This window comes from Heterocephalus glaber, unplaced genomic scaffold, assembly GCF_053883595.1.
Source record: "Heterocephalus glaber isolate CG9 unplaced genomic scaffold, H.glaber_assembly_v1.0 deba00001504, whole genome shotgun sequence".
In the NCBI taxonomy this organism is placed as follows: domain Eukaryota; kingdom Metazoa; phylum Chordata; class Mammalia; order Rodentia; family Bathyergidae; genus Heterocephalus; species Heterocephalus glaber.
The window spans coordinates 21930840-22219197 of NW_028258324.1; the positions used below are offsets into that span (position 1 = coordinate 21930840).

Here is a 288358-nt window from a genome sequence, read left to right on the forward strand (position 1 = left end):
AAGATTTTAGATCATCAGTGTATCTGTCCAAAAACACAATTTCTTGGAGGTAATAAACTGAATGATTGGTAAAATTTAATATGTTCTAGGGATTTCTTAGTATTTTATGATTATACATACATTATTTCAAGCATAAGTTATTCTAGATAGTAAATAAAATCTTTGGTTTATTATATTTGTTCATTATTTCAAAAATGATTATGTTTTACTTTATTATAATTTACTTTAGTCATTGGAAAACTGTCATTCAAAATTATTTTCCTAAAGCAAAATAGGTTATTGATATCTATCAAAAATTACTTAATTGCTTACTTTTGGAATTCACAAATTTAAAAAATAATTCTATGTGAATCTCTATATATTTTCAAAACAATAAAGGTAACTATGATTTGACATCTGTCTTAGTCACTTTCTCATTGATAAGCCTCAATACTAGACCCCCACAACTTATAGGAGGAAGGGTTTATTTAGGCTCACATTTCAGTACATGGCTGGCAGGCTCTAAAGGGGAAGCAGCATGGCAGAGAAGGACAGTGGAAAACAGCTGTTCATATCGTGGTGCCCACAAAGTAGAAAGTGAAGGTAGAAGCCAGGGAAGGAAGTAAACATGTCCAGGCCAGTCCCCAGTGACCTGTCTCCTCTGTCAAGACCCCGAGGATCTCCCAAAAGCAAGCCAGCTGTACTGACCCCACAATCCAGTCATCTCCCAAAGCCCCTCCTATATTGCATGACACTTTAGGAGGAGATCTAGATACAAACTGTAACAATATATTAAGTAGTGTCATATGTTACCATAGACAACATACAAATTTAAAGTCATATGTGACATAATTGGGACAATATTACTTCAGTGATAGAATTCCTTTGAATTAATTTACATAGCCACTTCCTCAAGAGGAAAGCCAGACACATCATAGAAATAGTCATATGCAAATTAGGTGCCAAACTTAAGCTTTGCCACTCCATGAATATTTTATTTTGTCCTTCACTCTGTGTGTGTGTTTGTGTGCGTGTGCCACACAAATGGGCCTAAGATTCTATAATATTTTACACAATTGAGAATGTGGCTAAAATTTTACATAGCCAATTATCCACAAGATTACTCACTTTTAATTGTATTTATCTTTCACCTCCCTCATAAGTAACCATCAAACAATAAATAATTTCATTTTCTTGGGGAAAATGCTGCATCTCAAACAGCCCCATTGTGTGGATATTTTTCTGAGAATATTCCAAACCATGTACTCTTGCCAGGATTAATATAGTTATATTTGTATTAAATTTTTTCTAAGGAAAGATGATTGATAGAATTGAAAATAGTATCAGGAAACCTGTGGTATAATGGCTTCATCTTATAAGTGGAAAACTGCAGCTCAGAGATATCAAAGAGCTGGCCTAGGTTTGCATGAATATTTATCAACCATCTGACCACTAAAGCTATGTTTATTCAACTGATAGCTCTATTCATATATTTCAAATTATTTTCTATCAATAAATGTAGAAAATATTTCTGCACAAAGAGCCACGTTTTTGGTTATAATTTTTGTACATGAAATATTCCTATGCAACAGTGTACTTCTCCTATCAAGCTCATTCTTTATAAATCTCATAGTAGAGAAGTTCAAATGCTATCTAGGGTAGAATTTCAAGAATATTTAACCAAGTTAATATTATAAATACTTGATAGTGAAATGAGCAGCTCAACAGGCATTTAAATAATTCTGAATAATTTCAAAAATTTGTGTTAACTTGTGGGAAATTGTAGAATTTAGTTATCTAGTTGTAAGAATAGATCACAAGAAGTTTGTTAACTGAGAAAATTAAGTCATTTCTGAGAAACTTCACAAGTCTGTTTGTTAAAAGAATGCCAGAAAATTTTAAGAGACTTTGTGAAAGTTTCACAGGAGAAAAACAGGTTTTCCTAGTTTTCTTATTTACCATTGCCCGGGATCAGAGGACAGCGACCCAATGACTCTATGGGTGGTGAGAGAGATAGGACTCACTATGCACATCTGTGATGTTTGTGGTGGGCCAGTGGGCTTGATTTTGGCTGAAGTCACCCTGCTCTCTTGGTACCATCTGATAAGAAGAGGGCTGCAGTGTGCTCTTTGATGTAAGGGATTGGTGAATGGAAATGGGGGACTTGTGAATTCACCTATAGCTTTTATGAGTCACTTAAAGTCACTTGTCACCAGAGGTTAAACTCAGAAAGACAATAGCCAGAATAACTAAGCTGCTTTCCTACATGTATAAAGGCCTTACTTCTTTCCTTTGTGATTGTTGAACAGTGTCAGAGGAAGTAAACTGCTGTTTGTCCCCCAGGCTGTCTCCTTTTCTTTCTTTAAAGGTAGGTGCTTTCCGGGGTCTCAGGTCTCCCTTTAGAGAGACCACCAACATAAACTATTTTCAAATTCACAAGCTATTATATTTAAATAAAGGGAAAAATGTTAGTTTTCCAAAATAAAAATAACCAAAGTTGACCAGAATAGCAGAGTCACAAATTCAGATAACACTAGGGACAACTTGAATTAGAATTGAGAAAGGTATAACAGAAAGTTTACATGTCTATTAATAAAATTTAGCATTTAGCATTGGATTATATTTTTTAAATAATGTATAACTTTATTATTCACTAAACACACACATATACAAAAATTAAAGTTATTCAAAGAGAAGAAATGCAAGGGAAAAAAACTATAATAATATTCAAATATAATAGAACTAAACCAAAGCAAACCTGATAAGTACTTAAACATTTTTCCATTTAATTAAAAAAAAAACATCTCAAGCATTAACAAGACATCAGAAGATGTGATTTGTTTTAGAAAGATTTTCAAAACTAATATTGAACAAATAGTGATCTGGAGAAAAAATTCTAATTAACTAGTAGACTCCAGGTAGACCAAATTTGTTTTTATTTAAATTTCAATACAATCATGTGACATGTGATGGAAATATAATCTGAGAAATATGTTACTAGGCAATTTCATCCATGTGTATCACAAAGTGCCACACAGTGTGCCAACTTCTAAGTGCAAACTGAAAAGGTATACATCAATCATCTGTGAAGGCCCCTTGATATTATCCAAATACACAGTTAAACATGAGATACATGAGGCTACCACTGGCATAGCAGCACACTGTTTTACAGTAAACTCTTTTATATAAGTAGGATTATGCTCTAAAGCATGAAAAGCACAGCATGTTATGATAAGTATCTAAAAGAGTAACAGTCATTTATCACGCTATTGAGTATTGTGAACTGTGCATAGTTGTATGTGCTTTTTCTGGAAACACACACTTCTCGCCTTTGATCTCAGTGACTCTTCCTTCCCAACCCACTGATGAGCTCCAGCCCAGTCTCTATCTACATCTCTTCCTACAGTTTGAAACAGAATCTATATATGGATTCTTTCCAGATCCCAGCGTGTAACCTGATTTCTCCCCTTCCCCTCCTGCCACCTCTATCCCTTTGAAATTTTTCTTCGTATTTCAAATTATCCATTATTCATTTTAATCATATTAATCCTCAATTACACTTTCAGTTTATCACACTAGAGAAACTATTCGGTATTTACACGTGTGTCCTATTTATTTTACTTAAAAGGGTGGCCTTAGTATGCATCCATTTAGCTATAAATGTCTCTAGTATCTTGTTCTTTATGGCTGAGTAGTACACCATCTTATAAAAAAATCACATCTTCTTTATCCAGTTTCCAGTTGATGGGCACTTGGGTTGTTTCCAAACTTTAGCTATTACAAACTGTGCCACTATAAACATGGGTGCACATATATCACTGTGGTATGATTCTTTTAATTCTTTTGGGAAGATACCCAGCAGGGGGATAACTGGATCGAGTGGGTCCTCTAAGCCTAGTTCTTTGAGGTATCTCCATACTGATTTCCATAGTGGTTGCACCAGTCTGCACTGCCACCAATAATGGAGAAGTGTTCCTTTCTCCCCACTCCCCTGCCACCGTTTGTTATTGGATGATTTCTTATAACAGCCATTCTTTCTGGGATGAGGTGGAATCTCAGTGTTGTTTTCATCTGCATCTCTTGAATGACCAGTGATGTTGAACATTTTTTTATATGTTTATTTGCTGCTTTTACTTCTTTGTCTGAGAAATGTCTGTTCATTTCAGATGCTCATTTTTGAGTTGGGTCTTTGAATATGGGGAGTCTGATTTTTTTCAGTTCTTTATATATTCTAGATAGTAGTCCATTGTCTAAGGTGCAGCTGCCGAAAATTTTTTCCCACCTTGTAGGTTGTCTCTTAGCTCTGTTGGTGGTTTCTCTTGCAGTGCAGAAGCTTTTTAGTAAGATGAGATACCAGTTGTTGATTCTTTGTGCTAGTTCCTGTGCTACTAAGGTTTTGTTCATGAAGTCTTTTCCTATGTCATTAAGAGTTCTACTTAACTTATCTTCCAGCAAATTTAATGTTTCTTTCTTATTATTTAGATCTTTAATCCACTTTGATCTTAGTTTAGTGCATGGTGATAGGTATGGGTCTAGTTTTAATCTTTGGCAGGTTGAAATCCAATTTTTCCAACACCATTTATTAAAGAGGATATCTTTCCTCCAATGAGGATGGTTGGCTTCTTTGTCAAAGATGAGATGAATGAGTATATCTGTAGTTGTTTCTGGATCTTGTAATCTGTTCCACTGATCCTCGGGTCTGTTTCTTTGTCAATACCATGCTGTTTTTATCACAGTAGCTTTGTAGTATAGCTTCAAGTTGGGGATTGTGATACCCCCAGCCATGTCTCTGTTGCCTAGAATGTCTTTTGTTATTCTAGGTCCCTTCTGGTTCCAAATGAATTTTTGGATTGTTTTCTCTAGTTCTGTGAAATATATTGATGGAATTTCCATAGACAATGCATTAAATCTATATAGTAGTTTTGGAAGTATGGCCATTTTCACTATATTGATTCTTTCTACCCAGGAACAAGGGACGTCTTTCCATTTTCTTATATCCTCCTTGATCTTCTTTTCCAGAGTGCTATAGTTTTCAGTGTAGAGATCTTTTATTTCCTTTGTTAGATCAATGCCTAGATATTTCATTTTTTGGATGCTATTATAAAATGAATTGTTTCCCTAATTTCTCTCTCAGTAAATCTATTATTTGTATATAAAAAGACTATTGTTATTTGAGTGTTGATCTTATATCCAGCTACACTACTGAATCTGTCAATTAAGTCTAGAAGTCTTTTGGCAGGGTATTTTGGGTATTCTATGTAAAGTATCATCATCAGCAAATAATAACAGTTTAAATTCTTCCTTTCCTATCTTTATTCCTCTTATTTCTTTCTTGATTGGATTATATTTTAATGAATTTTCTGTTTAGCAACATGAAGGCAGGATACCACAATAGCACAAAATTATATTTTCTAGAAGATATTGTGGTAAATATTTTTTAGCACACTGAAGGTTGTATATTTTTTGTATGAAATTATATGTATAAAATTTGAATTTTATAATTTTCTTCTTAATAATAATGTTGAAATGATGGATGCAAAGCTTGATATGGAAAACTTTATTGTATTAAAAACTGGGGCATAATTTTTTTTTTTGACAGGCTCTAACATCTAAATAGAATATTATTAGTAAGTGAAATACCTCATTATGACCAGTAATAAGTAGTCTTGCTTACCATGTGATCTGTATACTTGAACATATATATTCTATGAAAGCCCAAAAGCCCAAAAATCATAATATCTATGAGATATATTCAACAAATACTGTGAATATTTAAATTTTTAAAATTATTACAGTAAAGACACATTGGCATGAATTGCCCTTAAAATGTTCCATTTTGGAGTGCCCAGGAGGAAGATCCCCAGCTGCCATTCCACGGGTCCCAGGGCAGAAGAGGTGAGCCAATCCCAGCCCCCAGGAGGAGGCTCCCCGGCCACCATAACACTACTCTGAGGGCAGAGGAAGTGAGCCATCTGGCTGCCAGCAGCACCCACCCCCCCACCATGGAAATGAGAAGACATGAAAAACAACCCTCAAAACCAGACTTCCAGATAACCTAAAGCAATCCTGAAGAGAAATGAGATGGAACAATCTGATTCTCAACCACCTGGACTCCCTGAACTGGCAACAAAAGAGGATCTGAAAAAAATGAAATCAGAAATAATTTCTCACATAATAGCAGAGATTGTAGCCACAGTGCAAGACATGATTAATAAATCTAGAGAGGACACAGATAAAAAAAACAGAGGAGATGAGGAACATGATGGAATACCAAAATAGGAAACAAGTGAAATTCATAAAACAGATGCAAACAGATTTCCAGGAGATTAAAAACTCCACTGAAAGTCTGCACAGCAGAATGAAAAACTGTGAGGACAGAATTTCAGATATAGAAGATAAGATTTCAGTTAGTGACCAGGAAAGGAAAAATTGCTTTAAAATTGTAAGGGAACATGAGAAATCAATCCTGCTAGATGATGCAAAGAAGAATAACATAAGACTGATTGGAGTCAAAGAAGAAACAGGAGTGAGTATAGATGACATAAAAAAATGTTCACAGAAGTGATGGCAGAAAGCTTTCCAAGGAGGGGAAAAGAACTTGACATACAAATAAGTGAGGCATATATTACTCCAACTAGCCTTGATCAAAAAAAATCTACACATAGCATATAATAGTTAGGATTCCAGAAACCCAACAGAAGAACAACATTCTACAAGCAGTTAGAGAAAAGAAACAAATCACATACAAAGGAAAGCCCATCAGAATCATAGCAGACTTCTCAATGCAAACCCTCCAGGCAAGAAGAGCTTGGAGTGATGTATTTCAAGCCCTAAAGGAAAATAGCCTCCAACCCAGATTGATGTACCCTGCAAAACTATCTTTCAAAATTGATGGAGAAATAAGATACTTTCATAATAAAAAAGACCACCTTAGGAACTTCTTGAATACCAAACCAGCACTCCAAAAAATTTTAGACAATATCCTAGGAACAGACAATGAGGATCACAACCCCAGGAAGCCCAGCAGAATGAATCCATTGGTCCTGACAAACTAAATGCAGAGGGGGAGAATCCAACAAAAAAAAAACTCATGACAAGGCTTTTAAAACTTTTAACATCATCTCCCTAATGAGTGTATAATTCAGCCTTATTATTGTACTGATTAGTATTTTTCTGATTCTAGTGTTGCACACCTTTCTTTGTGCTGTACTGGCTATTTATCATCTTCTTGTGTCTACTTTTTAATTGGGTTGTCTATTAATGAGCTGTAAGAGTTCTTTATATATTCTGGTCATAGGTTATATGCATTGTAAATATGGTCCATTTAAGGACTACTTTTCATTTTAATGATGTCATTTAAAGTTCTAATTTTTGATGGAATACCATTTATCAACTTTGTTCTTTTATACATCTTGATTTTGTATCCTGAACTTTGTCAGAAGTTCTTGCCCACCCTAAAATCATAAACATTTTCCCTTACAATTTCTTCTTAAAGTTTTATAGTTTTAGTCTTCCATATTTAGGTTCATAGATCCTTTCAAGTTATTTTTATGTATGGAAATAAAGGGTTGAGGTTAACTTTTTATATACAGATACCGGGTGTTCTAGTGCCATTTGCTGAAAACACTATCTCTTCCCCGGCTCTTGAATTGAGTTTATATTCTATAAAATGTTAATGTTAAATAATCTTTCAAAAATCAGTGGACCATGTATGTGTGGTTCTCTTTCTAGATTCTCTATTTTATTCCAAAGATCTATATGTCTTTCCTTACACCAACACTGTAGCTTTAGAGGAACTCTTAAAATTAGGTACTAAACGTCTTCCAACACTTTTTTTTTTCTTTTTCTTTTTACTTTTCTAGGTCCTTTGTACTCCTACATAACTTTTAAATTTCAATATCCAATTCTTCACTTATAGCAAGTATACATACACCTGAATTTATATATATATCTTATGTTTTCTAATCCTGCTAAATTCAAATACCAGTTCTCTAGGCTCCTAGAGATTTCTTAGTATTTTCTCTGTAGATGATCATTTCATCTACATATAAAGATTTTGCTTTTACCATCCCAATCCTATCCTAATTGTGTCATTTTATTGCCAGACTATTTTGGTTTAGGCCTATGTTTCAAAGTTTAATGGACAGATAAAGAGTAAGCATATCTGCCCTTGTTCCCCACCTTAAGGAGAAAGCAGTGTATCTTCTCCATACATATAAGGCATTTTTGCTGGAAGTATGGAGTGTATGTCTTTGATCTGTTGGGAAGGTTCTGTTCTACTTCTAGTCTCCTGATAGCTTTTACCATGAACAGCTGTAGAATTTAGTCCAATACTTTTTCTCCAACTAGTGACAGGATCATATGGCTTTTTCCTTTCCTCTGTTAAAATGATGACTTTTGGAGGTGGATCTTCCAATGCTGAACCAACACTGCCATCCCTATAATAAAACACTTTTTACATAATGCCAGATCTGACTTCTAAGAGTTTGTTTTGTTAAACAAATTTCTATCTATGTTCATACCTTTTTCTTCTATTATCTTTATCCAGTTTTAGGATTAGCACATTGTTGAGCTCCTAAAATGAGGGGAGAAGTGTTTCTTCTTTTTTCTGCTTTAATTGTTTGATATAATTTATCAGTTAAAATGTATATGAGCCTGCTGTTGTCATATAGGTAGGGTTTCAAGCTAGGAATATACTTTCTTTAATAGGTGCTATTCAAATTTTATATTTCCTCCAGAGTTTGTTTCATTAATTTGTCTTCCAAGGTACTTCTTAGAAGTTCTCAAATTTATTTCAAAAAAGATTTTTGTAATATCCTTTCTATATCCTTTTAAATTCTGTAAAATCTGTGGTAATGTCTCCTAGATCTTGATATTGTAATTTTACAAATGTATAATTGATATTGTGTAATAATAAGAAAAGGTCTAAAGGAGCAAGGGAAGTGGGAGGGGTAGGAGAAAGGAAAGAAGGGAAAAGAAAAAATATGAGAAAAGGAAAAAAATGGAAACAAAGTCTTTGCAAATAGGAAGAGTGGAGGGGGTGAAAGGTGGGCAGGGGAAGGGGAAAAAATATAAGAACCAAGATACCCATGTCATGGTACAAGATCCTCATGATGAATGTAACTGTATTTTTACCTAAAATGTACCAATAAACTAATGGGGAAAAAAATAAAATAAAATGTTCCATTTCTCTTTGAACACACATATCTCATCAAACTTGCTATTTTTTGGAGAAATTCTGTAAGTCCTATTCTGTGAGTGTCTTCAAGTCTGCTGGTATGCCTGCTTTCATGTCCTTAATTGATTCAAAACATTTACTTTTGTGGCCATATTGAAATTGGGGAAGAGCCAGAAGTCATCCGACACCAGATCTGGTGAAAAGATGGATGAGGACACATTATAATGTTTTTATATGACATTGTCACAAATATTTTGAAGCAATATAGAATATCTAGGTAGCCACAAAAAGACATTCATGAAAATGTACTTCCAGAACTTCTTCTGAAAGTGACAAGAATTATGTGATAAGTGTCTTTTACCATAATTAAAATAATTTAAATATTCATGGTATTTGTCGATTATGCCTTGCATATGTATCTTTTCATGTAGGATTATTTTATGTCTATTAAACTGTGATGTGTTTCTTAAATTGAAAAAAAATTTATAAAGATTTTCTCCTCTGCTATTTGTCCATTGAATATGAAGACCAAAATTCCAGATGAAACCATTATGACTTGTTAGATTGGTAGGCTTTCTACATTTTAAAGATATTTTCACAGTTCTAAAAATCAGATGTTTAACATAAATATTTCTTACTCTGAGGACAACTGAAGGTAATTCCTCTTCTCTGATATTTAAGTAGTGACCAGTTGGTATTTTCATTAGGAAAAACCTTTAGGGTATGTAGAATCACAGGTTTTCTATGTCATAGTTAATAATTTGGCCTTTGAAAATGAAAAACTATGATATAATGGAAAAAAGTGAATTGCACTTTTCTCCATATGCACTTTTACAGGTTTACTCCTGAAAATGCTTCTATGTTAGTGAAACTCTTGATTACAAAATAGCATTTTCATTCAAGATAATTCTGATTCAGAGTCCTCTACCTCAAGAGACTGATTACACCATTTCAGATAATTTCCATATCCAAAATTTTATTTTTTTCTAAAATTTTAATTTAAAAAAATTATTACATTTCAGTAACTTAACTTTTACATTGGGAAGGTGGTACATGCATGTAATAATTGTTTTACCTTCCCTTTCTTTCCACTTCCTCCCACTTCCTTCCATATCTTGGTCCCCTTCTTATTTGCACAAGATACACCACTGTGTTTTTTATTAGCTATATTTATTTTGCTCTTGATTTATACTTTGAATTTCTTACATAAAAGAAACCATGTGATAATTAAGTTTCTGCATCTGTTATGAGGGTTTCAACCTTTATGACTTGGACAAAAAAGTATACAAAAGGGACTGAGGCTTTACATTTACTAAATATATTAAAGATAAGAAAAAGACTGCACTCTTCAGTATGAGTGTGGGCCAATTAAAGGTAGAAAAAGAAGTGCCACACTTTACAGAGTGCAGCGTGATCCACTGAAAGAACTTACAGGGGCCATTAGGTTAATAGCAACCATCTTTTGTTTCCCACATTCTTATATCAGACTTGGGCCATCCTCTAAAAACCTGCTTGATTCTGCATCAGAAGAATTGAAGATTGCATTCTTGATTGGTCCCATGTGCAGGGCTTGGGTACTTGTGTCCTGGATCTCCATGACTGATGAGTAATACCCACTTGCCCAGCTACTCTGCTATGCTCTAATCACCTGCCTTGTGTTTGTTTTATTTTACTTAACATTATGATCTCAAGGTACATTGATTTTCTTACAAATTACTCAAATTTATCTTTCTTTATGGAAGAGTGGTACTCCATTATGTATAAACACCACATTTCAGTTATCCATTCACCTCTTAGTGAACACATAGGCAAATCTAAAATTTAGTACGCATTTTGTTGCTATGAAAAGGGGTAGGAAGGCATCAAAGAACTGTTATGTAATTAACTCTTTGGGGAAGATACCAACAAAGAGAATAGCTAGGTGGAATTTCTATTTTTTAGTGGGGTACTTTTTGCATTTAACATTTTTATTTTAGACTGCAAAAACAAAAACAAGCAAACAAACAACAAAAAAAATGAAATAGGCTCATCAAATCATGTAAAGTCATCCTTTCCAGAAAAGCAGAAGGTAGACCCTACCATAAAGGACAGATGCTCATTTAATGGATGTTAAATTTAGAAGTTCACTAAAGTAATATCAGTTTAAATTCTGAAAATTGTAGGTTTTATTCACTTCCCTGTAGTAATCATAACTATGTAAGTTAGGCTTCTTTATAATTAACTATCACCTAAAATATAAAAATTCATTAATATGCTAACAATTATCAGATTTGGTCTTACTGAAAATTCTTAACCACAAGGTTTTTTTGTCTTACTATGTCACTGATATCTATAACAAAAAGAAAATGAAAAGCACAACTATGCAAGTGACTTAAACCCATTCTACTATTAGCAAGCAAACTATTTTGGTTCTTCAGGAAAAAGTTAACTTCATAGCTATATTTCAATAATTACATGATGCAATGAACCAAATTGCAGCAATGAATGCACGTGCTTCAGAGAATCTGTGCGTTCATTGTATCTGACAGTGAAACTATAGTTACAATGCTAACTAAAACAAATTGGTCTTTAAAATATCAATTCCTTTAAAAATTACCAAGTCTACCAAGAAAATACAGAAACATAAGGCTGTAAGTAAGTAACAGTTGTGTTTAGGCTATTTCAGTGCAGGTTATCCTCAAAGCCACATACATCCTGCTTTACTGCTGCTTGCACTCTGCTGGGTTTTGCTCCTTCTTGGGCTCATAGTCTGGACCATTTTCTTCATCTCCTTCTCCCTCCCCTTCCTCCTCTTCTTTCTTCTTCTTCTTCTTCTTCTTCTTCTTCTTCTTCTTCTTCTTCTTCTTCTTCTTCTTCTTCTTCTTCTTCTTCTTCTTCTTCTTCTTCTTCTTCTTCTTCTTCATCTTCAATAGCTTCTCTAGTGAACTACAACACCAGTCTTGGGATTATACACTCATGTAAAAAGTGACCAATTTCAAAGTCTGCAGCAAGGATAACTTCAGCAGCAGCATCCAGATCTCCACTCTCAGGAACTTCAGGAGGAGAAAAAAATTAAAGAAAGAATCATTGGAAACTGTCTTAGTCACAGTACGAATTGTCCCACATCCCTTATATTTCTGCTTCTTTTTAATGGTTTTCAAAGTGTCATTCTTTCCTTTTTTCCAATCTATTTGGCACACTGTACAGGCCATAATTCCTTGTCCATCAAATGAAAAGGGATCAGAATCAGCTGGTTCAGATCTCATCCTATACATGTTTGTCAACATTTCATTTGTGAAATATTCATTGGATTCAAAGTGAAACTCTAAGATAAAACTCATAGATCAGCCAGCATCTGAGAACTTCACTTTAATGTCCTTCACATGCTTCAGAATAGGTTCACCATGTTCCTGAACCATGTCACTGAGCAATACAACATTCCTAAAAAAGTCAACCAAAATTCAGGAATTCCTTTAGGGTCTTATTTTTCTTCATCTTTTTTCTCATCCTCAATCTTGCCCTTTTCTTTCTGCTCCTCCAAAATTTCTTCTTCCTCATCTGGTTTCCATTCACATTCTTCTTCTGTGGGTTCATAAATTGCATTAATGATCTCAAATCACTTAACAAGTAGAGTTAATAGAGGACAGCATACTCCCTTTCAAGATCATGAACTTCCTCATAGAATTTGGCACACAGAATCTGTGCACATTTAACTTGGAGGTTTTTCAGAGCATTCACTCTTTTCACTGCCCTAGGCAAGCTTTCAGTGTATCCTGTTGGTGTGTCTACCAGTCCATCAAGTCTTTCTTGAAGGGCTGCAAGAATCTGAGGATTTTGAATGATCTGAACAGTCAGCTCACATATTTTGATTTCTGTTTCTTCACTAGTTTCTTCTTCTACTTCTTCAACATCATCCAAATTTTTATCAAATTCAAACTATTCTGTGTTGTCAATGTGTGTCATGTTGTAAGAACTGTAAATATCAACAGCTAGTTCAGGGAGTCAGGCCACCAGAGCTGCACAGAGAGTGACTCAGGGTAGCCAAGGTGGTGGCAGGAGGAGCAGGAAGGGGTGCTGTGAGTAGATGGTGCTAAAAAAGCTTTTTTGTTTTTTGGTTTTTGAGGAATGTCTATATTGTTTTCCATAGTAGTTGTAATAGGCTGCATTCCCACCCAAAAGTGAAGACTGCCATTTTCCTCACAGTTTCACCAGCATTTGTTATTTTTTAGTTTTTTGATGACACCCATTCTTTCTGGATGGTATTTAACTAATGGCACAAGATGTTATTTTTTTCACATATTTATTGACCCATTTGTATTTCTTCTTATGAGAAATCTATTCACTTCAGTTGTACAGTTCTTGAGTGATCTTTTATTTTGGAGGGTCTAATTTTTTGAGTTCTTCATATATTGTAGATATTACTGGTAGTCATCTGACCAAGGAGTCATTGGCAAAAATGTTCCCACTCTGTAGTTGACTCTTCATTCTATTGATTGTTTCCTTTGGAGTGAAGAAACTTTTTGATCTGATACATTTCCATTTATCCTTTGTTGATGTTATCTCTTGTACAATTGGGGTTTGTTCAGAGAGTTCTTGCCGAGGTCTATGGTCTCAAGTGTTTAAGGTATTTTATCCTCAAGTGGACTGTTTCAGTTTTAATATTTAAGCCTTTGATCCATTTTTATTTCATTTTAGTACATAGTGAGAAACAAGTGCCTAGATCAATTTTCTGCTTGTGTATACCCAGGTATCCCAGCACTACTTGTTAAGGAGGCCATCTTTCCTCCATCATATGTTTTTGACAATGTTGTCAAAGATCAGATGGCCAAATGTATTTGGTGCTGTTTTTGCATCCTCTGCTCTGGTCCATTAGCCTATATTTCTGATTTTATGACAGCACCTAGTTATTTTCATCACTGTACCTTTGCATGCAATTTGAAATCCAGTATTGTGATAGCTTTTGGTTTGTTCATGTTGATCAACATCACATTTGCTATTCTGAATCTCTACAGTTTCTCAATCAATTTTACAATTGCTTTTTCCCAGTTCTGTGAGGAATATTGTTGGTATTTTGATTAGTATTGCATTAAGTCTATATATTAGTTTTGGTTGTATGGCCATTGAGAGAATGTTCATTTTGTCTATTCAAAAACAGAGGATATCTTTCCATTTTCTGGAGTCATCTTCAATTTCTTTTCTCAGAGTACTATATTTTTTATTATAGAGTTCTCTTCCTTTGTTAGGTTAATTTTAATGTTTTAATTACTCTTGATATCATGAATGGTATTGTTTTCCTACTTTCATATTTGGGTTCATATTTGGTTTCATGTTGATTTTGTATCCTGCTATCTTGATGAATTTGCAGATTACTTCGACACTATTATATTAAATAGGAGTGGTAAAAAGTGGCATTCTTACCTTGTTCCCTATTTCAAAGGAAAAGCTTCATTTTTCCCCCAAATAATATTTTATAGGCTTCTTATACACAAATAGCAGACTCACTGAGAAATTAGGGAAACAATTCCTTTTACGATATCATCCAAAAAAATGAAATATCTAGGAATTGATCTAAAAAAGGAAGAAAAGACCTCTACACTGAAAGCTACAGCATCCTGAAAAGGATATTGAGGAGGGTATAAGAAAATGGAAAGACATCCCTTGTTCCTGGGTAGGAAAAACCAATATAGTGAAAACAGTCATACTTCCAAAACTACTATATGGATTTAATGCAATGCTGATTGAAATTCCAACAATATACTTCACAGAACTAGAGAAAATAATTCAAAAATTCATTTGGAAACAGAAGAGACCTAGAATAGCAAAAGCAATTCTGGGCAACAGAGACATGGCTGGAGGTATCACAATCCCCAACTTGAAGCTATACTACAAAGCTACTGTGATAAAAATAGCATGGAACTGGCAAAGAAACAGACCTGAGGATCAGTGGAATAGGTTAGAAGACATAGAAACAACTTCAGACATATGCAGCCACCTCATCTTTGACAAAGGAGCCAACACCCTCATTGGAGGAAAGATAGCCTATTTAATAAATGGTGTTGGAAAAACTGGATTTCACCTTGCCAGAGATTAAAACTAGACCCATATTTATCACCATGCACTAAACTAAGATCGAAGTATATTAAAGATCTAAATATTAAGACAGAAACACTAAACTTGGTGGAAGATAAGTTAGGTAGAACCCTTGAAGATATTGGCATAGGAAAAGACTTTATGAACAAAACCTCAATAGCATGAGAACTAGCAGAAAGAATCAACAAGTGGGATTTCATCTTATTAAAAAGCTTCCACACTGCAAGAGAAACCACCAACAGAGCTAACAGACAACCTACAATGTGGGGAAAAAAATTTAGCAGCTATAACTCAGACAATGGACTACTATCTAGAATATATAAAGAACTGAAAAATCAGATGCCCCAAATTCAAAGACCCAATTCAAAAATGGGCATCTGAAATGAACAGATATTTCTCACATAAAGAAGTAAAAGCAGCAAATAAACATATGAAAAAATGTTCAACATCACTGGTCTTTCGAGAGATGCAGATGAAAACAATACTGAGATTCCACCTCACCCCAGAAAGAGTGACTGCTATCAAGAAATCACCCAATAACAAATGCTGGTTGGGGTGTGGAGAGAAAGGAACCCTTCTCCACTGTTGGTGGGAGTGCAGTCTGGTGCAACGACTATGGAAATCAGTGTAGAGGTACCTCAAAGAACTAGGGCTGGAGGTCCCATTTGACCCAGCTATTCCCCTGCTGGGTATCTTCCTCAAAGAATTAAAATAATCATACCACAGAGATATATGTGCACCCATGTTTATAGCGGCACAATTTGTAATAGCTAAAGCTTGGAAAGAGCCCAAGTGCCCATCAACTGGAAACTGGATAAAGAAGACGTGGGATTTTTTTTTTTTTTTATAAAATGGAGTATTACTCAGTCATAAAGAATGAGAAACTAGAGTCATTTATAGCTAAATGGATGCAGATTGAGGCCATAATCTTAAGTGAAATAAATAGGACACACGTGTAAATACTGAGTAGTTTCTCTAGTGTGAGAAACTGAGAGTGTAAATAAGGATTAAAAGGATTAACAACTAATAATTGATACTTTGAAATAGGAAAAGATCCAAAGGGGTATGGATGTTGGGAGGAGATGGGGAAAGGAAAGAATGAAAAAGAAAAATTATGAGAAAAGAAAAAAATGGAAATGAAGTCTATGTAAATAGGGAAGGGTGGAGGGGTGAAGGGCACACAGGTAATGGGGAAAAAATAACAACCAAGATACACAGTGTACAGGTACAAGCACCCAATGAAGAATGTAAACATATTATATACCTAAAATCTACCAATAAAAGAATTTAAGCAAAAAAATACTTTATAGGTAAAGAAAACAAATTTTTATTAATGTTTAACTTTTTTGATTAGAAACTAGATCATTTTGAGTGTAACTTAGAGATGAAATAAATATTCCTTGTTACTATGACAATTATATATTTTCTAGTATTTCTGTGAAAACATTTTTGTCTAAAGAAAAAATACTGCTCATTGAACAATTTTATAGGATTTGACTCTCCCTTTATAAATTTAAAGAATAATTTAAGACCGTATTTTAAAATCAATTACATATTAATAATAAAGGATTTGTATATGAAATCAAAACTAGAAAAAGAAGTTTTAAAGTAGGTTTCTACATTTATGACTTTTAGATCTGAAAGGCCTACTTGAGGATTACACTAATATACATACATGAAAATTAAAAATGAAAAAACTTGGGGCTTCTCTAACAATATATTTTTTTTATAGTTCTACCATAATTTATTTGACTTTTCTATTTAATTTAACTGAAAAAATCTTTTTTTTTTGGTACTTCATTAAATTCTTTTATTGGTACATTGTAGGCATACAACACAATTACATTTCTCATTGGGAATTGTACCTTTATATAATGCATCTTGGTTCTTATTTTTTCCCCATTCCTAGCCCTCCCTTCACCCCCTCCACCCTTCCCTATTTACAAAGACTTTATTTCCATTTTTTCCATATCTCATCATTTTTTCTTTCCCTTCTTTCCTTTCCCCTGCCCTTCCCACTACCCGTACCCCTTTAGACCTTTTCTTCCTATTTTGCATTATCGATTATTAATTCAATCATTGGTACATTTTAGGTATACAATATAATGACATTCATCATTGGAAATTTGCACCTTTACATAATCTCGCTTGGTTCTTATTTTTCACCCTTGCCCAGCCCTCCCTTCAAACCCTCCATTCCTCCCTATTTACAAAGATTTTGTTCCTATTTTTCCATTTTCTCATATTAATCCCATTCCCTTCTATCCTTTCCCCTAAGCCCTCCCACCTCCTTCCCCTTTGCCCCTTTTCTTCCTATTTCACATTAGCTATAAATGTCTCTAATTTCTCATTTTTTATGGCTGAGTAGTACTCCATTTTATTAAAAAAACACATTTTCTTTATCCAGTCCCCAGTGGATGGGCAGTTGGGCTGTTTCCAAGTTTTAGCTATCACAAACTGTGCTGCTATGAACATGGGTTCACATATATCACTGTGGTATGATTCTTTAAATTCTTTGGGGAAAATCCCTGGCAGTAGAATACTGGGGTCAAATGGGACTTCCAGTCCTAGTTCTTTGAGGTATCTCCATACTGATTTCCACAGTGCTTGTACCAGCCTACACTACCACCAGCAGTGGAGCAGGGTTTGTCTTTCTGCACAGCCCCACCAGCATTTGTTAATTGTTGATTTCATGATAGCAGCCATTCTTTCTGGAGTGAAGTGGAATCTCAGCATTGTTTTCATTTGCATCTCTCCAATGACAAGTGATGTTGAATATATTTTCATGCTTTTATTTGCTATTTCTACTTCTTTGTCTGAGAAATGTCTGTTCATTTCAGATGCCCATTTTTGGATTGGGTCTTTAAATTTGGGAGGTCTGATCTTTTTAAGTTCTTTATAGATTCGAGATAGTAGACCTTTGTCTGAGGAAGAGCAGGTGAAGATTTTTTTCTCACATTGTGGGTTGTCTTTTCACATTGCTGGTGGTTTCTCTTGCTGTGCAGAAGCCTTTTAATAAGAAGAGATCCCACTTGTTAATTGTGCTAGTTCATGGACAACTGAGGTTTTGTTCATAAAATCTTTTCCTGCACCAATGTCTTCAAGGGTTCTACCTAACCTCTGTCCCAACTGGTTCAGAGTTTCTATTTTAATATTTAGATCTTTAATCCATTTTGATTTTAGTTTAGTGCATAGTGAAAGATACAGGTCTAGTTTTAATCTTTGGCAAGTTGAAGCCCAATTTTTTCAGCACCATTTATTAAAGAGGCTATCTTTCCTCCAGTGAGGGTGTTTGGCTCCTTTATTGAAGATGAGATGGCTGAATGTGTCTGATGTTGTTTCTGCATCTTCTAATCTGTTCCACTGGTCCTCAGGTCTGTTTCTTTGCCAGTAAGATGCTGTTTTTATCACAGTAGCTTTGTAGTAGAGTTGCAGGTTGGAGATTGTGATACCCCCTGTCATGTCTCTGTTACCTAGAATTGCTTTTGCTATTCTGGGTCTCTTCTTGTTCCAAATGAATTTTTGGATTGTTTTCTCAAGGTCTATGAAGTATGCTGCTGGGATTTCAATTGGAATTGCATTAAATCTATATAGAAGTTTTGGAAATATGTCCATTTTCACTATATTAATCCTTCCTACCCAGGAGCAGGGGATGTCTGTCCATTTTCTGTTATCATCTTCAATCTCTCTTTTCAGAGTGCCATAGTTTTCAGAGAAGAGGTCTTTGATTTCTTTCATTAGGATGATTCCTAGGTATTTCAGTTTTTTGGATGCTATTGTGAAAGGAATTGATTGCCCTATTTCTCTCTCAGTGAGTCTGTCATTGGTGTAGAGGAAAGCTATTGATTTTGTGTGTTGAACTTGTAACCAGCTACTTGACTGAATTTGGTTATTAAGTCTAGAAGACTTTTGGTGGAGTTCTTGGGGTCTTCTATGTAGAGTATCATGCCATCTGCAAATAATGACAATTTGACTTCTTCATTTCCTATCTTTATTCCTTTTTTTTCTTTCTCTTGTCCAATTGCCGTGGCTAATGTTTCCAGAACTGTATTGAACAAGAGTGGTGACAGTGGATATCCTTGTCTTGTTCCTGATTTGAGTGTGAAGGATTTCAGTTTTTGACCATTTAGTATGATTTTGGCTGTTGGTTTTTCATAGATGGCTTCTATCAGTTTGAGGTAGAGACCATCTATTCCAAATTTTTGTAGGGTTTTTATCATAAATGCATGTTCCTTTTCGGTTGGGTCTTTCTCTGCTTTGGGGATCAAGGTGATGCTTACTTCCAGGAATGAATTTGGGAGTATTGCTTCCCTTTCAATTTCATTGAAGAGTTGAAACAGTAGTGGCATCAGTTCCTCTCTAAATGTCTTGTAGAATTCAGCAGTGAGGCCATCAGTGCCCGGGCTTTTCTTAGTTGATAAGTTTTTAATTACATTTTCAATTTCATTGGTTGATATTGGGTTGTTCAGAGATTTTAGGTCTTCTTTGTTCAACTTTGGTAATTCATATGTATCTAGGAATCTGTCCATTTCTTCTGTGTTGTCCATCTTATTGGCATACAGTTTCTGGAAATAGGTATTGATGATCCTCTGGATTTCTGCTGGGTCTGTTTTCATTTCACCCTTTTCATTCCTAATTGCATGGATTTGGGCCTTTTCTTTCCTTTTTCTGACAAGGTTGGCTAAAGGTTTGTCAATTTTGTTGATTCTTTCGAAGAACCAACTCTTGGCTTCATTGATTCTTTTGTATCATTCTCTTAGTCTCCATTGCATTGATTTCTCCTCTGATCTTTATAATTTCCTCCCTTGTATGAGCTTTGGGGTTGTCCTGCTCTTCTTTTTCTAGAAGCTTGAGGTTCGGCATCAGGTTGTTTAATTGGGCTTGTTCTGTTTTCCTAATATGCATATTCACTGCTATGAATTTCCCTCATAAGACTGCTTTCATTGTGTCCCATAGATTCCGATATGTTGTATTGGCATTGTCATTTAATTGAAGGAACTGTCTGATTTCTTCTTTAATTTCCTCTGTGACCCATTGGTTATTCAGAAGTGCATTGTTCAATTTCCATGTGTTTATGAAATTTTTTGAGTTTCTTTTGCTATGGATCTCCAGTTTCATCGCACCATGGTCTGATAATATATAGGGGATAACTTCAATTCTTTTGCACTTACTTTAACATGTTCTATGTGTGAGTATGTGGTCTATTTTTGAGAATGACCCATGTGCAGCTGAGAAGAATGTGTATTCTGATTTTGTGGGGTGAAACACTCTGTAAACATCTGTTAAGTTCATTTGTTCAAGAGTTCGATTGAGTTCTAGTATTTCATTACTTATTTTTAGTCTAGTTGATCTATTTGTGACAGTTGGGTGTTGAGGTCCCCCACTACAATTGTATTAGTGCATATATGACTTTTCATGTCCGTTAGTATTTGTTTTATATAGTTGAGTGCACTAGTGTTTGGTGCATAGATATTTATGATTGTCATCTCTTCCTCTTGCATTCTTCCCTTTACAAGGATGTAGTGTCCTTCTTTGTCTCTCTTAATCAGTGTTGGTTTGAAATCTACTTGATCTGCCAAGAGGATAGTTACTCTTGCTTTTTTTCAAGTTCTTGTTGCATGGAGTATTGTTTTCCACCCTTTAACTTTCAGTCTATGAGTTTCTTTTTAAATTATGTGTGTTTCTTGTATGCAGCATATTATTGGATTTTGCTTCTTGACCCATTCTGCCAGTCTATTTCTTTTGATTGATGAATTGAGACCATTAACTTTGATGGTTATAACTGAAACGGATTGACTTGTCATTGCCATGACTTTTTCTTTTTGGGGCGTTCTCCCCCTTTACATTTAATTTCTTGTCATGCCAGATGGCTTCATTCTACTTTGCTTCCTGGGGTTGTGATCCTCAATGTCTGTTCCTAGGATATTGTCTAAAATTCTTTGGAGTGCTTGTTATTCACGAAGTTCCTAAGGTGCTCTTTGTCATGAAAGTATCTTATTTCTCCATCCATTTTGACAGATAGTTTTGCAGGGTACATCAATCTGGGTTGGAGGCTGTTTTCTTTTAGGGCTTGGAATGTCACTCCAAGCTCTTCTTGCCTTGATGGTTTGTGTTGAGAAGTCTGCTCTGATTCTGATGAGCTTTCCTTCATATGTGATTTGTTTCTTTTCTCTAACTGCTTGGAGAACTTTATTCTTCTGTTGTGTTTCTGGAATCTTAACAATTATATGCCTATGTGTAAATTTTTTTTTGATCAAGGCTATTTGGTGTCCTATATGCCTCATTTACCTGTATGTCAAGCTCTTTTCCCCTGCTTGGGAAGTTTTCTGCCTTTGTTTTTGTGAGGAGATTTTTTATGTCATCTACACTCTCTCCTGTTTCTTCTTTGACTCCAATCAGGCTTATGTTATTCTTTTTTGCATCATCTAGCAACTGCTGGATTGATTTCTCATGTTCCCTTATAATTTTGAAGCAATTTTTCTTTTTCTGGTTACTAATTGCAATCTTATCTTCTATATTTGAAATTCTGTCCTCACATTGGCTCATTCTGCTGTGTAGACTTTCAGTGGAGTTTTTCATGTCCTGGAAATCTATTTGCATCTGTTTTATGGATTCCATTTGTTTCTTATGTTGGGATTCCATCATGTTCCTGAGCTCCTCTCTAGATTTATTAATCATGTCTTGCACTAAGGTCACAATTTCTCCTGTTATCTGAGAAATTATTCCTGATTTCATTTTTTCCAGATCCCCTTTTGTTGCCAGTTCAGTGGGTCCAGGTGGTTGAGTATCAGAGTGTTCCATCTCATTTTCCTTTGGGGTTGCTGTAGGTGATCTGGAAGTCTGGTTTTGAGACTTATTTACATGTTTTCTCATTTCAACTGGGGTGGGGACCTGTTAGCACCTTCAGGGATTACCTCCTCTGAGCTGGGAGAGGTGGGATGGGGGCCAGGAGCAGCCGTAGGTATGGTGACCCAAAAGCCCTTTCCTGTGGGCTGGGACCAGCGGGAGAGATGGTGACTGGAAAGCTCCTTCCTCTGGACCAGGAGCAGTGGGACAGTGGCTCAGATGCCTCTCCCTCTGGGCCGGGAGCAGCGGGACTCAGTACCTTGGCCTGATGATCTGGTGTCCTCTGCATCTTTGTAGTGTGGAACCAGGTGGCTGCCTGTCTGTAGTGGGGTGATTCGGCATCTTCTGGGGACTCAGGACCTCGGTAGGGCATGCACAGATCTGCCTGTCTGCAGCGGGCTGATTCGGCGTGTTCTGTGCGACTCAAGACCTTGGTAGGGCATGGACAGATCTGCCTGTCTTCAGCGGGGTCAGTTCTGTATGTCTTACTTATCCATAGTCAAATTATTTTTCCATGCTTGGGGAATTTTCTGCCATTAGTTCTGTGAATGGTTTGTTTTTATATCATTTGTGCTACCCCCTGCCTTTCCATTAACTCTGATCAATCTTATGTTGTTCTTCTTTGCATCATCTAGCAGCTGTTGCATTGATTTTTCTTGGTTCCTTGCTATTTTTAAGAAATTTTCATTTTTGTAATCACTAATCCAAACCTGTATTCTAGATATGATATTTTGTCTTTACATTGGCTGATTATGCAGTGTATAATTTAGAAAGAATTTTTAATTTCCTAGATATCTGAATCTATTTCATGGAATTCGTTTCTTTCCTATGTTGGGTATTCATGGTTTCCATCATTTCCCTAAGCTCCTATGATTTGTTTTTTGTTTTTATTTCTGTATCTACTATACCTTCACAGACCATCTCCTTTATTTTGGTCATCATCTCTTTAGTTATCTGAGAAATTATTTCTAATATGATTTTTTTTCTAAAGCCTCATTTATCTGGTTTGTTAGTTTCAACATTCTGCCCTCTTCCCCGGGCCTGCCTTGGGCAAGCTCAAAATCTGGGGTTGCATCTTCCTTTTGTGTCTTCTCATTTTCTATTTTTTAAATTTTAGTTTCTGCATTTATACTTATAAGTTGCTTATTGTAGGTAGCTTTATTGCTAGGATTGAGAACTCCTTAGGAAATGACTACTTTTCAGAGATATAGTTTAGGTGTAGCTGGCTTTTGTCTTTTGGGACTTCTACCAAATTCTACCCAAACTGCTCACCTCTCCTCAGCCCAAAAGAAATGACAGAATATGCAAATGTCAGCCCCAGAAGCCAGTGCCTGGTTTCCTTTCCACAAGAAAGAAGGGTTGGGATGAAGATGGGTGAAATTTATAAAGCAAATGTGAAGATTTCCATTATCTCTCTTTGCCCCCATGCTGTTTCATACTATAAAAGACCTTTACCCACTTATAAACTGGGAGAAAATAATTTGAGACAAATGAGCCGCTCTGTCTCCTCAGAGTTAACTCTGAATATATCATCTTCCTCTTTACCAAAATATATGGTCTCTTCTGATTTGGTCAGAGATGAGCAAACAAACTTAAATGTCACGTATCAGTTGGATAGTAATCAATTTAACTACAATATGATCCAGTGCTTTAATATAGCAGTGATTTCACAGATACTTTCAATTCTCTTTACTTTATATTTCCCAGACCCACCTACCTATTTTCTAACTTTATTGAATGATTTTATGAAACACAACAGCCATGTCCTGCCTGGATATCAGTGAATATTCCTTAGTGAATTCTCCTGACTCCTGGATTCTATGTTTTAACTCCATTTCTCATGGTGAAGTCCACGTCATTTTTCATTTGATGAAAGTATTTTATAGTCATTATTTGTTTATAATATTTTCTTGTGGTCATTCCATTGATAGTGTAGTAAAGATAAAAATTTTAACATTACTTGCAAGGTCAATAGTGCCCTGTGTTATTCTTGCTTCTTATTTTCACTGTGTCCTGGTCCCTGTTCCTTAAATCCAATATAAAGTTTAGCCATGCAATGGTGTTTTGGATGCATTGTGCTTCCTCAAAATTAGCAACAATGTAGGTGCCATTTCTCTGATAGAGTCATAATCCTAGACTTATTATCCACTAATGGAGAGAATAATTTTTTAATGTTTTTATTGCATTTTTCATCCAAGTCAGAGGTCAAGACTATTTGTAGGCTGAATTACATAAAAACTTACCCTTCAAAGTGGTGTGCATTAATAATTAATATCCATGCCTTAAATATGGAAAGTGCTTTGTTTAGTTTGAAGACTTAGGATCACTGTCTAAATTGACACTGTCTTTTGTTGTTTTAATGTATTCCCAGTTAATTGAGGTAACTAAATTGGTTGTCTTAAAAGTATGGTCCACCAAAAAAAAAAAAAGTATGGTCCAAAATTTGAGATTCATGTGACTATACTATGGCCAAACACAAGACAGATCTTGGTTGATAGTGAATGTATTAATTACTCAAGCCTTAACCTTAGAGTTGGATTATAGAGACTTTGATTGTGCCTATCATCAACAGTTAATAAAAAATAAACATAAGAAAATAAAAAGTTCTAACTATACAGAGAACTTACCTTCTTATTGGATTCAGTAAAGTAAAACAAACACTTACCTATCAAAATTAGTACAAACCACAGGCTAAAAAGATAATTTGTATAAATGAGATTTTCTTAGGAATCCAAGAATGGTTGAATTTGCCTTTTGAAAATACTTATTTAGTTTCAGTTTTAAAGGATGGGCAGTATGAAGCAAAGTGCACAGAAAAAAAACCTAAAGAAAAATAAGTTAAAGCAATGAAAAACAATAATTCCTCCAGGATGTTAGAGAATAGAGTAAATAAATACAGGCCTAGTTGCTTTTGCGGACATTTCTAAAATATAGTATATTATCTGTTAATAGAAGCAAGAGTATAATTAATACTCAAAGATACAACAAAGAGTGTCAGGTTGGAGTGACTCTTCCAATGGGACCCCAAAAATAATAAAATGATTGGGATAACATCACTAATGCAATGTCTGTAATGCCAGTTGGTGAACAAGCCTTTGAAGACAGACAGCTTTACAGAATTGTTACATGAAAAGTGGTCAGATTTAAGAGACAAAAAAATGGAAATGTCCAAGAAAGTATTAAAATATTGTTTAAAGTGTGTTTGTGACGCAATTATTGTGGCTGGAGATGCAGATATTGCCTGTGTCCTGAAGGAATATACAAAATAAATTTTGAAAATGGAACATTAATAAAAATGGTATATATTGAATATAAAATGTGAGATACACTGAAATGGATCTTGTTATACCACGATAGCTTAAATGTTGTCTTGAACTCATTCATGTGTGCTACTACTGTCCAGTTCAAGGTAGACGAGATTGTCTCTGAAACTCTAATATTTTTTTTCTCATTCCTAAGCAACTAAATCCATATTTCTTACAAGAGTCAACTGACAAGATAAAAATATAGCAAGTATTTCAGAAAATCAATTTCTAAGCACACACAAAAATGCTAATTTTAAAGAAGGGTAGAGGAACTTCACTATTCAATACTACATACACAAAAGCAGAAACACTAACTAAATAATCAAATTACATTTAAAAGTACACGTACATGTGCTCTTGGAAGGATCCATGAGAAAAACAACACTCAAGTATCTTCTGGTTTGAAGAGCCACCCCCCCAAAAACATGGCTCTGATATATGAATTATAAAGAGATAAAACAAAGAAGATATTTAGCTGAAAACTAATGTGACCACCAGTAGTAGTTTGTACTTTCATTTTAATAAATTACCACAAACTTAATTAAGTTAAATCCATACTTGAAGTTTGTCAGGTAAAAGTCCACAAAAGTCAAACTGAGCTAAAAATCAGGGAGTCACTGGGCTGTGCTTCTTTCTGGATTTTCTAGGTGACAGTCTCTTTTGGTATCTTTTTTCAGTGCTTAGGAGATATCTGCACTTATTGGCTCTTAGTACCGATATCCCCCAAAATAAGACTGGGCCTTATATTAATTTTTTGCTCCAAAAGACATAATAGGCCTTATTTTCAGGGGATGTCTTACTGTTTTATGTACAACAATTTATATTCATGTACAAAAATTTAAATTTATTCAAATACAGTCATGTCATCTTCTGGAACATTGTCATAACTCAAAATCCTGAATTTTGAATTTCTTGTAATTCCATTTCCTGTAGAGCCATTGGCCCCAATCTCTCAAATCCAGCAATAGAGTGCTCCTTAAATGAGCCCCTTTTGTCCATTTAGTCTGCTTGCAGTGCATTGGCAAAACAGCTGTCAGTGATTTTATCCCATGAATTTTTAACCCAAATCACAACCTCTTTCAGGCTAAGGTTCAAAGTGTTTTCATTAAATCAAGTGTTAATTGTAGACTTATGAGCTGGGGATGGCAAGAAAAATGATGACAGTTAAGAACGATGGTCCACACAAAAGCAATGAAAAACAGCAGGCATTCAGAAAATATTTCTTTACTTCACATGATTGCATTGAATATGCCTGTTATGACACACAATATTGACTTATGAATATTCATATTAGACACAACCATATTCATTTGTTATTGAGTGCACGTTATTTGTGTTGTATCTGCACTCCAGTTGGTCATTAAGCAATAAGTCTTGAATTCATCTGTTTACATAGGCATTTACCACCCATCAGTTTGACAGTTCCCAGTATTGGTGATGATAGGAAACATAAAAATGTAGGTACTAACACCTCTAAGTCTGAGACATCTGCACAAGAATATACTGGGACAATATTTAGAAAAATAATCTTTATTAGATAACATGAAGATATACATATCAAAATCCAGTCCAAGAATATGTCACAGAGAAGTTTCTCTCATCATGCCATAACACATACAATTGTATATGGCATCATTTTTTAAAATAATAAGGTAAGCTACTAAGAACACAAAAGTTTATTCAATAAATATTTCATTATTTCCAAGAACACACTAAGCCAAGAATTTAGCTGTAACTACATTCAATAATAAGGTTGCATTGCACAACATAATTTTGAGAAAAAGAGAAAATTAAAAATAGAATAAAGACTTGTGAAAAAAGTTTCTCTGTTACCTGGAATTGAGATGTCTGAAAAAATAAATTAATGAAGAAAAAAAGCAGATATCTTTAATTAGAAAAGAACTGACCAGAAAATTAGAAAGTAGAGAAACTGGAAACCACACAGAGTAAAGAGCAAAGCAGTCAAAAATACTAACCACAGTGCTCAGGAAGGGTAACCTATTTTTGCTAACACAAAGAATGTCTGGAGATGGTCAACAACTCCAGTGAGAAACAACAGACAAGGTTTGTGGCACTAACACTGAGAAATGCTCACAGTATTGTAAACTGCAAAATGGCATGAGGGATTATTCTGAGAGTAACTCTTTCCACATTGCAGTATAGATTTGGAGAAAAAAAATCATTGCAGTACTCACCTTATTTGACAATGTTTAAACAGTAAAGTTTCAGAAGGGGTTAATTGTTGAATAGTGACTCATAGAATAACTATACTGATTTAGGGTTTCATAACATAAAGGAAAACAAGCCATATGAAATCCCAAACAGCCACAATCAAGAAAAGAACTTTTCTATGACATATCATAGTCAAAATCTCAGAGGTCCAACACAAAAACAGAAGCCTAAAAGTTGTTAAAGAAAAGCAACAAATCCCTTATCAAGATAAACCTATTAGAATTGCGGCAAACTTCTCAACACAAACCTTAAATTCCAAGAGACTTTAGATTAAAGTGCTTCAAAACATGAGAAAACCCAGACTAACACACTCTGCAAAACTATATTTCAAAGTTGATGGTAATATCAGATCTCATGAAAAAGGTAACATTTTAAAATTCATAACAACCAAACCAGCACTCCAAAATATCCCCAAGCATATCCTAGAAACAGATAATAAAGCCAAGGATACTACAAAAGTGTATCAGAATGAATGTATCAGGTATGGTAAGCATTTAAGTGAAAGGAGGAAAAAAGGAATCAGAAGCAAGAATATATCGCAATGACAGACATAAGTCAACAACTTTCAGCAGTAACTCAATCTGGATGTCTCAACACATCAATAAAAAGACAGAGATCGGGGCTGGGGATTTAGCTCAGTGGTTCCACCACCTGCCTCACAAGCCTAAGGTCCCAAGTTCGATCCCCGCTACCAAAAAAAAGGTAAAGATTGGCAGATTATATTAAAAAATGAAACACAGTGGTATGCTGTGTACTTGAAACATATTTAATCTAAAAACAAATTCACAGACTAAAAATAAAGGATAGAAAACAATACTGCATGTAATGGGAGCTGGAAAACAAGCAGGAGTAGCTATCGTGTTTTCAGAAAAGAGGACTTAAGCCAAAATTGACAACAAAAATCACACAAGGTCATGGAACATCAGTTAATGGAACTACTTGGTAGGAATACACCATTTGAAATATATATAAATGAACAACTGGTACACCCAGTTGCATACAAAAAACACCACTGCATCAGAAAAACATCAACACAATTATAGTGGGCAAAGTCAATGCTCTACTATGACAGAGTTGAATCACAGCTTAGAACAAATAACAAATATATCCAACAACATCAGAATATATTTTTCTTAAGAACAGATGGAATTTTCTCCAATATTGACCATGTACAAGCCTGTAAATCATGCTTTAAAATACAAAAGAATCATGTATTTGTCCCATGGATCTTTTCAAATAGAACTCAATGGCAAAAAACCCCAGAAATTATGCAAAAACATGGAAAACAAACACTATACTTTTGAATCATCTATGGGTTACAGAAGAAGTCAAGGAAGAAATTAGTTTCTACAATGAAATGATTATACCACTACACCATTCCAGAACCCATGAAGCACAATAAAAGCAGTCACAACAGGGAAGTTTAGAGCTTTGAATGCTCACATGTGAAAAATAGAACAAACCTAAATAACCTAATAATGCTCTTCAAGGTTCTAGAAAAACAAGAATATTCTAAGTCCAAAGCTAGTACAAGAGAGAAATTATAAAGATCAGAACATAAATTGATATTGAGACTAAAAACAAAAATACAAAGAATAATAAATTGAAGAGCTGTTTCTTTGAAAGAGTAAACAAAATAGACAAATCTTGACACAACTTAAACTCTCAAAAAATGACTCAGATCAATGCAAGTAGAAAAGATAAATTCAGACTTGTGATGAACAGTGCCAAAATCCAGATTATTAGAAACTACCTTAAAAACCTGCATTTCAATAAATTAGAGGATCCAAAAAGAATGGACAGATTTCTAGGTGCATATGAATTGCCAAAACAGGAACAAGAAGATATAAAAACCCAGATTAATCCAATAACAGGAAATGATATTGGGTCAGTAAAAAAAAAATAGCCCTTAAGAAAAGCCCAGGACTCAGTGAATTCACCACTAGATTCTACATGAACTCTAAGGAAGATCTCAGGCCAATATTCCTCAAACTCTTTAAAGAAATTGAAAGGAAAGTAGTAATGCCTATCTCATTCCTTGAAGTTAACATTACCTTATTTCCAAAAGCAGTCAAGTACTCAAATAAAAAAGAAAAGTACAAGCCATTCTCTTCAATGAAATGATCAATAAGTTATTGGCAATCAGAATGCAACAAGTCATTAAAAAGTTCACACATCATGACCAAGTAGGCTCCATTCTAGGAATTAAAGGATGGTTCAACATACAAAAAGCAATACTACATATCACATATACAGAAGCTAGGATAAAAATCACATGGTCATCTCAACAGATACAGAAAAATTCTTACACATTTTAATATCCAGTCATAGTAAAAACCTTGGAGAAAAATAATTATAGAGGGCCCTTATCTTGATCTGATAAAAGCCATTATGATAAATCTACTATCATCATCATATTAAATGGGGAAAAACTGAGAGATTTCCTCTAAAACAAAATAAAACAAAGATGTCCACTGTTACCACTGCTGTTCAGTATAATACTTGAGATCCAGCACAATAAGGCAAATAAATAAATAAATAAATAAATAAAATACATATAGGGTAAGAGAATGTTCAATCATTTTTTCATTTTTATTTGCAGAAGACATGATTCTTTACATAGAAGATACAAAGAATTCCATCAGAACACTACTATAACTAAAAAAACAAATTCAGCAATTTAGCGGTTATGAAATCAATTCAAAAATAAATAGCATTCCTGTACAAAAATTAGGAACAAGGTTTAAAAAGTTAAGAAAACGATATTGCTTATAATAGGATCATGAAAATTTTAATAATTAGGAATTAATCTAATAAAGGAAGTAAAAGTTCTACATAAAGAAATTTATAGCACTCTGAAAAGGCTATGAAGATAACACTAGAAAATGCAAATATATCCTGTATTCCAAAATAAAAAAAAATTGAAAAAATGGTCATATTAACAAAACTCATATTCCATGCAACCCCAAACAAAAAACCAACAGCATTTCTCACAGAACTAGAAAAAATAAGCCTACAATATATAGATACCCCAGAGAAATTCAAAATATTTAAATAATCGTGGGCACCAAGAGCAAAGCAGGAAACATTGCAATCCAGGATTTCAAGTTTTATTGCAAAGCTGAACTGATTAAAAACAGCAAGGTACTAGTACAAAGACATGCAGATCAATGGAACAGAATAGAAGATGCAGAAACAACACCTGGCACCTTTAGCCTTCTGATGTTTGACAAAGTTTCCAATACACACATGCTAGATGAAAGATGGCCTTTATATAGGGTTTGGAAAATTGGCTATACACGGCAGTAGATGGACTCTAGACCCATATTCCTCATGATAAACTTAATTAAAAATCAAAATTAATCAAAGATTAAAACAGTAACACTTAATTTGCTGGAAGTTAAAATTTTGAAGACATAGGCATAGGCAAGTACTTTCTGAACAGAAACCCAGTTGCATAAGAAATAACAGCAAGAATCAAAATACAGGATCATACTGAATTTAAACTTCTACACATCAAAGGAAATAACAACAGAGTGAAGAGACAACCTATAGCATGGGAACAATTTTTGCCAACTATGACATGGTGAGAGGAGTAAGATGTAATATACATAAAGAACTCCAAAAACTCATAAGCCAAAAAACAAAAGACTCAATCAAGAAATTGACAACTGAAATAAATGGACACTTCTCAGCAGAAAAAGTATAAATGGTCCATAAATACACAAAAAATGTGTAATATCTCTAGCCATTAGAGAAATACATGTGAATAAAACTGAGTTTCCATCTTACTTTAGAAAGAACTAGTGTCATCAAAAGTCAAATAATAAATGTTAATTAGGGTGCAAGGGGAAAAAAAGCATCCTTCTACATTGTTGTTCAGAATGTAAACTAGTACAACTTATATTGATAGTATAAATAGGATTTGTGGAACCATTATCCTCCACTCACCTGAACCTGGACAATGTCTCAGAGCCAACCCCCATATTATTTGTCCAAAGGCCTACTACCTGGTGGTGGAGATAATAATAAAGACCACTGGAAATTCCAAAATCCCAAGCCAGGATTCTTGTGACTGGCATGACCTATAATAACAAACTTCTTTACTTGAAGCTCATTAAAGGTTCATACATATGGACTGCATCTCATATTACCAATTATAACACAGTGAATAATGGGAAAAGAAATATGCAGCAGATATACCTGATATGATTCAGTACCCTGTCATTCACATTGTCAGTCATGCTCTGGAAGACCCAGTGGGATGCATTCCAGACCTAGCCCAGCATTTTAAATTCTTTTTTTTTTTTTGCACTTGATTAAATTCTTTTATTGGTACATTGTAGGTACACAACACAATTACATTTCTCATTGGGAATTGTACCTTTATATCATGCATCTTGGTTCTTATTTTTTCCCCATTCCTAGCCCTCCCTTCACCCCCTCCATCCTTCCCTATTTACAAAGACTTTATTTCCATTTTTTCCATTTCTCATCATTTTCCTTTCCCTTCTTTCCTTTCCCCTGCCCCTCCCACTACCCCTACCCCTTTGGACCTTTTCTTCCTATTTTGCATTATCTATTATTCATTCTAATCATTGGTACATTTTAGGTATACAATATAATGACATTCATCGTTGGAAATTTGCACCTTTACATAGTCTCTCTTGGTTCTTATTTTTCACCCTTGCCCAGCCCTCCCTTCAAACCCTCCATTCCTCCTTATTTACAAAGATTTTGTTCCTATTTTTCCATTTTCTCATATTAATCCCATTCCCTTCTACCCTTTCCCCTAACCCTCCCACTTCTTTCCCTTTTGCTCCTTTTCTTCCTATTTCACATAACCTATTATACATTTAGTCCTTATTTACACTTTCAGTTTCTCACACCAGAGAAACTATTTGGTATTTATTCATGTGTGTCCTATTTATTTCACTTAAGAGCATTCCCTCAATGTGCATCCACTTAGCTATGTCTCTAATTTCTCATTTTTTATGGTTGAGTAGTACTCCATTTTATAAAAAAAAACCACATTTTCTTTATCCAGTCCCCAGTTGATGGGCATTTGGGCTGTTTCCAAGTTTTAGCTATTACAAACTGTGCTGCTATGAACATGGATCCACATATATCACTGTGGTATGATTCTTTTAATTCTTTGGGGAAGATACCCAGCAGGGGAATAGCAGGGTCAAATTGGACTTCCAGTCCTAGTTCTTTGAGGTATCTCCATACTGATTTCCACAGTGCTTGCACCAGTCTACACTCCCACCAGCAGTGGAGCAGGGTTCCTCTTTCCCCACAGCCCCGCCAGCATTTGTGACTGGTGGATTTCATGATAGCAGCCATTCTTTCTGGAGCAAAGTGGAATCTCAGCATTGTTTTCATTTGCATCTTTCGAATGACCAGTGATGTTGAACATTTTTTCATGTATTTATTTGCTATTTCTACTTCTTTGTCTGAGAAATGTCTGTTCATTTCAGATGCCCATTTTTGGATTGGGTCTTTAAATTGGGGAGGTCTGATCTTTTTAAGTTCTTTATAGATTTGAGATAGTAGACCTTTGTCTGAGGAAGAGCAGGTGAAGATTTTTCCCACATTGTGGGTTGTCTCTTCACACTGCTGGTGGTTTCTCTTGCTGTGCAGAAGCCTTTTAATAAGAAGAGATCCCACTTGTTGATTGTTTGTGCTAGTTCATGGGCAACTGAGGTTTTGTTCATAAAATCTTTTCCTACACCAATGTCTTCAAGAGTTCTACCTAACCTCTTTCCAGCTGGTTCAGCATTTCTGTTTTAAGATTTAGATCTTTAATCCATTTTTATTTTACTTTACTGCATGGTGAGAGATATAGGTCTGGTTTTAATTTTGGCAAGTTGAAACCCAATTTTTTCAGCACCATTTATTAAAGAGGCTATCTTTCCTCCAGTGAGGGTATTTGGCTCCTTTGTCAAAAATAAGGTGGCTGAGTGTGTCTGGAGTTGTTTCTGCATCTTTTAATCTGTTCCTCTGGTCCTCAGGTCTGTTTCTTTGCCAGTACCATGCTGTTTTTATCACAGTAGCATTGTAGTATAGTTTCAAGTTGGGGCTTGTGATACCCCCTACCTTGTCTTTGTTGCCTAGAATTGCTTTTGCTGTTCTAGGTCTCTTCATGTTCCAAATGAATTTTTGGATTGTTTTCTGAAGTTCAGTGAAGTATGTTGCTGGAATTTCAATAGGGATTGCATTGAATCTATATAGCACTTTTGGAAGTATGGCCATTTTCACTATGTTGATTATTCCTACACAGGAGCCAGGGATGTCTTTCCATTTTCTGATATCATCTTCAATCTCTCTTTTCAGAGTGCTATAGTTTTCAGCAAAGAGGTCTTTGATTTCTTTTGTTAGGTGGATTCCCAGGTATTTCAGTATTTTGGATGGTTTTGTGAAAAGAATTTTTTGCCCTATTTCTCTCTCAGTGAGTCTGTTCATGTAGAGCAAAGCCACTGATTTTTTGTGTTGACATTGTATCCAGCTACTTGACAGAATTTGGTTATTAAGTCTAGAAGAATTTTGGTGGAATTCTTGGGGTCTTCTGTACAGAATATCATGTCATCTGCAAATAATGACAATTTGACTTTTCATTCCCTATCATTATTCCTTTTATTTATTTCTTTTATCTAATTGCTGTGGCTAATGTTTCCAAAACTATATTGAACAGGAGTGGTGATCATGGACATCCTTGTCTTGTTCCTGATTTTAGTGTGACTTATTTCAGTTTTTGACCCTTTAATATGATGTTGGCTGTTGGTTTTTCATAGATGGCTTTGATCAGATTCAGGTAGCGACCATCTATTCCAATTTTGTGCAGGGTTTTTATTATAAATAGGCGTTGGATTTTGTTGAGTTCTTTTCTTCTTCTATTGAGATGATCCTATGGTTTTTGTCCTTGGCTCTATTGATATAGTGTATTACATTTATTGATTTGTGCATATTGAACCATCCCTGCATCCCTAGGATGAATCCCACTTGGTCAGGGTGTATGATTTTCTTGATGATCTTCTGCATTCTATTTGCCAGTATCTTCTTAAGGATTTTTCCATCTATGTTCATTAGTGATATTGGCCTATAATTCTCATTTTTGATTGGGTCTTTCTCTGCTTTGGGGATTAAGGTGATGCTTGCTTCCAGGAATGAATTTGGGAGTATTGCTTCCCTTTCAATTTCATTGAAGAATTTAAGCAGTAGTGGCAGTAGTTCCCCTCTAAATGTCTTGTAGAATTCAGAAGTGAAGCCATCAGGACCCGGGCTTTTCTTAGTTGGTAAGTTTTTAATTACATTTTCAATTTCATTGATTGATATTGGGTAGTTTAGAATTTTTAGGTCTTTGTTCAACTTTGGTAATTCATATGTATCTAGGAATCTGTCCCTTTCTTCTGTGTTTCATTCACATTTGTTCTGTACCAACACTTATGGAGTTGAAAAATGAAATCTTGAACAAAAGGAGAAAGTTAAGATTGTTTAATGGAAATAAGAAGAAAAATAGTGCTTGGTGGATACTCACCACAAGGGGGCTCTGATAGTGGAGTTTTCTATTGTGTTTTCTTTGTGTTAGTCTTACATAAACAAGAAAACTGGGGGAACTCCTTTTATAGAAGTGGCTCTGTGGGTACAGGGTTAAAGAACATTAGGTATTTACCTGTAGGAATTCAAAGGAAACTGAGTTCAAAGGAAATTGATTTCTCTGCCTTTATAAATTCTTCCAAGTTCAGCCCAGAGTTGGGGAGGAGCTATCAACTAATTTAGCATATTCTGCTTAAGTTTTTTTTCTGGGAGGTAGGCTTCTTATCTATCCATTCTTTTTATATGTTTTCCTTTGTTAGCTTTTACATTTCTAAGTTTAAATAGTTGCATAGCTTCAATTATCTTTTATCTTGGTATATAGTCCATTTTCTTTTGATCCAGAAGATTCTATCTTAGACAACACCTTATTCACTGCCCACTGATGAGCTAACTATAGACAAATTAATGGTTAGACAAGAAGACATTATTATGCACAGAGACAGGCATGGGGAGCTAGTTGAAAAGCAGAACGATATGTTTATTTTCTATCACTTTTGTACTCACTAGCTATAGATAAAATACACGGTTGTTTTTTCAAACTTCAACTTAGAAAGATGTAATATATCCTGTTAAGGTAATGATAAGGTCCAGCGATCCTACAAAGTCTACACAATAGCTAGAAGGTTGGGAAAACCTCCAGGTCTCAAAGAAAACTGAATGGAGACATCAACCTAAGTACTAATCAGAGTCCTAGTTCTCTCTGAAGTAGATCAATGCTGACCATTTTATTTCTAAGAGAAAAATGACCTCAGTTAAAGGAAAGAACATCCCATGAAAGACGCAGTTAATCTTATAAGTATAACCAGAGACCTCATTCAGTGCAACTACCATCCATGTGCTTGCCCACATTCACACATAACTATGTGTTCTCTCTGTTTCGCTCTCAAAAAACTATCATCTTGCAACAAACTACCTATATTCTGTAAGATGGCCTATACATCTTATCTGAAATCTTTCATCAAAGAATCTATGTGTGTTACCAGTTTCTTACAGTGTTAGAACCTCGTTATGTTAGGACCCAGCTTCCCATGACAATGGCAGAAAGATGAGTAACACGTAGAATACCACTGTCTGAATTAGAAAGATTTTTAGAGAAAGTTGTCCTCTCTAAAAGTTTAAATTCCAAAAAAGTATCCTTTCTTCTAGATTGATAAACATACACACTATGAATGTGTCTTATGAGACAGATATAGCTAACATTTCCTTTCTCCATTCAACCCTCTGTTGAGTGGTATTGAGTAGAGCTTCCCTGAATACAGGTTTTATCTCTTCAGATCACTGGATCATAGAGAAGCATTAAAATGCCACTTAATTAAATTTCTTTGATGGCTTCTGGTTGCTTAGATGGAATGCATAGTATTTAGCTTGGTAAATTAGGCCTTGCATAGACTTGTTTTTTCATGCTATCTCACTCTGACCTTTTGCCACCTGTCCCAGCAAAGCTTATAAAATTGTGGTTCCTATAGCCAGTGTAAAATAATGTTTTCTTGTGTTTCCCATTACTACCTTTCTGCCTGGGAAATAACCAAGCCCTTCTTAATCTAGATAATTCCAAATCAGCCTTTGAGTCTTTACCAATGCTCCATGTTTCAAGGAACAGTCTCTCTGTCCATTGTATATGCATCAGGTGTTTCTCGCAGATTTTTTTATGGAACATCATTTGTTTTTTTAAACACTGGTCAAACTATCGTGTAATGGTTTTCTTTACATGGTTTCCTTTTACTTTAAAACATTCTTCCAATATGTCCCTAATCACTGCCTATTCACTTCTTAGAGCTGTTGTAACAAACTATCAACAGTTTGGCTTAGAACAGACTTATTGTCTTATATTTCTGGAGGTTAAAATTACAAAACAAAACAAAAGGTCAGGGATGCCATTCTTTTTGTCCAGTCATTCAGTAAGAATCTTTTTTCTCTTCTAGTTTCTAGTGTTTTCCAGGTGTCTTTGGCATACTTCCTCATTTAAACTTATCACCCCAGTCACAGGACTGTCTTCTCCTTGTGTGTCTATATGTAGTTCTCCTTCTGTGTGTTTGTTTCTGTGTTCACATTTCTCCTTTTTAAGAGGATGCAAGCCACACTGGATGAAAGCATATTCTACCCAGTCCATTTAACTTGATTACCTGTATAAAGATTCTATTTCTAAATAAAACCACATTCCGAGGTATTGAGAATTAAGGCTGAAAATATATTTGCTGTGCAGAGTGTAGGCTTCAACCCCCAAAACTGAGCTTATGTAAGTCCCCTATAACAATGTAATAGCTGAGAAATGAATCTTGTCGTTTAGATGTCTCTAAACAACATTGTTCTTGAACTTAGCTTTTTTGCTTTAGTTGTTTTCTCTGTTGAAAAAACTTCTCCTACTGAATGCCCTCTCATTTCTTATATTTGAACTTTTGTTTTTAAATGTTATGCTTATTTATTTTTGCCTCCCCACAAGACACCATAAATTTACATTTTTATAAGTATATCTAAAATGTTTTCATATAGTTACATACAGCAAATAACTAATAAATATTTTCTCAATGAAAAAACACTCTTAGAAGTATTTGTATACTGTTCCATGTAAGTCATCTGCTTATATTCCTTATTCATATTTATTCAATGGCTGAATGTTTTTCTTATTTACTCATAGACTTCCCTTCAGACATTTTTATACATTTCATATATTTGATGTAGATATTTTCCTCACTTCTTCCTTTTTTTAAAATTTTGATAGTAGGGTTATTTTATTTTGTCATATAAATTTTTTTTTTTGGTACCAGGGATTGAACTTGGGTCCTTACGCTTGCTCAACAGGCGTCAAAACCACTGAGCTAAATCCCCAGCTCACATGAAATATTTTTAAAGTTTAAAAATTATACTTATCAAAATCTTTACTTAGGTAAAATCTTTACTTTTGTTTTTTTTGCCTAATTTTAAAGTTATGTGCTTTCTCATCTGCATTGCTCAATATTTGTATAAAGTGTTCATCGTGCTGTTCAGTGCACAGTAGCCATTTAAGCTAAATGAGTGAATGAGTAATTACATGATGGGAATAGAGGCAGAAACAATATTGAAAACTCTACCATCTGCCACTAGTGGATGGTCTCTGGCCTATGCCATAGAAATGTAAGTCAAAGTAATTGGGCAAGGACTATAATGTTCAAGAGAACAACGCCGACAATGTCTTGAGATGAAGAAAGAATAGAATTCCTAAATAGAGCAATAATTTAAGTCAAACTGAAACAATGTAATTTAGAGTGTTTGTTCAGTTTGGAGTAGGATTATATTTATTACTTCAGTTATAGGGCTATGTCCACTATAAGAATGACATAATGGCAATATTAACAGAATTGCAAAAGAATCAGTGCAAACAAATAAAATTTAGATATGTGGATGCACAATTTGGAAAGTCACAGCAAGAGGTGTGTAAAAGCCAATGACTGTGTGCAAGTATGTACATGCTGTTCACTAAGGTTACACATGTAAGAGGTAGAGTAGCAATACTAACTACAGCCACCAAATGGTGGTAGAGATGTCAAGGGACTGCTGGAATCTTCCTTTGATGAGATCAGAAGTCCTTCTAAAACTAAAATTAATAAAGAGAAAATTGTTATGAAGAAAAGAGGAAAAAAGGATTCCCTTATATTTAAAATAGTTTGAATTTAAGCAAGTAGACTACTTAAAAGTGAACTAATCTTTAGCAAACTATTTTGTGTAAAAATATCTTGTCTATAAGTATATAATTAACAGTTCTCTTTCTGATCTTAATAGTCTATGGTTTAGAAACATGAGAAACATCTAAAGCCATTGGCGATAACACCAAAAAATTAGAAAATTAATGCTGAAATTAAAGCTATTTTAGATGCTAACTGTGAAACCTGAAAGTCTCTACCCTTCACTCAACCCTGCTTTATGTTATGCTTTTTTAGAGGATGGGATTTGCTTTCTGATTAACAAATCTGATAAAGTCAATTTAGTTTTTCAAAAAGTGCAAAGGAGGGAAATATCTTAAGATAGTGAGTCTTTTCAGAGTCACATTTGTGATTAAATTGAGCAATTTCAACCCACTGTTTAAAAAAAGGGCTACATAATGCAAAAATTATGCACTGAGAGAATAATAAAAGATGTGACTGGTGAGCTTAAAAGTTAAACAAACCTGCAGAAATCACGGCATGACAGCAAATTCCAGATGGCTGCAAAATCCCTAGGGTCCTTGAAGAGCTTTGAAAGGGCAAGTTGCATGTCATTCAACAGATTTTCATCTCTGAAAGCCTGTAAGGAAGAAAGAAAAGTTCCTGAAAATACACAACTTCAAAAACTAGTTATTTTAAACTCATTCTGGGCATTTGCAATAGTTCATAACTCAGTCACCTGAAAAAGCTCATGCCTGAGGGATCAAGAATCCTGATAACAAAACTTTCCCCTTCTGCATTTGTTTTGCATGTGAAATAAAAGAAAACTCTGATATCAGATCTTAAATATTCTTTTATTCTCAGTTTTATTAAAATGACAAATGACAATTAAAATGACAACTGACAAAAACTAAATGTATTTAAAGTATATAATTTACAGTGTGATTTCATATATATAGTCTACCATATGATTTTCATATAGTATATATATATAGTAAAATGATGACAACAAACCTTTACTTTATTCACTATGGAATATGTTAGATCCCCAGAACTGATATTGAGCCTTTTTGACGCAGCCATGACATAATCAGGGACCACCGTAGGGATGGGAAACAGAATGCTGGTCTCTTACCTGCTACTCATTAAAACATAATTTGCATTTTCTTCTGTGATAGTCCAGGACTTTGAAACCATTTTTGTTATGAATCATGACTCTTCACTTGGGCCTGCTGATGCTCAATAGTAAACCAAAAGAAGAGCAACGCTTGCCCTTCATGTTTTTCATTCTTTGTTACTGTAAATGTTTGGTCAGGTCTCTTCTCAGCTCTGCATAGGTGTATGTTGATCATTTAAGGACTGTCTAGGAGCTGGCCCCTGAGGACACCAAGATACAAGGTTTGCAGGGACATTCAGCTATACTCAGAGGCCTCTAACCATCGTCCTAAGCCTGTGATGACTTGGATTCCAGGAGAGGTGATGTCCAACAGGAATGAAACTACCACAACAAAGATAAGCCCTTATTGGGACTGAATCCACCCCTCAGCCATAAAGATTACAGAAAATGACTACAGGCCTGAGGTAATGATCAACTATACACCAGCCCTCCAGTAAATCCTTGAAAGCTGGCCTCCTGCCTTTGTAGATGGACCAGACTGAACTGCTTGCTGTATGAGTGTGCCTCCACTAGCTGTTTAAGAGGGAGTCCTTTCCTTCCTTCCCTCTAACTACCCAATTAAAGCTTTTGCCTATAAATTTGTGCTTTAGATTTAGTTTCTATTCTTACTAAAAGAAAGGACCCATGCTAGCTGAGAACAATTTGACCAAACTCTACTTATCTCACACTCCCCAATTTTTTCTACTCTCTGGGTTCAATTGTTTTAGATTCCACACATACTAAGATCATACAGAACTTGTGTTTCTGTATCTGGTGCTCCATTTTGGAAAATCTCTTTTGTGTCAACCCATGTTGTTTCAAATTTCATGATTTATTTTTGTTGTTTTTAAGGCTGAATAATTACCTGTTTTATATATATTCCACTTTTTAAACTTTCTTTCATCACAGAGCTTCAGGTTGCCTCCATATTTTGGCTCTGGTGAATAACACTGCCATGAACAGAAGAGTGTAGGTATCTCTTCAAGATACTGACTTCATTTCTTTTAGAGATACACCCAGAAATGATATTCCTGAATCAATGGTAGTTACATTATTAAATTTTGAGTATTTCCATGTTGTTTTCCATAATAGTCATGTATTAATATCCATTTTTTTGGAGTTACTTAGGGAAGATTTGGCTTCACAAAATCCTGCCTAAAAAAGAAAAAAGAAGGAAGGCTGAGGAGTAAAGGCTTGAGGTTTAACACCCAGTACCTATCCTCTTAAATTGGAATTTCATCTCAAGACTTGTGACTATTTCATGAAGCATGCAATTTTTATAGTCCCTGGCACATTTTAAGCATTCAATAAATATATTAATGTTAGTGTATCTCCCTTTCTACCAGGATGGGTATGTGTGTTTGAAATTTCTAAACCACTGTTCAGGTTTTGCCTCTAAAGTCTTAGTCTAATGCAAAATAGTTTTATATGTAAGATATATAAAACTGGAATACAATGTAATATGTATAAAATATGCCTGATAACTGAATCCTAGTCCATGATGTACAAAGCATGCAAGTTCACATACACATACATGCCAACACAACAGCCACATTTTAAATACCTAATACATTTTATACCTACGTCTAATTTGAGTCTACTATACTAGAAAGGCAATTTTACAGTGTTAGAGATGCAATTTTAAACTGAGAAGAGAAATTAGTATTCTTGTTTTGCTAGTCAGCTCAGAAAAATATTCATGATATCTTCATGGTAATCCCATTCCTTGCCTCTAGGAAATTTACTCTTTTGTACCACATCACCCTTTTCACATTTTTCCCTCTTGCTTTCAACCTTTAATACTACTTGCACCCTTTCAAATAAATAATGATTTTGCTTAGAAATCCACAGGTTCTGTTATTTTCTGCATAATCCCATGCTCAGTAAGCACATCCACGTATATGCATTTTGCTTTCTCTTGAAATAAAGAAAAGATAAATTCCATTGACATCATTGATGATAAATCTCACAAATTTTAATAGATTATAGCTTGTTCTGCCTGGAACAAAACTCAACTCTTAATTATCTAACTTTTCACCTTCCAATTAATATTTTCCTCCTTGATAGAGAATAATCCTCACTAGCTGTCAAACATACTGAGTAGCTCTTAAATAAACTCAAATATCTATGTTCATAATTCCCTTATACACACTGTCATATTATGTTGCTCCCCCTCTTAGTAAAACTGATACAAATAAATTTTTCTTTATATCCCACATTTAAATAATAATAAAACTATGCTAGTCCAATTAACATATATATCCTGAACCCAACACCACTGATTTCCAAACCTCCTCCTCTATTAACACCATAGACCAAAAATCATCACTGTCTCTACAATTACAACAACCTTATGGCCAGTCTCCTGGCTTCTAGTCTGCCTTCTAGCACCTTTTCTCCCACACAACATTTCATCCAAAATTTAATTAGATCTTGTGGTTTCCTTGAAGTTAGCAATCTAAAGGCTTCCTATCACACTTGGAATAACATCTAAAATCCATACAAAACCAACATAATATCACGTGTGGCTTAATCTTTGAAAGCATTCACCACACACTGCACCAACATCATCAGTTTATTAGCTTTTCTGTCACACATACACCCAACTCTGTTTCCTTCTTAGCATCTTTGCACTTGCTCTTCTCTCTGTATGTAACATAAATCATCTTCTCTCTAACACAAATCATCCTAGTTAGGAGAAAGGATAGTCTCACTTTAATGAGATCTTAGTTGAAACATGGGAGGGCTTTCCTTATCACTCATTGATCACACAATTTCTCTCTCTCTCTCTCTCTCTCTCTCTCTCTCTCTGAAAGCAACATGTACTATATGAATACAAGCATGTGAAAATGAGAAAGACAGAGAGGGCCTTATTGGCTACATATTTTCTACTGGAATAGAAGTCACACTAGGGTAGAGACTGTTATGCACAATCTTATATTTCTAGTGATAAGTAGAACAGTGTTTGCCAAAGAGAATGAAAGGCTATGGGTATTTAAATTTTCAGCATTTTTGGACTTTATATCTACATATCTAAGCAGCTTCATTCCTTCCCACATTGCATTTACCTTGCTTTCATTTCAATCACCTGTCTCATTTTTCATCTAGAAAGTTATTTCTGGACTCTTTTGCCCTTTGTATTCCTACAGTTCTATGTTAAATGTAACTTCCTCAACATAGTTTTTGCTTCCTTAATTTAAAATATCTCCTTTCAATCAACTTCACTTAAAATATACTGTACATTTTCATCCATAGGGTTTATAAAATTTATAAATTATTTTTATTTGCATTATTATTTGCTTATTATATATCTCCCTTACAAAACTGAACTCTGTGTGAAGGTAGAAATTATGCTGTTTTGTTGTCTTTAAATCTTTGTATTCCTAACATCCTGTTTGGCATCTAATAAGTACTCAATTTACCCTAACGAAAATCTGTGCCTCCCGTGTCTACTCATATGTAAAGCAACCTTAAAAGCAAATAATGCTGCAGACTAACCGAAATGCCATACCGGCATGTCTCCTGAGTCAGCAATAACTTCAAATAAACTTCTTTTTCCTCTTTCTATTTATCTCTGTCTTTCTGTCTATCTACCCACCTATCATCAATCTGTCATCTGTCTTCCTCTGTATCATGACTCAGGTCTTTATGGAATGGATAAATTTAGTCTCTTTAGTATTATTAAAAATATTTTAATATTCTAATGAGCATGAATAATCTCCAACAGTTTCTCTGATATTACAAAACAATCCATAATCACCTCAGGAAGGTGAATATTTAAATGCTAATGAATATTTGTCCTTTCAAAACTGGGTGTGTGCAACTGATTGTTGGACTCATATTTCACACGTGACTCAGAGTAATGTAGTAAACAAGCATGTGTTTTAAATTACTATCTTGGCCTCAAGCCCCTCTTGAGGCACTTACTAACTGCTAAACAATGAAACATTAATTCATCTCTTTAAAATTCTTTGTTCTGGACAACAAAATGACATTAAAATATCTACCACATGTGAAGGATTGTGAGAGGTAGAAAATATTAAATAACTAGTTGATATGGCTTATATTTTAGAACATATTGGAAGCTCAACAAATATGCATCCTGTTTTAGACAAATAACCCCATAAAAATTTGTACTTCTACTTTTAGCACTGGTATTACTTCATATTTCAGAATTCTTTATATCAAATACCTCACATTAGCTTAAGAATGCACTGCCAGGGAAATTATTTCTTTCTTAAAGAGATCACCATCATTGGATATCTACTACCACTGATAAGAAATCACATAGTATCTCTTTACCAATCATCCAAAAATAATAATATAAATTTTATAAGATTCCTAAGTAGAGAGCTTCTTCACTTAACTATATAATTCTTAGATATCATCTAATTTATAAAATACTTTCTGTGATTTTTTGAAAGAGCAATATCATTCTTTTCTTTATTCTTATACTTGTTTACATCTAAAGAAAAGGAAAAATACAACAAGATATTCAGCTTGGGTCATCTTGCAGTTGAACAGCTGGGCCCTAAGAGATGATTAGCACCTCCAGGAAGCTCAACATCACATAATTCAGAGTCTCCTTTCAGCTGAATTGACCACTGATGGTGCTATTTATTCTCTACCTGAGATGATAATTGACAGTTAATATTTTCTCTGGGGAAGGTAGCATCCTTAAGAAACAAATGGCATAGCTTCATAGAGAATTATGCTTCAGTAAAAATAAAGAGCCACTTATTCTTAAAATTTCAGCAACAAAAATAAATGAAAGATATGATGTCATAAAGTATATATTAAAATATTTGTTATGGTGATAGAAAGTGAACCACATGTTATTGTAAAAGAAAATCCAATTTACTGTCTGCTGCCTTCAATTTTGATTTGACAAGTGCTCAATGTTGTGCTATTTCAAATGCTACCATTTATCTTTTGGAGCATGTTTTATAATGGCTCCTTGAGTCAAGTAAAACGACCTTTACATTAAATTTGCTGCATATTCATGTATACTTGAATTTACTATGTGCAAATACATAAAAAGCTATTTTGGTTGCTAAAGATCTCTTTTGCATTGTGAAATCACTCTGACATAGTTTAAGTTTGGAACTACTGATTGCATCCTTATTTGCATGACAAATACAAGCCTACTGAGGCCTTTTTCATTATTAACACATGTACATCTTGTAATGTAGTGATCTCCATATCAAATTTATTTAAAGAAATTTATTACATCAAAGTATTTAATAATTCTCTTCAAATAGTTTAGTATTCTGAAAAAGCAAAAGTTTTCTGCAGGCTTTAGTTGTTTTACAATTTACATTCAAAACCCATAAAATATCTTATGACAGCAGAGAAAAATGTTTATTCTGTTTATTGATTTACTGCTAGACAATTATTCTAGAAAATGCAAAATATGCAAATGCATGTCTCCAATATCTCTAAATATGCAAATAAATCTCAAAATCTAAAAATAATTATAATCAATGTCCAGCTGAACTCATTATACAAAGTTGAATGATTTATTGTCATTCTCTCCAAAAATTCTTTAAAAAGAGAGTAAATTAATAAGGAGACATATAGAGACACATAGAGAAAAGCGAGGGAAAGAAAACAAATGAAATAATGTCAACAACATTTTAGCAGATGGAAAAATTCATGAAAATCTACACTGCCTGACTTTTCAGAATGGAAAAAACCTTAAATCTAAATAGTGGATTAGAGTACAATTAACATAATTAAATTAAATGTATGACAAAATTCTGAAAGACATTAGAATTAGACAACTGGTGTTTTGGGTACAGTTGCCAAGTAAAATAAAAGATATGTGAATAATTTGAAAATCGAATACATAACATTTTTCAGCACAAATATATCTCGCATATATATACATATATAATCTCACATCAAAATTATATATATACATATGAGATAAACATATATATATATATCACTCAGTTTTTCTGAAATTCAACTGTAACTAAACATCCTGTGATTTTATACTGTAGGGCAAACCTTTCAACCTATTATGAGTGTAAGTTGAGATATAGTGTCCAAATATATGTAAGGATTAGTTAAAAGTGGACATAAGAAACAGTGTAATTTTAGATGTCCTCTTTCAGTCTACCCATGGAAAACATTACCCTACTGCAGTCCATCAGGCAATGGGGGTTTTACTCCCAGTGAACCCATCACTGGAAGTAGTGTGGACTCCTTTGAACAGCATACCAAGTTCAAGTCACCATTCTAAAAACACTCAGATGAAGGGAAAGTCTAGATAAGGAAGATCAATATCTGAGCCATCCTTTTCTCACTCAAGTTATTGAGTCCAGAAAGCAGTATTACCTATGCCCACCTTTCATTAACCACAGATTAGGGTCCACTTTTTGAAACTTCCCCAAAAGTTCAAAGATGTTGATGTTGAGAGGATCAAATAAAATGGCCCTATTTTCTCTTCTGTGACCACTGCCCAGTAAACCTGAGATGTCAACAATGTCAGGTCATGCTGATAGGAATTCTTATTAGATTTTTCAGCATCCTTTTTTTTGAAAAAAGGAAAGACTGACACATATTTATCTGTTTATTCATTTAGTCATTCAAAAAATCCTTGTTGAGCTGTACACTGTTCTACATACTGGGAATATTTCAGTAAATGAAAGATCAAAATGCATTTGACAAAACATCATCACAAAAGAAAGAAAGAATTGGGGAGAGAGAGGGAAGGAGAAAAGAAAGAAGGAAGGACATAAAAATAAGCAATAAGAACATCGATGACTACTACATTAAAAACAGTGTTTTGTTCCTGGCACAGGAGTTTACTTACTAAAAAAGGAGCATTTGGATAATAAAAAACATCTGTGTGAACAAAAAATTAATAATATTTAAAAAGCAAAAGCATATAGAAAAATGACAATAGATTGAAAAAACATCAGATAAAGAATAAAACATTTAGAGCATGGGAGAAAATTTATGTAAAAATTAGATAATGCAGTTACAACATAAATTGTAGAAATGAAGAAAGAGGAATAGAAGGAAATTATCAAAAATTTCCTAAAAATAAAACTTCAGAGGTAACAAATATGAATTCTCACATTAAAATGTAGTTCAAATGTTCAATAAAATTAATGTGGAAACAGACACACACCATTTGTGAGATTAACCAGCGATAGGGATAGAAAAGAATATCCTAAAGCCTTCCAACTTTAGAAAAAAAAAGTTCAGGTCCACCAGAAAGGACCAAAATAAAAATAACAGTAGACTTCTTATTAGCAACAGAAGAAGCTAGAAGACCAATGAATAATGGCTTAACAAAAGAAAAAAGAAAACTAAAGAAAATTTGTAACTGAGAAATTTCACTCCAACCAACCTACCAATTAATTGTGAGGCACAATATTTTGGAATGTGTTCTCAAAATTGCAAGATCTTAAAATAGTTTTTTCCTTGTGCATTTCTTCTCAGCAAGAAATTTGAGAGAATTTAACTCTTCCATGTTGAAGGACATTGGGTAATGTATACAGGGGAAAAAGTCACACTATTTACTTATTTAATAATATCTATACACATAACAAAGCAGAGTTAAGTATTGAAAGTAGTGTCTTTTGGAGTCCGGGATGTGAATGTATTTACCACAGGGGACCTTGATTTGTTGTTGTTGTTCTATTGTTCATTTCTTTAGGCTTTAGATTAATCTCTCTTTTTAAACAATATACAAGTAATGTTTTACTAAAAAAAATTAAATGAAAAGATCCATAGTGGCCTATGTGATTCAATTATCCCTCTTAACAGAATACGGATCTCAAGTAATCATATAAATTGGAGACAGAATTCCAATCATCTTTTGGAAGTAATTTTTGCAATTTGTTTAAAACATTTGTTTAACTGTGACTGTAATTACTTGATCAAAATAAAGCCAACAAAGCAAAACAAGAAAATCCCAATTGCAATATTCACATAATATCTAAAGCCAAACTGTTAATAAAAACCTATCTCTTGAAAATGTACATAAAGTTTGCTATACTTCTTAAGTCCATTCTGTAGTCATTTACCAACATGAATACTGCGAGGTGACTCATGTTACCTAACATCCTTCACAGAGCTAAATTCTTTGGTTCCAAACATTGCACTCCTTAAATATAAAATTATATCAGTTAATTACAGGTTTAATGATTAAAGTGGAGGTGACTTTTAGTGCAATGATGAAGAGATAATTTAATAATAGGTCCTACCAAGGAAATCAAGCAAGAAATTGCTGAGTCTATTTTTAAAAGAGGAGCAAGACAAAAGTGATAGCACAGGACTAAGACATTTTATGCTGCTCCACTTACTCTCAGTGTAGTAGTTATTTGGAAAACACATCAATCTAAAGTGGAATGGTATTTTCTAAGTCAGGGACAAGCATCCACATAGATGAAAAGATGGGGGCTATGTTTAAGAATGGTGCCTTTAAAATATTGGTGGTCCCAGCATCTGGTTATCTATCCAAAGGCCTGCATTTTAGCTTTTTTTGTTTTAACATTCAGTTAGTCTGGCAGTATGAATGCTTTTTCCCAACTGAACTCTGACTTTCATGCTCTAAGAAATTATCTGGCAGGACTGAGCCCTCCTTAACTGTGTATCTTCCTTCTAATCTGTGTAAATTTCTGTGGTGGCTATCTTATGTGAAATACAGTAAAAATTTATTGTACATAGTCTCTATTAAAGTGTAAATAATGATCAAAATGTAGAATAGAAAATGTGAAATAGGAAGAAAAGGTCCAAAGGGGAAGAGGAAGGGGAGAGGAATAAATATGAGAAAAGGAAAAAATGGAAACAAAGTCTTTGTAAATAGGGAGGGGTAGAGGAGTTGAAGGGAGGGCAGGGGAATGAGGAAAATATAAGAACCAAGACACGTTATGTAAAGGTACAAATTCCCAATAATGAATGTCAGCATATTGTATACCTAAAATGTACCAATAAATTAATGAATGAAAAAAATGTTGAAGTAAAAAAAGAAGATAGAGAAATAGGAAGTAGGGAGTTCTAATAGTTCCCCAAATTATATATTCCATGATTTCAAAAATATTTCAATATATATGCTAACATGTTTCATTTATACTGCTAGGTCCTCTTAGTTCATTGAAAAACAGTTTTGTGCTACTGTCTATTTGTTTCTTTTTTGTAAGAGTCTTTATCGTCTATGACTTGTACTCTAACATTTTGGCCATTCTTTTAAGATTATGGTACACAATGTATTAACTAATGTTATTCTTTAATTAATTTGTTATGAAATTTCACGTTAATTTTTCATAGAAGTAAAACTGTTTTAGAAAAACATTTTCTTTATTAATATCTATTTGTATTACATTGAAATAAACATTTAAAAATAAACAAATAAAGTGGACAGTTGTTTCCATGAACAGTAGAAGGCTTCTTTTTCTTCAAAAGCCTTTACTTGAGTCATCCACAGAATGACAGGGCACTTTTAGAATGAGTGTGTTTATTTATACCAATTTTTTTCTGGTAAATGTCAAAAACTGGTAAGCAATGAAACAATCCTTATCTAGAGTTTCAATTAAGTTTACCTCTTCTCTCTTTGGTTCTCACATATTTCATTTACCTTGAGGATTATATGATAACAGAACATATCCCACTAGGACATTGGGGAATTGCCAAAGGTGGCATTCCTACCATACTTTTTATTACACAAGAGAGCTAAGGTGATAATCTGTGGTGGAAACATCTCTGCCTTCAGAATGTCTGTATCCAAACCAGGAAGCACAGAATCACAAAATTTTCTGATGCTCTCTTGGAGTCAACAAGAGGGAAATCAAGGAGATCAGTAGTGGTAGGAATAGACAGCAGATGCAAGAAAAAAAAAAGAAAAGGCTACTCTTCAACAGGAAATCTTATTTAATTAGTTATATATTTTAAAACAATAAATTTGCACTACTATGCAAACATTGAGCATTTCTATGAGAAAATTATTGTTAACATGCAAAGTATTATGAATTGCTGAATTGAGTCAATTCCTGGCTGGGCTTGGTGGTTTATGCCTTATATTTCCAGGACTATGGGAAGTTGAGGCAAGAGGATCACAAGTTTAAGCCCAGCCTGAGCAACTTAACAACTTAGAGAGAAATGGTTCCAAAATAAAAAAACAGAACAAGGACAGGGAATGCAGCCAGTGGGAAGGTCCTGAGTTCAACACACATTACTGAAAGAAAAAAAAAAAGAGAGAAAGAAAAGAAAAAAGAAAGTCAATATCTCATTTCTGGCCAAACATTTATTGTGCAAGATGAAGATAAGTGTGAAGAGTAGAAAAAAACTAGGAGAATATTTCAGTAACCCAATCAAGGGACAGTGGTGACACGTCTGGTTTACAGAGGTTGGAGAAGAGTGTATCGAGAGAGTTTTGTTCTTGTAAAATATTTTCAGGAACATGATTTTCTAAGTTAGGCCACTGATTCATTATCTGTATTTAAGAAAAATATTTTGGATGAGCTAATTTTGATCTGAAACTTTTTAGGATAGTTGATGATAATATTAAAAAATTTAGCCTGTAAATTTCATAAAATGGTGCCAACAAATATATTCAGAGAATTTAACTAATCCTCAAAAATAGATTTATTACTCTGTAACTACTGCATTTCTCTCTCTCTCTCTCTCTCTCTCTCTCTCTCTCTCTCTCTCTCTCATAACTATGTGAACTCTAAGTAAAGAAGTTTCTCCAAAATTTGCTTATCTGTAACAATCACAGATCTTGCTTACCAATACTATAGGTGCTTAACCTTCATTCCCATCTCACTGAATCAAACCTTTACATATGGTACAAATATGTTACTTTCAAATAAAGGGCTTAGATTATTTATATATACATGGAAGACGGACGTCACTCTTTTGCTAATGTGATAAAATATGATGAGCAAACCTTCTTTAATCCAGTTTATACTCTTATAAATTTAGAAATCTCAGTACAAGGTCTATAAGATTCTGTCTTACCAGTATACACTATTCCATATATTTATTTATAATCATAACATTGTCATAGAGATAATTAAAAATACTACAGAACCTTCATTTTTATGGGGCTCTTCTGAGAGTTATACTTCACTTTGAGATGACAATAGACACTATATAAACTTGAAGTTTCATAAACATAAGGTGTTCCTATTTTGAATATTATTGTAGAGAAATAGTTTTTTGAAAGAAAGAAACAAATGGTAAGGCACAAAATCAGTATCAAGATTACAACTCAAGCTCTCCTAATACAAGTACCTAATATAAATCATACACTGGTGTTCAATTTAAGTAAGTTGGCACTTCTTGATAAAGAATTATTTATTGTCATTTTATATTGAATTGCACTAACATTTTTGATAACAAAATTTTAGTATATAAAAATAAACTCAACCTATATATATTTAAATTTGTTCATCTTTGGCTATTAAGTGCTAATACTATTGCTCAGGTTGCACATAGACACAAGTCCACACCAAAAAATTGTATTTCACATTGTTGAGAGGTAATTTAATACAGTATAGTTATGTTAAAAAATATAAAAGAATAAGTATTCCTACTTAGAAAAAGATAACTTGATGAGTGTTAAATACTTAATTGGTCTAATTGCTTTAAATATTCAATGGAGTCCATCAAAATATATGTTCTAATATTGGTAAAGAACCAGTTGGTTTAACTTAATAAAAATATTGAAAAAAATTTCATTTTAAAGTAAATAAAATCCTACATCAGTTTTCATTATATAAATTCATTAGAACCATCACTGAATTATTAATTTTTGTTCTTTTAAGACATGTCACACAAGCCTTCACCAAGAAGCACAAATTCAATGCATTGCCAGATTATTGACAATGTAATTTCCTGACTTAAAAGATATATTTATATAAAATTGTGAGGATTTTAAGGGCAATAATGAGTGGTTTTGGAGACCTGTGATACAGAATAGTGACTGCAGTGACTGTTGACTTGTCACTTACTGAATGTTTGATGAAAACTAAAGAGACTTCTTTATCATATGTTTCTGTAAAGAAATGTTTAATTATATAGTTGATCACAAAGTATGCTTTTATAATTTTAGATTCTAAAATACAATAACCCTGTTCAATTTATCACCAGACCACTCTGCACAATCCAGTATGATTTGTTCAGAATTGAGAACTAATGATTTCTCTGTGTATAGACCTTCAGATTCTAAAATAATCTATTTACAGGCATCAGGCTGACATACAACTTCAGTTCCTATAGAAACACAGTAGAGATAATGGTGTTTTTCTAAGAATTGTTTTCCCTGATGTGTGTTGCACTATGTTTAGCCTGCCATCTGTTCTCATTATGGATAGCATTGATTATACAGCAGGAGTGTCAGCCTAACAGTGGTTTATTTGTCCATGGGACTGTAGCACAAATGTTGTAGTCTAGTTTATCTTAGGGTCTTCTTATTGCTTAAGAAAAACTTTCACAAACAAAACCCAACCAAGGGCCGGGGATTTAGCTCAGTGGTTTCGCCACCTGTTGTGCAAGCACAAGGACCTGAGTTCGATCCCCAGTACCAAAAAAAAAAAGAAACCAACCAAATTTTCCTCCCCTAATTCAAATACACCTCCATGCAAAGAACAAGTAACAATGTAGTATCCTTGATATCCAATCAATGACTAAAAGGAAAAAGACTATTTTGTCAAGAATGCAGAACAAGTGAGACACTTTCATATTATAGGAAGTTGAAAAAGTTAATAAACCCACAGTATTAAAACCTTTGGCTTGATCTACTAAATATGAGCTTGGAGAACTGCTCATTCTCAGCAGTCCCCCAACTAGATATATTATCAAGAAAAAAAATGTGTGTACTTAAGTACCAAGCATCTTTCACTAGCAAAATTAATATCTTCATCAATTGTAAAATTGGATAAAAACAATGTTTACATATAGGAAATAACACTGAGTAATAAAACTAAACTATACTATTATGCAGTATAAATGCCTCCCACATACAAATAATAAAGAAGTGAACACAAAAGATTATGTACTATGCAGTCCCAATTCATTGAATTCCATCCAAAGCATTATATAGTAAACACAAATTTTTGTAATCCATACTATTGTATGCAATAATAAAAATGTGATGAAAAATAAAAAAACAAAATTACCATAGCAATCAATTTTGTAATGATTCTTAGGTTTAAGAAGTTGTTGCAGATAATTTCTAGAGGACTGATAACTTCTCTTTCTAAGCTGACTGGTATAGGATTACAAAATGTTTAATTTAAGCCTTTATTTTTTAGCTCCGTAATTGTTTTACAGAATTCTCTATATGTGTTGTATTATAACAAAACAGATTAAAATATTCCAATGGCTGACACATATAGTTTAAAACTTAGACTCTTTTAGTTATCAAAATAATAGTACATTTGATAGGGAAAAGGTTTGAGCAAATTTAGTAGATTAACTATTAAAGTAGTTATAGAAGCAAAATAGATCGTGTATCCCTTTAAAACTTGCCTTAGCCCGTTGCTCTGGTTTTTTAGAGTGAAGGTTATATGACTCTTTTGATCTCTAGCCTTCCTATAGATAACACAATAATTCTGAAGAACAAGGTTGCAATGCCAGTATAAATTTACAATGTATGTGTTCTAACTGTCATATGCTTATCATGTGTCTGTGACTGTTATCATTAATGGGAACTATTTATAAATAGGAACTGGAAATGAATTTACACATCAAAGACCACCAGGAATGAGATAATGGTTAAAAAGGATACAAAAAGGAGAAACTGAACAAAGAGCATGCAGACACTGACCAGACCAACTTCTGGCAGTCCCACCTGCTTACAAGTAAAACTTTTATTATTTTACCTGAATTCTGTGTCTTTATGTATTTATTTCCATGATTTCCATGAATAAATACCAATTTTGTATACTTTCTTAAAAATTAAATTATACATAATAATGTACGTGTGATTTTTCAGTATCATGAAATATTGTTAGTCGATATCTTGATAAAAAATTTAGGAAAACAGTTTCACATTTTATAAAATGTATCTCAGTATAGTAAGTCTTATACTTGCTTTAGTTCCAATCATAACAAAACTAGCAATATTCATAAAGAACTAACATAACATGATAAAATGTACACAAAATGGATCAATCATTCAATAATGTATAGAAGCAGTTTTAGAAGTTAGACAACTATCCAACAATAACAAATATTTGAGTTAATTTGGATTGATGCTTTGGTTTATTTTATTATTATGTATAGAAAATTTGCATATATGATATAATTTTGAATGTGTAAAGAAATTTCCTTAGCAACATACCAAAAGGTTACATTTGATTCACACTGAGCATTATAAATATGGAATTTTTTCCTTTTCTATTTTATGCACTGATTATGTTTCACATCAAAACCTCAATAATAAATAAAAATATTCATCTGATAATTTTTCTGTTATGTTTTACTTTTCCATTTTCAATTGGAATGCATTTTATTTCTTTTTCTTGCTCATTTCACTGATTGGAAGAGACAAGAGAAGTTGAAAAAACATGACAAGAGTAGATATCCTTGTCTTTTTCCTCATTTTAGTGAAAAACATTTAGGTTTTCACCATTAAGATTGATATAGTTTATTTGAGATCTTTATTGCATTAAAAAGTTTTCTTCTATTCCAAATTTGCTAATAGTTTTTATTATAAAAACATATTGTATTTTATCAAATGCTTTTTCTGTTTTTGATGATCATGTGATTTTTGTCTAATAATGTGGTCTACATAATGAGAACATAGAGGAGAAAAAATAATTACCTCAAATTCTATTTAGTCTGTTTTTAGGCTAGACTCTACTCCACACTCTGAAGAGAAAAAGCAATTTTTTTTTTCCTCTAAAAAGACATTATGAAAACATGGAGCAACAGAATCTTTTTTTCCATTGTTACCAGAGAAGTTAGGGATGAACTATTGCTCTCTTTTCCTGATGTTTCGTGCTGTATTTACCACATTTAGCAAGCTGGCCATAAGAAAATTGGCTCATAAATAACTTTCTGCACACACTTGGCTCAACTTGTCCTCCACTGTTGGTATATTTTCAGTGTAACAGATTCTTTTAAAATTTTAAATGCTAAATGATAGATTTTGTACAGTATATTTTTTTCTTTAGAACATGAAAAAATATATATTTGAAAGTTCATTGATATATATAAATATATAATATATTTTGCATATTTATTTTTTATATAAATAATTTGGATAAGCCTATTGTTTTATATTATTACAAAAAATAAACTCCTAAGACATCTCAAGAATGTGTTCTTTTTTTTTCTTGCTGTGATGAATTGGAATTTGTGGGGTGAAGATGTAGTTCATTTTCCTTAATTCCCAAAAGTAGTTATCTCATGACCTAGACCATGTATTTAATTATCTACATTTTCACCATGCTTACTCTGCAAACTGAAGATGTTTTTAACAATCATTTAATCTGAACTTTAATCTAGTAACAGCATTTTGATATCATTCTGAAATAGCAAAATCTACAGTTTTATCACATAAGGTATCTAGGACAGGAAAGATAATTATTCTCAATTTACTTTAGATTTTATCTGTATTAATTAATACTTTAGATTTTATCTGTATTAAGTAAACTATTATTTGGTATTATGTCTAAGCCTATGCATTTTTCCCCAATGGAGGGAGAACAAAAGCTCAAAAAGAGGCACTGAGCTCTTACCAAGATGAAAAGAGTTTTAAATGCAAGATCTGAATTAACATTCTCTTCCATTTTTTCTCTTACTCAATCTTCCTAGTTTAAGAAAAGCTATTATCAAATATATTGTGTTCCCTTATTGTGATAGTTGATTGACTGTGTCAACCTGAGTAAATACTAACTAAATACTAACCCAACTCAATTGACTCAGCATAGTTCTGGGTGTGGAAGACCCACCCTAGAGAGGATTATCACCAAAATGGTATAAAATAGAAACAACGAAGGAAGAATTACTTCAGTCTTCTTCAGAGGAGCTCCAACCTTTGCTTTCACCTTGGACATCATCTCCTGGCTTCAGACACAGACCTTTTTGCCTCCTGACACAGACTCATGGACTTAAATGGGATGTTACCAGATCCCCAGTGTGCAGACAGACTCACTGCACTCTTCCATACCCATCTCTGTGAGTGGCCATCATAAGCCAACCTATAAATTCTTATATATTTGTGTACCTTGTATTATATCTTTCTCTAATAAACATTGACTGATACACTTATTGAAAATATTTTTAGTGTCACTTATATGGTGAAATGAAAGAAAATTTCACTTCAAAGAAATTTATATGTAAATTACTTTGAATTCAATGTAAATTATATAAACTCATTTTTAAGAAGCTTGAACAGAGTGCCTTGAACAGATTGGAGGAGATTCCAAATAGAAACTGAGTTTTAAAAATAATAAAAACCTATTTCTTGTTTCCAAAAAATTAAGTCTAAGAAGAAATCAGATAAGAAGTAAACATTGAATGATATTTAAAATTAATGAATGCAAAATAATTTCTCCCTCTGGTATCAAAAGTGTATTATAGCATTATATACCATATTATCATGGAAGAAGTTATCCATTTAACATTTTTAAATAAACCATGGATTGATTAAATTCTGCCACTCTCAGACATTTCATATGTCATCTCATAATGCAGACACAGAAAGATAAACGTTACATGATCTCATTCATTTGGTGAATAGAAAAAGCTGATATCTTTTAGCAGAGAGTAAAATGGTGATTGGTAGAGGCTGGGGAGAGTAGTTGGGAAGAGGGTTGGGGACAGCTTAACCAATGGGTGCTAAGTTATAGTTAGATAGAAATGAGAAGTTTTAGTGTGCTATTGCACTTACATATGATGACTACCAATGATAATAATGACTGTAGAATTCAAAAAGCTGGAAGAATGGATTTGGAATTTTCACCATAAAGACAAAAGTTGTTCAAGAAGGCAGATAAGTGTGATTTTAAAAAATATACAATGCACACATAGTACATGGTATCCCATTATTATAGAAATTTTTAGATTTTTGCGTATCATTTAAATTTACTTTTACAAGATAATAATTCATAGTAATACAAATACACTGCTAGCCATTGTGCAAGGCATTATTTTAAGATTTTTACATGTATTACAATTAATTGTCTCAGAGAACTATTCTGACTTACCAATTTACCATTAAAGAAACTGAGTAATGGAAATGCTCAGATAACTTTCTCATTATTGCTGAACATGAATTTACTTTAACATCTTTTAATTGCAATTTGGACAGCACGACTCCAGAGCCCACTCTTAATCCCAGGAAAGGTGCTTTGCCTTCCAGTAGGATGTGACTATTAATTCTGGTTTGTCAACTTGACTGGATTAAGAAATGCCTAGCAGATTAGTACAGCACAGTTTTGTGTGGGGGGGGGTGATCTTGAGATGATTGGCATATAGGCCAGCAAACTGACAGGAAGACCTACACTAATTGTGTCTGGTACCAACTGTAGGCTGGGTAGAATAAAAGAGAAAGAAGGAGAAATTAGCTTGTGTTTGTGGAGCTCCATTCTGTTTGAGTGGGTAAGTCTTTTACCTATGTTACCTGTGAATATCTGACTCCAGTTTTTTCAGCCTTCCAACACAAATTCATAAAAACAACTCTCCAGGTAACTATCAGTCCTTTGGTCTTGGACTGACACTGACCAGACTCAGACTCGATTCCTCTTGTTCCAAAGCTTCTGGTTCTTGAACTGAGCAACTACTGATTCCTCCATACTTCAGCATGTTGACTGCCATTGTGGGCTCTCATGCCTCTAATCCTATAAGCCTCTTTATTTAAATTTTTTTAAAATCACAGTAAAAAATACATTGCCATCAATTGTCCCTCAAAATATCCCCCCTCACTTCCAACACAATTGTTGCATCATTTCTGTCACTTTCTGAATCAGTTCTGGAAGTCCTTTTTCGTGAATTCTTTAGTTGCTCTGTTGTGGCTGAATACAAATACATAAATACTGGATATGGTTAAGATTCAGAGATAGGTGGATTAGAGGCCAGCCTTTCAGGTAGCAAACAAAGAAACTGAAACACTACTTTTGAGCCCAATTCATTCTAGGGTGAATATAGAGCACTGGTGGTGAACTGTACTTGTGTTGAAGCAGGCTGATTGTATCATTGAAAACTCTCAAAGATTCCCCATCACTGCTCCAGAGGATTAGTTTTATCACTAAAATAAGCCAAGTGTAGAATTGGGAATTGCCACCATACACTCTCACACTCCCATGTAAATAGTAATTGCTTGATCTTTCATGTCCCAAGCATAGTTGAAGAATCCAGATCCTCAGGCAGCAGTTACAGAAGTAGACGCACTCACTGGCTGTGCATTTTTATCACTTGTTGGAAGCAGCTAGGACCTAGCTTTATGGGCTGAATTATGGGCAAAAATCATGGAAAGGAGAAATGGGAAGTTCTCCCCTATTCATTTCAAGCCACTTTTTTGTCTTCTGCAATCCACAAGGACTACAGAGCCAGTTCGTTGGGTGGCAATTAAAAGTTTTGATACCACACATGTGGGGTAGACTCTTCCAGGGAGAAGTCAGAGGCTTGGTTTCAATGTATGAGGCACTACTGGGACAAAGGTAAGGGGAAGAGCCCATTCAAGCTTTTAGAAGACCCCCTAAGTGTTCAGATAGGAGCCCATCCCTCAAGTAAGACATTAAAAAGTTCCAATAATGAAAGTGAGGTCCAAATAATTCCTAAGAAACTGGAGAATAAGCTTCCATTCAGTTGTATTGTGATATGCCAGGGGTGGGTGTTGATGCTAAGAGACTCATTATCTAATTTCTTACATATAAAAGAGGTTACATTTCATTACAAGTGTCCATTTACACACCACGTGCTTTCTCAAACATTTCTAAATTCTTTATGATGAAAATATTTTTCTAGTTTTTAGAAAATGTACCATATATTCATATTATCATATCTTTATCTATAGTCACCAACTATGTAGTAGCACATAAAAGTTTCTTGCTCCTAAGTGTCAATGAATACTTTAAGCCATTTGTTTTCATTTTTTAATTTGTATTAGTATATAATTATAGTAAAAAATGATTACGTGCATATACATGCACATAACACATCTTAATACTTTTTGTGTCTTCTCCCTTCCTCTTCCTCCCCTTCCTCTGTCTCTTCATCCCCTTCCATTTCCAAAAGACATATTTCCCTGTTTCCTATCACTTATCTTTTATTTTGCTCTTTAATTGATGTGTATTTTTTATTTCTCAGATAAGAAAAACCATGAAATATTGAAGCTTGTGTGTCTGATTACCATTGTGCGTCACCAACTGTTATGGTCTCAAGGAAATCCATTTTCCTACAAACTTACTCTTCTTTAGAGCAGAGTAGTACTGAGTTGTACTCAGTGCTCAGTACCACATTTTCTTTCTCCATTCATCAACTGATGAACATACACACTGCTTTTAAAATATAGTTATTATCAAAGATACAACCTATAATGTGGGAAAAAAATTTTAACAGCTGTACCCCAGACAAAGGACTACTATCTAGAATATATAAAGAACTGAAAACAATCAGACCCCTCAAATTTAAAGAACCAGTTCAGAAATGGGCATATGAAATGAACAGACATTTCTCAAACAAAGAAGTAAAAGCAGCAAATAAACAGATGAAAAAATATTCAACATCACTGGTCATTCGAGAGATGCAGAAGAAAAAACACTGACATTCCACCTCACCCCAGAAAGAATGGCTGCTATCATGAACCAATAACAAATGCTGGCAGGGGTGTGAGGAGAAAGGAACCCTTCTCTATTGTTGGTAGGAATGCAGACTGGTGCAACCACTGTGGAAATCAGTATGGAGATACCTCAAAGAACTAGGACTAGAGGTCCCATTTGACCCAGCTATTCCCCTGTACCAATGTACCAATAAAAGAATTTAAGCAAAAAAAAAAAGATATAGCTATTATGAGTTGTGCTGCTATAAACATAGATAGGTATGTATTATTGTAATATGACTCCTATCACACTTTTCAGAAGTCACCAAGAAATAAGAATATCTGGGTCAATTGGAATTTCTATTTTTGGATTTTGGGGAAACTCCACAGTGATTTCCACAGTGGTTGCACTAGTTTACAGTCCCACCAACCATGTAGAAGGAGTCTGTTTCCTCTGAAGACTTATCAGCATTTGCTATTATTTGATTTTTTGATGAAAGTTATTCTTTCTGAGGTAAGATGGAATGCCAGTGTATTAGTTTACATTTGTTTAATTGCCCAAATTTTTGAACTCTTTGATATATTTATTAAACATTTATACTTCCAAAAATATTCACCAGTTGCCCATTTTTTCACTGGTTCTTTTATTTTGAGAAGTATATTGTTTGAGTTCTTTATATATTCTAGATATTAGTCCTCTGCTAAAGGAATAGGTAGCAAAGTTTTCCTATTCTGTAGCTTATCACTTCACTCTGTTGGTTGTTGCCTTTTCTATACAGAAGCTTTATACTTTTATACTATTTCATTTATCCATTCTTGATTATTTTCTTTTATAATAGTGATTCTGCTCATAGTCTTGGCCTATGCCTGTATTTTCATGAGTATGACACAGTGAGACATATAGGTCTATGTTCAATCTTCAGCATATGTGTCACCTATTTCTCATCACCATTTTTTAAAGAGGGTATCTTTTCTCAAGTGGATGTTTTGGAACTTTGTCAAAGAACAGGTGGCTAAATGTGTCTGATGTTTCTGCATCTTCTAATCTGTTCCATTGAACCATGTATCTGTTTTGGTGTCAGTACCATGTTATCTTTATCACTATAAGAAAACTTGAAAACAGGGATTGTGATGCCAACTGCTTTGCTCTTGGTGCATCAGCATTAATTTTGCTATTCAGGGTCTCTTTGGGTAGAAATAAAATTTAAGATTATTTTCTCTAGTTCTGCAAGAAATGTTGTTGGTATTTTGATTGACATTTCACTAAAGATATGTATCAGTTTTGGTTGTGTGACCATTTTGACGGTATTCTTTCTGCCTATCCAGGAGCAAGGGATATCTTTCCATTTACTAATATCCTCTTTGATCTTGTTCAGAGTAGAATTATTTTCATAATTGGGGTATTTCACTTCTTTTGTTAAGTTGAATCCTAAGTACTTTTTTCTTGGTGCTATTGTGAATGGTATTGCTTTCCTAATCCCTTTCTTGGTGGATTCATTCTTGGTGTAAAGGAACATGATTGATGTTTTTGTGTATTGATTTTTGTATCCTGCAACCTTGCTAAATTTTTTTGGGAGTGTTTTGTAGAATTTTGGGGGTCTTCTATGTAATAAATTATGTTATCTCTGAATAAGGATAATTAGACTTCTACCTTTCCTACATGTATTTCTTTCTCTTGCTGGATTACTCTTGCTGAAGTTTTGAGTACTACATTAAAGAGCAGTTCTAAGAGTGGAAATTCGTTTATTGTTCTCTATTTTAGAGGAAAACTTTCAGTTTTTCCCCCATTTAATAAGATGTTGGAAGAAGATTTGTGATGAATGACTTTTGTCAGTTTGAGATGATGTCTTTGTGTATGTATTTTCTTGAGGATTTTCATCATGAATAGGTGTTGGGTTTTGTCAAAGGTTGTTCTTTGCCAATTGAGATTATCATATGACTGTTGCCCTTACTTTTATTTATGTGATGTATTCACTGCTTTGTATATGTTAAGCCATCCTTGCATCCCTGGGATGAACCCTACTTTATCATAATGTATGATCTTTTAAATGAATTGTTACATCCTGTTTGCCAGTATTTCAGTGAGAATGTTTGTATACATATTCATAAAAGAGATTGGCCTCTTTCTTTTTGGTTGATTCTGTGTCTAATTTTGAAATCAAGGTAATGATAGCTTTCAGGAATGACTTTGACCTTACTCCTTCAATTTCCTTAGAGTGTTTGAAGCATATTAGGTTCGATCTTCTCCAAAGTTCTTGTAAATTCTGTAGTGAATCCAATGGAACCAGGTCTTTTCTTATCTCATAGGGTTTTATTACTGCCTAATTTTAATTGCCTGCCATTGGATTATTCAAGGTTTTTGTATCTTCTTGGTTCAGTATTGGTAATTCACATGTTTTATTTCTAATTGCCTTGATATAAGTCTTGTCCTTTTTTAATATTGCCTAAGGGCTGCATATTTTTTTTGATTCTCTTTCTTCCTTTCTTTCATTCATTCATTCATTACTTTTTTTTTCCTTCCTTCCCTCTCTCTCTCTCTCTCTTTCTTTCTTCCTTTTTTGGTGCCAGGGATTGATCTCATGACCTTGTGCATGTAAAGCAGGTGCATCAAAACTGAGCTATATCTCTGGCCCTTATTTTGTTTTTTTAAATTTAATTTTATAGATACATTTTAAGTATACAATATAATGACATTCATCATTGAAAATTTGCATTTTTACATAATCTCTCTTGGTTCTTATTTTTTCCCCTTCCCCTGCCTTCACTTTAACCCCTCCATCCCTCCCTATTTACAAAGGCTTTGTTTCCATTTTTCATTTTCTCATGTTAATTCCATTCACTTCCTTCCTTTCCCCTACCCCTCCCACTTCCTCTTCCCCTTTGCCCCTTTTCTTCCTATTTCTCATTATATATTATACCTTTTAGTCCTTATTAACACTTTGAGTTTCTCACATGAGAGAAACTATTTGGTATTTACACATGTGTGTCCTATTTATTACAATTAAGAGTATCTCCTCAATGTGCATCCATTTAGCTATAAATACCTCTAATATCTCAATTTTATGGCTGAGTAGTACACCGTTTTAGAAAAGAAAACACATTTTCTTTATGCAGTCTCCAATTGATGGGCATTTGGTCTGTTTCCAAGTTTTAGCTATTACAAAATGTGCTGGTATGAACATGGGTGCACATATATCACTGTGGTATGATTCTTTTAATTCTTTGGGGAAGATATCCAGTAGGGACATAGCTGGGTCAAATGGAACTTTCAGTCCTAGTTCTTTGAGGTATCTTCATACAGATTTTTATAGTGGTTGCAACATTCTACACTTCTATTAGTGATGGAGCAGTGTTTCTCTTTCTCCACAGCCTCACTAGCATTTTTTATTGGTTGATTTCATGATAGCAGCCATTCTGTCTGGGGTGAGGTGTAATCTCGGCATTGTTTTCATTTGCATCTCTTGAATGACCAGTGATGTTGAACATTTTTTCATGTATTTATTTGCTATTTCTACTTCTTCGTCTGAGAAATGTCTGTTCATTTCAGATCCCCATTTTTGGATTGGGTCTTTAAATTTGGGAGGTCTCATTTTTTAAAGTTCTTTATAGATTACAGATAGGAGACCTTTGTTTGAGGAACAGCATCTGAAAATTTTTCCCCACATGTGGCTTGTCTATTCACTCTGTTGGTGATTTCTCTTGCTGTGCAGAAGCTTTTTAATAAGAAGAGATCCCACTTGTTGATTCTTTGTGCTAGCTCATGGGCAATTGAGGTTTTGTTCATAAAATCTTTTCCTACACCAATGACTTCAAGAGTTCTACTTAACCTCTGTTCCAACCTCTTCAGCATTTCTGTTTTAATATTTAGATCTTTAATACATTTTGATTTTACTTTACTGCATGGTGAGAGATATAATTTTTTCTAGTTTTAATTTTGGCAAGTTGAAACCAAATTTTTCCAGCACCATTTATTGAAGAGGCTATCTTTCCTCCAGTGAGGGTGTTCGACTCCTTTGTCAAAGATGAGGTGGTAGAGTGTGTCTGGAATTGTTTCTCCATCTTCTAATCAGTTCCACTGGTCCTCAGGTCTGTTTCTTTGTCAGTACCATGCTGTTTTTATCAGAGTAGCTTTGTAGTATAGTTTCAAGTTGGGGGTTGTAATACCTCTTGCCATGTCTCTGTTACCTAGAATTGCTTTTGCTATTCTGGGTCTCTTCTTGTTCCAAATGAATTTTTGGATTGTTTTCTCAAGGTCCTTGAAGTATGCTGCTGGAATTTCAATTGGGATTGCATTGAATCTATATAGCAGTTTTGGAAGTATGGCCATTTTTACTCTGTTGATCCTTCCTACCCAGGAGCAGGGGATGTCTGTCCATTTTCTGATATCATCTTCAATCTCTCTTTTCAGAGTGCTATAGTTTTCAGAGAAGAGGTCCTTGATTTCTTTCGTTAGGTTGATTCCTAGGTATTTCAGGTTTTTTGGATGTTATTGTGAAAGGAATTGTTTGCCCTATTTCTCTCTCAGTGAATCTGTTCGTGTAGAGGAAAGCTATTGATTTTGTGTGTTGACCTTGTATCCAGCTACTTTACTGTATTTGTTTATTAAGTTTAGAAGACTTTTAGTGCAGTTCTTGGGGTCTTCTATATAGTGTATTATGTCATTTGCTCCTAATGACAATTTGACTTCATTTCCTATCTTTATTCCATTTATTTCTTTCTCTTATCTAATTACTGTGGCTAATGATTCTAAAACTATATTGAACAGGAGTGGTGATAATGGACATCCTTGTCTTGTTCCTGATTTTAGTGTGACTGATTTCAGTTTTTGACCATTTAGTATGTTATTGGCTGTTGGTTTTTCATAGATGGCTTTTATCAGATTGAGGTAGTGACCATCTATTCCAAATTTTTGTAGGGTTTTTATCATAAATACATGCTGGATTTTGTCAAATGCTTTTTGTACATCTATTGAGATGATCATATGTTTTTTGTTCTTGGTTCCATTGATATAGTGTATTACATTTTTTGATTTCCATATGTTGAACCATCCCTGCATCCTTTCAGATGAATCCCTCTGCGTCAGGGTGTGTGATCTTCTTGATGATCTTCTGCATTCTGTTTTCCAGTATCTTATTAAGGATTTTTGCATCTATGTTCATCAGTGATATTAGCCTATAGTTCTCTTTTTTGGTTGGGTCTTTCTGTGCTTTGGGGATCAAGGTGATGGTTGCTTCCAGGAATGAATTCCAGAGTATTGCTTTCCTTTCAATTTCTTTGAAGAATTTAAACTGTAGTGGCAGTATATCCTCCCTAAATGTATTGTAGAATGTAGCAGTGAAGCCATCAGGACCCAGGCTTTTCTTAGTTGGTATGTTTTTAATTACATTTTCAATTTCATTGATTGATATTGGTTGTTTAGAATTTTTAGGTCTTCTTCATTCAACTTTGGTAATTCATATGTATCTAGGAATCTGTCCATTTGTTCTGTGTTTGCCATTTTATTGCAGTATAGGTTCTCAAAGTAGGCATTGATGATCCTCTGGATTTCTGCTGGGTCCATTGTAATTTTGTCCTTTTCATTCCTAATTGCATGGATTTGGGCCCTTTCTTTCCTTTTTTTGATAAGGTTGTCTAAGGGTTTGTCACTTCAGTTTATTCTTTCAACTCTTGGCTTCGTCAATTTTTTGTAAGATTCTCTTGCATATCCATTGCATTGATTTTTGCTGTGATCTGCATAATTTCCTCCTTTGTATGAACTTTGGGTTTGTCCGGCTCTTCTTTTTCTAGAAGGTTGAGGTTCAGCATCAAGTTGTTTAATTGGGCTCTCTCTGTTTTCCTAATATGCATATTCACTGCTATGAATTTCCCTAGTAAGACTGCTTTCATTGTGTCCCATAGATTCCAATATGTTGTGTTATCATTGTCATTTAATTGAAGGAACTGTCTGAATGTGTCTTTAATTTCCTCTGTGACCCATTGGTTATTCAGAAGTGTGTTGTCCAATTGCCATGTGTTCATGAAATTCTTGCGGTTTCTTTTGCTATTGATCTCCAATTTCATCGCACTATGTTCTGATAATATACAGGAGATAACTTCCATTCCCTTGCACTTACTCAAATATGTTCTAAGAGTCTGTATGTGGTCTGTTTTGGAGAATGACCCATGTGCAGCTGAAAAGAATATGTGTTCTGATTTTGTGGGGTGGAACTCTCTGTAAACATCTGTTACATTCATTTGGTCAAGACTTTGATTGAGTCCTAGTATTTTGTTGTTTAATTTTTGTCTAGTTGATCTATTTTTGACAGTGGGGTATTGAGGTCTCCCACTACTAATGTATTAGTGCTTATATGATTTTTCATGTCCATTAATATTCATTTTATATAGTTGGGCACGCTAGTGTTTGGTGGATATATATTTATGTTTCTTATCACTTATTCTTGGATTGTTTCCTTTATAAGGATATAGTGTCCTTCTTTGTCTCTCTTAATCAGTGTTGGTTTGAAATCCACTTGATCTGCAAAGAGGATAGCTACTTCTACTGTTTTTAGGGTTACTGTGGCATGGAATATTGTTTTCTATCCTTTCATGTCATTCTGTGAGTTTCTTTTTGAATTAAGTTTGCTTCTTGTATGCAGCATATTGTTGGATCTTGCTTCTTGACCCATTCTGCTAGTCTATTTCTTTTTATTGGTGAATTGAGAACATTAACCTTGATGGTTGTAACTGATAGGTATTGATTTATCATTGTCATGACTTTTTCTTTTTGTTGGATTCTCCCTCTTTGCTTTTAATTTCTTCTTGTGCCCAATGGATTCATTCAGCTGGTCTTCCTGGGGTTGTGATCTTCATTGTCTTTTCCTGGGATATTGTCTAAAGTTTTTTGGAGTGCTGGTTTGGTGTTCATGAAGTTCCTAAGGTGCTCTTTGTCATGACGGCATCATATTTCTACATCAATTTTGAAAGATAATTTTGCAGGGTACATCAATCTGGGTTGGAGGCTGTTTTCTTTTAGGGCTTGAAATACATCACTCCAAGCTCTTCTTGCCTTGAGGGTTTGCATTGAGAAGTCTGCTGTGATTCTGATGGGCTTTCCTTTGTATGTGATTTGTTTCTTTTCTCTACCTGCTTGTAGAATTTTGTTCTTCTGTTGGGTTTCTGGAATCCTAACTATTATATGCCTACATGTAGATTTCTTTTTTTTTGATCAAGGCTAGTTGGTGTCCTATATGCTTCACTTATCTGTATGTCAAGTTCTTTTTTCCTGCCTGCATAGTTTTCTGCCATCACTTCTGTGAACAGTTTTTTTTTTTTATGTCATCTGCACTCTTTCTTGTTTTCTCATTGACTCTGATCAGTCTTATGTTATTCTTCTTTATATTGTCGAGCAGCTACTGGATTGATTGCTCATGGTCCCTTACTATTTTAAAGAAATTTTTCTTTTCCTGGTCACTAATTGCAATCATATCTTCTATATCTGAAATTCTGTCCTCACATTGGCTCATTCTTCTGTGTAAACTTTCAAGGGAGTTTTTAATCTCCTGGAAATCTGTTTGCATCTGTTTTATGGATTCCATTTATTTCCTATTTTGGGATTCCATCATGTTCCTCAGTGCCTCTGTTTTGTTTATCTGTGTCCTCTCTACATTTATGAATCATGTCTTGCACTATGGTCACAATCTCTGCTGTTATCTGAGAAATTATTTCTGATTTCACTTTTTCCATCTCCTCTTTTGTTGCCAGTTCAGGGAGTCCAGGAAGTTAAGTATCAGAGTGTTCCATCTTGTTTCCCTTTGGTGTTGCTGTAGGTGATCTGGAAGTCTGGTTTTGAGACTTGTTTATGTGTCTTCTTATTTTGGGTTTGGAGTGTACTGCTGTTGCTGGAGCAGCTCTCCTCTTCTGCACTGGGAGAGGTGGTACAGTAGCCTGGAACCCTCCTTCTCTGCCTTATTTTGTTTATTCTTTCAAAGAAGCAACTATTTGATTCATTCATTCTTTGTATTTTTTAATCTCAATTTCATGAATCATTGCTATAATATTTATAATTTCCTTTCTTGTACTAGCTTTGGATTTTGAATATTCTAGGATATTCTTGAATATCTTTATTCTTCTAGGACCTTGAGATGCATTATTAAGTTATTTATTTGGGCTCATTCTTTTTTTCCAGTGTGGTCATTCACAAGTGTAAACTTTTCTTTCAGATCTGCTTTCACTGTGCCTCTTAAGTTCTGTTATTTTTTAATGGCATTATCATTTGATTCTAGTATCTAACATCTTCCTTGATTTCTTCTGTGACCCATTAATTATTCAATAATGTATTGTTTAATTCCACATGTCTGTATGTTTCTTGTGAATCCTTTTGCCATGATTTCTACTTCCATTGCACTATGATCTGGTAATATGCATGAGATAATTTTGATTTTTTTCTATTATTTAAGTGTTATTTATTGGCTAGTATATGATCTATTTTGGAGAAAGTTCTATGTATGTGCTGATGAGAAGTGTGTGTATTCTGATGTTGATGGATGGCACATTCTGCAGATATGTTATTCATTGAGTCAATTTGTTTGAAGATGTGGTACAAGTTTGATTTCTGTTTATTTTTTTGTCTGTTGTGATAGTGAGGTGCTGAGATTTCCCACTGTAATTGTGTTGATGTTTATATGATCTTTTTATCTTCAGTAGTATTCATGTTTTGAAAATGGATTCACCAGATATATATATATATATATATATATATATATATATATATATCTGCCAAATTATTCCTTTAACTTACATGTAGTGACATTTTTTGCCTCTTGTCATCAGTTTTGGCATAAAGTCCATTTTGAATATAAGATGTCTATTTCTGGTGGTTTTCAGACTCCCATTGCATGGACCATTATTTTTTATGTTTTGATTTTAGTGTACAAATTTCTTTGTCAATTTGTTTTTGCATGCAACATACTATTGGGATTTGTTTTATAGTTTAATCCATGTATCTGTGTTTTTGATTTCCAAGTTGACATCATTCACATTAAGTTTTTTTACTGAAAGGTGTTGACTTTTTCTTTTCATTGAATTGTTTTCCTGTTGCTGATCTCCCTGTTTCTTCTTCTGCTTAAATGTTCAACCAATTTGATGTATTCATTACATTAGACATTTTCACACCACTGACTTCATTATCACTTTGTAGGATATCCTTGAGAATGTTTGGAGTGCTAGTTTGGTGATCATAAATTTCTAAGGTGTTCTTTTTAATGGAAAGATCTTATTTATTCATCAATTTTGAAGGATATTTTTGCAGCATATGTTATTTTGGTTACAAAATTGTTTGCTTTTAGGGCTTAAAACACTTCACTCCAAACTCTCCTGGCTTATAAGTTTTGTTTTAAGAAGTCCACTTTAATTCTAATGCATTTATCTTTATAAGTAATTTGTTGCTTTTCTTTAACAACTTTCAAGATTCTGTACTTGGGTTGGATTTTGGGATTTTGACTATGATGTGTTATGAAATCATCATAATAATAGAGTCAAAGACAAACCAAATACTGTCATACCATAAGAACCAACGAAATTTACCACTATACCACCCTTAACAACAGAAATCTATAATTACAATATAGACACAAAGACCAATAAAATATTGATATACAGTAAATATGTACTAAAACCAAAAACTATACCCTTATTAATAAGAGAAAAGAATTCAACAACAATAACATAGATTCAATTAAATATCTAAAGATTAATAAAGCTTGATTCTAGTAAGATTAAAAATGGATGGAGTGAAAAGGGGAAAAAAGAAGATTCTCATCATTGTTTGTTCCCTATTTGAAAGTGGGAATTTTCTCAGTCACAAATGTTTTAACAACTCTCAACTACTTTCTGAATTTCTCTCAGAGGGAATTAATCCTTATACAGATCTTTATTTGATTGTATGTATGTATGATAGACTTGAGCCTTTTTTTCTGCCACTCTGACATCTTGGTGAGGTCAACTCTCAAAATAAACATTTTTAGATTATCTAGAAATAAGATTTCTCAATATTTGCCCAAAGAAATAAAAAGTTGTGTTCACCCAAAAACTTTTAAGTAGATTTTTATAGTATTTTTATTCATAATTGCCAAAAATTAACAGCAACCAATGATGAATGAATAAACTGGGATATATCCATACAATGGAATATTAGTGCTAAAACATGAAAGAAACATACATGTACATTACTATGTGGCAAAAGCCAAATTCAAATCCTTTTAGATAGTTTGACTTCAACTGCTCAAAAATTCTGAAAAATAAAAATATGTGGAGATAATAAAAAGACCAGTGGTTTCAGGGGTTATGGAGAAGGACTAATAGAGCATAGAAGATTTTTCTTTTCACCAGTGAAACTATTTGTATAGTACTATAAAGGTAAATAAATACATTACACATTTTTTTTAATCCAGGAAATATTCAACACCAACTATGAACCCTCTGTATAACATGGACTTTGGATAATAATTATGTGTCACAAAACTTCAACAATTATAACAAATGTACCATTCTGTTGGTGATTGTTAATAACGTAGGAAGCTACGCATGTGTAGAGGCACTGTGGAAAATATTCCTTCTCTATATTTTGCTCAATTTTTCCCTGAAGCTAAAACTCTCTAAAACATAAGCCTCTTGAGAAAACTGACTCCATTAATTTGCTAAGACTTCCATAAAAATATTTCTCACTAAGATGTTTAAATAACTCTATCTTTTCAAAGTTCTGAAGGCTAAATATCCAAGTTCATGATGTTGGTAGGTTTGGTTTTGAGGGTCTTCATTCCTTTGCTTGCAGATGACTTCCATCTCTCTGTGTCTACACATGATGAGAGGGTTCATTCCTGGTGTTTTAATCTGTAACCAAATTTACTAGCATTAGTATTTTATGATGATAGCAGTACAATTTAATCTGTGCCCATAGTAATAGCTATATTTTAACATCATCTCCACTATATGATGGCCTGTGAATTAGAGCTTCAAAATATGAATTTAGTGGTGGTGGTGGAGAACCAATTCATAATTTAGTTCATAACACTGACTTTTATTCATTTGACAAAGGGAGAATTGGTACAATATATTGAGTTAATATATGTGATTAATATCTATTGGTAATGTAAAATTCATAAAGACTATGATAATAGATAATAGATGACGGAATAATAGTCATTACTTTGCATCATGATTCTAGAATCATTTATTGTATGGGTTTCCATCTTTCTAATATCCTTTTCTACTACATTAATTAGCACAAACTGCATTTGCATAGTTATAGTCATGAACTCGTCTTAAATGAGTAACATAATCTTTAGTTCTACACAAGGATGTAACTCTCCTTATTTTGTAAAGCATTTAGATATAATTCTTAACATGGAGCACCCATGTAAGAGTAGGTACACAAATATTTATTTTATTTTATGTGTTTCTGAATCTTAATAACATTAAATTTTTATATCACCAAAAATTAAAACAATATAAAGTCAACTTTAAGAAAAATTATTTGAAGGAAAAATAAAAGATAAATTTTAACAAAGATGCTAACATTTCATTTTAATTAAATTTCTTTTAAATGATTTAAGGAATTTAAAATATTAATTTGTGATATACTCTTCTGAAAGTCAATTTGTCAATATCTATTTAAGCATATGTTTAAAAATATTTTTAGCATTTCAAACACTTTTATTTGTCATTTCATCAAAAATAACACATTTTATGGATGAAATTCATGTATCACTCCATCTACAATACTACCAACAAAAAACACATACATATGCATGTATAGAGACACATATTCTGTGTTTTATGTGTTCATTGTAGTTTGTAAGCTCTATGAATGTAGTGTCTTTATCATCATCAGATAGTTTATCCATTATGTTTAGTCTATGTTCATTCAGTTTTCCTTAAAATAATAAATTGAGATAAGTAACAAATATACAAACAATTAAGACTGTATTCACAATGTTCACTTAATCTGAAAATAATTTTGGTCAAGGAACTATGTATGTAATGTTAAGAATTGTTCCTCAATTTTAAAAAAATACATCTTTGACTGTGAGAAAAAAATACCTTGGATGTCTCCAACCCCTCTTAAATCTAGAGAAAGCAACAAGGTAAACAAGAGATACACTCGATGATACTCAGACAAATATAGGTTTGATTATATTTTTTAAAATTCCAACAGATAGAATAAAATTAAAAGCAAATTCAAAAGTTAAGAGAAGCTATTCAGGTTTGATTGGACAAATCAACATGAGGATTTCTAAAGCTTTAAAATGAGAAAATGCGTAAACTCTCCCCTCTGTTCTTAATAAAAAGAGAGAATTCAATAAGCCTTTGAAAATCTTCTGGCATATTTCTAGTCAACGGTCGTAAGTGTAAGCTTTTGTGTGTAAATAATCAAAAGAAGGAAATATTGGAGCCCTGAAATATTGGGTTCTGTGCTCTCAGAAATACCACAAAAGAGCCATAAATTATGGAAAGAATGGTGAAAATAGTACATAGACTGATTGAAACAGGATTCTGAAGGTACAGGATAAAGAAGGTTTATACACCATTGTTCTGTTGGAACAGAATTGTTAAAACACAAACTGGTGCTTGCCTTGCACATTTGAAATCCTGGATGCAGCCTCCAACATGATAAAAAATGAAAGAAAGTGAAAAAACACTTTAGAAAGAACTAAATAAGTTTTAATTGAGAAGACAAAAGACTAGAACCATGGATCTGGCCTATTATACCCCTAAGGAATTTTTGTTCACCCACATTACAGTACACTGTGAGCGAAAGAAGACAATAAATAGCTGAAAAGCATAGTTATAGAAAATAGAACACATTAGGGAAAAATGATCAGAAGCACCAAACACCTAACCCATAGTAGAAAATAAATGAGCTGAAGACAATTAAAAAAATGCTAGAGGCTAGAATATAATGTAAATTAAAATTATAAAAGCTTTTAAATGAGATGGTTAGGCAAAAAAAACACATGAAATAATACCATCAGATCTCATACAATAAATAGAAATACTATTTAAATAATATAGATTGGAAGATAAAAGTAAACATACACACACAAACACACACACAAAGGGCAAGTGACTTCATGAAAATTTGTGACATCAAGTATTCTTAACAGTGTTTTGAGTAAAGCTACCTTTACCAAATATTTCTAACAAAATAATTAAATATACATAGAAATTACCATGCAAGAGAAGCAAAATGCTCCATCAAATGAACTTACCATTTTGTTGACAAAAGCTGATAATTAGATGTCTTAAAATTAAACAGCAGTTTAATGACAAATAAACTGTTGCAGTCACTTTGTAAGAACAGTGAAATAAATGTTTTGGGGTTGTCAGTGCAGGAGATGGTAGAAAAATAGGCAGTCAAATAATTAAGGGATCAGTATTATCATTTTCTGCCAGGAAATTCTTTTGGTCAGGAAAAAAATTATGGCTAGACTAGAGGATGTTATACAGTGTCAATTTCATAGTGTGAAGGAAAGCTTCTCTTTATGAGAAAAGAACGTTTATTTTGGCAACATATTTGGTAAGAATGAACTTCATGTATTAAGGGATATGTCCAGGCAAATGTAAGGCAAATTCATTTTTTGTGTGTTACAAGACCCAGATATCATAAGATAAACCTATAACAATTTTTATGTACTGATTATTTACCATATACCAGATGTTTTGTTAATCATCTTATATAATTCAATTTACTATGAAGAAAGGCACTCATTGACTTATCATTTTGTAGATAAACTATTGGCAATTGATGAGGTCCATTTATATGTAAGTGTTAAAATAGATTTAAATTTATAACTCTCTAATCCCAAAATCTAGGCTTTTATCCATTATGACACATAGCGACAAAGAAATTCTGAAATTGTCTTTTGCACATTACACTGTCCCATGTTTGATCTTCTACATTAAAGTCCTATCTGTCAATAACAAGAATATTATAGGTATGGAATTCCCTTATTGTCAGGTAGCATATACACATTTATCCAACAAGATATTTTTTTGCTGGAAATGTGAAAATTCTATGGCATTAGGAAATAGCATTGAAAAATATTGATACACAGGAATACAATTGTGTTGTCAATACAATAAACATAAAATGGACAATTATCACAAATATGTGAATATGGAATCACCAGGGCTTAATATTACTTGAATAATATATATGATTTTTTATATATTATATATGATTAAATGGTTTTGAATTATATGAAGTACTATTTGTGTCTAAATTTAGATTACTGAGATTAATAATGCTCTATAATTTCAGAAACCAGTTTACAATTATAACTACCATTTCATTTATAATTGTGAAAAAAAAGCAGTTAAAGAAAAGCAACAAATGATATACAAAGGAAACTTTTTAGAATTATTGTAAACTTTTCAAAACAAATCTTATGAGCCAAGAGATCTTGGAGTGAAATGTTTCAAGCTCTAAAAGAAAACAATCTGATCCCAGGCTGAAGTATCTTGTAAAACTATTTTTCAAAATTAATAAAAAATAAGATACTTTTATGATAAAGAGCACTTAAAGTAGTTTATGACCACCTAAGCAGCACTCCAAAACAGTCCCAAGGATACACTAGAGACAATGAAGCTAAGAATGACCAGAGGTCTAATAGAATGAATACATCAGGTAGTGAAGTAGAAGGAAAAGCTATGGAATCAACAACAGAAAATAAGGTAATGACAGGAATAATTCAGTACTTATCAGTAGTAACTCTCAATGTGAATGGTCTCAATTTACCAGTCAAGACACACACAGGCAGAATGAATGAAAAAAACAAAATCCAACACTATGCTGTATACAAGAAATATATTTATTCCAAAAAGAAACTCAAATACTAAAACTCTAAGGTTGGAAAACAATATTCCATGTAACAAGAACTGAAAAAGCCAAGTGTAGCTATCCTATAATTAGACAAAATGTTCTTTAAGTCAAAACTGATCAAAAGAGGCAAAGAAGTTAACTACATATTGGTTAAGGGAACAATCTAACAGGAAGAGATAACAATTATTAACATGTATGCACTGAACATGAGTGTACTTAACTTTATAAAATAAGAACTAATTGACATAAAAGACAAGTTAATCATAAACACAATCTCATTATCACAAATAGACAAATCAACTAGGTAAATATTCAAGAAATATCAGAATTGAACAAAATTTTTGAACATATGGATTTAATAGATTTCTACAGAATATTCCACTGAACAACAGAAAATACATTGTTTTAAGCAATACGTGGACATTTTTCCAAAATAGACCACATACTAGTCAATAAACCAAGCTTAAATTAATGTAAAATAATTTAAATTATACCATGTATATTATCAGATCATAGTGTAGTGAAGTTAAAACTAAAAGAAAATGCAGAAAATATGCAAATCAAGGGAAACTAAACAATACACTCTTAAATAAATAATGGGTTACAGAAAAAAAGAAGAACAAAATAAGACAGTTTCTAGAACTAAATGATATTTATGGAACACAGTGAAAGCAATCCTACAAAGGAAATTTATAGCTGTGAATGCCTACATTACAGAAACAGAATGAACCCAAATAAATAACCTTATAATGTACCTCAAGGTCCTACAAAAACAAGAGCTAGTAAAAGGAAGAAATTATCAAAGCAGAAATCAATAAAATTGAGGTAAAACACAAAGAATTAATGAATCAAAGAGCCAGTTCTCCAAAAGAATAAACAAAATAGACAAATCCTTAGTCAATCTAACCCCAAAAGGAAAGAACAGTTACAAATAACTGCAATTAGCAATGAAAAAAAGTGAAACCACATTGGACACGGTCAAAAAATATTAACAACTACTTTACAAACCTATACACTAAGAAATTGGGGGATTCAGAAGAAATTAATAAATTCTTGGATATATATGAACTACTAAAACTGAATCAAGAAGATTGAAGACCCTTAAGTAATCCAATAACAGGTGATGAAACTGAAGCAGTAATAAATAAGCTACCAACTATGAAAAGGCCATATTCGGATGGGTTCATTGCTGAATTCTACAAATCTTCAGGGAAGTCCTAACAACATTATTATTCTAGGTATTTAATGAAATTGAATGTGAAGGAGTACTGCCAAAGTCATTCCTGGAAACTACTGTTGCTGTTATTCCAAAATCAGACAAAGGTCCAACGCTATCAGAGAACTATAGATCAATATCTTTCATGAATTATCAATGCAAAAATCGTCAAAAAGATGCTGACAGAATGCAATGAATCATTAAATAGATCATACATTCTGACCAAGTAGGCTTCATCCCAGTGATGCAAAGATGATTCAACAGACATAAATCAATAAATGTAATACATGACAGAAAAAAAACAAAGACAGAAATCACACAATCATCTCAATAGACAGAAAAATCCTTTGACAAAATCCAACATCTTTTAATGATAAAATCACTGAAGAAAATAGGGATAAAAGGACCTTAATAATAAAAAGTCATAAAAGCCACTTATGACAAACCTACTGTTAATATTATATTGAAATTGGGAAAAACTCAAAGCTTTCCCTGTACAATCAGGAACAAGACAAAGCTGTCTACTATAGCCACTCCTGTTCAACATAATACTCAAAACATTAGCAAGAGCAAATAGGCAAGAAAAAGAAATAAACAGGGTACATACAGGAAAAGAAGTCAAATTGTTATTTGCTGATGAGATGATCTTTTGTATAGAAGACTGAAAAAATTCTCCAAAAGATTCTTAGAATTAGAAACCAAATTTTTCAATGTAGTAGAATACAAAAATACTGCACAAAAATCAATAGCATTCATGTACACTTGTGATTTACCCCTGAGAAATTAAAAAAAAAAACTACCAGTTACAATAGCACCAGAAAATTAAATACTGAGTAATTAACCTAACTAAAGAAATAAAAGACTGCTACAACAAAAGTACAGCACTCTGAAAAGCAAACTGAAGATGACATCAGAAAGTGGAAAACAGCCTGTTCTTGGATAAGCAGACAAATGCAGTGAAAATGGCTATACTTCCAAAATTGATATGCCAAGGTTAATGCAATCCCAACAAAAATTTCACCAGCATTCTTCACAGAATTACAGAAAACAATCTCAAAATTCATACAGAATCAGAAGAGATCTAGAATGGTAAAAACAATCTGGGTAAAAAGAGAAAAATGAGAGGTATCACAATCTTAGACTTGAAGTTATATTACAAAGCTATTGTGATTAAAAACACCGTGGTAATGGCTCAAAAACAGACATGAGGATCAATGGAACAGAGTAGAATAGAGAAACAACCACAAGCACATTCAACTATTTGATCTTTGACAAAAGGGGTCAAAATATACACTGGAGGAAAGATATTCTCTTTAATAAATGGTGTTGCAAAAACTGGTTATTCACAGCGACAAATTGAACCTAGGTCCATATCTTTCACCCTATATTAAATTGAAAATGGATCAAGGAATTAAATGCTAGAACAGAAACACTTTACCTGCTGGATGACAGAAAAACATAAAATGCTTGAATTCATACATATAGGAAGGACTTTCTGAACAGAACTCAGGTTGCATAGAAAATAGTATCCAGAATCAAAATAGGAGATTGTATCAAATTAAAAAGCTCTGACAGCAAGATAAACAACCAACAGAGTGACAAAAACAACCTACAGGAAGGGGAAAAATTTTTGCCAGCTGTATCTCAGAGGACTAATATCTAGAACATATAAATAACTCAAAAATTAGACCTACCAAAATAAAAAACCTAATCAAAAAATGGACTAATGAAGTGACACTTCATAGAAGAAGTAAAAATGGCCAATAAATACATGAAGAAATGCTCGACATCATTAATAGAGAAATGGAATTGAAACAATTTTGAGATTCCTAGTTTTATCTCAAAAAGAATGGTCATAATCAAGAAATGAAATAATAACAAATGTTAGGGAGGTTGCATGGAAAAAGGAACCCTTCTATATTGTTAGCAGGAATATAAACTAGTACAACCATTTTGGAAATCAGTATGGAGATTCATCAATAAACTGTAACTAAAAATTCCATTTAACTCAGCTATTTCCCTTCCAGGTATCTTTCTGAAAAAGTTAACGATATTGTATTACATAAACATGCATAACCGTGTTTAGAGCAGCAAAGTTCATAGTAGCTAAATCTTGGAAGGGTGCTACATATCAATCAATGAATGAATGTATAAAGAATATATAGTATTAACGCACAATGGAATATTACTGTACCACAAAGAAAAATGAGCCTTTTGTAGGAAAAACTCGAGACCATATTGTTAAGTGAAATAAGTCAGATATATAAACTCAAACATCACAGGATTTCTCTTATGTGAAAAACCCAAAGTATAAATGAAAAAACAAAACATACATAACAGGATGTAGAGAGATACAGCTTTTTTATCTTTTTTTTTTTTTGTGGTACTGGGGATAGAACTCAGGACCTTGAGCTTGCGAGGCAGGTGGTGGCACCACTGAGCTAAATCCTCCACCCAAATATACCTTTTTTTGAAGTGGAAGAAGATCAAGAGATAGAGGAAGGGGAGAGAGAGAGGAGGAAAAGGGGATTTCAAAAGAATTAAAATGTTATATATATGTATGAATTCCATAGCAAAAATGTAATATTATGCATTGTAAACATGTACTAATAAAAAATTTTTAAAGAAATCTTACAATGTGCCTTACTTGTATATGTCTTATATGTACATTATATAATAAATATATATATAGGTACATATGATTAAATGTAAAGCAGCAAAGATTATTGCTGAAAGAAAAATAACAGCATAGATTTTATTTATTATGACTTCTTGAAAGTGTACACTGTAATCATAAGCATATTCTCTTACAGTTCTTAAAATTTCATGTTTATATTTCTTTTGTGAGATAACTGAGGAAAATAAATGTAAACTATCTTGGCTTTTGATATTGTCAATGAATAGCTATGTTGGAAAAGACAATCTAAATATTATTCACTATGAAAATATATATCAATGATATTTCTTAACTATATCTGAAATATTTGTAAAATATGAAAATAAACATATTAAATGGGTTTTAAAACTTGTTCTAATATTTGAGATTGTCTAACACAGCCCCTGGTGGTACAGCAAAGGCAACTGAAATCCTTTCAAGTTAAGTATTTGCCTACCATCAAAAACCAATAGCCACAGTGGGATTAGAGCCAAAGATTTTAAATTTAGAATTCCAGTGAATGTTAGAATTAAACTAAGGCATGTAAAGTAAAGGCTAAGAATTTCTAAAAATCTGACTAAATATTCACTAAAATAATTTTTTCTGTGTGTGGGAGATAGTATACTTCCTTAACATGGATATAAGTTGAGAATAAATACCACATTGTCATAGATTCAGACTTAATAGGAGGGAGGAAAATAGAGGCCAATCCAAATGGTATTGAAGGTTGCATATAGCTAATTTTGGTCAACAGAACTCTCAAATCCTGACCAAAAGATCTTTGGGTTTTTTGTTCCATAATCAAAAACCAAACCAGTCATAAACAATCCCATCTCTTTTAGAACCAACTTTAACTCTGGTTTCTTTTCAGATAGTATAAATCTTTCACCTTTAGAATCAACTTTAACCCCTTATTTTGTGGTAAATTAAGGCATGATATCATAACATTTTAGGGTTTGAAAAGACACTGCAATTTATTTATTTACTTTACTGATTTGGTAGATAAAGGGTGATAGACAGCGGGTAAAGTCACAAAGAATCTGAGAAAATGAACATCAAAGTATAGAAATCGAAGGGAAAAACCAGGCATGGTTGTACATACATGTTACCCCAGCATTCTGAGAAGGTGAGGCAAGAAATCAAGTGAAAATAAATTAGAGGACATTATTGATAATATACAAGGTGTGATAGAACACACCATTAATGTTTAATAACAGTATTACAGTAAGAGAACCATTGCCATTATTTCCCATCAAAATATCCTCCCCATGCACTTCTAACATACTTACTCCATCATTTGTGCTGCCTTCTAAAGCAGTTAGTGTCTTCAGTTGAATTATATTGTGGCTGTCTCATATCCTGGGTCAATTTCAGGCATTTACCATTCATGGTCATTTTAATTTGGGGATAAGCCTAAAGTCTCATTGAGCCAGATCCAGTGAATAAAGTAGATGAGAACACACAGTAACATTTTTACAAACTTGCCTTTCCATTGGATGACATTTAGCAGCAGCATTCACCATATTTTTTTTAATCACATCTTGTAAAGACTCTCAGGAAGAAGAAATTCCATAACTGCTTCAGAAAGTAGCAAAAACAATGGAATAAGTATGTCCAAAGCTAAGTGGGCTATTTTGAAGGGGATTAATGTCAATATGTTTTTTACTGTATTGATTTTTTTTTTAATTTTAAATATTCACCATGTATTTCCATCATACCTTGTATTTAACAGTTTTCTGTACCACTTGGTAGATATAAAAAGGAAATTAGTATCAGAGTAACCTACAATCACACACAGAAAATAATTTTAATTTACTATGTAATTTAACAATTTAATGTTATATAAACAATTCATGCATAAAAAAATCAAGAAATAATTCAATAAGCAGGTGGTATAGTATTATTATAAACCAGTAAAATACAAAATACATAAAGAAAAATTTCTCCTAATTCAAAAGTACAATTATAGATGACTTTATAAAGAATATTCCATAATCAGTGCAGTTTTATACCTCAAAACTTCAGAAATATAAATGTTCAAATACAACAAAGAATCATTTTAAAGTTTAAATTGTTCACATTTTTCTTTTAGATTTACTTTCTTTTGACTCTGAGTTTTACATAGAACTTTAATAACCTAAGCAATCAAAAAAGAGAAATAGCTAAATAAGATAAAAATTTTTACATAATGGCTACATTCTGTGGCATCACCAAAGATAGGACAATTGAGTTAGAGGTGAATATGAACAGGTAGGCCATCTAATTCAAATACAATGCTTGTAGATCAGTGTTAAACTGTTCTGTGCCTATTCTCATGAAAGCTCATTAATTATAAGAAATAGTTGCAAAATGTAAAGGATTGGAATAAAATATTGCCTAATTCAACTTAAATCTTCATGTTTCTTTAAACCATTATTGTTTCAATTACTTTTATGAGCAACACAAACATGAGAAATTTAACAGGGAAGACTACGTTTTTATCATTCAACACAATTATAGTTTGTACAAAATATATTAAAATATGCTTTACAGTGTATTTGATAACTCTGAAAAGGTAATCTGGTGCATAGGAATCCACAAACAACCACTATCTTCTCTTAGGGAGCAGAATTAACAGGAATTAAAGAACTTAATACAACTAAATGTCCACATAGAGAAACATACGACTCTCAAATTCCTTTATTTATGCAAATTTTAAAATTATCAAAAGTTTGCTGATATATTTTATATTGTTTTCACTAAATCATTTAGTTATTTAAATTTGTAATATAAAATGCTTGGCATTTAGAGTCAGCTGATCCAAATTTGTATGTTTTTGTTATCTTTCTGAATGAATAGTATTGATCAAGTTATTCAAGCACATTGATATTTATAACTCATTGTTTCCAACTTAATGTCAAAATTAATGAGAGCAATTGAATGCAAAAGAGGATATACACAAAAGAAGAAAGACTAACATGATTAAAATCATCTCTTCTGTACACTAAATTTAACAAGATCATGTAAAAAGCAACATTATTTAAATTATATTATTGTAGTTTATGATCTACAATTATTAACATGCTGAAATTTGTCTTTCATTTGTGTCAAAAAAGATAAGTTATCTCACATATGGAGTGAGAAGATCATGATTTTTTTTTTTTTTTGGTACCGGGGATCGAACTCAGGACCTTGTGCTTGAAAGGTAGGCTCAGCACCACTGACCTAAATCCCCGGCCCTAGATTATGAATTTTTTAAAAAGGAAAACTATTTGAAGATATACATGATTTAATGAGATTTGTCCACATTATGAACACAACAATGGGAAATTCATGCTATAAAGTGATTTTTACTTTGCCTAATGTAATTATGGCTATATATAACAGTGAATGAATCTTGACAAAAAAATCATTTAGTAAAATTAGGCATGATGAAATTTTACATGTAATGTACTCATAAGAATATGGGGAGATTGGGCCTGCAATTGACTTAATAAGAAATACAGAAAGTGTCATAGTAAATTGCCACCTTTCAATACAGAAATAACTATGCAGTGGAACACATGCAATCCTGTGTAAAAACCGTCCCAATGGCCAGCATATATTGTGAAATTTATGTCTGTTATGGTGCCAGTTATATTGGTATATCTCAATTATATTGAGCCTATTTTTTTTTTTTTCTGTACCGGGGATCGAACTCAGGTCCTTGCACTTGCGAAGCAGGCAGCAAAACCACGAAGCTAAATCCTGGACCTATCTCAATTATATTGAGATGAGAGGGAAGAAAGAGAAACCAAAATCATTTTGTGCATTCAAAAAAGTGCAAAAAAAGAGCATTTTAAAATATCAGTACTGCTTGATTATTTTTATCTTTTATGTAACTATTAATATTTGGAAAGTTTTATTATTTTTGTACCTATTTTCCTAAACTTTTTTAAGAACTATTAATGAGGGCCAGGGATTTACCTCAGTGGTTCTGCTGCCTGCCTTGCAAGCTCAAGTTCCCAAGTTTGATCCCCAGTACCAAAAAAAAAAAAAAAGAAGTACTAATGAGTTTTTAATAAAACTTATCAATAAACATAAGGTGGATATGTAAAAAGAATGTATTTATAACACACAAATTACTAAAAAGAATTTATAATTTGAAGTACTACTTAATTACAGGCATAAATATTTACAAAACTTGTCCTCTTTCTTGTTTTACATACAGGTGCAATTACTTTTATTTCAACTAAAAAATAATATACACTTCCTTGTACTTTAAACACAAAAATATGTCAACCTTTTCTTTCTGATATTACTCATATACTTACCAGTCCATTTGGGCATTTAATCTTGACCTACATACCTTATGTTTCAAAAAATGGTATTTCTAATTTAATGTAATACATTCTTCATAAAAATTTTTGTCAACATGGCTTTCAAAGTGAATGATTAGGCAAATTCATCATGTATACTAAGGTGACTTAGGTCGATAGCTATAAAGGAATCATAGTTTACACTTTGTAATATAAGCTAAAAGGTTGACTGGATTCATTTTCTCTGGTTCACTAAGCAAGAATTTATCACATTTTCCTTCCTTCTCCTTGTTACTTACAGAGCCAAGAGATTTAAGCTTAAATCCAATGATTCCATTATTTTTAAAGTAACTACAAGGAAATAAAAATCCTAAATAAATTCAAACTATTTACTTCATTCTATTTTTATATAGCCTAATTTTTAATTGCAGAAGAGACCTAGAAACTGAAAAGCATAAATATCTAGCTAGCCATATCAACAATAATCCTTCCATTGAAAAATTTTAACAATATAATATAATTTTGAAGCATTACTCATCACTTGTAAATATATTTATATCCAACTTAAATTTTCAAGCTATACCATTGCATTGTGTATTTCACTAGAGAGAAACACATGCTGTCTATCCTACCCTAGACTTTTGAGTAAACAGTAATTTTTATTTATAAAATATGTAAAACTGAAAATGCCATGCATGTAATAAAAATCAAGAAGAATTCATAATCTATAGAATTCAGAAAGAACAAGAGTAATAGATTGGTTGTTAAACTTAATTGTATAAACTTGGTGGCTTGGGGCTATCAAAGGGATTAGAAAATCTCACATGTAGGCATGTGTGGGTGGGTCATGGAGGCATGACATTGGGCACTGTGTAAGATCCCAGCCCATTCCTCTCTGGCCCTGCTCTCTTGCTCTACTTCCCTGTCACCATGAATTTAACAAGGTTGCTCTTCCATGCCATTCTGCCATGATATTTCTCCCTTGGTACCAGCCAACTATGGATTGAATTCCTCAAAATGTCAACCAAATTAAAACATCTCCTCCTGTAGGGTTGTGGGCCCTGGGTATTGAATTTTGGTGATTGGAAACTGACTAATACATTAAAAAACAAACAAACAACAACAACAAAAATCACCTCAGTAAGCCACAGCTAAGGCTATGTAAAAGACAGCACTGTCCTGAAAATAAGAGAAAACTGTGTTCAGCAGAGTGAATGGATAGCAAAGGTAGAAGAGACTACAGGACAGTTATCACTATGATCAGCTGGACTATTCATTCCAGAATTTAGTCCATGGAGCCCATATATTCCTCCCTTAAATAGTAGGCAATAGTGGTATTTACCTCCGGGATAAAGTAACAACTGTGGGCACAGAGACCATAGAAGATGGGTTCTGCCTCCAAATAGCTACACACTATGGAGGACTAAAAGTAACCCAAGGATTTTGAGCTGCCAGGAATTCCCACTAACTATGCATCACTGCTTTTCTACAGTATCACTGGTACCACTCCAGTCCCATGCCTCAAAACCATCACCCTCTGGCAATCAAAATGGAATTCATCAAAGATGAGTGAGTTATCACACAGAAGAACAAACATTATCTATTACTGTTGTAGTGAACATTTAACAACTGGTTCTTGACAAATCAAAAATCAAACAGTGCTCCTTGATTTGTTGTGTTTGCTTATTTCTATTCTATAATTTGTTGCTACAATGATGTTATTCATTCTAACCATGTGTAGTCACTGAATGAAGGCTTAGAGAGAGATACATAAATTTGGCTCCCTGGAAAAGTATAAGCTCTGTCAGGCACACCATTGACTCTTAGACAACTCATTTTTAATGTTCATTCATATAGAAAATATTTATTGAGCTGCTCCCATACCAAGCATTGTAAGATATATTGAAGATATCACAGCAGAAGTGGTCCCCATTGAAACACATTTTTAAAGGGATAAGATAATTTCAGATTTTTGACAAGGGATTTGGGTCAATAAAAGAGTTCCTGTGCCATAGTGAGATTACTTGAGTAATCAAAGAAGAGTGCTCATTCAAGCAGATGCCTGAGTGGAAAAGTCCAAACAGAAAAGACTGACCTGAGCTTTTCAGGCAGCAAGACCAACAAGATAAAGTCTCTAAGACAGGAGCCAATTGGCAGTGCCAACACAGAAGGAAGCATGGTGGGTGGAAGCAGAGAGTGAAGTGGGGAAAGAGGAGACTAGAAAAATGGCAGAAGTCAGAATACAGAAAGATAAATTAGAGATTAATGAGGAAGTTAGGTTATGTCTTACTGCAAAGTGAAAAGCTATGAGGTTGATAAATAGAACTATGACCTTAAGTTGTTAATCTGTGAATATAACAACAAAGTAGGAAGATCAATTAAGAATGCACTGAACCACAGAGCGGTAGAAAATCTCTTTTATATCACAAAAATGATTCTTGGGAAGATAATGAAATCTAACAGCTCAACATACAACCTAATATAAAAGTGAGCAAAATACTTTAACAAATAATTTTTATTTTAACGAATACATACTACAAAAGTAGGTCTAGGAATAAGTAATGAACACATGAAGATGTGCTGCACATCATTACTCTATATATTGCATGCAACTAGGACACCCAAAATCAAGTCTTACTTCATCAAATATTGGCAAGAGTGGGAGTAGATGAAACTCTTAAATACTGCATTCCACTTCTAGACATTCAGCAGAGCACATATCCACAAAAAATACTGTACACAAATAGTCATGGTAGTTTTAATTGTACTGGCTGTAATACTAGAAACAATGAAATTCCATCAACCAGTGAAGCTAAACAAAATATAATATGATTTATAGTGAAACACTACTACTGAAGAAATGATGAATCTCAAAATAATTATATTGAATAAATGATGTCAAAAATAAACTACAGACACTGTATGATTTTACATAAAGAAAACTAGAAAATTCATACTAATTTGGGAACTTAAAGCACCCTCATATGATTGTGAATGAGAAGAAAAGAGAGATAAGTAATAAAGATGAGAATGAAAAGCTTTAGGAGATGCTGGCAATATTCAACATCTGGATTGTGGTGATGTTTTTGTGTTTGTTTACTTAGGCTCCCAAATGATCAACTTACATTTTAAGTATTGTAGCGCATTGGACTTCAAATGTACTTAATTATACAAGGAATAAAACAATCTGTATTGAAAACATGTACTAATAAGAACATAAGTAAAAAAGAAAGTGGAGAAAAGTATTGATTACAAATGTAAGCAAGAAATTTTGATGACTTAGTCTGAAATGGTAACAGTTTCTGATAAAGGTGTCAGTTTTAAAATATATTTTAAGTGGAGGCTGATAGAAGTTTTAGGTGGATTAAAGGAAGGCAGTTGGGATGCAGGAACACATACTGATTTTTGTGTATGTTGATATTAACCCTTATGTGCCAGAAAAGTATCTGTTTGCTTTGAAAGTTTCACTTCCTTCATCCCTTGTATCTACTTGGAAAAAGGAGCTTTGATATTCTCCATAAAATATTTCTGGTTTCTCTTCACAGCATGTCTCAGTTAAATTAAGGACCAGCTTATAAAAAACATTAAAGTAATAATTTTTTCAATCAGATTTCCTTTCTAACTTTTGTGGAATTTATTAGCATTACATTATATACGGAGATGCAGATTTCTGAAATTTCTGAAACATCAGTTGTACATTTAGCTAGCAAAAACAATAAATATGCCACATTTTACTCATGGGGATTATTAAGGTCAAGTAAAGACAGAAAAATTAATCACATATCAAAAACATGGAATTTGACAGGGCCGGGGATTTAGCTCAGTGGTACCACCGCCTTCCTCACAAGCTAAGAAACCGAGTTAGATCCCCGGTACCAAAAAAAAAAAAAAAAAAAAAAAAATCATGCAATTTGATGTAGAAAGGCAGCAACATTTGTAATATTCTTGTAAAGAATAAAAATTTAGTATATTACAAGGTATGATCACACAATATATTGATGTTTAATTTGAAAATATTTATTGTAAAAGACATGTTACCACTAATCCCTCTCAAAATACTAACACTTCACTTCTTCAAACACACTTATCTCATTGTTTTTGCCCCTTTCATAAAGAGTTCTATAATTTTCTTTCATAAGTATTTCTAGTTGCATTGTTGCGGTTGTCTCCTTTTCCTGAATTAATTAAAAACATTTACTTTCATAGTCATTTCAACTTGAGGGAAGAGCACAAGTTGCAACATCCCAGATCTAGTGAGCAAGGACAAACCATGTTTGTTTGGTTTTTTTCCATTAAGATTATTGGTACATTTTAGGCATACAATACACTTACATTCATCATTGGAAACTTATACCCTTACGTGATGTATCTTGGTTCTTATTTTTCCCCCATTCCCCTGCCCTCCCTTCAACCCCTCCACCCTTCCCTATTTACAAAGACTTTGTTTCCATTTTTTCCTTTTCTCATATTTTTTCCTTTCTCTTCTTTCCTTTCTCCTACCCCTCTTTTTTTGGAGGGCACTTGGCATCAGTCTTCACTGCATTTTTGACCATACTTCTTAAAAATACTCACAAAATATGACTTCCTGAATTCCTTCATAAAGCAATAAGAATGAAGGGATATGTGTCTTCAAAGCCAAGGGGAGCATCTTGAGATAGACTCATGGCAATGTCTTTTACTCTAATACAATTTTTAAGATTTAAACACACACTGAATTTTTTATCAGTCCTTGTATATACCTTTAAAATAAGTGAATCATCTAATGTTTAAAATATTAACATTTCAAAAATATTATTGAATTTTGAATAGTTCAAACAACATTCATAGGCAGTCACACAACTAGTTTTTGATGATGTTAGGTTGCACTTGAGTCCTCAAATTCTATATCAAACTGTCATACTCTATAGTACATTTTTTGTCATGTTAGAATATCATTTTAAAAATTTAATTTAGAACACTTTAATTTCAGATGACAATATTTTTCTAATATATTTTTAACATTAAACTCCATCTGCAAATGTGCTATAAGAATTGACCTAGATTATATTTTTCTTCTTTCAATGAACATAAAACAAAGTAGTATCCCTACTTCCAATATTACTAGGAAAACTAGGATACATCAGTTCCCTAGCTCTTGGCCTGCATTTCATCTCTACATTCCACAGAAAAGAAGCACAATATATACTATGTGTGAATACAGTGGATTAATGCATTTACCGATTCTTGATTTACTTCCAGGATTACATAGAGGCCAGAGCAAGAGATCAGGATGTGGTGCAAGCCGTTCTGCCCATTGAGTCTTATAAACCAATGTATTAAATGTCCTGGAAAAACAAATATTTATGAAAATCAAAGACATATAAATCCAGTAAAATTTCTAGAAGTGATAATAGGACTGTAGACCCATAGAATTTTAGAACAAGCCAAGGTCTTTCTTTTGGAGGTATCGCATTCATCTCATTTTTACCCCATGGTACAAGTCCAACATTTGACCTTGAAATAACAGATAATCAGCAATTTGAGTCATTTATAATGAAGTTTATCTTTATCCACCAGTTCAGAGAATTGAGTTTGTCCAATATTTTGTCCTGAAAGCTTACTTATCATATTTAGTGTATGTTTTAATATATCTGCTCATGCTTCCATGAAAACATCAAGAGAAAAGTAGAAAAGTCTATTTTTATAGTCACAACCACTGAAGTTTTAGTTTGATATGGACTTAATATTTGGGCTAAAAATCCGGATAAAAGTTCTGGGTGAAAGCAAAGGAAGCATAGAATGGGCAATGGAAACAGAAATTTGTGTAAAGAATATACTCTCAGAACCATCTGCAAAAATGAGGGCAATCCACTTAAACTTATGTTAATTCTGCTTTATTATGTATATTTATATATTTTAACTGATATTTATTTTCTTGTCCAATTTTCTATTTTACATAAGGTGATTTTTGGAAATGTATTTTACATTTACATAGATCACAGCATATCAAGCAAGGTTTTTAAAGAGGAAATATACAAATGAACATCACCTACATATCTTGTATTTCTTGCTGGATACACTAAAACAGGGTTTTTAGTATTTCTGGAGAAATTCCAGCTTGTCTTATGAAGTAATTTTTAGCTTGAAATTTCAGAATGCAATGAGGACACCTTGATCATAGTAGCTAATTTTGAGAAAAGAGAAAGATGGTACATAATATATACTGTATATTGACATTGAAGAGATATACAATGTATTTATTTTTTTTAATTTTGTGGTCACCCAGAATTTTTGAATATGCTTTCATCTCATGTTTAAGATATTTATGTGATAAGTCCTGCTTCCAAGGAAGAACCTAGAAATTTATTTTCTCAGCTTTCTTAAATGTAAGACATTGGCACATAACCTACATTCTGACAGTAACATTCAACTGCTTTAGATCCTGATTTAGAAAATTGGCATAAGGAGTAGGGTCCTGCAAGAATCATCATCTATTGAAAGGATTATGGAGCTTTGATACTGAGCTTTTGATACCTCCATGGTGAAATTCTGACATCTGCTCCCCAGCAACACTGGTGTGGGTGTCGGTGCACTGTCTGTGCCTGGAGGGTCAGCCAGATAATCTTGGAAGAGGCATGCAGAGTGTTACGGGCCTCTCCCTTGCTGGGAAGTCTCCAGATCTGATTCTGTCAGTTGACTGTTCAATATACTTTAATGAACATATTTTCTTTCTTTCCTTCCTTCCTTCCTTCTTTCTCTCTTCTCTTTTCTTCTCTTCTCCTCCTTTCCCCCCTCCACCCTTTCCCAATGTATTTTCACTGCTTCAGTTAAAGAATCCTAGACAATTACGCAGCAAATTAACTTGTCTGTAGTCTTCCACAGTGGATAGAAGAGTCAGAATAATTCCTGTAACTCCAAAATGTGTTCAGTTACTCACTGTTATTTTTCTATCATTTCAGTGTTTTGGTTTTACATGTTACTTCATAGAGATCGTATTTTACTACCTCCCCCTTCTTCCCCACTCACTTGTAAATCAAATTAAACTTTTAAATTCTAAAAACCACTTGATATTTTTGTTACTTGAGAACTTGAGAGCAGATATTTATCTCAAATTTGTCTTCCCATTTTAGAAAGAGAAAAAAAAGAATAATGCAATAAACAAGATAGGGAGAAACAAAAGCACAGTGATGGATGAGCAAATTACCAATTAACTAATTACCAACAGTTATAATTTGTCTTCATTGAGATGCTGCGATGGGCATGATTGGCAAATAGAATGTGAAGGAAAATACATCCTGTTAAATGACAATAGAAAAGGCAGGTTAAACTTACAAATAGGATTCACTGTGAATTTAAACTAAAGTATTTTGAATAAACTTTCTCTTTTCAAAATGTGGAAATAGTCATTTTTTAAGGAATTTTGGAATAAATGTTTATTGAGCTAAGTTCTGCTCACTTACGAAAGGAATTTGAAACGTGTACCCAAAGATATTACCAAATAACAAAGTAGGAGTGATTCAAAAAGCAGATTGTGTTTTCCCAAAACCTATTAATTAAAACTTAAAACATTGATTGTACATATACCTCCTGCTCAGATGTGTGTGTGTGTGCGCGCACGTGTGTGTGTGTGTGTGCATGTGTGTGTTTCAGAATAGGGATGTAGAAGAGAAAGAAGGCAATATGGCAGGGCAAAACTGTACTTGTAGAGGTGAATCTAACTAGATCTATAATAACCATAGATTGAAGTACTGATTAAGTACCCTAGTATATTCAAAGTTTACACTTAATATTTATTACTTTGGAGTACTTCTTTTTATATATATCTGTAGAAAGACCCCACTAGTGTCAATTAGATAACTATGCAAAATAATTCACAAAAATTGCCTGTTTGAATATATGAACCAAGAACTAAATATGGTCAAGATAAAAGATACAAGTAGTGGGGTATTTATAAGTATTGTGGGGTTTTGGGGGGTTTTTTAAGTATTGTTTTTTACTGAGAAATTTGCAAACTACCTTTTCATACCACTATTCATGCTGGAATCAAAAATAAAGAAATATAATATACAAAATAATCATGTTAATTATTTATCACAATTCATTTATTTATGCAATTAAAGGAGAGCACGCTTCACAGAATAAATGACAGCCATAAAGGCACAGTAAAGATTCTACATTCTGGTTCCTCACCCTGTCCTTTGCCTCACTTTACATGCTTTATGTCATGAATATTTCCAGTGTGTAGAAACTGAAAACATTCAGACAATGAAGGCCTAAGATTCACAGGTATACTTTAAAAAGATTTAGTGACTCATTTTTGTAGCTTTAATATGGACCAGATCCCTAGATAATTTCCTATATCATCTGGACTGCCTAGGAATTACTTTCTTTCCTAGAGCAGGTACTCATCAGATACTTCTTGAATTAATGGATTATAAATTTCAATGAATGTAATATTGGAAACATTACTATCTTCAGTTGAAACTTACTTTACCTCATACAATTCTAAGTTTACAGTGAAGTTAAGGGTGAACATAAAATCATCTCAAGTTTTACAAAATGATTAATAGATATCATGTTTTAGTATACTTTAAATTTAAATTGATTAAATATGTATTAGTTTCAAACAATCTTTATTCATTTAATTCAGATTATCATTTCACAATTCAAGGTACCATCATAGGCAAAGAGTTGTTGGGTATGAAACCACAAGCACAAGTAAAAAAAGCAAAAATACACAGACTGTATTGGACTAAAAAACTGCACAGCAAAGGAGCCAAATGACAGAGTGGAGAAACAACCAATAGGATGGGAGAAAATATTTACAAACTATTCATCTGACCAGAGAATAATGTTCAGAATATAAAAGGAACTAAGAATCTCATCATCCGAAAATCCAATAGTATGATTTTAAAGTGGGCAAATGATATGAACAGACATTAATTAAAAGAACTTATGTAAATGGCCAAGAGCTATATGAAAATTGCCCAGTATCACTAATCATAAGAAAATACAAATTGAAAGCACAGAGAAAGACTGGAGGGGAAAAGCTCAGGTGTACATCATGTGCTTAGCATGCGCATGGCCTTAGGTTCAGTCCCTAAGACAGAAAAAAAAAGGAAAAGGGAAAGAAACCACACACAATGAGATATCACCTTATCTAGCTCCAGAAAGAATGCCTATTCTCAAAAAGAATGGCTATTCTAAAAAAAAAAAAAAAAGGTTATTTGTCTAGCAAAACTTGACAAGGATGTGGAGAAAGTGGATCTTTCATACAGTATTGCTAAGAATGTATCTTAATACTGCTATTGCAAAGAACAAATGAAGGTAAAAGAGATAGAGAAAGAATTACCTTATGATCTACCTATCTTACTATGGGATATATAGCAAAAGGAAATCAAATAAGTATGTATAAATATGCCTGAACTCCCACATTTATTGAAGCATATATTACCATGGACAAGATATAGATTCAACATAAGTATTCATTAATAGATGATGGATAAAGAAAATGTAGTAAAAACAATGGAATATTGTTCAGCCATAAAAAGAACACACTCCTGTCATTTACAACAACTTGGATGGGAGTGGGAAACTTTACACTAAGTTAAATAAGATAGACATCAGAAGACAAATGTCACATATTTGGAAGCTAAAGAAAAACAAATTTCATAAAAGTAAAATAGAAGAATAGTGGTTACTAGAGGATAAGAAGGAAAGGGTGATAGAGGTTAAGTAATGGGTACAAAAATACATTTAAATGGAGAAATAAGTTTTAGTGTTCCACAACATAGGACAGTGAGTATAGTTTACAACTTATGTATTTTATGAAGAACAAAAAGAGAGGAGTTTGAAGGTTTCCAACATAAAGAAATAATACATGTTTAAAAAGACGGAAATGCTGGGCCAGGGATTTAGCTCAGTTGTTCTGCCGCCTGCCTCGCAAGTGCAAGGTCCCGCCCGAGTTGGATTCCCGGTAAGGGAAAAAAAAAAAAAAGGAAAGGCTAATTGCCCTGATTTGATTATTACACATCAAATGCGTATCATGTGTCAATTAAAATTTTAAGAAATTAAAAATCAATAAGTAAAGAGTAATTGGCTTGCATATGTTTAAAAAATCATGAATTACAGCTAAGAAAATAAAGCAGGCAGTGAGAGATATTTACTGAAAATTGTAATCTTCAATTTTTACAAAGTATTGTTTTGTTGTTGTTGTTGTTTTTGTTGTTTGAAAGTAGGAAGATATTTATGGATAGGAAAGCTCCTCAGGGCCCAGAGGAGTCCTGAGTGGGTAGCCCTACAAAGTATTGTAATGGATAAGAAAGAATGGAGTTAACAGCATGCTAAGTAATTACTTATTTTAATTAAATTTGACATTTTTTTATGTGATTCAAGATTTTTTTATGTAGATTTCATTTTATGACTCCTAAGAAAATGTCATATATCCATATAAATTTTATAATTGCATAATATTCAGTTGAACTTTATTTAGACCTTTTTTGATCAACAAAATCAGAGATTTTTAAAGTTAGTTTGAAAGATATAAAATGGACACCCAACTCAACTAGGCAAAAGTAATAAAAAGAAAATGATCCCCAAGGTGGACCTAGGTTAAATGGAAAACAATCAAAGACGTTACTTCACATCTTATGAGCAAAGAAAAATACTTAACTCCAATAAGTTATTTATAACTTTCCATGCTACTAGAAAAATCATTATCAGGAGAAGTGATTAAAGAGAAGGGATACTGAAGAGTTAATTATGGTGGCATTGGCAAAGAAGCAGTAATCTTAGTAGGCAAGAAAATTCTTATTGATGAATCGTCATTAATATCCACTGCACCTGTCTTAGTTACTTTTCTTATTGCTTAGACAAAATATCCAAACTCCCTAAGTTAAAGGAGGAAATGTTTATTTTGGCTCACAGTTTGTAGATCTTTCAATTCATACTTGGCTGGCTCCAAGGCAGGACAGAATGCCAGAGGGGCATTGCAGAGGAGAAACAGTCCACAGTACAGCAGGCAGGAGGCAGCAAAGCAGCAAGCCTCCTGATCCCTTTTATCCCATCCAGGGAGCTTCTCATTATAAACAATCAGAATTTTGATAAACTAAGTAATACACTAATTCACTCTTCCTTAATCTCAGCAACACATCCTCATTCACACACCCTAGATCTAGCCACCTCCAAAAAGCCCCACCTATGACTGCATGAGGTTTTGGGGGACATCTAGACATAGAACATAACAGGACTTAATGAAAATAAATGTGAGAGAAGATACAAAAATTTAAAAAAATGGGAGAAGTGATAGTGTAGAATGTCAACTTGACTGACTTTAAGATACACCCAAGTGGGATACCCTTCTGGGTATGTCTGAGTGAATCATAGAGACATGGCTTTAGTTCTTGTCTCGCTCTTCCCTGCTTCCTCTTTGGCACTTTTCCTTTGCACTCTTTCCTGGCTATAACGAACTAAGCACCATTGCTGTACCATGTTCTTCCATCATAATGTTCCTGCCTTGGAACTAACCAGCCAATTGTGGACTGAATCCTCTCAGACTGATCCAATTATACCTCTCCTTTTTTTTTTCTTTTTGGTTCCAGGGATCAAACTTGGGACCTTGAGCTTGTGAGGGACAGGCAGCAGCACCACTGAGCTAAATCCCTGGCCCTCTCCTTTTTTAAATGTTAGTTGTTGGGTACTTTGTCCAGCAACGAGAAAGCTGACTAATATAGGAGATTATTTTTAAGACTGACAATGGTGATTATAATTTAGTGAAAGAACGTTGATACTGAAATATTTTTAGTTAGTATCATGACCAAACATAGAGATAACAGACTTGTGTGTTGTTGAGGCAAATACTTGTAAGGTATGTAATCATATTTCTAAAATGTTTATTTGAATCAAATTCACAGGCAGATAATTTTATATTTTTAATTTATTAAATGATCAATTAAATATTAAATATATCATTTAATGAATTATGAAAATTTTATAAACTATTTTTCAGGAACTCACTACTCCAATAATGATATAGAATATATCCAATTCCCTAGAAAGTTTCCTTATTCCATTTTTATTCACAGTCTCTTGACCTTTCAGGAAATCAACAATATGACTTGTTACCAATACAGCTCAATTTCATCTAACATATAATTTTGTAGAAATACTAACCTGCCATCTATAATCTTTTTGTGTGACTGAACAAAACTTTTTCATGAAATTCATCATGACACTGATGAATTAGTCCATTTTTCAGTTTTATTGCTCGGTAGTAATTCACTGCAGAATGTATCTCCTTTAATATATTCACTCACCTCTTAGGAATTTCCAATATTTGTTTATTTGGAACAAACCCACTGTAAACTTTATTGAACAAGACATTTGAGTAAATAACTTTTCATTCATCTAGAATACTTAATTAGGATCACAGTTTGGTTACATATATAACTCTAACAATTTTCCAAAGTGGTTCTACAATTTTACCTTTCAGCTATTATTGAATAAACTTTTTATTTCTTCTGCCAACATCCTTTAGCATTAATCTTTTAAAATTTTTCATCAATTCTAGTGAATATGAAATATGATTTCTTTGTCCTTTGAAATATTTTCTTCTGATTTCTAATGATGTTAAACGTCTTTTATGATCTAATAGAGCACTTGTCTATTGCCATTCATGAAGTATATTTTCAATGGTTTGATCATATTTCACAAATTAATTTAGAATTTTATGACTAGATAACCATTGCTCCTTATGATGGAAGAATCCTTTCCCAGATAAAAATACTACAAATATTTTGTCACAGTATATGGAAACTTAAGTATTCCTGTATCAGCATTCTATTTTATTGGGATTTCAATTGAGATGATTGAATCACATACAATTGTAAGAAATCCTGTGCATTTTTCTTTAGTTTCTCCTAATTATAAAATAACATAATTTTATTAAAAATCACAGTGAGGATATTCATATTTATATATTCAAGACATAGAACATTTTAATCAACAAAAAGATCCCACATTATCTTTTAAATCATTGTAAATGTTATTGTGTTTTCTATTTTATATTCTACTTGCTTACTTTTACTATTAGAAAAGTAACTGATTTCTGTTATTTCATAGTGCATCCAGGGACTTAGCATGACTAACTTGTATTGTATTGAATACTTTGGCAGAAACCTTTGGATTTTATACATGGACAGTCATGTTGTCTTCAAAGAGGAACACTGTCATTTCATTTTTCTGAAATTGTAATTCTTCTTATTCTTTGTCTTTGAAGGCTCTTATAATAATTTCCAATCCTATGTTGTATAAAATGTTAAAATTAAGTATCCTTAAAAAAAAAACCTAAGTATCCTAATTTTTCATTGATTTGTTCAAATTAAAAATGCTTTCAAAGTATCACCATTAACCATGCTGTTACATGTAGGTTTTTTTTCAATGATTTTATCAAATATAGAAAATTGTTTCATATTCCTAACTTACTGATAGTCCTTTTTCCTTTGAATAATGGGTAAATGTTTTAATGAATTTTTCTTCTGTATCAAGTTATTAGATCATATAATTTTTTTTGTCTATGGCCATACATGAACATGCCCAATCTTACCTGATCTCTGATCCCATAATTTTTCTTCTTTATTTTGTCTTATGGTAGATATATTAATTACTTTTGAATCCAGAACCAGCCTTGCACACCTTTAACAGACCTTGACCAAGATCTACATGTGATTTTGTAGTTGCTGCATTTAATATATTTTATATCCTTAGCTCAAAGTTTATGAAAGAAATTCTTCTGTGTAATTTTTGTGTTGTCATAACTTTTTGATATCATGGTAATATTTATGCATAAAACAACTTGTTAAATGTGAAATTTACATATATTTCTACAGAATAGCAGGAAAGAATTTCAAAATGAAACTTTTGAAACAATCACACTAAAATAGCATTAAAAATGACACACTTGGTAATAAATTTTGTCAAAGAGGTGAGAGACTTGTACCTTGAAAATAAAACATTGTTAAAAGAAATTACTGTCCCAAAAAACAAAAGAAAGACATCTTATGCTCATGGATTGGAAGACAATATACTTAATATAGCAGGCTGGGGATTTAGCTCAGTGGTTCTGCCCTCTGCCTCGCAAGCACAAGGTCCCGAGTTGGATCCCCAGTAACAACAACAACAAATGTATATATATATATATATTTAATATAACAATGATTTCCAAACATCCATAAGTTTAATATCAAAACTGCCAATGTGGTTTTTCTCTACAATGAACAGTATAAACCTAAAATATATATGGAATTGTAAGAGACTGAATATTTGAAATAATTTTGCAAAGCAACAGTTGAAAGACTTACACTTCTTGATTTCAAAATTAATTGTAAAATTACAGATATCAGAATTGAGTCGTGTTGGCAAAGGACAGATACATGCATCAATGGAAAAGATGAAAGAGTCTAAAAATAAAACCATATATATCTATAGCCAATTGATTTTCTACAAATGTGTAAACACCATACAATGGGGAAAGAATGGTTTATTCACTAAATAGCACTAGGAAAAGTTTTGTGATGTGCAAAAAATGAAGTTTGACCTTTACCTCATGCTAGATTCAAACATTACCAATAACTTAAATGTAAGAATTAAAATTACAAAAATGTTACTAGAAAACAAACAAATAAATCTTTGATATTGTATTTGGCAACTAGTTTTCTTTGGTTCTCATTCAGATTTTTCAATTCTTAATTTGCTTGATATTTACTCTTATCTTTATCAACTTTGTTTTTCCCTTGTCCTTTATATTTTCTTTTTTTTGGTACCGGAGATCGAACTCCGGTCCTTGCGCTTGCACAGCAGGCGGCGAAACCACTCCGCTAAATCCCCAGCCCATGTCCTTTACATTTTCTTAGTGTATCTGATGACACTGGTGCTTACCCATCTACCTGCTTTTAGTAACTTAAAAATGTGCAAGCGACTTTCCCAGGTCAGACTGCACTGTATCTCTTGGTGGGGGAGGAGAGTCTCAAAATCATATCTTCCAGGTCAGGTTACTAGTTGGTATTGATTGCTAGTGCCACTCAATACCCTTGTATTCTTAGTATCTTTTTAAAAGCAGAACTGTTAAATGTTGATAATATTCATTTTATTGTTTTGTGTTTGGGATGTAATATGTGCACATATTTTTCTTTTATCCCTAGTGCTTTATATCTCTTAAAATGTGTACTTTCTGATGGTTATGGACACAAAAAAAAGAATGTCCATGGACACAAAAGTAGAAATTAAAATGATGCATCCACAAGCCAAAAAGCACAAAAGATTCCAGGTAAACCAGCAGAATCCAGGAGAGAAACATGGTAGAGGTTTTCCTTCACAGGTATCAGAAAGAATCTTGATGTCCAGCTTCCAAATTTGTGAAAGAATAAAATTTTCTAGGTAAGCCCACCTAGTTTCTGGTACTTTGTTATGACAGCCTTTTAAACAAATGTAAAGAGAAAAGACAACTTAAAATATTGGGTCTTTGAGTCCATAAACCTGAGATTGTCATTCCATTTACTTAGATTTTAGTTAATTATTCCCTGAAACATTTTGTAGTTTTCACTGCAGAAATGTTACATATCCTTCGTTAGGTTTATGAATATTTTTTAACTTATTGAGCAATTGAAAATAATAATTTTAAAGTTATTTTCTAATGATTTTTCCTAAAATATAATAATTTATTTAATTTTTGTATATTGATCCTGTCACATTAACAAATTCAGTTATTAATTTAAGCAGTTTTATTTCAAAAATCCATGCTTTTATCCTGTTCCTTGCAATGTTTTCCTGACTGAGATTTCTAGTCAAATGTTAACTGAAGAGAAGGTACTGGAGACCCTTGCAGATAGGTTCCAGACTCCTGCCCTGTATAAGACATAGGCCTGAGAAAAAAACCAAAAGGCAGAACTAGGAGAGACAGAATGACCAAAGCTGGTGCACTGGACTGTCAAAGCCACTGGTTTTTATTGGCAATCAACTGAAGTAAAGGCAAGCTATGTGCAAGGGCAGGACTACATAAGAAGATATGCAGCCATGTGGTTTCTATGGAAATCAATGTAAGCAAACCTCATTAAGGATAAGACAAACCATTCTCAAATAAGGAACAGAATAGACAAAATATATGGTTGTAATTAGAACAATGTCCTTCTAGTTAAGAAGATTTTAGTTGTGGGAATGGAATTTGGATTCTAGTTATTCTGACTTCGGCATGTAGGCTTCAGTGGGACTCACTTCTCAAAATAAGCCAATTATGGGGTTAACTCTTCACAGCCTGCATTGCTTACAGCCTGCTTTGGGCATAACCAATGTTGCAGTCTCCATCAAGAAGAATGGCTTTCATTTTTCTTCTTTCTCATCCTGAGTATAAGACAATTTTTGATATAGGTTTTTCTTAGGTGCTTCTTATCAAGTTGAAGAATTTCCATTCCATTCTTAGTTAAAAAGTTTTTATCACGGATGAGTGTTATATTTAACCAAATACTTTTCTCCTTAGCCTACTTACTAACTTAATTCATGTAAGTATATACAAAACAATTTTTATTGAATAATTAATATTCTTTTCCACTTTAACTGAATCAGTTAACTTCCTTTTACTTCTCTCTAAATACATTTTTTAAATGATCATTTCTGGTCTCACTCCTCAAAAATACAGGTTATGTATATACCTTTTACATGACAAAGATGACAAGACTGTTTATTCATTTATTTGATACATTATACTGAGTCAAGCTTCAATAAGTTTAATTACTGCAACCATAATAGCATAAAATCTGTAATGTGATATGCTACTTGGTAATGTAAAAAATTAAATGGTGTTACATGACATTTAGAAATATTAACTTTTTATAGTGTCACATCATTAATAAATCCATTATAGGCCTATCTATCATTTGAAATCTGTGACCTTAGTATATTAAATATCCATAGTCATATTAAAAAAGAAATATTTAGAATTTGGCATTTCTCAGAGGAACTGAATGGGCTACCATAGGATTTAATAATCTCTTACAATTTGTCCCAAATAAATCATCTAGATAATTTTTCTATTTCAAATTTGCTTAATAAGGGTCTGAAATTCTCTAGCCAGTGATCATGAACTAACAAAACTGTTACCCAGGGTAAAGAAAACATGACATCTTTTCTCTTACTTGATACTTTTCAAGAAAATGTTTAAACAGTATTTATGACAATACATTTCAGTAAAGTTAACCTAACAACTTTGGAAGATGATTAAATTTCTGGTGTTCAAAAAAATTGTCCACCAATTTTACTAATGTATATGCTTTTCTCTAGTCAGAACAAAAGGAGAATGTTTGAATTTTCTGTTAAAGCAAATAATTAAATAGTACCTGATCCCTAAAATGAGTGTGGTATTTACTGTGGTATTCAGCTCAATCTGTTTCTAGTCCTTGTCCTCAGGAAGGAAAATGTCTTACCCCTATTTATATCCTGTCATCAGAGAGAGCCCACATTTAATAAATAACAGGTAAAAATGGAGATACAGAGGCCTAGCTAAATTGCCTGCCTTAAGGACAACTCTGGGGCATTGTTCAATGGTAGGCTTCAACAGATCTCCTGAGGTGCTTTTAGAAATACAAGCAAAGTTCAAAACTTGCCTCTGCCCAGTTTTACTTCTCTTACCCTTTAATGGTGTTGCTCCAGAGTGTTCTTCCCAATAAACTCCCTGCAGCAAATCTCCAGGTCACAATCTCTTAAGGAAATCAACCTAAGTTAATGAATCTCATTCTCTTATTTTTCATGGACATTTTGCTTCTAGAAAGAAAAAAAGTAAGAAAAAGAAAAGATAAGAAAGTCTCCCTTGTGTCCCCTATGTACTAATTAAACCTCCTAAATCTTCCTCATTATTTTAGCCCCAGTTCAGAAAAATTTTCTTAGGAAAACCTTCCTGATCTTCCCTGCTCCAGATAAGCATCTGTTATTTCATTTCTGCTACAATATTGGTTTTACTCCATCATGTATTTCTATAACAAAATACCTGAATTTAACGGCCTTAAATTCTGGTGAGTAGAAGATACAAGTCCAGCTTGGCTGTATCACAACATGGTGGAAAAGGAAACAGCCACATGCAGAACAGATCATGTGATGTGGCCTTAGTTTGTAGTAATCTACTCTTTTCACCACTCCTTTGAGGCCTTTTCTGTTCTTGAGACCAGCATTAATCCATCCATAGGCATGGAGTCCCAAGACCTCATTACCTTGCAGTAGACTCCTCATCTTAATGGTTTCAACCAAATATCCCCTCCCTGAGGACCAGGATGAACCTTTGGAGAAAGGAGGACAAAACATATCTAGACTCTACCCTGTTCATGACTGTCTTCCAGCACATAATTCCTGTGGTGAGTTATTACTAAATAATAAAACGGACAAAATTATATTTGTGAGAATTCTAGTGCTGTTAGACATGCAGAAATGACTAGACACTTGGGAAGGAAGGGTAGCTTAGCAGGATTGGTCTCATGAGAAGATAAAGGAAAGAACAAGATATTCACTGTCCAGGGTACTCTATGTGGCTAGTGGAAAAATGAATCTAGGACCTTATTTCCAGGTTAAAGTTTGTCAATAGGTGTAATTTTTGCCAATTTATTTTTTTCTGTGAGTTTGTAGTGTGCTAGGATATCCAGCAACAGTGATTCACTATGCCAATCCTACCTTGGTTTTACCAGACTCCAATTGCCTTGGCTCCAAAGATGTGATCTCCATGTGTGATGTGTGTCTTTTTCAACATCTTGCATATTTAAGTAAGTCAACCAGCAGCCATGAGCAAAGAGAAAAGTAGTTACTTAATTATGTTGCAGTCATAGTAAGAACACAAGCAAGTCGTCTGTGTCAAAAGAGAATGTAGCATGTTGCCTCCAGCATTCACCACAGATAAATTCACAATTTTAGTGGGTAATATTAACCATGTCAAAAGGCACTGCCCAAGGAAACTAAAGGGGAATGTAAGTCAAACTATGAGGTGCTGTGAAATAATAAAAATTAATATTGAATAAATGGTAATATATTATTTCTAAATTCTTTACATGCATGGACACATTTAAATGTAGCAGATCTATGAAATATAAAGATATTATGATCCACATTTTACAAATTAGGAAGTTGGGATGCACAGAGGATAGTTGAACCATACTAAAATGATATAGATCATCATCTCTCCCTTTTGCTAGAGCTAAAGTAGTATGATCAGTTTCATGATATAATCATAATGAAATATTTACTCATAACTGTACATGTGCATAATTCTGTGATCAGAGTTCAAGTGTTTAACATGCCCCAACTTCAATCCCAATTCTTTATAAAGCTACTACTAAGAGCTGACTGTTGTGCTGACCCCAAAATTTATAAGTTGAAATTTCAAGCTCAAGGTGTTACAATTATGAAGTGGGATATTCAGAGACATTATTAGACCATAAAAGTGAGGCAATATGAAATTAATATCCTTAAGAAACTCAGAGAGCTGTCCTTTACCTTCCATAGCATGAAGATACAGAAATGAGGTATCATCTGAGAGACATGAGGCTTCACCCACAGAATCTGGAAGTGCCTTTATCTTAGTCTTTGCCTCCAGTATTATGAGATAGAAATTTCTAATAAAATTATTCCTAATTTTATCATGTCTTTTTATAGCAGCCCAAGCAGACCAAGAAGCCAATTTTCCAAACATCCTTCTTCATGTTCCAAGGTCAATACATCAGAAACAAAAGTTTTTATCTCTTTGGGTTACACTATCCTAAAACTAAACTAAGAAATTATTATTATGTTTTCTCAATGAATGTACTTTATGAAAGAATACAAAATTTATCCTTAATAAGTATCAAAATATTCATTGGAAAAATCAGTTTTAACTGGCAGCTGAGTATTTTTATACATGAATCGTGATTATTATTATAAACCACAATAAATCGGTCCAGGGATTTAGCTCAGTGGCACCTACCTCACAAGTGCAAGGTCCTGAGTTCAATCCCTGGTACCAAAAAAAAAAAAAAAAAAAAAAACCCACAATAAATCAAAAATATTTACAAGTAAATATGTTCTATTTCAGTATATTTTATACTTATGTAAAATCCAAAATATTGACTTATAAAGTTCACTCTTCTAGTTCAAAATGCTACTTTCTAAACATGAGTAGAATACTTATTGGAAGTAGAGATAGATTCCAACATTTGAAAGAAACTAGTTATCTGAGAAAACAAAAAGATAATCAAAAAAACCCAATAATTGTGAGTCTACAAAGAATGCTACAAAATGGCAATTGTTAGCAAACAAATATGGTGATGCATAATGTAACACAAGAAACCGATAAAATGATATTCCTGGAATTATGACTCTCTGGTGTTGTACAAGTGCCTGTTAGTCAGGTGTTTTATGAAAGACAATAAAAATTGCAAAAAGAAATATAGAAGAAATACTTGATTTCAAGAAATAATGCTATAAAAGTGATATAGGGCAGCTTAGCAATATCCTTACAGTCTCTGAGAATGAGTTTAAAGATATTCTACACACCTCATCCTTTTTTTGGATAGAACCCTCAGAACTGAAAATACAGTAATCTGTAGCCTCTTAGCTACATACTGGCAGCTTATCACAACTTAACAGAAAGTGAGATGAAACCTGTCAAGAAAAAAAATATGGAGCATTTCAGTGGCAAATCCACTAAGACTAGGCTGCATACAATTATTTGATAAATTTAAAATAGACCAGATTGTCAGAATTATTTCCCAGCAAAGGCATTGCTGAGTGACACAGAATTGATGTATTGCAGAAATAGCTGATAAGGGACTAAACTGCAGCCAACACTAATCAAATTCCAGAGTCTAATAGCCCAAGGGAGTTCAAACTCTTCCAGCACAAACTACAGCCAATTCCTTTAGAATCATTATAACAATATTCTTACATGGGAAAGCATGTCTACTCTCAGTTATCACAAAAATAAATGATAAATTCCAACCTTCTCTCCTTCAACAGTCCCTTTTAAATATCCGTAGTAGGTTTTAAATTGAGGGCCAAAGCAACCATATACTAGAATATTTTCCGAATACCTGTGAAGTATTATCTTGCCCTTGGTATTTGGAAACTTGAGCAATTTATTTATTTAAATCTCCTTAACTCTAGTTAAGATAAACTTAAAGGGACTGAATATGTTAGAACAGTTTTTTTGGAGTAGAATTATGTCAGACTTCCCAGGAGACACTGAGATTAGCATTTATTTTTGTGCAGTGAATTTTAAAGACATGCTCCCAGGAAAATCTTAGAAGGAAGTGGAGGAAGCAGGAACTAAGAATGACTACCAAGCAATAGGGGCAGCTCTGGCCTGATCCCATGGAGAAGCTCTGTGGTCTAAGGTACTTCTGAGTTTTTCTGATCAGATAAGCTCAACCAGGTACTCAAGCATCAGTTTGATCATTGGCTAAAAGCTTCTCCAAGAAGATATAAACCTGAGGCATTTTCAGCTGTCTGTATCTTAGGGCAAGCAGGCCTGAGTAGGTCTGGAGCACTCTTCTGGCAGAGTTGCAAATTCTGGCTGTTAGAAAAAAAAGGAAAACAAGGTGAGAATAAGAAAAGAAGGGCGAGAATGGAAACAGTATAAAGGCAAATATCACTTTTCACTCTTGAGACCATCTCTTAAGGATGATTTTAGAGTATAATTAAGTATAGTATTTTGTTAGCATTTATTATTAACATATTGAATCAAGCCATAAGAGGAGTAGAAAGTGAAAAGCCCAGATAGGAAGCACTAACATGCAGTACTGTCCAAGCAGGCATTATGTTACCGCAACCATTTGAGAAGGGTTTTGTAAACAGAGACACATGGCGTTACATCAAAGTAAAACACTTCTGCACAGAAAAGAAAGCAATGGAGTGAAGAGACAACCCACAGGATGGGAGAAAGTGTTTGCAAACCCACCAAGGAATTAATTTCCAGAATATATAAAGAACTCAAACAACAACATGGAAAAAACCCAAATAATCCAATATAAAATGAATAAATGACCTGAAAAGAAATTTCTCAAAATAGGATGTAGAAATAGCCAAATAATATATTAAAAGGAAAAAAAAAATCCTTAACACTATTAGCCATCATGAAGATACAAGTCAAAATCACAATGAAATATCATCTCACATGAGGTAGACTAGTTCTTTTCAAAAAGATAAAAAATAATAAATGCTGCCAGGGATGTGGAAAAAGGGAAACAAATTATAAAAACATTATAAAATTTGCTCAAAAAACTAGAAATAGATTTAATATATGATCCAGCAATCCCACAACCAGGTACATAACCAAAGAAATTGAAGTAGGTGTGTTGAAGGGGAAAACATGTGTACTGCCAGGTTTATTGAAGCATTATTGACAATAGCCACGAATAGAAGAAACTTAAGTGTACATCAGCTGGCAAATGGGTTAAAAACATGTAGTATAAAAATGGAGTATTGTAGTGAGAAAAAGGAATGAAATTCTGGAGGACATTATGTTAAGTGAACGAAGTCAGGAAAAGAAAGATAGATACCACATGTTTTCACTTATATGTCAAAGTTGATGTTGATCTCAAGTAGAGAATGAAGTAGTGGTTACCAGAGCCTGACAAGTGCAGAGGGGTGATGGAGAAGAGATGGTTAAGGGGCACAGGGATGCACTAGGATAGGAGAAATAGCTTCTAATTTTCTGTAGCATAGCAAGGTGCCTATGCCTGAAAAGAATTAATTCTGTATTTTAAAATAGCTAATGGAGTGAATTTTTAACATTACTAACACAATGAAATGATAAGTGTTTAAGGAGATAGATATGAATATTGTCCTTGTGTGATCATGACACAACATATATATGTATTGAAATGTCATACTGAACCCAATAAATAAGTTCAATTGTTATGCATCAATTGATATATGTGCTAATAAAAAGAGGGACTTTGAAAGATGAGTAGGACTTTTCTAAAGAGCATATGACATACAGCATTCTACGAATAAATGTAAAGTGAACAGTACTGTGTAGCTAAACATGTACCAGATAATCTGAGATACAATGAGAAAAGCAATTCAGGTGTATTAGTCGGCTTTCTACCACCGTAACAAAACACGTGAGAATATCAACTTAATTGAAGAAAGATTTATTTCGGCACAAGTTTCAGTCCATAACTGTCTGACTCCATTCCTTTCAGCCCACTTGTGAGGCATAAAGGAAGGATGGAGCAGAGGAAAGCTGCTCAAATCATGACAGACAGGAAGCAAAGATGATAAGGGAACAGAGCCAAAAAAGATGGAGCCAGGCCAAGATATAATCCCCAAGGTCACACTCCAAAATCCACTCCCTGCAATGACGTTCTACTTTCTTCTTCATCATCTCCCAGTAATAACATCACATTATGATCTCATCACTAGATTCTTACACTGATGAATTTAGAGCCCTCATGGACCAAACACTTCCAGAAAACCCTTCAGCTGGCATCTAATTTTGCAACACAATGAATATTTTGGAAGGACATTTTGGATAACAACTATAACACTCATTTATTGGAATTAGGGAGGATATACTTCAAGATGCAATTAAGAGTCTGTCGTTTTCAAATTCATTCATCATTAATTTACCAAGAATAAGGAGTCACCTGAGTTCTAATAACATAGACAATACTTAAATTGATGCCCAGAGAAGGGCGTTCTATTAATGTTATAGTGACTGGCTTGATAGGCTCTCCATCCAGAACCCAGAAATCCAGATTTTGGTTCACAGAAAAGAAAATGGAAGGAAGGAACATCGCAGAATTGGAATGCATGGATCGGACAGTTTCCTAGATAAACAATCAAACAAGAACATGGGTTTTTCAATCTAGGCAATGGACAACATTTTGATTTATTTAATAGCAGATAAAATTTGTAGTGAATGCTGATTTGGGGAAGGATGATAATTCAGCCATTTTGTTTACTTGTTTTTTCGTGCATTGATTATTTGTCAAACCGCTTTGAATGAGGTTAAATGTTAGAAATTAAAGTGCATTGTAAGCCTAAATTTAAGAATGCATTAATAAGGAAGAAAAAGACTTTCATCAAAACAGAGAAACACAGAACAAAAATAGTTTTTAAATATGTGATGTGAACTCCAGCTGGTGTTTATTATACTCATTAGTAAATATCTTTTTATTTGGATACTTTGATCAGTATATAGATAGTACATCCTAGCTCTAGAATCAACACTAAAGACAGATTGTGTAGAGGCCAAATAGGGGATAGGTTCCATGGCCAAATCACTGCAGAACTCCTCAAAGTGTTGGTCACACAAAGATAAAAATATGCCTGGTTTAGATACAAATACAGGCTGCTCTATTGGATTGCCCCAGGGAAAAAATTACTCCAGAAGGATACATGTATATAAACACTGTTAGAATGCATATAAACTTTGTTAGATAAATATGAATTAAAATATTAAATAATATATACTAATAATATATGTATCATAAATAGTCTTTTCAAATATGTATAATCAGAAAAAGAAAAGCATATTTTAATATTTATTTTAATATTAAATTTATTGAGACATCATGGGATTAATACAAGTTACCTTTGACCTCTGTAATTACAAGAGGTCCTCAAAGTGGTAACCATTAGCTTCCATGCGTTTATTGGTATGGTGAACTGCTCAGTGTGTATACATTTTTGCCAAACTTTGTATATATATAAATATATTTATATCTGTAAACCTGAAAAATGGATTTGAAAACATAAAGAGAACAGCACACTTACTGCTTATCTATCATCTGTCAATATAATCAATAGATCCTATGGTATGATAAGCACTCAGCAATACTGAGGTCCCTCACAGATTCTAATAACCAGTTGACATCTTTGCCTAAAACAAATTGTATCTGAGGGAAGAGTGATTCACTCTCCTGGCACCTCCTGTAAAGGGAGTTGTATTGAAGTAAACCAGTCTACTGGCTGCTCCGAGACCTCCCAGCCTCTGCTTTCATGCAAAGTGGAAATCACCCAGAGAGAGAAATACAAGGCTAAGGTGCCTGTCAAATGTATGACCTCAAAATTCCAACACTCACCAATACTGTTTAAGGGAATGAACAGTTGAAGGAGTAGGGAGGAAAACAGAGAGAGAGAGAAAGGAAAAAATATAAATATATGTATTATACATTATATACATCTCAAGAAGTTCTTGATAAGGAAGATTTTTTTAAAAAAAAACCTAAACTGCTGGGGATTTAGCTCAGTGGTTCTGATGCCTGCCTCTCAAGTACAAGGTACCGAGTTCAATACCCTGTACAAAAAAAAAAAAAAAAACAAAAAAAAAACCTAAACTTTGTAGCAGCCTGAGTAAATAAATTACATACAAATATATGAGAATAATTTTGAGAGGAAACTATGTAAAGAATTTCTTTATTTAGTGAGCTTAAATAATTTAATTACATATATAAGTATGAAAGGGTGACAGGATCATGTTTCAGTAATCTCTCTGCAGAGGACTGTAATATTGACTATGCCCAAGGCAGGCTGTAAAGAGTTAACCCCACAGTTGGCTTGTTTATGGAAGTGAGTCTGACTGAAGCCTGCATGCCAAGGTCAGAGTGACTCACGCCCAAATTCCATTCCCACAACTAAAACCTTCAGACTAGAAGGACAATGTTCCAATTACAACCATATATTTTGTCTATTCTGTTTCTGATTCAAGAATGCTTTGTCTTGTTCTTTATGGGACTTGTTTACATTAATTTCCATAGAAGCCACCTCTTGCCTTTACCCCAATTGAGTCCCAATAAAAGTCAGTGCCTGGGACTGACCAGCACCTTTGTTTGTTACACTGGCATTGGTCGCCCTGTCACCTTGCTTTCTCTTGAGTTGCTAAGATCACAGGTGCAGAGGAGGTGGGGGAAAGCCTGAGGAGAACTGCTTGACCTCAGTGCACCCGGGGGTGCAAGCTGGGTGCCGTGGTCACACTCAGAGACGGTTAAGCAAGGCTTGCACTCACCTTCAGAAAGAACTGAAATGAGAAAATAACTAATGGATTGAAAACAGCTAGGAAAGCTCTGAAGAGCCTAAAGCACAATCGTCAGAAAAAAACACTCAGCTTTTAAGAGCCAAGGCCAGCGCTGTGTTATCAGCCTGATGCTGCCTGCTGGGATCTGGAATCCAAAACAAAGTCAAAGAAAATGCATCTGTACTCTACCAAACATAAAGAGATTCTACAAGAGAAATCAAGTTACAAATTTTAGCTAATTGATAAATGTATCTTTGTTTCAATTTGACTTGATGTTTAATTGTGTGCTTAAAATATTTCTTGTGCGTTGTGTGATCTGCGTTGTATACTGGAACCTGACTACTGGGGTCTCTGCCATCTCTCTCTCTCTCTCTCTCTCTCTCTCTCTCTCTCTCTCTCTCTCTCTCTCTCTCTTCTTCACTTTTTTTCTTCTCATACTTTAAGCCTATTACAAGGATAACAACAGGATGCATTTCAGTGAACACAAACGCAGATTTTCAGCCTTCATCATTTTAGTTTTGAATCTGAGACGTAAAGAAAAATTTGGTATTAAAAACAGTGGCTCTGGGCCCGGGGAATTAGCTCAGTGGTTTCGCCGCCTGCTGCGCAAGCGCAAGGACCCTAGTTCAATCCCCGGTACCAAAAAAAAAAACAGTGGCTTTTTAAAAAAAAAAAACAAAACAGTGGCTCTTTTATGGGAGAAATTTCTCAGAGGTTTTGATGAGTTGAGTAGGCATATTATTTTGTATTAATCTTACAATGAACTATCGTTAAATTCTGTAACTGTTCATACTGGATTTTTGGAAGTTTTCTAATATAAAGTCATATAACCTAAAATATTAAGAACTTGTTGTGTTTTTTCTTAAAATGGAGTACTATTCAGCCATAAAGAATGAGAAACATTTATTGCTAAATGGATGCACACTGAGACCATACTCTTAAGTGAAATAAATAGGATACTCATGTAAATATTGAATAGTTGCTCTGGTGTGAAATACTAAAAGTGTAGATAAGGTTCAAATGATATAATTGATAATGTGAAATACGAAGAAAAGCTCTAAAGGAGTTAGGAAAGTGGGAAGGGTAGGGGAAATGTAAGAAGGGAAAAGAAAAAATATGAGAGAAGGAAAAAATGGAAACAAAGTTTCCATAAATAGGGAAGGGTGGAGGGGGTGAAGGGAGGGCAGGGAAATGGGGAAAAAATAAGAACTAAGATACATCATGTAAAGGTACAAGATCCCAATGATCAGTGTAACTGTATTTTATACCTAAAATGTACCAATAAACTTAACGAAAAAAAAAGAACTTGTACATTTTTAGCCATTTTTTTTCTTTTCTATTTGCAATCCTAACAAGAACAGAATGATGTTAAATAAAATTGATGATGGGGAGTACTCTTATCTTATTCCTGACAATAAATAAAAAATTTGCACAAATTCATTTATAAATAAGATGTTCCTTTATGCTCTCACTTACGTATCTATATCTTTCTGTTTGATTAGGTATTTTTTGTCAGAACCAAGTTTACTTTTACTAAACATCTTTTTGCTAAAAATAAAAATAATGCTATCATTGATTTTAGCACTGATTAATGTGATGAATAATGTTTACAGGCACCTTAATATTGAAGTAAGACTATCATCTTGAGATGGGTACAATTTTAGCATAATGCTTTTTTCTTTTCATTTGAAAAATGTTAATATAAAGAAAATAATGGAAAAATAATATAACAATATGGAGGATATAGGCTTATCACCCCTAATAAATTTCAGCTCATTTTACATTCTCTAATATTTAAATATTTATATATATATATGAAGTTTTGATTTCAGACCTTTCCTTATTCCTTTATTTTTTTCTCTATATAACATATTATGATCATTTTAATGTAATCATTCCATGTTTTTGCCCTTTTACTACATATTTGTCACAAATACACACATCTATGGAATTCTGTTGTATATCTAAATCTTCATACAATAATCATTCTCTATGTGTTTTAATGTGACTTGGATGTTTTAGAATATTACCTTCATATTTAATTTAAGGACTTGCTTCTTAGTGTACCTTGGCTTTATTTGAAGGATAAATATTTGATTATAATTTTTATTAGTTTGGTGATATAGTACTCTTATCTGCAATTTTCTTTCACCAACTGCTTTTCCTGGTTTCTCTCTTGGTATCTGAATATTTGACCTCAAACAGTATGATTTCTTACATGCCCATGGAAGATTCTGTGTGTGTTCACAATGCTTAGAGCCACAACTAAATCAGATCCACAGTTGGCATAATGATCTCAGATTCTATTGCTAATACTTGTGCATGCAGCCAGACTTAATCTCTTATCCTCTCAGAAACAGGCTGAGTGAAGACAGTTAATCCTAAATTCCGTTTATTTGTGGTCCTCAGATATTCCCTTCCTTGTTTAGAATGAAGCCTTGAGTCATGGTTTAATTATGTTGTTTGTTTCTTTTGAACAAAATTTGTGAATGTACCCCATACACCAGGCTGAAGGGGAAATCTTCTGCAGGAAAGACTGAATATATCAGGAGATCTCCTTGGTTTTCAAGGAAATGACTTTTCACCATTATATTTCATGCTGTAATAATTCTTGGTTTGACCACCATTTCACGACAATGGCTACACATTTATGGCCTGCTTTTGACAAAGCTGATATGATAGAACCTGTTTTTAGTCGCATAATCTCTGTTTCTGTGGTACAAACTTGGATCAAGCCTTGCTGTAGGTCCTATACCAGACTCCGAACCTGACTTTGGTAGTCTCTGCGCCTAGGGTCCTCTACAATGCTTCAGTAGCGAGATTAGGTCAAGTGTGTTGTTTCACTCAAGATGTAGTTCTATTTATTATTGTTGGTTGCTTCATTTTCTTTTTTGTTGTCCCAGTGGGTTCAGATCTATTTAAGTAAAAAGGCAGGAAAACGATATATTTCCTACCCCATTTTAAATCTGAATTATTTAGACTACTTTCAAAACTAGTATTATTTAAACACAAACACACATGGGCACACTCATATGTGTATACAAAGAGAATATGGAATAGTGTGTTCTGGATTGTAGAAATTGTGATTTTAGAATTTGTTTCTTTCTCCACACAATTCCACCTGGATGCTTTCCTCTGAATGTTTGACATTTTCTTAGTCTTATCTCTTGCTAAATGAACGTTTTAATATAGCAGTTCACTTTATGTGTTCTAGTTACAAAATGTAATTCTTAATTATTTTAGAAATTTTGGGGAAAAAAAACCAGAAAAAGAACAGATGGAAGAATTCATCATGAAATTGGGATAATTATTTTCTCAAAATGTTCTCAAGATTTTCTCTGAGAAAAAAATTTTGAAGCAAAATGTTTTGAGTACATTTTTTAATCCCAAATGGAAGTATTTTTTTACAAGTAGCATAGCTCACCATTAATTATCTCTTATAAAATGTTACATAGTAACATTTATTTTAAATCAAATTTGTTATTTTTAATTAAGTATTTTTAAAATCAAATTTGTTATTTTTAATTAAGTATCTTTAAAAGTATAGAATATTGGTGTTAGAAAAGTTAGCAAAATAAAAAAATATGAATGTATTGAGAATAATCATAAGCTTCAAGGTCCAAAGGCTAAATTAATTCTGAGGATGGGACTATGTACTACAGATACTATGACTGAAAAACAAATTATCCAACAACTCTGTGATGTAATATTCACTGACATTTACACATAGAGGAGATGGCTTATCTGTCCATCATGATGTCTGGGGCCTCATCTGGAAGACCCAAAACATGGATTTGAATCATCTGAAGGTTCATTCCCACACTTACCTGGGAGTTTATCATGACCTTCAGCTGCAGGCCTCTATTCCTTCCCAAGTGGCCTCTCCATGCAGCCTCTCTGTATGGATTAGTATGGGCTTCCTCACAGTAATGGCTGGGGTCCAGGGAAAACCAAGAATGAGAAATATCATTTTTTAATCTAGCCTCAAATGTTATACGGCATCACTTCTATTATATTCTATTTGTCAATATGGTCACAGATGCCAATTTTGACAAATTTTACGGGTATAGAAAATAGAGTCCACTTTTTAATTGTGTGTAGCTAGGTTCTGGAAGAGTAAGTGAGATTTGAAATATTGCTATTGCTATTTGGGGGGAAAATCCTCTGGTGATAACACACAGAGAACAAAAGGGGACAATCCTGCCCTCTAAGAACAATGGTTCCATTGATAGAAAGGATGATTCCCTTCTCTCAAAGGTGTTACTGATTTCTGCCACAATATTGCTTGGTGTCTGAGAAAAATAATGGGATTTCTCCATTGTCTCTGAACTTTAGAAGTTTTCAAATTCCTGCTTGAATGAGAACTGGGGAGGCCTCCTATGCAGCTGTCTCACTGTCTGAGATTTGAGGAGAGGCACAGTACTAGGAAGAAGGAAGTGCTTAACCCACACCCGGCTCTCTGGCCTTTCAAATTCTTGTCTTTCACCCATCCACAGGTTGCTGTCTGCTTTGCTGAGTCCTCAAATAGCTGATTCATGCATTCTATTTACTTTATGTAGTAAGAGAACTGAAACTCTTTTCAGTAGGAAATTTTACAAATATGAAATAAGAAGGCTCATCATGAAATCTCAAATGTATATAAACATATGAGGTGTGATAGAAAGTTTTAGTGGATGTTTAAATTTTTCTTTAAAATTATCACTCTGAAAGTCACAATGTCATTAAATGCCCTCAAAATTCTCTGCCTCAGCTAATACACAATTATCCCATCATTCTTGCCACATTCTGAAGCAATTCAGGAATTCTTCATTTCTGAGTATATTTACAAGTAATCAAAACTGCAGGGAATGCTGCTGCTAAATGCCATCCAGTGGAAAGGCAGGCTCATAAACACATTATGATGTGTCATCACCCAACTTATTTACCAGATTTGGCACTATATTACTTCTGGCTCTCCCCCAAAGTCAAAATGCTGATAAAAGGTGTACACATTATTTGATTCAGGACACAAAAGCAGCTATAAGAGAGCAACTGAAGATCCTCATGAAACAGGATGCCAGAGATGCTTAGGAAAGAGGCAAGAATGCTGGAGTAAGTGTCTTCAAGTAAGGGAGAGTATTTTGAGAGGGAGTAATGACAATGTGTCTTTTACTATAATACATTTTCTCATTTAAACATTCATTGTAATTTTGATCACACCTTGTGTATTTAGACATTACAAGTAACTACACTTACTGTTTAAAAGCAAATTTAATTGATCTATAAATATATAATTATATGAAAGATCCCGAAATTATCCAAGTAAAATAAATAATTTATAAAACAATACATAAAACACACACTTTATATCAATCATGAAACAAAATCTAAGTGCTAAAGAAAGTATACAGGATAAAAAAAACTGGCAAATAAATGGTTAATGCCGACTGTTGTAGTGAGTAAGATAAGAGAGAATACTTATGTTCTATATTATCAATTTCATCAATTTCATGACTTAACCTTTTCTCATATTTAATGTTTAAGAGGAGACCTGTCTTACAATTTCAGTAGACCATGTAGAAGCTTGTATTTAATGTCACCTTGTACTATAATTCACTCATGCATAATGTCTGTCAGCAGTTTGGGCAGAGAGAAGTAGAGGTCTCTTAAGAAACAATACATTATTGATGCTGTCTGGCATCCAGGGAGATTTTGTGTCATCCAGGGAGACAAAGTCCCAACCATTCATATCTTTGAATAAAAAAATAAATGGAGGAATAATATTCTAACAGTAATGAAAAAATTAGAAATTTTTTAAAAGGTGCAATTGAAAAAAACACTAAAATGTATTTTTAGAAAAACCCCTAGTAAACATATAAGAGCTCTTAGTAGACAAAATATTTTAAAATGAAGTTATTGAAGAACAAAATAACTAAAATGATATATGATTTTTCTAGATTAGAATAAATGTGGCTGGACAGATTACAAGTCAATATGAATAACAATACCACATATAGGGAAAATCAATATTAGTCACAATACAGACTTGAAAATGTAAAAAGAATAACATTTCTTGAAAAACATAGATTTTAGATTTATTCTTTTAATATAAAGATATTTGAATGAGATAACAAAACATTTCACAAACAAAAATACTGATAAAATTTAAAAATCATAAATATTTATTAATAAACAACCTTAGAGCACATGTATATGCATGAGTATAAAAACATCAAGCCAGAAGTGCACACAGACCCCAGCCAGAAGTCTGCATGGACAAGAGCAGCATCAGTGCCCAGGTCCCAACCAGCACTCTGCCCACACTCCACCAGCATGGGCACACAGACCCCTGCAAAAGGCCTGACTAGAAAACAACTGCACAGGCATGCAGGGCACAGGCAGTGGCCCACTGAGAAATTATCAGTAAATGTGTGCAGCCCCAGCCGGAAGACCACTCAGACACCAGTGACTCGGGTGCACAACCACTAGACAAAGGCCTTCCCAGACAAGAGCCATGCAGGTGGGCAGGCCATGGCCAGAACCCCAACTGGAAAACAGTACAGTGCATGGATCGAGAGGGTCACCATTCTGAACCAAGGAATTGGCACAGTAGTGAGCAGCAGAGATAGGCCTCTCAGAGGCTTGCAGAAAATTGAGGCCAACTGGGTGAGCAAATAGTCACTTCAAAAATGGCACAGCAGGCTGCATCTGTTGAAATGAGAAGACACATAAACAAGACTCAAAACTAGACTTCTAGATCATCTAAGGCAACCCCAGGGGACAAAAAGATGGTACAATATGATACTCAAAAACCTAGACACCCTGAACTTGAAACAAAAGAGGATATGGAAAAAATAAAATCAGAAATTATTTCTCAGATAACAACAGAGATTGTGTCTGTAGTGAAAGATATGATTAATAACTCTAGAGTAGACACAGATAAAAAAAATAAAGGGGTTGGGCTGGGGATTTAGCTCAGTGGTTCCTCCACTTGCCTTGCAAGTGCAAGGACCTGAGTTCAATCCCCAGTACCAAAAAAAAAAAAAAAAAATACGGGGGCTGAGGAACATGATGGAATCCCAACATAGGAAACAAATGGAATCCATACAACAGAAGCAAGTAGATATCTAGGAGACTAAAAGCTCCACTGAAAATTTACAGAGCAGAATGATGAGAACAGAATCAGATATAGAAGACAGGGTTGCAATTAGTGATCAGGAAAAGAAAAATTTCTTAAAAATGGTAAGGGACCATGAGAAATCAATCCAGCTGGATAATGTAAAGAAGTATAGCATAAGACTGATCAGAGTCAATGAAGACACAGGAGAGAGTGCAAATGACATAAAAAACTGTTCAGAGAAGTAATGGCAGAAAACTTCCCAAGCAGGGGAAAAGAATTTGACATATAGATAAGTGAGGCATATAAGACTCCAACTAGCCACGATCAAAGAAAATCTACACCTAGGTGTATAATGCCTAAGATTCCAGAAAAACAACAGAATAACAAAATACTACAAGCAGTTAGAGAAAAGAAACAAATCACAAAGGAAAGGAAATACAAAGGAAAGCCCATCCAAATCACAGCAGACTTCTCCACACCAACCCTCAAGGCAAGAAGAGCTTGGAGTGACATATTTGAAGCCCTAAAGGAAAACAGCCTCCAACCCAGATTGATGTAACCTGCAAAACTATCTTTCAAAATGGGTGGAGAAATAAGATGTTTTCATGACACAGAGCACCTTAGGAACTTCGTGAATACCACACCATCCTTCCAAAAATTTTAAACAATATTCTATGAAAAGACAATAAGGATCACAACCCCAGAAAGCCCAGAAGAATAATTCGATCAGGAAAGACAAATTAAATGCAAAGGGGGATAATCCAACAAAAGGAAAAGTTCATAAGTCAATGCACATCAGTTATAACAATCAATGTTAATGGTCTCAACTCACCAATCAAAAGAAACAGACTGGCAGAATGGGTCAAGAAGGAACATGAAACAATATACTGTATACAAGAAACACACTTAATTTAAAAAGAAACTCATAAACTGAAAGTTAAAGGGTGGAAAACAATATTCCACGCAACACAAACCCCAAAACAGCAGGAGTACCTATCTTATTGGCAGATAAAATGGATTTCTAACCAACACTAATTGAGAGAGAAAAAGAAGGCCACTACATTTTTATGAAGGTAACAAAGAGGAAGAGATAACAATCATAAATATATATGCACCAAATACTAGTGCATCCAACCATATAAAACAAATATTAACAGACATGAAAAATCAAATAATCAATAATACAATAGTATTGAGAAACTCAATACAGCACTGTCACAGATAGATCAACTAGACAAAACATAAACAAAAAATACTAGAACTCAACCAAACTCTTGAACAAATGCACTTAACAGATGTTTAGAGAGTGTTCCACCACATAAAATCACAATTCACATTCCTTTTGGCTGTACAGCAGTTGTTCTCCAAAATGGAACAAATACTAATAAAACATGTTTAAGTAAGTGCAAAGGAATTTGAGTTATCCTCTGTATATTATCGGACCTTAGTGTGATGAAATTGGAGATCAATAGCAAAAGAAACTGCAGGAATATCACAAATACATGGAAATTAAACATCACACTTCTGAACAACCAATGGGTCACAAAGGAAATTAAAGAAGAAATCAGACAGTTTCTACAATTAAATGACAATGACAATACAACATATTGGAATGTATGGGACACAATGAAATCAGTCTTATGAGGGAATTTCATAGCAGTGAACACTCATATTAGGAAAACAGAGCAAGTTCAAATTAACAACCTGATTCTGAACCTTGGGCTTCTAGAAGAAAAAAAAAAAAAGCAGGACAAACCCAAAGCTCAAACAAGGGAGGAAATTACAAAGATCAGAACAGAAATCAATGCAATGAAGGCTAAGAGAATGATATAGAAATCAATGAAACAAAGAGTTGGTTCTTTAAAACAATAAACAAAATTGATGAACACTTAACCAACCTTACCAAAAAATAAAAAGGAAGAAAAGGCCCAAATCTATGCAATTGGGAATGAAAAGGGTGAAATTACAATGGACCCAGCAGAAATTCAGAGGATTATCAATACCTACTTTGAGAACCTATACACCAATAAGATGGAAAACACAGAAGAAATGGACAGACTCCTAGATGCATATGCATTACCAAAGAATGAGGAAGACCTAAAACTTCTAAGCAACCCAATATCAATCAATGAAATTGAAAATGTAATTTTAATCTGGCCAATGAAGAAATGCCTGGGTCCTCAGGCTTCACTGCTGAATTCTACAAGACATTTAGAGAAGAACTGTTGTCACTACTACTTAAACTCTTCAGTTAAATTGAAAGGGAAGCAATACTCCCAAATTCATTCTTGGAAGCAAGGAATCACCTTGATCCCCAATGCAGAGAAAGACTCAATCAAAAAAGAGAACTATAGGCCAATCTCACTAATGAATATAAATGAAAAATCTTCAATAAGATAATGAAAAATAGAATGCAGATCATCAAGAATCAGATCATACACTCTGACCAAGTGGGATTCATCCCAGGGATGCAGGGATGGTTCAACATATGCAAATCAGTAAGTGTAATATTGAAGGAAGCTCAGCAGGTCCCAGCAACCAAAAGGAGGCTCCCTGCCTCCATCCCAGGCTCCTAGGGCAGAGAAGGTGAGCCGTGTGGGTGCCAGAAGCACCACCCACCCCGTGGAAATGAGAAGATACATAAACATGCCTCAAAAACAGAGTTCCAGACCACCTACAGCAACCTCAAAGGGAAACGAGATGGAACAATCTGATACTTAACCACCTGGACTCTCTGAACTGGCAACAAAAGAGGATCTGGGAAAAATGAAATCAGAAATAATTACTCAGATAACAGCAAAGATTTTGCTCATGGTGCAAGACATGATTAATAAATCTAGAGAGGACACAAATAAAAACATAGAGGGGCTGAGAAACATGATGGAATCCCGACATAGGAAACAAATGGAATCCATAAAACAGATACAGTTTTCCAAGAGACTAAAAACTCCATCAAAAGTCTGCACAGCAGAATGAACCAATGTGAGGATAGAATTTCACATATAGAAGATAAGATTGCAGTTAGTGAGGAGGAAAAGAAAAATTGCTTTAAAATTGTAAGGGAACATGAGAAATCAATCCAGTAGCTGCTAGACGAAGCAAAGAAGAATAACATAAGACTGATAGGAGTCAATGAAGAAAGAGGAGAGAGTTCAGATGACATAAAAAATCTCTTCACAGAAGTGATGGCAGAAAACTTCCCAAGTAGGGGAAAAGAACTTGACATACAGATAAGTAAAACATATAGGACTCCAGCCAGCCTTAATAAAAAAAAAAAAAAAAAAAACTACACATAGGCATATAATAGTTAGGATTCCAGAAATACAACAGAAGAACAAACTTCTACAAGCAGTGAGAGAAAAGAAATAAATCACATACAAAGGAAAGCCCATCAGAATCACAGTAGACTTCTCAGTGCAAACCCTCAAGGCAAGAAGAGCTTGGAGTGATGTATTTCAAGCCCTAAAGGAAAACAGCCTCCAACCCAGATTGATGTAACCTGCAAAACTATCTTTCAAAATTGATGGAGAAATAAGATACTTTCATGATAAAGAGCACCTCAGGAACTTCATGAATACCAAACGAGCACTCCAAAAAATTTTAGACAATACCCTAGGAAAAGACAATGAGGATCACAACCCCAGGAAACCCAGCAGAATGAATCCTTTGGGTGTGACAAATTAAATGCAAAGGGAGAGAATCCAACAAAAAAAAAAAGTCATGACAAGGCTTTTAAAACTTTTAACTTCATCTCCCTAATGAGTGTATAATTCAATCTTGTTATTGTACTGATTAGTATTTTTCTGATTCTAGAGTTGCACACCATTCCTTGTGCTATACTGGCTATTTATCATCTTCTTATGTCTGCATTTTAATTCGGTTGTCTATTAATGAGCTTTAAGAATTCTTTATATATTCTGGTCATAGGTTATATGCATTGTAAATATGGCCTGTTTAAGGACTACTTTTCATTTTAATGACGTCATTTAAAGTTCTAAATTTTGATGGAATCTCATTTATCAATTTTTTTTTGTACATCATGATTTTTTGTATCCTAGGTGGTTCTTGCCTACCCTGAATTCATAAATATTTTCCCCTATAACTTCTTCTTAAAGTTTTATACTTTTAGGTTTTCATATTTAGGTTCATAGATTCCTTCAAGTTATTTTCATGTATGGAAAAAAAAGAGTTGAGGTTAATTTTTTATATACGGATACCAGGTGCTCTAGTGCCATTTGCTGAAAACACTATCTCTTCCTCGGCTCTTGAATTGAGTTTATATTCTATAAAATGTTAATGTTAAATAATTTTCAAAACTCAGTGCACAGTATATGTGTGGTTCTATTTCTAGACTCTCTGTTTTATTCAAATGATATATATGTCTTTCCTTACACTAACACTGCCTTGATTACTGTAGCTTTAGAAGAAGTCTTAAAATTATGTACTAAACATCTTCCAACACTGCTTTTGTTTTTCTTTTTGTTTTTAACTTTTCTAGGTCCTTTGTACTCCTACATAACTTTTAAATTTCAATATCCAGTTCTTCATTTATAGCAAGTATACATAGACCTGAATTTTTATATATACCTTGTGTTTTCTAATCCTGCTAAATTCAAGTACAAGTTCTAGGGGCTCCTAGAGATTTCTTAGTATTTTCTCTGTAGATGATCATTTCATCTACATATAAAGATTTTGCTTCTGCCGTGCCAATCTTATCCTAGTTGTGTCATTTTATTGCCAGACTATTTTGGTGGGGACTAGGTTTCAAAGTTTAATGGACAGATAAAGAGTAAGCATATCTGCCCTTGTTCCCCACCTTAAGGAGAAAGCAGTGTATCTTCTCCATTTATATAAGACATTTTTGCTGGAAGTATGGAGTGTATGTCTTTGATCTGTTGGGAAGGTTCTGTTCTACTTCTAGTCTCCTGATAGCTTTTACCATGAACAGCTGTAGAATTTAGTCCAATACTTTTTCTCCAACTAGTGACAGGATCATATGGCTTTTTCCTTTCCTCTGTTAAAATGATGGCTTATGGGGGTGGATCTTCCAATGCTGAACCAACACTGCCATCCCTATAACAAAACCACTTTGTGCATTCTGCCAGATCTGACTTCCAATAGTTTGTTTTGTTAAACAAATTTCTATCTATGTTCATACTTTTTCCTTCTATTATCTTTATCCAGTTTTATGATTAGCACAATGTTGAGTTCGTAAAATGAGGGGAGAAGTGTTCCTTCTTTTTTCTGCTTTAATTTTTGATATAATTTATCAGTTAAAATGTATATGAGCCTGCTGTTGTCATATAGGTAGGTTTTCAAGCTAGAAATATACTTTCTTTAATAGGTGCTATTCAAATTTTATATTTCCTCCAGAGTTAGTTTCATTAATTTGTCTTCCAAGGTACTTCTTAGAAGTTGTCAAATTTATTTCAAGAAAAGAGTTTTGTAATATGCTTTCTATATCCTTTTAAATTCTGTAAAATCTGTGGTAATGTCTCCTGGATCTTAATATTGTAATTTAAAAAGTGTATAACTGATATTGTGTAATAGGAAGAAAAGGTCTAAAAGAGCAGGGGAATTGTGGTGGGGGGGGACGAGGGAAAGGAAAAATATGAGAAGAGGAAAAAAATATGGAAACAAGGTCTTTTCAAATAGGGAAGGGTGAAGGGGGTGAAGAGAGGGCAAGGGAAGGGGAAAAAAATAAGAACCAAGAGACTCATGTAATGGTACAAGATCCCAATGATGATTGTAACTGTATTTTATACCAAAAATGTACCAATAAACTTAATGGGGGAAATAAATAAATAAATAAATACCGAGTTAAAAAAAATAAAATAAAATAAAAATAAATGTAATATACTATATTAATGGAGTCAAGGACAAAAACCATATGATCATCTTAATGGATGCAGAAAAAGTGTTTGACAAATCCAACACACATTCATGATAAAAAAAAAAACCTACAAAAATTGGAATAGACACTTTCTATGTCAAAAGCCATTTATGAAAAACAAACAGCCAATATCATACTACATGGTCAAAACCTGAAATCCTTGACACCAAAGTCAGGAACAAGACAAGGATGTCCACTATCACCACTCATGTTCAATAGAGTTTTGCAAACATTAACCACAACAATTATAAAAGAGAAAGAAATAAAAGGAATAAAGATAGGAAATGAAGAAGTTAAATTGTCATTTGCAGATGACATGATACTCTGTATAGAAGACCCAAAGGACTCCACCAAAAGTCTTCTAGACTTTATAATCAAATTCAGTAGAGTAGCTGGATACAAGGTCAACAAACAAAAATCAATTGCCTTCTTGTACAGGAACAATAGACTCACTGAGAGAGGAACTGGAGAAATAATTCATTTCACAATAGGTTTCCCAAAGAAATGAAATACCTAGGAATGACCCAAATGAAAGAAAACTATAGCACTCTTCTCAGAAAACTATAACACTCTGAAAAAATAGATCAAAGAGGATATCAGAAAATGGAAAAACATCCACTGCTCCTGGGTAGGAAGAACCAATGTAGTGAAAATGGCCACACTCCCAAAATTGCTATATAGATTCAATGCAATCCCAATTGAAATCCCAGCATCGTATTTCACAGACCTTGAGAAAACAATCCAAAAATTCATTTGGAACAAGAGCAGACCAAGAATAGCAAAAGCAATTCTAGGCAACAAAGACAAGTTAGGGGGTATCACAATCCCCAACTTGAAACTATGCTGCAAAGCTACTGTGATAAAAACAGCATGATACTGGCAAATAAACAGACCTGAGGACTAGTAGAACAGATTAGAAGATGTAGAAACAACTCCAGTCAAAGCCACCTCATCTTCAACAAAGGAACCAAATACGCTCACTGGAGGAAAGATACCCTCTTTAATAAATGGTGCTAGAAAAATTGGGTTTCTACTTGCCAAAAATTAAAACCAGACCTATATCTCTCATCATACACTAAACTAAAATTGAAATGGAGTAAATATCTAAATATTAAAAGAGAAACACTAAACTAGCTGGAAGAGAGGTTAGGTAGAATTCTTGAAGACACTGGCCCCAGAAAAGATTACATGAACAAAACCTCAGTTGCACGTGAACTAGCAAAAAGAATCAACAACTTGTATCTCATCTGATTATAAAGCTTGTGCACAGCAAACGAAACCACCAACAGCATGAAGAGACAACCCACAATGTGAGGAAAAAAGTTTTACCAGCTGTTCCTCAGACAATGATCTACTATCTAGAATATATAATGAACTTTTAAAAATCGGACCTCCTAAATTTAAAGACTCAATCCAAAAATGGTCATCTGAAATGCACAGACATTTTCAGACAATCAAGTAGAAATAGCAAATAAATATATGAAAAAATGTTCACCATCACTGGTCATTTGAGAGATGCTAATGAAAACAATGCTGAGATTCCACCTCACCCCACAAAGAATGCCTGAGATCAAGAAATCAACCCATAACATGCGCCAGGGATTTAGCTCAGTGGTTCCAGCACCTGCTTCACAAGTGGAAGGACCTGAGTTTGATCCCTGGTACCATTAAAAAAAAAAAAGAAAGAAAGAAATCAACCCATAACAAATGCTGGTGGGGCTGTGGAAAGAAAGGTACCCTTCTCCACTGTTGGTGGGAGTGTAGACTGGTACAACCACTGTGGAAATCAGTGTGGAGATTCTTCAAAAAACTAGGATTAGAGGTTCCATTTGACCTAGCTATTCCCCTGCTGGGTATCTTCTGTAAAGAATAAAAAGAATCATACCACAGCGATACATGTGCACCCATATTCATAGCAGCACAGTTTGTAATAGCTAAAACTTGGATATTTAATAAAATGGAGTAGTACTCACCCATAAACAATGAGATATTAGAGATATTTGTAGCTAAATAGAGGCACATTGATGCCATACTCTTATGTGAATAAAATAGGACACACATGTGTAAATATGAAATAGTTTCTCTGATGTGACAAATTGAAAGTGTAAATAATATTCAAAATATATAATATATAATGTGAAATAGGAAGAAAAAGTACAAAGAGGAAGTGGAAAGGGTAGGCGAAAGGAAAGAAGGGAAAGGAATAAATATGAGAAAAGGAAATTATGGAAATAAATTCTTTGTAAATAGGGAGGGGTGGAGTGGTTGGAGAGAGGGCAGGGGAATGGGGAAAAGAAAGTAAGAACCAAGATATATCATGTAAAGGTAGGAATTCCCAATGATGAATATCAGCATATTGTATACCTAAAATGTACCAAAATAATTAATTTTAAATAATCAAGCCACATTATGGGGCAAGAAGTTTTCCACATATATCATTAACAAAAGGCTAGGATCCAGAACATAAAAATAACTTCAAAAGAACTTCAAATCATGTATAAAAATAGGAATCCCTGAGGAGATACTTCATAAAAGAAGCTGTCTAAAGGCTAATACACATTGTAAAATATGCTTGTATGCTTATCCTTCTTAGTAATCAAGAAAATGCCAATTTAAATTGTAGCACTAGCTTAGTCCAAAATATTATTACATATAGACCTGAAGGTCTGAAGTTAAAAAGACTAATGGCAAAATTATTGGCCAAGATGCAAAACAAGCAAGTAGAACTTTTATACATTGCCTATGAGAGTAAAAATACTTCAATCACATTAGAAATTTGCATGATAATGTCACCTAAAATTGAATATACAAATGGCCAATGACTGTGCTGTTTCACTCTCGCATATGTATCCAGGAGAGACAGACAATCTGCTCAAAGAGATATGTAATTGAGTACTTAAATAAGCATTATTTAAAATACATTCTGAAAATGGAAATAACCAAATTGTCTGTTATCTATGGAATGGATAATTTATGGACTAGGCTATCAATGAAATATTACACAATGAGTATAATCAACTCAGTACAGTTCGCACAATCAAATGCTTTAGCTTTAAAAATATAATACTAATCAAAAGAAGCTACCCATTTTCACACACACAAAATGTTGCCATATTAGTTACTATAAAGTTCAGAACAGAAAAAACTACAAAACTGTTTTGTAAGTCAGCAGAATAGCCACTTTGGGGCTGAAGGGAAGAAGGGATTCAGAGATGATATGAAAGCAACTTCTTGAGTCTAAGCCATATTCTATTTTAATTGTTGTCATGACTGAGGTGTTCACACTTTAATGTTTTATTGCACTATGTATTTAATTTTGTATTTTCTTAATAGTCTTTTAAATTTTAAGTGTAACCATTTTTAAAGTGGACTTTGGATATGAAAATTTAAAGACCATAGTAATTAATTTTACTTGTAAATTTCCTTTCTCATGTATGTGGGCTGGCAAAGAAGTAGCACACCTGTCCCCCAAAACTTGAATACATCATCTGTATACAGCTTTTTCAGATGCTTTTTCAGTTGCAATTATGTTCAGGATTTTGAGAAGGAAAGGTTATTTTGGATTGTCCTGTAGGTCCAATGTGATCACAAATGTTCTTATAGGAAGGCAGCAGGGGATCAATCAGAGACATTGCTATGATCATGGGAACAGATCTGAGAGTGAGGAAGAAAGGTAACTGAGAAAAAAGGAGAGAAGGAGTAGGACTGAGGGGAAGAAAGAGGTAGGAGAAATATGAGGATACTCTGCTGCTGGTCTCAAAGAGAGAGGAACAGCTATAAACCAAGGAGTGAGGGGCCTCTAGCAACTGTAAAAGGCAAAGAAATTGAACCTCGCCTAGATACTCACACAGCACTGTTTATCTAGTATGGACTCCTGATTTTCACAACTGTAAGATAACAAACCTATTTTGTTTTAAGTTATTGTGTTTGTGATGACTTATTATGGAAAAAAATAAGAAATTGACACAATACAGCAAATTGTTGTATGTGATTTTTAAAAATATTTGTCTAAAAGAATTATAAAAATGTCTTTCCAAAAGCATAGACTAAATTTTAAGTACAAAAGCACTACATTATTAATTTAAAATAATTTATAATGATAGATGAAAAGTTTTATTATCAAAAGTTGATGGGTTGGGCCAGGGATTTACCTCAGTGGTTTTACCGCCTGCTGCACAAACTCAAGGACCTGAGTTCGATCCCTGGCACCAAAAAAAAAAAAAAAAAAAAAAAAAAAGATTGATGGAATGCATTTCTGTAATGGTTGTATTTTACTTGAACTTGTCAGAATCAGAAAAAATACATATATATGAATTAAGAGGTGACTGAGTATAATTACCCATTGTTTAATTCAAAAGGCTTAACAATTCCTATTAATAATTATTGACCCTGTTTATGAGTTAGTTTAGATAGCAAATGAGTTAGTTTAGACAAGTGGGTTCTGTTAATGATTGACTATCATTAACCATTGTGAAATGAAATAGATCATTTCCACTATTCATTGGATGAACTGTGTATCACTAAGAATGTGCTTGTCAATATAAGCTTCTTTAAGGTATTTTTTTTTTTTTGAGAAATAGTCTGAAGCCTTCAAAGTAAATGTTCAATGCATCATGTTGCATGTATTCCAAGTTAGGCTATCCCAAACTTATATATCTTTTGAAAGTGCATCAGGCCATTTTCAATTTTTTTTTTTTTTTTGCTTATGAAGGTTATTTGTCTATTGATTGTAATCATTAACATAAAATATTTGGATGTGTTCTCAAATGCCATTGTAGTTATTTAAATCCATATTAGAGCATATACCAGGAAGAAGACAGTTCACACTATAGTGACTTGAGACATGGTCTGAGATAGTTGTTATGAGAATAGCAGAAGCATTAGGTCTAATCATTAACCTTACTACAGATCAGAAGATTTGTATATCATCCTAAGGTCTATTGCTAATCCATTCATGGCAGGAATGAATGCAGAATGGAGTGAGACTCCAAAGGGTTCTCAATCACAGTAGGAGATTACAAAATGTTAAGACTCTGAGTGAATCATTTAAAAGAAGCAGTCTTCCATTTAGAAGCATAAGTGTTTGGCTAAATGTCTAAGTAACATTTATAATATAAAATGCAGATAAACATATATTTATTTCCTATGAAAAATGGCAATCAGAGCAACTTGTTGATCTACTTTAAAAAAATATCTATACTTTACTCCTGAAAAATATATTCATCCTCTTATGTTTGCTAAGAACATTTCTTATAATTTTTTAAAGATTATAGCTAAATAGTAAAGGCTATTATATGAATGTGTCAGACTATTAAAAAGTTAATTCTTATGATTTATTTTTTCACAGTTCCAAACACAAAGGATATTTAACCTTTTCTAAAATAAAAAAATTTACAAGAACTTAACTATAACTGTATTTCATCCTAATAATAATACCAGTCCTTCCTAAGTAACTTAGTTGAATCACTGAGTACAAAGCTCTTAAAAATACCACATTTTGAAGATATAAAATGTCCATTCATTTGACTTTACTATACTATAAATTGTTTATTTAATAATATGCCCATTGCCAGCAAAACTTTTAATAGAAGTTTGTAAAGAAAATTATCCAGCTGTGAAATTGGAAGCAAAACTGTTACAGCTCAACTGAATTTTATTTTTTACTATTTTTCCAACAGTAATCTGCACTTGCTTTTACAGAGCCTCCAACTAAAAAGGATTATCTAGTCAGAATATAACAGTGCATAATAAATGTGCTTCATTTCTTCCAAGTTCTCCCAGCTGACAGCCAGAATGAATGTCTGCCTCGGTGCTGGCACCAGAGGTACTTCTATTTCATGGTCCATTGAACCCTAAAGGACATTGTTTTTCAAGGCATATTATCAGAAACAAGGGAGCAAGTTATTGGAAAGGTTATTACAGGGACTACTGACACTTGACAATTCACCTCTAGTTTCGTTGCTACCTTGGAGACATTACTACATCAAAGATAGGAGCTATAAATGTGCATTTCTCAAAATCTTTTAAATTTATCCCTCTAATAAAGAAAATATCTCTATATATGCCTTTGAAAAGTTTGATAAAATAACTATATTAGTTGTACTGTCTTAAATTGTAAATAGTTACAAATGTAATACCTCTACTTCTCATTACTCACAATTTTCCACAGATATCCGTGTTTCATTGCATCCTTACCTGACCTTCCAATCACTAGAGTTATGTGCTTGGTAACTTTGCATTTCTGCTCTTGCTGTTCCTGTAATATGCTTAAGACATTTATTGATGTCTCTATCACAAAGCACTGTGTTTGTTTATATGCAGCTTTCCTACAGGATTGAATTACTTGAGAGAGGAGTCCAAAGGTTTTCATTCTTACATTCTAGTGCCAAGTACAATGACTGACAATTTTGAAAGAGTATATATATACTTTTTTCTTTTTTTTTTTTTTTGATACCAGGGATTGAACTCGGGTCCTTGTGCTTGCGAGGCAAGTGGCAGAACCACTGAGCTAATTCCCCAGCCCAAAGAGTATATTTTTATTATAGAGCAGCTATTAAAATAAATTATACTAGTTACATCACAAATACTGTAGAAGGTCACACAAATTTTATGTTATTTAGTAATTCACATAATTTCCTAGTACATTATTGTTTATGTTTAGTTCTTACATCTGTTGGACAATTTCACATGCAAAACAAAAAATTATCTACTATTATTATTAAAAAGCTAGGTCAATTCAACCAATAACAAATACATTGTTAGGCAGAGATTATGTTTTCATTTTACTTATGAGAAATAAATATACAGAGTTTGCTTTTATTTTATTAAAACTTTTTACTAATTAGTAAAATGACTGAATTTTCCAATTAGAAAATATAATGAAGATTATTTAACTCAACTATTCAATTTATTAGCTTCTAATCAATAGCAATTGTATATGATGCATTTACATATATCTAAATATTTTTAAAGCATTATATTCAAGGCTGCTTGTTACATTTTGTATGTTATCCATTTAACTGATTATATATGTTTTTATCTTTATTCTTTTATTACATTACCACAGATTGAATCAAATTATCATCTTTCCAATACTTTTTAATTTTTTAAAAATTTTGAGACAGGATCTAACTAAATTTTTCAAGATGGGCTTGTACTTGCAATCTTCCTGCCTCAGCCTTCCAAAAAGCTGGAATTATAGACATGTTTCACCATATCTGGTACATATATACATGTTTTATAAATAATTTAAGAACACAAAAATATATTTTAGCTTTTTAAATAAATAATCAGGATTTGGAAAATTATAAACTAGAATAGAATGACATGGTCAAGATGAAATGATAGACATCCAATAGCCAAATGAAAATTTTGACTTTGATTTTAGAGACTAAAGGAAAAAATATGCAATGAGTTATATGATCTGTACTTTTAAAAAGCAAGTTTTAAAAGATTTAAGAATTCCTGTACATAAATAGGTTTTCTTAACTTTTAAACATCATTCAGTCATTGATTTAGAGAATGTGAAGAAATCCTGTTTTTTCAAGAACATTTATACAGCCATGTGAAAATAATCTATAAGAGTATATTTTTGTGGTATCCACCAAAGAATGCCAAAGACATATCAGTAAAGACAACTCAGTTAAAATAACTCCTCATTATCATTTGTTTTGAGAATGAGATATAAATAGCAAACAAATGAAATTTAAAAGTAGTGTTTTATAGGGAATAAACACAAACATACACATTTGATACAGTACTGTATGATTTGAGGACAATGATTTGGTCAGAATTACTAAGAAAGTGATTCTGAATTTTCTTTGGGTTATAAAAACCTCTAAAACTTTGATGAAATCTGTGGGAACTTTCTTCAGAAAATGGTATGGATGCTCATAAATTTGAAACTTTGTAGAACATTTTAAGATACATATCCACCTTGAGGTTAAGAGCTCCTTTACCTGATGAATGTGACTTCTGATACTCCTTCAGCTTTCAAAATAAAACAAAATTTTTGAGCACTAGAATCAGTAATGAAATTCTTATTAAAATCAAAGATCAGCTGTCTTAATAGAGAATTTTATTCCAGCTCCTCAGCAAATCAACTTCCAAAACTCAGTCCCTCTTGAAAATAAGGAATTGTTTTTACTTAAAACAAACAAAAAAGCCCACTGTCCACAAAATTCCTGCAAAAGAAGTTTTATAATAGCTGTATTCTTAATTGACAAAACTTGGGAAGAAACCAGTATGTCCCTCACTCAGTGAAAGGGTAAGGCAACTATGGGACATTCAGATAGTGGGATATTATTCAGGATTAAAAAATAGTGACCCATGAAGAGATGTGGCTGTAACTTAAATGTATATTACTGTGACAGAAGCATGGAAGTCTGATTGCAAAATTAATTTTTCTTTATTTGAAAATCATGGAGATCAGTATATGCCTGCCAACAACTCATCCATATACATGTTAGTTTCTTACACACACCAAAATGAATCATCCCAGTTCAAAGAAAGATGAACATAAATGCAAGAATTCAACATTTGAGTAATGAAACCAAGCAATTCAAACATGAAATATTTCAAGGAAAAAGTGAAAATAAGACAAACCATGGGGCCAGGGATTTAGCTCAGTGGTTCCGCTGCCTGCCTCACAAGCGCAAGGACCCAAGTTTGATACCTGGTACCAAAAAAAAAAAAAAAAAAAAAAAAAAGACAAACCTTAATTACCAAAACAAGTAAAAGTGAAGGAATATTTTGATGAAAAATGATTCAATATACTGATTCATACCAAGAGTTGTAGAGGAGGAGAAAAACTAATAAAAAGAAAATATAATCACCAGTATATAAAGTATTACCAATTGAGCAAGGTTTTAAATAACACCAATATTTAGAAATTGCTTGTTAAATTTTTATAAGTATAAAAAGCCAAAAGAGAAAAAGAGAAATAAAGAAATACAAATTAACTGTCATTACAATTTAATAAGCAGCCTACATCCTGAAAGACAAAAAAAAAAATGTGTTTAAGTATTTTGGAATTAACTCATTACTTAGAAATACTTTCAATTGACAGAGAAGGTGAACCTTCCAGGCCACCATATCATTGCCCACAGTGCCAAGGAGCAGAGCTGCCCCCAGAACAGAGGAGGTGAACCTTCCAGGCCGCCCTACCACCACCCTCAGCATCAAGGACATGAGCTGTGCAAGCACCAGCAGCACAAATCCCCCCTCGCCCCCCATTGAAATGAGAAGACACATAAACAAGCCTCAAAACCAGACTTCCAGATCACCTACAGCAACCCGAAAGGGAAACGAGATGGAACAATCTGATACTCAACCACCTGAACTCCCTGAACTGACAACAAAAGAGGATCTGGAAAAAATGAAATCAGAAATAATTTCTCAGATAACAGCAGAGATTGTGCTAGTAGTGCAAGATATGATTAATAAGTCTAGAGAGGACACAGATAAAAAATTGGAGGAGCTGAAGAACATGATGGAATCCCAACATAGGAAATCCATAAAACAGATGCAAACAGATTTCCATGAGAATAAATGCTCCACTAAAAGTTTACACAGAAGAATGAGGCAGTGTGAGGACAGATATAGAAGATAAGATTGCAATTAGTGACCAAGAAAAGAAAAATCTCTTGAAAATAGTAAGGGACCATGAGAAATCAATCCAGGAGCTGCTAGATGATGCAAAGAAGAATAATATAAGACTGATCAGAATCAATGAAGAAACAGGAGAGAGTTCAGATGACATAAAAAAACTGCTCAGAGAAGTAATGGCAGAGAACTTCCCAAGCAGGAAAAAGAAGTTGACATACAGATAAGTGAGGTATATAGGACTCCAACTAGACTTGATCAAAAAAATCTACACATAGCCATATAATTGTTAAGATTCCAGAAACCTGAAAGAAGAGCAAATTTCTACAAGCAGTTAGAGAAAAGAAACAAATCACATACAAAGGAAAGCCCATCAGAATCACAGCAGACTTCTCCACATCAACCCTCAAGGCAAGAAGAGTTTGGAGTGACATATTTCAACCCATAAAGAAAACAGCCTCCAACCCAGATTGATGTACCCTGCAAAACTATCTTTCAAAATTGTTGTAGAAATAAGATACTTTCATGACAAAGAACACCCTAGGAACTTCATGAGTACCAAATGAGCACTCCAAAAAATTTTAGACAATATCCTAGGAAAAGACAATGAGTATCACAACCCCAGAGAGCCCAGCAGAATGAATCCATTGGGTACAACAAGAAATAAAATGCAAAGGGGGAGAATCCAACAAAAAGAAAAAGTCATGACAATGATGTCAATATATATCAGTTACAACCATCAATGTTAATGGTCTCAATTCACCAATTAAAAGAATTAGACTAGCAGAATGGGTCAAGAAGCAAGATCTAACAATATGCTGCATACAAGAAACACACTTAATTCAAAAACAAACTCATAGACTGAAAATTAAAGGTTGGAAAACAATACTCCATGTGACAGGAACCCAAAAAAGCAGGAGTAGCTGTCATCTTTGCAGATCAAGTGGATTGCAAACCAAAATCTGAAATACTTCTGGTCCCAAGAATTTCAGATAAGGGATAGTCAACTTGTATATACAAATCTATTGTGAACATGTGTTTTCATTTCTCTTAAGTAAAAGCTTAAGAACATAACTGTTGGTTCTTAACAGTAATACATGAAATTTCTATATTGTTTTCCAAAATGGTTTTATCATTTTACATTCACCTTAGCAGTGTTAGAAAGTTCTAACTGGTTCACACCTAAGTTGACATTTGTTCTTCTAAAACTTTTAACTTAATCTCCCTAATGAGTGTATAATATAATATTGTTATTGTACTGATTAATATTTTTCTGATTCTAGTGTTGTACACATTTCCTTGTGCTGTACTTGCTATTTATCATCTTCTTGTGTCTACTTTTTAATTGGGTTGTCTATTAATGAGCTGTAAGTGTTCTTTATATATTCTGATAATAGGTTATATGTATTATAAATATGTTCTGGTTAAGGACTGCTTTTCATTTTCTTAATGATGTCTTTTAAAGTTCAAAATTTTGATGGAATCTCTTTTATCAATTTTATTCTTTTATACAACATGTTTTTTTGTATCCTAGGAAATTCTTGCCTACCCTAAATTCATAAATATTTTCTCTTATAATTTCTTCTTAAAGTTTTATAGTTTTAGTCTTTCATATTTAGGTTCATAGATCCTTTCACGTTATTTTTATGTATGGAAATAAAGGATTGAGGTTAATTTTTTACATATGGATACTATGTGCTCTAGTACCATTTGTTGAAAACACTACCTTTTCCTCTGCTCTTGAGTTGAGTTTGTGTTCTATACAATGTTAATTTTAAATAATCTTTCAAAACTCAGTGGACCATATATGTGTGGTTCTAATTCTAGATTCTCTGTTTTATTCCAATGATCTATATCTTTCCTTATGCCAAAATTGCCTTGATTACTGTAGCTTTAGAGGAAGTCTTAAAATTAGGTAATAAATGTCTTCCAACACTGTTTTTATTTTCTTTTTCTTTTCTAGGTCCTTTTACTCCTACATAACTTTTAAATTTCAATACCAATTCTTCATTTGTAGCAAGTATACATACACCTGAATTTTTATATGTACTTTGTGTTTTCTAATCTTGCTAAATTCAAATACAAGTTCTAGGGCTCCTAGAGACTTCTTAGTATTTTCTCTGTAGATGATAATTTCATCTACATATAAAGATTTTACTTCTACCATCCCAATCCTATGCTATTTGTTTCTTTTTATTGCCAGACTGTTTTGGTTTGGGCCTATGTTTCAAAGTTTAATGGACAGATGAAGAGTAGGTATATCTGCCCTTGTTCCTCACCTTAGGGAGAAAGCATTGTATCTTTTCCATTCATGAAAGGCATTTTTTCTGTAAGTATGGAGTACATGTCTTTTATCTGTTGACAAGGTTCTGTTCTATTTCTAGACTCCTGATAGCTTTTACCATGAACAGCTATAGAATTTATTTCAATATTTTTTCTGCAAATACTGACAGGATCATATGGCTTTTTCCTTTCTTCTGTTAAAATGATGACTTATGGGGGTGGATCTTCCAATGCTGAACCAACACTGCCATCCTTATAATAAGACCACTTTCTATATACTTCCAGATCTGACTTCTAATAGGTTGTTTGCTAACCAAATTTTTATCTATGTTCATATTTTTTCTCCTATCATTTTTATCCAGTTTTAGTATTAGCACAATGTTGATTTCCTAAAATGAGGGGAGAAGAGTTCCTCCTTTATTCTGCTTTAAATGTTTGATACAGTTCATCATTTAAAATGTGTATGAGCCTGATGTTGTCGTAAAGGTAGGTTTTCAAGCTAGGAATATACTTTCTTTAATAGGTTCTATTCAAATTATATTTCTTCCAGAGTCAGTTTCATTAATTTGTCTTCCAAGGTACTTCATAGAAGCTGTCAAATTTATTTCAAAAAATATTTTTGTAATATGCTTTCTATATCCTTTTTTTTTTTGGTACCAGGAATAGAACTCGGATCATCGTGCTTGTGCAGCAGGCAGTGAAACCACTGAGCTAAATCCCGGCCCTGGTTTCTATATCCTTTTAAATTCTGCAAAATCTGTGGTAATGTTCTCTAAATCTTGATACTGAAATTTTAAAATGTATAATTGATATTGTGTAATAGACAGAAAAGTTCTAAAGGAGTAGTGGAAGTGGGAGGGGTAGGGGAAAGGAAAGAAGGGAAAGGAAAAAATATGAGAAAAGGAAACAAAATGGAAACAAAGTCTTTGTAAGTGTGGAACGGTGGAGGGGGTGAAGTGAGGGCAGGGGAATAGGGAGAAAAATAAGAACCACAATACGTCTTGTAAAGGTACAAGATCCCAATTATGAATGTAACTGTATTGTATACCTAAAATGTACCAATAAACTTAATGACAAAAGAAATCTTTCAATCAAATTTTAAGGTAAAATATGTCAGGTGTTCAGCTAACTCAAGAATATCTTGAAGCAAAATTAAAGAAAAAATTATAAATTAAAAACTGATGGGATTTTAAGGCAACTAAATATTATCCAGAAAAACATGAAATATTAAAAGTTAAAGATTATATTAGAATATAATATAAAGAAAATCACCCTTTGAATGATGGATATTAAATTATATAAGATCATATCTGTGTCTAAAGTTAATAGCTTTAATTTTTGTAGAATAAAAGGGCATTTTGCAGTGCAAGATTTTTGTACCATAATATTTCAATGTAACTATGATTTTGAGTTTTTAGAATTACTAGCAATAAAATATATCTATATTTAAGGAGTATTTTTATCTGCATTAAACATGGAAATAATACTATAGCAAGTAGAAATTAGAAGAGATTGGCAGAAGAGATGATGGAAGAAATTTAATTGAGCTCATATTTTATTTTACTTGTATAGATGTAGAAAAGTGTTTAAAAACTTAATCACAATCAAAATGGAAACAGTATATATCTTTCAGATAACAGTGATATTTACTTAAGTACAATTTTCCATTATATTATGAGATTTTTACATTTTCACAAGAACTGAAATGATCCTTAAATTCAGTGAGTCTATAACACTCCATTATTAGAAATGTTTTCATGAACAATTATGAATAAAGTAATTATTTAGTTTAATAAATATGCATGGGAATAAGAAATCATTATCATGTTTTTGCCAGCAGTATGGGTCATAAATTACTATTGCAAAGAAAGAAAAACACACATAAAATTTTAAAATAACATTATGGGCATAAAAATGGCAGAGTGATAATGTCAACTAATGGACATAGATTTATGATTATTTTCCTTTATATGTGGAATAAACTATCATGAGCATAAACTTTGTACAATGCATGTAAGTTGTAAAAGATCTAAATCTCATAAACACTATTAAAGGAAAATATGTAGCTAAGTAAAATATTTTCAGTTCTTGGGTTTGAGAAAAATAAATAGGACTCTCACTTTAAAGCACTATATTTTATTAATCCTCTTCAGTATTGTTCTAATTTTTAACTATAAGCAAAGAAATCCCATTAAAGATTGCTTTTTTAAAAATTAGGAGTTATCCACAATGTTTGGAAAACCATTTGCCTTTTCATGTATTGTTTGAGAAAATAGAGTGAAGAACTTTCACTCTAAAAGTCATTTTGATTTATATAATCTGTGGCATGAGATCATCCTGTTTTACTAAGATAATATGTGGTTGGTCATCCAAAGTTTCACTAAGAAAGGCTTAGCATTCACCTCAGAAAGAATAATATATACAGTGCTGTTTTTGCTTAATTTTCTTCTTTGTAAGGAAAGACAAAAGATTGTAGGAAAAAAATACTGGTACCATTAAATTATTCTCTCTCTCTCTCTCTCTCTCTCTGGATTTACAAACTATCTTCTTGTCCACAATTGTGGGAATCTATGTGACACTACTTCTTATGAAGGAATTTCTTTCATAATAAACATAGTAGAGTAATAGGCCCATGTTCATGGAATTTACTGGTCTTACCATGTTCAGGATGAAACATCCTAAAGTACCTGGTTCCACAGAAGAGTGACATTGACTTTCCAAGGCTCTGGTGCAGTATAAATTAAGGGACAACACCATACAGGATGGAGACAGTATCCTCCAGGATGCAGCACATGCTCTAAATCAGCATTCAACAAAGGGTGTTGTTTTCCTCATAAGCAGGATTTATAGTCTCAGAATCATGAGGTATAAATAACATTACCTCATTATTATCCACTAATGATCCATTTGATACTATTACTTCTGTGAACAGTTTTTCAATTGTACTTTCTCCTGTTTTTTTGTGGACTCCTATCAGTCTTACTCTTCTTTGCATCATCTAGCAGCTGTGGGATTGATTTCTCATGGTCCCTTACTCTCTTTAAGAAATCTCTGTTTTCATGGTCCTTAACTGCAATCCTGACTTCTATATCTGATATTCTATCTTCAGATTCTCTTAATCTACTCTGCATGCTTTCAATGGAATTTTTAATCCCCTGAATATCTGTTTGAATCTGTTTCACAGATTCCATTTCTTTCTTATGCTGGGCATTCATGGCTTCCTGCATGTTTCTGATCTCCTCTATTTTCTTATCTGTTTCTGTTCTAGAGACTCTAATCATGTCTTTCACTCTGATCACCATCTCTGTAGTTATCTGGGAGATTATTTCTGCTTTGAATTTTCCGAGAGCCTCATGCATCTGTTTTGTTACTTCCTGTGCTATCAGTTCAGGGTGTCCAGGTGGTTGATTATCAGACTTTTCCACCTCATTTCCCCCAGAATTTGCCTTTTGTGGAGTGGAACCCCGAGTTTATACCTTGCTTAAATGTCTTCTCATTTTTTTTTTTTTGGTACTGTCCTTGGTTTAATTCCTTGGTTGATATTTCAAAATTGCTTAAGGTAGGTATCTTTGTTGCTTATGTTTAAAACCCTTGTGGAATGATTGCTTTTTGGAGGTGTCGTCCAAATATAGCTGGTGTTTAGGTTTTGAGACTCTAATGACTCTGAGGCTATTTCATTTTCATTATACCAGGAAGGAAAACCGATTAGATCAATTACAACATGTTAGGCCAAGTGTTACAATCAGCAATACCACAGCATCAAGTGCAGCTTAGAAAATGACAATTTGTGGTAATTATTAATCTATCGTATTTAACTGTGTGAATTAAATCAAAACCAAGGACCAACCCAACATATGTTTATAGTGAATAAACTCTTCAATATAGCAACTTTACCCTTCGGGATGGGGAGTTAAAAGGAGTTGGGGAGGGAGGGACAGGTAGAAAGATCAGGAAAGATTAGCGGTGAGGTCAGAAGACACATGAAGATGACACAAACTCTAAGAAATTGTTAAAGCCAAGAGGAATAGGCAGAATGAAAGAACAAAGATATGAACAGAACCACCTAACAGCAATAGGGAGGCTAGATACTGTATTTACTTTCCTTTAAAGTAATGATAATCAAGAAAACGAAAAAGAGAAGAAAAGAAAAATAAAGAAGTCTGAATTCAGTCCAGAAAGGAACAAATAGGGAGATGAAGAGAAATGTGGGATAGTAAGAGAATGAGTGTGTGTGAGAGAGAAAGTAAAGATAAAAGAAAGAAAAAAAAGAAGAGAAAAGTAAAAATTTGAAAAGAGTAGAAAAAAGTAAAAATTAAGAATTAAAAATGAGAGAAAAATTTTTTTTCTTTTTTGCAAATAACAAAAAGTAAAAATGATGGGCCTCCTTCAGGGTATGTCTCTGCTGTCACAATAGGCACTGTAGGCAGCCATGTGCATATACAACTCAATGAGTCTCAGCAAGCCAGTAGCAGACCTGCAAGATTCAGGCAGATTTCTGGCTGCTAGTCCCAAGTTGAGCTCCCTGTCCTCCTGTAGGGTTGAACTCTGCAAAGTTCTACTGCAGGTTCCAATTCCCCTTCCCCTGAAGATAGTGCAGGTTCCAATGGGAGGTGATGATCCTAGGTGATGATCCCTCCAACTTACCAAATATGGTGGTCTGGTGTGACTTTATTGTAGAGAGTCTCTTCACTTTTCCACTAAGCTTCAGTTTTCATCATGGAGACTGAGAGGCCCTCCTTCTGTTGCTAACTTCTGCACTGTCTTGTGGCACTCAGGACAAGGGGCTTTATAATCCTGCTGTGCCTCTGTAGTGTGGAACCAGGTAGAAGAAGAGCCAGGAGGCCAGAGGTGGAGGGGTGATGCATATAACCGGGTTGGAGGGGAGCAGGACTGGGCCTTGCAGGTGCCCGTGCAGCTAAGTGGCGTGCAGGATGGGGCAGGGGCTTCAAGCCATGCCTGGGACATCACCATGCCATGGGCAGAGCCTGGAACTGAGTGGGGCGGGGGAGCTTCATGCTACCTGGCTCTTCAGCTTGCACTGGTTGGTCTCGCCAAGCAGAGCACGGGACGGGGCAGGGGCTCCAAGCCACGCCTGGGACCTCCTAAATTTTAAATATACATATTATAAAAGACACTACGAAGGTAATGAAAAATTAATAATAGACTAGAAGAAAATATTTGCAAAAGAAATATTTGATAAAAACCTTTTGTCAAAATACATAGAGAAATAAACATAAATGAGAAAATGAACTATGTCATTTAAAAATGGCCAAAAACCTGATGAGCCATTGTCTTAGTTATTTTCTGTTTGCTGGGACAAAATACCTAATACCAACAAATTAAAGGAGGGAAGGTTTATTTTAGCTCACAGTTTATATAGGATTCAGCCATATTCAGCTGGCTCTAAGCCATCTTTGCACAGAAGGAGCATGGCAGAGGAGAAAGTCCATAGCATGGCAGGCAGGAGGCAGTGAGCAGTGAACCTTCCTTCCTGTTCTTATTCCATCTAGGCTACAAACCTGTTGGTTGGTACCACTCACACCCAGGTTGGGCTTTCCAATGATTCATATGCAGAACTATGCTAACCAATCAGTGAATTAATCTAGTTACCACAGCCATAATCCAGTATCACACACCCATGATCCAGTCACTCCCAAAAGCCCCATCTATGAGTGCATGAGGCTTTTGGGGATATCTAGATATAAGCCATAACAGATACCTCACCAAAAAGATATGCAGATAGCAAGGAAGCATATAAAATTTGTTTAATATCATTAGAATATTACAAATCAAAACAATGAAATGTTACTACACACATATTGAAATTGCCAAAATCCAAAACAGTGACAACACCAAGTGTTAGGGAGGATATAAATAAGTAAGAACTTTTATTTATTTCTAGGAAAAAATCAGAATGTTATAGCCACTTTGGAAGACAGTTTCTTATAATCTAAAATACTTTTACCATACAATGCAGTAATTGTGTGCCTGAATATTTATGTCCACACACAGTTAGTATTTACATTCACCCAAAAGCCATTACATAGATAATTATGGCACCTTTACTGTAATTGCCAAAATGTATAAGATAGGTGAATGAGTAAAAAAACCAAAACAAAAACAAAAACACTTGGTATATCCTGAAAATGGAATATTATTCAGCACTAAAAGTAACTGAACTATCATGAAAAGATGTGGAGGAAATTGGAATTCATATTACTAAATTAAGTCTGCAAACACTGTATACTAATATATGATTTCAACTATATGACATTCTCAAAAACCTAAAATTATATAGTAAAATGATCATTGATTGCCAAGCATTAGGGGAAACAAAAATATGAATAGGCAGAGGATAAAGGACATTTTACAGAAGGGAAACTATTTATGACTAACATTTTAGGTTGACCTAACAATGGTGAACTCAATGCTTATGCACTTATCAAAGCCCACAGAATATACATCAACAAGAGTAAACTCTGATGTAAACTATGAACTTTGGGTGATAGAGATAGGTCAGCACATAATTGACAAATATATCACTCTGACTTATACACAGAATAAATAATTACAGCTAAAACTTGTAAAAAATACATGATAGATGCTATGAGTATATTTCACTATTTAATCCAAAACATAAGCCTATAAAGTAGGTACTTTCTGTATCTTTTGCTCAATTTTACTGAGTCTAAAGCTTTTCTTACAAAAATAAAGTTCATTTTTAAAAAAAATTTTTTGAGACTTTGTCACATCTGTAAAATAAAATTTAATTGCATATATCATGATATTAACTATTATTACATGATTAAAGCAAGGTGATAAGGAAAGCTACTTTTATAATTATAGAACCTCTGAAATTAATTTGGGAAATATAAACTCACCTCTTTGTATCTACTGGGATTTCATTCCGACATACAAGGATTTATTAACATAATATATTGAATTATTCCATTTTGACAGATTTAGAAAAATAATCAAAATATCCACTAGACAAATCATTTATAAGTGCAAAACCACAAAATGACAAACAATAAAATGGACTTCATTAGTAGTATATTATTATATTGTGAGTTCATTATATATTTAAATTACCACAGTGACATTGCTCATAACATGTTAGGTAATGTTAATAAATTACATAATATAGTAAAATGTCAAAAAGGATCTGAAAGTGAAATCTGTAAAGTATCCACCTTATTTATGAGGAATTGTATTTCAATATAAGCAAAAACTTAGTGAAGGGATTTGTGTTACTGACAGAATATGACATTTACAATAAAATGAATTTTTGCTTGGGTAAAGAAAGTGTATTAAATGTTTTGGTTTAATAATCACAGTGCCAAAGAATTGATTACTTCTTTACAAAAAAAGGCCTCTGAGTAGCTAAAATGTCACCAATGAACATTAACACAACATATATGACATTTTCTTATAGCTTGAAGAACATGAGTATGGAAGTCTATTATTTGTTAGACCTCAAATTTTGAGCATTTCTAAAGTAGTCTATATCATGATTCACTGAAACAGGGACCTCTGGCTCACATATATATTCTATTGGATTCATTTTTCAGCTTTATATCATCTATGACTAAGTCTTGTTGATCCCTGATATTCATTTCTGCCTCTTCTTTTCAATTATCAGAAGCCCATGCATCCTAATATCCAAAAACATGCCTGAATAAGGAAGAAACATTGGTCCCCAGTTAACATTTCTCTGTATTCCTATCAATCATATGACCAATATCAGAAGGAAGTTTTATTAAAAGTCCTAAATATGACAGAAAAGGAGAAAAACATTAAAATACATTTGAAATGAAATTTTCCTGACAGAAATAAGCAAGATCCTTCTGAGAAAATATCTATAGAATGAAGTTTGGGTTTTGGAGGCCCTCAGAATGCCTTTCAAATCTTTTTACATCTTTCCTAGATACTTCTGATCTTCACCACAAGCTACCGTAATTATAAAAGCTTAAACCAATATGCCCAATTCATCCTTTTCCCTCCTAAAACCACTTCTTTAACCCCTTTCAAAAAATAATTTATTTTTTATTCCATAAGTACTATGATGAAAAACAATGAACAAGTTAGAAACATTTCATTTACATCTGATAATTTTAATATGTTAGCATCTTCCATAAAGTGAGCACAGAAGACAATCAACTGAATCAAGTGAGGAAATCATACAAGCTTCTTGTTTCACTTATCAAGTGCTACATTCCTGACCATTGCCAACTTATCAATCACTTATTTAGTTCATGAAGGTACAACTTGTTGAAAGATTCTGTTCCAAGCTTTGGTAGAACAGCTTGCCTCTGTACTATTCAGCATGAGATGGGATGATGAAGGATGGCTGGAGGCTAGAACCTTCTAAAGGATTCTTCACTCCTACTAACCATTTGATATTGTCTATCATCAGGAATGTGAACAAGAATATCTACACATGGCCTAAGCACATGGTGACTGGGATTAAAAAACAAGTGAGAAAAAGAGAGACCAGTGGAGCAGTCACAATGCACTGAGCTATATAACCAAAGAAGACAGACTGTACCATTATGAGGAGTGACATGGTATTGAAAGAGTATGTGACATAAGAAATATTATGCTAGTCATTTTAATACAAGAATTGACTTAACATTCACTTGTTATTATCTTTATCAAAAATAAATGGATGATTAATATAATATTTATGGCTTAAAAGTATACCTGCTCTGAGTCCAAACCTATGGTAAAGAGTGACATATCAGTTATGATCAGTGAACTATCATGAAGAAAATAGAGAAATTCCAGAACAGAGATGTTAAGAAAGGTACTCTCACTATCCTTTCCTTCAAACTTACTATGATGAAACATCAATAGTCGGGAATGACGGTGAAGTAGGTTTGCATATAATACCTGTTTTTCAGATACCATTTCTCACAAAAGGTATAATACCTGTAAGGATCATTCTGCTGAGACACTGCAGACTAAATAACAGTAATAATACAAACACACATGAACAGCAAGAAAATAGGAGTTGGCATTTTTCCTTCACTCCAGAGTTCTACTCTGACCATGAGACGAGATGAGAACAATAAAAGACCAAATCAGATCACAAAAGGAGTCAAAATATTTTTAAAATTTTTATGCATGCATGTATGTATGTAAGTATGTATGTATGTGTTGATTTTTGAAACCAGATTTCACTATGTAATTCAGGCTGGCCTTGAACTTTCAGCAATACAGCTGTTTAGCCTCCTGAGTTGTGGGACTACAGGCATGTGCCATCATGCCCAGCTAATTATTTTCTAAATTATCAAGAAGACCATTAAATATATAAAAGAATTACTCCAAGTTTATATTCTACATCAAGAAATTAGCAAATTACAGGAACCCATCATGAGTTAGATGCTCGAGATTTAAGCAGACCTTGATGACAGAGATTTAAGGTTATGCAGTATTTGTCTAGTAATTTATGTCTCTATATGCAAAGATAAATATTTAAAAACAAATTCCAAGACTTTCACTATATTAGTATAATATGCATCTATGGATAGATATAGATATAGATATGTGTGGGGAAACTCTGGCTGGAAGAGTGATTTAAATGAGTGCTAAAATGAAAGGATTCCCTGTGCTGATGGCCCACATGTCCTAGAATGCATGATTTAAAATTAAAGCAGGCCTGCAAGGGCAACAATCGAGCAGGATCCAAAATAGATTATCCTTAGATGCGGTTGCTTCTGCCACCATTCCTAATGGCTTGTTTAGATTAGGAAAATATGAGTCATATAATACACCACTTGGTCCTTCCCTTATTCTTCCCCTGACCCCTACATGAATTCCTGCGCAGGTGTCTTTTATTTTATCCTTTATCCTTGATTCCTGGTTACATCAATAAAAAGCCATAGATGTTTCAGATCGGGTCTGTTTTTTCTGAGACTCTTCTACACTGAAGGAGTCTGTTAAGGCAGCCCCTGTAGGCCTTCTTGGAGTTTAAATTGGTCTTGAACTCTGAGCAATTTCTCATCCTTTGTGATACACCATAGCCATTAACAGATATGTATGTGAATTCAAAATAACTAAATACACACAACATACATATAAATATCTATTATTAACATGTATAACATCCATATATATATACCTATGTAAATTTATTTAAATTGTATAAAAATGTGAGCAAATATATGAAGGAACAGTGTTTATTTATCTCTTCTTTTTTCAAGATTTTACCTACTTTAGTCCCATCTCAACATAGAGGTGTAACAATCACAAAATATGCTTCTCTGTGAGAATCTATGAGGAGGCTCAGTGAAGCACCAAGTATATGCATGACCCTTCTTCCAGCTTTCAGCATAGTCAAGCTACCACCTGAATGCAGCAGGGTAAATGACCCTAGTGGGAGTCCCATAAAGCAGAAGCACTGCTCAAGACAACATTGTCTTGATTTTATACTCATGAATTTTGATAAAATGAAGTGAATCAATTATTTTTAAGTCTCTTATTTGTTCAGCAGCAACAGATCTTTTTTGTTTTGATTTGTTTTGTTTTTTGCAGAACCAGGGATCAAACTCAAGACCTTGCTCTTGCCAAGCAGGCACTGGCACCACTGAGCTAAACTTCCAGTGGCAACAGAGCTTTAAAGCAATGACTCTCTGTAGGTAGGTATTATTTGAATATTTGATCTTTCATGAAAAGATTTTTGACCAATTCCTTAGAATCCATTAATTACATTTAATGAATTGTTATTATGTTTAAGAAACACAGAGATATCTGATGTTCAGATATCAAAATAACCCTAACTCTAACCCTAACCCTAAGGACCAGGGATTTAGCTCAGTGGTTTCACCGCCTGCTGCGCAAGCACAAGGAACCAAGTTCGATCCCCAGTACCAAAAGAAAAAAAAAAAATTGCATAATTTTCAGTTTGCATAAGTTACTTGTAAACTGACATACAATTTCCTTGAAGTTGATATTTGCATAATCTTTCTCAGAAGGGTAAGAAATGATTAGAAGACCTAGTCAAAATACCATTTAGTTGAGAATCTGCAAAATATTTGTTAGATAGAATGTTTTAAATATATATAGAATTGAAATCACGTGCTGTTTCTTTGTAAAACATATGCTTTGTTATATAATTGCTACTCATTAGCTTTGTGACCTTAAGTAAATTATATGATCTGAGACTTTAAATTTCCTTATCATTAAAATGGTATAATAACTATGTACTTCTTAGTATTATTTTAGGATTAAATAAGTAAATACTATGCATAGCAGCTAGCACATTTTATAGTCTTTCTAAGTGATAGCTGTAATTATTTAATATGAGTATTCATATATGTCAATTCACCAGCACATGAGACTATTTCATTTCCTGCATGTATTTTCTGACCATTACTGCTAAAGCAATTTGATATCATACAACATACTTTCAAATTTTTGGACACATTGCTGCCTATAAAAATTTTGAATTTTTTATAAACATGAGTATTAATATTTGGATATCTGTACCTTGAATATATAGTAATAATAATGGATAGTAGTACTACAGAATCTTCCATTTGATGTGAATATTTTAGTAAATTTAGCAAATTTTCAATTATTGAATTTTATATTTTAACAAAATTGTCTTTAATAAGGTCCAGATATAATTCATCAATAGACATATCTTTATATAGCATATTTACTATATCTTTAAAGTAAAAATTTGAATATACTTTACAGTGATATAAAGAAAACTAATTTAAGGCCATACAGACATTTCAAAATTAAGTTGTTCATTTGTGTCACATTAAAGCTTAACAAAGGGCTGGAGATTTAGCTCAGTGGTTCTGTCGTCTGCCTTGCAAGCGCAAGGTCCCGAGTTCGATCCCCAGCACCATAAAAAAAAAAAAAAATTAACAAAATGTTAGATTACCGGGTAAATTTAAACAAAAATTCTACATGATAATATATTTAAATTGCTAAAGATAAGATACAAGATTGCTCCATAAGAAAAGTTCTTATTAATATTGTAACATGTATCTGAAGATCAAGACAGAGTTTATACATAAATAGGATATATATTTTTAATTCTTTTTTTTAAATTTCTGTGAGTCTTTTTAAAAAGTCTGTTTTTAACTTTTCTCTTCAAGAACTACCTTCTTATTCTTGTTCTTCTGGCCAGTGAATTTTTTCTATTTACCTTTATCTTGCTCTAGGAAATATTTTGGAGTTGTGCTAATAATTTCCCTTTCCAATGGTTTTTTTAATCATCTTTTTCTTTTGTTTGCTTAGTAGTTTCTTAAAACTGTTTATGTATTCTGGTACAGGACAACCGCCCTGCTGTATAACATTGGCGACACTTCTCAATAATGGTTTATCATCTTCAGCGAAAAATAGCTCTTCCCTTATGTCCTGCTCTTCCAGTTTGACCTATTCTATGGATATATTCCACTGAGCTGGTTGGAAAATAGTAATTCATCATCAAGTTCACAACTTTAAAATCAATCCCTCTTGTAAGCAAGGCTGTGCAAATAAGAACCCAGATTTTTCCTGCTCTGAAGCTATGGACTGTGTTATCTCTCTGTTCTTGTGTTCTTTCTGCATGAATGACATCCACATTAATACCTTCACATATGAGCTCATGAAAAAGTTCTTTAGCTCTTTCAATGGACTGGGCAAAAACAAGAACAGGTGGATTGAACCCCTTTTTAACAAGTTCTCTCATGGCAAGAAGTTTTCCAGTCTCAGACCCAACAAAGAGAAGCTCTCGTTCCACAGTCTCTACTGCAGAATTCCTCGCACCAATGGATACAGTGATGACATTGTCAAGGTTGAGTTTGCACCACTGTTCAACATCATATGCAAAAGTTGCACTGAACATAGCTATTCGGACCTGGTGGGATGTGCAGGCCAGGAAAATGGAAGCCAGCTGGTCTCTAAATCCAGTTTTGCCAACTTCAAACCATTTGTCTGATTCATCTATTACCATCTATTACTTGTTAAGTCTGTTCCTGGTGGATCTTGCTTTAATAAATAAATTAGTTGATTTGGAGTAGTCACAAGAATATCAAACTTCTTAGATGATTTAGGTCCAAATTTCTTGGCTGCCTCTGCTGCTTTGTGGATCATGTGTATTCTAAATCCCATTCCCTCAGAGATTTTAATTAACTCTCAGTGAATCTGGCTGGCAAGTTCTCATGTTGGGGATATAATCAGCACTCTGAAGCTTTTATTTGTGGGAATACTAAAAGCCAAAGTCTTCCCAGATCCTGTAGAAGCAGAAGCCAGAAGTTCCCGACCATGCAGCATAACTGGAATGGCTTGCATTTGGATTGGTGTTGGCATTTGGAAGCCTGCATCTAGAATGTTTTGAAGCAACTGAGAATTAATCTTATAATCCTGGTCAAGTTGCTGAAATGTGGCAATTGGATCAGGAAGATCAGTTCCTTGGATGTGAATTTTGTGTTTATTACAGAAGAAGTTTATCTTTTCCTTTTGGAGATGTTCCAACTCCCCTGAAGTTAGTTTATTTTCTCCTTTAACTTTTTTATCTTCAATATTTGCTTCCACAGATGACATCCACTGCATTGTAGTACCTTCTTCTTGAGAAGTAATTTCTGAAATCATTTTCTTTCTCTTTTTCTTGTTTGGCCCCCTCTTTCTTTCAGTTAGGCTCTCTTCTTTTTTTCTCTTCATTTTGGACCTCCTGGTGTGTTTGTGTCATACCGCATTCACCTGGGACAGACTTGTTTCCAAAGAAGTCCAGACTCTGCAGCATCTCTGAAGAATCAGAGCCATATTTCCTTTTTCCTATTTTTATTCTTGTATTCTAATTTGCATATACCTGCAGAATTAGCATGATATATTTTTGGAAAATGTTTACTATCTTTATATCGAAAAAGATTTGGGCATAACCAATATATACTCAAATGTTTAAAATACATAAATATCAGGATAATACCAATCAGTACAAAACGCCACCCCAAAAATCACACAAGACAAATTGTTGTCTCAGAGCTATGTGTGTTTGTTTGTGTGAGTGTGTGTATGTAATTCATTTTTAGGTGTTTCATATTCTTGGTATTGTTTCTTATTGCATTTGGTAAAAGTGAACTATTAAATGTCCAAAAGAAAAACCTAAACATATTATTTTGATGTTTTAAACAGAAACAAATTTAATTTTAATATGTTTAATTAATAAAAGCTTATGTTTTACATGGAAGAATAATTCTTAGTAGCCTTGAGAAGTACATGAATTTAAGGACGTATTTAGAATTTCTCTTCTTAATTCCCCATCCCCTAGGAGCTCATAAAGTCCCTCAAGAGAATTATTTCACTTGAGACATAATCTCTTCTCCTTTCCTTTCAAATTAGTTGAAACATTTTAAAGAAGAGTTTTGCTGTGTTTAGAATTTTGTTAAAGATTTAAAGTCTTTCTAAAAACATTGTATCATAAAAACGGCAGAAGTGAATAAACACTATGAAAATGCTTAAGAAGACCTGAAAGATGTCAGTGTAAATTTAAACTAGGAGAAGCAAACATATCTGGAAACAAAAAAAAGAAAATTGAATTCCTGCAGATGCTATGCAAAGCAGAGCAATATATGTGCTGGTCAGTGCTGGGAGGGGTGAGGAGCTATGGCACAGGGCGCTGGAGGATGTGGCTGTTGAGGGAGGGCTGAAAAGCAGGAATGTTGAGAAGCAGTGAGCCCCTCAGTCCTGAGACAGGACTGTCAAATAATCACTACTCTGCCCTGCAGGAGTCTAGTGGCTAATTTACAGAGAAATGGAAGCCTAGAAACCTTAAACCAGGGAAACAAAGCATTGCAAGCAGAAAATGGACCTCTTTGCAACAAGACCTGCCTCACACTGTGCTCAAAACCATATAGAGTGAGAGTCAGACATACCCTTTCCAGGCATCTACCTCAATATTCATTCACCTGAGTATTCACCTTCAAGACTTTGGAAGAAGCTTTCCTGGTGAGACTATGCCCAGAGAAAAAGAAATACAGATGCTTACACTCAAGGGTCCACAAGTAAAATCATCAGATTGCTTCTCGATCAAACTAAAGTGGAGCCTCCACTTACAAAAAATTTCTCTCAATTCTTGATGCCTCTATTTTAATTGTAAAAACAATGAAATAAAACAAAACAAAAAGCCCACAAAGGACTTAATAAGAATGATAAATAAAAAGACTAGATCAGAAGCCTGAAGAAAATACAAGAGTAGAAAAATTTGTAAATCTTTTGCAAAATTAAATTTAATGAATTCAGAATCTAGATGCTGGCAAAAAAAACAGTGAATAAAAAATATGAGAAAAAAATCCAATGAACATACTATCTACCAGTTGTGAACATTTTTAAGAGCAATTAACAAAAGATGTTAAAGCATCCCTGCCTCAGCAATGGCATTGAAATCTTGATAACCCTAGGCCTGTGGGCATTAGAAAAAAGAGTATTTATTAAGGCCTACAAGAGCTGTAAATGTAGGAAAGTCCAGAAAATACAAACTGCATCCTTTGAACATGTAAAAAAGTTCAATGCCAATGCATAGCTGACAGGAAGGAGTAAAGACAGTAAATAACCACCTCAACCCCCACATTCTTCCTCCCCACCATCTGTCTGTCTCTGCCTACCATCTCATCTCCTTCGTCTCCTTGATAAATCCCAACCAGCACCAGAGGACAAGAGAGTACCAGTGATGAAGTCCATATGGATTAGTCCATAGCAATAGACTGGGAGCACACCTGGGAGAGAAGACTAGAGTGACCCTAATGGAATAAATGGAGACAGAGACTAATAAAAGATAAAAATATACCATGAAACAAATTGAGAATGCTATTTTAAAACAGAAGAAAGCCAATGGAAAAAAACAATGGATGTTTAGAAATTAATAGTAAGATGTAAATAAATTTAAATAGACATCATATATGCATTTATGTATATATTAAACACACATACATTAAAATGTCTGGATATTTGGAAAATAAATTTTTGGAAATTTTAACAACATATAAAAGAGATAAGTGATTCAAAATTGGAGAGAATAGAATAAAAACTCAAGAATCTTGGAATTCCCTGACCAATATTAGGTATTCAAAAACAAAAAGGTAAAATTCAGAGAGGGGAAAATATATTTACAATATATTTTTAACAATGTCTAAATACAAGCTAGGAAGGACTAATATTATTATGTGCTAGGAAGGATTAATATTAAAGATCTTCCCTGATCTAAAAGATACAAAGGGAAAATTACTACACTCCAAGGATAATAAGTAAATCATAAAAATTTCCAGTAATCAAAAAACAGTTGTATAAAGTGGAATACAACTAAAGATGATTTTAAAAATTCTCTATGGCTACTCAGTATGTGAGAAGTCCATGGTGAAGCCTCTAGGTTATAAGGAAAAATCATGTTCAATTTAGATTTCTAAAATTATCCAACTCTACATTTCAAGTTATGAAGTGAAAAATAAGATTTTTATCAGTTCTAAAAGTCTTTTTTCCCCTTTTTATTTTATTAGTATGTGTTTGTAATTCATGCAGTTTACAATCATATTGGGGAGTGATTGCATATACATATTACAATTTAGGGGTTTTTTGTATGTATTTTGTCCCACACAAGTGCCCAGAAGGATCAAATGTATTAATGTATTCATGCATATATGTGTAAATATGCGCTAAAACAAATATGCATACTGATGAAAAAATTCTTAAATTTTTAAATTGAAATTATTGAGAATATGAAAGGGTATTAATTTAAAAGTCTGGCCTTATTTTTGCATTACTTTGCCATTTGAAATCAATACTATCAAAGCAAAAACATTGCTTTTCTAACTCCTACGTCAAGATAGTAAAAGAAAAGTTGATAGGTTTCAAAGCCAAATCTAACCTTTTGCAAGCTACCAATGTTCGTCTGGCCATCAGTCCACTTTAGAATAATTTTCCCCATGTTTAGTATTTGAATGATGATAGTACCTACACCAAGGAGTAACTAGAGGCTGAGATGCAATCATACAAGCTAACAGGACTAGATGTACTACTCTAAAAATGGTTAATTATTTTCATTTCCACTTGCCCTATTTCTCACTTTGGTCTATGGTCTTACTTTAGTCAACAACAGATGATGGCTTGCACTAAAAACAAATATGGAAAATCAAAAATTAACTAGAAAAGTGTGGTAAAATTTGTCAGGATTATCTGGGGTTTGTGGACAGAAAAGGGTTGTTATATTATTTGTCTTGTGGCTGGAATTTGGGTATAGAGAGTAAAGTAAAATTCAGAAGCTTTGCTCTGCTTTATGAGATAAAATTCTCCTTTACTGAACTTCCAAGATTACTTCATGCCCTCTTTTTAGTTTTTTTATTTGAGTTTTTGTGCCTTTTGAATGTAACAAAATACTGACAGTCATACAGAAGCAAGGGAAAGAAAGACTGAATCTTACTCAGTGTGAAGACCCAATAACTATAAATAAAATTATACTTAAGTCTCACCTTTATTGTTAATTCATAATTGATGTTTCTAATCTTTTTTGAACAGAAATGACTGAGTTTGCCATTTTGGAATATGTTTCTATAATATGTAACGACTTGTCTAAGAAATCTTTACCTTGTTGTAGTTTGATGGTGTTAAGACAATTTAGCCCTTAGTGTTCAGTAAAATTTCATTTAGATTTTTTTTTTTTTTTTGGTACCAGGGATTGAACTTGGGACCTTCTGCTTGTGAGGCAGGCAGTGGCACCACTGAGCTAAATCCCTGGCCCCTCTCAGTAAAATTTCAGAGCTGACTCACATAGAAGGCACCCAGAAATAAATTTAATAAAATTTTATTTTATTACAGGTAAAAAAATCCTAAATCAGATAAGTGAATCTTATTTTGCAAGGTCATAAACTGGCAAAGAAGACTTAGAATCCACATCTCTGTACCCACTTCAACTTAAAATAGAATAACTTCATCCTGTGTTGTTCTAAAAAATCAGAGATTTATTAAAGAATTTAGATATGCTTATCTCTAGGATTAAGCCAATATAACACTGTAATTTTCTTCAATAACATTTTTGGTACACCTCCGAGTGCTTACCCTTAGTCCTTGAGGAAATCTACCATTGGCTGCCTGACTTGAAGTCCAAACTGATTTCTGAGTAAAAACATTGCTGCATGAAGCATGGCTTTTGAAAAACATTTCCATAGCAAAATAGCCATTGTAGGCAGAGTCCTTTTTAGTTATATTCATTCCTAACATTCTTTATAGTTTCCATTATGATTTCAATTATTGTTATGCATCCACACTTCTTAAAAATCCTTAAAATAATGCCAGGAGGAAATAACTTGTGAAAATCATTAATTTTCCTATTTGCAAAAGTCTGGTAGCTTTACCTCAGGAATCAGTTGAAAAGTAGTTTGAACCGCTAGCTGTTACAACTCACTGTCATGTTTCCTAGTCACTGAAGCAAAGCTGTCCTAAATGAAGACAAAGTAGAAACATTATGCCTGTCAAATGAAGTTCCTGGGATCTGACAGAAGCTGTTATTGCTTTAGCACCAAATTTCAAAGCTTTGTATGCATGGTCTGTTTCATTATAGGAACCTATTGCCATGGGATTTATTTTTTTTTTCCATAGCGGCTACAAAGTGCTTTGTTTTATTCACCTATGTACAATGATGGGATTAACAGTCTGAGTCCAAAAGATATCATCAACAGTGACATTGTCATCCATATCAATGTAGCCAGGACAATAACAGTAGCAACTTAGTCACGGAAGAGCCAAGAAGGTATTTCATGAAAACAAAAGCAAAACAATAGGTATACAAAGAGAAACCTCTGCTTTAGATTTAGAAAGTTTTATTATAGTTGGATCATATGAAAAATGAAGGTCATTTGACACAGATTACATAGAAATTTAAAAATTGACTGTCAAAACTAAACTTAGAAGAATTTAATTAAAATGTGATTCTATATGATATACCAAGATATAAACATTTTCAAGATAATTTATGTTTTTCTTCAAAAAATAACTTGATATTGTATCTGTCATTTGCAGTAGCACCGCAACAAAGATGGGTAATTTTACAAAACCTCTTAAGGGGAAGATCATCCCTCTTGAGGGTGAATCTTTGGGTACAATAGAAAATGTAAAAAGCCACAGAGGAAACAAGAGGGAATTTCTGATCAACAAAGAATGATCTTACCTGGCAAGCAAATGAAAGATAATTTACTTTATCTGACTGCAACGTTAAAATAAATCTACTCTTCATATTTGAGACTTTGTGGTTGGGCTAGAAAAGGAAATTTTATATTACTACCAAGAAAAATGACCATGAGAATTGAGTGTTGTGAAATATTGTAATGTGAATAAGAGTGGCAAAAGTATTTGCCAGAATTTTTATGGCCAGCCACTTTGACAGACATTAATGTGGCAAGTGTTGTCTGACTTACTGTTGTAACAAGACAGAAGACAAGTAATTGTGTCTGAGTTCCTAAACCACATGAACTAGAATGAATGAATGACTAAATGGCTTAGAATATGTTTACACTTAAATTTAAAAGTCACTCTCATAGCTGGATGTGTGAAACAATTCCAACCTTCCATCACACTAAATGTCACCATTACCTTGATCCCGCCTATGGTAAGTAATTACATTTGGTAATGTCTGCCTAGAGCTAAGAGAAACACTTTCTCTGAGCACTACCCCCTATATGTCATTTCTGTAATCAGTGACCCTTATCAACCTGTCTTTTAGACCCAAAATTTAGAAAAGCCACAACACAGAGATCATGCCTAGAAATTTAAAAATGGAGCTGAGAGGAAAGATTCTGAATGAATAAAATATAAACTTTAAAGCTACAAAAGGAATATTTTCTACTTGACTTGGTGCGATGAGCCAAGAAACTAATTTGAGAGAGAAAAAAAGGAAGGGGGTGAAAAGAGAGATACAGAGGTTTCCTTTCCTATCATGTCTTGTTTGCTTTATTTTTATGTTTTAGTACCTTACATTTTCACATTCTGATAGCTTAATATTTCAGGTTTTGTAAATCATCTTTTTTCATATGTATATAAAATTGTATCTTTTTACTAGATAGATCTTGCTGACTTCTATGACATCTCTCCAAAATATTTTGACTATGACAAGATTGATATATATTTTCCTTATTTGGGGAAATTGTTTCTCCAAAGGCATTTAAATTTATATATTTATCAATTTACAATTGTGAATGGGTACAACATCTGGAGCCATCCTGGTTGGGTTGAATTCTTTTTGTATCACTTACTAGTCTTGAGTCTTTGGTCAAATTTTCTAACGTTTCCATATTTTATTTTCTTTCTATATAAAATGGTGCTGATAGTAGTACTCATTTCATAGACAAGGAGAATTCAAGCAGGTCATATTGGTAAAGCACTTAGAACAGTGTCTCATATATAATTTCCTGGGTGCATTATCATAGATGTTTGATTAAAAAATAAATACAGTTTTAAAAACTACCTCAAACATGACCAGTGATTGAATTTATTTCATACACTGTTTTCTTGGTACAATAAGATTTCTCTCAACATAAGTGATCATGTCAATCCTGGTTCCACCTGAGATTGCTCTCAAAGATAATTATATCTGTAAAACAGATAACCTAAAAATAGATCCAAAAAGTAAAAAGAAATAGCCAAAATTTAAAGGAAGTATGATTCACTGCCGTCAAGTTTCTTAGTCCAAATTCCAAATTTAAAAAACCCTCCTAAAGGGCAAGTGAATTTGAAAACTTTTATTCTGAAAATTAGTTTATCACAGATAAGGTTTCTGTAAAGTATATTGATGTCAGTCATTGTGTAGATTTAAAAAGTCCACCAATTTCTCATGGGCTTAGAAGTGGGGACTGATTGGAGAGACTGGGTCATTGAGGGTGTCACCTACAACAGTGTATTCTAGGCCTTAGTTCCTCTCTTCTCTCTGCTTCCTGGATGTTATAGATTGGGCAGCTTTCCCCTGCCATGTCTTCCTGCCATGCTGTTTCTTCCTTGGAGCCAACCAAATATGGAATGAATCCTGTGAAAGTCATGAACCAAAATGTACATTTCTTCCTTGAAGTTGTGGGTGTCAGGTAATTTATACCAGAGATGGAAAAGTGATTAATATAATGTTGTAATTTCCTTTGGATTTTCCTATATTTCTACAGGTCACAGTTTCCCTCTCCTTAAATATTTACCTGACCAAATGACTGGGTGTACACTTGAATGACACAGTAGCCCATTACCATTTCATATCTTGTCACGATTATAAATGTTCTCTTCTATTTCTGTGGCATATTTTTGTTCCTTATACATCTCCTTTTCACTTCATATTTTCTCTCATATTAATATTTACTTATATTCTGTTCATTTATATTCTTTTATAAGTCAGAGACCTGGAAGAAAATAAATGATGGAAGTCACTTTCAAAAGATACCTGAAACTATCAATAGAGTGTTGGGTTGAGTTAAGAAAGCAAAAAGGCATAACAGTGCAGCCAGGAACTAGTACTATTGAAAAGTCAGAATCACTCAGGTGACTAAAGGGTGAAGACATGAGTTGTCAGTGGAATTCGGTAGGTAGGGCACTCTAGTAAGGAAATGCAGCTGCTGCCTGACAGTGCGATACAAGTAATTCAAATCTTCCTTTGCCTGGCTTCCACCTTCTTTTTTTTTATTAATATACTTTTCCAATATACCATGAATACATTTACTGTGGACAGTTGGTACATACACTATTTTTCCTCCATTTTTTAGTCCCCTTTCCATTTGCCAAAAATCTATCTCCCTGTTTCCTATCATTGATCTTTTATTTTGGTCTTTGTTTTATTTATACTTTGGGTTTTTAAGCATGTATGTCTAATTTATCTCACTTAACCTTATAGATTCAAGGCGAATCCATTTCCAAATTCTTTCTGGCACTCCCCATTAACCAATCTCAAGTAGAGGGCAGAGTGTATGTCTGATGTTGTGGTACACCAAAACCTCTTCCCTGGACCAAAAAAAAAAAAAAGATAGGAATGTGTGTGGGGTGTGTGTGTGTGTGTGTGTGTGTGTGTCTTGATTACCTATATATGTATTTTCTCAATTTTATACATTCAATTGTTTATGTCATGGCTTCTAACTTTGATTGCTTTAATTTAAAATAATTTTCTTTTTTTAATATACTATACTTTTTGTTCTGAAAATATATTCTTGAAAATTTAAATTCATTTTATGCATTTTGTTTTATTTATTTCTTATTCTATTTTTAAATTTTAAGCATTTTTCTTCATGTAATAATTTATTCTATTTTAATTTGTCTTAAGCATTTGACTTCATGTAAAATTTAATACCTTTTTCCTACTATCTTCTTTTACTTCAATTACAAATAATTTATGTAGTAACAGTTATGAATGCTACAAACAAGAGAAATGAGATCTCTGCCTTTCTATTCCCTAGTAATTGCAGCATGGAGCAAGTACAAACATTAATGAGTGAGCTGGGGATGGAGTTCAGTGGTAGAGAACTTGCCTACCACCTGCAGAGTTCCCCAGAACTGACAAAAAATAAAATAAAATAATTATCTGTGATTTTAAGTGTTAATTTCTACATGTATTTTAAATCAGAGTGCCCTGGAATGATACTTTGAGAGTTATATTTAAGATCCACGGCTTCAGTGCATGAGTCTCTAAAATATATGACCTAGAATGACTGTAATGTGTTATATTTGTCCCCTCTATATTCATTCTTTAAAGTCCTAAACAAGCCTTCCCTTTGTACCACAGAAAATGACTTTTTAGACAAGCACACAGGGGAAGTACCACATGAGGGTAAAGGCAGAGATCGTGACTATGCAGCAAAATCTAAGGAATAATAAATACTGTACTGCAAGAAGACTATCAGAAGCTGGGACAGAGATATGGAATATCTTTTCCATCACAGCCCTTAAAGGAACCAATATTCCCAATACTAGGATTTTAGAATTTTAGCTTACACCATCTCAATAATTTTGCTTTTTTTACAGAATGTCATATAAATCCAATTATACACTAGCAACCTTTGAATATAGCTTCCCTCACTGAGTATAATGAGAATCACCCATGTTATTGTCTATGTTAGTAGTTAATTCCTTTTTTTTTTGAGAAGTAATATCATATTGTATCAATAAACTTCATTTTAGTTACATACCAGTTATTGCCAATGAGGTGTTCAAGTTTGGGGCAATTATGAATAAAGCTGCTATAAACAGACAAATTTAAGGAACATGTGTCTGCATTTCACTGGTATGAATACCCAGGAGGATATAGTATACATTTAAAAGTAAACTATCATACTATTTTTTGAAGTAGGTGTAACATTTTAATTTTCTCTAGAGAGATTCAAGATTCAAGATTCTCTGTAGGATGTAATATTGCTAGGTTTTACTTTGTCTATGTGAGTTTTTAAAAATCTTAACCATTCTAGTGGGTATGAAATAGTAATTCGGTGTATAGACTAGTGATATTAAATTTCTTTTCATTTATAGATGGCCCTTTGTACCTGGGGGAAGGTTGACTCTAGGACTCCCCCGGAAACTATGTCCAGGAATGTTCAAACTCTTATGTAAAAGGAGGTATGTGTATTTGCATATAGCATATAGTCAACTTCCATATATTTTAAACTGGCTCTTTAATACTTATAATACCTAAAACAATGCAGATGCTGTGGAAATAGTGGTCAGACAGTATTTGTTCATGGAATAATGACCAAAAAAGCCTGTACATGTTCAGTATAGGCATAATTTTCATTTAAGTATTTTTGAACTGTGGTTAGTTGGATCCATGGATATGGGAACCACAGGTACAATGAGCTGAATACACTTGTCATCCAATTAATCTTTTATATTCAGTGTGTCATAGTGAAAAAAAGTATAGTTTCCAAAGATTTGGTTATTAAAACTAGTAGTTATTTGAAACGTTTTGTGAATATAAAGTTATTGGCAGATTAGTAAGAATTAACCTAAATGAGAAATTTTTCAACAAATTCATTTATGTGCAATTTTATATAAAATAACTCATCTATCAAAATGATGTGTGAGGCAGATACTACAGTTAAGTTTATTTTACAGTTGAGGAAAGTGAAACACAAAGAGTTTTGCTAGACTGCATGGAAAGAACATAAGTGTAACATACATAGACAGCTTTGTTTTCAAGTCTTGGCTGCACAATTCCCCTTACTCTGCCTTATGGTACCAGCAAACACAGAATATTTTAACATGTTAAAAATATTAACATGTTAACATTTTAACATTATTTTAACATATGGAAGTCTTATGGAATTCTTTATCTTCAGTTTTAAAGCTCTAATTGTCTTCCAAAGGAAAAATAAATTTGTTTACCTTCTTTAGGTAGGTAAGTTTCTCTTTCCAGGAGGCTTAAGCAGATCTCGTTTGCAAACACTTGAATACAACAAAATTAATCCAGCGTTTTTTACAAGAATGAAGGCAAAAATCTACCTTTTGTGTTGAAGCAAAACTGGACACAATAGGATGCCTGATACCTTGTAAGGTATTAAGGGAAGAAAGCAGTCAACCTGAATAAATCAATAGTTAGGGTAAGGTGTAAGTAAACAGCGCAGTTGTGCTTTAAGTATTAAAACAACCCAACATGAACATCCAGGAAACTACACACTATGGAAACAAAGAATAGGATGGACACACAAGCCAGTTCAGTGCAGTCCCTCCAAGGTGACTGAATTCTGATATTATACATGTGTCTAATATATAGAAAATTAGATACAGAATATTGGCTTTACTATCCAATTTAATATGTGTGATATATAGAAAAAAATTGTTATTTATTCTCCATATGATAGAATTCATGGAGCAATTCAAACAAGTTATATAGGATGAAATTCTATCATATTTCCTTAACTTTTAGTTATTTCCATATTCAACCTATTTCAGACAGTCAAAAATCCACCGTTGGCTAAGTTCTAACAAAGAAATATTTCGGTATTCATTTCATAGTGATAATATACTTTGGATATTTCTTTGAGAAAAGTCAAATTTGATATGGTTTTACTGGCTAAGGAGTGAAAAATGTTGTATTTCTACCTCTTTCATGACTAAAGTTATTACTAAAAAATATTAGAAAATATAGTCATAGTATTGTCTTAAAAATTACATTTTAAGATAAATAAAAACTCGTGAACACAGCATTTTTGACAGGTCATTTTTTCACTTTTAGTCTTTAAACTATTGACATTTTAGTGAGTCCATAAATGTGTACAAAGTTTACCCTGTTTTACATCCACAGTGTCTAAAAGAGATTAAATCAGGGTCATGGTTTACTACCCAGTTCTATAGGTTACCCTAGTTTTAAAGCACTTGAAATCTCTTTTCAGACTTAAGAAAACAAGCCATTAATCATTTAAAATTGATACCATTGGAAAAAATCAATTTAACATCTAAGTATCTTACAATATGTATTTTTTCTGATGACATTAATAACAGACATTTCATTTTCTTAAGTTCTGTCAGTGAATGTTGTGAATGATGTATTAATGCACAATTTACTGAAATGAATTCAATGAAACCTAGGATTACTTCCATTCCCTATTTGTAACATGTCTGAGAAAACTTGTATTCACTAAAATAAATTTGGAGAAACACCCAGGAATAATTATGAAAAACAATAAATATATTTTATATCTGTTTAAAAATTCTCAAACTTGATGTTGTAAATCTTTTTTAAAAAATATCTCAATAATGGGATTCAAAATAATTTTATTAATTTATAGATGAAAACACTCCAGTAGAGTCTCACTGTGATGTTCCAATTTCTTGCCATTCAAACTGGCATAGAGCTTAAGAATGAGACTCTATCGTACAATTTAAAAGCAATCACTGTATTTTATCTAACTCCAGTCTTTCAGTTTCACCTGTCAACCTTTCTTTTCAATCAAAATTCATTTGGCAGGGAAATAGCATCATATTTAATTTTACTTGCAACTTGATAATTAACCATTACCCTCAAGATAAGATGTAAGTAATTAAATAGCCTCACAATAAGCCACCTAGAGGCTTAATTAGCTGTGTATGCAATTTTGAATGTGAGATTAATTGCAAAAGTAAAAGTTACAATTTTCAAAATGAAATACAAAACCAAAAACTTCACTCCTTATTCTTTTAATTTCCATTGGCTGATTCAAGCTCCAAACACCTGGATCTCATGTTCTTCTTAAAAGTAACATACTGGCATTGCTGAGCAGAATTATGCTATACTTTCACTAGAAAAAAAAAGAGTTGAAGAAAATATATGGTTAAGAAATAGCAATCTGGGCCAGGGATTTAGCTCAGTGGTTCCGCTGCCTGCCTCACAAGCACAAGGTCCCAAGTTTCCAAGTTTGATCCCTGGTACCAAAAAAAAGAAAAGAAAAGAAAAAAGAAATAGCAATCTCTGAATGGTGATACCGAATCATCAGTATTTGTAGATAAATGTCTCATCCAATAGATGTTCCTCTAAATGCCTTAAATATGGCTATGATCCAAAAAGCAAAATTAAGTTAGCATCTTTATTACTTTCCTTGATTATTTCCTTAAAATATATTCATAGGACATGGTAGAATTAGGCATACAATGAAAAACAAAACATACAATGAAATGTGTTTGTACTTACAGAATTCAACCTTCTTACACTATCTCATGCTTGCATGGGTTCTGAGAAAAGAGCCAGCAAGTGATTGCAATGAAATATTTTATCAGAAAAACAAAAAGAAAGACTATATTTTATTACATTTTAAACTTTACTGGAGGTGCACAGCAAATATAATATTCTAATTTTTAAAATGGTTTTCAAAGCCATTTTATTAAGAAGAAATATAATTTTATAAATTAATTTAGTTTTCATTTATTTCATCAAAATCCTCAGCCTGATGACTCAAATCAGATAATTTATTTCATGGGGAGTACATCTTTAGAGCACATGCATGGCAGGTCATACAGCTGCATGCTCTAAGGTGTAAAGATAACATGACCTAAAATCATTCATCATAATTTGAGGAAGAAGTGAGAGAAGCAGAACCAGATACTTAAAGTCAATACTACCCTGCTTCAACTCACCTTTGACAGGCACAATCTTCAAAAAAAAGAAGATGGGAAGAGAAAAACTCTATATATAGATAGAATAAAGCCTCAGATTTTACTCTCAAGTCTTCTTTTACAGTAGTGAGTTAAAAATTTGTTTGGAATTTACCACACTGCGCAGGAGTATGGAGACATCAAAGATGAGGATTGGATGGCCAAACATTGTGGTAATATATAAAGTGACTCATTTAAGGCAAGAGTTAAGTAATGGAATGTGAAATTGTGATATCATAAGAAATATCTATTTGATTCAGGAATGATGGTGCCTGTGATCCCATCCCTCAAAACCTCTCTCAAAACTTTTAAAAATGGAAAAGGAACTGAGGAAGTAGCTTAGTGGGAAGGCCCTGAATTCAATAATAAAAAATAAAAACTACAAAAATAAAATATATATATTTGCTCTTTAACTCTGGTTCCTAGCACAGAGCTCTTAAAAATCCTACTAATTTCCTAAGTGATAGTGAAAGAAGTATCTTTTTACTATAATACTTGGTCTTAGTACCCAGTTTCTAAGACTCTTGAAATCTCCAAGGACACAAGGATGGCTTTTTGTATACTAATGAGATGATGGTGGGTGGGTTCTCCTAACTATATACAGTAGCTTTTGGATGGGGGATTATCCTCAGCAAGAACAAAGCTTGATTGTAGCATTATAATTTTCAGCCCTACCTGCACCTACCTTTAGTCTCTAGGGGAGGAAGAGAGGCTGGAAGTTGAGTTAATCACCAACAGACAATGACTTAATCAAGCATGCTTATTTAACAGAGCCTCCAAAAGAAACCTAAATGACAGAGTCCAGAAAGCTTCTATTTTGCTGAACACATCAACGTGCTGGGCGAGTGACATTACCAGAGAGGGCATAGAGGCTCTGTAGATCCTCCTCTCCTTTGCCTAGCCCTATATGTCTCTTCCATTTGGCTCTTCCGAAGATTTATCCTTTATAATAAACTAGTAACAAGAAGTAAAATGTTTTCCTGATTCTGTAAGTCATTCTAGAGAATTGTTGAACCCAGAATTGCCGCAATCTCTGAATTTACAACTTGCCAAAGTCCTTGGTTCAGGACTTATGACTAGCATTTAAAGCTGAGGTTGGAAGCAATTTTGTGAGATTGAGCACAGCACTTAACATGTGGGATCAGATGCTAACTCCAGGTAGCTATTGTCAGAATTTAATGGAATTGTAAGGCACCAGCTGGTGTCAGAGAATTGGTTAGTATGGAAAACAAATACTCATATAGCTGATTTTAGAAATGTGAGTAGAAACAGATTACAATAGGGACAAAAGCAGAGATTCAGAAAGAGCTGTGGAACCACCATAATTCAAACACTGTCAAGAAAAAAAGACCTTAAATATATTGGCCATTATTATTATGGCAGAATTTGTTTATGCAGAATTCATTATGTTGACATGACTTCAATTTAGAACATGACTTCATTTGGAGACAGAGACTTCAGTGAGGCAACTAAGTTAAAGTGAGACCATTATGGTGGGCTTTAACCAAATGTAATTAATGATGTCATTACAATAACAGATTAGAACACAAAAACTTAGAGTGGAAAGTTCATACAAGGACACCATGATAAGACGGCTGTTGGTAACTATGAGGAGAAATCTCAGAAATATTCATACTTTCACCTCAGATTTCTAGACTGCAGAACTGCCAAAAAATTATTACTTAAACTATCCAGAATATGGTACTTTATTGTAACAGGTTTGTTCCTTTCTCCAACTGCAAAAGTCCTACACAAGCTATGATTACTATGGTTTAGATCTAAAATGTCCCACAAGTCTCACGGGTTTGGGAAGTGATTAGATCAAAGTAGATTCATCCACTGATGAGTTCAATGGCTGAATGCGCTGTTAGAGGTGGAGCCTTATTGGAGGTGTATTACTAGTTGGAAATGACCTGGAATAGTGCATTGTTATCCCTGCTCCTCCATTCTCTCTCCACCTCTTGGCCACAATAGGAGCTTTACTCTGCTATGCCCCTCTGCTATGCTACTTCTGCTTGGAGCCTGCTGAACATGGACTGACTCCACTGAAATTGTGAGCTGAAATAAAACTCTCCTCCTTTACATTGTGGGTGTCAGGTATTGTGTCTCAGCGATGGGAAACTTGACTCATACATAGATATGTTTATGAAAGAATAAACATTTAACCATAACATTGTCCATATCCCAGAAAGTACATGATTGTAAATCTTAAAACATAGTTGTTCTTTAACTAGTATTATGAGGTTCATGAGTGGAAGATCATGAAGAAAGTTATATAAGTTATAGTAAATTATATTCACTATAATTATAATCAAATTTGAAACCAATAACAAAAAATTTGGTAACCCACAAATAGAAGAAGAGTCAGTAAATGAGGCAGAATAAATGATGATAGAGCAATAGCTAATTTAAAGAGAAAACATTAGGGAAAGAACAGATAGAGAGTCCAGAGGAAGGATGAAAATAGTCTTTCTCTGAACATGAGAGGGCAAGTGTTCTTTGCAAACACAAAAGTAGGTGGACTTCTCCACTCCTGGTGCTCTCTGGGAGTATAGGCTTATGATAAAGTTCTAGAGTCACTCATTTTTTGAAATGTCTTACAATTTTATTCTTGTTATCTCTCTCCTCATGGAAATAAAAGGAAAAAAGATTCTAGCATTCTGTATGTCGTTAGAGAGTGTAGAGATAAAGAGCTTCCTAGAGAGAGTGCCTTTAACCTGTACTTCAAAAGAAGAAAATAGGATGTACTCACATGAAAATCAGAAGAGGAGGACTGTGAGTGTAGTTCAGTGGTAGAACACTTGAGTGGTAGCATGTGTGAGGATGTGGGCTCCAATCCCAGCACTGAGAAGGAAGGAATGAAGAAAAGGAAGCAAGGGAGGAAGGAAGGAAGGAAGGAAGGAAGGAAGGAAGGCAGACAGGCATTAAAGAATTATTGGAGTCTTTTCAATGGGAATATAATATGTTTAGATTTTTTTCTATAGAAATGTTACTCAGGAAAATGCTGATACATTGGATTTCCTCTTATTCTTAGGGAATGTATTCCAAGACCTAAAGTGAATGCCTAATACCACAGATAGACAGATTGACTCTAACCCTGTATATACTGTGTTCCCTATAGAAAGCATATATGGTGAAGTTTAATTTATAAATTAAGCTCAGTAAGAAATTAAAATAACTAATACAAAATCGAACAACTACAAAAATGTACTATAATATGTAAATATGATCTATCCTTCTCTCAAAAAGGATTACCTGAACACAAGTACTATAATGCCACACAGCTGATCTGTTGTAACACATGGCTGCTAGGAGACTGATGAATAGGTAGAGTATACAGCATGCATACATTGAACCAAGAGATGATTCATGCCCTAGCTTGCATTAAGCGGGACAGCAAAAGCTTTAATCATGCTATGCAGAATGGCATTCAATTCAAAACTTATGAACCATTATTTCTGTAATTTTCCATTTAATGTTATTAGGCCATAGTTAAAGACAGATAACTGAAATCACAGAAAGTGAAATCATGGATAAGGGGAAACTACTCTAGCATATAAGACAGATAATGGAAATTCATACCTGAAACCAAGAAAAACTGAAAAGATGACACCTTAATAATATATAGCATGAATGTTGAACTTTGAACAGAGATTATACAGGACCATTAACTGTCAAATGATTAACTTATTATTTGTCATTAATAGGCACTACATATGCCTATATGTACTGCCTATATATTTTTTAAAAATTTTATTAGTACATGGTTGCAGTACATGTTATTTGCATTCATTCTAGTGAGTAGGTACATATACTTAACATATCTTGATTCTTCTTATTCCCTTTTCCCTCCACATTATCCTCCCTCCTTCTATCTCTAAATCCTCTCCCTCCATTTCTTTTTCTTTCTTTCTTTCTTTCTTGCTCACTTGCTTGCTTGCTTTTTCTTTCTGCTCATGTTGGATACTCATAATGATTACATTTATTGTGGGTATATGTTATATATACATGTTGCATCTTAAATCTTTTTTATGTTCCCTTTCCCTCCCATCGTTCCTGCACCCTCAATCTCTTTATCCTCTTCCCATTTGTAAAAGATCTATCTCCTTGTTTCCTTTTATCAATTTTTATTTTTCTCTTTATTTGCACTTTGGATTGCTCACATGAGAAGGACCATATGGTATTTAACTTGTGTGTCTGATTTATTCCATTTAACATTAACCTCTCAAGATACATCCATTTTCCTACAAATGACTCAAGTTTATCCTCCTTTATAGCCAAGTAGTATTCCATTATATATAGTTACCACATTTTCTTTATCTATTCATCTGTTCATGGATATATAGACTGCTTCCAAGATTTAGTTTTTATGAATTGTGCTATTGTAAACATTGGCATTCATATATTGCTGTAATATGATGTCTTTAACTCTTTTGGGAAGATATCTTTCAGGAGAACAGCTAGGTTAAATGGAATTTCTATTTTTAGTTTTTTGAGAAATCTAAATAATGATTTCCATAATAGTTGCATTAATTTACATTCTCATCAACAATATAAGAGAATTTCTTTTTCCCCATAGCCTCACCTGCATTTGTTATTATTTTATTTCTTTATGATTCCAATTCTTTCTGTTGTAAAATAAAATCTCAGTGTTCTTTTAATTTGCATTTCTCTAATGGTCAACAAAGTTGAACATTTTCATTTATGTATTTGCCATTTGTACTTCTTCTGGGAAGTGCCTTGTCATTTCAGTTGCCTACATTTTCACTGGATCTTTTATTTGTGTTGTCTGTTTGGGGAGGTTCTTTATATATTCTAGATCTTTATCCTCTGTCCAAGGTATAGCTGGCAAAATTTTTTCCTATATTGGTAGGTTGTCTCTTCATTCTGTTTGTTGCTTCCTCTGTTGTGAAGCTTTTCAATTTTATATAATTCCATTTGTTGGCTCTTGCTGTTATATAAGAAGTTCTGTTCAGAACATATATATATATTTTGTACTCTATTTACCTGTGTGTGTAGACCTCACTGCTTGACAAGTCCTCTAACATCAGATGCTAAAAGTCATCCTGGCGTAGATTCCTCTGGATACCTGAAGCCATCTGATACAATATTGGGTGAATATTTAGATTCTGACTTCTGTCCTTTGTTTTAATACTCTCCTTCTTTAGTTATGTATTCATCTATATTATTTTCTGCCCTCACGAACTCCAGTTGCCAGTTCCTTTAAGAAAATCATTCTGGTACATTTTAGGTATATAATATAATGACATTCATCATTGGAAATTTGCACCTTTACATAATCTCACTTGGTTCTTATTTTTCACCGTTGCCCAGCCCTCCCTTCAACTCCTCCATTCCTCTCTATTTACAAAGCTTTTGTTCCTATTTTTCCATTTTCTCATATTAATCCCATTCCCTTCTACCCTTTCCCCTAGCCCTCCCACTTCCTTCCCCTTTGCTCCTTTTCTTCCTATTTCACATTACCTATTATACATTTTAGTCCTTATTTACCCTTTCAGTTTCTCACACCAGAGAAACTATTTGGTATTTATACATGTGTGTCCTATTTATTTCACTTAAGAGTATTGCCTCAATGTGCATCCACTTAGCTATAAATGTCTCTAATTTCTCATTTTTTATGGCTGAGTACTTCTCCATTTTATTAAAAAAAAAAAAAAAACCCACATTTTCTTTATCCATTCTCCATTTGATGGGCATTTGGGCTGTTTCCAAGTTTTAGCTCTCACAAACTGTGCTGCTATGAACATGGGCACACATATATCACTGTGGTATGATTCTTTTAATTCTTTGGGGAAGATCTCCAGCAGTGGAATAGCAGGGTCAAATGGGACTTCTAGTCCTAGTTCTTTGAGGTATCTCCATACTGATTTTCACAGTGGTTTCACCAGTCTACACTCCCACCAGCAGTGGAGCAGGGTTCCTCTTTCCTCACAATCCCGCCAGCATTTGTTATTGGTTGATTTTATAATAGCAGCCATTCTTTCTGGAGTGAGGTGGAATCTCAGTGTTGTTTTCATTTGCATCTCTCAAATGACCAGTGATGAATTAGAATGAATAATTGATAATGCAAAATAGGAAGAAAAGGTCCAAAGGGGTAGGGGTAGTGGGAGGGGCAGGGGAAAGGAAAGAAGGGAAAGGAAAAATGATGTGAAATGGAAAAAATGGAAATAAAGTCTTTGTAAATAGGGAAGAGTGGAGGGGCTGAAGGGAGGGCTAGGAATGGGGAAAAAGTAAGAACCAAGATGTATTATGTAAAGGTACAATCCCCAATGAGAAATGTAATTGTGTTGTATACCTACAATGTACCAATAACAGAATATAACAAAAAAAATAAAAAAGAAAGAAAGAAAATCATTCTGCAAATTGCCCTGAACACCTGGGTCAGCATTTTCACCTTTTGGGTACTCAATACTTAATTAAGAAGCATATTCATACATCATTCTGATTGGTAGCTTTGGTTCAGGAAATCAGTTATTTTAATGACTGACATTCAGAAATGAACATGTAAATTATCTCAATTTATATTTAAATGTAAATATGTGTGTTGCATATTTAAATACATTTACATAATGTATATTTCATATATTTACATTGAAATTTGGCAGAGAGTGAAATCTAAAAGAATAAGTTGCTGACATTTTTATTTTCCTGTTTTCCTTACCTTTTGAGAAAACTCCATGTCAGTGAAAACATTTAATTTTATAAAAAAAAAAATAGCTCTCTGCACAGGCTATAGAGTGTGCTTACCTGGAAAGTGTTCTAATTAGGGTCATAGCTCTAACTTCTGTTATTTCAAATATGCAAACACATTAGTAAAGAATAAAAAAATATTTATAATACCAATCATCATGTAATTCAGCCAGAAGGCAACAGACTGAGAAAATGTTACCTGTAACCTCAGGGTACATATTCCATCATGAGATTAACAATCACTGAGGCAGTCATGCATCATTAAAACTGACAAATTCTGCACCTAGTGATACAGGAATAATAACCAGAACAACTTGTGGTGTCACTTTATGTCGGAAAACTGGATATCTTGGGGATGTGAGAAATGTGTTTGCTTTGGAAAAATATAATTACCACATCTAGAGATAGGGTAAAATAAAAGATGAGTCAAGGGACCTATCTTCATTTATCTTGTTTGTCTGCACTGGAGACCCAGAGCATAAACAGAATAGCCAAAATTGGTGAATAAATGCTACATAGGCAATGGTGCAGAATAGAATTTCTACTCATTTAATTTAAACATTATGTTGTTATTAGCCTCAAAAGGAGTTTCTTTATAAATTTTGATCAAAATAAGAGAATTAATTTGTTATAAAGATGAAATGGGTACAAAATTGTTCAGCACAGAATAACAGTTGCCAAATTGGCTACCAAGTTTATTAAAGTTGTGTCTGTTTTTAGGACATTAGTAAATATATTGAAAGGTAGTAATTGTGTTCCTATAAAAATAAGAGTGATGAAGACAGTTCCAGAAGCTAAAAAATGTATTCATTTGATATTGGTGATTTTTCAAGGTGTCTTTCAAGCCAAATTCATTTATTCACATCCTATAAACTGGAAAAAAAAACTGGGCAAGTTTTTAATAATTAAACTTATTCAGGATTTTTGTTTAAGTAAAATACCAAAGATGAAAAATTTATGTTAAGTGCAATTTAAATGAAGTAAAGTAGTTTTACTTTCAATCTATATTCAAACTTTCAATACTTTAATTAACATTCTGGCTATTCATTTTAGTAACTATGATCTAACTTTGCCAAATAATGATCCTAATTACATTTTACATTTTGATGGAAATTTCTGAGTGCTAATTATTCCATATTAATGCACTCATTAAATCTACTTTAGATATAAACACATTCACATGCTGTCAAATTCAATTTTGCAAAAAGAAGTATTCTAAGTCATAACATGGAAAATTCAAATTATAATTCTAATTTGGCAAATTAAAGAAACTGAAACTACATATTTAGAGAACAAGAAAAGGGTATGCTTTATAAAAGGTGTTCAAATTCAGTAATTTTCTTGAAATGTAAGGTTTAAAATATTTCCTTTTCTTACATAAAGATTTATCCACTAAAATTTCTACTTATATTTATCCTTACATTGCTTAGAAATAATAGTACTTTATATTTCCTGTTAATTTTTACACAATTCTTTACGGTTTTGACTCTCAGCCAAGAAATTCAAAGATCAGAATAGTTAAAAACAATACAATAAAATAATTACTCTCACTAAATATAGTTATTCAATTTATCAGCAAATAAATGGATATTTATGTTAACAGACTAAATATAGCTTGATAATTTTTTATTTATAAATTCTTTCTTATACATGAACAAGTACAACTATAATGATATAACATGGCACATGCAGAAGTATGGAACTGATAAGTTCATCACCTGGCCTGGATATTTCATCACAGCCAGGTTTAGATCCACACTAAATTGAAACAATGATCTGATGTTCCAGGATATTACCTTATAAGGAAAAATACCCCCTCAAGTTAAGGAGGGTAAAGCCTGATAGAAGTTGTTTAATAGAGGCAGCAGTAGCAACCAAGGCCTCCTGCAAGGCTTCAACTTCTTTCCACAGGGTCCACAGGCTACAGCAAATAAAACAGAAAACTCTTAGTTCTCACTGTAGCTTGGCAATATTGCTATTTTGAATTTGTCCTCTCGAGTTCATATGCTGGAAATTTAATCTCTAATATGATAGTGCTGGGAGGTTGGGCATTTCAAGTACTTCAGTGGAGGTTTCAGTCTTAGACTCTCTCTCTCTCTCTCTCTCTCTCTCTCTCTCTCTCTCTCTCTTTTCTCATGCTGAGATACAACCCCAGGTTGCAGGGATGCTAGACAAATGCTCTACCACTGAGTTACATCCTCAGCTCTTTTAAGACAGGGATTCACTAAGTTGCCCAGGATGGACTAGAACTTGAGATCCTCCTGCATCAGTGACCTGAATAGCTGGGATTACCAGCATAAACCACATGTCCATTTAAATTTATGATCTTTATAAATTACTCAGTTGGGAGTGTTTTGTTGTAGTTGCACAAATGTACTAAGACACATTTTCATTATCAGAATAGATAAAAAGTTTGACTGTTATCAGTCCTCTGCTAGTGTTCCCAGTAGGCTTAGGGTTCTTTTGCTTGGTTCAGATGGAAATCATGGACCAGCAAAGTGCACCTCGGCTAGCAGTCCTGATGTCACCAGATGACACTGGGTAATGCTGACTGCTAACAGTTGACACAGCCAGCTGCTGGTCACTGCCACTGTTAGACATCACTGTCTGATGCCACCTTGTGCTGGACACCATAGGTCAACTCCTCCAGATGCTGGTCTCTGCTGCTGATCTTCATTGCCTGCTGGTCTCTGGTGCTCTTCAGTGTTAATGGCTCTGAGGTTTTATTGCTCTTTCTTTTGAAAAGACCTTTCTGGCCACACTACTCAGGATAAAAATCCAAGTAGATTTTTATCTCCAGTACTTTTGGAGTCAACACTACCTGAGAAATAAATTATGAGCAGGTTTGTAGGAGCACCAAGAAAAGTCTCTTTCAACAGAGCCTGTGCTTCAGCACAGGAGGGAGCCCCCATAGACTAAAACCTGAGAGGTACCTGGAGAGTGCTGTTCATGTAGCAGCTTGCAGGCCTATTTCAGTGAGAATGAGGGCTGAAACAGGGAATCTTCTGGAAGGCTTGCTGTGAGTGTTGTATATGCAAATGAAATGCCAAGATCCTTCTCTTCCTGATCTTAGCCATTCCAAAATGCCCTCTCCATTCTTTAAAAATTCAAGAGTATCATCTGAAGTGGCTGGAATGGGGTGGGGCACCACACTGCCTAACTGGGAGCATTCATGATGGTGTGGAGAGTGGTGTTTTGAAAGGCAGGGAGAACACTGAACGAACTGTCCCAGTCCTTTAGGGTCAAAGGATGAGCTGCAGGCAGCCTCTAGGTAACCCACACCATCCACTCAGCAGGGGAAAAAAATGAGAAGGCATTTACTATAAAAACTAATACTGTCCATATTTCAGTTATCTACAATAAATATTGCTTCCTTATCCATGTTACAGGAGGCTTTTAGGCTGAAGATCACAGGAGAAACTTATTTCTTGAGTATTATTATAGGATGCACTAAAGCATCACTACCCAAAGGGGAGGGGATGAGCCAAAGCACAGAGATAATTTAAATTATCAGCTGTAAGGTAGCAAATGACACACTTGCACATATGCCACTGAAAACCTGTGCTCTACCCATAATTAATGGGGTGAGGAGGTATACTCCACCTACAGGAAAGGCACAATGAATCAAATGGCAAAGAGGATGTAAACCTTATCCCAGGCAAGAAGCAAGTACTTGGGAAAGATTGGCCACTCTAGTGTCCAATAGTAACTATAAGGAAGAAGAAAAGAGTTAACAGGACAGCTGTGCAAATATAAAGCCAAAAAAAATGATGAAAGAAAGCATAAATGTTGATGAGTCAAAAATATTATGTAGAAATGGAAAAAGTACTACAAGGGTCTCATATTTTAAATAAATTAATAGGAATAGTAATTCAATAAAGTTAGATGGTAAAACAATTGAGCAAGCAACAAATAAAAATTGGAAAGAAAATAATTTATAAAGGAATAAACAATACTATATGAAATTAATAGTTTAAAATAATGTATTAAAGATCTAATAGAGAATTTTCATCAAATGTGTGAAGCTATAACCATGAAGAAAGTATATGCATTTCCATGGCATAACATTTTCATGGCAGAAAAGTAGGACTAGTACTGAAATTTGTAGTGTTTAAGTTCATTAATTAATTTATCCATTCAATTATTCAAACAATATTTGTCAACTGCCAGCTATTTGCTAGTGGTTATTCTCAGTATGAGGAGATGTAACATTATTAAACAAAACAAAGATATTCCTGAGTTCTAATTGGATAAAAGATTAAATCTCAGATTTAAATAACTGTTTGAACATTTTTAAAGAAAAAACAAGTGGCTTACATACAGAAAAAAATAGGGATAGATTCTAATTTTTAAAAGCAACCCTCATACCCCAAAGAAAGAAAATGTCAGTAATATGATGAGTGAAATAGAAAGAAAATTATTCTTATGTATATAACACCAGACTTTTTATAGTATTATTGACAAATAATATAATTTTTCCATATATTCTTCCTTTAAAATGTTATTAACATTTATGAGGGCAATATTAGTCAAAACTGCTTCTTTTAAGAAATTCTCACAGTTAAAATCTTTATATTTATCTTTAGTTCACTATATCCTCCCTCACCTTTAAACTGACTTCATTTCTGTATATTATAATCTTTTTTCCCTAACATCATTGTACTGACATCTTTTGTAAAAAGGATTTATCTTTAATTTAGTAAAAGTCAGCTGGCAAGGCAGCTAGCACTATCACTCAGTTAAGCTATAAATCATCCTTTTCTTTTTTATATAATCACATAGATTTTAGAACCAATTGATATTGCTTTTCCTACCTTTGTCCTATAAATGAAATAATTATTTATTTGTTATAATATAGTAAGAGTAATATAATTTGCTTAAATATTAAAATATAATGAACAAATGTAAAATTAATGTTATGTTATAAAATTATCAGTAATATACAGGAAAACAACAAAGCTGATTAAAAATGATAGGAAATGTCAAGCAGGGTGATTCTAGAAATGTGAGCAGAGTAAGAGTAGAGTAGTTGGAAATGCAAGGTGTGACAACAAAAATGGTCCCAGCTGAGAATGGAAAGGCAGTTTTTGACACTTGGGATCTGGCCAAACACTAACAGCCTGGTTGGTGTTTGCCTGGTAAATACAACCAATTTCACAGAACATTAACAAGTGACAGGAACAATCTGACCCCAGTGGATCAAGGCAAAAAGAAGACCATTTTGCCATCATGTGAAAAATGTCTATGTTAATGTCCATATCAAGAGCTATTAACTTCAGTTATTATAACAGAACTTCATTTAGTACAAAAAAAAACAAAACTGGACCAAATTACATGGTTTAAAATATTTCACATTTATAATCTCTTATTTTTTGAGAAGCAAAAGATGAAAGGTTTTTTTTGTATAAATATCTTAGCACCTTTTAGTTTCACATCATGATTTTCAGATACCAAAGTCTTCTGAAATGTGAAAATTTTGGAATTTATTTCACACTCTCACTACTGTAATGTGCCATGAGTAGTGAACAATGTATTTAGTATGAGTCTAAGTCTACTCATCTTAAAATATAACCAAAATACTACTTCTTGGAACTGCTGGAGCAAGTATTGAGTGTATGCATAACATAGTGCCTTGCCACTGTGATCTATAATACCCAACCCTGTCTCAAAATTAAAAAACAAAAAAGGGCTAGGGATGCAGTGCAGTTCAAAAGGCCTTAGTTCAACCCTTAGTACCACATCCCCCCCCCCCAAAAATGTAATGTCCATCATATAACAGATTTTCAACAAATAATTGTTCAATTTCCATTATTTACATTCTTTTTTTCTGTATGTTAATGTTCATTTGATGGTAGCACTTATCAAATATTACATAGGTATATCAAATATAACACACATGAGATATTAGAAAAGATAATATTGTTAAAAAAGAGACTAATATCCACTCCCTGGACAGTTCTGTAGTTCTGTGGGCAGCCTTGAACCAGCCTAGTTTTCTCCTCTTTTTCACTTGTAGTCATTAAAAATAATGGTAGAATGTGATGGAGATGCAATTGCCAGAGATAAAGGCTTCCTGGCCAGGATAGTCCAAGCTTTGTTTCAGTCTCCTCCTAAAAACAAGATGTTGCTCAACAATTTATCCCAGAGTATCCCCTTACCCTGAGGTATAAAACCTAGCTGTGCTGCTTCCTGGTTCCCTTAGCTGCAGTGTAAATTGGGGTACATATGCCAACAAGACCTATTTCACCCCAGACCGAACCTTGAAAGATCAACTCTTACTGAATCCCTTATCTATCTGTAAATAACATACTTATTTTGTTTAATTTACTGTGTGTATTGTGTCTCAGGAAGGCTCAGAAATATTAGTAGCCAGTCTGCAGTGAATCTGTTTCACAAAATTGGCCCAGCAAGCAAGATCCAATCTGATAGGGTCATTCCTCATTGGTAAATAAGGTGAGGTAATAACTTCCACCCAGCACCTTGCCCAGAGCAGCAATGTTTTCCTGGGGGTACAGAGGCTGGACTTGTATCTGGATGTTAAGGGGAAGGAAGGTGGTAATTGGAATATATCACTTCCTGACAGATTCAAATGAGCTGACTGCATTAATTGAGGCAGAATGAAAGGAATATAAAAGTAGAGGAGTGTGTCTCACAATCCCTTAATTGTTGGGCATTTAATGTGATTCTTCATTCTCAGAGCTGGAAAGTCAGAAAATTTAAGTACTCAGACCCTGAGGTGCTTGAGAAGGAAAAAAAAGAGGTTCTCAGAGTGTCTCTGAGGTATCTAAGAAAGGGTAAAGTTTTTCTAAGCAGGCCTTCATGGAGAGATGGGACTCACTACCTACGCAAGCATGGAGAAAGGGAAGCTTTGTTAGTGTGGTTGTTTGATAAAGGAACTTTGCAGACCCCAATATTTTGGGCTAATTGTATAGTTAGGAATGGGGCCAGATGTTCCAGGTGATCATGAGAGGCCATTGGCTCCTGTATCCCAGACAGGTTAAAAGGGGAAAAATTAAAATGGTGACATTTGGTGGTTTTGAGTCTAACAAGCTTGTCTATGGTGTTATTTGCTGATGGCTCTTAGCTGCATGTGAATGGGACCCTTTGAGGCATTCCTGTCTCAGTGATCATATTCCCACTGCTAAGTGCATTATTGGCATTGACATTGTGGCTACTTATAAGGAGAATATTACTGCCACTTGAGTGAGTACACCTCTGCATAGTTCATATTTGACCCACAGCAGTGGGACATATCCATCCCTGCCTGCCACCCAAAATTATATAATTGGTTATTTAAAAAATAGAAAAGCAGTACTACACACTTTGTATGGAGTAACATTTGTTACAAATTAAAATGTTATAATCCACTCCGTCACAATGGTTCAGATCAATTTAGCTAATTTAAAATGTCATCCCAGTCATACTAACAATGGATTATCACAGGTAGAATGTCAAGGCCACTTGGTCATGAAGACACAACAAAGTCCAAGATACAATCAAACAAAATATTATTAACTTTGTCAGCACTACTAATAAAAGGAGGTCCAGTAGTTTGTAGGCCTTTTTGAGTACTGGAAACAATATGATGCCATCTGAGTGTTCTTTTAGCCCTCTTAGTCAAAGTGACAACCAAAGCCACCAACTTTGAATGGAGGCCATTTTCAGCAGCAAGTCTGAGAAAGCATTCATCAAGCCACAGTGCTATGTGATAAATAAGGCAATAGCTTACTGGATGTGTTGCATAAATGTATGTCACTCATACAGGACCAACCATATCCAGCCTTGAGAGAAATTTGTGTCATGTTTTTGGATACCCGATGGAACTTTATTCTGACCAAAGACCATCTTTACCTAAATAAGCAACATGGCAATGGGTGTACTCTCATGGAATACTCTCGTGCATATTCCATGTGCCCTGTCACCTGCAGGCCAATAGAACCATTGAATGATGGAAAAGCTGACTCTCACAGCCACTGTAGCAAGGACCCTAAGACAGACCATTTGTAGAGTGATCCTTTAATCTGACAAAGACAGAACAGATGCTAAAACTGCCTTCCAGTCCAAGGGACATACGGCACTGACATACATGTTGAGAAACATGGAGCTTGGTAGGACTGGAGATCATCCAGGTAGCTACTTGATCAGGCTGTGCTTTAGAATTTCAATCTCATGATCTCCACCATTCTTTTTCCTTTTTCTATTTGAAGTAAGGAAACGGGAAAGAGATATAGGAATGAGGGAGACAGGAGGAAAGGGAGAGGATGGGAAAGGAATGCTTTTATTGTGTATCACAAATTTGCACTAATAAATAAATTTAAAAAGTGAACATCCTAGGAGTAGTTTGCTGTTCAGGCCACCATAGGTTTGCTGTTCATGCAGGGTGCTCTGACTCTAATCTAAATGTGACCTTTGGTGCCTGCCCTCTATGGGATCCCACTAGAATGGAGGACAAGATAAAAGAATATAAAGGTGCTGACCACTCACAGGCCAGAGGAAGGGGCATCTGGGCTGCCATTCCACAGCTGCCAGCCCAGAGGTAGGGGCTTCTGGGCCACTGTCCCACCACTCCCAGTCCAGAAGAAGGGGCTGCTGGGATGCTGTTCCACCACCGCCAGCCCAGAGGAAGGTGCTTCCTGGCCACCTTTCCACTGCTCCCAGCCTAGAGAAGGTGAGCCGTGCAGGGGTCAACAGCACCACCCACCCCTCGCTGAAATGAGAAGACACATAAACAAGTCTCAAAACGAAACTTCCAGATTACCTACAGCAACCCCAAAGGGAAATGAGATGGAACACTCTGAAACTGAACTACCTGGACTCCCTGAACTGGCAACAAAAGAAGATCTGGAAAAAATGACATCAGAAATATTTTCTCAGATAACAGCAGAGATTATGCTAGTAGTGTAAGACATGATTAATAAATCTAGAGAGGACACAGATAAAAAAATAGAGGAGATGAGGAACATGATGGAATCCCAACATAGGAAATAAATGGATTCCATAAAACAGTTGCAAACAGATTTCCAGGAGATCAAAAACTCCACTGAAAGTCTACACAGCAGAATGAGCCCATGTGAGGACAGAATTTCAGATATAGAAGAGTGTGAGACCTAATTAACTCCATTTTAAAGTTTGACTCCATCTTAAAATAAGACAGTGAAGTGCCCTTGACATAAATTCCACTTCACTGAAGTCAACTATTCCCCTAGTCACCTTTGTGCCCATAAAATAATGATAAAATGTCCTTGCTGTGGGACAACAGATAAAAAAAGAGACACAGCTCCTAACTCAATCCTCTTTCTGCCCAGAAAACAGATGCTCCCGGGCCCATTATCTATAGAACATTCTGTCAATGTGCTGATTGTTCCTTTTTCCCATAAATTCTACATGTAGCCACCCCTCAACACCCCCATGCTTGCTAAATATCAACCAATCATGTAACTGCTAAATGGGACATCCCCAAACCTTGTGGTAGCCACAATAAAAACCCTGCTGATTTGGAATTTGGGGCTCTCAATCCTGATCCACTGCATTGGTGACAGTTGAGTGCCCCTGCTCGAGCTTAAATAAACAACCCTCGTGTGTTTACATCGGAATCAGCTCCTTGGTGGTCTTTGGGGACTTCGCGATTTGGACACAACAAGAGAAGATTTCAATTCGTGACCAGGAAAAGAAAAATTGCTTCAAAATTGTAAGGGATCACAAGAAATCAATCCAGCAGCTGCTAGACAATGCAAAGAAGAATAACATAAAACTGATTGGAGTCAACAAAGAAACAAGAGAGTACATATGACATAAAAAATATTGTTCACAGAAGTGATTGCAGAAAGCTTCCCAAGCAGGGTAAAAGAACTTCACATACAGATAAGTGAGGCATATAGGATTCCAAATAGCCTGGATCAAAAAAAAATCCACACATAGGCATATAATTGTTAAGATTCCAGAAACCCAACGAACAAAGTTCTACAAGCAGTTAGAGAAAAGAAACAAATCACATACCAAGGAAAGCCCATCAGAATCACAGTAGACTTCTCAACACAAACCCTCAAGGCAAGAAGAGCTTGGAGTGATGTATTTCAAGCCCTAAAGGAAAACAGCCTCCAACCCAGATTGATGTACCCTACAAAATTATCTTTCAAAATTGACGGAGAAATAAGATACTTGCATGACAAAGAGCACCTTAGGAACTTCATGAATACCAAACCAGCACTCAAAAAAATTTTAGACAATATCTTAAGAACTGATAATGAGGCTCACAACCCCAGGAAGCATAGCAGAATGAGCCCATCAGGTGTGACAAGAAATTCAATGAAAAGGGGGAGAATCCAACAACAAAAAAAAGTTATGACAATGATAACTCAATACATATCAGTTATACTGATCAATGTTAATGGTCTCAATTCACCAATCAAAAGAAATAGACTGGCAGAATGGGTTAAGAGGCAAAATCCAACAATATGTTGCATACAAGAAACACACTTAATTCAAAATGAAACTCATAGGCTGAAAGTTAAGGGTAGAGAACAATACTCCATGTGACATTAACCCGAAAAATCTCAGGAGCACCTATCCTCTTGGCAGATCAAGTAGATTTCAAACCAACAGTGATGAAGAGAGACAAAGAAGTACACTACATCTTTGAGAAGGGAACAATCCAACAGGAAGAGATGACAATCATAAATATCTATGCACCAAACACTAGTGCATCCAACTATATAAAACAAATGCTAGCAGTCATGAAAAGTCATATCGGCACTAATACAATAGTAGTGGGGGACCTCAATACCCCACTGTCACAAATAGATCAACCAGACAAAAAAATAAGTAATGAAATACTAGAACTCAATCAAACTCTTGAACAAATGAACTTAACAGATGTTTATAGAGTGTTCCATCCCACAAAATCAGAATACACATTCTTTTCAGCTGCACATGGGTCATTCTCCAAAATAGACCACATACTCACTCATAGAACATATTTAAGTAAGTGCAAAAGAATTGAATCCCCTGTATATTATCAGACCATAGTGCGATGAAATTGGAGATCCATAGCAAAAGAAACTGGAAAAATTTCATAAACACATGGAATTTGAACAACACACTTCTAAATAACCAATGGGTCACAGAAGAAATTAAAAAGAAATCAGACAGTTCCTTCAATTAAATGACAATGACAATACAACATATTCGAATCTATGGGACATAATGAAAGCACTCTTTTTTCCCCTCTTATGAGGGAATCTTTTTTCCCTTTGATGAGGGAAATTCATAGCAATGAATACACATATTAGGAAAACAGAACGAGCCCAATTAAACAACCTGATGCTGAACTTCAAGCTTCTAGAAAAAGAAGAGCAGGCCAAGCCCAAAGCTTATACAAGGGAGGAAATTATAAAGATCAGAGGAGGAATCAATGCAATGGAGACTAGGAGAATGATACAAAAAAATCAATGAAGCCAAGAATTGGTTCTTTGAAAGAATGAACAAAATTGACAAACCCTTAGCCAACCTTATCAGAAAAAGGAAAGAAAAGGCCCAAATCCATGCAATTAAGAATTAAAAGGGTGAATTACAACAGACCCAGCAGAAATCCAGAGGATCATCAACACCTACTTCAAGAAGCTATATGCCAATAAAATGGAAAACACAGAAGAAATTGAGAGATTCCTAGGTACATATGAATAACCAAAGTTGAACGAAGAAGACCTAAAAATTCTAAACTACCCAATATCAACCAATGAAATAGAAAACATAATTAAAAACTTGCCAAAAAAGAAAAGCCCAGGTGCTGATGGTTTCACTGCTGAATTTTACAAGACATCTAGAGAGGAACTACTCCTACTATTGTTTAAACTCTTCAATGAAATTGAAAGGGAAGCAATAATCCCAAATTCATTCCTGGAAGCAAGCATCACCTTGATTCCCAAAGCAGAGAAAGACCCAACTGAAAACGAGAACTTCAGGCCAATCTCACTAATGAATATAGATGCAGAAATCCTTAATAAGATACTGGCGAATTGAATGCAGAAGATCATCAAGAAGATCATACACCCTGACCAAGTGAGATTCATCCCAGGGATGCAGGGATGGTTCAACATATGCAAATCATTCAATGTAATACACTATTTCAATAGAGCCAAGGACAAAAACCATATGATCATCTCAATAGATGCGGAAAAAGCATTTGACAAAATCCAACATGCATTTATGATAATAACTCTACAAAAAATTGGAATAGATGGTCTCTACCTCAATCTGATAAAAGCCATCTATGAAAAACCAACAGCCAGTATCATACTAAATGGTCAAAAACTGAAATCCTTCACACTTAAATCAGGAACAAGACAAGGATGTCCACTATCACCACTCTTGTTCAATATATTTTTTGGAAACATTAGCCATGGCAATTAGACAAGAGAAATAAATAAAAGAAATAAAGGTAGGAAATGAAGAAGTCAAATTGTCATTATTTGCAGATGACATGATAATCTATATAGAAGACCCCAAGAACTCCACCAAAAGTCTTCTAGACTTAATAACCAAATTCAGTCAAGGAGCTGGATACAAGGTAAACACACAAAAATCAATAGCTTTCCTCTACATAAACAACAGACCCACTGAGAGAGAAATAGGGCAAATAATTCCTTTCACAATAGCATCCAAAAAACTGAAATACCTAGGAATCAACCTAACAAAAGAAATCAAGGACTTCTTCTCTGAAAACTATAGCACTCTAAAAAAAAGATTGAAGATGATATCAGAAAATGGAAGGACATCCCCTGCTCCTGGGTAGGAAGGATCATTATAGTGAAAATGGCCATATTTCCAAAACTGCTATATAGATTCAATGCAATCCCAATTGAAATCCCAGCACCATACTTCACGGACCTTGAGAAAACAATAAAAAAATTCACTGGGAACAAGAAGAGACCCAGAATAGCAAAAGCAATTCTAGGTAACAGAGACATGGGTGGGGGTATCACAACCCCAACTTGAAACTATACTACAAAGCTACTGTGATAAAAACAGTGTGGTATTGGCAAAGTAACAGACCTGAGGACCATTGGCACAGACTATAAGATTCAGAAACAACTGCAGACACACTCAGCCATCTCATCTTTGATAAAGGAGCCAAAAACCCTCACTGGAGGAAAGATAACCTCTTTAATAAATGGAGATGGAAAAATTGGGTTCTAACTTGTCAAAAATTAAAACTAGACCTATATCTCTCATCATGCACTAAACTAAAATCAAAATGGATTAAAGATCTAAATGTTAAAGTAGAAACACTGAACCAGCTTGAACAGAGGTTGGGTAGAACTCTTGAAGACATTGGTGTAGGAAAAGATTTTATGAAAAAAAACTCAGTTGGCAATGAACTACCACAAACAATCTACAAGTGGGATCTCTTCTTATTAAAAAAATCTTCTCCACAGAAAGAGAAACCAAGAGCAGTGTGAAGAGACAACCCACAATGTAGGAAAAGTTCTTCACCTGCTCTTCCTCAGACAAAGGTCTACTATCTCAAATCTATAAAGAATTTTAAAAAATCAGACCTTCCAAATTTAAAGACCCAATCCTAAAATGGGCATCTGAAATGAACAGATATTTGTCAGACAAAGAAGTAGAAATGGCAAATAAACATATGAAAAAATGATGAACATCACTGGTCCTTTGAGAGATGCAAATGAAAACAAGGCTGAGATTCCACCTCACTCCAGAAAGAATAGCTGTTACCATGAAATCAACAATTAACAAATGCTGGTGGGGCTGTGGGGAAAGAACAGCCCTGCTCCACTGCTGGTGGGAGTGTTGACTGGTGCAACCACTGTGGAAATCAATATGAAGATACCTCAAAGGACTAGGACTGGAAGTCCCATTTGACCCTACTATTCCCCTGCTGGGTATCTTCCCCAAAGAATTAAAAGAATCATACCACAGTGATATATGTGTGCCCATGTTCATAGCAGCACAATTTGTAATAGCTAAAACTTGGAAGCAGCCCAGATGCGCATCAACTGGAGACTGGGTAAACAACATGTGGTTTTTTAATTAAATGGAGCACTACTCAGCCATAAAAAATGAGAAATGAGAGACATTTATAGCTAAATGGATGCACATTGAGGCAACAGTCTTTTGTTTTTGTTGTTTTGTTTTGTTTTTGGTACCGGGGATCGAATTCATGTCCTTGTGCTTGCACAGCAGGCGGCGAAACCACTGAGCTAAATCCCCGGGCCATGAGGCAACACTCTTAAGTGAAATAAATAGGACACACGTGTGTAAATGCTGAATAGTTTATCTAGTGTGAGAAACTGAAAGTGTAAATAAGAACTAAAAAGTATAATAGATAATGTGAAATAGGAAGAAAAGGGTCAAAGGGGAAGGTGATGTGGGAGGGGTAGGGGAAAGGAAAGAAGGGAATGGCATTAATATGAGAAGATGGAAAAATGGAAACAAAGTGTTTGTATATAGGGAGGGCTGGAGGTGTTGAAGGGAGGGCAGGGGAAGGGGGAAAAATAAGAACCAAGAGAGATTATGTAAAGGTGCAAATTTCCAATGATGAGTGTTATTATATTGTATACCTAAAAAGTACCAATTATTAAAATGAATAATTGATAATGAGAAATAGGAAGGAAAGGGCCCAAAGGGGTAGGGGAAGTGGGAGGGGTAGGGGAAGTGGGAGGGGTAGGGGAAAGGAAAGAAGGGAAAGGAAATATTATGAAAAATGAAAAAAATGGAAACAAAGTCTTTGTAAATAGGGAAGGGTGGAGGGGTGAAGGGAGGGCTGGGAATGGGGAAAAAGTAAGAACCAAGATACATCATGTACAGGTACAAGTTCCCAGTGAGAAATGTAAATATATTGTATACCTAAAATGTAACAATAAAAGAATTTAGAAATATATGGGACACACGTGTCAATATGGAATAGTTTCTCTAGTGTGAGAAACTGAAAGTGTAAATAAGGATTAAAAGGATTAATAATGAATAATTGATACTCTGAAATAGGAAAAGGTCCAAAGGGGTAGGAGAGGTGGTAGGGGATGGGGAAAGGAAAGAAAGGAGAGGAAAAATTATGAGAAAAGAAAAAAAATGGAAATGAATTCTATGTAAATAGGGAAGGGTGGAGGGGGTGAGGGGCACACAGGTAATGGGGAAAAAATGAAAACCAAGGTTCATGATGTACAGGTACAAGCACCCAATGATAAATGTAAATGTATTGTATACCTAAAATATACCAATATAATAATTTAAGGGGAAAAAAAGAATATAAAGTTCCTAAATTCTTCCTAGCAGCACCAGAGATTCCTAATCCTTCTGGAGAAGGGAATAGAATGAGATTTTCAGACATGTCATGTTTTTACACTGAGGTACAGAAGTGTGGATCAAGCAACAAGGGCAATGGGGGACCACAAATTAATAGCCTCAAGACAGGGACAGACAGACTGTATGACTACATCAGTGCAATCCCTCCTGTCTCTGATAGGTAAGGAACATCTGAGACCCTAGGTGGAATAGTGGGTGGGATGTGTCCATCTGATTTTGCATAAGGAAATGGCAACAGAGGGTTGCAATCATTGTGCCTTCTAAGAATCTGTGAAGCTCCATCAACTGATGGTAATATGAGTTGGATCTATCCCTCCATATACTGGCAATGGTGAACTACACCAGCTTCTCTAATGCCATAGTGTACCAATAGAATTCAATCCCAGAGTCAGTGAGTAAAGAATTGGCACCCACCATGTGAAAAGAGAAGTGCTTTTTCGTGTCTTACCTTATTCTGTAGCAAAATGTCCACAGATGATTAATGTGACCACAACTAACTAAGCATTTGTGCAGCATACTCTTTTGGTCACGTGACAAGAAGTATCTCAGTGGCAGCAACAAAAAACAAGGACTAAGATAGCACTAATGGACTGTATCTTTAAGAAGACTTGGCCAACAAGCACAATTATCACCATGCTTATGAATGGACCACTTAGCAAGCAGGGGAAGAGGTGCTTTGTGTACCCAAGGATAGAGCTTTTCTCTGTTGTAGTCTGGGGATGATCCAAATATGGGATAGGAAACATCAGCCCTGAAAATCTGACAGAGGTGGGATCCTGCACATTGGGCATACTAAGGGTCCCCTAGATATTGCCCCTGAAATGAAATGCACTATTAGACAATGAACCTAAATTTACTAGAGACCTGCCAGTAGGCACGATGACTAGTTTGTGTCCTTACTGAACTCTTTGGCAATATACCAAAGCGTCAGGTCTCATGAGAAATAGAAATGTGTCCCTGAGCATAGCAGACATTGCTTCTTCTACTGCCATTGTCTTGGAAGTTAAGTAGACATTGTTTACTGCTTTCTGGAAGATTGTTTTAGACAACAGAATTGCTTAAGAGTTCTTCTTAGCCCAACCTAGACCATTTTACTGAGAGGTGCTTGCCAACACCTCCTGGTACACCTAGGTAAACATTTTTAGGATGTAGCTCAATGAGAAAGCCCTGAGGTAAACCCCCAATACCGGGGAAAAAAGAATTAGGATTAAAGGTTCCATCTTCCAAATATTTCTAGTTGTTCATTCTACACTCTGGTAGCGTGATGCTGTTTGAATACTATAGACTGTGAGTTCTACAGTACCTGGACTAATATGTACACACTTTCTTCCAAATGATGGCATAGCAGTAGTATTACAATTTCCTTTATTTTGTAGTTCCTTTCCCACATACTTGTCCCTGTCTTATTGTCCACTCTAGACTTTTCAGTTGTTAAAGTTACTCCAAGAAAGTGTGGTAGAAATTTTTCTAGTAGTTCATACATTGAAAAAGATTACTTCTAGGCCTACATCCCAACAATCCCCACATTTTTCAGCAGCACAGTCTCTCTGTTTCACTCTCTCCCTCTCTCTGTCTTTCTCTCCTCTCTCTACCTTTCTACTGTTTATGAATACTTTCTTAAGAAAACTGAAGCTAAATCGCTGAAAGCCTTACTTAAAAACTAGAGACCCAAACGTACACTTGGTTTTAAGAAACAAATAAACAAATGAAAGAAAAATATACTTCCCATTCCTGCTCTAACTATTTCCACCAGATGGCTGAATCCTTTCAAAGAAATGAGAGCTATTTTAAATGATGATTCTATCTTGTACAGATACATCTGGCTTTCTTTTCTCATTCTTGAACCCTCAATTTGAAATGTACGTATGCTATCTAAAAGTTGAAGACACAAGCTTTGATTTCATATAACCATAACTTAAATCCCAACTAGTAGACTTATGAGCTGCATGATTTGGGACAAGTTACTCAACTGCTTCATTCCTCAATGTTTTCCCCTATAATAACAGATGATTTAATAAAAATCCCTTAAATTCTGTATTATTACAAAGAGTTTTAAGGGGACATTATAAGGTATGAAAAAGTACATAATCACTCAACATGATAGTTAATACTGAGCATTTAAAAATTATAACTGTCATTTTCCCTTCCTCCCCATCATCAAAGTATTAAATGCATAGAATCTAACAGAATTAATGTAGATTTTGGAATCAAAGCAGAAATTAGTAGGGTTCTGGGCTTTTACAAGCTGACTCTTACCATGTTTCCTAATATTTAGTGTCTGCATCATGAAATGGTACTAATGATAATATTTACCTTGCAAGATCATTTCAAGAACAAAGATAACCTATTTTAAGGGCCCAGGATGAGCACCTTTTAAAAGGTATCATGTTATTCCTCTTAGTTCTAATAAAGCCTGTTCAATACTTGAGCATACAAATGATTGGACGTACCCCTCAAAAATTCAGTAATGGTTAACTTCTGGGTGTTTTTAAGCAATTTGTGACACTTTGAACACTGACAAAGAATGCTATTGATACCTTCCTGGATATTTTAGGTATGTTGATTCAAAACTTTCTGTAACAAAGTAACCAAACAAAATTATACAGCATGTTTTATACTTGACACTACTAGCCTATGTATGTAAATTTTGGTTATGTGAAGACCTGACTAAAGGGTCATGCCACAAGTCTCCATAGTTTATCTTTTGATTAGAAATTTCTTGTAATCATCTTCCTTGCTTTGGATGTGGTTTGAATGTATTTCCCAATTGTTTATGTGCTGTAAGTGTGGTACAGAGCATGGTGATTTCCAGAGGTGATGAAACCTATAAGAGGTAAGGCTTATTGGGAGATGTTTAGGTCACTGAGGGCACCACCTTTGGAAAGGGTTGATGTAGTTCTCCCTGTGTCCTGAACAGTTTCTGAGAGAGTAGTTATAAAAAAAACTGAGTCTGGCGTCAGAGTTCCTCTGGCTTCCTGTTTCTCCATGTGGTTTTCTGTACATATTCCTACCATTGTTGTGATATCTGCTTTTATGGCCTGACCCGAGCCAGTAAGGAAAGATCTGCCTAATCTTGGACTTTTAGGTTCCAAAACTAGTGGTTAAATAAACTTCTTTTCTAAGTATCCAGACAGGTATTTTATTATAGGAGCAAAAATCAGATCAAGACATCATAACAATTCCTTAACAAATTCAAAGCTACAAACCAAAGCAGTAAAATTTCAAAGTATTACCAAGTTAAATCTGTTAATTAATTGTTTTTTTAAACCTTTTAAATATATTTAGTTCACTCTTTTTAGCTTTGAACAAAGTTACAAAATATCTCATAGAAAGTCTGTGGTCCTACTGCTGGTAGAAAAAAGTAAGCTGGGGTCCCCATGGACCCCAGTAGCCACTGCCCATGCCAGAATGCAGCCATGGTTATGAGCCCCAGAAGATAGAGCAGAAGTGAACAACAGAGAGGGCCTCTCTGAGACTCCTCAATGAAAATTGAATCCCACTGGGAAAGTGAAGAAAATCTCTTCAATAAAAGCACACTGGACCATTGTGGTTGGTAAGTTGGTGGGATCAGCACCTCCCATAGAAACCCAGACTTGCATGGGTGGGAGGACAGCTGGAACCTGCAGTAGAACCCGGTAGAGTTTAATCCTGCAGGAGGTCAGGCACCTCAACTTGGACCTTGCAGCCAGAAATCATCCTGAATCTCAGTAGACTACAGCTGGCTTGCTGAGACTAATCAACTTGGACCAGCACACTGCTGCCCACATTATTTACTGGGACAGCAGACACATATCCTGAGGGAGACTTTTCATTTTGCTTTGTTCTGTTTATATATATTTTTTTCTTTTCTTTTCTCTTTTTCTCTCTCCCTCCTCCTAGCTCTATATTTCTCTCCCTCTTTTTTCCTGTTCCTGTCCTGTTTTGAATTCTCTCTCTCTGTCCTCTCCACTGTCACTATTACAGGAAGGTCATACAATTTCTAGCTTCTCTATTGTTGTCAGTTTGTTCTATACTTGTCTCTGTTCTTTCACTGTCTTTTCCTCTGGTCTTCAACAGATTCCCACAATTTGCCTGATCTTCCTGTGTCCTCTAGCCTCACCTCTAACCTTTCCCTCTCCCTCTGTCTCTCTATCCCTCCCTCCCTAAGCCCTCCTAAATCCTTATCCCAAAGGAAAAATTTGCCATATTGAAGGGTTTACTTACTGCAAATATATTTTGGGTTGGTCCTAGATTTTGATCTTGCTTGCAGCGTTAAAGGTGACAAATTAACTGCTCCCCCAAATTGTCATTTTCTAAGCTGTGTTTGATCCTATTGTTGATACTGATTGTGTTAATTGGGCTAAGGTGTCCTAATTGATCTAATCAGTTGTCCTCCCTGGTGTACAGAAAATGAGATTGCCTAAGAAGCATTAGAGACTCAAAGCCTAAAAAGTCCAGCTATTCTTGGAAGATATCTGTGAAAAGCAATCACTCAAAAGGGGCTCTAAAAGCAAGTAATAAAGATACTCACAATAAGAATATTGATGTATCAACCCAGGAATTAAAGCAAAAAACAGCACCAACAACAGAATTAAAAATGAGAAGACACATTGGCAGGACACAAACCAAGACTTCCAGCTCACCAAAGGAAAATTCTGAGGGTAATGAGGTAGAAAAGTCTGATAATCAACCCCCTGGACATCCTGAACTGATAGCACAGGAAATAACAAAACAGATGAATGAAGCACTAGAAAAATTCAAAACAGAAATAATTTCCCAGATAACTACAGAGATGGTGAGAAGAGTGAAAGATATGATTAGAGATTCTAGAACAGAAACAGATTTTTTAAAATAGATGAGCTAAGGACCATGCTGGAAACCATGAATGCCCAGCATAAGAAAGAAATGGAAATCATTAATGACCAACATAGAAAAGAAATGGAATCCATGAAACAGATTCAAACAGATATACAGGAGATTAAAAACTCCACTGAAAGTATTCACAAAAGATTGAGTGAATGTGAAGATAGATTATCAGATATAGAAGACAGGATTATGGTTAGTGACCATGAAAACAGAGATTTCTTAAAAATAGTAAGGGACCATGAAAAATCAATACAGCAGCTACTAGATGATGCAAAAACAAGAATAACATAAGACTGATAGGAGTCCACAAAAAATCAGGAGAAAGTACAAAAGACAAAACAAAAAAAAACCATTCACAGAAGTAATAGTAGAAAATTTCCCAGACAGAAGTAGAGAATTTGACATACAGATAAGTGAGGCATATAAAACTCCAACTACCCATGATCCAAAAAACATCTACACTTAGATATATAATAGTCAAGATCCCAGAAACACAATAGAAGAAAAAACTCCTACAGGCAGTTAGAGAAAAGAAACAAATCACCGGCAAAGGAAAGCCCATCAGAATCACAGCAGACTTCTCAACAGAAACCCTCAAGTCAAGGAGAGCCTGAAGTCAAGTATTTCAAACCCTAAAAGAAAATAACTTCCAACCTAGACTGTTGTATCCTGCAAAATTATCTGTCAAAATCGATGGGGAAATTGGATACTTCCATGACAAACAACACCTGAGAAATTTCATGAATACCAAACCAGCACTCCAAACAATTCTAAACAATATGCTAGTAAAAGACAATTAAGGTCACAACTCCATGAGGCCCAACAGAGTGAAGCCACCAGGCAAAGTAAGAAACTAAAGGGAAAGGGGGAAAAATAAAAAATAAAAGAGCCAACAACAGTAAAACATCATGACAAGGATGAGTCAATATTTACCAATTATAACCATCAATGTTAATGGCCTCAATTCCCTAATCAAAAGAAATAGACTGGCAAATGGATTAAGAAGCAACATCCAACAATATGCTGTATACAAGAAACATACCTAATTCAAAAGGAAATTCATAGACTGAAAGTAAAAGGATGTAAAACAGTTCTCTATGCAACAGGAACCCGGAAAAAAGCAGAGGTAGCAATCTTATTTGCAGACAAAGTAGATTTTATAACAAAACTAATTAAGAGAGACAAAAATCGTCACTACATCCTTGTGAAGGGAACAATCCAAGAGGAAGAGATGACAATCCTAAATATATATGCACCAAATACAAATGCCCCCAACTATACAAAACAAATATTAATGGACATCAAAAACCAAATAAGTGCTAATACAATGGTAGTGGGGGACCTCAATACCCCACTATCACAAATAGACATAGACAAAAAATTAACATTGAAATTCTAGAACTGAACCAATCTATTGAACAAATGGACTTAATAGATGTTTACAGTGTTCCACCCCACAAAATCAGAATACACATTCTGATTGGCTGTACAAGGGTCATTCTCCAAACTAGACCACATGCTAGGTCATAGGAAGTAAGTGTAAAAAAATTGAAGTTACCCTCTGTATATTATCAGACCATAGTGCAATAAAATTGGAGATAAGTAACATAAGAAACCACAAAACACCTAGAAACACATGGAAATTGAATAACACTCTCCTGAACAACCAATGGGTCACAGAGGAAATTAAAGAAGAAATTGGACAGTTTCTACAAGTAAATGATAATGCCAATACAACATACAGGAATCTATGAGACACAATGAAAACAGTTCTATGAGGGAGATTCCTGACAGTGAATGCCCATACAAGGAAAACAGAGAGAGCTCAAATAAACAACCTAATGCTGAACCTCAAGCTCCTAAAAAAAGAAGAGCAAGACAAAGAAAAAGCTTGTACGAGAGAGGAAATTATCAATATCAGAGCAGAAATCAATGCAATGGAGACTAAGAGAACAATACAAAAAAATCAATGAATCAAAGAGTTGGTTTTTCAAAAAAATAAATAAAATCAATAAATCTTTAGTCAACCTTATCAAAAAAAGGAAAGAAATGGCTCAAATCCCTGCAAAAATTATGAAGTCACAACAGATCCAGCAGAAATTCAGAGGATCATCAATACCTACTTTGAGAACCTGTACTCTAATAAAATGGAAAACACAAAAGAAATGGGACAGATTCCTAGATACATATGCATTATCAAAGTTAAAAGAAAAAGATATAAAAAGTCTAAGCAGCCCAATTACAGTCAGTGAAATTGAAAACATAATTAAAATGTTATCAACAAAGAAAAGCCCAGGTCCTCATGGTTTCATTGCTGGCTTCTACAAGACATTTAGAGAAGAATTATCACCATTACTCCTTAAGCTCTTCATTGAGATTGAAAGGAAAGCAAGACTTCCAAATTCATTCCTGGAAGCAAGTGTTACTTTGATTCCAAAACCAGGGAAAGACCCAAGCAAAACAGAAAACTACAGGCCAATCTCACTAGTGAACATAGAGGCAAAAATCCTCAACAAGATACTGGCAAAAAGAACATAGAGGGTCATCAAGAAGATCATACACCCTGACCAAGTTGGATTTATCCCAGGGATGCAAGGATGGTTCAACATTCATATATCAATAAATATAATATATTATATTAACAGAGTCAAGGACAAAAACCATATGATCATCTCAATAGATGAAGAAAAAGCATTCAACAAAATCCAACAGCAATTCATGATAAAAACCCTACAGAAAATTGGAATACAAGGTGTTTATCTCAACCTGATTAAGGCTATCTATGAAAAGCCAACAGCCAACATCATACTAAATGGTCAAAAACTGAAAAATTTCACACAAAAATCAGGAACAAGACAAAGATGTTCACTGTCACTACTCCTGTTCAACAAAGTTTTGGAAACATTAGCCACACCAATTAGAAAAGTAAAAGAAATAAAAGGAATAGAGATAGGAAAGGAAGAAGTTAAACTGTCATTATTTGCTGATGATATGATACTTTACATAGAGGACTCAAAAAATTCTGCCAAAAGAATTCTAGACTTAATGGACAGATTGATTAGAGTAGCTGGATAAAAGGTATACATTCAAAAATCAATAGCCTTCTTGTACACAAGTAACAGACTCACTGAGAGAGAAACTAGGGAAACAATTCCTTTCACAATAGCATCAAAAAAATGAAATATCTGGGACTCAATCTAATGAAGGAAGCAAAAGACCTCTACACTGAAAACTACAGCACTTTTAAAAAACAGATCAAAGAGGATATAAGAAAATGAAAAGACATCCCTTGTTCCTGGGTAGGAAGAACAAATATAGTGAAAATGGCCATGCTTCCAAAACTCGTATATAGATTTAATGCAATGCCCACTGAAATCCCAACAACATAGTTCACAGAGCTAGAGAAAAAAATCCAAATATACATTTGGAACAAGAAGAGACCTAGAATAGCAAAAGCAATTCTAGGCGATAGAGACATGGCAGGGGGTATCACAATCCCCACTTGAAACTATACTACAAAGCCACTGTGATTAAAAAAAAAAAAAAAAAAAAAAACAGCATAGTACTGGCAAAGAAACAGACCTGAGAATCAATGGAACAGATTAGAAGATGGAGAAACAACTCCAGACATACTCAGGTACCTCATCTTAGACAAAGGACTCAACCACCTTCACTGGAGGAAAGATAACCTCTTTTAATAAATGGTGTTGGAAAAACTGGATTTCAACTTGGCAAAATTTAAAACTAGGCCCATATTTATCACCATGCACAAAACTACAATCAAAGTGGATTAAAGATCTAAATATTAAAACAGAAACACTAAACCTCCTGGAAGATAAGTTAGGTAGAACTCTGGAAGACATTGGCATTGGAAAAGACTTTATGAACAAAACCTCAGTCACACTTTAACTAGCGCAAAGAATTGACAAGTGTGATCTCATCTTATTTAAAAGCTTCTGCACTGCAAGAGAAACAACCAACAGAGCTAAGAGACAACCTACAATGTGAGAAAAATTTTTTATCAGCTATACCTCAGAAAAGGACTACTATCTAGAATATATAAAGAACTGAAAAAAATCAGACTCGCCAAATATGAAGACTCAATTCAAAAATGGGCATCTGAAATGAACAGGCATTTCTCAGACAAACAAGTAAAAGCAGCAAATAAACATATGAAAAAAATGCTCAGCATCACTGGTTATATGAGAGATGGGGATGAAAATAACACTAAGATTTCACCTCATCCCAGAAAGAAGGGCTGCTATCAAGAAATCAACAAATAACAAATGTTGGCGGAGTTGCGGGGAGAAAGGAACCCTTCTCCATTGTTGGTGGGAGTGCAGTCTGGTGCAACCACTATGGAAATCAGTATGGAGATGCCTCAAAGAACTAGGACTAGAGGTCACATTTGACCCAGCTAACCCTCTGCTGAGTATCTTACCAAAAGAATTAAAAGAATCATACCACAGCATTGTATATGCACCCATGTTTATAGCTGCACAGTTTGTAATAGCTAAAGCTTGGAAACAGCCCAAGTTCCCATCAACTGGAAACTGGATAAAGAAAATGTGGGGTTATTTTAATAAAATGGAGCACTACTCAGCCAAAAAGAATGACAAGCTAGAAACATTTATAAATAAATGGATGCACATTGAGGCCATATTCTTAAGTGAAATAAATAGGACACGTGTAAATACCAAATAGTTTCTCTGGTGTGAGAAACTGAAAATGTAAATAAGGATTAAAATGGATAATTGATGATGTGAAATAGGAAGAAAAGGTAAAAACAGGTAGGGGAAATGAGTGGGGTAGGGAAAAGTAAAGAATGGAAAGGAAAAATTATGAGAAAAGGAAAAAATGGAAACAAAGTCTTCGTAAATAGGGAAGGTTGGAGGGGGTGAAGGGAGGGCATGGAATAGGGAAAAAATAAGAACCAAGATACATCATGTAAAGGTACAAGTTCTCAATGATAAATGTAAATGTATTCTATACCTAAAAGGTACCAATAAAAGAATTTAAGGAAAAAAAAGAAAAAAGTAAGCTACATTTTAGTGTTAAAATTTATAATCTTCACAGAGCTAGAGAAAAAAATCCAAAAATTCATTTCTAACCAGAAGAGACCTAGAATAGCAAAAGCAATTCTAAGCAACAGAGACATAACAGGGGGTATCACAATCCCCAACTTGAAACTATAATACAGAGAAACTGTGATAAAAGCAGCATGGTACTGGCAACGAAATGGACCTGAGGATCAGTGGAATAGATCAGAAGATACAGAAAAAACTCCAGCCATACTCAGCTACCTCATCTTTGACAAAGGAGCCAACCATCCTCACTGGAGGAAAGATCGCCTCTTTAATAAATGGTGTTGGAAAAACTGGATTTCAACTTGCCAAAGATTAAAACTAGACCCCTATCTCTCACCTAGCACTAAACTAAAATTGAAGTGGATTAAATATCTAAATATTAAAACAGAAACACTAAACTTGCTGGAAGATGACTTTGGTAGAACTCTCGCAGACATTATAGGAAAAGATTTTATGAACAAATCCTCAGTAGCACAGGAACTAGCACAAAGAATCAACAACTGGGATCTTATTTTATTAAAAGCTTCTGTACTGCAAGAGAAACCACCAAAAGAGCGAAGTAATGACCTACAATGTGGGAAAAAATTTTTACCAGCTGTTCCTCAGACAAAGGTCTACTATCGAGAATGTATAAAGAGGAGCCAGGCATTTAGTTCAGTGGTTCTTCCACCTGCCTCCCAAGTGCAACTTCCCTAGTTTGATCCCTGGTGTCAAAAAAAACCCCAAAAAAAACAGATATATCTCAAAAATTCAGACCCCCCAAATTCAAAGACCCCATTCAAAAATGGGCATCTGAAAAGAACAGACATTTCTCAGACAAAGAAGTAAAAGGAGCAAATAAACATGAAAAAATGTTCAACATCACTGGTCATTTGAGAGATACAAATGGAAACAACACTGAGATTTCACCTCACCCTAGAAAGAATGGCTGCTATCAAGAAATCAACCAATAACAAACATTGGCAGGATTGTGGGGAGAAAGGAATCCTTCTCCATTGTTGGTGGGAGTACAGACTGGTGCAACCACTGTGGAAATCAGTATGGAGATGCCTCAAAGAACCAGGACTAGAGGTCCCATTTGACCCAGCTATCCCTCTGTTGGGTATCCTTCCAAAAGAATTAAAAGAATCATACCACAGTGATATATGCACACCCATGTTTATAGCAGCACAGTTTGCAATTTCTAAAACTTGGATATAGCCCAAATTCCCATCAACTGGAGACTGGATAAAGAAGATGTGGGGTTTTTTTTTGGGGGGGGGGGGTTGTGTGTGTTTTTCCCCCATTAAGTTTAATGGTACATTTTACATATAAAATACATTTACATACATCATTGGGATCTTGTACCATTACAAGAGTATCTTGGTTCTTATTTTTTTCCCCTTCCCTTGCCCTCCCTTCACCTCCTCCACTCTTCCCTATTTGCAAAGACTTTGTTTCCATTTTTTTCCTTTTCTCATATTTTTTCTTTTCCCTTTTTTCCTTTCCCCTACCATTCCCACTTCCCCTGCTCCTTTAGACCTTTTCTTCCTGCTACACAATATCAATTTTCCTTTTTTAAAATTACAATTTCAAGATCTAGGAGACATTACCACAGATTTTACAGAATTTAAAAGGATATAGAAAGGATATTACATAAATCTTTTTTGAAATAAATTTGAGAACTTCTAAGAAGTACCTTGGAAGACAAATTAATGAAACTAACTCTGGAGGAAATATAAAATTTGAATAGCACCTATTAAAGAAAGTATATTCCTAGCTTGAAAACCTACCTATATGACAGCGTCAGGCTCGTATACATTTAACTGATAAATTATATCAAACATTTAAAGCAGAAAAAAAAGGAACACTTCTCCCCTCATTTTAGGAAATCAACATTGTGCTAATCCTAAAACTGGATAAACATAATAGAAAGGGGCCAGGGATTTAGCTCAGTGGTTTCACTGCCTGCTATGCAAGCACAAGGACCTGAGTTCGATCCCCGATACCAAAAAAAAAAAAAAAAAAAAAGATAATAGAAAAAAAAGTATGAACATAGATAGAAATTTGTTTAACAAAACAAACTCTTAGAAGTCAGATCTGGCAGTATATAGAAAGTGGTTTTATTATAGGAATGGCAGTGTTGGTTCAGCATGGGAAGATCCACCCCCAAAAGTCATCATTTTAACAGAGGAAAGGAAAAAGCCATATGATCCTGTCACTAGTTGGAGAAAAAGTATTGGGCTAAATTCCACAGCTGTTCATGGTAAAAGCTATCAGGAGACTAGAAAGTAGAACAGAACCTTCTCAACAGATTAAAGACATGTACTCCATACTTCCAGCGAGAATGCCTTATATGATTGGAGAAGATGCAATGCTTTCTCCTTAAGGTGGGGAACAAGGGCAGATATGCTTACTCTTTATCTGTCCATTAAACTTTGAAACATAGGTCTAAACCAAAATAGTCTGGCAGTAAAATGACACAATTAGGATAGGATTGGCATGGCAGAAGCAAAATCTTTATATGTAGATGAAATGATCATCTACAGAGAAAATACTAAGAAATCTCTAGGAGCCCCTAGAACTTGTATTTGAATTTAGCAGGATTAGAAAACACAAGGTATATATAAAAATTCAGGTCTATGTATACTTGCTATAAATGAAGAATTGGATATTGAAATTTAAAAGTTATGTAAGAGTACAAAAGACCTAGAAAAGTGTAAAGAAAAAGAAAAAAAAAACAGTGTTAGAAGATGTTTAGTAGCTAACTTTACGACTTCTTCTAAAGCTACAGTAATCAAGGCAAGATATGTGTTTTTTTGTTGTTGTTTATAAATTGGAACAGTACTCAGCCACAATGAATGAGAAGCTATCAGAGTGGCCCTTTGCTTGTGTGAGCGTGCTGGCCCTGGGGCCTGGTCCCTCTGCAACTGGCACTTGGCACTAGCAGGCGGTTGCCGTCCTAGCTACAGCCGGGGCCGGGCTTTTCAAATTTCTTTGAGGAGACTGGCGATGGCCTGTGACCTTTGGCGCTGGAGATGGAGGGATAGCCGCAATGAGAGCACAAGCTGGGCTAGGTGGATCTTTCAGCCCAGCAGGACTGCAGCATTCAAGAGAAAATAGACTTAGAAATTCGAATTGGAGATGGAATATGCAAACTCCTTTCCCTGAACACTCAGAAGGACTAACTTTTACATGCAGCTAAGAATCTCATGGTGTCCAATGCTCGAATAATGGCTTACACATCCAAGCTACAGAAATTAGAAGAGCAGATTGCAAATCAAACTGGACAATGAAAACAACTCTTGAACCAGAGTACTTTTGGGGTTCTTCCTTTCAGCTCCCCAGGAACTAGTGCCCTAATAACTGCCAGGTCTTAATCCCCAGCTCCTTTTCTGGAAGTAGAGTGGAATATTAACCCATGGATACCTCTTACTTGGTGATATGAATTTTGAAAATAAAGAACAAACAGCATGTAAAGGAAAGATTGCCATATCAGATATTCGAATACCGCTAATGTGGAAAGACTCTGATCACTTCTGTAATAAAGAATGATCAGAGTGCTATGCCATTTTTTGTCTATTCAAAATGGGAGCTGAAGTTTTTGATATGGACATGCGTATTGTGGATAAAACAATTACAGATAAATGTTTTGAAAATGTAATGATGTTTAATGAGGTGGGGCCAGACTTTAAAACAAAGGTGGAAGTGTATAGTTGCTGTACAGAAGAATCTTCTATAACCAACACACCAAAAAAGCTAACTAAGAAACTGAAGACATCTATAAGTAAAGCTACAGAAAAGAAAATAAACTCAGTGCTTCAAGACAAGAATCCTGAAACATGCCTATTCTTTAGTTCTACTGTTTCTGGTGCAAAGCACCATTTGCTAGCTCATACTACCCTAACCTTGGAAAGTGCTGAGGATAGCTTCAAGACTCATAATCTGTTTATTAATGGAAATGAGGTGTCTTCATTTTGCCTTCCCTTGTATGGCAACATGTGCTGCCGATTAGTTGCTCAGCCAGCTTGCATGGCTAAGGATGCATTTGCAGGATTTCTTAAGCAACAGCTAATGATAGAGGGTTTAACTGTTTGAAGAAGGCTGTATTGTGTTTTGAGAGGGGATAAACTCTATAGCTTTTATAGTCCAGAAGAAATTGAAGCTAAAGTGGAACCAACCTTGACAGTGCCCATTAATAAGGAAACCAGAATTCGGGCAATGGAAAAAGATGCCAAGAAAAGAATCCATAATTTCTCTGTCACTAACCATCTTGCTGGACAAGCTACAACTCATATTTTTGCAGTTGACAGTAAAGCACATCTTCAGCAGTGGATGGAAGCTTTCTGGCAACATTTCTTTGATTTTACCCAATGGAAGCATTGTTGTAAAGAACTTATGAAAATTGAGATTATGTCACCACGGAAACCACCTTTGTTTTTGACAAAAGAGGCAACCTCAGTCTATCATGATATGAGCATTGATTCAGCTGTGAAACTTGAAAATTTAACTGACATAATACAAAAAAAACTGAAGAAGCAAATAGTTTGTTATCGGTCAGGATGAAAAGGTCTCACCACCTCCTTGGGGCTCAATATTTGATGGTAATCGTAAAATGGTTATCCAGAAAAAGGTATTGTCCCCTTCAGGAGAGCAATTACATGACAGGAAAAGGAAAAAAGATATGAGCTCCCCTTCCTCCTCCTGATAAACCTCCATTCAGCTTAAAAGCACAGAGCAACACAGATCAGTTGGTTAAGGACAACTGGGGAAATGCAAGTACATCACAGTCCTTGCCTTTGGATACCAGACTATCAACCCTGATGCATCACTTACAGAAGCCAATTGCTGTTCCTCAAAAACTTCTTCCTGCCAGGAAAAATAGTTTAACTGATGGTGAGCGCACAGACACTAAATCCAATCTTGAAGCTAAGCCAGTGTCAGCCCCAAGGCAGAAATCCATCAAAGACATTTTGGATCCTAGATCATGGTTGCAGGCACAAGTATAGAAAACCCTTACTGTATAAAACATTGAACAGAATGTAACTGTGAGGGTTAATTGATAGGCATTGCTAATGTAGTAATGTTATATAATTTTATAGGTAAATATAGTAGTGATTTACAAAAATAATAAGCTATTAGATATAGAAAAATTTTTATAATGAAGAAATAGAGTTTTCTTTTATTTCTTATTTTCAGAATGTAAGTGGTTTTCCCCATAGTTTATAAGAGGCAGTTTCTAGACGATATCCTAATTGCTGGAAGGGTTAATTTATTCCTAAATTAGTACCAAGCAGTGAATAAGCACTAGGCAGAAGAAAGCATTAATATTTCTTTTGGGGAGAGACTGTCTAGTAATTTAAAATGTGTTAAATATGAGCCATATTCTCATTGTAAGATTTTAAATACTAATGGAATGTTTCAAAGGTTTTATTCAAACCACAAATTATGGAATCCACCCAAGAAAATTTTCTTCTTAACATTCTGGAATTCTCATCTAATGGTTCACTGGCTCTCATCTATTGTTTAACTCACTAGTTTATAGTCTTGACCTTTTAAATTCCTGGGATAAATTTTGGAACATTAAATTATTTGTCTTTAAAGGGAAAAAAAGAATGAGAAGATAGAGATATTTATAGCTAAATGGATGCACATTGAGACCATACTCTTAAGTGAAATAAATAGGACACAATTTCTCTCAAGTGAAAAACTAAAACTGTAAATATGGTTCAAATGGCATAATTGATAATGTGAAATAGGAAGTAAAGGTCTAAAGGAGTAGGCAAAGTGGGAAGGGTAGGAGAAATGAAAGAAGGGAAAAGAAAAAATATGAGAACAGGAAAAAATGGAAACAAAGTCTCTGTAAATAGGGAAGGGTGAAGGGGGTGAAGGGAGGGCAGAGAAATGGGGACAAAATAAGAACTGAGATACATCATATAAAGGTACAAGATCCCAATGAGGAATATAACTGTATTTTACACTAAAATGTACAAATAAACTTAATGAAATAAATTTTAAGCTTTATGACCTAGTAACATATGAAAGTTTGTCATAATAGTATGGTATAGAGAAATAATTATAATTCTTATATATCCTTTCTTCCTGTCTACAATTTCATCCTTATTTTAACTCCTACTCTTTCTTTGGATCTACAGTCTTGTCTCTATTTTTAACTCCTCATATTTAGGTCTAATACTGATATTTTTGCCAGAAAATCAGATGTAATTGAGGGATGTCCATATGAGGGAAAGTAATTCTTAAAATAAGAAACATTTACCTCTTATCCATGTTTGTCAAGATATGATATTAATAACTAACAGCACATTTTTGTGTGCCATACAAATTGAAATCTTCATGATTTTTTATGCTTTATCAAAATATTATGTGAACTGCTTCATCATGTTTTAAAAATCATACCTAGGTAGGATTATAATTCAATAGTATAGAATATGCTCAGTATGCAAGAAGCCCCAAGTTTCACTCTCCTGTGCAAAAATAATTATGAGTAAAAATGTAAGTCTCAAAGGATTTGAAGCAAAAGTTCATAATATAATGACCTATGTCAAAAATTTATAAAAAAGAGAAAGGCAAAGAAGAAAGGTGAAGTTGAATACAAAGTACCTTAAAACTTTAATATAGTTATTAGAAACTGGGCCGGGGATTTAGCTCAGTGGTTCAGGTGCCTGCCTCAAAAGTGCAAGGTTCTGAGTTCTATCCCCAGTACCAAAATAAATAAATAAATAAATAAATAAATAAATAAATAAATAAACTAGAAAGTGTTTTGGTCTACATATGAAAAATTTCCCCAAAAGGCTCACTTACTCAGAGGTGGGGCTTTGGAAGGTGACTGGCCATGAGGGTGCTGTGCTCATCAGTGGATCAAACCATTGAAGAATTCATGGTTGAATTTACTGTTCAAAGGTGAGGCCTAAATGGAGAGGGGCCACTGAGGACATGATCTGAAATGTTTATTCTTGTACTGGCTCCTTCTCTCTCTCTCTGCCTCCCAGCTGCCAAGAGGTGAAAAATTTTCTTCCACTATGACCTTCAGACATGCCATTTCTGCCTTGGTACTGACCAACTAGAAACTCAAATCCTCCAAAAATCCTGAGCAAAAATAAGCCTCTCTTCCTTTAAGTAGTGGGTATTAAGATTGTCCCAGTGATGGGAAAGTGAATACAGAAAATTAGTACCAGGAGTGGGTTGTTCCTGTGACCATACCTAACCACGTGGTTCAGAATTATTTGGAACTGGTTTATGGAAGGAGTTTGGAAAAATTCAGAGATGCAGGCTTGAGAAGCACTAGAATGTTTAAGCAGTGGTTGGTGGGCAAAAAAGGTCAAAGTGCAGAAGACCAGAATGCTAACAGGAATGTGTACAGTAAAGACCAGGCTCATGAGGTTCCAGATGAGAATGAGAACCATATTGAAAACTAGACTAAAGACTATACATGTTTTATTCTGTAAAAAAATTATCTATATTTTGTCCATGTCCTTAAGACTTTGTGTGAGGCTGGATTTAAAGGTGGTTAACTAATTGATATGGTGGAGCAAATATCAAGACAGCCCAATATTCAGGTTGTGTCATAAGTACTATAGGCAGTTTTGGCCAGATCTGCACTGAGACTTGGGATCAAAAAAGGAAGTGCCTGTAAATTTGAAGCCAAGAAATGTATGGTTTCTGAAAACACTGGCATTAAAAATAAGCCAAATACTTTGCATCTGGACAATAGAAAAGATGCCTTTACAGCATCTCAGGAAATGACCAGACCCAGGCATCACAAGCTCAAGGATGTAAGCAGTCTTGTTCTTTTGAACAACTTTGCTTTGAGAAGGGAGACCCAGGACACCCTTCTCATTTGAGGTTGCATAGACAAATGTTTCTCTGAGGACAGCCACCCAGCCACTCAGAGGCCACTGCAACCATTTTCCAAAAGGCCAGGCTATTGCTCAATGACAATAAACCTTGGCTTCATACACATTGTGCAACTCTTGCTGATATGCAGAATGCAAGAGTAGTGGAGTCACAAAGGTTTCCACTCAAGTTTCAATGGAAGGCTTAGGAGGCCAGGCAACATGTCCCTGATAATATGTTGTATGAAACTGGAAAAGCAAAATTAAAGGTGTAGTGAAGACCTTAGGAATTTGGAGATTTGAAAAATGTGAAGTATTTGCTGAGGAAAATTTCAGGGATTGAGTGGAGATGGTCCATGTGGACTGCAGCTGGCAAGGTAATAGGATGGGGTTGCCTAAGCTTTTTGGCTCTCACATCTCACTAAAACCTCATATGGAGCTAATGTTTGCCCTGCTTGGTTTTGGTCTTGGTTCAGTATGTTTCATTTCTATTCCCCATTACTACTTTTTGGAGTGGGAATGTTTACCTTATGCCATTGTATGTTTGAGGTATTTAACTTTCTTTTTAACTTTCATATGAGCTCACGTCTAAGAGTTTGCTTTGAGTCTTAGGGATTTGGGACTTGAAGTTTTCAGTAAGGCTGGAAAAGTTTTGATGCTGACCTTGGAAACATGTAGAGAGGGACTAAGTGCATTTTGCATAATTAGATGGACATGAATTTTTTGCAGGCCAGGAACAGAATATTATGTTTTAGATCTACATATGCCCCTAAAGTTTATGTGTTTGGAAGGAGACTGGCTCAGGGTGGCAATGTATTCATCATTCAATTCATCCATTGATAAGTCAGTAGCTAAATGTGCTGTTAGGATGTGCAGCCTGGTGGAGTTAGGTCACTGAAAGCATGACTTGAAAGGGTGTATTCTTGTCCTCTGCTTCTTCCTTTTCTCACTGCCTCCTAGGTGCCATGAGGTGAGCATCTTTCCTCTGTCACACCCCTTGTCCATGCCATTTCTGTCTTTGAGCCAATTAACCATGAACTGAATCCTCTGAAAACTGGGAACCAAAATAAACTTCTCTTCCTTTAAATTGCAGGAATCCAGCAGTTTGTCCCAGCAATAGGAAAATGACTGATATAGAAAGACAAATTTTGGGCCGTGGATTTAGCTCAGTGGTTTTGCAGCCTGCTGCGCAAGCACAAGGACCCAAATTCGATCCCCAGTACCAAAGAAAAAAAAAGAAAGAAAGACAAATCTTTCGGGGATCGAACTCAGCTCCTTGTGCTTGCACAGTAGGTGGTGAAACCATTGAGCTAAATCCCTGGCCCTTAAATCATTTTTAATAGGTAAGTATTTTCTAATTTTTAAACATTTTATAATAACCACATATGTAATGTGAAATTCCTCATTTTAAGCAAATATTCTCTTTTTCATAATGAAAGTAATGTTTCACTAATTGACTTTTATTCCTAAAAATAGCTTTGCCAGTGAGCTATTATTGCTGTATTCTTTTCTGCACATAAATTATTAGTGGAAGATGAAATGATATATAACTTTAGGTGTTTTTTCCCTGTTTCCCCAAGTGAGAAATTTGTGATGTTGTGTGATTTTACTAATATTACTAAATTTGAGTTTCAATTTAAAATACAAAATTACACCCAATTTTTAAATCAGATTCTTACACAGCACTCTTAATAAAGATTCTTTTTTTACCTTTTATAATTTAATAAGAAACAGTGGATTTGCCAAGAATTTCCTTTACATTTGGCAAGAAATCAATATTGAGAAAGGTTTAGCAGCTGGCACAAATGAAATGAAATTCAATTAACTCTATGAAATTGAATATATAAGGCCACACAATACCACTTGCTCTCTTTACTGAACTAATGTAATTTTGAAGACATGTTTTACTGTTTATGTCTTGTTATTCTCACAATACCAAATTCCACAGATAAACTGTCATTTTTATTTTTTCAGAGAAAACAAACTTTGGTACTACAAAATTGTACCTTTTACGTTCAGGAATTCTCCAAGCTATGGATTGGTTTATGCTTCCATCTCATGTCATTTTATTAGAAAGCTCTTTAGGCAACAGGAATCAGATAACTATTATGGGGACAATTATTTTAAAAGCAGGATATCTGAAGATGATAGTAGTTAGCACTGTATAGAAATGTGAAATGAAGAAAGGCACATGTTGCCAATTCCTTTAGTTAGGTTCAGGTCTAGTCCCTGGAAATTGTTCTTGGTAGCTTTTTCCCCATCCCTTAAACTACTGTTTGTATTTCCTGAGTCATTCTTTCTCTTCTGTAAAAAAAAAATAATAATAATCTGTGCTTTTATTTTTCTCTATTTCCTGCCCACAGACTTTTTTTTTTCTTGCTACTGGGGATTGAACTCAGGAGCCCACAGACTTTTGTGAATCTAAGACAACCTTTTATTTTGGACTGTTTCTGACATTTTCTGTAGAAGCTTTTGTAATTTCTTCAGAAACTCAAGATTTTAATCTATCAATTTATATTACACTTTACTAGACAAATCTACACAATACTTTAAGTTAAACCCTTTCTGCTTTCTACTCTACAATAAATTTCCTCGGGGAATTGGATATAAAATTTCTAAAAGTTGCAATCTTAAAGTTTGCTGAAGAACTCTTTGTAAGGGCCCATGAAGCATCACTCTAAATATTTCTGAGATCTTCATGGATGTCACAAATCTACTCAGAGAGTTTGTCTGGAAGCCATTTCTTAATTTTAGAATAGTTTGCCATCTGGTGTGTATAGTGATGAGAAACAGTTTTCTGATTTAATTCCAATCCCATTAATTCTTGGTTCATTTAAATTTCCTTAAAAATTGAAATGTAAAGTTTGCTCAAAAATGTACCAGTTCTTTTAAAAACCTTCTCTGTCAGCCCTTGCAAATTTCTATGGAGAGCTAAAAGAAACAGGTTAGCACTCCAATATTCTGCCCTGTCCTCAATTTTTGGTCTACATCCTCACATTGATTAAATATATTTTCTATGTTCTGTCCTAAATTATTGCCAACCTTTTCACTATTGCATAACAAGGGCCCCTTTCTCTTCAGCCTCCCACAACATTTTCCTTACTTTTCTCTAAAACTTCGTTGGAAACACTCTCACAAAATCTCCTCACACTTTTGCTAATAATATTTTACTAGAAATTGTTTTGGGTATTATCATCATGGTTACAAAGTTGATGTTCTGTCATCAGGTTTATGTCATGGCAATATTTCAGTTCCATTAACAAAATTTGCTTCATTTACTTCTGTGAAGCAAACTATCCCCACATCTTAATAACTTAATATAATAATCTTTTGTTTTTCTTACAGATATGCAGTTGAGACAGAGCTAACTGGGAAGGAACTAAGTGCTGAAAGACAGCTGGAACTCAATCAGGTCTCGACCCTTATTTCTTTCCATGTAGGCTCCTTCACTGACAGCTGGAACTTCCTCATGGCATGGTGATGAGATTCAAAGAATGTGTTCTAAAAATCAGGCAGGATAAATATTGAATTTTATGATCTAGGTTGAAAAACCACTTCTGAAATTATTATTATCACAACATCCTGACAGAAGAGGAAAAATAAACCCAACTTCTTGCTGAGGGGTGTGCCAAACTGATTTTGTAGTAGGCTAAAGTGGCTCACCGTGCAATCCAAGCAACTTGGAAGGTGGAGGAAGGATCAGCATGAGTTTGAGAAATCCTGGGCAACACAGAGAACCCCTGTCTCAAAAACACAATACAAAACAGAATCTACTTTTGCAAGAATAGCAAATGGAATGGTGATATTGTGGTCACTTCTAAAAAAAAGTGACCTGTCACATTGTACAAAAAGCAAATTTAAAACTCCCATTATTTTATCTTATTGACAGTCACAGTAGCTTCATGTCAGTCAAGGCCAAGCTTCCCCGGGGGCACCTGGAGAGGGATCCTTTTTGCCCATATAGTTCTTTTAGTCCTTTGTGCTGTAAGTTAATTAATACCCCAATAAGAATAACACATGGAGAGTCAATCAATCAGCATCAGGGCAGCATCAGAGCATACCAGACCTGGAGCTGCAGCTCCAGAGCTCAAGAGACGCATATCTTTATTCCTTCATCAAAACAGCTACATAGCAAACACAGTTACTAAAAGATTACAGTGTTCTCTAGTTCACAGCAGTTATAGTTTTATCAGCTCACTCAGACATGGAGAGACTAAAAACTTGATCCATGACCTTGTCCAAACTGTGCATGTGTGGTTGAGTATGTTAAGTCATTTTTAGATAACTGTGGACTATTATGCACATGTCTCTGAGAACTGAATCCAGGATTGTGTCCTTAAGTGTCCTCAGGTGCAGTTATGTCTTCTGGGGCTTTAAGTATAATCAGAAGTGGTACTCCACACCTGGTAATTAACTTACAATCATAATTTTAATACCTATTTGAGTGGGAAAAAAATCTAAAGATCTGTTTCTTTTATCCAATTTACTAGCCTGCTTGTTTCTGTTTATTTTCCCCTTTATACAAAGATATCAACATTAATGTATAGCAGTAGTTTAAGATATGATAGTTTTGTAAATTATTTTTTAAATTTAAGAAGTCTAAAAGTTTTAGCACAATTTCCTAAGGTACAAGATGCTAGATAATGAAGATGAACTTTCATATGTTATCTCCAAATGTTTATCCTTTCTATTTAAAGCTAAAAATGAATTTTAGCAACTTTCCTTCAAGTACAAGAGAATAAAGCTTAGCATATTTTCTTGCACTTTTTCTTTCAGTTAATATTCAATAAAATAGATTCTGCTAAATCACTGGCTTAAGTAAAAATGGGACTTGATGTTTTAGAATTATTTTCTCCAAGCATACCATATTTATTGAAACAAAAATTGGCTTTAATTGAGTATATTTATCACATAATAAATTGGCAATGTTGAACAGCAAAGCTAAAAACCCCATTAAATGAACATATATATGTACATGAATCAGACATATATGTGTATATATGTGAGTATACATGTTTATATCTTTCAGTACCCATGGGACATTTGTTCCAGGATACCATTCGTGTGCCAAATTCTTCAGATGCTCAAGCCCCTTATATAAAATGGTATAACATTTGGGTATAACGTGTACCTCTTATGTACTTTCAGTCATTTCCAAATTACTTATAATACCTAATACAATATAAATGTTTTGTAAATGGTTCTTATACTGTATTACTGGGAGAATAATGACAAAAAGTAAATTATCAGTACTTGTGTAACTTTATTCAAAATATTTTTGATCCACCATTGGTTATATCATTTGGTTCAGAAACAGCAGATGTGAAATTCACAAATACAAGGGTATATCCTATAAGATAACTCTGTGAAAGGAGTCACTTTCTTTCTGAGAGAAAAAAGAAATCAGTCTTCTATTTAGGCTTAGCACTTACAAAATTATTGTTTACATATGTTGTTTTTAAAAAATCTCGTGTAGATTTTCATATACAAAAAGTAACATCTTGAACTAAAGAAATGGAATTTTCCTCTTCAATATGAAAACTGAATTTTTTGTTTTATTTTTTGCAATACCAGCACTCAAATCAGGATTGAATTTAAGATAAGCATGAAAACATTTTCAGCTGAAAGGAGATGATTATTTCCTTGTTCTTGAGACTTTTTAAACAGGGACACACATGAAATTGAAAACTGCACCAAATGTTCACTAAGCAATGAATGACAGGATGCTTTGTCTTTCATATAATTCTGAATTTATCCGAGAGAAAAATAGAATAAATCTCATCTTGAATATATAATCAGACTGCATCTCATAAAGTTCTACACTTTTTCCCAGCCAAATTCTCAAGTTTACCAGAAAATTCAAAGGTCATTTGCCCATCATATATTGCATTGAAAGAAAGAGAAAAATAAAACTACATAATTTTAATCTTCAATTCTTCCAGGGAATTTTCAAATGTTGATTTTCTACCTGCCTCTCAAGCTCAAGGAGCAATTAAAAATATTTTACTATTTTATTTTGCAACAAGATTTTCCCAAAGATTCTACTTACCTTTGAAACAGAATCTCCTTACTTGAAGTGACAGGACATAGACAATTTTCAGAAAGCAGCTCAGATTTTCTCCAGGGCTTTACAACTGGCTAGTGTGAGGAAAATGTCCATCGAACAGGCTGGTATTCACATTCATTCTGAATCTTCAAAGTTCTCAGCAGCATTTATCCTTCTATTTTCTTAAAAGAACCCCAACAATTCATATTTGTGCTCATATTTCTAGCTGAGAGCTCATCCCTTGCTAAGCCTGCAGATTTCTCTATGTAGCAAGAGATTTATGTGATCCTTGTTGAAGTTTTCACACAGATTTCACTTTCCAGTGAAATTACCTATCTTAAATAACAGTGATCCTATTTGTAGCAATTGCTAGGATGGTTTTGTATTCATCTTCAAGAATTTTTGACACCAAGATATATCTGTGAAAAAGCAGTTCATTGTGATAATGTCAGAATTTTTTATTGCAAAATATGCAAAACTTTCCTATTGTCAACAACTGATGATGCACCACCAGTACAGATGACATCATGGTTCTCCAAGGCAGACTTTTTATTTCCAGATATGAACTCTTTACTTATCACTGGTAGCTCTTTGCAGAACACAAGACTTTCTTGAATTTTGCCATCATTTGTGAATTTTACAAATGCAGAAATATAGCATTTATTTATGAAAACTGATGATTTATCAACCTGGACAGAAAAGTTGTCATTGACATGTCATCAAGATGTCAGCTTATGCTGCTGACACTGAAATTCTATTTCTTGTACAGAAATTGAGCATTTTATTCCCTGTAGTATACAAACTTGCTGAGAGAGAAATTAGGGAAACTACAACTTTTTAAATAACATTTTAAAAATGAAATACTTAGGAATCAATCTAATGAAGGAAGTAAAATATCTTTACGTTGAAAACTACAGTACTCTGAAAAAGCAGATAGAAGAGGATATCAGAAAATGGAAAGATATCCCTTGTTCTAGGGTTCTAGGAAGAAACAGCATAGTGAAAATACTCATACTTCCAAAATTGTTATACAGATTTAACGCAACACCAATCAAAATACCAATAGCATACCTCACAAAATTAGAGAAAACAATCCTAAAATTCTGGAACCAGAGGAGGCCTAGGATAGCAAAAGCAATTCTGGGCAACAAAGGCAAAGCAGGGGGCATCACCATCCCTGACTTGAAATTATACTAGAAAAGCTACTATGATTAAAAAAAATGTATAGTACTGGTAAAAAAAATAGACCCAAAGATCAATGGAACAGATTAGAAGATGCAGAGACAACTCCAGAAATACTCAGCCACCTTCTCTTTGACAAAGGGGCCAAACACCTTCATTGGAGGAAAGATAGGCTGTTTCATAAATGGCGCTGGAAAAACTGGCTTTTCACATGCTGAAGATTAAACCTAGACCCATATCTCTCACCATGCACTAAACAAAATTGAAATGGATCAAAGATCTAAATATCAATACAGTGACACTAAATCTGTTGGAAAATTGAATAAGTAGAACTCTTGAAGACATAGTACAGAGAAAGACTTTATAAACAAAACACCAGTCCAATGGGTAATATTACAAATAATCAACAACTGAGGTCTCATATTAAAAAGATTTTGCACTGGGGATTTAGTTCAGTGGTTCTGCCACCTGCCTCACAAGCACAAGGTCCCAAGTTCAATCCCTGGTACCAAAAAAATTAAAAAAGGCTTTTGCACAGCAAAAGAAAACACCAACAGAGTAAAGAGAGACAACCTATTGAATGGGAAAAAATTTTCCCAGCTATTGCTCAAAGAATCAATATCTAGAATATATAATGAACTAAAAAAACAGACCCCCCAGATTTTAAGACCAAACTCAAAAATGGGCCTCTGAAATGAACAGATACTTCTCAGATAAAGAAGTACAAACAGCAAATAAATATATGAAAAAATGTTCAATGTCACTGTTCATTCAAGAAATGCAAATTACAATGCTGAGATTCTATCTCACTACAGAATAAATGGCTATTACCAAGAAATCAACCTATAACACATTATGGCAGGGCTGTGGGAAAAAAGGAACCCTTCTCCACTGTTGATGGGAGTGTAGATTTGTGCAACCACAATGGCATTCAGCATGGAGATGCCTCAAAAAACTTAAGATTCCATTTGACTCAGCTATTCCTTTGCTTGGTATCTTTCCAAAAGAATTAAAAGCATCATATCACAGTAAAATAAGCACACCTATGTCTATGACAATTTGTAATAATTAAATCTTGGAAACAGCCCAAATGCCCATCAATGAATGAATGGTAAAGATGATGTTTTTTTTGTATATATACAGTGGATTACTACTCTGCCACAAAGAAGGATAAACTTGAGACATTTCTAGGTAAATGGATGCACCTTGAGACTATACTCTTAAGTGAAATGAATCAGACACACATGTTTAAATATTGCATTGTTTCTCTAGTGGGAGAAAGCAAAAGTGTAAATAAGACCCAAAATGTATAATAGATATTGAGAAACGGGAAGAAAATGTTTAAATAGGAAGAAGAACAAGGCAGGGGAAAAGAGGAAAGGAAGGAAAGTAAAAGCAAAAAAAGAATAGAATGAATAAATGGAAACAAACTTTTGTAAATAAGGAGGGGGAAAGGGGTTGAAGAATGGGAGGGGATTGAAGAAAAATGAAGAAGCAAGATATATCATGTACAGGTACAAATTCCCTACAATGATTGTGGTCATGATATACATCTACAGTGTACCAATAACATTAATTTTTAAAATAATTAAGATGTATTGTGTATATATAAAAACTCTGCAACAAGCATTATGTACTATAAATGTACTAATAAATAAATATAAAAACTTTTGTCTAGTTTTTCTTTTGCTTACTAATCATGTTCTCTCAAAGAACTCACAGCGATAAAGCAGAAAACTTAAAGATCCCATAGAGTACCAGTTTAAATTATGTCATAATACAGAAGTTTCTATCCATTCATTAGCATTTTTCTCTTCAGTCACAAAGAAGTGTTTGAATAGTTTCTGAATTTCTTACTCATATTTGCTTATCTATCTGCTCTTATAGATAAATTTTTACCAAATAATTTTTCAATGAATAGAATATATTTGATGTTAAGAACCTACTTTATGATCTTAAGGACACTGCAAATCTACCTGAAAAAAGTTGAAGAAATTCTAAAAATTAAAGAAATTAAATGAGAGGTCAAATGAAAGAAATCCTTGACCATGCTAGAAAGAACATCACGAAAACTAAAACAACACACAGGCAAACACTATCAGAATTTAAATACAAGTAGTCTAACTCCCACAATTTGACAATATCGAACTTTATCACAGCCTTATGCTTCTAAAAAACATGAAAAGTTAAAACATCCTCCCATCCTTGTGTTTTCTGGGAAATAGTTTACTGAAGGAACCGCTTTCCCTATATGATTTAGATATAAGTAAAAGCTGCCTATTTTATTTACCTTTCACAAGGCCAGACACCAACTTTAAAATTCCTATCTTTAGGCCTTAAAAATGATTATCTTAGGGCCAAGGATTTAGGTCAGTGGTTCCGCTGCCTGCCTCACAAGCACAAGGACCTGAGTTCAATCCCCGGTACCAAAAAAATGATTAGCTTAATTGCTTGTACTCAATGATCAATCTGGGAAAAATACACAATAAAATGACTTGCCCAAACTTTACTCAAGCCTCACCCCTTCCCATGGGTGTTGGATCTTGAATCACCTTTATACTTGGCAAACATTGGAATTCAGAATAACCCTCTATAACCCTCCTGAGAATCCACTGATGACAGGGAAAGATCTTTCTTGTCTGATCAATTTTTTGGTGACTCCATCTTCTTACTCTATTTCCCCACAACCAGTTTCTTGCAGCCCTGTTTACTGCTCTTTATCAAAAAAAAAAAAAGTTCTTCCTGCCTGATTTTGAGCATCTTACACCTATGTGAACCATCCTTCCCATTGACATATCTTCTCTCCCATTACAATAGTCCCCTTCTCTCTACTACAGTTCTTTTCCAATAATTTCTCCTTATCTAAATCTATTTATTCTATTTTTGACAAACTGTAATGATTTATCACAAAAGTATAAAAAGACTTATGAATTAAATAATATTGTATTTAATATTACAGCATTGCAAACACTCCAGATTTTACCAAAGAACTGGTTTTATAAATTAGGAAAAATCCATGCAACTGGAAGGAAGAAATGAAGAATATCTACAAGCATTGATAAATATTCCAAATATATCTCAAAATGAAAAGCATGTTATACACAGCAATGAATTACATTAATCACATTTTTCTAAAATCTCTAAGATTCATATAGTAGGAGAGATAGAGAAATATCTTCTAATCTCTCCTAAGTTCTTGGCTGGGGCTCCTATAGTAAAATAAAGAGGAAAAAGACAAATACATAAAAATTTGTTTATACAAGTTTTATGTGGCATAGCATCCTTCAAAAGGAAGTAAACACCAAAAGAAATGAATAAAACTGCTTTATTATGTATGCTAGTTTTGATGAAGAAATACATAGCTGCAGAGAAATGTTACTGGATGAAAAGTAATAAACTCAGGAAACATACCAACACTTTTTCAGACTCTTCTGTGTGACCCTGTGTCTTCAGAAATAAGAGTATTTCTTTCTTCAGGGTATAGTAAGTACCTTTTGTATGAGGGTCTCTTGACTTGCTTCATAGGAAAGTCAGAAAATTCTTCCTAAGTTTTATGACCTGCTTGATTTAGGGGAGAAAGGCAGTAATGGAAGTTGAATTTGATTTTCTTGCTTATGCAATCTCCTCAAATACTACAGCACTATATTTGGCCTACTATGTACTGAAACCCATCATATACATACATTCACACATACTGATACTATGCAAATATGTCTGTATCTAATTCTATACATAATGACTACTCCTAAAATTATAACCAAATTAACATATTATAATAAGTTTTGCCTCTGGGAATAGGAATAAATTATTTAATTTTATAATTTCTGTACTGTTACTATATTTGGGTTATGCCTATATTACTCTCTTTTTCATAAAATGCCAATTACAAATATATATATATTCATTTGCATAATATATATTGTTCTGCTAATGGAGCAATTTTTAAAGTAAAAACAATAATTCTGACTCCAAAACTTTTGTTATTTCCACTGCTCCAGTTTCTTGTGACCCTGAAACTGTAAACCTAAATTCTTCTCTCTGATCCCTTAGAACTTCCCAATATTAGGAAATATTATAAGAGTTGAGGGGAAAAAATGCACCTAAAACAGTGGAATCTAATCTCATACTTATTTTTTGGTCTATGTTATTTTTCTGCCCATTTAATAAATATCAAGAAAAATTTGGTAATACAATAAAACAGTAAGTGAAATAAATACAGAATGTTATAGAATGTTTCCAATTTACAATTGAAATACTTTTATTTAAAGAAATTATTACTTTCTGCCTGACAAGGCTTTCTTCAAAATCATTTGTTTGATATGTGGTAGTAATATAAGCATTTTTCTAATAATGTAGTTGTAATTACTTCTGTTTTTGCAGTTCTGTAGACTAAATATAGTTTGATTTTTTTTTTTTTTTGAACATTTTGTGGGCTAGCTAAGCTCCCTGGAGGGACATTGTCTCTTTCTAGAGATTTATGTGGTCTGAGTGGCAGAAATGATAAGCACTTACTGTTCAATAGTGTAGTTAATACTCAGCCTAGGATAGGAAAGCAGTGAAGCGTTCCCTGCTCTGAGGTACATGGTTCTGTAGCAATCATCAGCACTGTTTTTTCTTCTGAGAAAATTTGCATCAAAATGCTTAGCCCACAGGGAGTCCAACATTCACTCACTGCTTACTGCTCAAGGAAAACAGTTATTATGGTCATTTCCCAGTCTTTCAAGGCAGAGCACAAAGAAAAGCAAAGGAAACAAGAATAACAAAAGAAACAGAGCAGACTTAAAAGGAATATAATTCAGCCAGAAGGCATACTTCAATGGAAAATATGTTACTATATCATAATTAATATAAAATTTTATTTCTCTCCTGGGAAAACTTACTTATTCATGATAACATCAGCTAGAGATGGGGAGAAAATCCTATTTTTAGTACTTATCAAATAAAATATATTATTCTGGTTTTTTAGCCCAGCTTACTTTGCATTCATTGTTATACTTTTTCAATCCATTTACCACAGAGCCAATTTAAAGAAAAAAGAAATTCTGACCATGTGGTCATGTTCTTTCTCTGCTTTTCATTGTTTTAAAGTCCTACAATTTTTTTAACATGGCTTATGCAGCTCCTATTTATCTTCACATCCTCAATGTTGCAGTTTGGAAGTATTGCCCTTCAAAAATTCATGTGGGATTTAAGGTATTGGCACTGAGAAGTGGGACCCACAGGCAGAGGTTAGGAACTAAAAGTGAAATCATTATGGAAGAGATTAATGGTCCTATAAAAGTCACTTCAAATAGATGGTTTCTTTCTTTTGTCCCTGTAAGCAGATGAGGACATAGCATTCATCATTCATCTTTTTGGAGGCTGCAGCAATAGTGGGCCACCTTGGAACCAGAAACAGCCCTTACCAGAAATGAAGACCACTACCACTTTGATCTTGGACTTCCCAGGTTCTAGCACAATGAAAAATAAATTTCTGCTCTTTATGAATTAGTCAATCTTGAGTATTTTGTTATAATGGAATAAAAACATTAAGATCTCCTGTTTATACTTTATCCCATCCATGTGTTACCTTTTGTATTATTCCAAAAGACTACAGTATTTCCAACTCAAAATTAGCTCATAGCCTTGTATTTCCCTAGGTTCTTCTTTTTTCTCTCAAGCAATAATTAATACCTAATTTTTACTAATTCAGCTAACTTGTCTTTTGTCCTCCAAAGTGGTCTTGTTAAATAATCCCTGAGTAGGGATTCCTCCTTGCTGTTTCCTTTTGGTTGGGTACCTTCTTTTCTTGACTAAAACTGTAATTAAAAAGTAAATCTATAATTTATTCTTTAAAACCTTTTTCCTTACTAATATGAATTTTTAGAAACACTGAGTTAATTTTTTACCATAGTAGTTCTGAAACTCTATATGTTATCCTATAGTAATCACACACTGAAATAATATTTTTGAGTAAATGAAGAATATTAATTAATACTTGCTATGTCCTTTCCAGAATCTTCAGTAGTAAACACATGCCAATGGCTTACGCAGCTTCTGTTTATCTTCACATCCTCAATGTTGTGGTTTGGAAGTATTGCCCTTCAGAAAATCATGTTTTGGGATTTAAGGTGTTGGAACTGAGAAGTGAGACCCACAGGCAGAGGTCAATGTCCTATTTCTAATCATCTTCCAAAACTGATCTCACCAAAGTCACCATTTCCCACATAAGGCTGAACATACAACATTTTGTAGTTCTAATTTTACCAAATGACTCTGATATACTTTCTGGGGATCACACTCTTAAACACCTAATGCAAAACCATTATGTATAAGGAAAAATAGCCAAATGGAAAAGAAAGTACCATAGGATTAAAAGCTGGACACAAGCACACACACACACACACACACACACATACACACACACACACACACACACACACACATTGGTAAAACCAGCTAGCCAGTCGCCATATGATGAGCTGCACTCCAGAGACATCCATGACAAGGAACCAAGGTTAGCCTTCAGCCAAATGCTAGTGATATAGATAGGTTCTTAGAGCAATAGCACATAAGAAATCAAAGTTTTGCAACCAACCACTGAGTGGGTTTGGAAATAGATCCTGCCTCAAGCATATCTTGAGTGGACTGAAGCTGTAACACCTTACCTGAATACTTAAGAGATTCTGAGATAAACTGTACTCACTTTCTGACCTTTAGATGTGGAAGACTGTGATATTGATTATGCCCAAAGCAAGATGTAAGCAGTGCAAGCTGGGGAGTTAATCCCATAATTGGCTTGTTTACAGAAGTGAGTATGGCCAAAGCCTATGAAGAGATGTCAGAGTAACTCACACCAAAATTCCATTCCCACAATTAAAACCTTCTTAACTAGAAGGACAGTGTTCAAATTACAACCATATATTTTGTCTATTGTGTTTATAATTAGAGAATGTTTTGTCTTGTCCTTTAGAGGCCTTGCTTATATTAGTTTCCATAGAAACCCCACTACTGTACATCTTCTCATGTAGTCCTGCCCTTGCATGTAACTTGCCTTTACCCCAATTCATTACTAATAAAAATGAGTGACTTCAATGGACCAGCAGCTTTTGCTATAGTAGCATTGGCCATCTTGGCTCCCCGCTTTCTGTCTCTTTCAGTTTTGTCTTTTAGTTTTTGTTCTCAGCCTTACATTGTACCCTAAGCAGCAGAAAGGAGCCTACTACAGAGGTTTCTGGTAATGTTTCAGGTGTTTCCAGCATATAGAAGCAAGTAAATGCTAAACGTGTATCCTTCAAAAGTCCTGAAGTTCAGGGTGTAACTCATAACACAACAATAGTTATAAATACACAGGAAGCACCCCAAGCTATTTAAATCATAGAAGTCAGAGAAAGGAAAAGTAGACATCACATATGAATGCTGTGCATAACACACTATCCCTCATCTATTAATTCCTCTTATATAATCAGCTCACAGGGCACACAGTTATAAACATTCAGGTAACTTCTATATTGTTCAGCATAATTCAAGATTTTATAATAGGTCAATTCATAAGAGAAAAAAATGCCCAAAATGTAAATGCAAACATCTTTCATTATTAAAATTTCAAAGAGACATTAAAATCTTCAAGTAACCCATATCTTTTTATAGAATTTAATAATAAAATAATAAAACCAATTAATATACAACAGGTTCTTTTTCTCTAAAATTATGCCTCAGTCTAAGGCAAAATAAGCAATATTTTGTTTTCTCTACATCATTTTGGTTCATTACTTAGCAGTTGTCTTAATTTGTTTATTTTTAACATGACAAAATATCAGATACTGGGTTCTTTATAAGTAAGAGGCTTATTTATCTGCCAATGATGATGGTGGGCAAATTGAAACAGCATGGTGCTGGTATGTGTCGAGGGCCCCTTTAGCTGAAATATAACTTCTTTAGCCAGTCTAAGACTAAATCTACTCTAATATAGCTCTATGTTTGCTGAGGCTGCCATAACAACATACTATAGACTAGATAAGTTAAAGAACAAAAATTCATTTTCTGACATTTATGGAGGCTAGAAATCTGAAATAAGCACATTCTCAGGTTGTGTTTCTTCTGAGGGTTTTTTCCTTGACTTGCAGGTCATTATCCTCATGTTTTTATTTGATCTTCCTTTGTGTTTTAATGTTCATTTTCTGTAAGAATGTTGGATTAGGGCCAACCAATATGACCTCATTTTATTTTAATTACCTTTTTATGGGACCTGACTCCACACAGTTTTTAGGTACTAAGTACTGGAAACCTCTGCAGTTGGTGCCAGTCTCCTGCTCGGTGTATGTTGTAAGGCTGAGGAAAGAAACGAAAAGACAGAACTAAAAGAGTGAAAGAAATTGGGGAGCCAGGATGGCCAATGTGGTTTAATTAGCAAAGGCATTGGTTAATCCAAGACACTCATTTTTTATTAATAATCAAATTGGGGTAAAGGCAAGCTATGTGCAAGGACTGGATTATATGTGAAGATGCCCAGTTATGCAGTTTCTTTGTAAACTAATGCAGACAAGGCTTGTAAAGAGAAAAATACATTCTCTAATTAGGAACAGAATAGACAAAATATATGGTTGTAAACAGAACATTGTCCTTCTAGTTAAGAAGGTTTTAAGTGTGGGAATGGAATTTAGGTGTGAGTTACTCTGACCTTGGCTCATAGGCTCATAGGCTTTGGCTGGACTCAATTCTATAAACAATGGGGCTAACTCTTATAGACTGCACTGCTTACATCTTGCTTTGGGAATAATCAATATTGCAGTCTCCTGCATTAAAGGTTGTTAGGATTCTAATATATGAAATTTTGAGGGGATGCAAGTTAGCCCAAAACTGTGTCCAGCTCTGCCATACTATCAACTTCACACCAGCACACATAAGCATATCACTATGCCACTTCCTACCATTATAACATATAAAAGCAAACACAGCCACTGTAATATAATATTTTGCAAGGAAAGGGATTTTTGTTATTTCTAGTCATGGAAGAAGAAAATTAAGACTAGATAGATTGCAAAGGATTTTAGAGAAGACAGAGAAAGAGTAAAAAGAAAATTATATCTTGGTTTTAGTCATATTGAGATGTTAAACTTTTATTGCCAATCTTCCTTTCCAATAGTTATAAAATTAAATTCAACCTGGAGAAATCTCCTCCCAAGGCATGAGTTTTCAATGGTACATTTTACAATCATGTGAAAAATCAAAGGCTTTATTTACCTGTGTTTTGGCTTTTGATTTCCCTCTGATCTTATTTCCTCTATGCTCTAGTAAAAAAAACAATAACTATTATCATGTGTTTTGTCCAATTCTGTATTCCTATTTAAATCCTTAGGGCTTAGTTTAGGTTACTGGTTCATTGAAAACACATGTTTTTCCCATATTCTATTTTCCTGAAACATCAAGATTTAACTTGCTCTAAAGAAGTAAAATGGACTTCAGCACCACATATTAAAACTGAATCTATAGAGGTCAATTTAAAACAAAATTCTTAGAAAGACTTTTTTGAAGTGACTTTTAACTTAATCAGACAAAAACTTTTCCTCTCATGTGGAAGTGAGAACTCATACAATCAAAATCATTTCTGCAGTCACAGCTTTCTGAAGAAGCTCTCAGTCAGTAGAAATAAACATTTGGTCCTAACTTAGACCAACTACTTAACTGTAGGGTCCTGAACACAAAATATACTGCCATTCTTACTTGCAAAAGACATTTCCAACCATATCTGTTTGAACAGGCTACCCAAACCAAGAGATTCAATTTCCCAGTGTCAAAATTTTCCCTTACAATGTAAGTTATTCATCATCCATGAAACAAAGACAGCAGATTCTGAATACCTGACTCTGCACTAATTTACTTAAACCAATTCAACCACAATTAGTATGCAGCAGAAGAAAGAAAACAGGCACACTGTGAAGGCTTTCTATGACACAGAGGTATGTGTCATAATACATAAGACAGTCATAACTTTTTAAATTCAAGAAATACCAGCCCACCATGCAAAAAGGTAGAAGCTAATAAATAACTGGCCTCTGTCTTGATTACCCTTTCCATTTCTCTTAGATCATGTAATACAGCTTAATAAAAAAAGGGACAAAATGAAGACCATAAGGGAAAATGTCAAAGCTACCTAGAAGAGATGGAAGTGATCTTCCTCCCTCCTATTGATAAAGGTAGTATAGGTCACTGTAGGGATAAATGACAAAAAAATCTTGAAATCCTTAACCTCTTAGTCATTAAAAGTATCATTTGTGTTTTCTTGTAAAACAGTAAGGGGTCTGAAAAGTGATTTTTACTAAAACCCATGGCCCCTCACTGGGTCCTATAAATCCTCAGTGGTTTACTAATAGCAGAATAAAGCCTGACCTTTCTTTTTAATTCTTTATTACCTTAAAACTTAAGAAGTAGATATGATACTCTTTTAGAAAAAGTCAGCAGAACAAAGTTTACTAGCCCTAAATATACATACCTAGCCTATCTAATCTCCCTTTAAAACAAAGGATGCTAAGATAAGAGTCACTAAAGTAATTGTCAGAATTCAGAGAGACATCCTTCACAATGCTCAATTATAGACCCTTACTCCTTGGAGCAACACCTAAAACTTTCCAGCCATTGTCCTGAACCAGTAGTTCCTGGATCCCAAGAAAAGCAGAGCCTCAGAGGACTGAAAACACCACAAAAACAGGCAATTATTTCCTGGAAACAGAACCACCCCTCAAGCCACAAGGATTCCACAAAAGTGGTGAAAACAGGACTGAGACAATGATCAGTCAGACCTCAACCCATCTCACCTAATCCTTAAGGGCTGGGCTCCTGCCTTTGCATGCAGTTCATTCTGATTCTCTTCACCAGACTGTGACCCCTCCAAATACTACACAAGATGGAGCCTTTTCCTTGCTTTCTAAATAAAGATTATTCCTCTAAATTTGAATTATAACTTTAGTTTTAATTTCCATTTATACTAAAGGAAAGGCTCTATGCTGGCCAGCAACATTGCTGATACAGAGGTAGGGATGATATAGGAGATGAAATAGGACCTTCAATGACCTAAGGGAAATATAATTTCCAACCTGTTAGATGTCATGTTCTCTAAAATTGAAGAATGAATTCTAGGAATGATGGAGGTTAAGAAAAGGAAATGTTTTCTGAAAAAATTAACTGACTCATAGTTTTCTTCATTTAACTATTTTATCTTTGATTTCCTTCAGTTTACTTATGAGTCATTATATTCATGGTCATATTTCTTGAGTTCTTTATCTTCTGCATTTGTGAAAACTGACTGATTCTGTATTGCTCAAATCATTTCCAAAATAAAATCTACAATGGTTTTTGGTAACATAAATCTTTCCCTGGGTGAACATTTTATAATAGGTCATATTCTAATGTGAAGATTAGCTGAAGTACTGCCTGTACTTGAGGCAAGCTCTATCTAAATTTTAGCAACTGTGCTAGAAAGTAGGCAGTGAAATCACAAAGTACAAAGCACACCTCAGCACTCTGTAAGAAATAATTGGGAGCTTGTGATGGCAGGCTCTTTGAGTCCATCAATATGTGATACTCAGAAAATAATTTGAAGATAAATGAAATTTGTTTATGTAAGTGTTACAGTCTTTGTAATTTCTGAACACTGCAAAGAATTAATGATTTCTGAATAAGAAAAGATAAAGGAATTAATTTCTAAAAACTGTGGTAGATCAGAAACATAGTCCAAGTAAAATACAATTAAAATTCTGAGCATTATTTTAACAGATCTTTACAAGTCAATGAAAATGCCAAACTTTGGAGAGCAAGCAAGAACTAAAGCTGGAATATGCAGTAATTCACTCTGCCTCCAGGGCCTCAATACACAAGGAGGGCAAACAGCGCAGAAGACCAAGGGCTCTGAACAGAATGAAGTTTAGTGAGTGACTTCTACAAAATGTAGTTCCCAAGGTGACTGACATTTAGAGTTGGGTTAAATAGGAAATCAAATACCCCATACATGAATGCATGACAGTGGCACAGACCAGGAGAGTCAGAAACATAGAAAGTTAGGAGTAGTCTGCAAACCCCAAGAACTTCTGTTTAAAATAAGACTATTATAAACAGTTATGTAAGCTATATTATAAGATATACACAGAAAAAAATGTCCACTACACATATAATGGGAAAGACTGAATAGTCAGAATATTTAAAGAATTTCTAAATTTGATGAAAGCAATAATAACTTAGCAGTATTTTTTAGGGGAGATTTTTCACAGAAAATAAATAATTAATGTTAAAACTGACTAGTTGTAGAGAAAAACAAATTTATGAACTAAAAGTTGTACACTAATATATGTTAGAGTAATCAGAGGCATGACCAAGACCATCAGAGCAGGCAAAAATGAAATAACAAGGGAGGTTTTATTTTCACCTTGGGTGCAGGCTAGTCAAAGATGGCAAAGCCATTGACCCTGGTGGTTTGGGAAAAGGGAAACTTCATAGGGGAGTTTGGGTAGGGGAGGGGTAGTGCCAGGAGAAGTGGAAAATTTTGTCCCAGAGTGGAGGAAGTCTTTTGTCCTGGAGTGGAGGAAGTCTGGTGGTCTGCAGGAGTATCTGGACCTGCTGATGTTGCTGAGTGGTTCAGGCTGCTTATCTTGAACCCAGGCCTTAGCTTCCTACTATCCTTTGTGCCTTGCAGGATATGTAACTGCATTGCCTGGGAAGTTTTTATTTTTTGCCTGAGCTGAGGTCTGATAATATACAAAGAATTAAAATGTCATCCATGGTATAGATATGAAACATTAAACACATAAACTTTTAGTAGTGAATTTATTTATAAAACTACTATGAAACGTAATTTTGTACTATTTAGTAAACCCAGATATGTGACTAAATTAGGCCCAACTTCACAGCCATTTACCCTAGAGAAAAATGCAAGACAACACTATTTGGAAGGTCTAACTCTTGAAATAATCCAATCCTTCATTGACAAGAGAATAAATAAATAAAATTTGATGAGTTTAGAATGAGATATCACATAGCAATGCAACTTAGATAAGCACCTTATCCACAGTAAACAGCAAAAGCACAATATGGAGTAAATGAAATATATCACAGTGTAATATATCAAATATAGTTCCATTTTTGGAAAGTTTACACTTTTAAATTTCAAAGGAAAAAAATGAATAGTAACCATAGAATTCAAGAGCTTCAGGAGATAAGAATGCAGATAGAAGTAAATAAAGGCAAACAGAAGGCTTTAAAGAAAGATACATAAAATGCTCTTCATATTTTAAGCTGAGTGGTGAGTGTGAGGATTTTTAAAAATTATTATTTTAAAGCCTAAACATATACTCTTTATATTTTGCATGTGTAATATGATTTATACCAATTTAAACCAAAGATGTATATTTTTTAGGAAACTAAAATACATATATAACAATTTATTTGTAACATGAGCAAAAGTTTTGCCCTGAAAGGAAATTTTTCCTTCATATTTGCAAAATAACATCAAGGAAATTTGTTAAATTATGCTCTATAATTAAAATCTTTGCATTTGGTTATAATGAAAATATTCGAAGAGTTTTAATTTACCTAAATTAAACCAATCACATTTGAATGCAAATCCACAAAGCTGCCTTTTAGAAATCACTAATTTTCTAATTTGATGATATCTAAGTTGGCGATAATTTTATACTGAGCCAACATTCAGACAGCTTTTGTTAATCACCTTTTCATGGATTTGAATACTGTATTAGAGGAGAAGGAAAAAACACAAAGAGCATCAAACAGAAAGAATGAAAAGTAGATTAATGAATAGCAGCTCATTTTAATAAGAAAAATAATTTTAATAAGAAAAATAATTTTAATATAATCAAGTAGATGAAATTTGTTAAACAATAGTACTAGATTCTTTCACTTGAAATATTTTATTCAAAAACAATAATTTTCTAAGATGTTTTCTAACTGGAATTTTGCTCTTGTACTTTTTAATGTCTGTATCAATTTTTGACATGAGAAATGATAATTTTTATAGGCTTTGCTTTTCTGAACTTCATGAATTGATATTTCTCTATGAGTTCTGTAGAGAGAATAGAAGATCAATGTAATGAATTTTCTCACCTATTTATATATATTATTTTATATATAAAACCCACCACTGGTCAACTTGATAACCAGACACATGTCTTTAAACCATAGTCTCCAGTGGCAGATTTGTAAAAAGTTAACATGTCTTGACCTATTCAGATTTACACTAATGTAACAATTACATGTATACAATTTTTATTTATGTACATGATTTAACAATACTTAAAAACCAATATTCTGTACATCAACATATTACTACATTGAAATCATATTAAGAGACAGCTACTAAAATTACAATCCTTGTTTCCATAATGAGGATGGGACTTATAGCTGATATTTAGAACTTTCCTCTACTACCCATTCTGTACTCCCTTGGCCTTCAGCAAGCACTTCAGTAGGTCTTGGTTCTTTCTCTGGTGAGGTGACTCATACCCTCATTCCTAGAGTTTCTGAACCATTTTTCATTATGCGTGGACTGGGTTATTGAAGTTTCCTATTAACTTTTGATAGGGAAAAATTTTAGATAACTTATTAGACTGAATATTAAGGTGCTTGTAGAAGCAAAATAAGTAATGTGTTCCTTTAAGATTTGCTTTTCCCATAACTCTCATTGTTTAAGGTGATGATAATCTGACTCTTTAACCAGTAACTTCATTATCCTAACAAAGTTGCAATGCCTGGGTGAATTTACAATGTATATGTGCCTGTCTTACCTGTGACTTGTAAACAGGAACTGGAATTGTATTTACACATCAAAGACCACTAGGAATGAGATAATGGCTAAAAAGGATATAAAAGGGGAAATGTTTAACAAAAGGACATGGATACTAACCAGACCAGATTCTGGTGGTCCCACCCACTTGCAAATAGAACTTCTATTATTTTACCTGAATTCTGTGTCTCTGTGTATTTCTTTCCCAGATTTCTGGAACATGTGGTTCCCTGACCAGGAATTGGGAATGAAATAGCCCTTTTGGGCATCAGCCCAAACCCCACTGGATGGAGCAGCTCTCCATCCCCTCCTGGAACTAATTTCCTAGGCTCCCAACAGGACACAGAGACCTGTTCACTGGTTGCAGATCACCCAAACCCAAGAGGGAGGACAACAGAAGGAGGACTGCTGCTGTTGGTGTCTCATCTGTCTCTTTTCTTTGCTAGGTGAGAAACCCTGGGAAACCCTCTAGTCGTTAACTTTTGGTTTTGGTTTGATTTCATTTTGTGAATTTGTATCTTATAACTTTAGGCAAATACAGCTCAGGGGCCTGATCACCCCTTGGGCTTCGCCATTTGGGAAGATAGCTTCTCCCATTTGTTTTGGTTCACTTTGTGAACTTTAGGCAAAAATAGTGCAGGGGCTCAATCACCCCTTGTGCTTTGCCATTCGGGGAGGTAGCTTCTTTCATTTGTTTTGGTTATGGTTAGGGGGTCACCAGGAGAGAATGTGATAACTTCTGAATAAATGTGTGAGTGAAAGAGTTCTGGATAGCAGAGTGTTTGGAATGAGCTGTGGAACAAGACAGAGGGAAGAGGTGCTTGCACTTAAACAGTCCTCCCCAAGTCTTGGAACTTGTGTGTGGTCTGACGTTCGCTTCTGTAGTCACGTTTAACAAAGACACAATGGTGAGCTTACACGACAGCCCACCTTAGCCTGAACAGACCTTAGAGTGGCTGAGAGGTCCACAGCCAGGCAGGAGAGTGAGTGATCCCCCACCTTTGTTTGTCTTGCATCTCCATACAAGGGTACCCATACACACACCAACACTCTGATTGGCTGATCTTGGGGACAGAAACATCTCATCCTACTGTTTTGGAATACATGCTTAAGAATTTTAAGAAAGGTTTTACTGGAAATTATGGTATTAAAATGAAACCCCAAAACTTAGAGCCTTTTGTGAGTTAGAATGGCCCAAGCTTTGCCTAGCTTGGCCAACTGAGAGATCCCTAGATGGGGGTCCAGTCTGGTTCATCTGGCTAACAGTCACCACCCCTGGATGGGAACATCCAGATCAATTTCCCTATATTGACTTGTGGCTCAAATCGTGCCACAGAATGCCTTCTTGGCTTCATATGTATGCCCCAGAAGCAAAAAGCAATATCCTGGTCCTCTATCAGAAAGTAGATGATGCTGAAAAGAAATCGGTCCTTTCAGATATGGACCAAGAGAATTTAGACTTTCTCCCTCCTTTTGAGTTGCTAAATTCACAGGTTCAGAGGAGGTGGGGACAAAAACATGAGAACTGCTTGGCTTTACAGCACCAGAGGGTGCATGCAGTGGTCAGACTCAGAGAGGATCAAACAAGGTTGACACTCAAATTGAAAAAATTGAAAAGACAAAATAAATAATGGAATGAAAACAGCTAAAAAAGCACTGAAGGGCATAAAACAAAGTCAGAGAAAGTAAGAAATTTTACAAGAGTTACAAATTTTAGCTAATGATAAATGTATCCATGTTTCAGTCTGAGTTGAGGTTTAATTGGTTTGCTTAAAGTATTTCTTGTACATTGCAAATTCTTCCATTGTAATTATATCTTTTCTGTACTTTTTGATAAAAAAAAAAGAACAAAGCTACTACCATTCTATTGGCAGCCAACCAAATTTAAAGAGTAAAAATCTGAGAAAATAAAAAGGGACACTTTAAAATTTTAACAGCTAAAGTCAAGTTTGTGATAAAAGGTCTATAGTGAGATAAAAAAATATTTAAAAAGCTATAAGTAAAAGAGATATAATTTTGATATAAAAAATTTTGTATGTTTGTCTTGTTAGAAAGATAAAAAGAAATATATAAGACCAGAAGGCCTAGGTATGTCAAAAGATGTGAGAAAGTGATTTATCAAAAAATATGTATGTTTGTTTGTTGGTTTCAAGTTTGTTATAAAAAGTTTAAATATGTTTACATTGGTTGTCATCAAAGGGTTAAATTCTAAATATGTTACTCTAATATGTGTACATTGGTCATCTTCAAAGGGTTTAAGAGCCAGCAGGTTACAATATGACCTCCTCCTTTATGGTGAGTTAAAAAAAAAAAAAATATTGGGAAAAAGCACAAATATGTCAGTCCAAGGTGTGGTATTTGAGATTTAACTTAAAAAAGAACAAAGGAGGCTAGGTCCAGAGAAAAGGAAAGTCATTTATTCTCTGCCAATAGCCCTCCAAATGCTTCAATTATTTGATTCCATCTTTGCTACCCATTGTCCTAATTGGGAGGACTTTAAAGAACTTTGTAGAACTTTGTTAACCTCTAAATAAATGCTGAGAGTTTTAGGGGAAATTAAAAAGATCAGTGCTCCTAGAATGCCGGCAAGCACACAAAATCCAGATGCTTGACATGAACAGCAATTTCCAGTGAATGAGCAGCCCAATTGGAACCCCAACACCCCAGGAGGCCAGGACAGCTTAAGCAATTATCAGATGGCCCTCCTAGCTGGGATATGAGCCATGAGTAGGAAACCTACAAACATGATTAAAGTGCTAGAAACATAGCAGGAGCCTGTTGAGAGCCCTGAGAGATTTTTATGAGTGGCTCTGCAAACCTTACAGAATTCACACACCATTTGATCCTGCCATTCCTGATAACCATCAGTTAATCAATATGACTTTTGTGACCCAGTCAGCTCCAGATATTAGAAGGAAAATTCAAAAACAAGAAACTTGGGAGAGTATAAATATAACACAGTTGCTAAAATTGGCTAGGAAAGTGTATATGAATAGAGAATCAATGAGAGAGAAGGAATAGGCTAAGAAGGAAGATGAACAAGATAAGAGACAGCTGAGGGGATTTCTTTGGGTGACAGGCTTCTGTAAAATTTGGATTCCTGGTTTTGCAGAGATCACTAAACCTATTTGTGAAGCCCTAAAGGGAAAAGAAAAAAATCATTTACCTTGGGCTATAGAAAAAAAAAAGCTTTTAAAAAACTAAAACTGACCTTAGCAGCCACTCCTGCTTTAGGCATACCAGATATAAAGCATCATTTTTCTCTATATGTGACTGAGAAGAACCATGTTGCCCATGGAGTATTAACACAAGAAGTAGGCCCATGGAACCAACCAGTGGCATACTTGTCTAAAAATTTAGTTCCAGTAACAAAAGGGTAGCCTCCTTGCCTTCAGGCCTTGAGGGGCCTCAGTATTATTAATCCAAGCAGACAAGCTAACTCTAGGTCCAAACTGACTGTGCAGGTTCCACATGCAGTCTTGAAACTGTTGAACATAAGAGGGCATCAATGGCTCTCAAATAATTGGGTTACTCAGTACCAAGCCCTTCTCTGTGAGAACCCCCATTTAGCATTTATTCCTGTAAAAGCTTTAAATCCTGCTACCTTCTTGCCCACAGAGACAGGCCCTCCTGATCATGACTGCTTGAGTGTCACCAATGAGCTCTTTTCTAACTACCCTGACCTACAAATGACACCCTTGTCTGATCCTAAGCTTGTTCTGTTCATGGATGGGAGCAACTTCGTGGAAGATGGAGTTCATCATGCTGGATAAGCAGTAACCATGAAGGATGAGGTGATCCTATCTGAGGCCCCTTCTTAGTTGGCACAGTGCGCTGAGCTCTGGGCACTCATACAGGCACTCCGGTGGGCAAAGGGTAAGAAAGTAAATATATATACAGACTTTTGCTACATTGAACATCCTTGGCATGATTTACCAAGACTGAGGTCTTCTCACACCAAAAGGGAAGCAAATTAAAAATAAATATGAAATTATACAGTTGCTAGAGGCAGTGTGGGAACCTAGCAAAGTCACAGCAATACATTGTTCAGGACATCAGAAAGGCAAAGACTTCATTGCACAATCTAACAATAAAGCTGATGCTGAAAGCCGAGAATCCACTCAAAGCCCTGCTCTCACAACTCCAGAGCCTGGTGAATCAACGCACGGCTGAAGAATGGAAGCACCAACAAGGACGACATGGATTATTGTGTTGTGCAAGATCACCACTGCTTTAAGTTTCTTTGTTTTCAAACTGCTGGTGTTTAAGCCTAGTGATGAAAAGTTTGATGAACAATATGTGACTTTTAAAACTGTAAAATGGGAACTGGGAGGCTATCTGTTTACAATATTCTTTGATGCCTGCCCAAAAAAACATTATGGGGGACCTGGGGTAGATTCTGACTATAGGGGCAATTCTAATGAGAAATTATATTGCAAAGAGAAAACACAAGTTTGGATCAACAGCTCCCTTGTCGGATGAGCCACTGGTGATTGTAACAATTGTAAACAAGGTCAATGTAATCCTATATCTATGTATATGCCAGCCCCGTGGGATCCTATTTGGCTACAAGCAGTAATATATTTCATTAAGACAAGAAATTAGAAAAGATCTTGAGGAAATTCAAGATGCACTTTAGGCTTTAGAAACCCAACTAGATGCACTGACCAATGTCATATTACAAAATAGCTTGCTGGGGATCTTCCCAAAAGAATTAAAAGAATTGTACCGCAGTAATATATGTGCACCCGTGTTCATAGCAGCACAGTTTGTATTAACTAAAGCTTGGAAGCAGCCCAAGTGCCCATCAACTGGAAACTGGATAAAGAAAATGTGGGGGTTTTTTTAATAAAATGGAGTACTATTCAGCCATAAAGAACAAAACACTAGAGTCATTTATAGCTAAATGGATGCATATCGAGGCCATACTCTTAAGTGAAATAAATAGGACACACATGTATAAATACCAAATAGTTTCTCTAATGTGAGAAACTGATAGTGTAAACAAGGGCTAAAATGATTCAAATGAATAACTGATGATTTGAAATAGGAAAAAATGTCCAAAGATGAAGGAGTGAAGGGAGGGAAAGGGGAAAGGAAAAGAGGGAAAGGAAAAACTATGAGAAAAGAAAAAAAAAATGGAAATGAAATCTATGTAAATAGGGAAGGGCAGAGGGGGTGAAGGGCACACAGGTAATGGGGGGAAAAATAAGAACGAAGACATATCATGTACGGGTACAAACACCCAATGATAAATGTAAATGAATTGCATACCTAAAATGTACCAATAAACGAACTAAAAAAAAAAAAAAAATAGCTGTGCTCTCGATTTGCTCACAGCCAAGAAAGGAGGGACTTGCTTATTTCTTGGTGAAGAGTGTTGTTATTATGCTAATAAATCTAGTGTAGTACAAGAATCATGAGACAAACAAAGATTGGATCAAGGCTCTTGATGAGGAATTTGGTGTAGGACAGCCATCCTATGGGTTTAATTTTACTTGGGCAGGATGAAAAACTTGGATAGTGCTCCTTCTGATTCCTCTTCATTAATGTATATTAATGTATAATTCCTTGTGTCATCCAATGGATTTCACAATTTATGCAGCAGCTCATTGATACAGCTCAACACTACCAAATGCTAGTGTTGAGAAATGTAGATAAACTGGATAGAATTTATAATGGATAGAAGAATTATCCTGAAGTAAACAGAGGGAGGAATGATAGGAAAAAGTTTTAGATAACATAGTAGATTGAATTTTAAGGTAGTTGTAGAAGCAAAATAAGTAATGTGTCCCTTTAAGATTTACTATTCCCATAACTCTCATTGTTTAAGGTGATGGTAATCTGACTCTTTAACCAGTAACTTCATTATCCTAACAAAGTTGCAATACCTGGCTGAATTTACAATGAATATGTGCCTCTCTTGTGTCTGTGAATTGTAAATAGGACCTGGAATTGTATTTACACATCAAAGACCACTAGGGATGAGAAAATGGCTAAAAAGGATATAAAAAGGGAAACACTGAACAAAGGGGCATGGATACTAACCAGTCTGGTTTCTGGTGGTCCTGCCCACTTGCAAGTAGAACTTTTATTATTTTACCTGAATTCTGTGTCTCCATGTATTTCATTCTGAGATTTCTAGAACACTTTAATAACAGTGCATGGTAATACCGGGAGGCACCTCAAGGATTCTCTTACACTCCAAGTATATTCCTCCTTTCCTCCATTGTGGAGTAGTAGCTCTATTTCCCCTTCATGGTTTGAGGCAGTCAACCCTGCCAACACTGTAACTCCCTTTTCAGCTTGTTCCTTCAGAGGTATGAGGAGAGCAAAATGATAAGGGCGATGTCTTAGCTTCTGTTTTAATGGTACTAGCATTGTACTTCCTGGTGCAAGCTTTTCCCTCTCTGAAACTAAGACTTCTAAGCCAGCAGAGCACAAAATTGCTGCAACAGAAAGGAAAAACCTTGCTTGTGGATTACTAGTGGTAATAGTGAGTAGTACCATTCCCACTTTCGCCCCTTGATTCCTGTACCTAGGAATCCTGGCTATGAAAGATGCTGTACCATATAGTGGGCACTGATTTGGAATATATACAGCTTTATGAAGAACCTTGCTCCATCCCTGCAAGCTACTGCCACCTAATTGGCACTGTAACTATGTCTTCTAAAGACCATTTCATCTTTCTATCAGTCCAGCTGCTTCTGGATTGTGAAGAACATGGTAAACCCAGTGAATTCCATGAGCATAAGCCCATTGCCTCACTTTTTAAGCCATAAAATATGTTTCTTGGTCAGAGGCAATGTTACTTGGAATTTTATGATGCTGGACAAGGATTGTGTGAGGCCACAGAAGGTAGTTTTAGCAGAAGCATTGCATGCAGGGAATGCAAAATCATATCCGGAGTGTCTCTGCCAGTAAGGACAAAATGCTGTTCTTTCCATAATGGTGAAAGAGAATTTCCAGACAGATGGATATATTTTTTTAAAAAAACTAACTGAAGTGGACAACTATGAGTTGACTGTGTTATAAAGCAACTGTGGGTTCACTAGGTAAGTATGCTCTTTGTAGAATGTACCCAAGCACCCATGACAACTTCTGTAATGTCACCAAAGGAGCATAATAGACTCAAACTCCTGCCAGAACTCTTTGCTTTGCCCCCCCCCCGCACTGCTCTGCTTTGTGTAAACTCTGCTTGCTATATTCCCAGGGAAACTTGAACCTATAAAACTGCCAGCCTGCCAATATTCTGGGCCTGACTTCTTTGGGGAAAGATCCTGGTCAGGTCCTCTGGTATAAATAAAGCTGTTTACTGCCTCCAAACCTCTAGTTACCATCTGTAACAATGGATGGGGTCCAATATAATCCACTTGCCACCAGGTTCCAGACTGATTGCCCTGAGTAATGGTACCATATCAGGAACTCAGTGTTGGTCTCTGTTTCTGGCATAGTGGGCATTCAGTAGTGGCTGTAACTAGATCAGCCTTGTTGAGTGGAAGTCAATGTTGCTGACCCCATGCATAACCTCCATCCCTGCCAACATGGCCACTCTGTTCTGGGCAATGATAGGGGTGGCTGAAGAAAGAGGTTGGCCATTGTCTACAAACAGGTCATCTTATCCACTTCATTTTTAAAGTCCTATTCTTCTGAGGTCACTTTTAGGTGAGCATTCACGTGGAATACAAATATTTTTATATCTTTTGCCCATATAGTGAGGTCTATCCACATACCTCTTCCTCAAATATCTTTGTCACCAATTTTCCAGTCATGATCCTTCCAAGTTCCTGACCATCCTACTAGACTATTGCTGTGCATGTCCAACCTTATTATTCAGTGGATCAGATAAAACCTAGCTCATGATATGCAACTAAGGTCACATGATAAACTAGTGTCCCATGGTCAAGCATTCAATTTCCACTAAGGTCCAGTGGGAGGCCAAGAGCTATTTTCCAAGTGCAGAATAATTGTCCACAGATGATGGTAGAGTCTTACTCCAAAATCCTAGAGGTCTCCTCTCCAAATCATCTATGTGGGCCCGCCAGAGAATCCAAGCAGCACTCTACTTGCCACTTCAAGTACAACTGGATCCACTGGATCATATGTCCCAGTTGCAGAGCAACCTGGATCTATTGCAAAGCCTTTTTCTGTTCTGGGCCCCACTAGCACACTTTCTGAGCCACTTGGTAAATGGGGCAGAGTAAAACACCTAAGTGAAGAATGTGTTGCCTCCAAAATCCAAATAGGCCCACTTGGCATTGTGCCTCTTTTTTGGTTGTAGGGGGAGCCAGATGCAATAAATTATCTTTTAGCTCAGAAGGTATATCTCTACATGGCTCACATCACTGGAATCCTAGAAATTTCACTGAAGTAGGAAGACCTTGAATTTTAGTTGGATTTATTTTCCATCCTCTGGCTCTTAGAGCCTTTACCAACAAATCCAGAATGATTGCTATCTCCTCCTCACTTGGTCCTATCAGCATAATATTAACAATCTCATAAACCAGTGTGATACCTTGTGAAAGAGAAATGTGATCAAGATCCCTACAAACTAAGTTGTGACACAGGGCTGAGAGTTAGTATAATCCCAAGGTAGTACAGTAAAGGTGTATTGCTGGCCTTACCAGCTAAAGGAAAATTGTTTCTGATGGGCTTTATGCATAGGTATGCAAATGATCTCTACTTCTGCCTACCAGCCAAATAAACTATTAACACCTCTCTTCATTCCACACACTGCATCATTAAATTCAGAGTCCCTACTCAGTGGGCCTATATCTACAAACACAGCCTGATCCAGATGTATGTTTTTGCCACCATTATCCTACACACATAAAATTCATTCCCACACTTGCTCATCAGGTCTCTGCTTAGAGACCTGGATTTGAAGCCAGGAGATGATGTCAAGATTATATGAGGATTGAGGGTCTCTTGAAGGAAGACAGTAGCCAAAGCTCCTTTGAAGAAAAACCACTGAAAACCAGCTTCTTCAGCAAAATCGTCAGTATGCAATCTTCCCTCCTGCTTTCCTTTTATTATATCCTGGCAACAATACTCAGGAGGATGTCCCACATGCAGAACCATGCTGACACAATTCAGTTGGGCCTTCCCACTCAAGCCATTAATTAATCCACCACAGGGACTATTTAGAGATTTGAGTAGTAGAATTAAAGGTAATTTATTTTTCCCCTTCCCCAAGAATATACAGCAACTTATTTTGCTAGTGTAATTATAAGTTTTATAAATTTTACCTTTCACTACCTTAAAAAGATTCTCAAGATGAATTTTATGCTTCTCATGAGATAAATTACCAAAGTTAAGAAAATTGCAGTTTTATCATTTTGGAGATTGTCACTGAAATTAATTTATTCAACTTCCTTATTCTTAATCATAAAATGTCTTATTTACTTTCTTCATCACTGAGGTAAAATACTCAACACCCACAACCTAAAGGAGGATAGGTTTAGTTTGGATCAGTGTCAGAAGTCTCAATGCTTACATTGTTGGAGGCCTCAGGAGGCCCTGGATGGAGGAAAGTTGCTTACATCATGGCAGCATCATGGCAGCCAAGGTGCACAGAGAGAAGAGAGGGTCCAGAAAGGACAATACAGCCTTTCAGGTAAAGCCCCCTGTCTCTCCAATCAGACTCTACCTCCAACAGAAAGTCAGCAATTTCTCCCCATGATCCTATCACCTCTCAAAAGCCTTGCCTAAAAACATATGACTAGTGGACTAATGAGCACATTTGACTTTGATCTAAACCTTAACACAAAGCATCTGAATGTCAAAGAAGGGAACTGACTTTTCATGGCACTATTTTTTATTAAAAATAAAAACCTAGCTGGGTGTGGTGGCACATGCCTATAATCCCAGCCCTCAGAAGACTGAGGCAGGAGGATTGCCACAAGTTCAAGGCCAACCTGGGCTAAATAGTGAGCCCCTATTTTATTCTATTTATTTATTTTATTCGTTAAGTTCATTGGTACATTTTATGAATACAATATGATGACATTCATAATTAGGAATTTGTACCTGTACATGATTTATCTTGGTCTGATTTTTTCCCTATTCCTCTGCCCTCCCTTTAACCCCTCCACCTCTCCCTATTTACAAAGACTTTGTTTCCATTTTTTTCCTTTCCCTTCTTTCCTTTCCCCTACCCCCCACTTTCTCTTTCTCTTCCACTTTGGACCTTTACTTCCTATTTCACATTATCTATTATACATTTGGTCCTCATTTATGCTTTAAGTTTCCCACACCACAGAAACTATTCAATATTTACACGTGTTTCCTATTTATTTCACTTGAGAGTATGACCTCAATATGAATCCATTTAGCTATAAATGTCTCCAGTTTCTCATTCTTTATGACTGAGGAGTACTCCATTTTATTTTTTTAAAACCACATGTTCTTTATCCAGTCACCAGTTGATGGGCATTTGGGCTGTTTCCAAGATTTAGCTATTACAAGCTATGCCACTGTGATCATGAGTGCACATATATTGCTGTGGTATGATGCTTTCAATTCTTTGGGAAGATACCCAGGAGGGGAATAGCTGGGTCAAATGGGACTTGTAATCCTAGCTTTTTGAGGTATCTCCAAACTGATTTCCACAGTGGTTGCACTAGTCCATATTCCAACCAACAGTGGAGAAGGGTTCCTTTTTCCCCATAACCCAGCCAACATTTGTTATTGGTTGATTTCTTGATAGTAGCCAGGAACTGAATTTTCAAACATTGTGACTGAGTTTAGGTCCATGTGTCCTACTATCCAGTTCATAGTTCATTGGTCTATATCACGGTTTTTTTGGTACCAGGGATTGAACTCAGGACCTTGCACTTGCAAGGCAGGCTGAGAAACCACTAAGCTAAATCTCTGGCCCTATATCACATCTTTCTCTCTTCAGCTATAAGTTTTTCAAAAATATAGTAAGTTATATTTTACAATGTGCATCTTATTATAGTGAGCAGTATCAAAATAATGAAAATATAATTTTGAAATGTGATATAATAACGTTTTTGTTTACTTTTAACAAGAATTCCACAACTAGAACTAGAATTCTGTCCATATTGTAAAAGCCTAGAACTTTTTTTCTAATTTAAGAGAAATTGTCATTTATGTTAAATTTGGAGTAAATTTAAACTTAAGGTAAAATATATTAATGGAGATTTAATGAATGAAAAGAATAATATAGCAAGTAAATATCACTATGTAACTAAAATTTCAACAACACATATATAGATAAAATTGTCTTCTGAAATTGTATGTAAATTTAATAGATATAAAAATGTATATTATTATATACTTTTTTGTACCCTCCAATTTACTGTAAATCAGGTCAATTTTTATAGAGAATGACTAAGTATGGTTTAAATCACTAATTTATTTGTTCTAATCTAATACAGATAGTTTTGATTATTTTAATTATATATAGAAAATAATGCCATATTAAACAAGCATTTTATTTCTTCATTTTTGACCACAAGCCTGAAATATTTGTTAGATTTGGCTAAATAACAGAAAAATTAATAATTACAAGCCATTACCTTCTTAAATATGATTTACTATGCATTGCTGGGATTGTAAGAAATCATAATATAATTGTGTAGGTCTCTAGGATATTTACTTGTTTGCTTAGTAAAACAAAATCTCTTCCCACTATGTAGTAGCCACATTTCACCATTAGTAGATTGAATCACATCTGTTAGACCTCATACTAGATACCAAGCATGAATACCCAAAGGAAAAATACTCCATCAGAAGAAGTGTTCATAAGTTGTGGACATGGTAATGAAGCCACTGACAATGGTGCCCATTCATGCACTATCTGGGCAGAATAACCAGTTGTAGCAGTTAGCATAGAAGTTCAATTTGATTGCCTTTCGGATCAGCCCTGGGGATTAGGGGAACATATTTCTGGGTGTTTCTGAATAAGTCATGGAGGTGTGACATCGAAGTCTATGTCTGGCCCCTCCCAACTTGTGCTCTGGGACTCTTCCTGGCTTAGCTACTGGCCACCATGAGCTAAGCAGCTTTGCTTTGCCGTACCCTTCCACTATGGTGTCTCTGCTTTGGAGTTAGCCAATAATGGACCTAAACCTTGAGCAAATTAAACATCTCCTCCTTAAATTGTGGGTGTTGCATATTGTGTGTCTCAGCAATGAGGACAATGACTAACATACCATTAGTTCACTTTACAGGGGATTATGAATTAGTTTCCAAGGATTCTCATCAACATAGGAATATCATCTTCAAGAGGCTAGGGCTCTTGTCAAACTGCCTAGACTCATAAACATGTGCCTTTGACTACTGTAAAATTCTGGACAATTTACTTTATCCCTGTGTACCCATTTCCCGATGTTACTAGTACCTACCTCACAGGAGGAAAATGAAGTAATGCAAGAATCTCAATTTTTTTTTGTATATATCAAAACACTGACACAAATGAACTATAACATGAGTTAGTAAATTATTTTCATTGATATATATGAAGATTATGAATAAATGAGATAATGTGTTTATTTTTAAAAGTGATTAAATAACTACACAGTGTGTTAAGCACATTATAAACTACCTAGTTCTGTACAACTGTGAAATAACATCTTTTAACAGAGGCTGACACATTCTGATAATTACACAATATACTAAGATAGTCACTCAGTACTACATGATGTATGTGTATATATATATGTATATATGAAAATTATCTTTACACAAGTACAAGGATATCTAAGAAACATGTTTGTTGAGCTCATGGATATAGAATTAGTTCCCAAGTAAAACAATTTGTAATTACTTTAGTTTCAAGGTATTTTGATTTACCAATTTTGTCATCTAGATTAAATTCCTATTTGTTCCTATAATTTTTTCTTTTTGTTCAACACAAGATCTAAGCAATTAAGCTTTGCCATATCTTTGGAGCTTCATTTTTCTATGGAGGCTCTAAGAAAAATGTAAAATATCTGTATACTTTCTTCCTGTTATTCTGTCTTATGTCAATTTAATTCCAACAGAAGACTTTAAGCGAGTAACGTTTTGCCAACCATACACAGAAATGTCACCTATGTACATTTAAAAAAAATTGACATTTTTTTTGAGTATTATTGCCAAATGTTGTAATAGCAAATGTGGAAATAATACACAGTGAATAGTCAATTTTATTATTGTTCCAACATATTGGCTTTCTTCAAGTAGGAGAGTATGGAATGCTAATGACTGCCACATGACATCTAGGGGCCCCTCTGGAATGACAAGTCCTAGTTTTCATTACTTTGGTCCACAGAATTGGAGTAGATGTGACACAAACCACATCTGAGCAGAATATTAGGGAATATTGTGCATTTCTGCTTGTTCATTTGCTGTTCTTCCTTTCTATTAAAACTGCCTTCAAAAATGACTGCTTCTTTAGTCTGGCCACAGTAATAAGAAGATATAAGAAAGTGAGTCTTAATCTATTTGTAGCAGCCAATTCCTAAAATAAATAAGAAATTGTTGCTTCATAGGCTGCTGAGATTCAAGGGATGTGGGTTAGTATAGCTTTATCCAAGCAAGGCGGACAACACAGCTTTATGTAGATTTTTCTCTTACATTGCATTTGGTGTTTATGAAAAAAATAACTGAAATGCATTTTTCCCCATTAACTTTATTGGCACATTTTTGGTATAAAATACAGTTACATTCATCATTGGGATCTTGTACAATTACATGAATCTCTTGGTTCTTATTTTTTCCCCCTTCCCTTGCCCTCCCTTCACCCCCTCCACTCTTCCCTATTTGCAAAGACCTTGTTTCCATTTTTTTCCTTTTCTCATATTTTTTCTTTTCCCTTTTTTCCTTTCCCCTACCATTCCCACTTCCCCTGCTCCTTTAGACCTTTTCTTCCTGCTACACAATATCAATTTTCCTTTTTTAAAATTACAATTTCAAGATCTAGGAGACATTACCACAGATTTTACAGAATTTAAAAGGATATAGAAAGGATATTACAAAAATCTTTTTTGAAATAAATTTGAGAACTTCTAAGAAGTACCTTGGAAGACAAATTAATGAAACTAACTCTGGAGGAAATATAAAATTTGAATAGCACCTATTAAAGAAAATATATTCCTAGCTTGAAAACCTACCTATATGACAACAGCAGGCTCATAAACATTTTAACTGATAAATTATATCAAACATTTAAAGCAGAAAAAAGAAAGAACATTTCTCCCCTCATTTTAGGAACTCAACATTGTGCTAATCCTAAAACTGGATAAAGATAATAGAAGCAAAAAGTATGAACATAGATAGAAATTTGTTTAACAAAACAAACTCTTAGAAGTCAGATCTGGCAGGATGTAGAAAGTGGTTTTATTATAGGGATGGCAGTGTTGGTTCAGCATTGGAAGATCCACCCCTAAAAGTCATCATTTTAACAGAGGAAAGGAGAAAGCCATATGATCCTGTCACTAGTTGGAGAAAAAGTATTGGACTAAATTCTACAGCTGTTCATGGTAAAAGCTATCAGGAGACTAGAAGTAGAACAGAGCCTTCTCAACAGATCAAAGACATGTACTCCATACTTCCAACAAAAACTCCTTGAATGAGTGGCAACGATACAATGCTTTCTCCCTAAAGTGGGGAACAAGGGCATATATGCCTACTCTTCATCTGTCCATTAGACTTTGAAACATAGGTCTAAACCAAAATAGTCTGGCAATAAAATGACACAACTAGGATAGGATTGGCACGGCAGAAGCAAAATCTTTATGTGAAGATGAAATGATCATCTACAGAGAAAATACTAAGAAATCTCTAGGAGCCCCTAGAACTTGTACTTGAATTTAGCAAGATTAGAAAATACAAGGTATATATAAAAATTCAGGTCTGTGTATAGTTGCTATAAATGAAGAACTGGATATTGAAATTTAAAAGTTATGTAGGAGTACAAAGGACCCAGAAAAGCCAAAAACAAAAACAAAAACACTGTTGGAAGACATTTAGTACCTAATTCTAAGACTTCTTCTAAAGCTACAGTAATCAAGGCAGTGTTGGTGTAAGGAAAGACATATAGATCATTGGAATAAAACAGAGAATCTAGAAATAGAACCACACATATATGGTCCACTGAGTTTTGAAAGATTATTTAACATTAGCACTGAAATGCATTTTTATGCATCTCTAGAATCCAAATGAGTGATCTAGTTAATAAGTAATGAGAGTATGCAAAAAAAAAGCCTAGGAAATTTTAAACTAGGAGTTTTAAATTTTAAAGGAAAGAGCAGCTTCTACATTTTAAAACTCTATGATTATTTTGACATAAGTATTATGATCTCAAAATTATAAAACCATGTTTGATATTGAGACATTATATTTAAAGATGTTTCAGATGCTAACAATGAAAAATCAATAAATTCAAAAGAAAACATTAGGAGATGACAATCATAAAAAATAATCACCTTTATGTCTCTCAGGTTTTCCTTCAAATTCAACAACACCCAGTATGCATTAGAAACAGGCCTTATGAGGAATTTTGTGAGCCATGGGGTCAGCAAGGAAAGGCAGTGCCTAAACCTCTTGTCTTCTTTGTTTTCTAAAAAGGGGCATTGTCCTACATAAAATCAGAATAATGAAAATCTACAGGAGAAAAAAGCATTGTCCATCAGTAAAATAGAAGCTTCTTGGTGAACCTCGCTTGGGGTTCCAGGTAATTGTTTACAAGTATAACTTCTGAAAGCCAGATATCTCATGAGGATTGTGGACCCCCCCACTCATTGAACTTAAGTAAAGCACCTCTTAGTGGAAGAATGGGCTCACAGTTCACAGCTGGCCCATTGTCCAAGAAACTAGAATTAGTTCCTGAAGTCACTGCCATACAGTTCTTCATGGTGTTCCAGAGGAGGACAGAAAGATCATTAGGAACAAATTCCAAAAAAATAATTTCTAGTGTATTGAAGGAATTGGAAAATCAATGCAGACTTTTAAGTAAGTGAGTAATGTAATTTGATTTGTATTTTAGAAAGTTAATCTATGAGAAAGGTAGTCCAAGATTTGAGTCAGGCAGGACTGTAGTGAGATTAATTATGAAGTCAGTTTCACAACTAAGAAAAAATGGGCAATGCCAGAAATAAGACAGGGTTTATTCAACAGCATCCGTAAAACTACTTCCTTGTCAAAAACTTGCAAGCTTAGAAACAGTTTCAATCTCTTCTTAGACTCTCTGACACTACAGTGTAAATTACACTTGAACTGTGGTACAGATTTTCAATCTTTGGGTTTTTTTTTTTTTTTTTTTTGGTTGTTTAGTTGCTTCGTGTTTTTTTTCTGTAACTGCAGATTGAAAATATTTCCAGGAGAATATTCATCCTAACACTCATCTGTGTCCTCCAGAATGTCTAGCATATATTATTTTTCATGAAGGTTAATTCTTATAGCTTTATTAAACTGGGATGTAAAACATAATGTGGAGATGATATTTGTAGAATTTCATCCTTGGGCCACATTAAAGGCTTAGGAAATTGATGCACTATACAAATGTGTAGGGAACAGGGAAAGGGGTCGTTACTAGAACCTCTGCAGTAAGCCCTAGTCTCCTTTGAGCCACAACAGCACAAGGCACATTACCTTATTATACAGGAAAGGTAGAAAAAAATGAGACTTTGAGAAGAAGCTGAGCTTTGGGCCTGATCAGTGCTGCTCTGAGTGGCAAAGACGAAGGCCCTGTACCTTGCCGCACCTTTTATTCATTATATCAGGAGAAACAAATGTAACAAATGGCTCAGGACAGAGAATTCAGTACATCAGATAGTGAGTTCAGTACATTGGGAAACAAATGTACCAAATGGCTGGAGAACTGAAAATGTCCTAGATCATTGAGGAACTATGCAGATGAAGATTTTGTTCCTCCCAGGATGTCTTCAGCTGCTGTAATCTGGTCCTGGAGCATCACAGCATCACCGGATCATTGAGGTCTCAGTTGTGACCAAAAGCTAAAATGGAATTATGTCTCAAAATGCCATAGCTGGCCTGTAGGACAGAGAACTAGGCCTAATGAGATGATTTTTCCCCCAAAATTATGTAGCATTGCTCCCAACACAAATGCACATCACATGGATTAGAAGAGCTGGGGAGCAGAAATCCACCCTGAATACTAAGGCATGCAGCCATTTTTGCTCCTTACCTTGTGTTTAATGCAAAAATTATTAAAATTATATTTTAATCCAACTATTTGAAAAGAAAATTGCTCTTTTTGAATGAGAATTTCCTTTTTAAGTGACATGAGCACACTGAATAACCAGATGACCATGAAGAAGCCTGGGATGCTTCCCCGAGGTGGGGCGGGGGAGGGGGGGAAAGAGAGAGTGAGTGGGGGTGGGGGGAGAAAGAAAGAGAAGTATCTGAATAAGTAGAAATTAGTATAAATATTTTCTGAAAAAAATTTTTGAGAAAGCAGGTTAGAGAAAATATGGGGAGACAGGAACATTTCAAGATTTTGAAGTTACATAGGAGTAAATAATTTTTTAATAATAATTCTTGTATAATAATTCTTTTTATAATGATAATCACAATTAACATTTACTGAGAATTTATTATTTTCAGTGTTGAACACATTTAATGGATTATCTCATTTCAGCATTTTTAGATCACTCCATTATAGGTTCTTTTAACATCCTTAGGCTATACATGGAAAATACAAATTTTAGATTATATTTCTCATGATCTCATTGAAGTTAATAGCATGACTGGGATTCAAAGTGAGGTTTAATCATTATCCTGTAATACCATTTCATTTCAGAATGTGCAGAATAAGAATTTGGTAATTGTTAGTCATTCACAAAATAAAAAATATTGATAAATTTTTAAGAGAATATGAATGCTAACTTACTGATGCAAGATAGTTTAACAATTGCAAACACAATTTATTTCACTTATTTTAATGTCAGAAAAGAATAAAAACCTAAATATAGAAAATAGCAATAGAACATGTATGAATTCCCCAGATATTGGTTGTGATCCATAAAATATTTCTGTAAGTTCTTCATAAAACATTTTATAGCACAGATAATATCCATGAACCTTGAAGCCATTGATAGGTTCAGAGTGAGCTTAATAGCACTTTAGAGAAACACTAAGAATGATCACATGTGCTAAATTTGTCTTGGATGATAAGAAGGAAAGACAGTAAATGAAAGGAGTGTGCTGGGAGGTACCATCCTAAAATCATTTTAAAAATCTGTTCTAAACTCATTTCTAGTATAGTGTGATCAATTTACTTGATTGTCAAATTAATTTCAAACTTTTTACTCAAAAACATTTACAAAATTTTGCAGAAAATTTCATTTATCTCTATAGCCAATATATTAAATCTTTGTCAAGCTTGCAAATGAAAACTTCAGAAATGAACTTAATTTTGCCTCCTACCTTGTTTTTATTGAAAAATGTACTGGAATGGAAAATGATATTTTAGCCTAGTTCTTTGGAAAAATTATAATTTGTAGGTAAGAAGAATGTCATGAATAACATGTTACATCTGTAGATACACACACATACATAATTTATCAGAAAATAATTAGGTATCCATAAATTGATTGGCTGTTACAGGAACTTCTTCCATAGACATCCTCTTCATTTGATTAAGAAAAATACATTTACTGCAAATCACATGAGTACTGCAATGAGACAAATCTGGCTTTATCACAGATCTTTCCCTTATTATCTGTAGGGAATTTGGTCAGATGATGCCTTAACTTTCTCAAGATGCATGAAATTGTTTAATTTTGTGTTAAATCAATATAGCAATAGTTTTTTGAGAGAAGTTGTAAAGAAGAAGTATCTAAAACATAATCCCTGGCATAGAGAGATCTCTTGGAAAACTGCACCACTGTTAAATATTAGGTTACAAAGTTATAAATGTTTTCTTCCTCTTCTACTTTTGTCTCCTTCATTTTAAAAATATGATTTCACCACAAAAACACATATGTACTTAAAGGTATAGTGCTCGTGAGAAAATTCATAAAACCTATCCTGTAAGGACTACATACTTGGTACTAGTTTATATCATAAGAATTTCCATTAATTCTCTCATTCACTCTTTATACCAATGGAGTAACATGGGTGTTATCATTCCTACTTTACAAATGAAAATTGTGCCTCAAGAGACTGACTTTTCTAAGATCAAATTGTTATTTAATGGAAAAAACATAATTCAAATTTCTTTCAGAGTCTAAATTCTGAGCATACATCCCTTATTTTTCATCTGATAAAGTTTTGGCTACAAATTACAAGGAAATTTCCTTACATGGGAGCAGCAACATTCAATGTAGACTTTGGAAAAACTAAGAAATAGAAAAAAGTTCAAATATAATTACTGCCTGCATGAACTATTGTATTTATTGTGCTCTACAGTGCTCAAAACATTTTTACAGTGAAATCTACCATAACTGTCAATGATACGTGAAACTCTAGAAAGAATAAGGAGTGTATTGTCAAAGGCTGGTATTGTCACTTTAGGTGCAAAGCCATGCGTGACTTCAATTTATATTTTGACATCTATATGGCAAGAGAGCTTCAGAGTTCTTACTCCAACTGGAGCAAACATGGACAGAATATTATCATTGCCACTTGCCATTCCAGATAGCCAGACTGTTATCAATAGCCTGAAAGTCCATGAAAAACGTGCAGATGAAACCAGAAAATCCAGTTCCAAAATGATTGGACAATCATGCTGAGCTTTCAGACTCATCATTTACTAGAGACATTCTGTTTAAAGAAATAAGGGGAGCCATTCCACAGAATTCCATCAATTGACCAGCATCAGTACTGTTTGTGAATGATATTAACTTTTAACCCTGTTAAACTCCAGGGTTGCTAGGTTGTCAAGTTGTCTAGGAGAGGGGAAATCTCTTCCAGCACTGTGACAAAGAAGTGAGGTGCACACCTTCCTGTAAGAGAAATATATGCAAAATGGCCCAGGTTTTGCTCTTTCCTGTGAGAAGGGACTTAGTTGAAGGAGGCTTCTTTTATCATCAAAACCACAATGACCAGAAGAGTGCAGAAGACCATGTGCTCATAGTCTGTGTAGCCTCCTTTCCAAGGAATTCCCACATGGAGTCAGCAATTGCTAGTCTAGTGGCATGTAATGCAGGACCACATAATATTTCCTAACAGTAGTCTTACTGTCATTGTTTCTTCTTGTTTATTTGGTTAGTGGGGTGGACGAACTAGTCATTTAATTTATTTCCTCCACATTATGCAACCTCTGATGCCATTCAAAGGACAAAGCTTTGGGCGTGCCCACAGTCTTTCTGACCATGGAAGATGGTTGTGATTTTAGCTGGGCTTTCTTTAACTGTCTCTTTTCTTATTCTATTCTTCACATCCTGAATTATCTTCCTCTATTAGTATTACTTTTAGCGGTTAGTCTTTGGTTTTGACAGCTCTCACGAACATGAATTTCTCCATAGCTTAAACTAACTAAAGTGAGGTGCCTTGGCAGGAGCAATCTACCTCTGACCTTATATTTAGCCAAGCTTCTGCACTATGAGCAGAACCAAAGTTAATAAATACAAGGGTAAATTGCTCTATACTGTCATGTCATGTGGCTCTTTCCTATGGAGCAGGATTATGGGGGGAAGGATGAGCTTGTGAGTGCAAACTGGTGGAACTGTCTCACTGATGATACCAGTACAGTGCAGAGATGAGGAGGACAGGATCTTCCATTACTCACTAGCTACCAAACCTACTCACTACAGTTCCTTTACTAGAAAGCTGGGGAAGCTGGGAGTGTCACTTGTTTAAGACCACTGGAACAACTTTCTTGTAACACAGAGTGAACCCTGAAAGGCAGGCTGAACTCTTCGGCAGCTTGGGCTGAGAACATAGAAAACATCACCTGGTTGTCAGCACCTACTCAATTTAGGCCAAGCATGAACATGTCCTATAGGTTTTGAAGAATGAGATTGATCAGGCCAAAGAAAGTACTCTGTATCCTTTTTTGATTCAGAAAATTATGGGGGATAGTAACAGTAATTTGTTACCTGAACCAGCCAAAAGAGCCTTTCCTCTATAGATATGGCATTCTCTAGTCCCATGGCTTCCCTAGTTCTTATTCAGTTTCACATACTTTGTTGAATAAATGTTTCTCAATTTGCTATAAAACTTTGAGTGATTGTCTTTTTTAATTTTCAACAGATTAAAATAAAAATAAGATTATTAAGACAAATTTCCCGAGTTCATGGCACCATCTTTCTGAATCCCTAATCTATTTTTTTCTTTTTGAAATTCTTTTTCTAATGTCTGAGAAGCCTAGAAGATTAATGTAGTAAGTTAACCATCCCTAATTATTTACTCCATTTGACAAAATCTTGCCAGTTTATATGATAAGATTTTCAAAATCCTATGTTCCTTAAAATACTGTCATGAGAAAAATTACACATTTAACATTTGCCTCCGGAGCTATTTTATTTTATCTCAATTATATTAAAATACAATATGCTCATAGTAATAACAATGATGCAAATGATTGCTAGAGGAGTATTGTATTTACATTTCTAACTCTCCTGCCAAAAAACTTTCCAATTAAACCATTGGTTTATTGTCAGTTAAATATGAATTAGTAAAACAGGAGGACCTTTAACAAATTAGAGGATAGTTTTTAACATTTTTTCATAGTTTAGGGCACGTTCTTTGTTTTACTTTTAATAATATCAGTTTTCTAAATAGTAGAATTTAGAGGAAAATTAACATGAAATTTTAGTAGATGCTTCATTTTCTAGAAAACTTCAAGGGAGAAAAATATCTAGAAAGTATGGATATATAATGTATATATTGTACTATATGATATATATTGTATGTATAATGTATATAATAATATATATATTATTATATATAAATGGAGAGAGAGAATATAGACATAGGTACAGATACAGATTTTACTGGTTGAAAAAATGAAAGAAGAATATTTTCAGAGGCCAAAGATGAAGAAAGGACTAAAAAGAGGAAAATGATGCTAATACTTCTATATCTGACCTGTAAGACACCAATTTCTCTGGCAGTGTATATTTATTATATCATTAGAAACTATCATATAAAACAAATGTATTGGGAAGATACAAAAATATTAAATTATATATTCACATTCTTTTTGAATATCTAATTTTAAAATTTTCTAAATGTATAAATTTTAGTACATTAATATACTTATGAAAACTTACACATTAAGAAAAAGCACTGCATAGTTTTATACTCATGGAAACTTATACATTAAGAATAAACACTGCATAGTTTTGATGGCATCTCTGACATATTTATTTTACAGGTTAAATGCTACAGTATCTAAAATGTTTGGAAAGGGATTTTTATTTTAGAAAAGAAGAAAATGTCTCTCTTGTTCTGGTACCTTTGAAGGGCTATATCATTAAAGAAAATGAAGATAGAATGAAGTCTGCCCACCCACTCAAAAAAATGATAACAAAGCTTATTTATATTCAATAAGAAATATAAGAAAGATAGAAAGAGCTGTGAATAAATAGATAATAAAACAAAGAAAATAGATAATACAATGCATATATATACAATACTTATACATATTATGAGTATTATTAAGAGTCAAGTATCCAGAAAGAGGTTTCTACTCAAAATCATTTCTAAATGTTCAAAAAGCTAGCAAATAGTATAGAAATATCAATCGAAATTGGAAACTCAAAAGAATTAAATATAGCACTTGAGGGTTTTTGTTCTACATGCATTTGTTAAACTGGAAATTGAGTTTCAATTTTATAGGTTAACTGATAACAAGGAACAATAAGGCAATTGCCTAGATCTGTTCAAACTGAGAGTCTATTTACCCCCTTTAAAAGCCTGGAGCCCAAATTTGTACATCTTTATACACATAAACAAAGCTTCATTATGTTAAGGGAAATGAGAAGGAAAGTACACAGTGGAGGGTCGGGGCACACTCCTGTAATCCCAGAACTCTAGGAGGTTAAGCAGAAGTGAGAGTTAAAGCCCAGTCAGGGAAATTCAAACCATGTCTCAAAATAGAAAGTGCTGGGAATGCACCTCAGTGTGAAAGACACACACACACACACACACACACACACACACACACACGGGAGAGAGAGAGAAGACGTGTTGTATATATTACTGATATGTGGAATCTAAAATAGTCAAATTCATAGAAAGAATAGAATGGAGATTGCTATATGCAAGGTGGTGGGAGAAATGGAAAGGTGACAGTCAAAGGGTGCAAAGTTTGAGTATGCATGATTAATGTGTTCTGGAGATCTATAGAACATAGTGTCTAGAGGTAACAATATTGTATTGCATACTTGAAATTTGCTAGGAGGGTTGATCTTATGTTGCTGTTCTTATCACATACAAACAACAACCATAATTATTGTTATTATTATACCATAAGAAAAAACTTTCAGAGGTGATGTACATTGATTTAATGGTTATGCTGGTTTGACAGGTGCAAGTTTCTCCATAGTCACTGAATGTTATATATTAAAGATGCACAGTTTTCATGTGCCTTAATAAAGAGGTTAAAACAAATAAATAAGCCCAACTCTCAAATCTGACTTCACAATACAGTTGTTTTTAAAAAGTGCTACAGCTCTGAATGGAGTGGAAGAGTAAAATTGTCTTTCAAATGTCATAAAAACCAGTTGTTTGTACATAGCTTCATAATCAGAATTTATATTACTGGGTAGGGGCTACAAAACAATACTAAACTATGAATTTCATCTAAAATTGTCCATATTGCTAGATCCCCAGCCATTTGACACACCACATGCAAATCTCTGGAATAACTATGTTTCAAAGAATTTCCATAATTTACTTTTTCCAAAATATGTCTAAATCATAGTCAAAACTAACAAAACCAAGCCATAAAGACATTAACTTGAACAAATAGTCAGCAAAAGTGAATCCAGAGTAAAACCAGACATTAGAATTTTTAGATACAACTTATAAAATAACTTTGCTTATTTTGTCTAAGAAAATAAAAGATAGGCTTGAAAATGTATCAAGGATGCTCTAAAAAATTACCAAGCAGATTTTCCAAAGTGACCAATAGATAGACAAATGTAGATATAGATAGATATAGATATAGATATAGACATAGATATAGATATATGGGCAATTTAGACTAAATTCATGGCTTGATATTGTTTTGCAACTCCTTCCCAATAATATAAATTTGGACTATGATTCTATGTATAAATATCTGGCTCTTGATATAATGGAGAAAGGCTTTATGAGCCTGATCAAATTTGCCTAAAGAAGATACAAATATAAATTACATATTTGGTTTATGATAAAATAATTTTTTGAGGTGCTGTAGATTGAACGCTAGGCATTCCAGACAAGGGCTCTACCAGCCCTAAAATAAAAAATATTTCAACATAAGCTGATGAGCATTTGTGTTTGTTATGGCATGTATCTAGATGTCCCCCTCAAAGCCTCACATGGTCATAAGTGGGGCATTTCAGTCTAGGGTGTGAGATTGGGATTAAGGATGTGATGCCCATATTATGTGTGTGATGCTGGGATTAAGAAAGTCCACACCCTTGGATGTGAGTGTCACCACCTAAAAGGCAGGTAGCCTGGAGTGGATAAAAGAAAGAAGCATGCTTTTTGTACTTCTGCTTCTGCTGCTGTCCTTGCTTGGTGCTTGCTGCCTTCTGCCTCCCCTGCTTCGCCATGGACTGTTTCACCTCTGTGATGCCCCTCTGCCATGCCACCCTCCCTTGGAGCCAGCCAACTATGGGCTGAAACCTCTACAAACTGTGAGCCAAAATAAACTTTTCTTCCTTTAACTTTTTGTTGAGTATTTTGTCTCAGCAATGAGATACAAAACTATGACTGTGTTTAATTCTACTTTGAACTTGTTTAAATAATCATTTGTGCTAGGATTTAAATATTAATATCAAGATTCGATATAAGAGCCATGGAGCCATGAATGGAATAATCTGGAAAAGATGAGGAATTTTTCCATACCATTTATCTCTCTTTTTTTTTATCAGTATTAGCATTTCAATTTAGGTTCTTCTCCTTGAGCTATATCCACCCTGGTTTTTTTTTTTCTTTTTGAGACAGTGTCTTCCTAAGTCACTAATTGCCCAGGACTTGCAGTCCTCATGCTTCAACCTACCATAGTGCTGGAATTACAGGCGTGTGGCCACAAGCCCAGCTCCACTTCTCTCACTTTTGGTCAATGGTTATTTTATTGAAATTTGTTTTTGAAATCATCTTTCAGTGAGACTTGTTAGTAGTTGTACAATAGGAGGAAAATCTATGTATAAGTCATATGCAGTTGTTTTTGTGAAAGCTGTTACAATGAAAGAAATATAGATGCACCTTTTCTCATACCAGGATCTATGTGCCAAACTTGAGAAGTTCGTTTTGTTAACCAATTCCACAGATTGAATTTACTGAATATAAATAGGAGCATGGAGTCTTTCTTGAAGAAATTTCTCAGGAAAGGAACATTGATAGTTGATTTTAATTAATAACATTCTTCTAATCTTAAATCTGCTGTAAGAAAACACTAGAAATAAAATTAACTATTAATTCCTACATACAAATGGAAATATTAACAGGAAAATTTAACAATTTATAATTCCACCAGGCCAAGTAAATGATTTTACCTATAAATCTTATTAAGAATAATGACCATGTTATTACATATACCATTGTCATCTTTTTCTCCATCAATATTTTAATATTAAGCCAAAAAATAAGTTATAGAAAAACCACATACAATATGACTCGTTTACAGCCTCATGAAACCTGACAGAATTATACTGTCTCCTACACATATACTTTTTCAAGTTGCAAATTACAAAAGATCTCATTGAACTAATACTCTTATTTATGTTTTGCCAATGCTCAAGCATCCATTGCTTAAGGTTTAGGATTTTGATATTTTATTATAAAAAATTTTCAACAATGAATACATAAATCTTTTTTGAAAGGCGTAACAGGTCTCTTACAATAGATATCTGGAGATAAAGCTATTAGGTCATTCCAGTGAATACACCATTCTTAGATTTGAGAAACAGTTTTCATTAATTATTAAAAATTTTCAGAAGTCATGTGTTTATTTCCATTTTTATTCTAATTTCTCTAATAACTATGAAATTGAACATTAATATATTTCCTAGTTACCATTATTTTGGGGGGGAACTCTATGCTTTTAGTTCATTGTCCAACTTTTTATGGTTTGCAAAACTCTTTAGCTATGAAAATAATACTGCTTTTACCATCAAATGTTTCCCAAATTTCCATGTGGTTCTTTTTATTTATTTATTTATTTATTCATTTATTTTATTTCATATGAATACCTAATTTCTTGGAAAGCAAAAGGGTACAAATTTGTGATTTAAAATCTTTAATATCTTTACTATCTTACCATTGCTCCACTACAAACTGTCACATAAAATACCACTATAATTATTTGAAAGCTAACTTTACTTATGTTTCTTTTTATTTAAATATTTTTCATTTAGTACATGGATTTTTTCTTTTTATTCTGTATTTAAATGCATCAAACAATGTTTCTTGCTATTTAAATCTCCACTTTTGAGTTTTGGTTTATCTTAAGTAATCCTATGGTAGATAGAATAATATCTCACTATCAAGTTATCCATGTGCTGATCTCTGGTGTTTGACTACTTTACCTTACATGGCAGAAAGGGCATGTGTAGCTGTGGTGAAAAAATTAAGGATCCTGAGATGGGGAGATTATCTCAGATTGTCTATGTGATCACAGTGTAATCTCAAGAGATGTTAGAGCTGTCCAGAAGATCACAGACTGAGACAGATTTGGAGGCACTACTTTGCTGGCTTTGAAAAATGAGGCAAGAAGTTGAGCATGATGCTGCATGTCTGTAATCCCAAGACTCTGTAGGCTTTGGCAGGAGGATCCCAAATTCAAGTCCAGCCTGGACATTTTAGAGACAACAAAATCCTGTCTCAAACAAACAAAGAAACAAATAGGAACATAATTTGGTGAATGTAGCTCAGTGCTAAGTGCCTTACATCCCTAGATTTGAGCCCCAGTGCCAGCACCAAAAACAAAACAAAACAGTCTGAGGAGGGAAGGAGAAGGTCATGATTTATGTAATGCAGACATTCTCTAATCTTCTAAAACTGGAAAAGCCAAGAAATGGATTCTTTCCTGCAGTATCAAGGCCTATCACCTTGTTGAGACTTGATTTTACCCCAGACACATTTTACATTCTGACCTTTAAAAGAATAAATGTTTTAGCCATTACATGGTGCTAATTTTTTTACACCAACAATAGAAAATGAATATAAATCTCCCCCTTATTTTACTTTTATTTGCATTTTTTGTTGGTATGTTTTTCAATCTTTTATATTTAGCTTTTTCTACCTTTTTTTGTTCGGGGCATTTATTTCAGAGAACTAATGTGGGAGTTGATGCCATTTGTACTTGTTTTCACACTTGTTATGTTTGCTTTGAATTTTACAATATAGGTTTATACTTTGCGATTATATTTCCTTTTGTCTTTTTTTGGTATACAGGGATCGAACTCAGGACCTTGTGTCTGAGGCAGGTGGCAGAACCCTGGGCTAAATCCCCGGCCCCTTGTCTCTTCTTATTTGTACTCCTTTATTTCTTATTACAGTTTATTGTGACTTAGGTTTTAATTTGATGAGTAAAAGTATATGTAAGTTAACAAAAAAATTCATCCTGTCTTTATGGAAGATGAAAGATGTATTAGGTACTTCTAGAATCTATCTAAACTTTTCTACCCTTTATTCACTTAATCTGAGTTAAAATTATCAAGACCTATTTTTAAAATATATATACATATATTAAATAGTTTTTTGTGTGAAAGCTAATTTTTTAAGGAGATTTAGCTCAATTTATGGCTGTGTTAGGATATAGGGAAGCTACTATATGCTATGACCATTTCCTGCCCTCCAATCAAATATCATATTTTAACTACAACAACAAATCCATCCTATATGGAAATGTTAAGAATAGCCGATTGAGAAAAAGACTCATATGACTGCCTTGTTTATGTTGGTCCTAAGTAGGAAGGAAAGAGTTCAAACCTCCCATGTTTAGGCTTTTAAAAGATAACTCCAAACAATTTAGGATAGTGGGCTATGACTGTCATTCACTAATTTTTTTTTTTTTTTTTTTTTTTTTTTTTTTTGGTACCGGGGATTGAACTTGGGTCCTTGTTCTTGAGAGGCAGGCGCCAGAACCACTGAGCTAAATCCCCGGCCCTCATTCACTAATTATATAACTTCTTCCATTTCTTTGTTGGAAGGCATTAAAGGTGCACCAACAGCTCAAGAATGATTAGGATAATTATAATGGCAAAAGGAGTGGTCTGCCCTCCCACTCTTCTCAAGCCAGGGTTTCTTCTCCTTTACTGGGGCATATTCATGATTTATCTTCTCTCTACTAAGTGAAGTTTCCAAATAATTACTGAAGAAGGAATATATCTGCATATTTTAGTTTTAAGTAAATTTTATAAATGTTTTTCCAACCAGACAGGTTTAGAATACCACAAAAGCCAACATTTTTGTCTACATTATAGTCACTTTAACATTAGTTAGCAGTAAGAAATTTATTTGTTAAATACATCTCATATACCAAACACAATGGTCAATAGATTTTATGCATTATTTCTAATCATTCCATCAACTATGCAAATGTTCATTTTCCATTTTCTACACACTGATGCACCAAGTGGAATAATAATATACTTATTTCTAAAATACACTCTGTGAGCTTGAGATGTAGCTAGTGGTGGAGCTTGTGGCTAGCATGAATAAGGTCGTGGGTTCTATCACCAACTTTTACTCTTTGTAGAGCATTTATTTTAATTGACTTTTTATATCATTAGCTAGGTACTGGTTTTGTTAATATATAGTACTGTTATGTACACATGTATTTCTGATTTTCCTAAATGGTATTAAATTATAGTTTCATTCTATTTATTACTTTAGAAAGTTAAGAGAAGTAAGGCTCAAAGAGGGAAAGTAATATTCCAAAAGTTACAAACCATGCATGTGACTCATATATAATACCTGAGTTCCAAATCACAATATGTTCATTTGCCATTCTGCCATTTTGAATACATCACAGTATTTCCCTTGATTCTCAGTTGAAACAAACTCATACCATACTGAAAAGTTACTTTACAGCAGTTTTATTGCATTTTATTGTGTACACTAGGATGAAATTCAATATTTTGATATTGTAGCAAGGAACGCTAAGCTTTTTGTCCACATCCTATTTGTCCTTCAACGCATACTCATTGTAACTCAGTAGACTATAAAATTATGAAAATATCTGAATGTTTCTTAATGTATTACTTTCTATAAGGTATAGCTAACTTAATTTCATAAAATTTGGAAATTGTATGTTCTGAAGTGAGAGCTAAACAAAATGTAATTTAAATAAAAGTATTATAAACCTGAGTCTCTTACTTTACTAATCAGGCTAGTGGATATTGTTAAGATTTTGCAAAAGCAAGTCTTTCCATGCTGCTTTTCTCTCCTTTTCATAAAGAAAAGCTATTTTCACATGATCATAAGTTGTAGCCTTTCTTTTGCTCCCTTCCCCGTGCTCTTTTCCTCCTTCTGTTCCTTCTTCTTCTCCTCCCCATTTCCTCCCCCTCTTCTCCCTCTTTTATTAAAGAAATAGGTACATAGCTTATAAAAAAAAGCTTAAAACAGTTCTTAGGTGAAATACTCTCTAAACCTTAGTGTATGAAGAAACTATTTCCAGAAGAATAAGAAGGAAAAGTTTGTAATTAAGACAAGGAAAAAGAGCAAGAACAACTTTTGCTCAGCGTGTATACTGTCAGCTTGCCAAAGGCACTGTGACCAAGCTCCCTCCTCCTTACTTCTCATCAGATGCAATTTCTGAGTTTCTCTCACAGCAGTGTGTGCCCCAAGGCATCAGGGTTGTTATTTCATTCAGGAGGCACAGGTGATGACTTGCTGTAGGATATGTGTCTCTTTCCCATGGCCAAAAGGCAAGTACCGGGAGCTAAGGGGCTCTATGATAGAATGGCTAAGGTGCAGCTTGTCTAAAAGGAGCGCTCTAGCCAAAAATCACGAGGAGTAGAGGAATACCAGAAAATGAGTCTTATGAAGAATAGCGGCCCATGGCAATCACTGGGAAGTTTTAGTATTCAATGGAGAAAAAAGACAACGAGTATACTTGTACCTAGCAGGTTTTGTTCTCTGAGAAGATTTTGAGCATACCTGATGACTGGGTGAGAAGCGGAACTCATATGTATATATTCAGTTATTAGGAGGGTAACTATAATGTAGGAGCATTTCATGAGAAAAATTGAATGGTTACTTTATCCATACAGAAATCGAAATGTATCCAATTTTCAAACTATATTTCAAACATAGGTACTTCTTTTATTTACATCTACTATTTCACTTAGATATTTTTGCATCTCTTATTCTAGCACATTGTTGTTAATAATCATTAAAATATTTGAAATGCTTTCTTAAAGAGAGAAAATTCTCCTTCTTAAAAATGTCCTCCAGGTATGGCTATACAAGATATATTTAATGTATTAGTACAATAATTCTCATGCCTACTTCCTATAATTGGTTAGGAGAACTTAGCAATGCATCATTCCCTTTAGGATGACTGATCACATCAACATGAAATAAGCTTGAGTTTTTATTAAATTTTTCAGGGCAGGTAAATTCCATTAGCATCTGTCAAAGTTCACTGATTACTACAGGTGAAAAGGTCAAGGAATGTTTGATGCCATAATCCATTCCTCCTATATGTGGTATTATTAAACAACATATTACCAATGGTGCAATACATTTATATATGGCATTAATGGGTAGTAAATGCATTGTTAAAAGACCAAAATTAAGAACATAGAACTTATTCAGAAGGAAAGTAACAACTTTTGTGATACTTTTTTCATCCAAGTATCATACCAAGTGATTCATATATGTTTTCCAAGTAAGTTCAAAAAGTTCAAAACAAAGATATAATTATTCCTACTTCTTGATGACAGATGTGGAAGACTGAGTAAATAAATCTCGAAACCAGTGAAAAACAGAACCTGACCTGCACCACAGTTGTCAGACATATGATATTGGAAGTTTTACTACTAAAAAATAGAAAATGAGACAGAGAGAAAATTTAAGCCAAGAGGAATTTAGAACATACATATTAAAGATTAGCTAGTGTTTAAATAGCAGAAGCAGCTTTTTTCCAAAATCTTTGAAGAAATGTAGAGGTCAATTAGAGATAGCCATATAACCAAGCCAAGCAGTCAACAACTTAGTGACACAGTAGAAAGAAGGGAAGAATATGGATCAAGTGGAAAGCCTGAAAGGATACCATAGGCTTTGTACTTGATAGCAAGGCAGCTTGCAATTCAAAGTCTAAATTCAGTATAAGAAGTCTGGCTACAATTATTTAAGTAAAAATTACAAACAATCAATCAACCATAGATGTTGCTGAGGAATACCTTTCAAAAAGTGATGTAAGCACACATGAGCTATTGCAGATGGAAGAAAAGAAGTGAGAGAATGGGGATGAGAAAAGAAGGGGGGGGGGGACCTGAACTATTGTCAATGATAGGTGAAAACCCAAAATAAAAAATACTGGGGAGATCTGATTATGGATAGCTAAGCAAGATAGACATGTTAGGGGTGTCAGGGACAGGAAGGATATTTCAAGAACTTGAATTAGTTTCTTCAAAGCACCAATTACTAAGGTCAAAATTGCAGAAAAATAAATATAGCATAATAGTATTCACAGAATTTTGAAACTCAGGGTTTTGGAAACACACTCCTGAAGAATTTTTAAGACATTTAAGCATTTACAAATGTTATTTTAAAAGCTTGTTGAGATTTCATTTTCTTTATATTGTGGATATGTGTTTAGAACAAGAACTGTACAATTAATATACAGTGAACTGAAACATTTTGCATAGAATTTTAGAACCAATTATAATGAAAGTATTATTAGAGAAAAATGAATCAATACATAAAATTTCAAGAGATAATATAAATACAATAGCAAAGGTGCAACAATTAAATAGTTACAAAAGAAAGCAAAATCAAACAGTATTATTTCCAGAATTGGTTGAGACACAATTGCTCATATTTCATTTAACAGAGACTAAATTATTGGCAATTATTTGTTGGATCGTGAGATAGATAAAAATAGGTTTATAAGCTACTATTTCATGAAGAAGAATGAAAGTTCATCCATTTAAAGTAGATTTTGATATTTTGCTTCAAAACTTTCTATGGAGGTTTCTGCTGATACAGAATAATAAGAAAGAAAAACTCAGTATGTTAGTCTAACAATGCTGTACATGCACCCCTTCAGTACCTCTATGCCCACATTCATATATTCAACCAACCACAGTTAGAAAATACTATCCTTCCCAAAACTGTTTGGGTTGAACATGTATAAACTGTTCTGTAACATTATTCCCTTGATGATAGAGTATAAAAACTATTTAAATAGAATTTACATTGTATCAGGTATGAAAATATAAAAATGGAGAAGTGATGTAAAGTATATGAAGGGATGTGCATATGTTGTTTGCAAACACTATGCCATTTTATTTTAAGAGACATGAGCCTCCAAAGAAGTTGATATATGCAAGGGGATCTATTACCAATTCCACATGAATGCTGAGGTATTTTTGTAATCTTAAAATAGTATGGAATTTATTTTTAAATTATCCATAAAATAGAGATGATAACGATATTTGTTCTTATTACCATTTAGGCTTATAATTTTTAAACTTCCAAAATGTTTCTCTATAGCAGCAGTAAGTGAATTAGGAGACAAAGATTTTGGATTAAATAGCTGTTTAAAAGAAGGACAAGAGTCCTTTCTATCAGTAGAAATCAGTACTTACTTTTGTCAAATTTAGTCTGTGTCTTTGTTTCATTAAAAAGTAGTTTGTTTCTTACATATTTTTATAGTATTTCATAAAATAGGGTCTTTTATGTATGCTGTTTTCCATATCCCCAGCCACATCCTCTTCATAATTTTAATATTTGTATTTGTGATTCATGTTTTCATTTCTCATATTTTTACATTTGCCATAAGATTGTATAGTTTATGAGTTTTCATCAAAACACATTTATTTTATTTATCTTTTTTCCTACCTTGTCTTTGATATATAACTATTGCTCTTGCCTATTTTCAAGTTTATTCTATTGCTATTTTCCCAGTTTTTAAGTGGAATTGCAAATAATTTACTTTCAGTCAAAATTAGCAATGAGGGCTGCAATTATAGCCCCAGTATAAACACGAGTCCTGTAAGTCCTTTGTTGTGACTGGATATTGCAGAAAACCTCATTCAGAAAGAAAAGCCTAACAAAGGTCAGCAAAATCATTATTAAACTGTAAACTATTAGAAACATTTATGGCAGAAGGAAAAGTAAGTAGAAACACCTGAGACACAGATAAAAATTTCTCCCAAGGAGCTTGTATTTTAGAGAGCAGTATATGCAACAGCTATTGGATATCAAAGACATCTTGTAATATTTGCTTATGAGCCTAGAATATTTAACAAATACATGCTTTTTAATGATGCCTTAACTATATTAAATTGTTTTACTCTGAATGTGTGGTGTTAATTGACATTTAAAAATAGAATGATGGGGGGCCGGAGATTTAGCTCAGTGGTTTTGCTGCCTGCTGCACAAACACAAGGACCCGAGTTCGATCCCCAGTACAAAAAAAAAGTAGAACGATGTAGAAAAGAAATTATTATATCTTTTATTTTATTTTTATTCTTTTGAAACTAGGATTTGAACCTAAAGCTTTTGCACTGAGCTAAATCCCCAGCTTTTTTTTTTTTTTTTTTTTTTTTTTAAGACAGGTTCCCACTAAATCTCTAAATTGTCGGAATGGGCTTGAAATTATAATTCTCCTGCCTCACTCTGGGACTGTGGTATAGGGCTGCACCCCATGCTTTGCCAGGATGACTAAGCTTTTGTTAACTTGACTTGGCTAATGAATGCCCAGATAGCTGAATGAACATTGCTTTGAGGTGGGTCTATGTGAGGGTATATCTAGGTAAGATTAATATGGAATCAGTAAACTAAATAAAGCAATCATTAATGTGAGTAGGCATCAGCAAATCTGTTGAGGATCTAAAGAGGAGAAAAAGAGGAAGGCCAAATTTGCCCTTTGCTTTAGCTGGAATATTCATCTTCTGGTCTCAGAGTTTGGGGCTCCTTGCTCTCGAGCTTTCAGGTTTGGGCTAGAATGACACTTCCCACTTTCTTGGGTTTGCAGAGTGCAGATTACATATTGTAGAAATTCTCAATCTCCACAATTATTTAAGCCAATCACTCACAATAAATCTTCCATATATCTATATTTAATCTCCTGTTTCTGTTTCTCTGGAGAATGACTTACTTTTTTTTTCATTTTTAATCACATGATATTAATTTTCAAAGAGGAATCTAGGCAAAATCCATTGACTGAGAGGAGCGCTATGCCAGAGCATGTTTTCTTAGCTCCAGGTCATTATTTGAGTTGTATTTACACACAAGTACATCACCAAAATCCTGATGGAACTTGAATAGATTATTTTACTTCATCACTTCACTTTAATTCTCCTAGAAAATCCATTAGAATCATAAAGCGTAAAACAACAAATTTTATCATTATTTTTCTTATTATTAGAAACATTGTAAATGATATTTCATCACTTTATGAGTGCAACTAAATAAATGTCAAATTTAAAAAAATGGCTCAGAGAAAATTATACAGTTGTAAATGTGTCATTAAAGCAAAGAAACATAAATTACATAACAAAATTTGATACCTACACACAAAGTGCTTTTAAATTTTTCACCCTTAGTTTTATTTACATTATAACTTTAGTAGGTTTATGTTAAATAATGAAAAATGTTATAATTGGGGACAATATCAAAATGAGAAAGTATTTTATAATTTGCAACCATGTGAAATCTGTTCTTAAAATATAATTCCTGACTTGATTGTACTAAAAATTATTTTATTAAAACTAAATGCAACTATTATTATAAATTCACTTTAAAAATATAAATTCTTCTATATAAAAAGATACTTCCAGGGCTGGGGATTTAGCCCAGTGGTTCTACTGGCTGCCTTGCAAGCGCAAGGACCCAAGTTCGATCCCCAGTACAAAAGAAAAAGAGAGAGAGAGGCTTTCATGAAAACCTATTATATTATCAGTTTCATATCATATTTGAGTATTTATCTGAATAAAATGAGCCTTCTATCTCCATCACAAAACTGAATTTTTTTAAAAAACTGAATTTTTAAATCCTATTTTAATTGTTTTTTCTTCCATTACACATGGCAGTAAATCTTTTGCATTCCAATATGTACTACTTAAAAATTTAGGGCAGTTTTAAGCTCATAGTTATAAAGCAATAAAATAGATCCCTCTAGAGGACATTCTTATAATCAGTCTTATTTGAAAATCTTTTTTTACATTCAACCATCAAAAATGTATATATATATATGTATATATATCAATCTGCTAATTCATAAAGGTAGCTAATAAATATATATATAAATATATGAATCTGCTAATTCATAAAGGTTGCTAATAAAACTACTCAAGAACATTTTATAATAGTATGAAACAAAATCTAAAATCATGGAACTCAAATAAAATTATAATAGTCATCATAATTAATTTAATAACAGTGATAATAACCCAAGTATATACTTAACCTAAGTCATCATTTTATGGGTGAAAAAAATTATAAAACCATTGCCCAAGTACTTAAAGTAACATAACCATTGATATAAAGTGGTGATATTCATATTCATAAGAAGGCTTTCCCACTGCTTGTATTTTTACCCATCAGCCAAATGCTTTAGCAAAGAAGCAACATAATAATCTTTTACATTGCATATGTTTCAGTAGAAGAAAAGCCAAACCTCAAGAATGATTAGACTATCATCAAAGTTACGAACAGAGATATAATATGACTTCTTTCTCATCTTAGGGATATGTATATGCATGACTGAAAAAGAAAGTGCTTCATGAAGAAATCAAGCTGATTTGCAATGCTTGTCCATCTTCTTCTATGCCAGATTCCTTTAACTTTCAAGACATTCTAGTGACTTGTGTTTTCCCTACACATAGTCAATTATTTTTCAGATTGAATTTGGATGTGTCTTATTTGATTTTATTATAATAATGGAACAAAGAGATAACAATTGGAAGAACAAATTTATGACTTAATCGTTTCAGACAGAGAACAAATATGTATGTAAATAGAGTGTGAGTGGGATTAGCCAGCAAGTAGCTGGGGCCATGAAAACCTCAGTAAGATCAACTCTCTTGAATATGAAAAATTAAAATGTGTTTGATAGTATTTATTTAAATACATTTATTTACATTTAGTTTTTAACAGAGTTCTAGGTGTTATATGGTCTTGACTTCTGTGCCCTGACTATATACACAAATATTTTGTATTAGCCCAAATCTACAGATTTCTATGAAAGTATCTAAGTCAACACTCTAAAGCTGGATGTATTTCACTAGTTGCAAATTAAATGAAATTCCACAACAGATGTTTAGAATCAGAGAAATCAAAATTTTCAACATAATAAACCAGCCTATCTATGTACTTAAATATGAATCCCCCCTCCCTCCATTTGCTGTTTTCAAATTTGTAATTTGTTGTGTGTTGTGTGTGCACACACGTGTGTGTGTGTGTGTGTGTGTGTGTGTGTTGAGACAACTATGCAGTTCAGGCTGGCCTTGAACTCACTGTGCAGCGTGCAGCCTAGGCTGGCCTGGAGCTCACAGTGATCCTCCTGCCTCAGCATCTCCAGTGCTGGAATTACAAGCATGTGCCACAGGCCCAGCTGAAAGTAGTTTGTTTCTAATCTTCCCAGTTTTCTTATAAATTTTATTACTTGAGGCATATTAAATCACAGCTTTGATTCAGAAATGACCTCAAGATATCATTTTAATTCAGTGTAACTTCATATAAAAATGAATCCTCAAAGAATCAGGGAAGCTCAAACTACAGTACGCAGAAAAAACAGATGTTAATGATATGTTGAAGGCTTGTGATTCCTTTTTCTGCTTTGTTCTTTTTAATACACAGCATTTCTTTTCTATAAAAGTCCTGAAAATAGTCTGACTTCCAAAAATTCCTAAAAATCAAGATATTCCACAAGAACTGTTTAATCAGTCACTCAAGTAACTGAAATTTATTTATTTGTTTACTGCTAGAGTTGAAGCCCCTAGAAATAGTAAAATTGTTTTTGAGAATCAAAGTATGTCATTAAAGCATAAAAAGTTATTAATTTACATGTGTGTGCATTCTTCCTTCTGTTACACATACGGTTTTAGCTTTAAAGGAAAGATATGCATTAATCTCAATTTAGATAAAAGTGGATGCAGAGCTTATTTTAACATTTTAACTTCAGGAAAAGCTGAAAGTGTACGTTGGAAAGACGGATCTGACCCAGAAAGAAGGAACAACTGTGTTTTGTAAAATGTTAGGTCAGCCTAAATGTTCAAGAGGAAAATAGGCTGAACTGATTTATTCTCTATTTCCAGGGAGATGTTTCCTCCAGGTGAACTTACCGATTAAAATAAGTTGTTAATGAATTAGAATAGAGAAATAGACTAAGTTGAGTCATCGAGTGCTAGGAGCAATTCTACATGATTTTGGGGAAAAATAATTTCATAATTAAATCATGATTAGGGCCTAATTTTCCTGTCTACAGTCCAGCTACAGCATGTCCATATATGGTCCAGTGATGGGCAGGACTACACCAGCTGGAGACATCCTGGGAAGAACCAAATCATCTACGTAGTTCCTCCTTGTTCCAGGATCATTGCTTCGCCCTCTGAGTCAATTGCTACTTTTGTTTCTACTGATGTTCTGAATAAAGGTGCTATAAGCTCAGTCTGGGGTCTTTGCTGCCCAGAGCAGCATTGATCAGGACAAAGCTCAGGTTCCTCTCTAAGTCCCATTTTCTGTCTATATATTAATTAATTCGCCTTGTGCTGTCATGGCTCGCAGGAGACTAGGACTTATTCCAGAGGTTCTAGTAATGTCCCCTTTCCCTATTCCATACAACCAAGCATGCCAAACATGGTGAATTTGGGAATAGACAGGGAAGGAGAAGGAGATGCAGAGTAGATCTGGGAAAGGCTGCTGAAAGTACCAAATGTTGTCATCTTATATGAAATAGACATCTTCCCTCTATCAAGCAGTATTGTCTTGTTCTTCTTGATTAAAAACTCATGAGTCTATCTATCATATTTTCTTCAAATTTGTATATGGGTAACACCTGAAAAAGTATATGATCCTTTCACTTAATGAATTCTATAAATATAACTAAATTTACTTATAAAGTTAGTAAAATATTTTCACAAAATAAATCACACAACCTTATCAGCCTTGTAACCCCAGTACTTCACACAATGTTTGGCCCCAAATAGGTGCTTGATAAATATTATGGAACTAATGAAATTGGCCAGGGCTTGGAGAGAGAAAGAAAAGAAAGGCTAACTGGATCAAAGCGTGTAGGGAGGAGGAAGGGAGCTGTTTAAGGTCTTTTTATTTATCATCAAATAGGAGGAGGGTGAGAAGGAAGGAAAACAGTTTGGTCTGTTCTGGGAGAAGTTACGCAGTGCCCTGAAAACAGAGATGTTTTATCTAGTTAAGACAGTATTTGAGGGTAGAAATATGAAGGTAAGACCATATAAGGTTAAAGCAGACTGAATGAAGAAAGTAAATAAAACAACAAGATACACAAAAGCAAGGCATTTATATATCTTCTGAAATTTGGGTCAATTGGTGGAAATAGGGGAGAATCAGAACTGGGGGAATGACTTGTTGTCTGAGGGGTTTGAGGGGGTCCCCTCAGGTTAGTTTATAAGGGCATTTTGTGAGCATTATAAAACCTGGAATTCAGAGTCAGAAATAGCCAATGATTTCCAAGAAAGGAAGGAGCTGTTGTATTGTGTTCTGGGTTGGGATCTGTGTAATTAAATGTATGTGGTCAGGGGTAAGAACTAGGGGGATGTGGAGGGGCAGGTGATGTTGAATGACTGAGGGGATTGAGGTGTCTCAAATGCACGGGTTGAAGGGAGGGAGAAGATACAGGGCAGGAGGCAGGTGTGGCAGTGGTTGTGAAAGGGCAACGATAGGGTGGGGAGCAGAGCCTGGAATAGTGAGGCTGGCAGAGAGTTTTGCTAAAATAACTCATCTGAGAACCAGGATTGGACAGGTGGGAGTGACTAGAGACAAATGAGTAAACATTTAGTTTTTTAATTGGCATAAGAGCAGAGAGGTTTTGAGAGGCCTGGACACAGTACCCTCAGTTCCCACAACAGTAATGGAAGCTAAAGTTAGCTGTCCTGAGAATGAAGAGAGAATGAAATGGATCACCCCATATTGATCATAAATGAAACACTCTTACTACATTCCCCTGCAAGATTTACCCAGTTTGGCGGCTGTGATGGTCCAAGGGGCATCTGAGACCTCTGAGGTGTGTCAATCATCTGAGGTCCAACCAACCAGGATGACAAGGCCACCTGAGCCTGGGTGAGTGGCACTGAGAGGGGATCTTTAAAGTGGCCCCAGCCACCCCAGTACAGCCCACCCCCTACTGAGGGCTTTTGTACATGGGGCATATCTTGGGAGGGACACTTAAAGCAGGGTACTGGATCCCTTGTTTGAACCCCTAGAGGTTTTATTTGGCCCCTGATTGGCTTTAGCCCTTTTGGTGGTTTTTTTTTACAGTGGATCTAAGCAGTTGTGAGTCAGAAATATACTGCTAGCAGGTGACCATAACACAATTATTGAAATGTTTGATTGACCAATTTCTGATGGGGATCTGAAGGCCAGATTTAATTTTTTGGAGCTTTCTGCAAATATATGAGGGCAGATTGAGTAATAAAATGCATCCTTAAAATAAGCTGCCCTTCTGGACTCTCAGGGTTTAGAGCAGTAAACTTTCTGAGCGTGGAGGATAGATGAGACATAAACTGGGCCAGATTTTTATCTTGCATTTGAGTAATTTCCTTTAATTTGTCCTAATGTGATTGAAATCTCATGGGCTTGGCCTGGGGATGGCTGTAGCTCTGTCCTCTAAATTGGGCTCAGGCTATGTGTTTTTGTCAGGATTGAGCTAGTGCTCAAATCTCTTTTCTCACTCCTTGGGGGAGAATGTAGAAGTAAGGATGGCACTAGAAGGTTAAGTCATAAGACTGAGTGAGATATTGAAATTCTTGAACATGTTTAGTGTGGTCTGTGAAGAAGGAACCCAAGCACTGATTAATCTGAGAAAGATCAAATAGAGAAAAAACGCCATGCACTTGACCTATTTCCTTCATCCCTGCTACCTCCCAAAGCAGAAACTGAGGAGCAGGGGATAGGAAAGAAATGCCAAACTGCAGTTGAGACCTTGTGTGACAGGGGGTTGGAATGGTTTTGTTAAGGTTGAAAGTGTCAGATATGTGGAGAGAGTAGGGACCAGAGCAGACAGAGGAAATTACAGTAGGCGATCCTGAAGGAAGCCAAGCAGCTTTGGCATTGTAGGTAGAAGGGGAGCGGAAGTGGGAGTGGGGCTGGAATGGAGGTGAAACAGAGATCAGACCAGGTATGGGAGCGGGTGGGGAGAGTGGGTAGTGAGGCACAAACAATGGGAGGCTGTTGAGGTTGAGGCGGGTTAGGAATGGGCCCAGGTTGTAGGGGCAGGGGAGACAGACCCAGGGAGGAAGGATTGCGGTCAAAGAGAAGTGGTAGTGGGGAGGTGGGGGAAAGGGAGCTGATAGAGGAGTTGAGATGAGAAGTTCAGTGAGGCACAGAGAGAGGGGAGTCTGCAAATAGTGAGAGATGCTTGGACATATGAGACCTCTGACTATTTTCCTAACTGGCGACAATAATTGTTCAGGTCTCACAGAATTGAAAAGTTGAAAGTACCATTTTGGGGGCCAATATGATTCATTGTCTAATTTGTATTGTGGCCAGACTGAATTATAAAAGAAAATGAGATGTTTTGGCTTCAGGTCGGGAGTGAAATGAAGAGGTTTGAGGTTTTTGAGAACACAAGCCAGGGGAGAAGGGGGAATAGAGGAAGGGAGGTTGCCCATAGTGATGTCTGACACTGAAAACCAGGGCTTTTGGGAAAAGGAAAGAACATCTTCAGTCATTTTCCCAAAGCCAAGAGAGTGGACGGACAACCAAGTCATGTGTCCCAGAGATTGGTTGGCCATCAGGGTAACCTGGTTCCCGAGAGTGTGACCAGTTTTGAGTACACTTTGAACCTGTGCCAAGTCAGACAGAGCACTCTGAGAGGGGAAGTGACAAGAGAAGGGTGAGCAGGTGGACCTCCTTTAGGGAGAGGGAGTGAGATCCCAGGCTGACCTCACCTAGGGTGAGGGGCAATGAGATCCCAGGTGGACTTCATGGGGGGGGGTGAGATCCCAGGTGGACCTCTTCTGGGGGGAAGGGAGGGTGAGAAGGAAAATAAAAGAATCACTTATTCAACCTGAAGTGAGGACCTGGGCTAGCAGTTAGCTGTGGTAGGAAGAGGCCAGAGGCCAGATGTCAGGGGTGGCCTCAAAGTGCTCAATAGGGTTCGGGGGAGGTAGCTCAAATACTCCTGGGAGATGAGCTCAGACCTCCCTGTACGGGCCACCAAATGTAAGGTCAGACCAAGGCATGATTGAGACCACTAAGGCAGGCAAAGTCTAAGCAGCAGACAATGAGGTTATTGCTACCTGGGTGCAGATGGGCCAAGGGCAAGAAGGCCAATGACGCTGAGAGGAAGCTGCTTGTGGTTATATGGGGCACTTTAGGTAGGGAGGGGGACTGCTCAAGAGGGTGGAAAATATTTTAGAGTCCCATGGGTGATGGGCCTGGGGCTGGCTGATAAACAGGGTAGTGGTAAGAGCAGCAGGGTGACTGCTGGCCTCTTGTTATCTCTGTGCTCCTATGGCTGCTTGGGTAGGGGTCCAACTTGGGGGACCTGTCAATAAGTACATACAGAGACATGCATCCACATGCACACAATTTTAAAAGTTACTTTCTCATGGCTAAAAACTTACCTTTGACTATTGACAGAATAAACCTTAACATTGGTGCACTACTCACTTTAGGTTAAATATCTAAATTAGTTCATAAAATATTTTAATCTTCTTTCTCTAAAATCAAAATTGTACAAAACTTCTGATCTTTTCTTAACTGGTTGAGCTATAATATAAAATAGAAAGTAGTAAATATTGTTGAGAAGATAAAGTCTTATCATAAAAAGGGCATCTTTCCCCTTTGAAAAAGTCTAAATAGTATGTAAAAAATTAAATTGGCCATTTACATCTCAATTTTTGTGGCATTTCTAAATCAAATGTGAACATCCTATAGGGTGCACTGAGACTCAAAACAAATTGATCTATTCCTCAACTAAAAGGTAAATGGGACAATTTTATAGGCAAGGAAGTAATCAGAATTCTTTTTGTGGGCTTATTTGTTCTGGATGTCTCCTAGATATCTAACTGAACATGTTCATTGGAGTTTAGATTAATTATTTTAAACTTAGGACAGACCTCAAGGCTATAGACATATATTTAGGAATTTTTAGATAAATATTATATAAGTCCTTGGGCCTAAAAAAAAAGAGAGAAAGCAAAAAAGAGAACAGGGCTGAGTCCTGAGCTATGGAACACTGAAATATAGGAAGAAGGGCACAATCCATGAATTGAGTTGCAGAGTGACTAATAAGATTCATGTGAAGAAATCTGCTGTACCTGAACATTGTACTTGAAGAAACCATTGAAAGAAAGAGGGAAAGACTGGTTAAATTTGGTAAATTATTCTCATTTATTTTTATCTTTTTCCAAAATCCCATTAAAATGACACTACATGAAGAGAAATAGAAGAAATGCACAAGAATAAAATCAACAAGAAAAAGTGGTGAAAAAGAGACATTCACGAAATGTAACAAAATACTAGACAATTAAGTGACTAGACACTTAGCTGAAACCTGAGTACCTTCTGCATCTTAAGACAAGAAGAACCAAGCACATTGTCACTGCTCAAACTCAGAAATCTCATGAACCGGATGTAGGCAGTCATTTGGAAGGTTTTTTTAAGGGTAAGCTGAAAGTTGATAATCAGTGAGTGAGATTCTGATTTTGAGAATTCAAACTTGGGTTACCAGAATGAATGTAGAGGAAGTAAATGAGGCATTTAAGTAGCTAAGCTAAATTAAATAATTAAATGAAAGACTGTGTTTCCTTCTCAATGACCAGAAATCTGACAAAAAGTTTCTATTATTCAGGAAAAGAGAGTAGTAGATTATTGTCTAAAATAGACAAGTTTAAGAGAAAAATTGATACCTTGTTGGTTCCTTCTTTGAATTAATTGATTGCTTTTGGATACAAGCCAGCAAGGTCTGTCAAGGCTAAGAGAACTGAAATTAAATTAAATCGATCAGAGGATATTTCTTATAATGATATGACATTCTTGAAACAATAACAAGATTGATTTAAGGAAATCCAAAAGCTACAAAAATTATCATACATTTAAAGTATATACTTAAAATTACAGTAGAATTTGAGAGAATAAATTTTAAGCAATCTTCCTGAAAGAATCAAAAGATATAGATTATGAAGAATAATGGAAAAGATGTTTTGGAATGAATTCTGGTGTCCCAATATTAAATTAATAAATACTGTATTGAAGAAAAAGTGACTAAGTATCTGAGAAGAAAAGAATAAACAATAAAACTAATTACAAACTAATTTCATGATTCTCCATAAAGAATGGCATATTGAAATGCCATCACAATAAATAACAAAAGATTGAATTGTGATGATGAAATTTCAGGATAAAGACAGTAAAAAAATCTTCCTAAAACAAGCAGAAAGAATACATATCACATACAATGATTGGAAACAAATATCATTGCACTTGCTTACTGGAAATTTTATAATGTCACAATGGCTACAAATCTACAAAGAAAACAATCTCCAACTCATATGTTTACACTCAAACATTAATAGTCTTAATTTAGAATAAAGACGTGTTCAAAATTGCATGCTGTTAAAAAAAATTTTACTTCCTATGCATGTTTCCACAGAATGCTCCTTTATGTAACATAAGTTAGGTAAGTAAAATAAGAAAGAGAAAGAGAAAGAATCTAAAAACCAAGACCTCTCAAAATGATAGTGGAGGAAGTCCTGGGTGCACAGCTGTAAAGCAGGCATGGTGAACAAACACTGGAGATACTACAAGAAGAGAGAGAGCTTTAGACCCATGCCTTGAAATAAAAAACTTATCAATAAACACAGTGGGGTTGGAGTGACAAAGAATTGTTTTATCAGGCTTGAATATATTTTGGGACACACTATGCCAATTATGAAAAATGTCAAGCCAATAAAATTAAGGAGCTATGAACTTTTTAAAAGTCAAGAAAAGAAAGAAAATGTAATAAAGGTAGACACTGAGTCTTAGCAGTATATGTATATTTAAATATAATTATAATATAAATGATAAATATTGATTTAACCAAAAGTTTGAGGTTAGATTTGTTTCAAGACAGAAGGTGCCATGTGGTAAGAATATCTTCATAGTATAGAGACAATAAATAATATATTAGATGAAAAAATGGATTTGTAGACATAAATATTGAAAAAACAACTAAACACTGAAGGTAATTTATCTCAAAATTGTACCAAGGGGTAGAATGGTGATTAGGGAGGACTGTGTTATTTTTCAAATCTATAATCCATCTATCTATAGTAATCTTAATATATGATGTATTGTATATGTTCAATTCAGGTGAGGAGAAATTTGATGAAAAATCTGAAAATTTACTCTTGGACTTGGTAAAACAAGGCATTTTGTCATTAACAAAAGAGTTATGTAGAGTCAATTCACTGTGTAAATGAAACATTTAAAATGTACAAGAGAGAATGGGAAGCAAGGAAGTAAATAAAAGGAAACATGAAAACTTTTTGAAGAGTTTTATCATTGGAATGAATTTAAATGTGCTGATACAAGCTGAGACATAAATGTTGAAAAAGTTGTTTCTAAAATTTAGAAGATAGAAAAAATAATATTTTTCTATCAGCTTTAGAATAGAAAAAAAGATCTTGACTGCTTGATTCATTACCTTTTTTACCAGGATGCTAAAAGTACATAAATTTTATGGCTAAAATTTCATCACATTCATAACGTTTACTTTCCTTTTAGCACCAGGAAGTTCTTTGTTCATTACTAAGTATAGTTTTTGTTAGGCTATGTAGATAATCACAGTCAAGTAGCACTGGCCCTTCTGCTGTCTCCATTATGGCATTCCTTTGGCACTAATGTCAGCACACCTTTTCTGGGCTTCATTATGTATCACAAAGTAATAATTATATCTATTAACACATTTCTTCTATAGTGTAGGGTTTTCACAATGAAGAAAACAAAATCTGGGCTGGGGATTTAGCTCAGTGGTTCTGCTGCCTGCCTCTCAAGTCCAAGGGCCCAAGTTCGATCCCCGGTACCAAAAAAAAAAAGAGAAAGAAAGAAAGAAAGAAAGAAAGAAAGAAAGAAAGAAAGAAAGAAAGAAAGAAAGAAAGAAAGAAAGAAAGAAAGAAAGAAAGAAAGAAAGAAAGAAAGAAAAGAAAGAGAGAAAGAAAGAAGGAAAGAAAGAAAGAAAGAAAGAAGAAAGAAAGAAAGAAAGAAAGAAAGAAAGAAAGAAAGAAAGAAAGAAAGAAAGAAAGAAAGAAAGAAAGAAAGAAAGAAAGAAAAGAAAACAAAATCTAATGGAACACTCTTCTCTCACATGGGTCTGAAATATGTGCCAACAGTTTATTCATTGTCTGCGTAACAAGAACTTGTCCAACCACAAGTTTGCCTGTCTGTAAAAATAATTACCTTTTAATAATATATATAGATATTATTTGGTGCTCATCAATGCTAATTAATAAAATAATTAAAATAATTCTGCCAATTAATTCTGCTTTCTTTCTGAGACAGAGTTAACCAAGTACTTATACTAAAAAAATTCTTGGGAATAGTACTGAGGCAGAAAATCAAGCTCTCACGACCCCAGGTACTTGTTAATTTCTGCTTCTGCTTCAAGACACCAGATCCCGTGACTCCTTCCAATAAGTAATGTTCTGTACTTGCGTGTAACCACAGGATATTTCTGTTAACCACAATATATGTAACCACAGGATGTTTCTGTTAACTTCTGATATATGTTTCTGCATTTACTGAAAACCCCTCCTTGACCTCAGAGTATAACAAAGTCTGCTAAGCTTCTGCTTCTGTAAACAAGCCTGCTTCTGGCTAAGTCCCCAAGGAAAAGTTCCCACTGCTAGCTGAATCCTCACCCTGAAACGTTCCCACTTAAGGCTACATCTCTCCCCTAAAAGGTTCCTCTCAACTTCCATTTCCCAACTGTATATAACCTCACTCTTCCTGTAAACCAGGACTCAGAAATTTGGAGTGCCTAATCTCCTCTGAGCCAGGCAGGTTAATAAAGTTTGGTTTTTCTCCACCTCTTTGAGTGACCTTCAGATCGTGTCTGTGATTCACACTAGCTGTAACAGAGTTGTAACTCTTGCCTGTAACACTGAGCTGTTTCAACTTACCACAACAGTATCACTCTCATTCAAGGATTAGAATTTTATAACTTTCTCTATACTTAGCAACTAATTCTACCAATTTTGTGTGTTATGGTTTATATCTAGATGCCTTCCCACAGCCACACACATTCATAGTTGGGGCTTTTGGAAGGTGATTAGTCATGGGGGTGTGATATTTATCAGTGTTGTGCCCAGATCGCGAAGTCCAAGACCACCAGGGAGCCGATTCCGATGCAAACACACGAGGGTCGTTTATTCAAGCTCAAGCAGGGACTCACAACCGTCACCGGCGCAGCGGATCAGGATTGAGAGTCCGGAATTTTAAATCAGCAGGGTTTTTATTGTGGCTACAGCAAGGTTTGGGAATTTTCCATTTAGCAGTTACATGATTGGTTGATGTTTAGCAAGTATGGGGGGGGGGGTGAGGGGCGGCTACATATAGATTTTATAAAAAAGGAACAATCAGCTCATTGACAGAATATTCATGGTCAGCACATAGATAATGGGGCCCGGGAGCGTCTGTTTTCTGGGCAAACAGAGGATTGAGTTAGGAGCTGTGTCCTTTTTTTATCTGTTGTCCCAGAGCAAGGACATTTTATCATTACTTTATGGGCACAAAGGAGACTAGGGGAATAGTTGACTTCAGTGAAGTGGAATTTATGTCTAGGCCACTTTACTGCCTCATTCTAAGATGGAGTCAAATTTTAAAATGGAGTTACTTAGGTCTCACATCAGTATATTAGTCCACTGATGAGTTTATAGCTAAATGGGATTTGGGAGATGACTCCTGGTTACAGAATGTGGGTCACTGGAGGCATGACCTGAACAGTCTATCTCCTTCCCTCCTCTATTGAATCCTTTCTCTACTTCCTGCCTGCTATGCCATGAGCTGCTCCTGTTCTGCCATGCCCCTCTGCTGTGCCACCTCATCTTGGAGACTGCTGACCATGGACTGAATCCTCCACAAACTGAGTCAAAATAAACCTCTCCTGCTTTAACTTTTGGGTGTTGGGTATTTTTTCTCAGCGAAGAGAAAATAACTAAGACATCATGAAATAGAGCAATCTTTTCATTTATTACTTTAAAAAGCCCTAATGTTTAGGTTGACTAGTGAGATCTCTATGCTTTGTTTGAAAATTATGTGAAAGCTGCAAAGGTTTCATTGCATTATTCGACAGGTTTTCCATACAAACATTGTGCCAAAGAATAGAAGTGGATGGATTGGGCTGGGGATGTCATTCAGTGCCACTACACCTGCCTGGAAAGTACAAGTTCCTGAGGTGGATCCCTGGTACAAAGAAAAAAAAAAAAAAAAAACCTGGATCACTGTGTCAGTGTATCCAATTTTAAGGCATACAGTCCTTCTTACTGGCCCCTTTTATGGCTGCTTGTATAAAAACATACTGAACTTCCTTGCTGTGGCCATGCAATTTATCCTGCACTTAAAATGTAATACATTATATTTATTATGTTGCTGGAGTTGTAGCATTCATTACTATCCTTTTTTTTAAATGGATGATTTAACAGACCACCTTTGAATCATTGTTCCATGTCAGTTATTTAGGGATATAACATATCATTTCAGTAAGGACCAAAAAACAACCATGGAATGTATAGAAAAGAACTCAGAAATGACTAGAAATGTGTCAGACAAAATCCAGCACACTTTTTAGATTAAAAGGAAGTTCCACAGTCTTGTACCTAATACTTGTTCTAAGGCTGTAAGAATGTTTGATGTACATAGCTAAATGTCTATGGGAACAATAAAGAAACTTTCATTTCAAATTCGTGAACTTTCAAGGAACTATAATTATGAGTAGCATGCTGTAAAAGGCTGAATATCCCAAGAAGCTGACTCAGATGAAGATTAGTATGCAGGATGATCATTAGTGATTAGTGGGAATCAATACTTGTGAAAGAAGATCACACTGAGGCTGTGCCGAGCAGAGAGAGAAATGTCCTCTACTGCATCCTCAACAGATACCCACCTGCCTACAGAAAGCTGGGAAATGGATGACTATGGACTATGGACTCCACATGACACAAAGAATGTGCTGAAACACAGCCAAGAGGCTAGGTAAGTGGCCTGCCTTCCCACCTACACTAGGCAGCATCCTTAAAGGTGCCCCCAAGTCCCATAATGAGTCTGATAGACTTTCCTCACCCTAAGATGGCTACTATATAGAATAGCTGCCATTTTCTCATAATGCCCTGCTCTACTTCCCTACCTAAAGCCACCCCAAGATGGCTTCTCCCACCAAAGGACGACCTTCTTCTTCCCAACATGCCCCCACTCCTGCCAAAAGAGTAATTTAATACTTTTTCTCCTCCTAGCAACTAGTGATATATCACAGGCTCCTCCAGTCCCTACCCACTACCTCACTCAACCCCACCCCACCTCCTATAAAAAGTACTTCCTGGGGCCAGGGATTTAGCTCAGTGGTTTCAACTCCTGCTGCACAAGCGCAAGGACCCGAGTTCAATCCGTGGTACCAAAAAAACAAAAGTGCTCCCTGTCCCAGCCATATTGCTTTTGTCTCTTCTTTGTTCAGAGACAGCCCGGCAGATTGTCCCTGCAATAAAGGCTTGCTCTGGCCTGGTCTGGTCTTGGTTTTCAGCTTTTTTACCTGACAGCGTCTGCACATTGTCCCTACCCACATTATCAAAACACTTTCTGTATTTCTTCCTTATGTCTTCTCACATGGTTTTCCATTTCCCACACCCCCTATTACATATTTGTTTAATTCCACTTTGCACCTCTCACTTCTCATAGCCTCCTTTGGTTCTGTCTCTGTTTTCCCTTAGTTACCTTTTATTATTTGGAAGTAAGCTTAAGCACACTGGAGCCTCTCTCCCTGGCTCTAGTCAATAGTATCTGGTGTTGTTTCCCTTTGACACCCCCCAGGGCAATTCTGAATTGAATCACCAAAGGCAAGGGTTTATAAAATCCCATTTACTAGTTACAGGTTGTGGGCTGCCCCAGGATCAGCCAAGTTGAATGTGAGGGTGTTTTTCAAAAACAGTAATCCTAACAGTTAAGGGAATCATTCTTCGGGATATAACTTCTTTAAGATGTTATGCCAGCAACATTTTAAACATTCATGATTCTTGTTCATTAGTTCAGTTTTTTTATGGTTAAAAATAATTATTTTTCCCCTGAGATAAAATAAATAAATCATTTCCACAAAGTGATTTCATACTGATGTAAGTTGTTTACATAAGCTATGAAGTATCTTGAAATTCAAGTGACCTAGAAATACTCTTGAAAACAGCCAGCAAAACTAATTGACTATTCAAAATTCCTGTTAAACCTGGAGCCTATAAAGACAAAATAAAGAAAGAAAAACCCACACTTCTGTGCAGATATTTTACATTTATAAATTTAAATGGATACTAAACCATACCTTTTATAGTCTTTGTCATGAATGTTTGCAGTTTTCTTTGGGAAACATTTTATAAAATCTATTGTCATTTCTACCCTACCCAGCTGTAGTATTTGCTTCAGGTAATACAATTAATGCCTTTACCTCTTTGCATACATAAAGGACACCTGACTTCTAAGTTATCTACAATATAAGTGACGTCTATACAGAGACATACAACTTTTATTTTATAACAAGAATAGCGCATTAACTGTTAAGTTCAAATGAATATTAAATTCAGCAAAAGAAGAGTACTTCCCTATAATAAACCAAATATTTAAAAAGGCAGGAAAAAAAAAGGCAGTAAATGTAGGAGATCAAGCATGATAGTAGGACTCAGAAAAAGTAATTTTGAGTCCTATTTCAACACCACCTAAGTCTGAGACCTTGAGAAAGCAACTTTAGCACTTTGACACTGGATCTGTCCTGCTTAAATTATAAGCTTTTATAAGGATAAAATTAAAATTGTATGGAAACATGTTTTGGAAATTGCAAAAATTGCTACTACATTGCAATAGAAGTAACACAAGCAATAAAAAAAATCCAAAAGTTTTGGAATACTGTGTCCCAAATGATTTACATATTATGTCACTTAATCCTTGCAAAAACCCTGGAAGAGAGGTGCTTGGATCCCGCTGACAAATGAGGAAAGAGAATTCAAAGGGAACTCTGCTACTTGTCTAGGTTCATTTCCATCTAACTCCATTGCCCAGTGATTAGCCCTAACTTACAAGGCTTCACAAAAACAATAACAGCAAAGAAAGGAGAAAGGGATAGGTGAATGAGGTAGCAATGTCCCTGAGGTTATGAAAAGACTGGAGAAAGGATCAGATTGAACAGCAATAGGAACACATCTGCCACTGAAGAAGGAGGGGATGGAAGGATTAAACAGATGATGTTACCTTTGTAGGTGATGAGGTGACAGGAAACTTAAAAAAATAACAATCAAGTAACCTCTATGTTTTGCCTTTAATGAGAATGTAGCTCTTTTTTGGAGGTTGCGAGAATGTCGGTTCTTGAGAACGGGGATCCAACTCCAGACCTTGCACTTATGAGGTAGGCGACAGAACCACTGAGCTAAATCCCCACTCTGAGAAGCCCAGTTTTAAAAGAGGAGATGTAATTGAATAGACACATACTGAGGATTTTTCCCTTCCTAAATGAACTAGAAATCAAGGTAGAAATTAAAGCCCATCAGAGTCCAAGCTATCATTGCCATCTTGCTGTTTACAGCAGACTATCCTTCTTAAAAGATGCTTCTTCCTATTGACTTATGCTACCTAACATTCATTAATTTATCTCTTTCCTGACTTATCAAACTGGAAACAAAAACAAACACTATTTATTTCTTTACTTTGGCATTTGGCTTATACATGTGGTTTCTGCGTGCTCTGTTGAGCAGAAACGGTTGCGGTGAGTCCATGCCACCTTTGTGTTCATAAGTCAGGGGCCTGAAACAGGGGGAAAGCTAAGCCCTCCCCCCTCCATTGTGCAGATGTGCCCATGTTACAAATGGGATTGTAATATGTGCTTTAACATTTTTAAATAAAATATGCAAACAGCTGTGACCTCGTGTCACTGCTACAGCACTTGGTTCCACTTGTTCTGTGAGTGGCAATTCAGATTAGAAAAAAGAAATAGACAAGGACTTGGGACCCAAATCCTGCTCTGTGTATAGTTCTGATACTAGACAAAGATTTCTGCATTTACTTTTTTTTTTTTTTTTTTTTTTTTGGTACCAGGGATTGAACTTGGGACTTTGTGCTTGCAAAGCAAGCAGTGGAACCACTGAGCTAAATCCCCGGCCCTGCATTTATTTTCAATATAAAGGTTTTTTTTAAAATGCCTTGGGCTCCATAAATAGCTATATCTTCATCCCCCACCCCCTCACTTGTGGGTTTGTTAACATTGAATCCCTACTTTGTTTGACTTCAGTTTTGGAATTATTATTCCTCTAATAATAACAGTCTATAGAAGAGCAGTCTACACTAGAGGAAAAGTTATGTAAACCAAACTATAAAAATATAGAATCTCCTAAGTCTCATTTGCATTTGTTTTTCTCTATTCTTACTTTGTTTTTTATTCTTTACTATGCTTATTGTCAATCACCTGACATTCTATATACTATTTTGTCTTTAGTCTCTCTCTCGCCTTCCTCACTCCCTCCCTCCTATTCTTTCTCCCTGTCTCTTTTTTCCTTTCTATCTGCCTCATGAGGCTTCATGGAAAAATGACCCCTGTTTTACTCATACAAATAGAATATCTTCAGCTACAGTATGGATTTTCAGTAAATATTTGCTGAATGAAAGACTAGAAAGAATAAAAAATTAACAAGTCACAAAAGAGATCAATAACTCAGTCAAAGCTGAGGATGAACAGCTTCAGAGAAAATCTACCAAAGGTTAGGACTGGGGTAAAACAATTGAGACAGCATTATGTATTTTTCTGTCACATTGGTGACGTAAAGGGACTTGAGAACTTGTGGAGCTGAGGCCATTGCCACACAAACTTTCATACCAGAAGTTATCAGCAGGGGATGCTATAGTCATGTGTCCCTAATTCAGAGATTTTCAGAATCTTCTCAAAAGCTGAATTTCATTACCTACTCCAAAAACAGGGAAATGTCTACATGAGTCAAAAAAGAAAACACTAGCTACATTTGTAGTTGTTACAGTATCTCTTTGGGAAAGTAGTTTGGGAAGGCTGAGGGAAGCTGTTTATGCCTCTATAAAGACCTTGAAAATAGGTTATATAAACCATTAAAGGTGAGGTTTATATTCATTTGATACTCACAATAGCATGAATTATTTGAATGTCCACTGTGTATAGACAGAACAATATTCAAGTTTTGTATTGTATTGTATTGTATTGTATTATAAGCTATGGCGAGGCCGTGTGCAGTCTCATAGGCCTAGGCACACTAGTTTGCTGGAAACCTGCAATTCATTGACTTTAACCAAACTTCAAACGGGGGAATGACTTCTATAATATCTTTATATTGTCTGCTAAAAAATCTGTAGTGACAGTTCACCAAGATACAATACATATTTATTACATTTCTATTTAATGTCAATAGCGTACTTCTTTATAATAGATATCATTAAAAGTGTAAGTACTATGACATACTGTTCACTATGTTCAAAAGAGGACAGAATGACTTACATATTTGTCTCTTGTACATATATGATAGCCACTCAAAAGAGTAGGCATGGTTTGAGACTGTTGTTTAAGAGTATATAATTGGCATTTTATCAGCTAGTGTTTAAATATCAACTCTGCCACTCATTATCTTTTATATGTAGCTTTATTCCTTTTGTTGTATAGCTTTGGTGGCATTGGGAAATACCTGGGGAACTCAGTAAAAACAGAAATGCCTACACCTTCCTCTAGATGATTCTGATATACAAAAGTAAGAAAACCATTGATTTAAATAATTAGATTAGCTTTCCTCATCCATAAAATAAAGATGTTTATAATGACTGCCTTTGTCACAATGCATTTAATCTCAAACTAATGCTTAAAGTTATAAGCACTTGATAAATGTTACCCATAATTAATCCTCAAAGTATCTAATATCTTGTTTTATAAAATCTATCTGTGCTGATATAACAGAAATTTACCATTCTGAGCCTTAGTTAAATTGAGGTAACATTTCCTTCCAAAAAGATTGGATTTTTGATGCTTTATGTAAGAGTGCATGTTTGACTTGAAAATGTTTTTTTAATTCAACCTTTCTTGCAGATGTCAAAACAATAAATCTATAGTTGAATGTGTTTTGGGAGACTACTTTCAAATGAATCAACTATAAACAAGAAAACAAGTTTATACACCTGACAGCTCATAATGCAGAGATTTTAAAATTATACTTTTATTAAAATCAATGTTTACTTGCCTATCAAATATTATATTAAAATATTCTCTCATGGCTTCATGAACACAAGACAAGTGTGGAATTCAGATTTTTATAAAATGGACAGTCAAATGGGAAATGTTTCAAATTATGAGATGTAAGGTTTTAGTTTCTGCTCTTATCAAGTTTTTTTGGAACTTGATCCATCTAAAATCCATCATTCTAGTAAGAGGTTGATTATATGGTTCAAAAAGAAAATGTCAGAAAGCCACCACACAAGATAACAGAGGAAAACTACAGTTATTCTAAAGTATTAAGTAAAAGTCTTGCACATAGATGAAACCATAAGATATTTGGAATAGGTAAAACACTGAGTCTCAAATCAAAACCTCAGGAAAATGAACATGTAGCTACATATATTAATCTATTTAGATTGTAGCTAGTTTTTTTTAAAGCTTTCAAATTTTTTGTTTCTGGAATGTTCTTTTCAGTGACCTAGCACCTAGATTTCATTTTAAATAGTTTTGCAGCACTTTTTGGAGGTAGAGAGGACTGTTTTTCCCATCTTGCACAGGGCTCCTAGATATGGGTTGGAAGTTGAGATTTCTGACTATGTTTGGGAATTTGATGGCATGATCCTTCTTTTTGAACTTTTTAAAATTTTTACTTTTTATTAGTAATGTTTACAGTATATAATGATTACATTCATTGTAGGAAATTGGTACATGTACATATCACGTCCAATTCCTCTTTTTTCCCTTTACATTCCTTTTGTTTTGTCAACAGTAGATTCATTTATTTATAAGTCCTTATAAAGTTAATTATCATATATACATGTTAACACAAGAATTACATCCAAAATTATCAGCTGAATCTAGGCATTCCTTAAAAGGAGTACTGTACTGGTTTATCTTTATCATCCCCAGAACATAGTACCAGACCTGGAACAAAGAAACTGCTTTATAAATATCTTTAAATAGGTAAATGAAAGACTTATGGTCTCTGTAATTTATTCACAGAAATTGGAACACTTGTTATTATTTTAAAATAAAGTATTTTTCTTCAAGGAATAAAATATACTGATTTAATGAAAACTTGTTTCATTATAAGAGTTAGAGAATATTTAGAATACTTAAAAATATAATTTAAATGGTTGAAACAGAGTAAGATGTTCTGAAGATACTTTTAAATAACAAGCCATACATTTGTATTACTTTTATTATTACAAAGTAAATAAATTTTCATCATAAGTATACAGAACAGTATTTGCCTGTTGTCTTAGTTACATTTTTCTCATTGCCGAGACAAAATACTTGACATCCAAAGTTAAAGGAGAAAAGGTTTATTTGGCTTACAGTTCATAGATGTTTCAGTCCATAACCAGTTGGCTCCAAGGTAAGGTAGCACAGCAGATAGGCCTTGCAGAGGAGAAACAGTTCATGTTCCCCACATAAATAAATGTGACCTGCATTTTATTTTTATGAACTCTATTATTTGACCAATTTTCAGACATAAAATATTCTTGTACAACATTGTGTTAATGACAACTTAATGTTCTCAGTTATATAGTGTGTGTATACACAGATATATATAGAGAGATAGATATAGATATATATATATATGTTTTGGTAACTTTCTTGTTCCTGGGACAAAATACATAACACTCACAGTTTAAAGGAGAAGAGGTTCATTTTGGCTCAGTTTCAGTTCATGGTCAACTGGCTCCAAGGCAGAAACAGTATGGCAGAGAAGCATGGAAAATGTGCTCAACTATAGCCAGGAAGCAGAGTGTTATGGCTTAAATCTAGATACCCTAAAAGCCTTATGCACTTTGGAACTGGCTAGATCTAGGGTGTGTGATACTGGATTAAGAGTGTGTGGTACTAAATTAGTTCAGTGATTGGAATTAGCGTAGTGTGGATACTGAAAGCCCCACCCTGGGTGTGGTTGGCAACAATCAATAAGTTTATAGCTTGGATGGACTACAAAGGGAGAGAGGGAAGTGGACCTGCTGATGCTTCTTGCTACTTTCTGCCTTGTACTTGCAGTGCTGTGAATTGTTTCTCCTCTGCCTTGCCTCTCTTCCTTGACACCCTGCCTTGGACCCAGCTGACTATAGACTGAAATTGCTACAGATTATGAGCTGAAATAAATCTTTCCTTCTTAAACTTTGGGTATTTTGTCTCAGAAATGAGAAAATTAACTAAGACACATTTTGCTACTGAGAGTGCAGTCATTGCTGTGACACTATCTAATCATGTGGTTCAGAAGCCTTTGCAATTAACTATCTGAAGAGTTTGAAAAGGATTGGAGATGCTGGCTGAAGAAGCAGCTTGGAATGCTGTAAACAATACTTGGTAGGAAATTCTGGTCAGAGCTCAGACCAGAATGCTGGTAAAAATACATCCAGTAAAGACCGGGCTCAGGAAGTTTTAGTTAGGAAGAAAGACTGCATTGGCTGTTGGACTCCAGATCATGTGTTACACTTTGGCAGAAAATTTGTTTGAATTTTACTCATGTGCAGAGACTTTGCCTGAGACTGAGATTAAGGACAGTGGGCTAATTATTCTGGTGGAAAAAATTTCAAAGCAGTCTAATGTTGAGGCTGTGGCATGGCTACAGTTAAGGGCTTTTAGCTAGATCTCTGTTGAGAACCAGAATCAAGAGATCAACAGAATGATTTAAAAGTTTTGAGTTTGGCCAGAAACAAAGTGCCAATAAAGTCAGGACTTACCAAGACAGACCAGAGGATAAGTTGGTTGCTGTAAAAGAACAGGACAATAGAAAATATGCCCTGAGTGTTCTGGAAATCTCAGAAAGAAATACACGGAGACACAGAATTCAGGTAAAATAATAAAATTTCTACTCGTGAGCAGGCGAGACCACCAGGAACTGGTCTGGTTAGTATCCAAGCACCCTTTTGTTCAGCATTTCCCTTTTTATAATCTTTTTAGCCATTATCTCATCCCTAGTGGTTTTTGATATGTAAATACAATTCCAGTTCCTATTTACAAGTCACAGACACAAGATAGGCACACATACATTGTAAATTCATCCTGGCATTGCAACTTTGTTATGTTAATGAAATTACTGGTTAAAGAGTCAGATTACCTTCTCCCTAAACAAGGGGTTATGGGAAAAGAAATCTTAAAAGAACACATTACTTATTTTGTTTCTACAACTACCTTATTATTCAATCTATTAAGTTATCTAAATCTTTTCCCTATCATTCCTCCCTCTGTTTACTTAGGGATAATTCTTTTATCCATTATAAGTTCTATGCAGTTTATCTACATTTCCTAACACTAGCATTTGGTAGTGTTGAGCTGCAGCACTGCGCTACTGTATACATTTTGAAATCCATTGGATGATACAAGGACCGAACATTAATATTAATATTATAACAAGAAGGGGACTCAGAAGAGGTACTATCCAAGTTTTCCATCCTGCTCAAGTAAAATTAATTCCATAGGACGGCTCTCCTATACCAAATTCCTCATCAAGAGCCTTGATCCAATCTTTCAGTTTGTCTAGTGATTCTTGTACTACACCAGATTTATTAGTGTAATAACAACACTCTTCACCAAGAAATTAGTAAGTCCCTCCTTTCTGGGCTGTGAGTAAATTGAGAGCACACCTATTCTGTAATATGAAATTGGCCAGTGAATCTAGTTGGGTTTCTAAAGCCTAAAGTGCATCTCGAATTTCCTCAAGATCTTTCTAATTTCTTGTCCTAATGAAATATATTACTCCTTCTAGCCAAATAGGATCCCATGGAGCTGGCATATACATAGATATAGGATTACATTGACCTTGTTTACAATTGTTACAATTACCAGTGGCTCATCTAACAAGGGAGCCATTGATCCAAACTTGTGTTTTCTCTTTGCAAAATAATTTCTCATTAGAATAGTCCCCAGAGTCAGAAGCTACCCCAGGTCCCCCATAATGTTCTTTTGGGCAGGCATCAAGAATATTGTAAATGGGATACCCTTCTGGTTTCCATTTTACCATTTAAAAAGTTACCTATTATTCATCAAACTTTTCATTACTAGGCCTAAACACCTGCAGTTCGAAAACAAAGAAACTTAAAGCAGTGGTGATCTGGCACAACACAATAATCTACGTCGTCCTTGTTGATGCTCCCATTCTTCAGCTGTGCATTGTTGACTCACCAGCCTCTGGAGTGGTGAGAGCAGGACTTTGAGTGTGTTATCTTTCTCAGCTCTCAGCATCAGCTTTATTGTTACCTTTTGCAAGGAAGTCTTTGTCTTTCTGATGTCCTAAACAATGTATTACTGCGACATTGCTAGGTTCCCACACTGCCTCTAGCAACTGTATAATTTCCTATTTATTTTTAATTTGCTTCCCTTCTGGCTTGCAAAGACCTCACTCTTGGTAAATCATGCCAATTTACCTTTTTACCCTTTGCCTATCAGAGTGCCTGTATGAGTGCCCAGAGCTCAGCACACTGTGCTGACTAGGAAGGAGCCCTGGCTAGGATTACCTCATCCTTCGTGGTTACGGCATATCCAGCATGACAACCCCATCTTCCATGAAGCTGCTCCCATCCATGAACAGAATGATGTCAGCATTGGAAAAGGGTATCATTTGTAGGTCAGGGTGGCTGGAAAAGAGCTCATCAGTGACACTCAAGCAGTCATGATCAGGAGGGCCTGTCTCTGTGGGCAAGAAGGTAGCAGGATTTAAAGCTTTTACAGGAATAAAGCATAAGCGGGGGTTCTCACAGAGAAGGGCTTGGTACTGAGTAACCTGATTATTTGAGAGCCATCAATGCCCTCTTATGTTCAACAGTTTCAAGACTGCATGTGGAACCTGCACAGTCAGTTCCTGACCTAAAATCAGCTTGTCTGCTTCTTTAATTAATAAAACTGAGGTGCCAAGGCCTGAAGGCAAGGAGGCCACCCTTTTGTTACTGGATCTAAATTTTTAGCCAACTATGTCACTAGTTGGTTCCATGGGCCTACTTCTTGGGTTAATACTCCAAGGGCCACATGGTTCTTCTCAGTCACATAAAGAACAAAAGGCTGCTTTATATCCAGTATGCCTAAAGCAGGGGTGGCTGCTAAGGTCAGTTTTAGTCTCTTAAAAGCCTTTTTTTTTCTATAGCCCAAAGTAAATGATTTTTTTTCCTTCTGAGTTTCATAAAGAGGTTTAATGATCTATGCAAAACCAGGAATCCAAATTCTACAGAAGCCTGTCACCCCAAGATACTCCCTCAGCTGTCTCTTATCTTGTTCATCTTTCCTCTTAGCTTATTCCTTCTCTCTCACTGACTCTCCTTTCACATACACTTTTTTAGCCAATTGTAGCTACTGTGTTATATTCATATTCTCCCAAGTTTCTTGCTTTTGAATTTTCTTCTAATATCTTGACCTGACTGGCTCCCAAAGTCATATTGATTAACTAACTGATGGTTATCAGGAACAGCAGGATCAAAAGGTGTATACATTCTGTAAACTATACAGAGCTACTCATAAAATCTCTCAGGGCTCTCATCAGGCTCCTGCCATGTTTCTAGCACTTTAATCATATTTGTCAGCCTTTTACTCATGGCTCATATCCCTGCCAGGAGGGCCATCTGATAATTGCATAAGCTGTCCTGGCCTCCTGGGGTGTTGGAGTTCCAATTGGGCTGCTCATTCACTGGAAATTGCTGTTCACATCAAGCATCTGGATTTTATGTGCCTGCCGGCAATCTAGGAGCATTGATCTTTTTAATTTCTCCTAAAACTCTCTGCTTTTTTAGAGGTTAACAAAGTTTTACAAAGTTCTTTACAGTCCTCCCAATTAGGACTTTGGGTAGCAAAAATGGAATCAAATAATTAAAGTATTTTGGAGGGGTCGTGGCAGAGAATAAATGACTTTCTTTTTCTCTGGACCTAGCCTCCTTTGTCTTTTAAGTCAAATCTCAAAAACCGCGCCTTGGTCTGACATATTTGTGCCTTTTTCTGACAGTCTTTTTTTCTAACTCACTATAAAGGAGGAGGTCATATTGTAACTTGCTGGCTCTTAAACCCTTTGAAGATGATCAATGTACACATATTATAGTAACATATTTAGAATTTAACCCTTTGATGACAACCACTGTAAACATATTTAAACTTTTCATAACAAACTTGAAACCAACAGACATATGTTTTTTTGATAAATCACTTTCGCACATCTTTTGTCATACCTAGGCCTTCTGGTCTTGTATATTTTTTATCTTTCTAACAAGACAAACATACAAAATTTTTTTATATCAAAATTGTATCACTTTTACTTATAACTTTTTAATACATATTTTTTATCTCACTTACTATAGACCTGTTACCACAAACTTGTCTTTAGCTGTTAAATTTTTAAAGTGTCCCTTTTTGGTTCTCAGATTGTTACATTTTAAGTTTGGTTGGCTACCAAAACCTTAAGTTTTTTTTATCAAAAAAGTACAGAAAAGAGCAAGTTAACCCTATAATTACAATTGAAGAATTTGCAATGTACAAGAAGTACTTTAAGCACACCAATTAAACATCAACTCAAACTGAAACACAGATACATTTATCAATTATCTAAAATTTGTAACTCATAAAATTTCTTTCTGTGGCTTTGTTTTGGGCCCTTCAGAGCTTTTTTTTTTAGCTGTTTTTAATCCATTACTTATTTTCTCTTTTCAATTTTTTTTCAATTTGAGTGTAAACCCTATTTCATCTTTTCTGAGTCTGACCACAGCATGCGCCCTCTGGTGTTCTAGAGCCAAGCAATTCTCATGTTTTTGTCCCCACTTCCTCCAAACCTGTGAATTTAGCAACTCAACAGGAGGGGGAAAGTCTAAATTCTCTCAGTCCAGATCTGAAAGGACCAATTTCTTTTCAGCATCATCTCTTTTCTGACAGAGGACTAGGATATTGCTTTTTGCTTCCAGGGTGCACATATGAAGCCAAGGAGGCATTCTGTGCCACAATTTGATCTGGATGAATCAGATTACCTTCACCTTAAACAAGGAGAGTTATGGGAAAAGCAAATCTTAAAAGAACACATTACTTATTTTGCTTCTACAACTACCTTAATATTCAATCTATTAAGTTATCTAAAACTTTTCCCTATCATGAGGACATCACAAGAATCAGCAGGACTCCAGCCTTTGCAGCCTCAAAATTGCAAAAGTGAAGGACTTTTCTTTGAGAAGAGAAACCCAGGGCACCAGATTCCAGAGTGGCTTAGAGAATTTTTCCTCATGATTGGGTTCACAATAGAACCTAATAATCTAGGCACTATACCCTACAACCAAAAAAAAAAAAAAGGAAGTTTGGCTACTGTTCCAGCTGGCAACAGATCTTGGCATCATCCATATGGTGCTGGTTTTAGGTACATGAAGAATTCAGGAGTTGTGGGATCAGGAAGGCTTCCACCTGGATTTCAGAAGAAGGTCTGGGAGGCCAGTCAGTGTGCCTGTGAGAAGCCAGTGTGTGACACTCTGAGTGCAAAGCCAAAGGTCCAGTGGAGACCCCAGAAAGTTGGTGAAGCTAGGAGCATGGATAGTCTGATGAAAACTGCAAGGAGAAAGCAGAGCTGACCTCAGAGAAAATCCATGGGAACTACACCCACTATCTATGCCATGTGGGAGAAGCCACCAAAGCCCTTGGGAGTTCACATCTTGCCACAGATTACCCAGATACTGAACATAGGACTATGGGACCTAATATTTCCCCTGCTGGATTTTGGACTTGCTTTGGTGCCATTTCTTTCTTTCTCTCTATTTCTACCTTTTAGAATGGGAAGGATATATTGTACTATTGTAGGTTGAAAGTATTTAACTTTCTTTTCACAGCTGAGTTTGTCTTAAACCTCACAGGAGACTTTGGACTGGACTTTTCAGCAATACTGAAACTGTTAGGACTTTGGCAACTCTTAGAGATTGACTAAATGCCTTTTGCATAAAGGGATGTGCAAAAGTCTTTTGGGGACCAGGGGTGGAATATTATGACATATTTAGATGTCCCCCCAAAGCCTCATGCACTCATAAGTGAGGCTTTTCAGAGCTGGCTTGGGTATGTGATGCTGGGAAAATGTGTGTGATACTAAATTAGACCACTGATTGGAATTAGCATAGTTCTGAGTGTGGATAATGGAAGCACCATCCTGGGTATGGGTGGCAACAATCAATGTTTATAGCTTGGATGGACTACAAAGGGAGAGAGGGAAGGCGGACTTGCTGGTGCCTCTTGCTTCTTCCTGCCTTGTACTTGCCATGCTATGAACTGTTTCTCCTCCACCTTGCTTCTCTGCCTTCGACCCAGCTGACTATAGACTGAAACTGCTAAGATTGTGAGCTGAAATAAACCTTTCCTTCTTAAACTTTGGGTATTTTGTCTCAGAAATGAAAAAATTATCTAAGACAAATTTTGCTACTGGGAATGGGGCCATTGCTGTGACACTATCTGACTGTGTAGTTTAGAAACCTTCGTAACTGGCTGTCAGAAGAGTTTGTTCTGAACTACTCACTGGATGAACCCATTGATAAGCATACTGCTCTATAATCCAATCACTTCTTAAACACTTGAAAGGATGTTTTAGAGCCAAATCATGTACATAGGTAGATGGTACAGAAATAGAGAGATAATCTAAGGATTAGGTTACTATTAATATATCATTTTATATCAATTTCATTGGTTTCACATTTTTGGACTACCTAATTAACAATCCTCTCTAGGTAGAGTCAATTCATCATCAGTGTAAAGTAAATTTAATGTTTTTATGTGATTTCTTTTTATTTCAAAATGAAACAAGAGCATCTAACAACATAAAATCTCTGTTTGGCTTAAAAGAAAACCAGTCCCTTTTTCTGAGGATTTTTGAGTTGAAATCTTTAAACATTCACAGGAACAATTTTAGTAGAAAAGAGGTTTATAGTATTGAAAAAGTTGCAAGACCTAATGACCAATAAGATCAAACTGGTCCATATATAAGATTTAACTTCTGAAGTATATACTATCAATAATGGAAATATCCTAGCCTCTCTGAACAAATTAAACACAAAGATGTATAATATATTGCGTGCGTACATGTTTACTTTTCCATTTATATAATCTAATTCAGTTAAACTGCATAAGCCACTTGTGGCCCAGTTTGGACACACAGATCTACCAGATGAGTGAAAAAACTCTTTCTCAGAGAACATAATTTTTTGCATAAAGGTCGTATCACTAATTATGGCAATTGAAAACATATCCCAGGCACCTGACTTCAACAAAAACTTTTTTAGATGCTCAGCAACAGAAAAATTAGACCTTGTCAAGAAGTCAGTGTGCAATTATAGTCTCCCCTAAAAAGGCAATTTTACTACTTATTCATATTTGTCCAAAAAGAAACACTTATTCTATAAATGATTACAAATTACTGATAAATTTCAAATGAATCTAATCAAATCAATGTAGTAAAAGAAATTATTTATAATTTATATAAAAATATGAGTGAAATAAAGATATTTATGAGGAAAAATATTTAACCTTTTGCTGAGTTCTACATTAAACAACTAATAATATTTTATATTAAACTTAATATCAAAAAATGTAATTTTAAAACTAGTTTCTTAAATACACAAACTTCTAGTGGGCTATTCTAAATTATCTATACAAAGGAAATTATTTTTTTTGTACTGGGAGTCAAATTCAAGGCCTTGTGCTTGCCAGGTAGCCGCTGTGCCACTGAGCTACATCCCCAGCCCAGAAATACAGTTTTTTTTTTAAAAAGAAAGATATTCAGAAATGACCACTAAATTATTTCCTTAATAAAATAGTATATTTTATTTACTCTTCTATGATCCAGAGAAACAGCTCATAAAATAGAAAAAAGGGGGCCAGGGATTTAGCTCAGTGGTTTTGCCGCCTGCTGTGCAAGTGCAAGGACCCAAGTTCGATCCCTGGTACCAAAAGAAAGAAAAAAAGATCTTTATATATCATAATATTAAAAGAAACAATATTAACCACAAGTAATCATTCCCAAACTTAGAGGAGAATGTGCTATGTATGTTGTGTTGGCAGGGAAACTAAATAACCACTTTCCAATTTGTCATTACTCTTACATTTATATAATTTTAAAAATAGATCACAGATAGTTCCAGGTTATTTTGCAGATGAATTTAACTCAGAAATTGTTTTCTCTCAGAATAATATTAAATGAAATTTTTGATGTCACTACAGAGATTGGCTCATGTCTCCTTTTGCTACTGACACTTCACAATCCTATAATATTTACACAGATTTTTCATTTTACAGAAAAAGTTAAGGTACCTAATATAATCATCCCCTGAATGATATCAAAAGAAATTAAATTGTTAAATTGATTGTTAAAATCAAAGGAGAAGTCACTGACGTAGATTGTTTCTGGTATTTTTCTGACTTCACCTTGATTAACCTCTGCTACTCAGTTGATGGACAGGATAGAAAAAAGACGTGTTGATTTTTTTTCACCTTTTAAATATCACCTGCCATGCTGAGAAACATTCTTCAAAGGAATGCACCTTGGAGATGAAAGTAGAAAGGAGTGAGAGCATGTAGTAATAGTGGAAGCTGAATACATTTAGGATGTACTACAAAGACAGAGCTCCATAAATTTTTACCCTAAACAAAACTAGGTATTAATATTTTATGTTTACAATACATTTGAGAGTAGTATTTAAATTTTCCCTCATGATACATATTTCTCAAAATAAACTTCAAACTGTATTTCAAATATAATTTTTACTTAGCAAAGTGTATTACTAGTTCTTCAGATTTTAATAGTTGTTTCCTCATTATTTTATTTATGTAACTATTTGCAGTGGAAACATTATTTGCGCTATTAGGTTTTTGTTCTTTGCTTTCCTACAGAGCTTAATTCTAATGAGCCAAATAAATTCTGCACTTTACATAATTCAACTTGAATGCATCAAAATATCCTCTGATATGAAATACTATGATTTATTTAATTCTACAGTGCTATATTTACTGATTCTGTGCTAAATTTACAGAAAATTATTTCAAATTAAATCTTCTCTCCAAACACTTCTTAGAATACTCTAAAACATATTTTGTCTTTAAGAAATCTTCCCATGCAGCTTTACAGCCTTTTGTCTGGCTATGTCCTCATCAATCAAGTTTAAAAGGAGACTTTGAAACTGATGTCAAGGACATTTGGCTATGTCTTAACTGATCATCAACATTATTGATTATTAGTGGAATTCCCACACAGTCTACATTACTAGGACAGGTACTCTCTAGATAAGACCTTCCTTTTTATCAGTTTCAGGTATAGGTGCCAATACAGGTTTCATGTCTAAAGGACCTTTCAAGGTGAACATGGATAAAATCTTGGCACTGTGTCATAAGACCCCTCTTATTAGTAAGATAATTCTCAAATTTCATGGAACAGATGACTGCTCAATACAAATAGACATTTCCTTTTCCTGTAGTTATTGTTTTATTGAGGCATACAGGAAAAACATTAAGAACCTTACAATATATGGTATGTCATTATGTTAAGCAATTATATATTGCAGTAATTTCAGTCTTTCAATCATATTTCAAAAACTAAAAAATAATAAACCAGTAATATTCAAACAAGCCTCTGCTGCACTAAATCTTGGAACTGCCAAGATAAAAGTTCTGTTGGACATAAATAGCCCACTAAAATAAATTTCCCCAGAAACATATCCCAAAGAACATTGTTATAAAGAAATTAACCTCAAAAGCTGATGATGGCTGAAGATATGTGCAGAATTAAAGCTATTGGGCCTCCCTAAAAAGAAAAAAAGTTAAAAACTCCTTATCTAGTGTATGTATGAGAAATGTTTCCTTTTTTATGAGGCATGAAAACTTTCTTGAGTAAGGACACTTATTTTCTTACCAGGGCTTGTGTTATGGCCTCCAAATGGAGCTTTTTTTCTGGTGTCAATAGCAATTTAATTTCTCTGAACCAAAGAATAGACTCATTTAATATAGTGCCTATGTTATGGTCATAAAATCCCTCACATATATCTACAGTGATCTGGGAATGATTGA

At 34.4% G+C, this 288358-nt stretch overlaps 1 long non-coding RNA gene and 3 pseudogenes across 1 annotated transcript; 1 reads left to right on the forward strand and 3 right to left on the reverse strand.

Moving 5' to 3' along the window:
* Positions 1 to 11856: 11856 nt before the first annotated feature.
* LOC101708327 (nucleosome assembly protein 1-like 1) lies at positions 11857 to 13099 on the reverse strand (annotated as a pseudogene).
* A 56466-nt stretch (positions 13100 to 69565) lies between these two features.
* Positions 69566 to 206987, reverse strand: LOC147825273 (uncharacterized). Its single transcript, XR_015440853.1, has 6 exons — positions 206496 to 206987; positions 112540 to 112645; positions 104178 to 104263; positions 101395 to 101470; positions 100366 to 100497; positions 69566 to 70570 (listed from the first exon to the last, which is right to left on the reverse strand). It is a non-coding gene; the product is annotated as an uncharacterized LOC147825273 (long non-coding RNA).
* LOC101699958 (putative ATP-dependent RNA helicase DDX52 pseudogene) lies at positions 145686 to 147699 on the reverse strand (annotated as a pseudogene).
* On the forward strand, positions 174739 to 197602 carry LOC101700316 (rhotekin-2-like; annotated as a pseudogene).
* Positions 206988 to 288358: the final 81371 nt, after the last annotated feature.